At 51.1% G+C, this 281,435-nt stretch overlaps 3 protein-coding genes and 1 pseudogene across 7 annotated transcripts; 3 read left to right on the top strand and 1 right to left on the bottom strand.

The window, feature by feature from the left end:
* Positions 1 to 17,796: 17,796 nt before the first annotated feature.
* On the top strand, positions 17,797 to 55,342 carry SLC7A5 (solute carrier family 7 member 5; the record flags this gene model as incomplete). Its single annotated transcript, XM_081107857.1, has 10 exons — positions 17,797 to 18,340; positions 33,830 to 33,955; positions 44,471 to 44,576; positions 45,261 to 45,305; positions 45,752 to 45,875; positions 46,889 to 46,992; positions 47,625 to 47,721; positions 48,986 to 49,135; positions 51,029 to 51,206; positions 52,645 to 55,342. The coding sequence occupies 10 exons, from the start codon at positions 17,797 to 17,799 to the stop codon at positions 52,698 to 52,700; spliced, it is 1,530 nt and encodes a 509-aa protein (XP_080963983.1). The 3' UTR covers positions 52,701 to 55,342.
* Positions 55,343 to 109,316: 53,974 nt separating this feature from the next.
* Positions 109,317 to 110,159, top strand: LOC308531427 (large ribosomal subunit protein uL10-like; annotated as a pseudogene). The gene has a single exon. The product of its transcript is annotated as a large ribosomal subunit protein uL10-like (transcript).
* Positions 110,160 to 126,776: 16,617 nt separating this feature from the next.
* Positions 126,777 to 178,693, top strand: KLHDC4 (kelch domain containing 4). 4 transcript variants are annotated; one of them, XM_081107532.1, is made up of 12 exons: positions 126,777 to 126,934; positions 129,574 to 129,665; positions 133,201 to 133,279; positions 133,892 to 133,990; positions 145,256 to 145,392; positions 160,514 to 160,606; positions 164,883 to 165,042; positions 172,870 to 172,945; positions 174,742 to 174,950; positions 175,562 to 175,964; positions 176,683 to 176,793; positions 177,881 to 178,693. In XM_081107532.1, exons 1-12 carry the CDS (start codon positions 126,836 to 126,838, stop codon positions 178,051 to 178,053), a joined length of 1,731 nt encoding a protein of 576 aa, XP_080963658.1. In that variant the 5' UTR covers positions 126,777 to 126,835; the 3' UTR covers positions 178,054 to 178,693. The 4 variants fall into 4 exon arrangements, with proteins under 4 accessions (XP_080963658.1, XP_080963657.1, XP_080963659.1 ...); XM_081107531.1 differs by having other exon boundaries at positions 174,649 to 174,950; XM_081107533.1 differs by lacking the exon at positions 160,514 to 160,606.
* Positions 178,694 to 185,663: 6,970 nt separating this feature from the next.
* Positions 185,664 to 278,628, bottom strand: JPH3 (junctophilin 3). The gene is made up of 5 exons (XM_081107530.1): positions 277,878 to 278,628; positions 251,203 to 251,980; positions 192,803 to 192,927; positions 189,858 to 190,738; positions 185,664 to 187,501 (listed from the first exon to the last, which is right to left on the bottom strand). The coding sequence occupies exons 1-5, from the start codon at positions 278,257 to 278,259 to the stop codon at positions 187,421 to 187,423; spliced, it is 2,247 nt and encodes a 748-aa protein (XP_080963656.1). The 5' UTR covers positions 278,260 to 278,628; the 3' UTR covers positions 185,664 to 187,420.
* Between the last annotated feature and the right edge of the window lie 2,807 nt (positions 278,629 to 281,435).

Raw genomic sequence — 281,435 nt, 5'->3', positions numbered from 1 at the left:
TGTCCCGGCGGCCGCGCGGAAGTCAGGTCCGCGCTGGACAGGATGGCTCTCGCTGGGACACCATTGTGGTTTAGAACTGTGTTGTACAATTTCTGGCCCAGCTTTTAAAGTTCAAGGCTTCCTCCCTTTGCTTTTATGTTATTTTCTCATTTTGTGAAAATACAAATGTGTGAGAGTTTGCAGGTTCATGGCAAACTGCTGTCTCCTCCTCCCCGCCCCCCACACACACACTTGTTCTTGGGTGATTGAATGGGAGTGGGCTGCAGGCCTGACTAAATCCCCATTGCCCCCTTGGGACAAAACCCGCTCCCCACAGCTGGTCCTGGTCAGCCTGGACATCCCCTCTCCCACCTGCTCCACAGCTGCTCCTCCTTCTGCTCTCAGCTGAAACACCCACTCCTCACAGGCCTCCCTGGAGCCCACAGACTGCACCTGGTGCACAGCTGTACCCCAGCAATGAAGGGATATCTTGTTCCTCCTGCTGAAAGGCACCCACTGACCCCCATCTCAGTAAACGGCACCTCCATCCACCCAGCACTCAGGACAGCCTAGGGCAGTGGTTCTCAACCTTGGCTCTTGGCTGCACATTAGAATCACCTGGGAATCTTTTTAAAATCCTGATTTCTGGGCCTCATCCTCCAGAAATTCTGTTTCTTTGTTGGGGGGGGGGGGCACAACATTAGTAACAAAGAAACAGAATTTCTGGAGGATGAGGCTCAGAAATCAGGATTTTAAAAAGATTCCCAGGTGATTCTAATGTGCAGCCAAGGTTGAGAACCACTGGCTTAGGGGCACCCCTCATGGCTCCCTGCGCCCATTTGAGCAGTGGGTCCTGTGGGCGGATGCCCTGCCCTATGGCATGCTCCAGGTTTGCGCGCTGTTCTCCATTGTCTCTGCTACTGCCACGAGACAGCCCCACCTCTAGCTGGAATTATATCGCTAGCCTTCTGCTCTTGCCACTTCTTCCCAGCATCGCCCCACCCCCACCCAATCCATTCTTCTCTTAACAGTGCAGAGATTTTGGAGGGGGGGGTGTCAACTTGGCTATCTGCTTCCCTGTTAAAAACTGGGGCCTCCTGTTACACTTGGAATTGAGCACAAGCCCCTCCCTTCCATGTCGACCTCTGAGCACGGGGCTTGCCCTGCTGTCCCCACAGCTGTTGGCAGGAGTCACCGGCTCCCTCAATCTCCTCCTCAGCCTCTGTGCTGGCCGCAGGCCGCCCTGCCATTCTCTGCCCTCACTGCTTGGATCCGGACTCATCTCTGTCCACAGTTAGCTTGTTTTCATGCTTGTTCGCTGTTCACTGCTTGTTTCTCATGCTGGGAGGTAAGCCCTCTGAGGGTGGTGCCCTCACTTCTCACATGCTCACAGCACCAAGTAAACATTCATTGGACGAAAGTGAAGGGGGCACTCCAGCCTGGAGAGCTCGGTGCTCCTTGCTATGTATCACTGCCAACCGGCAGTGTGCACTCCGCCTCAGGACCCGAGGCATGCTGTTCTCTCTGCTGGGAATGCCCTTCCCCTTCAGGCTCTGCTTGTAAACTTTTTTCTATCATTCAGGCTCAACTCAAGTGCCTTCTCTTTTGTGATATTTTCTTTGGTGCCACCCTAGGAGAAGTCACCCTCTCCTCTGTGCTGCTGCCCATTCTACTGATGTGTGTGAAAGTGAGAGAGGGGGAGCAAGTATGGAGCAGTGTGGGTCAGCATGGAGCAGGCACGGAGCAGCATGGAGCAGGCATAAAGCAGCATGGAACAGGCATGGAGAAGCATGGAACAGGCACTGAGCAGGCATGGAGCAGCATGGAACAGGCATGGAGCAGGCATGGAGCAGGCACGGAGCAGCATGGAGCAGGCATAAAGCAGCATGGAACAGGCATGGAGAAGCATGGAACAGGCACTGAGCAGGCATGGAGCAGCATGGAACAGGCATGGAGCAGGCATGGAGCAGGCACGGAGCAGCATGGAGCAGGCATAAAGCAGCATGGAACAGGCATGGAGAAGCATGGAACAGGCACTGAGCAGGCATGGAGCAGCATGGAACAGGCATGGAGCAGGCATGGAGAAGGCATAGAGCAGCATGGAGCAGGTATGGAGCAGCGTGGAGTAGGCATGGAGCAGCATGGAGCAGGCATGGAGAAGCATGGAACAGGCATGAAGCAACATGGAACAGGCATGGAGCAGCATGGACCAGGCCTGGAGAAGCATGGAACAGGCATGGAGAAGCATGGAGCAGGCCGGGTTTACGGGCCTCAGTAGGGGGTATTGTGTAGGGCAGTGGTCGGCAAACTCATTAGTCAACAGAGCCAAATATCAACAGTACAACGATTGAAATTTCTTTTGAGAGCCAAATTTTTAAAACTTAAACTATATAGGTAGGTACATTGTTATTAACTTAATTAGGGTCCTCCTAAGGCTTAGGAAGAGCCACACTCAAGGGGCCAAAGAGCCGCATGTGGCTCGCGAGCCACAGTTTGCCGACCAAGGGTGTAGGGTGGTGAACATTACTGAAATACAGAATTGAACTCTTAGCTCCAAATCTCCCTTCGAAAACCTGACTTCCTGACCCTGACCTGGTGTGTGTAGCATGTGGCCTTGTGTCCAAACCTGAGAGGAAGGCCAAGTAGCCTGAGTGAGCGACTCTGAAAACCTTGTCTGCAGAGCGCAGGCCTCTCCGATCTCCACAGCGTGACAAGAGCGGCTTCCCAGTGCACACACATCATCCTCGCTCTGCTCGGTGCCGGGATGTGGCACGCAGTTCAGGGCACAGTGAGAGCAAGTTCAATGGGAAAGTCACCTTGTCCTCACATCTACTAATACACGGACGCAGTTGCCCTTGAGGCTGAGCAGTGGGCATGCCTGGCTCAGATGTCTATGGAAATCTTCAAATGCATGTCAACAGGAAAAAAAATTCTTCTGTTTCCGCCATACTTAAAATATATTCAGCAACTGTTGCATTGAAGATTAAGGCTGTGTATTTTTTCAATGTCAAGAGTATTCTCTGTATCAGAATTTCCTGTGTCAGTTTGGGATATTTTATTTTTTTTAGTAACAATGAAATGGAATTGTTTTTAAGCAAAGTGAAATCGTCTGATCCTTTTTATGAATTCTTGAAATTCAGAGGGGCCCACCCTATAGGGGCTCTAGGTCCCTGAACACATAAACATAAATCAAAGGTGGAGATGTCAAACAATAGGCTTTCCATATATATCCACCTTACATATTCCTTGATTTTTTTTTCAGTATTTCCTAATGAAGCACACAGCATCTCTCCAATTTAATGTCCCACCAGTGTGCACCCGTTAGTGTGCAAGACACGTGGGAAACGTCAGTGGACAAAACTACAAAGCACGCAGGCCCTGGTGAAGCTCGCACCCACAGGTGGACAGTACCGAGAAGATGGGTGGAATAACCAAGTGTGGAATATGCTAGAGGTGACCAGGGCTCCCAAAAAGGCAGATTGGAGGCAGGGAGCCAGGTACCAGGTCAGGGCGGCCTCCCCGAGAGGTTGAGCAAAGACTTACAGAAAGTGAGGGGGGAGCCGTGCAGAAACCAGGCATGGTTTCTGGAAAGTCCGGAGCAGCAGAGAGACCAGAGTAGCCGCGATGAAGTGAGGAAGGTGCAGTGTCAAGAGAGGAGGAATCTCAGGGGACAGGTCCAGAGGGGCTTTGGGGACCATTCAAAGGTGGGGCTCCACTCGAGGGCAGTGTGGACACTTCAGAGCAGGCGTGGCTCACTCGTGCTCTTACAGAAGGGAGACGGGAGACCCAGGTGAGCTGCCAACTGCCCAGCCACACCGTGCAGCAGTGGTGGGGAGAGGGTCGAACGCTGGAGACATCTGCACTGCGGTCCCTGCTGGCTGTAAGATACGTGAGAAAGTGAGGTGTTGAGGATAAAGCCACATGTCTAGTGGAAGGAGATCAGAGGGAAGAGTTGTCCTCAGGGGACCTGGAAGGCTGGGGGTAGGGTTTTGGGGGGAAAGGTGGGGAAATCCGATCAAGGCTAGAGACCGTCCATCCCTGTAACTCTGACTTCATCTTGTCATTTTAAGTTGTGAGAGCTACACTTTTGATTAAGCGTAGCTTGGTTTTCCATCTCCGTCCGTCTCACTTCCAGAACCTAAAAAGGGAAAAAGGCCGTTACATTTTTAAAAAAATATATTTTATTGATTTTTTTACAGAGAAGAAGGGAGAGGGATAGAGAGTTAGAAACATCGATGAGAGAGAAACATCGATCAGCTGCCTCCTGCATACTCCCTACTGGGATTGTGCCTGCAACCAAGGTACATGCCCTTGACCGGAATCAAACCCGGGACCCTTCAGTCTGCAGACTGACGCTCTATCCACTGAGCCAAACTGATTAGGGCTACATTTTTTTTAAAGGGCAAATGCATTGCTGAGTAAAGGAAGAAGGAAATGGTTGGGTCGGACCCTCGGCAGGTAGGCATAGCCCAGTGGGTCTCGGGGAGCCAGAGTGCCAGGGGGTGACCTGTGCAACACCCCCCAGAATGGGGTGCTCAGAGCTATCAGGCACAGTGAGCAGGAGCTCCTCTGGAGTCCCTCTGGTTTCTCCTACGGAAGTCTCCAGTCCCACAGGGTTGAGAACAGAGGCAGCCAAGAACTTTCCACCAATGGCATGTCCACGTGGGATGGAATTGTCAATGGGTACAAGACAGGTGATGCTGGGGGCCCTCACCAGCCCTTGCCACTTCCTTTCTTCTGGCCTGCGCTGGCCTCCTGGAGCTGACTGGCTGCTTGGAGCTCCCTCATCACCCTTGCCCTTCCCCCCCCCCCACCCCCCACCCCGCCTTCACTCCACGATTGAGGAAAAGAGAAGGTACCAAATGCCCTGGAGATGGCCAGTGTGAGGGGGGAGGAAACCCTGGGTCCTGACGATGTGCACACTTAGATCAGCGTCTGCAGGACCCCTTCTGGAGGCTCCCTGGTGGTGCCTTTGCAGGGCAACATCACATCTGTTCTGACCTTCCAGCCACAAGCTGACTGCACGGACTCGCTCTGCCCAGCCTCTGTCGGCTTTGCGTCCCACTCACTTCAGAGGCATCTGCACATTCACAATATCGTGCAACCATCACCACTATCTAGTTCATCACCTAAAATAAGTCATCACCCCAAAGAGAAACCCAGTCACTCCCCATCTTCCTCCCACAGTCCCTGCAACCACTAATGTACTTTCTGTCTCTCTAGACTTACCATTTCTGGACATTTAATATAAACAGAACCACCCAATGTCGTGTGTGTGGCTTCTTCCACTGAATGCAATGCTTTCATAGCCCATCCATGCTGTAGCACGTGTCGGTGCTTCCTTCCTTCTCATGGTTGAATGGCCCATTGTATGGTTAGAATGCATTTTATTTGTCCATGTATCTGCTGATGGGTAGGCCTGAATGCTTAATCCGTTTCCTACTATTGCTTCCCCGTGATCTTCAGGAAGCAGAACACCCTTTTGGAGCACATTGACGGGTCCAAGCCTGGGGACAGAGCTGAGAAGCAGGGCATAACCCTCACAGGGGCCAGTCATAAGCCCAGTGACAAACACAGGCAAACTCCCCTTACTTTTTTATAATGTAGCAGGACCCTAAGTGAAAAATCTAGCTCTATAACCTCCAACTTTGCTTCCCACTGTTACTCAGAAATGCCCAGGTCTCTGGGTTCCGCCTGGATTACAGACACTATGACTGCCCTCTGAGGTGCAGCGAGTTGGGAGACTTGGCTGAGCATCTGAATGCAGCTGAGAAGATTCTATGAAGGAAGGTCATGGAGTCCTTTTCTCACAAGATGGGGGCTTAGTCCAATGAAGGGTAGCCTGCAAGAAGCCACCAGGAGCAGCTGAAATAAAGCTCTCATTTAACCAAAAGAACCCAGGTACTCATAGGTCTGCTCCCGGAGGGCAGTGGCCTGGTTGCCTGTGTAAGAGGCATAGTCATGGGGCCATGAAACCGGACAACCACTGGGTCCAGGCTGCCTGTCACTACTTGAGCCAATTAAGCAGAGACGGGATTGACTCATATATGAGCATTTATTCCAATAATGCCAGCAGCCTGGGAGAGCAGCAGGTCATCCACTGCACTACCCCTCCCCATAAGCCAGCTGCTTATATGGGGCACAAAGACAAAGATCACATGAGGAAGTAGGCAAAAGGCATAAAAATAGGTATAATGGTTACAGATTACAGGCCATGTGGGCTGGGGGTTTGCAAAGGGCAGGGGACTCCATTGCTTCCTTTCCCCAATAAGGTTGCTAGTCTTTCTGTGACAATAGGCTAATCCTGGATGGGGAGGGTAGACAGCATGTCTAGATGAGCTCCCAGGTCCCACCGTGCAACTCCCAGCCAGGTTAGAATGTGCTTTCTTTAATCAGAACAAAACAACCTCGGTTGATAGCATGATTAATATTTCTTATAATTATTTATTACAACTAATAGCTTGTCCTCAATATTCTATTTCTGTCCCTAATAGCCACAGCATTGCAACTATGATTTCAGGCCCACCTTGGGTCTGAAGCTGGGCTAGGCCACTTACTAAACTTACTAACTGCCTTAGTTCTCCAGCACAAATAGGCACTATTAATAAGATCTAAATATGGTTGATGGGAGAATAAAGACATAAAATATATGTAAGTCCTTGCCCAGTTAAACACTCAGTATGTGGTTGCCTTGTTGGCGCTGGGGAGCCTTCCCTCCTGCCCCTTTAGTTCTTCTGACTGGTCAAATAATTCAAACAACATATAGCAGACTAACAGGTGAAAAACAAAAATGTTTAAAAATATATTTTTATTGATTTTAAAGAGGAAGGGGAGAGAGAGAGAGAGAGAGAGAGAGAGAGAGAGGGAAACATCAATGATTGGCTGCCTCCTACACACTCCCTACTGGTGATCAAGCCCACACCCGCACCTGGGCATGTGCCCGTGACTGGAATCGAACCTGGGACCCTTCAGTCCGCAGGCTGATGCTCTACCCACTGAGCAAAACCAGCCAGGGAAAGAAAAACAAAATTTTAATACCTGCACACAGGGAATTCACATAAGCATGAACATTCCAAAAACAGTGAGGTGGCATTGGGTATGCATGCCATTTTTTTTTTTTTTTGCATTTTTCCCAGTTTTCTTTCTTTCTTTTTTTAAAAATATTTTTTGTTGTTGTTGATTTCAGAGAGGAAAGGAGAGGGAGAGAGAGATAGAAGCATCAAGGATGGAGAGAATCATTGATCGGCTGCCTCCTGCATGCTCCACACGGGGGATGAAGCCCCCAACCCAGGCATGTACCCTGACCGGGAATCGAACAATGACCTCCTGGGTCACAGGTCAACACTCATTCAACCACTGACCGGGCCATGACATTTTGGACAACAAAGAAAAGGGCAACTGGGGTCTTAAATTTCAGAAGGAAGAATGGGCGACTTATGTCTATCTGAGGAAGAGCTGAGCACACCTGGCAGGTAAATTTTTGCTGGGCAAGTCAGGAACAATCGGACGGAGCGGGGGAGTAATCTAGTCAACATTCCTGGAGTCTTCCCCATGCTAAGGTGAAAATGTTAAAGGTGATGATGCCAAAGTTCCTATTCAAAGTTCTGAATCTCTTTAAGAAAAAGGGAAGTAGAGGGTTGAGGAGGCCTAATATATGGCCACGGAAGACGGTTTGACTATGGGTGGTGGGCACAGTACAATATTCAAATCTTGTATCATAGAAATGTACACTTGAAACCTCTATGATCCTATTAATCAATGTCACCCGAATACATTTGTTTTTAAAATAAATAAAAAAATAAAAATGAAAAAGAAAAAGTGGAAGTAAAGAACTCTTGCTGAGTTTGTTGGGCTTTAATTGATTTCAGTGAGAAATCATCTGCCGGCCAGGGTGGCACATTCTGGGGACACGCCCTCCGGACACCCACAGTTCCCTCCTCTGAAACTCCCTAGCAGTGTCGCATGTCCAAACCAGCTGGTGGCTGTGCAGACAAGTGAGCCAATAGTTGAGTGGTGAGGGAGCTGCAGAGGGAGAAAAGAACACAGGGGCACATGAGGAGAAACCAACAGAAAAGAAGCAATTGGAGCACGTTTTCCACACCCCATTAAACCAGCCCCCCATTCCTGGGGATGTCAGTCCAATGAAGTGTCTGTGGTTCATTTATCTGATGGGAAGTATCAATCCTTTCTTTTCACAGATTTCAGTTGCACACCACCAGTCTCATTTGGTTTACATGAAAGCAACAGTCTTCACGGATGGCTGGACAAGCTCCCCCTTGTTGGGCAGTCAGCATATCTAGGGCGTGACGATTTTGGAGAACCACAGAGGTTAAGCTGTTGACGTTGCAGAGTGGCACTGAACTCTTGTTTCATTACCATGCCGGGACTGAAGATTGCTTTTTCCAATCCGTAATCTCCAAAGCGTGGGAATAAGAACTGGATGCTGGAAAGAACTCGGAGCTGTGAGTGTGTCTCTGAAAGGCTTTTGCAAAATGTCCAACAGGTGCTTTTGGACGTTCTCCTGATCCAACTTGTACCAACTCACTTTAGGAGGAAAGCCCTCCGTCATCACTCCTAGTAACCCTTGGATGTCAGTTTCTCATGGAGCCGTTTCATGCTCATTTGCAGGAGGGCCTGGCAGAGGGTCTGGCCATCTGTTTCCCCTCTGAGGGGTGTTCTCCAGTGGTCCTCTGGCCTGTCTGATAATTGTTGTGTAATCATGGGCTGCAAGTACCCCCCTTAGCAGCCAATCGAGACCCCTGTCGTGGCCTTATGAGTAGCTATTAATCTTTCTAATTCCTCTCTGAATTTTGTCGGATCTTCTGAGAAAGAAGTTAAGAGGATTTAAAAGATGGGCTGCCATCGAGGGCACATGTCTTCTTGGTGGTGAGGGCAGGGGTGCAGGATACATCCTCAAGGGACATTGCATATGAATAGCTGAAGCTGGTAAAGCCTGTTTATGAAGTCCTGGGAAACAGGAGAAATCAGAGGGGACAGCAGAGTGAGCCCTCTGCCCTTCCTGACTTTCAGCAATTATACAAATTACCAGGCCACCCATCAGCCTGGAGGTCAGGCCCGAGTGCCCTCTGTAAGTCTTGTGAAGACAGGGAAGATAAAACAGGCACCTGGGCACTTAAGGGGCCTCCTGGGGAAGGTAGGGGCTATTTAGGATGGAAGGACTGGGGAACTGGAGTGAGGTGTGGAGGCGCGTTTAGGCCAGAAGACCTTCTGGACCGCCAGGGACAAGGAGTTGTGGATAAAGGGGAGTACAGGAGGGAGGAAGAGAATGCACACGAGATTTGGTTTTTAATTTTTGCGCTGAATCTAACTTCTGCTCTTTTATTTTATTAAGGGACCTTTTAAGCCAGGTGTCATGCTTCTGTGTGTTCTCCTGTCACTCTGACCTTCCCGGAAGTACCAGCAAGGCAGCTGCTGGTTATGAGAATTTTCTGAAATTTGTTTTAAATGTAGAAGTTTCTCCAATTCAAAATCTGCCCATTGATGAATAGGATCCTCATCAGTATATTTATTCCAATAGCGACTCATTTCAATAATCTTGTAATAGAAAGACCCAGGGTTAACTTCCCAGGCTTAGGGTAAGTTTTATCAGGGACACTAAAGGCGCCCCGGAGTGGCTCATAGTGTAGCCTCCATGATCCGAAAATTCACTCCCAAAGAAAGTCAGAGAGAGCACAGGCCTTCGTTACATAGGCAGCAAGGGTGTGTAGTGGATAAGGTATCTCGGGTCACCCACAAAATGTGAGAAGCCTCTGGCCACAAACTGCTAATTTGTGGCACTGGGCAGGCTCTACTAAAATGAGATTTTTCCAGCACTAACAATTAACAAAGGTTTAGACAACACAGGCCCCTATGGCCTGGGATCCCTTATGACAAACTCCCCTGAGAGCTGGCACAGCTGGACAAAGAGACCCTAGTCCACAGCTACCAGGTGCACCCTGTAAGTAGACCTTCTGGATGGTGAGACCAGAGAAAATATATTCACTAGTCACTAAGCCAAGGTCTTAGGACATAGAACAAAATGAAAGGAAAATCTCATTGGTTTTTATATCAGGACCCACAGCAAAGGTTGTCTGAAAGGCACCTGTCTGGAGAGAACTGCTTAACGCCCCGGCCTGCGAGGCCGGCTCGAACGACAGCTGACAGGGAGTCTCTGCCTGTGTTCTATTCCCATCGTATTTCCTTCTGATGCCAAACAACCCAGACCCAGGGGAGACCATCTCTCGGAGTAAAGAATCAATAAAGAAAACCTTCATAAATATTTCCTGCCAATCTAAGTTTAGAAGAGAGAAAAAGGACTCTCCCCACTTCTAACTTCTATGGAACCCTGCAGAAAAAGACCAGAGGGGATGACCAGGCAAACGAAAGCAACGCTCCCCTCAGCGGCAGACTTCCATGACCGCTCAGGATCAGCAGGCCCTGGAGCCAGCCAGGCTCGGCCAATTGCCGCGGCTGAGGAAACGTTCCCTTTAGTTCTGCTGGCTGGTTGAATGAGTCAAACAACATACAGCAGATTAACAGGAGAAAATCAAATTTTTAATACGTGCACACAGGGAATTCACATAAGCATGAAAATTCCAAAGACAGTGAGGCAACATTGGGCATATACGAAATTTTGGACAATGGAGAAAAGGGAGGAAAGTGGTCTTAGATTTCAAGAGTGAGAATGGGCAGTTGACAGCTACCTGAGGGAGAGCTGAACACACATGGCAGGTAAACTTTCGCTCGGCAACTTGGAAGCTTGGAGGTTTCCTGACTAACGCTGGGGCGAAAACGCTTAGAGCGACTGACTAGGTTCCCCTCCCGAAGCAGGTTTTCCTATCTGAGTGGCTTTAAGAAAAGGGGGCGGTAAAAAACATTCTGCTTCGGTGTGTTGGGCTTTAACTGATTGCAGTTTGAAATAATTCGCATGCCACGGTGGCACATTCTGGGAACACTTGCTCCCAACCCTCAACTATGCACCAACATCTGCTGGGAAACAGAACCTAATTTAGGATCTTGCTAAGGGCGGTCCCACCTTTTCAAGCATGCAGACAGGAAAAACGAACAGCTGAGCACAATACAAGCATGGCTTTTAAAAACAAATTTCCAGAAGAAAAAAAAGACACTTGCTACGTGAAAGGAACACAAACATTTCTCCCACATGGCTGAGAACAAACCTAGCAGGGCAGCCACACAATGGGGACACGGGGGACAGGCTTCCACTTCAGTGATTTATCAGGTACATACTTTCTGGGGAAAAGAATGAGTTCAAAGATCTAATAGGGCTATAAATACTCAGGCCATCACTCTTGAATTCTGCAGGGGGGTTAAAACCACAACCTTGAGCATCAAGAAAACTAATTCTGCAACAGCAAAGAATTGTCTACTCTCCTCCCTTTCCAACTCTCTACCACCTTGCTGCTCTATTGTGGGTGCTTACAAGGAGACAGAACAATGACACAGGTTAACCCAGTCGGAGAGGGCAAGCTGTGAACCTCTCTGTTCTGGTGCTCTGTGGGGTACTGCATCAGCCTTATCTCATTTAAACCTCAAGCAAGTACTATTACTTCCCATTGCACAGATGTGGAAGCTGAAGCACAGGTTGACACACCATCGACTGCTCAAGCTTCCTTCTAAAGCCAGGCCACTCGCCGTTCTGCATGCATTTAAGTAAGTGCAATTCTGAGTTAGCTGTGAAAGCAGGGTTACTGAGGAGTATGTGAAAGAAAATAAAGAAAAACCTCACTGCAAGTGGAGTCCCCTGAACGGGGAGCTCGTACACATGTACCACCCATCGCAACTAACTTTACAAACTGGGACAAGAAGCTTACTTCACATAAACAGGGTGGAGGAAGGAAGATTTTCTTCTTGCCCAGCAACAGCCCAGCCAATGAGAAACCACCATACTCAGCTAATGAGAAGCAACCACCACCACCCTGAACTCTTGGTTTTCTCCAATGGACTTTTGCTCATACTCACCCCATCCAACTTCCTCCTTTTCCTCTATTAAAAAATGTTCCCCTTCTTTGTTCGGTGGGCTTGCCTGTGTTTTGCCATAGTTTGCATGTCCTGAATTGCATTCGTTATTCCCGAGTAAACTTGTTTTTGCTGGTAAAATAACTAGCTATTTTATTTTCAAGGTTGACCAGTGTAACATGGGGTGAGAGGCAAGGCTTTTAGTCTGTGTGAGATAAAGTGATCACACTGTCTATCAGAGCAAAGGGTCTGGCTGCAAGGCATAAAATCACTCTAAATGTGTTCTGTAACTTTTATTTACCTACAGAAACAACGGGCTTGCTTTCCGTGAAACACACGTGGAGATGGCTTTTGTTTGGAATATTTGTGAAACTCAATCCACTTCTGCTGATTAAAGACTTCTAGGGCTATTCAGCATTCCTTGGGCAAGGGGGCCAAACTTTTTTCTTTCCCAAGGCCCAAAACATCAGAGTTTGCCCCCACCCCCGCCCCCCCACCCCCAAATAGCAGTCAGAGACGAAGCCAGATGACCAGGAGGGAGATTTTCCGTGGAGTCCTACTCTCCCTAAGGAAGAGTTGCAGACCAACGTGGAAATAATGTGCAGCTCGAATGGAAGGGGAGACAGACCATGAGGCTGCTCTTGTGTTCTGTGGGTAAATTTCCTTTCAGATTAACAATGTAAAGGGCGTATATACTCATAGAAATTTTATAAACAATAGGGAACTATAAAAAGAAAAACATCTTACAATTAAGTCCTCACTTATCATCATTGTCAAAAGGTTCTGTGACTTGAAGCAAACCCAGTTTTATCTGAGGCTAGTTGATATAAACAAGACTTAAGTCCCTTAACTCATCAGTGCTATAAGGAAACAAAGTTATTGGAGGACCAGCTGTATGTAACCTCCCCTCCACCTGAAGATGGCTGCTGTTACCATTTTGATACATATTTAATCAATTCTGTATCCATTTTATAGACACTACTAGAGGCCAGGTGCACAAATTCATGCTCTGGTGGGGTCCGGCCAGCCCACACTGATGGGGGCTGATGGGGGCCGATCCAGGCCAGGCCGGCCAGGGGGAGGGGCTGTGGGAGGTTGGCTGGCCGGCCACAGTGCGCGTCACTGTGACTGGTTGTTCCAGTTGCTTGGCTTTTATATATATAGATTACTACCACTAGTGGCTACTATTCATTGAGTTCTTTTGTGACACATGCTGTTCTAACTGCTTTCACATACTAGTTCATTTATAGTAGGTGCTACTATTCCCATTCAAAACAAGCAAACCAGGGCCCAAAGAGGGGTAGGATTTGCCCAAGTTCCTCCAGCTGGTGTGCAGTGGGACCCAGGTGAGAACTCAGAAAACCTCTCTCCAAGCCCATGGTTTATACTGCTGCCATAAAACCCCTCCCCATTTCCTCTCCTCCCAGTTTTATTGAGATATAATTGACATATAAAATTGTATTCGTTTAGCCCAGCCAGTGTGGCTCAGCAGTTGAGCTTTGACCCAGGAACCAAGAGGTCGAAGGTTTGATTCCTGGTCAGGGCACATGCCCAGTTTGTGGGCTTGATCCCCAGGAGGAATGCGTGCAGGAGGCAGCTGATTGATGATGTTCCTTTCTCATCAATGTTTCTATCTCTCTATCCCTTTCCTTTCCTCTCTCTCTCAAAATCAATAAAAACATTTTTAAAACATGGTATTAGTTTAAGGTGTACAACCTAATGATTTCATATTTGTTTATATTGCAAAATGATCATCACAATAAGTGTAGTTACCATCTATCACTTCACAGTTACCTTTTTTTTCTTGTAATGAGAACTTTTTAAAAAATATATATTTTATTGATTTTTTACAGAGAGTAAGGGAAAGGGATAGAGAGTTAGAACATCAATGAGAGAGAGAAACATCGATCAGCTGCCTCCTGCACACTCCCTCCTGGGGATGTGCCCGCAACCAAGGTACATGCCCTCGACCAGAATCAAACCCGGGACCCTTCAGTCTGCAGGCCGACTCTCTATCCACTGAGCCAAACCAGTCAGGGCTTGTAATGAGAAATTTTAAGATATGAGAATTTTTAAGATATACCCTCTTTGCCGAAACCGGTTTGACTCAGTGGATAGAGCGTCGGCCTGCGGACTGAAAGGTCCCAGGTTCGATTCCGGTCGAGGGCATGTACCTTGGTTGCAGGCACATCCCCAACAGGAGGTATGCAGGAGGCAGCTGATCGATGTTTCTCTCTCATCGATGTTTCTGGCTCTCTATCCCTCTTCCTTCCTCTCTGTAAAAAATCAATAAAATATATATTTAAAAAAAAAAGATATACCCTCTTAGCAACTTTCAACATACACTACAGTATTGCCAACAGTATAGTCACCATGCTGTACATTATATCCCAGGGCTTATTTATCTTGTAATTGGGAGTTTGTACCTTTTGACCACCTTCACCATTTTCCCCACTCCCCATTTTCTATAGCCCACGTTTTGCCATCAGGAAACTGAAGTTCCCTGAAGGTTTGGAGATAACCGTTGAGAGTTCAGCCCTAGCTGGTTTGGCTCAGTGGATAGAGCGTCGGCCTACCAACTGAAGGGTCATGGGTTCGATTCTGATTAAGGGCATGTACCTCGATTGCAGGCTCAATCTGATCCCCAGCCCTGGTCGGGGCTCATGTGCGAGGCAACCAATCCATCTGTCTCTCTCACATCACTGTTTCTCTTTCTCTGTCTCTCCCTCTCCCTTCCACTGTCTCTAAAAATCAATGGAAAAATATGCCGGGGTGGAAATTAACAAAACAAACAAACAAATATATCAAATGATTTATTTTTAATAAATTAAAAAAAAAAAAAGAGTTCAGAAAGTGGGCAGAAAAAGCTTGAAGGGCAGCTACTACATTGGCCTAACCTCCAACCTGTCTCCTGGCAAGTGGAGGGCCTGTGACAGGTTCTTTTCTCCTCAGGCGGCCCCAAAGCCTCTAAGACTCCAAAAGGGAGAGAGGCTTCCTCAGGGGGTTATAACCTACAGCAGATGCAGGTCTGCCTGACCGAGCGCCATGACGTTTTCCTCCAGGGCAGTTCAGCTTCTCCAAAACCAATCCTTCCTGTTCCAAGAGGAAACGTTCCTTCCCAGAAGGCCAAGTCACACCTGAGAAAGAGGAACGGCTTGCTCCTACAAAACGGCAGCTTCCCAGGTCTCAGAAATGCACTGGGGGCCCCAGCTCAGCCAGAGCACCAAGTGGGGCCTTGGAGAGTTACACCCCATTGTTTCATTCATGATCTATCATGAACATAGTTTTCCAGCAAAGATGATTTTTAATGATCATACTGTATCTCACCATGCGGATATAGCAACACTTACCAAACCAAATCCGTTTGGCTTATATCCATTATTGACTATTTTAAAGTTGTAATAAGCAACCATGTGCATAGCCAAAACACAGAACACCCTTTACTTCCTTAGAGAAATTCCTAAAAGTGAAATTACTGGCTAGACAGAACACACGATTTTAAGGCTTTTGATGGAAACTTTCAAACTTCCCCCTACAGAGATGTTCAAGATATTTTCCCCTTTAGCCTCGGTGAGAATGAATGACATGATTTTCAATAAATTACTGACTAGTATATGAACAAAAAGCTCCTCAATGATTCGTCCAGTAGATGGCACTCGTTGCTAAGATTTTAAGTCTTGGATTTCAGGCAAGGCTCTCAGTACTTGATTCAATTTGCATCAGTAAAATCAGATATATATCAAAGCAAATTTGCAGAAGGAAATCTAGGACGTTATATAAAAACCAATCAACAGTGGGATCTTGGGATCCTGTGAGACCTTAAAAACACTCTGGAATGTTGTCACCCTTCCAGCTATTAAAATCTCCTGCAACTTTCCAAGAACCCCGCAGGGACCAACATTTAAGGTGCACATGCATTCTCTCCACTTTCCCTGTTAATTTTTACTCCAGGAAAGCAGGATTGGGCCATCCTGGTTCCTTCTGACCGGCTTTCTGGGCCCTTAGCTTACCACTTCCATGTGTGATTACTGATTGCTTCTCTCTGTTGCTGGAGGTGGCATTCACTGGAGCCCAGTGCAGTGGCCCCTGCAGGTGTCAGCCGCATGAAGCCAGGCAGAGGTCTTGGGACCTGGCCTTAGAGCTTTGCCAAATGGTGCCCTTCCTTTTGAAACCAAAATCCATCCTGAGATTTTCAAATCTTAGCTGCTATAAATGACAAAAATTTAACAATAGTCTGGAGGTGAATAAGCCACAGGAAGAAGGGTGGCAGAATGACTAAAAGTACACATAGAAGGATGGAGTTCCAGCTCACGTACTGGTCAAAATTAAATCACTCCACTAAGTCTGTTTCCTCATCTACAAAATAGCTCTAATGATAGCACCTACTCTATTAAGCAAGAATTTGCATTCCAAGGGCTCAGCACAGTGCCTGGTACCCAATAAGGACTCTAAGTTTGCTTGGCCATTGCAACCTCGCCTCCTGCCAAGCAGCACCCTCTGAAGGAACAGTGGAAAGAACAAGAATGAAGAAATTGTTTTTTTTATTATCCCAAGCCACCCATTTAGACAACATCTTGCAAGTTAATATTTGTGTTGTGTGACCCCCCCGCTGTCAATAGTTCACTCGGCTCTAACACTGCAGATGAATAACTGGCATGCTGCGGGGGCGGGGGGGGGGGGGGGGGGGCTCTATCAGGGTGCGGAAGGTCCAGAATGACATGCCTTGGCTAAACTCCCCCCGAAGGGACTCAAGTTCTTTTCCAGTTCACAGTCAATTTAATCAGCAAGTACGTCGTTCTTGCTCCCAGGCCTGGAGTGACCGGTCATCCTGCACTCCCTTTGACTTCTGACCTCGCTCTGGCTATCTGGCAGCCCTTCTTACCTAAGATGCCTCTTGCGTTCTTCAAGAATAACAGGATAAAGCCCCTTCACCTGCAGTCCGCCTTTAACTTCGTTGAATTTCCAACCGAGATTTGGGGTACAGTTTTCAGGGTGCTTCTTCGGGAATCCCCCATTTTGTTCATTTAACTGAGCTTATGCAAATATCAGGTTTCCCAAAACTCGTGTCACTGCTTTTCAAAATTGTATGCCCTGAACACTGTTCTTTGGCACGGAGATTCCTGTTGGGACAAAATGGGAATTTCTTCTGCTCACTCGGCCCAGTGATTCAGTACCCCGAACCCCAGCTGGACCATGAGCTTCTCCCAGGAGGGGCCGTTTCGATCCTCTTCATACCTCCCGGGTCCCGGATGAGCAGACTGCGGGGACTCTATTACCGCAGCCCATCGGGGACAGAAACCCGCGCCCCACCGGGCCTGGACGCTCTGCGGGAGCAGGCAGGCCTCCTCTGAGCCCCAGTGTCCCCCTAAAGCCCACCCTTCCTAGCTTCGGCCTCAGGCCCGCCCGAAGACCGCCTGCTTCCAGCCCGGGGCAAAGGTGGGTCGCCCGACCACCGAGTCGCGTTTGGGCCACGTGGGCGGCGGGGTCCAGGCCCGGACAAAGCGGGAACTCCCCCGGAGGGCGAGGGGCGGGGCCGGGCGGGGCGGACGGGGCGGGAGTGGTCGGCCGATGGCACCTGGGCGGAGGGGAAGGCGGGGCCTGGTGTGCGGGCGGCGGTGCTAGCGGCGCGGGGCAGCGCCGGCTTAAGGCAGGTATTAGAGGCGGTGCGGCCGGGGACGGGGGCGGGAGGTGGGGCGGGGAGGGGGCGGGGTCGGGACGGGGCCAGGCGCAGACAGGGCGGGGCCTGGAGTAGAAAAGCGGCGGCGGCGGAGAGGGAGGGCGGCTCTTCTCCAGTCCGCAGCGCGCACCTCGTGTCTGCCCGACCCGCGGCGCGGCAGCAGCATGGCGGGCGCGGGCCCCAAGCGGCGCTCGTCGTCGGCCCGTGCGGCGGCCGCCGAGGAGGAGGAGCTGCAGGCCCGCGAGCGGATGCTGGCGGCGAAGCGCGCGGAGGGCGCGGGGGGCGCGGGGGGCGAGGGTGTGGCCCTGCAGCGCAACATCACGCTGCTCAACGGCGTGGCCATCATCGTGGGCACCATCATCGGCTCGGGCATCTTCGTGACACCCACTGGTGTGCTCAAGGAGGCGGGCTCGCCCGGGCTGGCGCTGGTGATCTGGGCCGTTTGCGGCGTCTTCTCTATCGTGGGCGCGCTCTGTTACGCCGAACTGGGCACCACCATCTCCAAGTCGGGCGGGGACTATGCCTATATGCTCGAGGTCTACGGCTCGCTGCCCGCCTTCCTCAAGCTCTGGATCGAGCTGCTCATCATCCGACCCTCCTCGCAGTACATCGTGGCGCTGGTCTTCGCCACCTACCTTCTCAAACCGCTCTTCCCTACCTGCCCGGTGCCCGATGAGGCCGCCAAGCTCGTGGCCTGCCTCTGCGTGCGTGAGTATCACCGCGGGACCCGCCTGGGTGGGGTGGGGGGGACCCCGGGCCATCCCTCATCCCCGAGCCCCCGGCCATATTCAAAACCCCGGGCCATTTGGAATCCCCAGGCCATCGCTGCGGTTCTAGGCTGAGGTCCGAAACCCACGTGCGTCTCATTCATTCGTTTACACATCACCTTGGGAATTCCGCAGTGACAGACAGCGTGGTTCTTGCACCCTGCCGCTTGTGGGCGGCCCGCTTCCCCACCTGGTCCATTCAGATCCGGTGGAGCTGAGCAATATCCCCTTTCTCTGGGGAGGCACCCACGTGGAGGGAAACGAGAATTTCCTGCTTGCTGTTTGAGCTTCCCAGTGCTGTTTATGGAGACAAATTGTGGTTTAAAGAAATTTCACTCATAGCTCCTTTCCAGACCAGCTTATTAGGAATCAGCAGAGGCTAACTCATACAAAAAACAGTGATAAAATTCTGTGTAGGCAGCAGTGTCTGAATCCCCTGAAGATTACCATAAGTAGTACAAGAAGGGCGCTTGGCCGAAAATTAAATTTGGGTGCGGGGACTCCAAGTTGTGCTGACAGTCAATGGCCACAGTCCTAAGTTGGTGGGCACTGTGCTAGTATATTGGTAGACCTGGTCCTAGTATGTTGGGGGACACACTGTTAGTATATTGGTGAGCATGGGCCAGGAGTGTCGGTTTTAAATTTGTTATACAAAATTTCCTGGGGGCCAGAGACCAAAGAAAGGCTGACAACATCATTACATTGAGAACTTACATAGGAGGCACATCTTGGGCGTTGGCAAGACAACATAGCTATCATCTCCGCCATGTGGCAGGTGCTAAAGAATTACATAGGACAGGGCAGGGTGGAAAGGGGTACTGGGGTATGACCTGCCCTGATAAGGGGAAAACACCTTATTACATACTTGCCCAGGGCAGAGCAAGGGAACCAGCACATTTGGAACATAGGGAAGGGATCCGAGGATCTATGAGGGGATTTATTGGGAAGTAATCTCTGTTCTCCCCAGATCTAGCTGGATCTAGCATGAAGGTCCGGCATCAGTCAGGCCACGGTCCCCTTCATGGAATAGTCTCTCTTCCACACTACAGTGTTAGTATGTTGATGGGCATGGTCCTGGTAGGTTGGGAGGCATGTTCCTGGTATGTTCTTCACCTAAGAGTAAACCAGGCTGGAGAAAATTACTGCTTTACAAAAAACAGTTTTCTTATGGGATTTCCAAAAAAATTAATTTATACCAAATGTAATGTGATTTTTCTAAAAGGCCATTGGCAGTTTTTCCGCCTACCTATTGGCCAACCTCTAGGGAGGCTTGCAAATGGAAGTGTCCTGCTTTCAGAGTTGCCACCTTGAGCATTTGCCCAAATCTCATTCGTGCATATAAGTACAGAGGTGGCAGGGTACATTCCTGGTTTCAGATCTGAGCCATGAAACTCAGGGACTGTGCCGTTACTGGAAGTGGCTTCTGCCTGGCCATGCCTGCTGGTCTTACTGGGCTTGTAGCGCCTGTGGACCGAGTTTCCTGCTGGTGTCACTGTGCCACGGGGACAGGTATTTTAGAACTCTGAGACATGCTCGGAACATGGCGAGTCCTGAAGGCAGAACTCAGTGCAGCTCTGTTTGGCTGCTGGGATCACCTGCTTTCCTGAGAACCTGAACAGGCAGGCAGTCACACGGGGGCGCAGGGATAGTATTTGCCTTGTTAATGTAAAAAACCATTGAAACCTGTAAAGAATTTTGTGAGTTTATTTGAGCCAAACTGTCAACATATGCCAGGAGCAGAACCTCAACGAATTGAGATAATGCTCTGGAGAATGGCGGGTTATGTCTGTATTTACACATTGCAATCAAAGGAAAGGGATGTAGGTGGGTTACATGAAATTCATTGGTGATAGATTAAGGAGGTGGGAAAAAGCAAAGCGGGGGAAACCTCTGGGGTAGGGTCAAAAGTGAAATGATGGACATGTGCTTCTTTTACACAGATGGATACAGGATAGTTTTACATAATTAACAGCTGACAATTAACTTGATAACAATAACATTGAGGGAATGTCCTGTGCCCTGAGGGGTCCGGAAAAAAGGGAAGTTACAAGTTACCCAGATATGTTATCTTAGAGGCAAAAAGACAAATGGGCTCAGTAAAGATCTAAGTTGATCTTTGTCAGGGAAAATACTGGCCTAGGACATGACTACCCACTACAACCTGTTTGTAGTTAAATATTTAATTTTCAGACCATCTTTTGTGGTTACTTTAGGTCTCTGAGTTTGCAACACTGCCATGCAGGCCTCCCCTGAGCTTGTGAGGTTACAGGGGTGGGCAAACTTTTTGACATGAGGGCCACAATGGGTTCTTAAACTGGACTGGAGGGCCGGAACAAAAGCATGGATGGAGTGTTTGTGTGAACTAATATAAATTCAAAGTAAACATCATTACATAAAAGGGTACGGTCTTTTTTTCCAATAGTTTTATTCATTTCAAACGGGCCGCATCCGGCCCGCGGGCTTGCCCATGGCTGGGTTAGCATGTGGCCCCTTTTGTTCACAGTCTTTTAGGGGCAGAGGGTCTCAGTGATATGAATCTCAGCTTTAAAAACTTTGGTCTAAATCTAGGAATAGTTATAGCAATAGTCTATGTGCCTGAGAACAGGAAAGCCTCTGGCTTCTGGTGGACTTTGAGATGAGGGTTTTATGGGGTGATGCATTGGACTGGCTAAGGAAAAGCCCCTCTAAAGCAGTGGTTCTCAACCTTCCTGATGCTGCAACCCTTTAATACAGTTCCTCATGTTGTGGTAACCCCCCAACCATAAAATTATTTTCGTTGCTACTTCATAACTGTAATTTTGCTACTGTTATGAATCGCAATGTAAATATCTGATATGCAGGATGTATTTTCATTGTTACAAATTGAACATAATTAAAGCATAGTGATTAATCACAAAAACAATATATAATTATATATGTGTTTTCCGATGGTCTTAGGCGACCCCTGTGAAAGGGTTGTTCGACCCCCAAAGGGATCACGACCCACAGGTTGAGAACCGCTGCTCTAAAGGCAAGATAAGCCCTAGCTGGTTTGGCTCAGTGGAGAGTGTCATGGCCTATGGACTGAAGGGCCGGGGTTTGATTCCCTTCAAGGGCTCGTGCCCGGATTGTGGGCTCGATCCCCAGTAGGGGGCGTGCAGGAGGCAGCCAATCAATGATTCTCTCTCATCGATGTTTCTATCTCTCTCTCCCTTCCTCTCAAATCAATAAAAATATATTGAAGGCAGGATGCCTTTGTTGGGTTGTTTGGTCATTAGGAGAAGTTTAATTGTCCAATTTTCATTGCTAGATACGATATGTTTGGGCCCAGTATGTCCATAATGAAATAGGTGGTATCGTTAAAGGGCCCCCTTTCTAGTCTTTAAAAATGGATCCCTTACTTTCTTAAACTTTTGGGTTTACGTAGGTAAATCCTCAGATTCTAGTGGGCTGCAGTGGATATGCTCTGGCCAGTGCTCCAGCTCACTTCTGTTCTGGCGTTGCAGGCCAGTGGAGTAGGTCGTGCCAGTAGCACCCCTTCCCCTAAGAGTGAGGGTGACCTTTCCATGTATTGATCAGCTTTCGTAGCCCTTTTTCTTGGAACCTCCTGTATGAATGTGATGTGTGTGTGTGTGTGTGTGTGTGTGTGTGTGTGTGTGTGTGGCTTTTTCTGATGCAAAGAGGAGTTTCAGTGTCACAGAGGGATGTACTGCCTGCAAGATCAAGGGCTAGTCTAGAGCCTTACTTGGCGGGGATAGGAACATGGCTTGTCCAAGGCTGACAGCCTACTGACGGGCCTGGCTGTTCTCACCTAGGACAGTTAAACCTCAGTTCCGGGACATCTCTGATTGGAACAATGCTGTCACAGAAAGAATGTCTCCATTTTAGAAGAAGACTTCAGTTCTCAACCCGATGACCCTTTCGTGCTGGTACATCAGCATAACAAAAAGTGTCTCTCAGGCCACAAATACAGGAGGGAGGGAGAGTCTGTGCTGTGAATATTTTCTCCTTTTTTTTTTTTTTTTTTGGTTTTGTTGCTGGTAAAATGGATGTTTAGCACAATTTTAAAACATACAGAGGCCATCAAGTGTGCTGATGTTGCTAAGGGTGTGAAAGTGCTCATAAAACACCGATCACAGGAATTGAAGAGGTAGAAGAACTGTTGTTGGTTTGGATAAAGGAAAAGCAGTCAGCCAGTGGTGACCGCATTTCCGAGGCAGTGATAAGGGAAAAAGCAAGGATGCTGCACCCCTGGAATGAATGCTGGAAGTGATTAGTTCAAGGCTAGAAGGGTGTGGTCGATAAATTTAAGAAGTGTTTGTTTACAGATTAAACAGCACATTAGACATGTACTGTATATAAGAAAGGTTAAAACAGGGAATCATGGGTCTGGAACGAATTAACTCAATTTACATTATTTCTAATGGAAAGAAATGGTTCGGTTTTCGAACAAATTGCTTCTCAAACAGCCTTCTGGAACGCATTAAGTTTGAGAACCGAGGTTCCACTATACAGTGAAAGGTCATGGTTGTTTAAGAAGGGGACTTCTGAGAAGGCAGTGAAAGTTCCCACAGGAAAGCCACAGAGTTCCTGAGTGCTCTTTAACTATTGCACAAAAACTGGGTTCTAACTCTTTCTTGGTGACCATGTGGAATTTGATATAAGACTGGGTTTACGTGGGTTATTTACTGCTTAATGAAAACTTGTTAGTGGCTGGCTGCTGAAATCAGATGAGTCTGGGTTCTGCGTGTGTGACGGAGTCACTCAGGTTGGAGTTGAGTTCTTGCCAGCTGGGTTTGCTTGGGCAGTTTATCCTCCCTTCCTGGGCCACTGTTTTGTAAAACGTCTGGAGCGGCCCGGCTGGGGGCTCAGGAGGGCCGGCCAAGGACAAGGACAGGGTCTTGTATGTCAGAGCAGCTGTGGTTCAGAGACACCGCGGTGGTCTCATTGGTCCTTTATCTCAGGGGAGGCGCTCTCAGAAGGGATCTGAACAGGTCCCCTTCTTCGTATGCTGAATTATGAAAGGGACTTGGAGCCTATCTGAGTCTGGTCACTCCTACCCAGGACGCGTAGCTGTCAGGGACGTGGCCGCAGCAGACCGCTGGTTGCCCACCCTCCTCTCTCCCTCTCCTAGTTGGGTGAGGGTAGGACCGTGCCCACTGGGACAGCCCCCACACTTGGACTTGCTGGTTACTTGTGGAACTTAGGTTGGTCTACTGGTGGCTGAGAATGGGACTCTGGGTCACTGGGTCCCCTTCCTGCATGGTGGCCCCTCTTGAGGTCTGAAGAGCACGTTCTGCCTTCTCATGGAGACAGACAATTGGCCAGGGCTCAGACAATTGGCCAGGGCTCCCCTAGACTGAGTTAGGCCCCCACCATGACCCTGACTTGGGCAGACACACATGTGGGGGTGGGGCATGCTCAGCTGTGGGTCCTCTGGGACCTCTGGCCTGCAATATTTTCCACCTGGTGTCAGGTAAAGAGCCTATGCTGTGCGTGTGGACAGACCTGGGTTCTGTTTTGAGGAATTCCCTGGGAATGCCAAGCCTCAATTTACACATATGTGAAGTAGGGATTTGTCACAGCTCTGCCTGGGTGTTTTTGAGGACTCTAGGCCATTGTGTATTTAACGATGGCACATAGGGACCCGGTTACACTGTGGCTGTGACTTACTCTCCACACTGCCCTCTGTCACCTATAGCATCTTGGACTGCCCTAGAACTTGCTCTTCTCTGGTTTAGGGAAAAGAAGGAAGAGAGAGGATGGCCCGGCTGGTGTGGCTCAGCGGTTGAGCGTCGACCTATGAACCAGGAGGTTACAGGTTCAATTCCTGTTCAGGTTACATGTCAGGATTTCAGGCTCAATTCCCAGTAGGGGGCATGCAAGAGGCAGCCAAGCAATGATTCTCTCTCATCATTGATGTTTTTACCTCTCCCTCTCCCTCTCCCTCTGCAATCAATAAAAATATATTTTAAAAAAAGAAGAAGAAGAGAAGGAGAGGGTGGAGAGAAGGAAAAAGCCCGGAGCTTGGCGGCAGCGGCGGCGGCGGTGGTGGTGTTGGTGGTAAATGCTAACCTGCTGTCAGCTCCTCCAGGTCGGGGTGAAGGGCAAAGATGAAGTGTAGGTTTGGTGTCTGTGGGGTGAGCCATGGCCAGCTGACTTGCAGGTAAGTTGGTCAGTTGGGGTGATGACCAGAGTGGGGAGGGCAGACCATAACAGCACCTTCCATCCCCCAGTCTTCTAGCTGCCTGGCTTGTTTCCATCAGTGCCTGCCGGACAGTGACCCTGCTTCTGGGGGTGTGGGAACCCCTACAATGTGTCTAATACTGTGTCCCTAGGACTCCAGCCAGGCCTGTCACAGTGAGGCCTGGTTCAGGGTGACTGGCCGCCTGCCAGTTGCCAGGGCTAAGCTCCTTGATGTGTGAAGCAAAGGCTTCTGGGTGTTTCAAAGGAGCTGGTGATCCTAGAATCGCAAGCTGTGAGCTCAGTGCAGACAACAGCCTAGTAATTAGCCCTGAAATCCGACCAGCCCGCCAGACATGAAAGTGGTCCGGCCACGGGAGCTAGTCTGGTCCAGTCAGGACTGGGGCCAAATTCTGTGCGGTCCTTCACAGAAGCATTGACCCCAGGGAGGTGGGAAATGCCGGCGAATATTTCTCACCCTTTTCCCTGGGTCACAGCCCCTTTGATAATCCCATGGAATGTGCAGGCTCTGCACAGAAATCGGTACCAGGCATGTTCACTGCAAACTGTGTGGCCCTAGGGCTATGGTCGGCAAACTGCGGCTCGCGAGCCACATGCGGCTCTTTGGCCTCTTGAGTGTGGCTCTTCCACAAAATACCGACTTCTGCACATGCGCCACAAAGTTTTAATCACACTGTACATGCGCTCCCGCACGTGGTATTTTGTGGAAGAGCCACACTCAAGGGGCCAAAGAGCCGCATGTGGCTCGCGAGCCGCAGTTTGCTGACCACGGCCCTAGGGTGTTCAGGTCCCCTAAGGCCCTGGCCCAGGTTGGAAGCCACCCCTACCCCCGAGAGGGGCCCTGATCAGGGCAGAACCAGATCCGACATTTTCTAGCTGGTGCCCTTGGATTCCCTCTTCCCATATGCTCTGCACCTCAGCCTATGTAATCAGTGTTGTCATTCCCATTTTTATGGCTGGGGAAACTGAGGCAGGAGTGGGCTGGGAATGCTGTGCACCCTTCTCCACACTGAACTGCCTTTTGTTCTCAGTGTGGGTGGTCACATGACTGAGTCTATGGCAGTGAGGGTGGCAGGCGCCAGGGATCAGGAATGCTGTAAGATCCCACATCCAGGTATCTGGTTGGCCGGGGCAAGGACATGTGGATCGGAGGTTCCTTATATCCTGGATTCCTGGGAAGTGCCTTCTCCCCTGTCTGTGGGGCACCACACATCTTATATACTTCTCATCTTTCTATCAAAATCACCTTGTAAATGAGCTTCTAGGGCAGGGTGGGCCAATAGCCACCCTGTGGGTTCCAGGTGCCCAGCGGCCATAAGTCCTGTCCTGTGGCCACAGATTGGCCTCCAGTTCCTGTCCCCTCCTTCCATGATTCACAGCAGATGCTGGGGACTGTTGGGGTGGGGCATGTGATTCTACACCCCTAGTCGGTGTCACCTTCCAGGCTCTTGTCTGGATTATGGTCAGGGGAGTTGCCCAGAATGCACCTGTTCCCAACCCCGGACTTTGCTTCATCCTGTCCCCACCAACAGGACTGCTGCCCAGTCCAGCAGCTTTTTGGCTCTGATGGTTGGGGTCCCATCTACCTCATGGCAGGAGGACCCCACCCAGCTCTGTCCTCGATCCAGGCAGGATGCTGGATTCTTGCTCTGGCTCTGGAGAGTGAGCTATGCCATGCAGGACATTTCTGGAGGTCGAGCCCGCCCCTCTCCCCAGTGGATTTTGCCCGCTATGTGAAGAATTAGCACTGACTTCCCATTTGGGCTCTGGGAGCATGATACACGCAACTTGATCTGTGCTCTGAGTCGCTCTGACCTTGGTTGCTGGCTGACATCTGTCGCTGCTGAGACCTGATCATCTGTAAGTCACTCAGAGTAGCCGATACTGAACTGAGGCCACTCCTCAGCAGACGTGAGCCCCGTGGCCCACTGTGACCCTGTGGCCAGCCCAGCCCTTTGTCCCCTCCATGTGAGTTGCCCAAGACCAGCACAGGATTCAGCCCTCAGCACTCACATGGGTGCGGGGCTGTCTTCATCTGCTTCCCTTCTGGGGCACCCTGTCAGCCTGATCAGCTGGAAGGCCAGGGCCTCTGCAGAAGGCCTAAATGGGGTCCTGGCTTTGTCCTCGAGGTAAATGGGAGCATTGTGAGTATCCTGCAGTGGTTGAGGGAGGGGCTTCTCTGCAGTGAGCCCGACCCAGAACACGAGGGAGGGGGCTCGCGGTCTTCACTGTTATCCAGGATGTCAGGGTTCAGGAAGTCCAATGCTGTCAGCTCCATATAAAGACCCTGCACTGGGTGTTGGGCCGAGGTCTATGGAGCAGAATAGGGACTGGGCCCTGTCCTGGAGTGGCCTAGCCCAGTAAGAGGAAGACACATGGAAGCACATGTTCTATAGCTCATTCAGGCCCTGTATCTAAAAGGGCGTGCAGAGGGTGGGGGCTGGCCTGCAGCCCAGGATGCTTGGGGCAGGCACTCATGGGCACTTCTCTCTGCAAGTCCCACATAAACCCTCGGCCCAGAGAGCAGCAGACAGCTGTCCAAGGCCCTGTTCCCTAACAATAGCCTGGTTCAGACCTGTGGGACAGAGTTCCCCATCCACCCATCCCTTCCCCTTTGAGGGTGCCCAGTAGATGTGCATCTCAGGCATGCTCACTTTGGTTGGGGCCTGATGGGGGTGGCCTGCACCTTAGAATCACCTGATCAGGACTGATGCCCAGTCCCTCTGAGACCTAGCAGTGAAGCACAGCACAGGTCAGGGAGCTGTGCTGGAGCCTGTCAGGGGCAGCCAGGGTTGAAGATCCTGGGGGAGTGGCATAGCACAGGAGTGGGACTTAGGAGACCTGGGCGTACTCACCCTGCTCTGTGTCTGCTGTGTGACTTTCAGCATGTTAAACAGCCTCTCTGAGCTCTCTACCCCAACTATCACATGGGGGTTGAATACTGCACATGTCGTCTCACCCCTCAAGTACAGTGCCTACAGAAGGTTTTCTCTCCTTTTTCTTTATTAGCACAACTGCTGGAGGAACCATTTGGGGAGGGTGGGGTTCCCATCCACAGATGTATGCATGTATCTCTGCATTTAGCCAGTGATGGAGATTTCTAACCACTGAGACCCCTGCACATACACGTTTGGCTATTCTCAGCAGATTTTTGCACTCAGCCATGACTAATCAAATTAACGCTAATTTTTGATGGGGTGCCAGACATCATGTTTGCATAGCTTACCCACAAAGCAGGCGGCAGGATGAGGATGAGGAACCAGGCTCAGACATGCTAAGTAACCTGCCCAGGGTCACACGGCATGGTCAGAACTCCCTCAGATTTTAGTTTCGGGGGCCCTTTGGGAACCTCCCTGTTCTCCAGGACTCTTGCTTCCAAAGAACCCAGTAAAGAGAGAAGTTGCTATTTGTGGGGTTTCCTGCTTAGCCCAGGACTCAGGGTGTCGGCAGATTCTAGAGGTGAGTAATCTGCCTTTTTGGTGTGTTTTGAGATGAATGTGTCAGCCTTTTCCAGATGCTCGCTGACACCTCCACCCTGGGCTGGGGTGAACTCTGTGGTTGGGCATAACCCAGCCCCAGTCAAAAATGGAAAAAATATGGAAACACGTGTTCTTGGGCTGGTCACAGGCAATTTGAAAATGTGATGCTGGCCTATTAGTAATATGTTTTTGCAGAAATTAGTGAGTGGAGCCGGGGAGGGGCTTGAGGACCAGTGTGCCCCCTGGGACTACAGATTTCATGTCCTGCCTCTCCCTCAGGTGGCAGCCTCTTGAATTGGAGCACTTCCCTTTGCTCCTAGAGAGACTGGGTGTCCCTGCTCCTGCGAATGGCTTCATTTCCCCTCAGTGGCCAGCAGTAGGGATGAGGTCTGGAGCCTGACAACCTGAGCTGCTCAGAATTGTAGTGCATCCTGGGAGTGAGGGCACATGGTTTGGGTTGTCAGGTCATGCACATTTCTTTTCTTGGGACCCAGTAAAGGTGATTTATGCATCGGGAAGTTACCCCCTGGTTCTCTAACTGGGGTCCCCAGACAAGAGCCTTAGCATCCTTGGGCCAGAAAGGCAGATTCTCAGGCCCCCGGGGGACTGACACACCCTGGAGGGGAGACCCCCGTCTGTCATTAGGAGGGATGAGAGCGTTAAGGCAAGAAGTGAAGGCTAGGAGGGGGGGGAGGGGCCACCTGTGGGCAGGGGCTTGCACGGAGCAGAGGACATCTGGACTTCAGGGGTCTGGAGAGGAGGACTGATGACAAGCTACACGTCCAGTGAGCATCTGCCAAACCCTGGGTCTCTGTGTGTGCCAGGTAGATTTGGATGAATAATGCCAAGGCAGGACAGGAACCCACAGAGGGACTGGACACCGCTTTAGTGGTCAGCCCTGTTGGTGGCAGCTCTCCCAATCACCTGGGTCACACTATCCCCTGTGCAGTCACTGTCATCCTAGGAGCCAGCCCAACTAGCCAGGGCTTAGGGTCCAGATGCCCAGTGAGTTCTGAGATGTCTGACAGGTGGGGGGGAGGTGGGGGCTGGCTCTAAGTCAGCAGGCTGGCTGTCTGCCTGAGCTCAGGTCTCAGACCAGCCTCAGCCACAGTGGTCAGCGGGCACTGCTCTCTGGCCTGGTGCCAGCTGCTGCCCTGGGTAAGCCCAGGAGACCAGGCTGGACCAGCTTCCTGGAACTGGCACAGCCTGCTGGCCACTTCCTTTTTATCTCAGGGCCCATGGAAGAGCTCTGGGTCAAATGATACTTGTTGGCCTGGCAACTCAGCCCCTCCCGGGCAGTTTCTGACAGCCGGACCCCACCTGTGTGAGGCAGCACTGCTCACAGGTCTCAGACTGCCTTTGCCCCAAGAATTGGCTCTTTTTATCAAGAACCCTAGAACCTGTGTAGAAAGCACCACCCAGATGGGGAAGCAGAGAGAGTGGAGTATCTCAAGTCAGACTGGTGGGTGGAGACCCCCCAGAATACATCCTGCTCAGGGTCAGGGAGAGTTCCAGAGGCGTTCCCCAACAGTGTCCTGAGAACTAACAGATCGAGGGGAGGAGCCACTGAGTCATTGAGCTTGTGCCCAGCCAGTGTCCTCGGCTCTTGTGGTCCTTGGGGGATGTGCTGCCCTGAGGTCTGCAGATGACTGATCAGAACCGAGCCACCCAAATAGGCCACCACTGGAGTTGGACCTCGCCACTGAGGCCAGGGGGTGAGAGCAGGAGGCCCAGCCGAGGGGTCTTCCTTCATTGGGCAGCACTTCCAGCCTTTGAGGCCTCCCCGACATGAGGATGGGGGTAGGAGCAGAGCCACCACAGGCAGAGGAGGGCAGGAGCCCCTCAGCAGAGGGATGGTGGCTACAGCACAGCCCTAGGATCCCGGCCCTTTGCTGAGCTGGAGCTGGGTGCCCCTGTGGCCCGCCAGGTGGGTTATGTTACAGCAGGACAGGAAGGGACAAACCGGAGGAGGATTGGAATGAGCCAGCGCATACAGCCCAGAGCTGTCTTCTCGCCAAGGGGCCTTGGGCTTTATCTCCTTTGCCCCAGCTGTCAGGAGCCAGCCATGCTTATCTGGGGGTGCTGGCTCAGAGAGCCCTGGAGAGGGCTGGCTTCTAGCCAGAGTGCCCTCCTGATAGCCACCCACCTTTACTAGAATCAGGGGTTGGTGGCCTGTGCCCTGGTGTGTCCCATTCTCTCCCTCACTGCAGCACAAGTACTTTCTCCTAATCCCCCTTCCTGGCGGGGCTGCGAGTTAGTATTCATGGTGACAACAGCAGCAAACCCTTCTTGCCGCTCCGCACACCCGGAACCTTCCAGGGTGCCCATGAGCCCCCATCCTGCAGGTGTGGATACTAAGGCTCCGAGGAGTCAGGCATCTTGTCCAGGTGGTGGAGTTTAAAGCAGGGAAGCTGGGCTGCAATCCAGCCATCAGCTCCTCCGGGGGCTACTTTTGTCAAAGACACTGCGTCCTGGTAGATTCGCCTATTTACCTAAGATTATATTTCATTTAGGAAACTTCACAAAGGAACACTATGAGAACAATAAAGTACTTGTTTACTCATCAGCCAAAGTCAATGAAAAGTAAAATTTCATCATGTGTTTTGGTTCTTTTTACAAAGAAACAAATATTATAAAGTTCCCTTTGTTCCGTGATCCGGTCCCTTCCCCTCCCAGACCGTGGTCGCCTGCTCACAATCTGGACATTTTTAATGTCCTGAGCTGGTGCTGCATTTGTGGGGAGAGCCTCAGGGCAGAGGGGCTCTGACACCTGCTGGGCGGGGCTCGGCACATTTTGGCCGGGAACAGCTGGGTTGGATCTGGAATGGACTGGTGTGTGCCCTTTGGTACCAATGGAGGGGCTTTGAGGTGTGAGAGGAGGGACCTCTGTCCCACCCTGGTGACAGCTAAGGCCCCCGCAGGGTCAGTGACCACCACAGAGAACAGCCCACGGGCTGGGGGCTCAGGGGTAGCTTCAGAGTCCTCATCTGTGAAATGCAGAGCTGCCCCTGCTCACCACCGATTGGAGAGACCCCAAATGGGGTGGGTCGAGCAGAGGTGACAGCCCAGCTGGCTGCACTTGGTGTGGCAGTGCTGCTCTGGTTTCTGGAACCAGGCCCAAGCGCCCGCTGGGAAGAGAGGAAGAGAGGACCAGCTTGTCTGGGGGCTGGCGGCAGCGGAAGAGCCACCTCAGGTTGCAGAGGGCTTGGCCACACCTTCCCGGTCAGCCCGGCTTCCCTCGGCGTCAGCCCCCGCTTCCCGCTTCCCTCAGCGTGAGTGGAGGAGTGATGCAATCTGCCAGCCTCTTGCTGCAGCCAGCCGGAAGGCTGTGTCCGCTTTGGGAGGAGGAGCCTGAGGCACTTAGCACTTGGTTCAGGATTGTCTCTCACAGAAGGAAATGGCAGGCTGTCTCAGGAAAGCCTTGGGGCTCCGGGGCAAGGAGGAACAGATTAGAACCTGGGCTTGCCCTCCAAGGCCCCTCCATCCTGGATCCCAGCCGCGGGGCAGGTTGGACCAGAGAGCACTAGACTGGAAGCCCAGAAAAAGGGGATTACCCTCCTCTCCCCACCCACACTGTCAGTTCTGTGGGCCCCAGAGACCCGGTCTCAGTCCTGGGTCTCCCCATACCACCTTGGACAGGGGGTTTCTATGAGCCTGTTTCCTCTTCTGTGCTTGGAATGGCAGTGCTGACATGCATGCTTAACACAGGACAGCTCTCTCCCCATTGGTCCTGAGGGCCAGGACTGAGCATGTGTCCACCCCAGAGCCACACAGTAAAGGCCACGGGTCCTGTTTGCCTCACGTACCCATCGGCCCTCTCCTCTGAGCCTTTCAGCTCCTGCTGCAAGAGGGGGCTTCGGCACTGTGTCGTAGACACTTTGTCACGAGCCCCACATTGTCATGGCCTTATTTAAACTCCCACCACCCCCAGGCAGCTGATCGTACTATGAGCCTGACAGTTGGGGAACCACAACCCAGGAGCCAGGGGGCCCCACCAGGGTCCCCACCAGTAACGCCACACCGGGTCCAGGTGTCGAAACTCTCGCTATCATACCCGATACAGGGGGACTTCTGAGTATTTCAGATTAGGAATAGCAGCCTAAAGCAAATACTTTTCAAAACATTTTTAGACTAAACATAACATACAGTCTCTGTCAGCCATTGCATCAGCCAGGGTTTAGAGCAGGGAAGGAAAAACAAGGGGGAGGGGTTGCTATTAAGCTCAGTTAATTTCCTAGAGAAAAGGCAGGCAGAGCAGTGAGGCCTTAATCCTATCCAGAGCACACTGGGAAGATGGCCTGTTTTCCTTCTACCTGAACTGGTGGGCCTCATCCAGTTAATTAGCGTGGATTTATCTCTTTGGGGCCTAATCCTCAAATATAAAGCGACCTGTAATTACTCTAGCTGGGGAAAGATGCCACCTGGGGTCCCCTGCCCCGGGTTAGTTCTGTCTGGAAAAGACAGGATGAGCAAAAGGCCTTTCAGCCTGTCCTACCTTACCGAAGCCTTCTGAGGAGGTGACGGCTATGCGGGGAATGGGGGAGAGAGGCTCTTCCCATAGGCCCTGGCCACGCTGGTTAATGTTTAATGACCAGCCCTCCAAGGAGAAAAGGCCCCCCCCACCCCCCGTCTGTGCCCCTGCCAGTGCCTAGTGTAGGTGCTCCCCAGGTGGCTGGTTTCTAGCACTTGTGTGCCGGGACCTGGGATGAGAGCGTGACCCGCTCACCTGAGAGTGTGGCACCTCAGCAGCATAGAGAGTGAAGAGCGTAGATGAGTTAGAAATGGGAAGGGATCTGTCTTGAGTGTTCATTTCCTTTGTTTTAAATTTGATAATTTTGATTCATTGTAAGTTTACGAAGTGGCTGTGCTAACAGCCAGCTCTCAAGATCCCTAAACACTTAGTGTCGGCTCCTGAGCTTGTGTATCATCTCAGCCTCCACCTCTCCCGCGGCGCAGGGCCGGGGTCTTACAGGTGCCCAGGCAGCCCCTGCTTCGGGCACAGTTCTTGAGCCTGGCTTAGCTGCTGCCCTGTCTCCGACTCTGCCCCCATCGAGGTCGGGGGAAGCCACCTGTGACTGGTGGCTTCCCCCCGACTTTCAGTTTCAAGGTACTCTGTTAAAACCACAGTAGAGCTGAAGCTCCTGTGTTGTTTCCTGTACCGGCTAGGCTGCTTGCTGACCCCAGGGCTGTGGCACCCCCATTTCAGGTGTCAGAATTGCCCTCATGGTCCTCCATTTGGCTTGTCACATGGGATTTGTGTAATAGGATACCTCACCTGTTACCTCTGTGGCATTCTAGAAGATTTTCTCTGAAAAAAAGGGTTTCCCACCTTCAAGAAGTTTAGTAGACTGTGAGTGAACCTGATGAATTATGCTAAATGTTGAGTGGGTGGAGAAAAGTGAATGCAGCCCCCTTCCAAATGGCAGGTTTGCTATTTACCTGCATTCAAGATAGTGCCCAACTCAAGGCTTGACTCAGGTGTATGGAGGGTGGGGGAGGGGAGGAAAGGTAGTTGCTTTGATTGTCAGTTCCTTAGGACATTGAAATTCATTCATTTTTAAAAATCCTTTGTGATAGCCCAGGAGCACCTGGGACCACAGCTCAAGAGCCTGTGGTTCTCAACCTTTGACCTTGACCCTGGAGAGCTGTCCATCCAAACAAGTCCCAGGGGGTGAGACCTCACCAAAGGGTCTGGGTTCCTGCTTGGCCTGCCCGTCTCGAGTGCTGACTGTCTGTCCATTAGGACTCACTCTGCCCTGTCTCCACAGTGCTGCTCACGGCCGTGAACTGTTACAGCGTGAAGGCTGCCACCCGGGTCCAGGACGCCTTCGCTGCCGCCAAACTCCTGGCACTGGCCTTGATCATCCTGCTGGGCTTCATCCAGATCGGAAAGGGTGAGTGTGGCCTCTGGGCCTCACAGCGGTCCTGTGAGGCTCTGCTGTGCCAGGGTGGAGGGGTCCCCCGCTCTGAGTGCCCCAGACCCACCAGGTTCTCCGACACGTCCCCTGCTCTGCACCCTCACCCTTAATGGCGGCGGCGGGGGGGGGGGGGGTGTCACTGCTCTGAATGCCCCCAACCCTCAGGTCTGGCACATGGCATGAAGGGTATCATTTGAATTGGGCACTGTGAGCTGAGTCACACCATCCCAGGAGGGGCACTGACATTGAGTTAGAGAGACTGAACATAACCCAACAAGTTAAATCTGTCCAGAGCGGCAGGGAGAAACCGATTCACCCTGTCCTCTGAACCCCACTCTCCTATCCACAGTCGGGGGCGGGGAGGGTAGGATAGTGTCATGGGTGCCTAGCACATTGTGAGTGTGGCAGAGGGGAGCTACTGCTAGTTTTGTCTCTTGCGGTAGATCTTGCACACAGGAAGCTACACAGACTGCAGGTGCCCGACAGGTAAGCTGTAGCTGCACCCCCGGGGAGGATGTAGAACTGCCCAGTTCCCAATAGGGATCTCGTGCCCATGGATGCCCCCCACCAGCATCCACCATGCTGACCTCTCCCCTGTGATCAGCGCTTGGTTCCATCGCGTGTGGGTCGCCCATGCCGTGGCGTTTGGTGGCAGTGCAGCTCTCACTGTTGGGCCTCATGCCTCAGAAACGTGCCAGGACTTGCTTATCACTCTATGGGCAGGGATGTTTCCGCTCAGGACTATGGAACGTACTCTCGGGAGCATTCCTGTAGGTGTCTTGGCGAACAGTTACTTACCAGTTTCTCTGGGGTGGGCAGTGGCTGTCGTCTTGTCATAGCCCGTCCTCTCTCACACTTTGGAGCTGGCTAGCTGTGAATTGTGTGACTGGAAAACCCTTAAAGGCCCCGTTATCTGTGTTCTCAGGGCTTCTGCCTGTGACACCCAGAAACCCATCCTTGTAGCTCTGGACTTTCCTCCCCCCTACTGGCCACATGGGGCACTGCACGGCACAGGCATCCGGGTCCAGAGACCATGGGCAAGTTGCATGCTCATGATTCAGGAGAACTGGGTGCACGTGGAGCTGCAGTGGCTGCCACATTGCCCGCCCTCACTCGTCCTCTCTCGGGGTAGAGAGAAGCTCACAGTTCTAGTATATGCTGACCTAGTAAAGTCGAAGCAAGAATCCAGATCATTCAGGTAGACCATCTTTATTAAATACGTTAATATATGCGAGGCCTTTAGCATGGCACCTGGTACCTAGTAAGAACCAGCTCCCATAGCTACAATCGTTATCATCCTTGAAGGGAAAATTCCACCTGGTTCGCAGTCACTCTATGGTTTGCAGGTCACTGCTTCAGAAGCCGGACCTCTAGGGAGCATGCGTCTGACCAGTAATGTCCAGCCTCCCAGGAAGTCCTTAGCACGACCTGTGGGTGAGCCCACCAGGCAGAGGTGGGATGAGCCAGAATCTGCTGCTGCTGCTCTGGGCGCTCCCCCTGTAAGAGCCCTCCTGGGGCTTCAGGTTCCGGCATCTTCCTAAAGACATTTCTTACCCTCTAATTTTTGGGGTCTCAAGGACCCTGGCCAGGGCTGAATAACTCCCCAGCGTCCTGGAGAGTGGTTAGGACTGATGGGTGGAAGAAAAATCCATCCTGCACCCACCACTTTGTCCAGCTAGGAGATGGGTCATTTGATAGAAGCCTTGCTTGTGAAGGCATTTACTTGGCTGGTATGATTAAATACAGACAGAGGAGGAATGTGGGGGGAACCTGACTTTTGTAAAAACAAATTTCAATAGAGAGAGCAAAGAGCTTTTGTTCAGCCTGAATACATAATGTGTTTATAATTCTGTTGCTGTTGCAAACATCCACCCCGCCACCACACGCCCGAAGCAGTTCCTTTCTGAACTCGGGATACAGTGCAAGGTCTGCAAAATTCCTGTGTCCTGTTTTCCTTGAAGAGATTTACTTTGTTCCCAGAGGAATGCCTTCCTTTCCAGAGGACACATCGTTGAAACTGTTGACCCCTTTCTCCCACAACATTTGTCTGACTCTGTTTCCCCCTCGGGCAGTGACCCGATCCCCGTGGAGCCCTGCGCTGATGGGAGGAGGGCTGAATCATTCTGGCAGGGAGGGACTCGGCTCCCTGGGCTCAGATTGGCTGCTGGCCATCCTGCACCTGAAGAGTGCGACCTGTTGTCTGGCCGACCTGGCCGACTGGCCTAGGCACTCTCTCCTTCACTCCCCTCAGCAATAAAGCAGTCTTCCTCCTTGGCCTGCCTGGCACCCAGATGGGCCCGGAGCTGCAGAAGGCTCTCATGCATGGGGCCCAGCCCACCCAGGTTCAAGTCCAGCTGACTGTTTGGTAGTCTCAGGCCTCTGTTGGCCTTGTTTCCTCATGGCCATAGGCCCGTGAGCCGTTCTGCCCCCCTTCTTCACCAGAACCTTCTGAGGTTCTGAGTGTGGCTCTGTGCAGAGACCCAATGAGGACACGGCCCTACCATTCAAAGCTCACTCTGCTCAGGGACATCAGACACACGAGAACAGGAAAGCGGCAGACGGGCTGATGGGGATGGAGAGGAGGCTCTCCGGAGAGTGTGGCAGATGAAGGCACAGAGTGTAACAAAGAGACTGCTCTTCGGCCCCGGGGCTGAGATCTTGGATGTGGGAGGCGCTCGGACTACCCCTGTGGCTAGAGTTGGGGCCCCACGGTGCTGGGTAAGTGGGCCTGGGCCTGCGTGCGCCATCTAAGGTGTCTGGATTCACTCCCAGCCTTTTCAGAAGGGGAAACAGCTCAGGTGGGCATTTCAGATCCACGGGGCTGGAGCAGCTGGAGCAGGAAGTGTGGGTGGGAGGGGCTTGGAATGGGGAGGCCACAGAGAGAAGCAGGTGGACAGGGTAGGCAGCGGGCACTTTTCAGCTCAGGACATACCTGCCAGCCACCTCCACCTGCTTTTGCCCTTTTTCTGTTGTCTGTCAGCCTCTCACCTATGACACCCTACCAGGTCCACAGCCCTGAGATCGGGCCATTCCCAAAGCGGAGCAGTTTTTCCAAGGCTGGAGGGTGAGAGTGGAGTGCGGAAGACTCATCCCTCATGCCCAGGTCCCTTCTGAGGACACACAATGGGGCCCTTGTGGGTTTGCTCGGACTGTGGCATCCGGTGGGAGAACAACTTGTGTCTCCTTGAGCAGTTACACAACAGATTGCATAATTGTGCAGATAAAAGGTTCCACAGAAACGCCGCCTTCCCCTCCCACGTTGTGTCTGAGCAGGATGCCCTCCCCTAGGAAGTGACGGGAGGAGACCTGTCCCCTTCACCAGGGCCTGGCCCTCCAGCCTCCCCGGCAGCTCACAGGAGCTCGCCCAGCCAGTAGGACATTGTCCCCAAGTGCCAGGAGACCTGGTGTGGTTAGCACCAGGAATGGAGGCACTTAGATCCTGAGTTGATTGTCTCCTGTGTCCAGTACTGCCCTAAAGCTAGGGCGTGGAGAAAGCACAGGAGATGCTGCTGGCTGGGAGCAGCCTTGCAGTAGGGAAGGCCCAGGCAGGCCTGTGAATGACAGCGTGCTCCCAGGGCTAGAGACTGGTCTTTGAGTCATTTTACAGTTTGCATTTGGATCTTAGGTTATTGGGTCGGGGCTCAGAGAAGCAGTGGCCTGTCCAGTCCCACAGCAGTGTCAGCAACCCCACATGGGAACCGTGTGCAGGGATATGAGCTCCCTCGGGAGAAGGCCCCCTCTGTCCCACCCAAGAGCGCAGTGTGGGGCTTCACTGGGGAGGTGGTGGGAAAGGCCCACGCAAAGAGGCCAGGCTGGGAGGGTCTGGGGACAGCCCCCCGTGGGCAGGTCCCTTTGTTTACTAGAGCCTCAGTTTCTTAATCTGAAATGGCAACACTAGCAACAGCAGCCCCCAGCACACCTGGCGCCATCTCTTGCGAAATGTTTCGAGGCACCTCAGTGGCCAGTGAAGGGCTGTCCTCCCTTGCAGGGAGGAGATCGCATAGCAAGTGCTCCCGGGTCCCACCAGTGACAGAATCCATCAGGGATCAAGGTCACTCTGAGACCGTGGACACTGTAACAGCGGTGGGGCGAAGGGCTGGAGTTCTGTTCCCTGTGCCCCAGGAGACAGGGATGGTGCCTCAAGGCCCCTCCCCACCATGGGCCAGGCTGCCCCTCTGAAATGCCCACAGTGGAGGTCAGATGGTAGATATGGGAGCCCCACCACCACCTCCTGCCGCCGTGAGAGCACTTGTGGCCGTGAAGCCACGATAGAGGGAGGGTTGGTTGCTTTTCCTGTGGGTGTCCTTTGATAATTTTTAACTGACTCCTTCCGTGGGGCCTGCACGGCCCGTGCTAATTTGGTATCCCGAATCATAACAGATTTGCAGTCACATGCTTTGTGTGCCGCCCTCTGGGATGAAATCGAAGGCCTGGAAGTTGGGCTCTTTCCCACTGCCGCCCTCAGCTCACTACGCCTTCGGCGGTCAGCTGCACGGACAGAGCAGTTCGGGCCAGAGCTGCGGCAAGAATGGGGGTGTAGCCACAAAGCGCTTTGCTAGCACGGTTCTCAGGGGTCTCCAGGACCCTCAGAAGAGGGTTCTTTCCCATTGGGATTTGAGGCTTGAAGATGATCCTGGGGCCAAGCAGCTGGCTCCACCAAGTGTTTAAAAGACTACACCACGGATGGGCGGTGGCCATGGCGAATGAGCTGTCCTCCCCTCGGCCGCCCCAAACCCGGACTCACTGCTCCCAGACGTCAGGCAGAGCCAAAGGAGAGCAGGCACTGGACCCAGTCACTCAGCCCAGGGTGGGGAGACGGATGGGAAAACGGGAGCCCCAGTGAGCCGGCCAGGGGGTGTGGCCCCCGAGGGTGCGGGTATCTGTGCTTTCTCCCTGAGCCTTCTGAGGGCACACAGCTGCCTAACCAGATGGGACTCGGGCGCCACAGCCCCCTGACCACACGGTCAGCCCACTTTACAGAGCGTGATCCTTAGGCCAAGCACCTGCTCGCTTGGCCTGTGATTGCGAAGCAGAATCCAAGGCCATGGCTGCTCCACCACATCCCGACGGTGACTGTGAGGCACAGCATAGAAACCAGGAGGTCTGACCCGAATGGAGCAAGGCCTGGTTGGTCTCTGCAGAGAGCTTGGCGTTGCTGTAGCAAATGACACAAACCAGGGGGCCCAGACACACGTTTCCCTCCCACAGCTCTGGAGGCCAGACGTCTCCGGCGAGGGCCGTGCTCCCTCTGAAACCTGTAGAGGAGGGTCCTTCTTGGTCTCTTCCAGCTTCTGGTGGTTCCTTGGCTTGTGGCATCATCCCTCACCTCTGCCTTCATCCTCACGTGGCCTCTTCCTGTGTCTCCTTTTTCCTGTCTTTTAATGACACTTTCATGGGATTTTGGGCCCACCCTGATCCATGATCTCATCTTGAAATTCTTACCTTAATTACATTTGCACAGAGCCTTTTCCCGATCAGTGACATTCTGGGGTTCTAGGGGCCATGAATTCTGCTCAGCACACTCCATGATGTGAATGCCCATCACATGGGGCCCAGAGGGTAAAAGTGGGACCGAAGGCCGAAGGTTCCAGTGGTGAGTGCTCCCCCAGTTAGGGGAATGACTTCTTCATAGTCGGGGTCCTGAGTCCGGTCCTGGGAGGGGTGCCCATTGGCTGGCTGAGCCCTCACCCTCCTCAGGCTGTCACAGGAGGGGAAGCACTGGGTGGGGGCCGGCCTGGTCGGCCCTGAGGCTCTGGACATGCATCCCCAGATCGGAGATGTGAGCGGCCGTGTGTGGGTTTCTCAGGCCTGGGGCCCAGGCAGAGCCCTGCCGATCATTTGACCAGGCCTTCCCCAGTGCACAGAGGCCAGGGGAGGCCTCAGGGATGCAGGGACTGTAGGCAACTGTTTGTCCTCTGCTTCGGGAACTGGGTAGTGGAGGAAGGACGGATCCTGGTTCTGTCCCTGCATGCGCATGACGATGGGCGCCCTCCCAGGCTTCTATTGAGGAAGCTTCTCTGAGCGTGGGAGACTTCCTCCCCATTCCTGGGTCAATGATGGTTCCCATGTCTGCGTGACAGAAAACCATGGCTGGTTTTCTCTAAAATCAGTTCCCCAGGGCCTTTTGGAAGCTCCCACCCCTATTACTCTGGTTCCCAGCACAGTCTGTGACATTGCAGCTTGCCAAAGGGCTCTGTATCTGGCTGTTAGTTTTCTCATTCCTGGTGCCCCCCCCCCCCCCCCCCCCGGAGATGCTGTTAATGGCTGCATTTTAGGATAAGGAAGGCAGACTGAGGTGCAAGGACCTCCAGGGTGGGGAATGCAAGTTAGAGGCGGCTTTGAGGTTGCAGAAGAGCCCCCAGAAAAGAGGTGGTGGCACAGGGCACTCTGTAGTGTGACAGGAGCCATCAGCATCATACTGTGGGGTCCTGGGGTTCCCATACCCCTGTGCCCCTGGTCCCTGCGGGAGGTCCTCAACTGCTCCTGTCCTGCCTTCCCAGTCAACGGCAGGAGGGGGGCCGTGAGGCTAGAGCTCAAATCGGGGGACTGTGAGTCATTCATCTGTGTCTGCCTGTGCCTGGAGCTCTGTGTTGAAACAAAGATTGCGCCCCAGTTTGGGGTTCATGAGAAAGAGGACTGGGAACAGTTAGTGGATCTGGCCTGGCTTGGGGAGTGGTGGCACATGGGCCGGGCATCTGCCCAGCATCATCTGGAGCAGGGTCTCAGCATGGCAGAGCCTAATGTCTCCACACGTCACAGCATGTGCCCTGGTTGCTGGGGTGGGTAGGCAGTTGAAAACCGCTGTATAGAGTCCAGAGTCTGCCCTCCCCCTGAGAAGGTGCCATCTCTGGTCTCTCCTGTGGGGGCCACTGGACATAGAGCAGCTGCTAATGCGCATCATTAAATGGAGGTTTGACTGCCTCACTAGCTTCTTGCTCCCCTAGAAACAGGCAGGCAGTCCTCAGGCCCGAAGGCGAGAGCAGGCAGAGCCGCTACTCCTGAGCCATCATCACCCCTGAGCTCCTGGCTGTGCCAGCCCCATGGGGGCTGGGCCCAGTGCCCAGTGGAGCCAGCAGACCTGGCGCCCTCTCTGTGGCGCCCAGTGAGAGGGGCAGCATGCTCAGCCAGCAATTGGTCAGGTGCCTGGTAGAGCTGTGGGTCTCTGGTTTGGGCCAGATCCAGCAGAGACAGGCTGAGCAAACCCGGAGCTCTGCCTCGGGCAGCAGCTCACTCTCAGACCATTCCCTCCGTCCCTGGTCCACTGTGCCCGTGTGAGGTGGGAAACAGCGAGGTGACAGGGCAGAGGGCAGCTCGGGAACTTGTAGCAGGTTGTTGGGGTCCCAACCAGCTGAGTCCTTGACTGAGCTTTGCCAGCCCTCCCCCACCCACCCCACCCCATGCCGGGAGAGAAGTAGGAGGTCTGCTGGCCAAGCTCAAGTTGTAGGGACTGGAGGTGCTGGATGTGTGCTTTCCTCCAAGGGCTTTGGGAGTGAGGCCATGGACAACGGAGGGAGGTCGTGGCAGGTTACCCCAGCCACACCTGTCCTCGGAATGGAAGCATCATGGGCTGGTTGGGAGAGGCCTGGCTCAGGCCCCAGGTACAGCCCAGTAAGCTGCTTCCATCTGCATTGGTCAGAGCAGCTAGGAGTAGTATTTATTTACCTGGGGTTTGGGGTTTCAGAGGCTGCAAAATCGCACTGTAAGTCCTGGGAAATACCATCGCACAGCAGGAAGTCTAGTCCCCAGCATGACTGGCGCAGGGAGATGTGCGCCTTTACCTGTCAGAACTGAGCTGATAATCTCTTGATGAAAACATTGAAGCCACCCAGGCCTCGGGGCTGAAAACATTCAGTCCATGCCTGAAAGCGCTAGGCTGTATTTCAAGCCTTGAATTTTATCCTTAGCAAGTGTGGCAGCCATGCCCGTGCAGCATTGCCTCCAGCACACGCATTCAGGATCATCTTTGAGGTGGGAGCTACCTTTCACAATTGCACCAAAATCTGTATCCCAGAATATGGGAAAAGAAATATCGAATCTGAATAATAAACAGGAGGTATAAAAGTATATCCTAATAGGAAAATGAGGCAGGTAACTGAGAAAATTTTAAACTCAAGGCAAGCTTGCATACTTGTAAGGAACCTTTATCATGAAAGACCTTTAATGGTACAGAAGCAGTTATAAGAGTCTGACACAGAAGCATCCTGTTGGGGAATTGGGGGTGGGATATATAATGCATTGGAGATCTAGGCCAACAGGAGCAGCCCTGGGCAGCTCCTCCAGACTCTAGGGGCACCTGTAGCATCCTGGGGACGTGAGGCCCGTCACCTGGCTGGGCATTCACAGGGACTGTCCTCATGATCCCAGACCAACTGCATGCCAGCAGGTTCCCACACCCCTGGGCAGGAGGCCCGACCCCCAGTTTCCCTGACTAGAGGACAGATGCTCACCCTCCCTCCCCACAGAAGTATGTGGGCAAAGCCCTGGGATAAGCAGGACTCTGCAGGTGCAAAGGAACGCACGTTCCAGAGAGAGCACCGGAGGGAGCACAGGGGAGCCCTCCTGAGGTGCTCTTGAAGGGTGCCCTGTCCTGAGCTGGCTCCAAGCACTGCACCACACACCTGGTCTGCTGATCACCTGGGGCCAGGCGGTGCTGGGCCAGGCCTGCTGACCACCCCAGGGCCAGGCCTTCCTGGGGCCAGGCCTGCTGACCACCCTGTGACCAAACAGTCCTGGGACCAGGCCTCCAAGACAGATCATGTGCAGGCAGTTCAAGGGATGAGGTGCCAGCTACCCTGGAGCCTGTTCTGGTCACAGGACCATGGCCTCGTGGGCAGGGTGAGAGGAGCTTGTGGATCCCAGGCTCATCCCCCACGTCAGCGGGAGATTCAAGTCCTGAGCATACCTGCAGAGCTGGGACAAATAAGCTCCGGGACAGAACTCAGTGTCCAGGGTAAGATGGACCCTAATTAGCTAAATGACAGGTGTTACGGAACCTCCCTTTCACAGGTCCCTTTGCAAAACTCACATGCTGTCACCCTGTCCTGTTTCAGGGTGGCTGAGGCTGTCACCCTTATGGAAGGCATAGGCTCTCTTGGAGGCCTGGGGCCCCCATGAGCTCCCCTCACCCCTTTGCCCCACCAGGAACCTGCTGACCACTGGGCAGTGGTGACATTGAGTCACGTTGCACCCCTGGGGCCTTGGCCCAGTGGGACCTGGGCAGCGAGTGCGCAGCAGGATGGGGACGCAGACACAGACCCTCACAGATAAAGCCACACGACTGGATCAGAAATGGTTCCCAAGCTAACATCTGCACCTGACCAAGAGTTCAACTTGCTCCCTCAGCGTCAGTGGGCAGGAGGCAACCTGGTGCCTCCAATCCCATTGGCGCCTTTGCTGTTGTCTGAAGCCCTCCTGGGAGGTGCATGCCTGTGCCGCACCCACCGCCAGAGCCAGGGGAGTCGGGCACTAAAAACCCATGGGCCAGGTGACCCTCATCAGTGGAGAGTGGAGAGCCAGCCACCTGACTCCTGGCATGTGTCTGTCGGCACCGGCTGGTGGGCGGCCCCTCCTCACAGAGTGAGTCTTTCCAGGCCTAAGTGTTCCTGGACCGTTTTACAGATGATATAACGGAGACTCAGAAAGGGCCAGAAACTTTCCTAGTAGCCTTTCCTAGGGACCTTTCTGAGGCACCCACATTTCACAGTGCCTACTGTCCTGGGCTGAATGGTGACCCCCCAAACACATGTCCACTGGAACCTGCGAATGTGCCTTTATTTGGAAAATACTCAGATGTAATCAAAGTAAAGGTTAAGATGAGACCATCCTAGATTAGGGCGGGCTCTAAACCCAACGAGTATCCGTATAGGAGATGGAAGCGGATGCACAAGGAGAAGGCCGTGAGGAAAAAGGCAGAGACTGCGTGACGTAGCCACAAGCCGAGGATGCCTGGAGCCCCCAGGAGCTGGCAGAGGCAGGGAGGGTCCACCCTGTCCCCTTGTTCAGCTCAGTCCCTGCCATGTTCCAGGGCCTAAGTCGTTTTCGGGTCTTTCTGTGCTCACAGCACCATGAGGAGGTGGCATTCAAGAGTTCCATCGCGCACACGAGAAGACTGGTTTGGGTCCAGCAGCTCTTGATTCTCTGGGCACTAAGGACTAGAGTGAACCCAAATCCCCCTGACCTGCAGGGACCACACTCTGAGGTGACCTGGGCTGCCGTCCCTTTCGGGTAGACTAGGGGCCCTTAAAGACGACATTCCTCCACGTCACAGCAAGGTCGTGCTCACCTGCTGGGGCTCCTGGCCCAGGGCGAGTCAGGAATGTGTGCGTCAGCGGCTCAGCAGGTGCATTTAATTTGTAACAGTGGAAAGCTTTCACCCCAGTATTGTTGTTTGTTACTGTAATTTGCTCCAGGAACGTTCTGGAACTTGCGGCATGACCCCTGTGCAGCCCTCTCTAACACAGCATACCTTTCTGTCTGTTTGGCCTTTGCCAGGTAATGTGTCCAATCTGGATCCCAAGTTCTCATTTGAAGGCACCAAACTGAACGTGGGGAACATCGTGTTGGCGTTGTACAGCGGCCTCTTTGCCTATGGGGGATGGTACGTTTCAGAATGTCTGGTTCATCTGAATCTCTCGGCCACCCCCCTGGGCAGTTTTTGAGAGCGGCAGGAGAGCCTCTCAGAGCTGCTCGAACCCGACGCATCCCGAGAAAGCACAGAGAGGACAGCGCAGCAGCCTGGCTTCTCTCCAGTGTCTGGACTCCTGGGAAGGCGGTCCTGTAGATAAGCCTTGCTGAGGAGAGTGAAGCATTGGAGCTTAAAAGGCTGGGCCTGGTGGTTTTCAGCCTCCCCCTCGCCAGGAGTGGAGTGCCTGCCTACAACTTGGCGCCTCCCCGCTCCCCTCCCCCGTCCCTGCCTCTCCCACCACCACCACCACACACACAGACACACACACACTTTCCTTCCTGCTGGGTCCCCGCTGGGCCCCACTCCAGCCAGATTATACTGGGCCACAAGAATGGCTGCCGTGTGGTGGGTGGGCAGGTGGTGAAGGTGCTGGCGGGCGGGTCAGAGAGAGGACAGGCCTGCAGGGGTTAGGATTTTCCCAGGGGAGCAGGATTGGGCTCTTGCCCCCAGCTGCTCACTAGCGGGGCCCCAGGTGGTGGGTGAGGGGCCTCCTCCACTGGCCCAGAACAGCCAGCAGGGCTCCCCCTGGAATCCGCTCTTTTCCCCCTAAGAACTGTGGGAGGGATGTATACTTAAACTCTGCTCTCTAACGTCTAGGAATTACTTGAATCTTGTCACAGAGGAGATGATCAACCCCTACAGGTGCGTGTGTGAACAGAGACGTTGTTTGTTGTTATTTTAATGTGAGAGAAGGAAGAAGTCGGTTCTGCCTAAGAATTCATCCATGGGGCCCAGCCCGATCTCAGATGAAAGCAGTGCAGGGCCTTTCGGGAGGGGCCCTGGGTTAGGATCAGGCTGGGGTGAGGGCACACTGTGTGACCTTGAACAAGACTTCCCCTTAGAATCAGCAGGAGTGCCCATCTGACAGATGGGGAGCTGAGACCAGGGCGAGTCACTAACCCAGGTTCACATAGCTGCCCAACCCCAGGCGCCAGCTTCCAGTGTCAGGGACCAGAGCTGGCAACAGCCTCTCCGTCACACCTCCCCCAAGCAGTGAGGCTCAGGACCAGACCTGTGTATTAGAGAGCCATCGGGGCTGGTTCCGCCTGGAGCTGCACTTTGATGATGTGCCCTTTCGTTCCTTCCAGAAACCTGCCCCTGGCCATCATCATCTCCCTCCCCATCGTCACCCTGGTGTACGTGCTGACGAACCTGGCCTACTTCACCACGCTGTCCACTGAGCAGATGCTGTCGTCAGAGGCTGTGGCCGTGGTAAGATGCCACCTGCCAGTGTTTGCGCAGGTTGCCGAGAGACCAAGGCCCAGCCCTGCCGCCCTGAGCCTGTGATGTGGAGCAGACCAGGCCCCTGGGCTGCAAACCACTCTCCTGTGTGGAGGGGTTGAGCTGTGCTGCCAAGCCAGAGAGTGCAGGGTGCTGACTCACAACCCTGGCTGCCCGTGAGGATCACAGGGGGCTTTCAAAGTATTGATGCCCAGGCCACATCCTGGGCCAGTTTTAAAAATCAGCCTGTGGTCGTCCAGGCCTCAGTCATTTTAAAAGTCAAGTACAGGGCGGGGAAGGGGTGGGGAAGGGGGCGGTATTATGGTGATTTGGAAGGTCCAGTCCTTGTAAGTGAGGCCTGAACCCCAGCACTGGGATGAAAAGCCGGGTGGCCTTCTCCTACCCGCTGCCCACATGCATCCTGAGCCACCTCTGCTGGGCATTCTGGACACGGGTTCAGAGCAGGGAGAGCAGCATCCCCAGGCCCCATGCCGGCAGCAGCAGAGCGCTCATCAGCCTCCAAACCACAGTGGGGCCCCAAGTAGTACGAGCGGGCTTTGGAATGTCCTGGGGGCCCCGTAGGCTCACTTCCCATGGTGTCCTCACAGCCACTTCAGCAGGTGAGTGTCCGCGCCCACCCATTCCACCTTCTGAACAAATCCTCACTGAGCCTTGCTCTGGGTCGGGCGATGGGGGCCCAGCCAGAGACAAAGCCGTGTTTCCTAGCAGAGCAGACACAGACGGGAAAGGCCGGGCACCTGGGCAACCTGGTATAATGCCAGGGTGAGAGGTGCCAGTGTGTGGGGATGAGGAACAGCCACCAGTGTTGTTCTAAAGAGGACTCTGTCCCTGGGACAGCCCTCACATCCAGACCCCGGGGGTCACGTGTGCAAAATCCTCATGAGTGTGCGGGACGCGTGCAGACAAGTGGCCTGGGGCTGGGCCAGACTGGGCCGCGTGCTGGGCATCAAGGGGCCCGGGCTCACTGTGCGACATCTGTCTAGGACTTTGGGAACTACCACCTGGGCGTCATGTCCTGGATCATCCCCGTCTTTGTGGGCCTGTCCTGCTTCGGCTCCGTCAACGGGTCTCTCTTCACGTCCTCCAGGTGAGCCCCCCAGGACCACGCTCCCCACTCAGCTCTGTGGGAGCCGGGGCAGGACCGGGAGGGAGGCTGAGCTGGGGGCCAGTGCTGCATGCTGCTTTTTAACATGAGCTTTAAAGGTTGTATCTGTTTGTTATATTGAGTAATATGTGGCTGTCAAAACATCCATGTAATACGGAAGTAAAGGAACCAGGGACTCTCCCCTGCCCAGAAGTGACGCAACTGCTGTGTCCTAGACCAGTGATGGCGAACCTTTTGAGCTCGGCGTGTCAGCATTTTGAAAAACCCTAACGTAACTCTGGTGCCGTGTCACATAGAGACATTTTTTGATATTTGCAACCATAGTAAAACAAAGACTTATATTTTTGATATTTATTTTATATGTTTAAATGCCATTTAACAAAGAAAAATCAACCAAAAAATGAGTTCGCGTGTCACCTCTGACACGCGTGTCATAGGGTCGCCGTCACTGCCCTAGACTGTCATGGGTTCATTGTGTGCCCTGCCCAGGGGGAGGGGGCTGCAGGTGAGCAAGCCTCTGAGCTCCGCATTGCCCGCTGAGTGGGTCAGGGAGACCGAGAGGCCCCGCCTGGGTGCCCGGGGATGAGGCCGACCGCCTGCTTTCCTGTCCGCAGGCTGTTCTTTGTGGGGTCCAGGGAGGGCCACCTGCCCTCCGTGCTCTCCATGATTCACCCGCAGCTCCTGACGCCCATGCCCTCCCTCCTGTTCACGGTAAGCCGGCCGCACCACCTGATGCCCTTCTTCCCCGCGAGGATCACAGGTGGATTAAAGTACAAGATTGGGGTGTTCCTGGGGGGAAGGGGAGGCTCCAGGGTCCGTCTGCATGACACCCCCCCACCTTTGCCTGGTGTCAACTGGACAGCAGACCAAGGCGGAGACCGAGATGCAGGTAAGTTAGCCGAGTGTTTCCTTGTATTGTGCCCTTGGCTGCCTGCTCCACTGAACAACAGAGGGCACTGGTTTAAGTTTTTAATTCCAAAAATAATACACGGTAGTTATTTAAAAAACTTCAAACAGTCCAGCATCTGTGGAGCAGAAGCTCTGCCCTGTTCTCCCAGGGAGCCACGGGTCACAGGCGGCTTTGCGTGCTCCGTGCCTCTGGACTTCTGTGGCCTGTTAACAGACGTGCGATTTCTAGTGCGGTCACATCGTGCACGCTTCTCTTCAGCTTGCCTAACGTCTTATTAGTTCTCTATTGCTCTGTAACAATCACCCAGGAAACGGAAGGCATTCACTGTCTCTTTGTTTCCGTGAGTCAGGAACTCCGGGCAGCTTAGCTGGGTGGCCCTGGTCCAGGGTCCTTCGTGAGGTGGTAACAGGATGGTGGTCGGGGCTGCGTCCCATCTGAAGGCTCGGCCGGGGATGGAGGAGCCGCTTCCAGGATGGCCCCTCACATGGCTGTGAGCATGAGGCCTCGGTTCCTCAGGACGGGGGCTTGTCCACAGGGCTGCAAGCCAGGGCGAGGGAGCCAAGAGGAAGAGCCAGGAACCCTGTTTCTATGACCTAGCCTCCGTGGTCACACTTGTCATTTCTGTCTTGTTCCGTTTGTTAGGAGTGAGTCAGTATGTATAGCCCAACTCAAGGAGAGAGGGCAAAGCTCCACCTTGCGAAGGGAGACGTACTAGATGGTTCCGGGACACGTTAGAAACCATGCAGAGCCCGGCTCAGTTTTGGAACTCCTGTGGGTGCCCAGTGGCTGGGGTCTGGGAGAGCTCCGTAATGGGTGCTTAGTTGGTTCCCAGTCATTGCTTCCACAGGTAACACTGCAGTGAGTACAGGGTTTAGGCCTTCGTTCCCTTCCCGCTCTCAGTGGGGCCTTTGCTTTCTGAGGACACGTGTGTTGCTCAAACTAGGTCTTCCTTTAAAGCACGAGTGCGCAAGTGCTGTCAGCCCTTGCAGACGTGTCCCGCCGGTGGCCTCCATCCTCCAGGCCGTCCTGTTCCTGGCTCACGCTGCCCCCTCTCTCTGCTTGCAGTGCCTCATGACCCTGCTATACGCCTTCTCCAACGACATCTTCTCCGTCATCAACTTCTTCAGCTTCTTCAACTGGCTGTGTGTGGCCCTGGCCATCATCGGGATGCTGTGGCTCCGATACAAGAAGCCTGAGCTAGAGCGGCCCATCAAGGTGAGGGCCCAGCCGCGTGGGCGGCCCAGGCCTGGCGCACCCCCAGCAGCTGGGGGCTCGGTGGGTCATGCGCTGGAGAAACGGGGCCCAGGTGTCCCTGACAGCCTTGGTGAGGAGCCAGCTCTGCACAGCCTCTTGGTTCTGCCCTCCCGGCCTGTGCCTGGGCAAGCCACCACCCCTCTTGGAGTTGCCATTTCCGCTCTGAACCAGGGGTCAGGATGCCTCCTGTAGAGGGTCCTGGTGCGCGAGGCAATAAATAAGAAACCTCCGTGCCCAGTGGGCCGGTGATGAGCACTGTGGGGTGGACAGGTGGGCAGGGTGGGGGCCTAACTGGCCAGGGGGCAGCTGACCAGGATGGTGGGTGGTCCTGAGAAGGTGGCATGTGGGCAGAGATGTAGGGGCCATGTGTGTTCAGGGGGTGCTGCCAAGGCTGTGAGGGGGAGGTCATTTGTGGTGGGTGGGAGGTGACGTCTGAGCCCGTAGGGTGTAGACCTGGCCAAGACCAGCTCTGCCGCATTGAATGGAGGAGTTTTAGCATTAGACTGCTGAGGTGCCAGCTGGGCCTGGCCTAAGGTGAATGCCCCTCTCCTCGGGGGACAGCCGCCCAAGGGTGACCTTGTTTCTCAAAAAACGGGCCAATGAAGCCACACTTCTGCTGGAGAAGCCCAGTGAGCAAGTCGCTATGAGCATGTCAGGGAGAGAGAAGGAGGAACTCCTGGTGGCCACTGGCTGTTGTCCTTTGTCCAGTCCCTAGTGGCATTTGGCCTAGAGACACCTATCCATGGGCCACATCCTTGTCTGCCCCACCCAGCAGGCCCACAGAGGCAGCAGGGCCCGCTTCCCTGCCTTGAAGAGGTTCTTGGGCACCAGAGCAACCTTAGTGCCCTGGAGCACCTTGCTCCCTACTGTGGTGGCTCCGTCCCCATGCTATCCTGGGCTCATGGCGGTTCTAACCATGTCACCTGTGCCTGTGGTGGGCTCCGTCCCCGCATTATCCTGGGCACATGGTTGGTTATATCTCCATGTCACCTGTGCCTGTGGTGGGCTCTGTCCTGTGTTATCCTGGGCACATTGTGGGGCTTTGTTTCACTGTTAACCTGGACTGGGGAGGGGCATGCAGTGTGGGCTGACCAGGTGGGACCCCGGCTTGCCCTTCATCTGCAGTGTGTGGGCAGATGGCCAAGTCTGTGTGTAGACAAGCCCACCCAGGTGCAGAAGCAGGACATGGTCCTTGGAGCCGGGCTGGGCCGGGCCAGGGGCGCCTCTGTGGCTGGTCTGCCCGTGCTGTGCAGACTGCAGTCAGCCTCCTCACAAAGGCTCTCTGAGAAGGCAGATGCCCCTCACTTATTAGTGGGTGCCAGGGTCTTCCCAGAAACGCCCCCACCTTGGGTGACATTGGTGAATGGGTGCTGGGCCAGGGTTTCTGCCCTGTGATGTGGGAGCCAGCAAGGTCCACATCCCCTGACCTTGGGAAGCCTCGAGGGTTGTTTGCGTTTTCTGTCGGCACCGTCTGTGCTTTGGGTAATTACTGCCTGGCGCCTTGTGCTGAGGAAACGGAGAACAGGGGAAGGTTTCAGGTCTCCAGAGTCCGCAGCCGGCAGGTCAGACTGGTAAATGCTGAAGAGGGAGACAGGCCCGAGTGACGGCTCCGGGAGGTCGGAGCTGTTCTTGGACCAGGTGGGAGGGATGGGCTTGCAGCAGGAGGCACAGGGTGTGCTCTGGGGGGTCCCATGGGAGCGCCTAAGTGGGCCTGATGCGGAGATGACTCCATCGAGGTCAGGAGGGCGGTGGGGACGCAGCACTTTCCGCGGAGTGGACAGGACTGTGATGACAGGACGTGGGAGGTGTGGGAAGGGAGCAACAGATGCCCATCGCTCCGCCCTCTGTCCCCAGGTGAACCTGGCACTCCCCGTGTTCTTCATCCTGGCCTGCCTGTTCCTGATCGCCGTCTCCTTCTGGAAGACCCCCATTGAGTGTGGCATCGGCTTTGCCATAATCCTCAGCGGCCTCCCGGTCTATTTCCTCGGGGTCCGGTGGCAAAACAAGCCCAAGTGGCTCCTCCAGGGCATTTGTGAGTATCTCCTCAGTGCAGCCTGACAGCTGGGGCCGCTCTCCTCCCTGCCGGCCCACCAGCGCCCCGCCCCAGCACGCTGTCTGCTGTCTCATCTAATCCCTTAGCTAGGCGTTCAGGCACTTGGCGTGTCTAGCGGTGACGTCTGGCCCATGTATTTCAGGGATAAGACGCTCAGCTTGGCACCAGCTAATCTCAGAACAAGGGATTCCAGAAAACCAGGCTGCTTTTGCCAAGTAACAAAATCCCAGTGCTGTCACCAGCCTAAGCACAAGGCTGACCCAGAAAGGCAGAGGCGGAGAAAGCAGGATCTCTGCACTGTGGTCACAGGGCCCACTAACCGGCACGTTTAGGAGCCCGTACTGAGGCCGCTCTTAATATGGCCGGCTCCTGGCACACTCGCTGGTGTTTGCAAGCCTGCACCCCAATCACCATGTCCTGGTGGCTCTCCAAATTCTGATTGCTACCTGCCCTGTGACTTTATGTGAAACCTCCTGATCTGAACATGGGAAACACCGTCAGTCATTTTCAGCAGGCCTTAGCCTCCAGGCCAGGCTAGACTCCCTACTAATCATCTTGCAGACCACACCAGACCTTAATGCAAGCCCTGTGTCCTGAAATCACACCCCACAGAGTGTTCATCTGGGCCCCTGGCACACACCCGCCTGCTCCACTCCCTCTGTGGACTGCAGGCACGTGGCTGTCATCTGGCAGTGGGGGCAGCCTTGATTCTGGCCCTGGGTGTCTGCCAGGCGGTGGCCCGGGTGTGGACACACAGGAAGAGCCCTCAGCATCGGGACTTATTATCCCACTAGTAGCCCTGCACACTCCTGTAGCTCCTCCCGGCCCCACCCCCCCCCCCCCCCCACCACCACCACCACCACCACACACACACCCCTTCATAGCTTGCTGCCCTGCCCGCTCCTGTAGCTCTCCACAGCTGACTTGTACCTCACTGGCCTACCCTCCTGCTGATCCGTGATCTGGTCCTGACTGGTCCTGATGCACTTGGTCGTTACACCTCAGGACATAACAGCTATTTAACATTCCTCTTTTATTATATAGGATTATTGCTGCCATAACCCCAGGGTTCTGAAACAGGGTGATGGGCAGGGCCAGTGCTCAACCTATTGCCAAGTTCCTTGGCCACACCCCCCGGGTGACTTACAGAGTCACTGGAAGAAGCAGGCGTTCCTCTGCGGCCAACCTGGAGTGAAGTCTGGTGCCCACCAGGAGGGAGCCCCTTGAGCCCGGTGTACACATTTTCAGATCAGGAGGTTTTACATTAAGTTCTGGGTCCCTGGCGTCTCTTGCAACCTTGGGGGTCTGGTGCCCTGAGGCCGGGTGACCTGCAGCTCTCAGCACTTCCTGGTGCCCCTGGCCCCCAGGCACATGATAGCACGACCCCGGAGTAACTCTGCTCTCCCCTCCCCTGCAGTCTCCACGACAGTTCTTTGCCAGAAGCTGATGCAAGTGGTCCCCCAGGAGACATAAGAGAGAGGAGCCGGGAAGCTGGCGGATGGAAAATACACAAAGATCATTTTAAAACAACTCACCCACCTAAAAGGCGGCCCGTTCCATCATCCAGGCAGCTCAGCTGAGCGCCCCGCACTGTCCCTCCACCAGGTCAGGTGCCAGGGCCACTGTGAAAACTGGTACGAATTTAGTCCCGGAAGACGGACTTCTATCGATACCTCCTCCAGAGTGCGAGGCACGCATGTTGAACTGAGAAGAGGCTGCGCCTTCTGACAGACCGCGGGCTTTTTCCATGTTGGGCCCTTGTCCTTTCCCACCTTTGTTTATTTGTGGTTTTTTTCCTCCCTTTTTTTTGTATTATTTTTTAACTTAAATTTTGGGGTCAACTTGACACCACCAAGATGATTATTTTTTAAAGAAACAGGGGGAGGGCAGGTAGGGAGACTCTTGTCCCTTAACACTGCCAGCAGCGTGATGTGCCTCAGGGACCAGGTCCTGTCGTTGGGTGTGACCCCCAGCACCAGCTTCAGGCGGAGGAGGGATTCTGAGAGCCGAACACTCCAGCTGCCAATAAGCTACCGAGACTCTGCCTCAGATTTGCACTGACAGATGTGTGCTTGGCTTCCTTAGGTGTTTTTTGTTTTTTGGGTTTTTTTTGGTTAGTAGATGTAGTGACATTGGGAAAACTAACCTTGGGCTTATGTCTCTGCCTTAAAGACCTGAGGTCGATCCCTCCCTCCCTGACCCCCTAAAAAGAAGAGAAAGTCTTGCTGAAACGGCCGTCTTTGGAGAGGTTTGTTGGAGAGCAAAGGGCTTGAGAGGAGTCTGATACCAGCCTCAGCTCCACAGAAAGAGCCAGTTCCTGTGCCTGGTGTTTGGGTGGAGCTCCTGGTAGAGGTCATGGGCATCTGGACGATCCTAGAGGTCCTGCCAGGACGAGCAGAGCAGGGCCGGTTTCTTGGCCAGGCCCTTGTCACTCAGGCTGCCATGGGCTCCTGACTGCTTCCTGTCCTGCATGGCAGCCTGAGCAAAGGCACAAAGGCAGGAGGACTGGGCATCTCCGGTGGAGAGGGCCTCCCGCGGATGCTGCCCCCCGCCCTGTGCTGCATCGTTTGGGAGCCAGCTCTAGTTCTCTCAGACAAAGCCCCAGGCGTGAGGCCTGGAAAGAGATGTGACAGGAAGGCAGATGCCAAGACCCCTGATGGGCTTCTCATTCAGGTCCCCAAGGCAGCCCCTCCTGGGGTCTGCAGAATTGGCCTCCGTGGCTGGATGGCAACCCCCTGGGGGTGTCTGGGGCTGGCTTTCAGCTCCTGGCCAGGGCGCCCTCCTCCCCTCCTGCCACCAACATGGCCTGCTCCAGACTGGATCCCAGTCAGCAGAGGACAGCCGCGCCTTCCTCAGTGCCCCAACTCCACCTGCTCCTGAGGCCGCCCAACTCTAGGGGTCTGGCTCGCAGCACAGCACGCCTGCCCTCCGCTCCAGAGAGGCTACTATCAGGCCTGTCTTTGTGGCTCCTGTGGTGGCTCCCCGCCCCCCAGGAGGCAGCTGAGGCTGGCTTACCTGAGCTGTCACTCTGTCCAGGAAGCCATCCTGGGAAGCACCATCAGCTAGGATCAGGTCCTCTAGGCCCCGTCATAGGTGCTGGGGCTCTGCCTTGGCCTCTGACCCCTCACCTCCCAGGGGGAGGTTGAACTGAGCCCTCAGGCATCAGGCCTCATTGCTCAGCTTCGAATGGCCCATCCAGCCTGCTGCCACCCACCTGGGCTCCAGGGGGCCCTTGGGATGCTGTGAGGGTAGATATGGCCTTGCAGGTTATGGGAAACCAGACGGTCCTTGGGTGGCCTCCCTACCGTGATCTGCTTCAGCAGCCTGCAAACGGGTGGGAACCCCCAGTGTGTCATGGGCAACTGAGGCAAGTCACCCCTGCAGGGGTAGACTGGGGCCCCAGGGTTCCCTTCCCACGTGGAGGTGAGGGCTAGAGGAGCCACTGAGAAGTCAAAGGCAGTTCTAGAGTGTGGCTCTCCCCAGCATCTGGGCTGGGACCTCTGCTGAGGGTGGCTTGGGGGCCCCTTCTGTGATTCCTGGGCCTGTGTCGCCCAGGGACCCACCTGGGGAGGCAGGGAGGTCAGGGCTGCATCCTGAGGTGCTTGCCTGCAGATACCCCGGGCCCTGCCGCGTTGGCCTCTGGGAAGGCAGTCTCTCCGCTCTTTCTGACCACTCTACTGACAAGTGTCCCGAGCATTCACATGTGGGAGGGTTAATTTTTTTATCCAAACCCCGGCGTAACCAGCTAGCGTTTGTTCAGGTGTCCTGCTGTTCGAGTTTGTCCTAAGGCCTCAGTAACGTAAGGATGCTGTCGGCTCCGTGTTTATTTATTTGCAGGTCCGGTTCAGCCTGGCTTCTCCGGCATGTTGTTGCTGTCTTTGTGTCCCTGTCGGTGTCCCCGCCTCGGCAGTGCTGTCACTGTGACATTGTCATTGGCCCGGTGACAAACCTCCACCTTGTAATGACGTGCTCGGCTTCAATATCTTTCTCTTCTCGTGTTAATGGCTAACCTGTAACATTTGCTGGTGAGGGGTAGGGAGTTCTGTTTTTCTTGTGGGGTGGGGCTTTTGTTTGTTTTTAAAGAAAAATGATCAGAATTATAATTACTGCTGGTGGCCTTCCTGTTCTTTCCTTCAGCACCGAATATTGGGAGTAGGAATGTGCCTGGGTGTGACTCCCCTGGAGAGGGTTGGTCCATCTCACTCACTCACTGACACAGCCTCCTGGAGGCCAAACAAGGTGGCCAGAGCCCCTGATAACATGCTTACTGGTGACAGCTGGGAGGGAGGCAAGGAGCAGAGGGAGAATCCAGTCTGCCTCTTAGAAGGGACATTGAAGTCAAGGCCAAGTTCCAAGGTGGGAAGAGCTTGGCCACTGGCCCACAGGTGACTGGTTGCTGCCAGGACCAGTCCCGGGAAGTCAGGGAAGAGACATGCCAGCTGGGCTGGGAGGAAGGGGCAAGCACATTTCCTCATTTCCAGGACTTTCTTGAGTATCTGGTCTCAAGCTGGACTCGGCTGAGTGCCACACCAGCTCTTCCACAGACAGCTCTCACTTCATGCAAGCAAACTCCATTCCAAATGTTGGTGTTTGACCAGGGCCTGAGGACAGGTGGGACCTGGATATGGAAGCGTGTCTTGGGGTGGCACAGCAAGGGTGAGTGGTCCGACCATAATAACTGTCACGTGAGCCCAGGCCAGGGGCTCCAGCACACGAAGGCTGGACCTGGAGGCCTTGGGTACCCACAAAGGGGCCTTCTACTCCCAGGCATTGAGGCCACCAGATGGGCTTGGGGCAAAAGGTACCGTCTAGAGCAGGGGTGGGAAACGTCTGGCCCACGGGCCATTGCAGCCTGTGAAGTCATTTGGTCTGACTCTGCTAAGGCATTAGGGGTGAGTTACTTAAATGTTTGACCAAAGATAGCAGGCTAACTTTTAAGTTGGTAATTTTGTAAGGCACAAAAATGATATAAATAGCCAAATGGGCCCTGGCTGGGTTGGTCAGTGGTTAGTGTCAACCCACAAACTGAGGGTCTCGGGTTCCATTCTGGTCAAGGACACATGCCTCTCAGTTGCAGGCTCAATCACCGTCCCTGGTCAGGGGGCGTGTGGGAGGCAACCAATCGATGTTTCTCTACCCCTCCCACTCTAAAAATCAATAGGAAAATGTCCTCAGGTGAGGACTGACCATATATGTATGTCCAAATGGCCCTTGGCAGAAAAAAAGGTTCCCCACCTCTGACCTAGAGCCACCCAGGAGGTGCAGAGAGGCCTTGAGGGCCAAGTACCAGTGCTGCCACCACTTGTGAGAACGCCATGGTACACAGCTCCCAATCACCAGGTACACCCTGCATACTGAACCCCAAAGCCAGCAGGCCCCCAAATGAGCTCACGGGGGTTCTCCCCCTCCCTGCAGGCTGGGTGGGGAGTGGAGCTAACAGGTGGGAGATGGGATTGCATAGCCCTAGTGGGCAGGCAGCTGCCTGTGCAGGCCTGATCAAAGCTTGCCTGTGTTGGCTGCACTCACAACCCCAGTGGGTCATGTGCCCATGATGGTTCTCACTCCTGCCCAGGCTGCCTAAGCATCCATTTTCTGCCTGAACTCCAGGAAGCCTGGCTGCACAAAACTTCCAGGGGCAGCTCTGTATGACTCTCAGGTCACAATGCACTGAGAAGTGTGTTAAAGTTTTACTTCTGTTGGCATGGAAGTATTTGGAAAACATAATGAAAGAGGTGTGAAAGATTGGAAACCTCATCGGGACTGTTCGGCAGACCTGGCTGGACCCAGCAGCCGGCCCTTCCCCCAACTCAGGGCCAAGCTCTCCCTCCACTGCTGCTGCTGAAAAGGGTCTGGACACTTGAAAGGACAGTTCTCGGACCAACCCAAACAAACGACCCCACACGTGTGGTCAGAGCAGAGCTGTCCACCAGCTCTTTGAGGGGGGTAGAAAGAGAAGATGGGGGTCAGAGAGAGCTTGAGACAGTGGAGAGGAAGGGATTGGGGGGGGGGGGGCAAAAATGTCCACGGTGGGGATCCAGGGCACATTCAAGCAACAGCCTGCAATTACTCAACCACTGTGAGTGGAGAGGAATATGTGTTCGGAGGAGAAGGGAAAGGAGAGCAAGACTGGAATGCTGGCTGCAACAGGACAAGACTTCTCCTTGTGATCCCCAAATTCTTAGAAAGCTCTGCCAGGCTCACCAAGTTTGCCATGTACGCGTGTGGAACTGGTGAAGGGGGGTTGGTGGGGTCAATCCATCAACAGTGAGGCAGGGACATCTGACATTGCTAAACCACCTTGCCCACGGCAATAGCCAGAACCACCATGAGAGTGGGATTGGGCAGGCTGTGGGGGTGGGAGTGGCATCTCAACCAAGAGGGAGAGCTCGGCAACCTGGGAAGTCCCGGGCCTCAGGGAGGAATCGATGCTTCCACCTGGAGAGCTCCTCTGGTCATGCCCCTCCTCTGCATGGGCCCTTCCGTGCATCCTAAACATATGACACTTCTCCAGTCTCTAGAGTTCACAAGTCCTTGTCGATCTCTGCACAACCTCCAGAGAGGGACAGTGGGAGTCCAGGTCATCATCAGTCCATCCCCAGTGGAAGCCGCAGATCCTCACCCCAAGAGCTGCTGTTCGCACGCATGGTGGGGGGTTGTCCGAGGCTAGTGGCATCTCGGGCTACCTAACCATCCACTTTCTGCTGGAACTCCAGGAAGCCTGGCTGAAACTTTCAGCCTCCTGCCAGAAACTTTAAATCCCCCTGAGCACGCCCACACCAAATAGGCTGTGTGTTGCCCGTTCCCTTGGGTCCAGTTTCAGCAAGACTCAGTTGCTTCTCTCACAGCCAAGGGCTGACATAATCCTTCCTGCAAGTAGGAACGCAACTGTGTGATTAAAGTTAAATGCTTAAATCACATAAACCCCCCTGGGTGAACAGTTTCATTGGAGAACAAGTCCTCTGGGTCAAAGAGGGGGCACAGAAGGTTCCAGAGGTTTTCTCTCACTCGCTGACCTCTATGCAGGCTGCTGTGGAATGACACGTGACCCCCCACGCGGGCTCTTACCCCTCCAAGTGGGGCTCCAGGACCCAAAGTCAGAGCATGGGTCCTATCTGCTCATCTCATGGTCCCAACCCCTCCAAGCTCTGTCAGGCGGTGGTGGCGCCATGCTGGAGGGAGCCCTGAACCTCTCAGAGGTCTCCATCCCTTTGGCAGCTCCCGCCCAACTAGAGGTTGATAAGGGCACGTGGGAGACTTGGGTTGGACTTGGTCTCCCTGCCGAGGTTGCGGGGGGCAGCTCTTCGCCTTGAGGGTGTTTGCACAACCCACAAAGCTGATTCCCCTAGAGCAGTGATGGCGAACCTTTTGAGCTCGGCGTGTCAGCATTTTGAAAAACCCTCACTTAACTCTGGTGCCGTGTCACATAGAGAAATTTTTTGATATTTGCAACTATAGTAAAACAAAGATTTACATTTTTGATATTTATTTTATATATTTAAATGCCATTTAACAAAGAAAAATCAACCAAAAAAATGAGTTCGCGTGTCACCTCTGACACGTGTGTCATAGGTTCGCCATCACTGGACTAGTGAGTGAGTGTTTTCCTAATGTGTCCAAAGGGCCCCACTCTGTCCTTCTGGGTGTCCCTGAACATGACAGCTGTCCCCACCCCACTCCTCTAGTTGCAGTAACATTTCTCCTGGGACAGCCCTGCCTCCCTCTCACAGAGCCACGGAGCCGAGGCCTGGAGTTCCCACTTGCTCCATGGAAGCTGCTCCTGTTTTACTGGCATTTCTGGGCTCAGCTTGGTCCCTGAGTTAGGCTGCGAATTCCACAGGGAGGGAATGGTCAAATGTAAGCCAAATCTGGACGGAGTAAGGAGAGACTTATTGGGAGGGATTATTGCAGAGGGGATGGGCCATCAACATTGGGAGAACAATGCTCTGACGTGAGATATGCAAGATGTGCAGCATCTCAGGGGCTGGCGAAGGTCTCTCTTCTACGGGCAATGAACAGGATTGGGGGGTGGGTAGAGGTTTTCTCCCAGGCCAGCCTGCTCCAGGAGGGGCTATCTGCTGGCTCAGGCTGAGGGGACCAAGTTCACGGGTATGGGAAGGAGAGAAGCCAAACCAGAGTTTGTTTTGATAGATCGGTGGGGACAGGTGGTTGAGCTCATCACTGCTGAGGCGCAGGGGAAAGGTGAGTGTCCTGCAGTGGTAGAGGGAGGGCCTTCTCTGCGGTGGGCTCGACCTAGAACATGAGGGAGGGGCTCTCAGCCTTCACTCTTGTCCAGGATGGCAGAGTGCGGTGAAGTCCTGCACCATCTAATGAATGTGGGTTGTTTGTTCTGCTGTCCCTGGGCACGCTGCCCCCACTCCAGCCACTTGCAACCCCTCCACTGGCGAACAGCCTTCATCGGGGCCGTGGATGTGGAGAGCCCGGCCTTGCTTTCCTCTGTCCCCAGGACCTCCTGCTGACCGCAGACCCGGCAGTTAGGTGAGCTGAGCAGGGATCTGAGTACCTGGGGCAGGGAAAGTGTGTTCACCTTGTAACCTTTTGTTCCCTTTGAATTTAAATCAGGTGGGTGATTCACGCATTCAGAAAAAAAACATACTTTTAAAATTGGCTCTTAGATATCAGCAGGCTCTCTGGGATGCTGGCGCTGTCCTGAAATGTGATCTAGGCGGGTGGGAATTCATTGCGCTGTGCACATAAGACTTACGCATTCTTCCACGTGGGTGTCCGAAAGTATGCGCTAGCTGTTTGGCTGCCTGGCCTTTGTCCTGATCTCACTGTGTTTTTCCCAGGTGCCCTGCAGGCACGCCCACCTGAAGATGGGTGTCGCCGTCCCTTCCTCTCCAGCCTTGGGTGTTGGTCTGACTTTGGCCTGGGACCCCTGGCTCATCAGGAGCCATACTGAGAACCGGAGTCCCAGGTGTGGGGAAGGTGGGAGAGGGGCCAGGAACTCTCTGGTGTGGTCAGACTCCCAGGCTGGTGGGGAACTTGGGCCAGCATGGGGGCATTCACAGGCCCTGGGAGTTACCTGCCTCTCTGGCAGTTGGAGCCTCAGGTCCAAGCTGCAAGAGGTTTTGGGGCCCGGATGCCTCTGAGAAACCAGGAAACCCAAATGTGTGAATTCACCAAAGTCCAGATTCATTGATTCTGTGCCTCTGCTCCCATTTTGATGAGGCCTCCCTGGGAGGGAGTGCCAGAGGTCACCCCAGAGGAGAGAGCTCTGGAGCCCCCTCTGGAATGGCCTTCGGGGCTCCACACCCAGGGCCCCACCTCGCTGCCCTGGGCTCCCGCTGAGTGACTGGCCAGCCCTGACTGCACTGCTCCTGGAGGCTCACTCACAGATTCCACGTGACTGCCAGAGGGCAAGGTGTGTCTCCAGGCAACCATGAGTTAGAATCTCAAACTGGGATCACATGGCTGCACCAGGATCATCAGGGCCAGACCTTTGTTGTATAGATGGAGAAAATGAGGCCCAGAGAGAGGGACAGAAAGGTTCTCAGTCCCAGGCAAGACTGTGAGCAGCGGATGAGATAAAAAGAGTGCAAAGCCTGAACTCCTGTTCAAATTTTGCCTTCTTTATCAAAGAGAATGACCTCATTGTTTTCATTAAGTACATATTTTAGAATAGATCATGATACGCCCCCTGCCCCTTGCCCCGGTTCCCAGCTCTCTTCACAGAGTCCCTGGTCCTGGGCCTGTTCAGAAGGGTGCAGAGCACTGGGGGACAATAATGAAGTGCCTGTATGAGCTTAAGCACTGGGCTTGGACAAGTTACATTCTAGGGGACAGAAAAAACCAGAAATGCCACTCCCTATGGAAGGCAGGAGGCCCCGGACAGGACCCTCTGTAGCTGCTCTTTGCGAAGGGAAGGACGAGACCATATGCCGCACCACCTGGGGTGTTTCCGGCCAGGGAAGCAACCAGAATGGATTCATGGAAGGACCATGTGTGAGTTTACAAAAGGAGACAATGATCCCCTGGGCCAGTGGCCCTCTAGAAATACCTGTCAGGCTGGCCTGGATTTTCTTTAGGGAGTGGGGGTTGTGGGATTTGTTCCATGGGCAGATCCAGAAAATTGCAGCCCACATGTGGGTTGTATGTAGAAAGGTAAGGTTTCACAACTCCTTGTTCCCAAAAGACAGAAAGGCTGGCGGCGATGGGAAGGCACATTCAGGCTGGTAGGTGAGCCACGGGGTCACTGGAAGGTCACCCACAGAGGCCAATGAATGAATTGCTGTTTGTCTGTCCTCAGCCCTGTTTGTCCACCGTTTCTAGGCTGGACTTGAAAAAACACGAACAAGGTGCCAGGAGCAAACGTTTGAAGGACATAACGCAATGGCTGTTGCTTTTGAGGCAAAGATCCACCTCCTTAAATGTTCCCAGGACTTTGCATGTTTGCTTCCAGCTGCTGTACCAGCCCTCACTCAGCCACCCTCTTCCTTCTGCCTTCTTTTAGATGTTAGAACATTCCATGCCTGGGACACACCCGCAGGCCCTTTGCACATGCTGTTTCTTCATTTTCCACTCTGTCCCTGTTCCCCCTGCAGTAGGCACTGTGCCTGCTCTGGGCTGCAGAGCCCCCCTCTCTCTGGGCATGGGGAGCACGGGACTCCTCCGCCCCCTCGAGGTTTATAGAATGCTGTGAGTCACCTATTGGCTTTTCTGTGTGAAATCTCAGCCCACCACCCTCCAGCCATGAGAATGTGAGCAAGTTGCTCCCTGTCTAAGCCTCAGTTCTCCCACCCGTGAAGTGAGTATGGCAGGAGGACCCATCCATCTTCCAGGTGGGTAAGGGTGCAGGGAAGTCACTCCACACCAAGCACACCCATCTTCACTCCAGAATCCGTCTTTCTCTCGAAACCCTGGGCCCATTGCCTGCTGCGAGGGTGGAGATTGGCTCACGGGCAAATGCACGCCTCTTTGCAGCTCTGCTTTATCAGCTGCAGGTACAAGGCTCAGTGAGCCCTGAGGAACATTTGCTGAGCCCTGGGGGAGGCTCCTGGAAGAGATGTGTTCTTTCAGTGTGAGGCCTGAAACCACTATACTGCCCTGGCTGCAGCTGACAAAAAGTCTGACACACAAGGCTCAGAGCCCAGGGCAGCCCGGGGAGAGGTCACCGGAAGTACTCTGACCTTCTGGATCTTCAGCTGCAGAGATTACTCGAGCTCCTTCAGCCCACCTGCCCTGCTGGAGGCCAGGGCGTGAAAGAAAGAGTTGTCATGCACCAAGATTCCCAGCGTGGCTTTGAGTATGACATCTGTGCCTAGGACACTGAGATAAGTGTCATCATCATGGCTGAGAAAGCTCATGTCCCCTCCAGGAGCTGCTCAGGATGACAGGTGGAGCCCCTGGCTCTGTCCAGGCCACTGGAATGAGCCCTGTTAGGTACAGCCCAGCTGCCCCATCAGGACTGGGTCTGGCCAGCCCGGTGGCCCTCCCGGACTTCCCCTTGCCCATAGCTAACCCCCTTTCTGTGGGGTGCCAGCATCTAATGATGACTGGTGTGTGGAGGCCTCTTCACCCCAGTTTAGGACAATTCTTGGAGCCCTCTTGCCCCAGAGCTCCTGGGGGTGGGGTTGCCTGAAGCCTCAGTTGTGACCACATGCAGCCGAAGGTCTCCTCTGCCCAGTGCCACCTCCCTCACGGCTGTGGTCCCTCAGGGCCACTCCAGGAAGCCCCCCATCACATCTCTGCCTCAGAATCTGCTTCCTGACAGCCCTCCCCACCCAAGAGAGGCCATGCAGGCACCTCTCCAGGCCTCCGGAGAAAGGGGGTGGGTCTCTCTCCTCTCTGTCCTCACTGGAACCCCTGTACAGAGGTCACATCAGAAGTTGGAGGAAACCTGGGAACATGGGGCTGGTAAAACAGGGTGTCCAATCCGGCCCCCATGGGCCGCAGTTCCCGATGCTGGGCTGCCAGTGGTCCACTCCTGCTTTCTCTGTGTGTTTCCTCAAGGAACACATATCTCTCCTCACAATGAGGTGCTCAAGGCCACCACAAAGAACCTCACAGATAACAGAGCTTGTTTCTGCCAAAGCCCCGAAGCCTGCAAGTCAGGGTGTGGTGGGCAATCATTTATTCTTCTAAGAGAAATGAAATAAGCTCTTTCATCTCAACAACCTGGACCAGTTTAATCCAGCTCCGTGCATATTTTTCAGAACCTTGCAGGTGGCAAAACTCCATTCGGATAAATCTGCCCTGGGTCACTCAGTTTCTCAATCCCCTGCCCTCTCTCATCCCAGTCTCTCTAATTGTGCTCGGTTTATGGCCAAGAGAACATGAGGTGTCCAATAGTAAGAGTTCTGAGTTTTCAGAGTTCAACCATTAGCTTAGGTACCTAGTTAGTATTAATAAAGGAAGGGAGCAAATGTAATTAGACATTAAGCCTAACCTACGAGGGAGCTGAATCGAACATTCAGACAGATTCACTAGGAAGTTGCAGCATCACGGGCTCCCTGAGAACTGCTGCATCCTCTGCTGAGGGACGCTATCCCCGAGCAGAGCAGGCAGGGAGAATCGTTTCCTATCTTCCCATCTCCCGGGGACACCTGCCTGGTAGTAGGGATAACATAGGGAGGGATAAAACAGTGGGGGAAATTCCTTTGTAAGCACATGCACAATAGAAACCAAGATGGCATAGAGGGAGGTAACTGCATGCCCAATAGAAACCACCTGATGAGGCAAAGCTTTGAGGCATTGCACGCAGTAGGAGCCAAGATGGTGACCTTAAAGGTGCCTAGCCTGTGAAAAGGATCGGAATGGATAAGGGACCCCAAAAGCCAAAAGATACAGAAAAGGGATTGGTTAGGGGGAGGGCCCAGCACAAGCCCTCCAAGAGCCAGGAAAGAGATTGGTGAGTTTGAAAGAAAGCTTGTCCCTTCCCAAGCCCAAAGCTAAACAGAAAGGTTCCTTTGCCCGCCCGTCCCTCTGTTGTTCGTTCACACGCTCAGTAGCTGCGTCTGGGCCCAAGCGCAGACCTTGGCGATGGATGTGCAGGTGGGGAAATGAGACACAGAGAAGTTGTGCATCTCTGGGTCCTGGCCCTCCTGGGCCTGATGAGCACGTGTGTGGGCTTGTGGCCCCAGAGGCTGGACTTCTACAGCAGGTCAGAGCTGAGCCACCTGGCCTGGATGTGGCACTGGGCACCTGGGGGCAGTCCTCTGTCTTTGCTCCGTAGATCCTGACCACAATTGCTCATGTCCTCCTATGCGTGGGTCCCTGAAAGCTTTTCTCAAAACGTCACAGGAAACTACGACTCCATGGAAGAATCCTATTTCCACGGCTACATAACCCCTTTGGAAACGGTCAGGCAGCATTTATTAGATCCGGTGAGTGGACTCAGCAATTCCACTTTGGGGTTGGAGCCAACTGAAATATATGTGCGCCCACATCCCAGAACACTGAGAATATGCACAGTCATGCTGTTCACAACAGCCCAAGTCAGGAGCTACCCAGACGTTCATAAGTTGTAGAAAGGAGAAACTGCGCCGTGGTCACATGCCGGGACAGTGATCAGTGATGAGAATGACCAGGCTACGCGCGCACGGCCATGTGGAGGAGTGCCACAGACCTCGTGTTGGCTGAGAGAAGCCTGTACAAGGGCTGCCTGCTGTATGACCTTCCCAGAAAGCAGACACACTGGGGACACCTGTGGAGTGACACAGCAGGTGGTCGTGGGGCTGCTGTAACAATTTAGCACAAATTGGGTCTTTTTTTTTTTTCTAAATCTCACCTGAGGATATTTTTCCATTGATTTTTAGAGAGAGTGGAAGAGAGAGGGAAAGTCAGAGAGAAACATCAATGAGAGAGAAACACATCAACTGGTTGCCTCTTGCACCCACCCTGACCAGGGCCCAGGCTGGGGAGGAGCCTGTAACCTAAGTATGTGACCTTGACTGAAACTGAACCCGGGACCCTTTGGTCCGCAGGCCAACACTCTATCCACTGAGCCAACCCGGCTAGGACCAAATTGAGTCTTGAACAACAGACATTTATCCCCTCACAGTTCAGAGACCAGAAGTTTGAGATCAAGGCTTGGGCAGGCCTAGATGCCTCTTGAGGCTCTCGGGGAGGAGCCTTCCTGCCTCTACCAGCTTCTGCGGCTCTATGCAAGCCTTGGCTTGTGGCTGCATCGCTCCGGTCTCGGCCTCTGTCCTCACATGGCCTTTCCTCTGTGTGTCTGTGTCCAAGTCTCCCTGCCCTTAGGAGGACATAGTCATTGGATTTAGGGCCCACCCTACTCCATCACAACCTCATCTCTTCTTGGTTACATCTGCAAAGACCCCATTACCAAATAAGGTGACATTCTGAGGTTCCAGGGCATGTGAATTTTGGGGGTGTGCCCTTCAATCCAATATACGCTTGAAGAGGAGTTCTGACTGAGGTGAGTTCCCAAGGGGCCTTCTGCGTCATGCTGATTGTGTTCTGGTTCCCTGGCAGTGGCCACTATGACATTCCATCAAGCTGTGGACACTCAAGATATGTCCCCGACCGCTGGGGGGTCTTGGGGTGGGGATATGTGGTGCTAGCTTGGATTGAAATAGTGGTGACACAGTGGGTTTTAAGAACTGGGATGCAGCATGGAGTTTGGTTGGATGATTGTAGACCAGATTCAAGCGTTCCCTTCAGCCACAACTGTTGGTTAGATGACTATACGGTTCTGCAGCCTGGAGTCTAGGATTGGTGCAAAAGAGAAGAGGGTTGGGCCCTAACTGGTTTAGCTCAGTGGATAGAGCATCGACCTGCGGACTGAAAGGTCCCAGGTTCGATTCTGGTCAAGGGCATGTACCTTGGTTGCGGGCACATCCCCAGTAGGAGGTGTGCAGGAGGCAGCTGATTGATGTTTCTCTCTCATCGATGTTTCTAACTCTCTGTCCCTCTCCCTTCCTCTCTGTAAAAAAATCAATAAATATATTTAATAAAAAAAAAAAGAGAGAGAGAGAGAAGAGGGTTGGGTGCTATTCAAGGACTCAACTTATAGAAAACTCTCTAGCCCCATAACTTTCACACCAAGATGGCTCAAGTCTGAGGTTTCATCATGGAGTCAATGTTTGTGCCCTGACAGGCCTGGCAGCCACCCCCAGGGCCAGACAGAGATACGCAAGAGAAGGATCCCTGGCAAAGGGACACTCCCAGCACCAGAGGCACGAAACGTGATTTTCTCCTGAATTCATTGTCCTTTTCCCTGTGTTTCCTCAACTCATTCGTCACCTGGTTCTGCTGCCTCTTGCTCCTGTGAAATGTCTGTCAGCGGCTAATCCACCACTTCTCATCCCTGGAGGCCTCCTCACGGGCGAATTAGTCAGCACTCGGCCTTGCTGTCCAACGGGCCTGTGTGTGGGGAGAAGGGGGAGCTGGGGGAGGGCGGAGAGGAGGACAGAGAGCTGCCTTCCCATGGGAACTCACTGGACATTTGCTTGATCCTCGGTGTGGGGGATACTCAGGGGATGATGTCAATGCATGGACATTGGGGCTGATGAAAACTATAAGTTTGGATTCAAGCTATTGCAAAATGTTTAAGTTTCCTAAGAGAAGATGCGAAAACATTGCCATATTTTATGTACAGCAAGAACATTCAGGACTATGTTGCTTATAAACACCTTCTTTATTGCAATGGGGCCTTGGCTACATCTTGAACCAGGATGTCCGGGGCCGCCCCCTCACGTGGCTGTGGGTGGAGTTGGCCTAATGGAAATGCTGCTGAATGAATTCATTATAGGCGGACCCTTTGCTTGAGGGGAGTCTGAGGGGGTGGCATTTTCCCTCGTGTGTGGTGGGCCCTCCAGGAGGAAGCTCTGGAGGCAAACCCTTGCCCAGAAGATTCTGCTCCCCTTGGGGCCACACTCAGGGTTTTCTTAAGCGATGAGGCCACATCACTGTGACCATCTTAAGATTTTTTTTTTTTACTCTCAGTGAAAACAGCATATACGTTCTAAAGGTTTCTGTGTCAGTGTCCTGTGCTGCTGTAACAAAGGACCACAGACAGTGGGGCTTAAACAGCAGATGTCTATCCATCCTCTCACAGTTCTGGAGGCAGAAGTCTGGGATCAAGGTGTGGACAGGGCTGCGCTGGCTCTGGAGGCTCCAGGGGAGGCTCTTTCAGCTCCTGGGGGCTCCAGGGCCCCTTGGCTCGAGGCCACATCACTCCAGTTTCTGTCTGTGTCTTCACAAAGCCTCTCCCCTTGTCTGTGCGTGTTTCCCTTCTCTTCTCTTAAAGGACACTCGCTGGATTTAGGGCCCACCCTCATCCAGGATGCCCTCCTCTTGATCCTTACCTTAATTACATCTGCAAGGTCCCTACTTCTGAATAAGGTCACGTTCTGAGGTTCAGGGGGGATATGAGTTATTTTTTGCTGGGGAGGACACCATTAGACCCACTAGAGACTCCATGGCACTCCTTGCTGGCATCGACCTCTCCTCTCTCCCCGTGTGAACATTTCCAAGGCAGAAATCCTGGCATTTTGTAAAATACCCACCAGCGAGAGGGTCCCACCCAGAAACTCGAACCAAACCATGTGCTTGTGCGTTGGGGGGGGTGAAGCTGGGACCTCAGGAACCTACAAGGGCCTCCATCTAAACCAGAGTCTTTAAACTTTGGAGCCAAATGACCCCCCCTGCAAACAGCAGCTCATGTGAAGCGGTGAGTAAAGCAGACAGGTCCAGTGGGGCCCTGGGGATCCTGATGTGGGGGGCCTCCCTTCTCGGCTCCCCACCCCCACCTCCAGAGAAACATCCCAAGGGGAGAGGGAGGAGGCTGAGGAGGGGCACTGAGCCGGGCTAATCATGGGCTCTCAGCCCCGACACTGAGCCTCTGAGCCCCTGTGTCCTCCCAGCATGAGGGTGACCTCATGGGGCCACCACATGGATGAAGAGTAACAGAAACTTTGAGGCACCCGGCTTACCTTTGCATCCAAATAATATTCCAGCAGCTTCCATTTCTGGATTAGTACCAATTAGGTCACTTAATTACAGAACCACACACCCAGACAGAACCCGTGGTCTAGGTCACCCTGAGGTGGGCCTGGGCCGTCCTGGACCATCTCCCATGGTCAGAGGGTGTCGGGGCCCACAGCTGGGGGCATGGCTCCACACTCCGCTCTAGGACCGGGTGCAGCCACTCACACTGTGCTGCTTTCTGTCGTACTAGAGCCACTCCCTCAGGCTCCAGGTCCTGCTTCCCATCCTGCGAGCTCCCAGTGGTGTGGGCAGAGCAGGCTCAGGTGGGAATTTTGCTTTGCCCCAGGTCTCCCTTCACCTGCCACCTCTCAGCCACTTGAGGTTGGCCACAGATCAGGTGTGCAGTTAGGCCACTCCAGACCTTTCTCTGATCCCCCTGAAGCATCCTCACATCTTTCATCACAGACAAACGTATCTAGTCCAGGTCTTCCCTGTTTCATCTCCAGAATAAATACAAGGATGGGCCGGGTGTTAGAGGAGAGAGCTGGTTCATGGTTGCTCCAGAGGGGGTTGGTGTGAGGGGGTTGCCCCTTCCCTTCATTGCCCTCTCAAAAGCTGTCCTACAGTTCCCGGGGGGGGAGGGGGGGGGGAGGCTGGGGTGGAAGGCTCCAAAGGAGGAAGAGAAAGGGAGTCCATACTCCACTGCTCTGCCCCCAGCTTTCGGGTGGCCATGCTCCTCACTGCTGTCATGAGCTGAACTGTGTCCTCCAAAAATACAGCCTCGTCCCACCTGGCTGCTGTGGCTCAGTTGGTTGAGCATTGTCCTATGCACCAAGAGGTTGCTGGTTTGATTCCTCAGTCCAGACACATGCCTGGATTATGGGGCTTGATCCCCAGTGAGGGGTGTGCAGGAGGCAGCTGATTGCTGTTTCTCTCACTCATCCTCTCCCTTCCTCTGTCTAAAATAAAACACACACACACACACACACATATTAAAGAAAAAAACCCCAACATTTAAGTTAATTAATTAAAAATATGGCCTCGTCCTAATCCCTAGCACCTATAGATGTGACCTTATCTAATGTCATCAAGTTAAGATGAGGTCATACGTAGGTGGGCTCTAAATCCAATGTCAAATGTCCTTATAAAATGAGGGGGACTCACCCGCTGGTGTGGCTCAGTGGTTGAGTGTTGACCCATGAACCAAGAGGTCACTGGTTCAATTCCCTGGCAGGGTACATGCCCAGGTTTTGGGCTCCATCCCCAGTAGGTAGGGGTGTGCAGGAAGCAGCCGATGGATGTGTCTATCTATCTTTCTCCCTTCCTCACTCTCTAATATCAATAAACCATATTTTTTTAAAAAAGAAAAGGGGGATTTGAGACATAGACACATGGATGCTATGTGATGACAGAGGCAGAGATTGGAGTGATGTGGCCACGATCCCAGGAATGCCTGAGGCTCTGGGAGCTGGAGGAGGGAGGGAGGATCCTCCCCTGGAGCCTTGGAAAGTAGCACAGCCCTGCTGACACCTTGACCTTGGACTTCTGGCCTCCAGAACTGGGACGGTGGTAATGTCTGTTATTTAAAGCCACCCCATCTGTGGCACGTTGTTATGGCAGCCCCAGGACACTCCTATAGCAGTCCTCCTCACTAGGTTCTGGAAAACTCACTCCCCCTTGCCCTGGCGACCCTTCGTGTTGGAGGGTGCCTTCCCGCACCTTCCTGGTCCTCTGAATCCTGTCCATGCTCTCACTGCTCAGTGTGGACATGGGCAGTTAGGCCACTTCGGACCTTTCTCTGATCCCCCTGAAGCAGGTGGGCCTGGGCCATCCTGCATTTTCTGTGAGGGGCTGTGCTCAGACGGGCCTGCCCTCAGCCTTTCCCCAGTACTGAGAGTCCCCGTCACAGCTGTGTGGCCTTGGGCAAGCTTAAGTGCCAGGCTGTGGCCACTATGGGGGAGGGGGGGTGGAAACACCTGGTGTTCCCATGGGGATGTGAGAGATGGGCTGGAGGAAGCTGTGGTGAACCTGGAGCAGTTCTCAGCATCAGCCAAAAGGCCTAAGAAAGATGCCACAGCCTGAGGACGCCGTGTATCCACAGACAGGTCTGGGGGCAGGAGTGCATTCGTGTCCACGCCCCGGGGCTTACAGCAACAGAAATGTTCAGGAGTCTGAAGTCAAGGTGTCACCGGGCCATGTTCCTCCCGAAGGTTCTAGGGGAGGGTCCTTTGCCTCTTGCGGCTCCTGCGTGCTTCTGGCGTTCCTCAGCTTGTGGCCACCTTACTCCAACCCCTGCTTCAGTCCTCACACAGCCGTCTCTCTCAAATATGAGGACACCAGTCTCTGAATTTAGGGACTCCCTAATCCAGAAAGACCTCATCTAAACCTAACTAATTACATCTGCAAACACTCCATGTCCACATAAGGTCTGAGTTTCTGGGTGGAAGTAAGTTTGTCAGGGACACTGGTCTTCCCACAGCAGAGGACTATCACTCCTATTTGTCACCAGCTCCCTGCATGTCTGTTCTCCTGTCCACTCGCTGGGGAGCCCTAGGTCAGTCTTGAGCCCTGAAAAGCCCTGCTGAATCCAACCTTGGCCAGGGCAGCCGCAGGCCCTGTGGGGCCTGGGCCTCCTCCTTGTTTCATCTGTTCCATGTGGGTGACTATTTCCAATTGGGTAATATCCGGACCGGCAAGAGGATTAAGTGAGCTCTGATATTCAGATGATGCAGCAGATGGCTGTCACTTCACTGATAGCAGGCGGGTTTTGCAGGCGTCTGTGAGTCTTCTAGACGATGATTTCAGACACATCATTGTGGTTGGAGACTCGCTGGCCTCTGCCCACTGTTTCTTCACTACGTGGGCCACAGAGCTGGAGTGACGCTGCTGGTCAGACAAGGAAAGGGTGGGAAGGGGCAAAAAGTCCTGGTCCCCGGGCTCTCATCCACATCCTCCGGGCTGGGGGCCGGGGTCAGGGCAAGAGGGGACACAGGAGGGGTTTTCTCCACCAAGTGCAGTGCCCTGCACCTCAGGGCCCCTCTGTTCCTGACTGTGTCCACATCCCATGTCCCCGGACTAGTGCACTTTGTCAAGCACAGGCGGTTTTCATCTGAAAAAGGGATTTCAGTACCTGTTGCTCAGAGTTCCACCTTCTCATCGCTCAGTTTTCTGAGCTCAGCTTCAGGCATTACACCATCTTGGTCCCTTCTCTTCAAGAGTTCCTTTTAAAAAGCATTTTTATTTTTAAAAATATTTTAAATTGAGACGTAATTCATGTAACACATCATAAACCATTTTAAAGTGTGCAAGTCAGTGGCACCTAGAGCATTCACGATGTTGTGCAACCACCACTTCTATTTAACCAGGACATTTCATCACCCAGAAAGGAAACCTCGTAGCCATTAGCAGTCCAGCCCCTTCCAGCCCCTTGCAAATACTCATCTCATTTCTGTCTCTATGGATCTGCCTATTCTGGGCATTTTATAGACATGGAATCAACGCGATGTGGTCCTTTGTGTCTGGCTTCTTTCACTCAGCATAATGTTTTCAAGTTCATCCATGTGTGTGTCAGAGCTCCATTCCTTTCGTGGCTGAGTCATATGCCATTGTATGCATACGCCGAGCTTTGCTCATCCATCATCAGTAGATGGACATTTGAGTTGTCGACACTTTGGCCATTACAAAGAGTGTTGATTTGAACAGCCATTTATATTTCTTTGGGGCAGGTACCTGGGAGTGGAATCTCTGAGTCGCCTGACTTTCCTTTGGTCTGACCACACTTTCATTGCTACCGGCCCCATCTGCCTCCCCGAGACTCCTCGCCGCCTCTCTTGGAGAGAAAGCGAGCCTCGTCCACCCTCCAGCCGGGTGAGCCATGTGGTGGGTGCAGGCATCCTCCCCAAAGCATGGGCAGAGGGGATCCCCAGAGGTGAGTTGGATCTGAGGACCCTGCGTGTAAAAACGCTGAATCATGTAGTGAGAACCCTCCGTCCTCATCAACCCCTTCTCAGCCCTTCGGTGGTCTCTAGAAAGTCCCAGTTAGCGACCGATGGGCCAGGATGCCTCTCTCATGCGATTTTCCCTGTCAGCTGACCTGGAGTCCCTATCCGTTCACAGATCGCCAAAGCCTGCTGGAATGTAATATGTGTTTATGTTGTACTTGTTTTTACACTTACTTTCTAATAATGGCTGGTTTTCCCTTTAAGTAAGTAAACTGAGTCAATTTGAAGAAAAACAAAGTAAGAGTACAATAGTGAGAAGAGGTAAATGGCTGATTGAGTCATGGATTGCCCTGGGTTTGAGAAATCCCTAGGAAATCAGTCATAATGGACCGGAAGCAGGAGTCTCAGGCCCCTGCTTTACGGTTTTCTCTTCTCTGTTTTACGGTTTTCTCTTCTCTCCCTCCCTCCCTCCCTTCCTTCCTTCTTTCCTTTCCTTTCCTTTCCTTTCCTTTCCTTTCCTTTCCTTTCCTTTCCTTTTTCTTTCTTTTTGTAAAATTGCACACGACAAAGTTCATCGTCTGTAGTGCATCACTCAATGAGTTTGGACAAACACATATACTTAGTAACCCAAACCCCATCAAGATATAGAACATTACTAAAAAACTGCTAAAAACAAACAAACAAACAAACAAAAAACCAGGGTCCTGGTCAAACCTGCACAATTCTGGTCTGGCAGATCTCGGGCGGAGCCTGGGGGTCCATAGTTGAAGGCAGGGGTTCTCAAACTACGGCCCGCGGGCCACATGCAAATACAAATATTGTATTTGTTCCCGTTTTGTTGTTTTACTCCAAAATAAGATACGTGCAGTGTGCGTAGGAATTTGTTCATAGTTTTTTTTTAAACTATAGTCCGGCCCTTCAACGGTCTGAGGGACAGTGAACTGGCCCCCTGTTTAAAAAGTTTGAGGACCCCTGGTTTAAGGGATTCCTGGAAGGGTGCCTTAGGGAAGCCAGTTGGGAGGTGCCTGTTTGGGTCATGGTCCAAAAGCCCAGCATGGACTCCTTCCAGGGTCTCGCCCCTCCCTCCCTGCACGCCACGCTCTCTCCTGCCCCAGCCCCTCACGTGTCCTCTGGCAGATGCTGGTATAACCCACCACAGTCTAGGGACCGGAGCACCTGAGGGTTGCTATCATTCAAGCAGGACACAGTCACAGTCACTTATGGAGCCAGGAACTTCTAGCAAGATGCAGAGGCTGCACAAGGGACAGCTGGGAGCCAGTGTGGCCCCACAGACTCCTCCCCCCACCCCTCCCCTGCCCACACACAGGATTTTCAAATAATTCGCATTAACATTTAGAAAGTGGAAAATTTCACATTTAAAAGTAAACAACTGCCGAAACCGGTTTGGCTCAGTGGATGGAGCGTCGGCTTGCGGACTGAGGGGTCCCGGGTTCGATTCCGGTCAAGGGCATGTACCTGGGTTGCGGGCACATCCCCAGTAGGAAGTGTGCAGGAGGCAGCTGATCGATGTTTCTCTCTCATCGATGTTTCTAACTCTCTGTCTCTCTCCTTTCCTCTCTGTAAAAAATCAATAAAATATATTTAAAAAAAATAAATAAATAAAAGTAAACAACTTTCTGACTTTTTCTTTCTGGCAATGTAAGGCTCTCAGTCTGCAGAGACTGGAGGTGCCTCCACCATCGCCTCCACCTGCCCACTCAACTCGTTCCTCTTCTGGGCTGGCCAGTGGAGGCATGTGAGATTTCAACTCCTGGCCATATAAACACCATTCCCAGGAAAATAAATCAATCCAAATAAGACCGCCATCTTGCAGGAACCCCGCGGTTGCACGACGTGTGGCCCAAGTGCAAACATCGTCTCCTTAACCTGGGGCCCTCCCGGAGCTAGCCGGGCGGAGACTACAGAGTCAGTGAGGGAGGTGAAGGGACTAATTGTTTTCATTTGCGGGGGGCAGGGGGGCAAGGGGGGCCTGGCATCAAGACCATGGAATCGCCACTTCCCACCTCCGTGCCAGTGGCAGACGAGCAATGGATGATAGCACTCTCTCTAAACCAGGGTTCTCAGTCTTGGCTTTGGACATTTGGGGCTGGAAAATTCTTCGTGTGGGGTGGGGTGGGGTGGGGTGGGGTGGGGTGGGGCTGGGAGGGCTGTCCTGTGTATGGTAGAATGGTGAGCGGCCTCCCTGACCTGGAACTACTCGCTGTCAGTAGCAGCCCGTTCCCAAGCTGTGACAACCAGAAGTGTCTTCACACACTGCCAAGCACCCGCTGCTAGAAAACAAGCCCAGAGTTGATTAGAGCTGGCCCGGTGCAGCCTCTTTGTCATTCCTGGCGGCACAGAGTGTCCTGGTTTGTATATCCTTATTTTAGCACTGTGACCCCTTCCAGAACCTCTGTTGCATCATAGCAACAGGCAGAGAGCCACACTCGGCTCCCAGTGCCCCTGCTCACGGCTCTTTCTTCAGGAGCAGTAACTCACAGTCCTAGGTGAGGGTGAGTACCTGTCAGAGCAGCTCCAAGGTGCCTCTGGCCCCACCATCATCTCCACCTGCACAAGGGACAGCCTTGCACGAAGGTGAGGCATGTTCTCTTGAGAAAGAGGCCCCGGGGCACATGTTCATTTCTGTGCTCAGTGAACCCAGAGCCAGGTGGTGGCTCCAATGGCCTCCCTGTCTCCACCCCCCACCATCAGGCTGGTGGCTGATGCAGGCTCCGGGAGTGCTTCCTTCCCTGGAACCCAATTCGAGAGGGAAGTGCGAGCAAAACCCCTGCCACCGCACGCCACCTGCCCTGCCCTCCGGTGGAGGAAGGCATGCATCTGCACCTCAGCGGCCAGCATGGCTCAGCAGTTAGGCGAGGGGGGTGTGGGGGGTGGGCGGTGCTGGAGCTCTGCAGAAGGGGGACGGAAAGTGACCCACAAGCACCGGAACCTCCCATCCTGGAGTCCTTACAATTGCCTTGGACACGGAAGGGAGAAAGGGAAATAGAGTGACCGTGCAGGCTTCTGCCCACAGTGACCTAGTTGGGGGAGGGCAAGAGGGACAGTCTCCGCTCCTCAGCAGGGCTGAGCAGTAGGGATTTGACCTGGGACTCTGGGCCAGGCTCTGAGGCCTGGAGTGCAGTGGGGACTTTCTAGAGGAGAGAGATGGGTAGTAACCTGGCTGCAGACAGGGGGCCTGGGTGGCTGGGAAGTTGGCCTTGCAGCTGTGTTCACCTGCACTCCTGTGACTTTCTTACCTGTATGTTCAAGGGGGGCTTTAGGGGCCTGGTGCTTGTTAGCGATCCTTAGTGTCACCACTGCTTGAATGAAAAGAAAGTGATGGGCAGGAGTCATGAAGCTGCGCCCTTTGTCCCAGGGTTTCACATCCACCACACAAATGACATTTAGGGCCAGGTGGTGGGGGCGGTCTTCTGTGTTGTAGGAAGTTGAGCAGCATCCCTGGTCTCTACCCACTAGATGCCATGGTACACCCCCCACCCCCACCTCCCGTATTGACAACCAAAAATGTCACCAAACATTTCCAAGTGTCCCCCGGGGGAGGCACAATCTGCCCAATTGAGAGCTGAGCACTGGGCCCAGGGTCCTGAGCTGAGCAAATCCCCTGAGCTGTCCTTCCTCCCCGCCCAGGTGACTGTCCTGCTCCTCCATCCCCGGCTCTGACATCCGGCCTGACATATCCACCGTGCCTGCCAGGCCAACCCCTCCTTGTCCCTGGAGCCTTCTCAGCCTCCTTGGAAGCTGGCTGCCCCCCACTGCTGCCCTCCTTTGTCCTGGGCTCCTGCCAAAGTGTCCCCAGGAGCTGGGAAGCCCCTCCGCACCTGTCCTGCGAAGACAGACTCTGGACTCGGGAAGCCAGGGAGTTCGCCTTGTTCTCCTCCGGTGAGAGCCAGACCGAGAGGCCAGGACCAGGCGAGCAGCATCTTCTTGCGTCCAGACCGTGGAGGTCTCTCCCTCAAAAGTCAGGACGTTCACCCACCCGAGAAGGGAGGGGAGGACGCCCTGCTTCCCCTGTTCTTGTCGGGCACTGTGCTGGGGCCGCCACTCTCCCACTTCATTCCCACCCGAGTGAAGGATGGCTGTTAGAGAACAAATTATTCCTCACACTTGTTACAGATGGCGAGGCCGACGTCATTCAGGGCTGTCACATGGGCGCAGGGACACAGCAGTCGGATTTTGCAAGAGGGGAGAGAGATGGGGCTCAACTCCGAAAACAGCCTGGGCCCGTGGACATTGACAGTCAAGGAGCAGGTGGGGGTCGGTGGTGGGAAATGACTAAGAGGAAACCTCACCGGGGAGGGGGACTCTGGCTAAACTGACGTGACAGGGTTCCTGCTGAGGGCAGGCCGGGTGATTGGGCTCACCTGGGGGAGGGGGTGGGATGAGGGACCCAAATCCATATGGAGGGTGACCAGGGAGTGAATGCAGAGGGTCCTGCTAGACTGATTGGTCAGGGTTCTTGCTGAAATTGGGTTCTTTAGGACAAGGCCCAAGGGGAGGCCTCTCGAAACAGTGCCCAGAGGAACCTGGCTGGAGTTTAGTCAAGGAGAGACTCGATGTCATGGTGCTGTGGCATTGTGTTAGTACTTTATTGTTATTATTACTAGTGGCCCAGTGCACGAATTCATGCACATTGAAAGGGAATTAGTTAGAAGAAATATTTTAATATCACTATTTGCCAAGTCCTGGGTTCGGGTATCTGGCTCCCTCCTCCCTCCTATCAGAGTCTGTGATGGCGCCCATGGGAACGCAGCATCAAATCAGGCGCCCCGTGGGGCTGTGGGACTCCCCCGATGCACCTCCTGGTCAACTTCCTTCCAGCACCCTCGTGCATACAGCATCAAGCTCAGCCCTGCCCACCTGCGCGCACCCACTGTGTGCACAGCCGTCTTGTGATGGCATAAGGGCATCACAGCATGACGGTGTGAGGACCACCTAGACCAGTGATGGCGAACCTTTTGAGCTCTGCGTGTCAGCATTTTGAAAAACCCTAACTTAACTCTGGTGCCGTATCACATATAGAAACTTTTGATATTTGCAACCATAGTAAAACAAAGACTTATATTTTTAGTATTTATTTTATATATTTAAATGCCATTTAACAAAGAAAAATCAACCAAAAAAATGAGTTCGCATGTCACCTCTGACATGCGTGTCATAGGTTCGCCATCACTGACCTAGGCTTTTATTAGTAATATTATTATTATTATTATTATTATTATTATTATTATTGCACAGGAGGAAGTGGGGATTTGAAGAGGTGTGGTCATCTTCCCAAGGCCCCTCAATACTGCGGCCAGGCAGGAATTTGTGGCCAGCATGCTGGGCCCAAATGTGTCATCACAAATCATTGGCGTCTGGTGAGGGAGGCAGAGGGGCCAGGTCTCTCCTCTCTGATGCACATGCTGCCTCTCCCCGCATCAGACCCCAAGATATGGAATACAATGGATGACCCTCTTTTGGGAGCGCCCTCCCGAGACCCCTTACTCAACATCTTTCAGGGTTTTTTTTAGAGGCAGAGGGAGAACCAAGGCCTTTCTCCCCAGGTGTTTTCCCTTTAATGCCTCACCAGCAAGGTCCTGGCAGAGCAGGTGGCCCCAGGGAGGTAACGGGGGAACAAGTTACCAAGATGAGGCCCTAGGTGCTGGGGCCCAGGGGTACGGGGAGCGTGTGTGTGTGTGTGTGTGTGTGTGTGTGTGTGTGTGTGTGTGAAGGACACAGCAATTCCTGCAGCTGTGGGAGGGGCCCCCTGAGAGGCCTCCCAGTGGAAGGAAGGAACTGGGAGCAGGGTCTTTCCCAGGCCTCACTCTCCTTCCACCGAAGCTCTCCAGGCTCCTGCCATGGTGTCCCCATTGGCCAACCCAACTGGAAGCTGTGAGTGAGGAGCCGGGGAGGCATGCCATGGAGGGCAGCTCCCAGGGCCCAGGGCAGGGAGGGTCCCACAGAGGGCGGGTCCACAGGCAGCACCCTGATCCTTTCAGGTCTGGGCAGAGCAGGCAGGACCGCAATGCCAGGTGGCTCCAGGTAGGCTGGAGTCAGCGGGAGGAGGGCGGGGAGGCACATCTGCTTCCAGCAGAGGCAGCCAAGGATCAGAGGGATGGGGCGAGTGGCTGGTTCTGGATCGGTGCTCCTATTAATCATCCCAGAAATTAACTTCAAAAAAGCTCACATTAGGCTGAACGAGGCTGGACAAGCGTGACTACAGAGCTGTGCCTAGAAGGTAGGGTCAAGTCCAGATCCGTGGGCCGAAGAGCCTTGTTGGCACCCTCTCTGGCTCCCTCCTCCACACTCTCCTGGCACCCAGACCTGCCTCCAGGTGCCTTCCTCCAGGTCCCTGCTTGGCTAAACTCCCCAGAAGCTAGTAAAGGCTGGCAGAGGACAGACGGGGGGGGGGGGGGGGGGGGGAGGGAGGCAGGGAGGGAGGGAGGGAGAGAGTGGAGATCTGGTGATCCTACTTCCTGCCAGTGGAGGCCTCGCCTCAGGGCTGCCACGGACAGTTGCGGTTTGTGTGCTGCGCACAGGCACTGGCCCCAGCCCGTGCTCCACATGCCCCTGGGAACCCTGGCTGGGGCCTCCTCCAGCTCGAGGATGGGGCATCTGCTGCCTGGCACAGAGGTGCCACATGGGCACCAGCCAGCCTCCTGTGAAACTGCCCACCAAGAGGGAGTGCTTTTTGACAATGCGTCCCCCCAGAGGGAAAGGCTTTTTCAGTTCTCTCCCAACCACCTGCTCCAGCGAGCTCGGTGTAACAGATCAGCCCAGACGTTAATGGCTTAAGGCCATGGGTTTTGAAGGCTCATGGCTCTGGGCAGCTGGGCTCAGCGGGTGGTTCTTGCTCAGGGTCCCACACATACAGCTGCACTCATGGGGGCTGGGCTAGCGTCTCTCACAGACTCTTCTTCTCCATGCCTGACCCCTGGGCTGGCCTAGTTTGAACTGCAGGGCGAGCGTCTCTCCCTCTCCATGCGGCCTCTCCACTGGGCTGGTGTGGGGCTCCCCACAGCGTGGCAGCCTCACAGTGGTCAGACTTCTTGCATGGAAATTCCGGGCTCCAAGGGACTCTTCCAAGAGACAGGAATAGAGGAGACCCGCCTCCTGGGGCTGGAGCAGAGCTTGCACAGCGTTACTCCTGCTGATCCTATTGGTCCAACAGCTACGGAGCCCACCCAAATCCCAGGAGGGGAGCTGTAGGCCCCACTCCTGGATGCCAGGAGGGCCATGCATTTGGATGGCTACCTTTCCTCCACTCTGTGCCATGTGGACCAGGTGGCGGCCTGTGCAGGACCAGCAGTAGGAACTAAAGGGATCCACGATGAATAGAATCCCACCCTGCTTCCCAAGAGCCTCCAGCCTCGTCGGGCAGATGAAGGTTCGGAGAGCAGCAACATGAGCCACACGGGATGTTTAGCTGTGGCAGGACACGATGTCCCCACGGGTCCCCGCAGTGCAGGGTGGGGAGGGGGTGTAAGGAGAGTACTGCCCTGTCTTTAGGCCTCCAGCACCTGTGAGCTCAGCAGAGATGGACTGAACCTCACACCTGCCCAGGTGTTAAGGGCGTGGCCAAGGAGCTGCCTCCTGTGTAAATGGTGGAAAGGAGGCTGCGTGGCCAGCAGGGGTGGGAGCCGCAGGGAACTAGTGGGACTCATCGTGCAATGGTGGGGGACGCAATGGAGAATGAGGGATGGAAAGAAGGATCATGTAATCCTGTTTTGATTATTTCTCATGTGAAAGACAAGGAGATAGAGGTGTGAGAATAAACAAGTCATCTTTCCTGTCAAAGGGCAGTTTAGACAGCCGCCACGTTGGCCGCATGACTTGCAGCTCCCCTTGGGGGCTGCCATCTTGAAATGGCAAAGTCCAACCCCTCCCTTTGAATTATCCAATCGCAAAAGACTGTGCACCTGAGCTCCAATCAAGAGTGAGGGGCAGGTCACGTGCGTGAGGATTAAAAGGCCGAGCAGACTGCCTGCCCCGTGTGCACCTGCTCCCAGACCTTGCGTGTGCCCGTCTATGTAGGAGTGAAGATGTTTGCCTTGCTGCCTGGCTCCCCAGTATGTTTTGTGTTCTACCAGGACCCCACAATTTGGGGGGCTCGCCTTATTTCTTACAGAGGCCAGAGTGGGGAACTGCACTTTCCCAGATCCCTATCCTGTTAGTCTGGAAGCTGCAGTTAGAACTCTTGACATATTAACTTTAGGCTGATCATAAACACAAACAATACAAAACCTAAAGTCAACAGGGACAGTCATCTCTCCTCCACTTCCTCCTGTTACAGTAGGTAACTAGATGTTAATAAAGAAAGGCAATCAGACACTGAGCTTAATAAACTGGAGAACTGAATCAAACATTAAGCTTAGTAAACTGGGAAGCATTCCATTATGCTTGCTAAGAAGCGATAGCACTTACAGGCTCATTCACGCACTCCAGGGGACTGCTGCCCAGGAGACTTAACCTCCAAGCAGCAGGAAAGCCTTCCAGGGGTGCCGGTGACCCAGCACAGGATTATCAGAGGGAGGAGGAGGGGAAACTCCTCTCCTGGTCACACATGCAGTAGAAACCCGATGAAGGTACAGGGCTTTAGGACATGCACAATAGGAGCCAAGATGGTAACCGTAGGGGCCTGTCAATCTAGCCTGGGAAAGAATGGATTGGTTAGAGGCAGACCCAGCGCTAGCCAGGGAAAGCTTGGGAAGTTGATTAGTTATTTTGAAAAAGTGCCTGATCCTTCCCAAGCTGGAGATAATATAATCCCAGGGAACAAAGAGCAACCCCATCTCCAGTAATACGTGCTCATCCCATTTGTTCATGTGTCTTCCCCATAGCAACAATGCAGGTCTAGCAGCTGTCTGGGGTTCAGGGCAGACCATGCAAGCTCCAAAGGATTAAGCTTTTTTTATTTTTTAAATTTATTTTAATATATTTTTATTGATTTCAGAGAGGAAAGGAGAAGGAGAGATGGAAACATCAATGATGACAGAGAAGCATTGATTGGTTGCCTCCTGTACACCCCACACTGGGGATCCAGCCCACAACCCAGGCATATGTCCTGACAGAGATCGAACCGTGACCTCCTGGTTCATAGTGAAGTATGGCAGCAATCATCTCAGGTAGAAACTGTAGTTTAACTCTAACCCTGCTAGTTGGCTTAACAATAGAAAAGTTATTTTGATTTTCTGAATTATACAAATTATCCCATTCGATTGAATGCCTTATTGATTGTAATGTGAATATCCCATTGATTGTGATCTTACTGGTTTTAGAAAGCACATTCCTCTGTACCTGGGAACTAGGACAGCACAATTATCCCAAGACCCGAGGGCTCTAGATAATGTGTTTCTGTCAACTCAGTGGTCCGAAGACCCAAAACTATAATTAATCTTTGTAGATAACTAATCGGCTCAATCTCGCTTCTGTAACTGCTTTGTGCAAACCAGGATCCTCATTCCAAACCCTGGGATGTAATCAATACCTTTGTGATCTTGTTGTGCCCAGATTTCAAGGTTCCCAAGACCCCCAGGGAGCCCATCAGTCCGATGCAAAAGCAAAGAGTCCTTCATTTCGAACTAGTTCGGCTCCCCGACCACACTCACCGATGCAACGGTAGCCCAGTGGCCGAGAGAGAGCGAGGCCTGATGGGATTGTGGGTTTTATAGTAAGGGCAGGGGGGGAACTGTGGGCCCCGCCAATTGGCCAGGCGCGAGTCGGGTAATTCTGGGCATGGCCAGCAGGGGCCTGGGCTTCCGGGAAGAAGGCACTCTCCTGAGCACATGGCGGCCACCCCAAAACTGGAGGACCCAGGGCAAGATGGAGGGCGCAGACCTAGCCCGCCCCCAAGGCGAGCTGAGCCCGGGCTCCAGGGGCCAGTCCGATTGCCGGAGGTCCAGCAGATCGACCAGTTCCAGCCCAGACAGGAAGTCTACGTCCTCCATCTCGTTCCCGGGGGCGCCGGCGATCGCCTCCTCCTCCATCTCCTCGGGCGAGGGCACACGCCCCGCCCTGCCGCCGCTGCTGCCGCGTGGGTCCGGTCCGGGGGCGGCGGCGGGCAGGTGGCAGCCTGCGCCAGGCTCCCGCCGTGGGCTGGGGAGTCGGTGCCCGAGGCCGCCAGCAGCGTGGTCAGGCCCCGCGACGACTCGCCCTTTCAATCTTTGCCTATATAAGTCTGGTGTTGGGGCTGGGGAGGGCACTGCGAGATTTGGGAGAGCAAAATGCCCCCTCGTAGTCCTGGATTTGCAATAAATGTGACTCCTTAATTCGACTTCATGAGGCGTCCTTGTGTGATTCGCGGGGTACATTGCAACAATAGGTCAATGCTCAACCACTGGGCTATGCTTGCTGGGCTAAGCTTTTTTTTAAAAAAATCATTTTCTAAAAAAAAAAATTATTTTCTTTTAATCCTCAACCGAGAATATGTTTATTGATTTTAGAGAGACAGGAAGGGGGGGGGGGAGAAGAAACATCGATGTGAGAAACATCAATCTATTAAGGTAAGAAACATTCAAACCTGTGAAGACTTTTTGTGAGTTTATTTGAGCCAAACTGTCAACAAATGCCAGAAAGTAGAATCTCAACGGATTGAGATAATGCTCTGGAGAATGGCGGTTTTTCACCTATTTTTATAAATGACCATCACAGGAGGAGATGTAAGTGGGCTACATGAAATCCATTGGCGATAGATTAGGGAGGCGGGAGAAAGCGAAGTGGGGACACCTCTGGGGTTGGGTAAAGAGTAAAATGATAGACACATTCTTTTACTGAGGTGGGTGCGGGATAGTTAACAGGCAACAATTAACATGGTAACAATAACAATGAGAGAATCTGTGGTCTGCACCCGGAGGGGTCTGGAAAAAGGGAGGTTACAAGTTACCCTGACATTCCAAAGGTATGTTATAGATTCCAAACGACAATAGGCTCAGCTAAGGCCGAAGTTGATCTTTGTCAGGGAAGATACTGGACGTGACTACCCACCATAGACTGCTTTTTAATTGAAAAAGTTTTCATGTCAGACCATCTTTTGTGGTTACTTTAGGTCCTGAGTTTGCAAGGCCGCCACACAGGCCTTCCCTAGGTTCGTCAGGTTAGCATGTGGCCTCTTTTTGTCCACAAATCGGTTGCCTCCTATAGGTGCCCCAACTGGGGATCAAACCCACTACTTAGGCAGGTGCCCTGACCAGAGTCAAACCCACACCTCTCTTGGTGTACAGGACGATGCTTCAAAGAACTGAGCCAGCCAGCCAGGGCTCCAAAGGACTAAGCTTTATTTTTTTTTTATTTTTTTTAAAATATTTTTATTGATTTTTTTACAGAGAAGAAGGGAGAGGGACAGAGAGTTAGAAACATCGATGAGAGAGATCGATCAGCTGCCTCCTGCACGCCCCCCACTGGGGATGTGCCCGCAACCAGGGCACATGCCCTTGACCGGAATCGAACCCGGGACCCCTGAGTCCGCAGGCCGACGCTCCATCCACTGAGCCAAACCGGTTTGGCAGGACTAAGCTTTAATATGACACAGAAACTTTGGACACTGGCCTTGATGAAGACAAGATCGGGCTTTTTGGATGACGGGAGACGGGACGCTGAAAACCCAGGGGCAGCCTTCTGTTTCCACCCGAACAAATCTTACCTCGCCACAGTCGCCTGTGCTTGGGCCTGTAGAATGCTTTCGTCATAGTGGCATGAAAGAACACGATTTCCACCCGCAGCTCTCCCAGCCAGCCTCCTCAGATACTTCTTCTCTTAACAATTCCTCTGGAGATCAGGGGAGAGATAAGCAGTCCGGTTCTTCTGCTAGGGCAGGTTGTAAGGACTCCTCCACTCTCAGAATTAGGAATGCTTATGGATAAATTTGCATTTCAAGAGAAGAGTTAGGTTTGGAGAAAGGAGTTCATTCAACAACTGTGTCTTGCCTCTAACTTTGGTTTAGTTTGGTTTGGTAGTTTGAGAGTGTCTGAGTTTCCTGGGGCTGCTGTAACGAATTACCATAAATGGTGCAGCTTAAAAACAGGAATGTTCTTTCTTACAGTTCTGGAGGCCAGAGGTCTGAATTCCATGCTCCCTCCAAATGCTCTACTGTAGAATCTTTCTGTATTTGACAGGGTTCTCCAGAAAACAGAACCAATAGGACGTACATATACAGAAAAAGATTTATTATAAGGAATTGGCTCACACTAGCCGGTTTGGCTCAGTGGATAGAGCACTGGCCTGTGGAGTGAAGGGTCTCAGGTTCGACTCAGGTCAAGGGCACATGCCTGGGGTTATAGCTCAATCCCCAGGGGGCATGCAGGAGGCAGCCAATCAACGATTCTCTCTCATCATTGATGTTTCTCCCTCTCCCTCTCCCTTCCTCCCTGAAATAAAAAAAAAATGTATTTAAAAAAAGAATTGGCTCACGTGATTGCGGATACTGACAAGTCCCAAATTTGTAAGGTGAATTGGCAGTTTAAAGGCCAACAGTCACCAGACCCAGGAAGAGCCGATGTTTCAGTTTTTGTCTGAAAGCAGGAAAAAACTGTTGTCTTGATCCAAAGGCCATCAAGCAGGAAGTATTCTTACTCAGAGGAGGGTCAGCCTTTCTGTTCTATTCAGGCCTTCAACTGATTGGATGAGGCTCACCCGCATTGTAGAAAGCAATATGTTTCACTCTGTCTACCGATTTAAATGTTAATCTCATTCAAAAAACACCCTCACAGAAACACCCAGAATAATGTTTGCAAAATATCAGGGCACCCTATGGTTGACACATAAAATGAATCCTCACACCTTCCTGCCTCTTCCAGTTTATTGTAGTTCTTTTGCTTGTGGCCACATCATTCCAATCTCTGCCTCCATCCTCCGATGGCCTTATTCCTCTGTTTCCCTGGGTCTCAAATCTTCCTCTCCCATCTCTGATAAGGACACCAGTCATTGGGTTTTGTAATTTAATTATATCTACAGAGATTCTATTTTCAACTAAGGACACATACACAAGTTCCAGGGGTTAAAACATACCTTGTGAGAAGACACTATTCAATCTACTACATCACACTGGATGAGGGTGGGCCCTAATCCAAGGAAAATGTCCTTAGAAGAAGACATGTGATGACACAGGTATAAGGCTATGTAAAGACAGACTAGAGTGCCCTAACCGGTTTGGCTCAGTGGATAGAGCATCAGCCTGCGGACTCAAGGGTCCCAGGTTTGATTCCGGTCAAGGGCATGTACCTTGGTTGCGGGCACATCCCCAGTAGGGAGTGTGCAGGAGGCAGCTGATTGATGTTTCTAACTCCCTCTCTGTAAAAAATATTAAAAATGAAAGACAGACTAGAGTGATGCAGCCACAAGCCAACGACTCCAAAGATTGCCACTGCCACCGACGCTGGAATAGGCAGGACGGATCCTCCCAGAGCCCTTAGAGGGAGGTGGTTGCCAACATGGGCCTCCAGAACTGGAGAAAATCAACATCTGTTGTTTCTGTGGACGAAAAGGGGCCACATGCTGACCTGACAAGCTCAGGAGAGGCCTGCATGGCAGTTTTGCAGACTCGGAGACCTAAAGTAACCACAAAGGATGGTCTGAAATTAAACCTTAACTAAAAGCAGTTATGGTGGGCAGTTACGTCCTAAGCCGATATCTTCACTGACAAGGTCAACCTTTACCGTCACTGAGCCTATCTGTCTTTTTGCATCTAAGATAACATGTCCTTGGGATGTCTGGGTAACTTGTGACTTCCCTTTTTATGGAGCCCCTGGGGCACAGCCAGGTGTGCTGGGCCCAGGATAGATACCACAGATTCCTTCATCATCATGTTAATTGTTCCTGCACCCACCTAAGTATGTGTCCATCATTTTACTTTTTATCCTATCACAGAGGTTCCCCCCCCACCCCCGCTTCGCTTAACCCCACCTCCTTAAATCTGTCACCAATGAATTTCATGTATAAATACGGATGTAACCCCGCCATTCTCCGGAGCACTATCTCAATTTGTTGAGGTTCTGCTTCCCGGCATATGTCGACAGTTTGGCTCAAATAAACTCACAAAAATTCTTTACAGGTTTCAATGGTTTTTTCATGTTAACATTTCCAACCCTTCAGTTTGTGGTAATTTGTTATGGTCACCCCAGGACTCTCAGACACCCTGTTGGTTCCTATTTATAATATCTTTCCAACCTTGTTGGTCTGTATTTTCCTTGACATTTGTTTCTGTCTTGGATTTATCATGAAAGCAGGGTACTAGGAAAGTGTCTGATCTTAAGACAAAACCAACCAACCAACCAACAAACAAACTAGAAACATCTGTCCTGGCCAGTTAGCTCGGTTGGTTGGATCGCTGTTCCTTTACACCAAAGTTGTGGGTTCAATCCCTGGTTGGAGCACACACAAGAGTCAACCAATGAATGCATAAAGATGTGGAATGACAAACTGATGTTTCTCTCTGTCTCTCTCTCCCTCCTTCTCTTTCTAAAAAAGCAATAAAAAAAACCTGCTGATTTTTTATGTACAGAGGTGCCTTGAGATACCTGGAGAGCAGAGTGGTGAAGGCACAGGGAAAGTAAAGAGAAAAAAACATACAGGAGAACCCGTGCTGCAGGGCCTCCTGGGCCTTTGCCGTCAGCCCTGTCCACCCTCCGTGCGGCCCCACTCTGCCACTGACTCCAGCTCAGGACTTCCACCCAGTGCCGGGACCAAGGGCCACTAATAAGCTGAGATCCCATCCTCTCCTGTCCCTGGGCTGCTGCCACTTAGATCAACTCTATCACCACACCACCCTCCTGTGCGACCCTCAGCTGTTCCCTTTCTCTCTGTGTCCTGAGCTCTCTCACCCCACGCTCACCTGGGCACTCTCACCTTTCTCACTTGGATCACACCAAAGGCCTCTCTCTTGCAATCTGCATTAGTTTTCTTTTGTTGTAATTACCACAACTACAGTGTTTTATGGTTCTGGAGGTCAGATATCCATTTGGGCCTCATGGGGCTAAAATCAAGGTGTGGCAGGGCTGGGTCTTTGGGCAGGGCAGGGGGAGGGGCTCCATGGGAGAATCTGTTCCTTTGTCTTTTTCACCTGCTTTCCTTGGCTCTCGGCCCCTTCCTCCATCTTCAAAGCCAGGAGAGTAGCATCTTCCAATTTCTCTCTGAGTCTTGCCCCTCTTTCTGTTGTTACATCTTCACTGACTCTGGTCCTCCTGTCTCCCCTTATAAAGACCCAGCGATACCAGGCCCGTGTGGTTCAATGGGTAACCATCAACCCATGCACCAAGAGGTCACTGGTTCAATTCCAGTTCATGGCACATGCCGGGGTTTCAGGCTTGATCCCCAGTAAGGGGCATGGGAAGCAGCCGATGGATGATCTTTCTCTGTCATAGATACTTCCTTTTTTTCTAATATATTTTTTTTTAATATTTTTTATTGATTAAGATATTACATATGTGTACCCTCTACCCCCCCTCTCCCCGCTCACCCCCTCACCCCCCCCCCCCCCGTTGTCCGTGTCCATTGGTTAGGCCTATATGCTTGCATATAAGTCCTTCGGTTGATCTTTCCCCCTTGCCCCCACCCTCCCCTACCTTCCCTCCAAGGCCCGACAGTCCAATCAATGCCTCTCCGTCTCTGGATCAGTCCTTGTTCATCAGTTTATGTTGTTCATTATATTCCACAAATAAGTGAGATCTTGTGGTATTTATACGCTCTCCAGTTCCATCCATGCTGTGGCAAATGGTAAGAGTTCCTTTTTCTTCTTCCTCTTCTTAAAGAATACCTTTCAGCTTTTCATATAATGCTGGTTTGGTGGTGATGAACTCCTTTAGCTTTTTCTTATCCGTGAAGCTCTTTATCTGACCTTCCATTCTGAATGATAGCTTTGCTGGATAAAGTAATCTTGGTTGCAGGTTCTTGCTATTCATCTCTTTGAATATTTCTTGCCACTCTCTTCTGGCCTGCATGGTTTCTGTTGAGAAATCAGCTGACAGTCGGATGGGTACTCCCTTGTAGGTAACTGACTGTCTTTCTCTTGCTGCTTTTAAGATTCTCTCTTTATCTTTTGCTCTTGGCATTTTAATTATGATGTGACTTGGTGTGGTCCTCTTTGGATTCCTTTTGTTTGGGGTTCTCTGTGCTTCCTGGACTTGTAAGTCCATTTCTTTCACCAGGTGGGGGAAGTTTTCTGTCATTATTTCTTCAAAAAGGTTTTCAATATCTTGCCCTCTCTCTCCTTCTGGTACCCCTATAATTCTGATGTTGGTACGCTTGAAGTTGTCCCAGAGGTTCCTTACACTATCTTCATATTTTTGGAATCTCTTTTCTTTTTTCTTTTTCGGTTGGGTATATTTTGTTTCTTTGCATTTCAAATCTTTGACTTGATTCTTGGGATCCTCTTGTCTGCTGTTGGAGCTCTGTAAAGTATTCTTTATTTCAGTCAGTGTATGCATAATTTCTAATTGGTCCTTTTTCATGACCTCCATGGTCTCACCATACTCCTTGAGGGATTCATTAAATTTATCGGCGGTTTCCATAAAATTCTTGACAAACCTTATAAACGTGGCCTTGAACTCTATATCCAGTCGTCTGGCCTCCTCCGTTTCTGACAATTGTGACCTGTTTCTCTGTCTCCGCATTTTGGCTGCTTCCCTGTGTTGATAGAGTGGCCCTGCGCGCCAGGTGTCCTGTAGGGCCCAGTGGCTCAGCCTCCCCAGTTACCTGGGGTGGACACTCTTGGTGCACTCTTGGTGCCTTCGTTGTTGTAGGATCACTGGGAGGAATTGACCTCCAGGCCAATTGGCTGTGGGAAGCAGCTGTGTCTGAAGTGGGAGAATGGACCCCCTCTGACCACTGGGTACAGTGGCTCCTGGATCTAAGGAGGTGCTAATTCAGCCCCTGCCTGAGGCCACACAGCCGGAGCCACGGAGAGGCTCAGCTGTGAAGCAATGCAAGCCGCTGCGGGGCCTTGGGCCTTCTCTTGGAAGTTCCGGGTCTGGCTGCCCCGGCTGCAGTTAGGTAATTATCAGGTTGCAAAGTTCTGGGGCATTCACATGCAAAAGCCTCTGCCGCAGCCCGGGTGGGGCGTGGTCTCAGGGAGTCAAAGGGCGTAGAAAGAAGCAATGGCTGATTCTCCACGCCCGGAGTCGCGCGTCTCAGTGTCCCGGTAACGGCTGCAAGCACCTCTGAGGGAAAGCGGCCCTCAAGTTCGCCCGCTGCCGCCTGAGAGAGCCGCCTCTCCCCGTATGAGTCCTAAGTCCCCAGAGACTTCCCAGAACCGGAGATCAGAGCAGTCGGGAGCTTGTGATTCAAAAAGACAGCCGCGTCCTCAGGTGCCACCCCCTTTCCGCGCGCGCGCGCGCGCGCGAGCCGCCGCCGTACCTCTGCACTCAGCCTCTGCAGCTCCTCTGGCTCTCAGCGTGCTTTTCTTGTCTTCTAGTTGTAGAAATTACACTCAGCCAGCCTTCCTGTTGTTCTGGACGATGTTTGCTCCGTCCTTTGGGCTAATTTTCAATTGTTGTGGGAGGCGACTATTTCCCGGTGTTTATCTATGCCGCCATCTTAGTTTCTCCTTCTAATATATTTTTTACAGAGAGGAAAGGAGAGGTATAATATAGTTAAAAACATGGATGAGAGAGAAACACCGATCAGCTACCTCCTGGAAGCCCCCTACTGAGGATCTTGCCTGCAACCAAGGTACATGGAATTGAACCCAGGACCCTTCAGTCTCCAGGCCAACACTCTATCCACTGAGCCAAACCAGTTAGGGCTCTCTCATAGATAGTTCTATCTCTCTACCCCTCTCCCTTTCTATCTCTCTAAAAATCATAATCACATAAAAAAAACAATAGTGGTTACATCAGGATCATTTGGGTAAGCCAAAATAATCTCTCACCTCAAGATCCTTCCCACCTGCAAAGGCCCTTTTGCCACCATGTACAGTCACACATGCACAGGTTCCCTATGAGGAACAGGATGTGGTTACCCTGCCTACCTTCATCCTTCCATCATCCCACAGTGACCTCCACAGTGACTGGAGTGCTCTTTTTTAAAAGATAGATCCCTTCATGTCACTGCCCAGCTCCCCACCCTTCCCAGCTCCCCTTGGTGCTTAGCACGAAACCCAAATCTCTCCCTGCCCACAGTCCCATGGGAATGGCCCTGCCTCTGCACCCACCTCCTCACTCTCGCACAGCAGCCCCTACACCAGGTTATTACCACCTCAGTGCCCTCAAGAGCCCTTCCTTGCCCCTAAGCTGAAGGAGCTCCCATGCTCCCCACCAGGCTGCCCTGCTCATTATCCGAAGCTGCCTGTGTTTGCTCGGTCGTTTCTGTCTGTCTCCCCTCTGTACACTGTGCGTTCCGGGAGAGCAGAGGCCGCTGTGTGCCTACAGCGGCCTAGCACACGGTGGGCACACAGCAGATATTTATAAACTGAACGAAGAATTCCAGCAGGGACTAGTGAGTTAAAGCCAGCCCAGTCGCCTGCTTCTTGGCACAGGTTTGTTGTCCAGTTCCCAGCCAGTTTTCCAGACACACAAAGAGCCCTTGGCTTGGGCTGGGGGGAAGAGAGGGCGCAGTGTGCTTTGTGGACACTCAAGCCTCTGGCCACTGGCCACTCATTGTGCCACTTCAGCTGATGAAGTTCCCTCCAACTGTGTGGAAAAGTGCGCAGTTGTGCTCCTCTGCTGGGTCTTCTCCACCGTGACCTGGCGATGCTGCTTATTCGACCTGTCACTTCTAAGTCTGCGTTTGGCCGTGGCCACCGACAGCAGAGAGCGCTATTCATTGGCTGGGTGCCACAGCTTGGCTGAGCTTTGTAACCACACGGGATAGACGATACCCCGTGTCTTGGCAGCAGGACATGGCTTGCTCCATTCTGGGTGGGAGAATCTTGGGGAGCCAGGAAGACGGTGATGCTCAGAGGCAAATGGCAGCCAAGCCTGGGAAGCAAGGAGAACAGCGAGTCCCGAAGCTGACCCCACACCGCAGGGGCCTCCTTCAGAGGGCCCTGGTGTGCTTGTTAATTACAGCGAGATTATACAATTATCTCTGAAGAATGAGAGCATTGCATGCTTTTGCCCAGGGCTGAAAAGGTATGTCCATTAGCCAAGTAGACCAAAGGCCAGTGAAGGAAGTCTTCCGGGTTAATAAATGGAAAACCTAATATGAGTTTACTCACATTTGTTACCGCAAGGAGGAGTTGTGCAGAGATCCTGAAGAGCAAAAGCCACGGCCCAGTGGTTTGGCTTGCTTTCTACAGGTGAGGTCCAGGGGGCCCAAGGAGTCCACGGAGCCTCCAGAAACCCACAGGGTAAGGCTGCTGCGGGGATGCACCAGCACTCACAGCGCTGTGTTGAGCCACATTTTGCACAATGAATTTCCTTGGTAAGCCCGTGCTTGTATTATGCAACGTACAGTCTAACTGACTCCTGATCCTCTCGGGGACAGAGGAGCTCCCCATGCCAACGCCTGCCTCCTGCACCCTGAGCGGCACTCCCTTTGCCACCCCAGGGACCGGGCCGCTGATGCTCCTGGCAAGCCCCACCCCGTTGGCCTTATTTGTTAAAACCTGCAGGATCCTATGTGTTAATTCCCAAGAAATGAAATAGCTGGAGGGACCCAGAAATCGCAGTGCTCTCACCCCAACAGATTAATGGCTTCCCCAACCCGATCAAACAAGCCCAAGAAGCCGCTTCCTTCCAACTTGACTTCCCTCCTAGTCTTTTGTTTTTCAGGTCAGTTTTCAACAGTTCACCAAAGATTTCAGCAGCGCGTGAGCCTTGGGCCGTAAATACGGGAAATAGCCAAGTGCAGACTTGTGGGCCATTTCAATAGCCTCTCCCCTAAGCAGCGCCTGACACTGCAATTTGGTCCAAAGATGAACCAGTCATTTTCATTACAAAATAACAAAACAAGTTTGGCTTTGCCTTTTGAAATTGAGGCCTCCCGGCTACCGGACAAAACCCTGCCAAAGAACTGAGATAACTCCAGGAGAAGCCAGGGACTCGGGGAAAGTCGAGGCATGTTAGGAATCAGAGTGCTTGGCTTCTGGGAGAGGTTAGTAGGGGGTCTCAGGAAGGCCCAAACCGAATTCTCACTGACCCCGCGCTACCATGAAACTGCCAGGGAAAAAGCGGGGGCCTCGTCCTGGTTTCCTCCTGACTTGAAATTCCTTTGGTGCAAAATGTGGGAATGTGCGATGAAATCATTCCACTTGGGAGTAAAGGAACATGTTGGTTTTCTGCGGAAAACCTCTTCTGTGTGTCCAGCCTCTTGCCTGTACATTTTACTGTGCATGTGGGTTCTCTCCTTCAGTAACAGCTGGAAAGCTAAGCTCTCTACATATTCCTTTTTCCCAGATTGTCTTTGTCACTCTCAGTCCTTTGCTTCCCATTTAAATTTTAGAGTTAGCTTGTCAGTTTGTACACACACACACACACACACAGCCCTCCGGAATTTAGTTTGGGGAAATTTGACACCTTTCTGCCCTGGCCCGGTAGCACCAGGGTTATGGGTTCAATCCCCAGTTAGGGCACATACAGTAGTCAACCAACGAATGCATAAATAAGTGAAACAACAAACTAATGTTTCTCTCTCTCTCTCTCTCTCTCTCTCTCTCTCTCTCTCTCTCTCTCTCCCCCTTAAAAATCTATTTTAAAAATTTAAACAAAAATGGATACCTTTCTAATTTTGAGTCTTTTCCCAATTATTCAGATCTACCCATCCATTTATTGAGGTCTCCTTAAATTTCTCTTCAACAATAGCTTGTAGTCTTCAGTGTTGAGAGTCTTGCACATCTTTTGTTCAATTTATTCATAGGCATTTGATAGTTTTTGATGCTCTTAGAAATGATAACTTTTAAAGATTTTTACTTTCTATTTTGTTTCTTGCTGGAATATAGAAAAACAACCAATTTGTGTATGTTGATCTTATGTCCAGCAACTTAGCTAAATTTACTTGTTAATTCTAATAGATTATCAGTAAATTCTTTGGCTTTCTTACATTATATTGTTTCTGAATAATTACAGTGTAGTTACTCCTTCCCCAAATCTTATCCCTTTTATTTCTTTTCCCGCCTTTTTGCACTGGCTAAGTAGAAGTGAGAGAGGACATTACAGTTTCTTACCCCATCTCCCATCAAAAAGCTGATGAAGAATTCTGGGAAGATGGCACTAGCAGCGCAGATCTTAGATATTCTAAAATTCCCCACTTAAAAACAGATAGTACAAGTAGATAGAAAAATAAAAATTTCAGGGACTCTCATGAATGTACAGTGGAGTTTTCCAAAGGTCAAATGACATGTTATAGCCCAACAGATTAAATGCAAAGCAAATACACAAATTCGCCTGCTGTCTATTAAAGCAGACATTAAGGCATTTGCAGAAATATGTCAGTCATCTCACTAAATGTGGTGCTTTCAGAAATATAGTTACTTTTCATTTTTAAAAATGGGTTGCTTATGTTGACATGTAATAGGATTATTATTGCTATTTTAAATGAATTAAGAAATAAACATTTAAAAGAAAAATATTCATAGATAGCATCTATAACAAAACTAGGAGCTACAGCCTGAAGTACCGGGGGGGGGGTATGGCTGAACCCCTGCCGGGCACAGACCTTGGGGTGTTGGGTCTGTGTGGACAGGGCGGGGGGGAAGTAATATACCTGCCTGAGTGTAGGGGGCCCAGAGCACCCATAGGTGTGCCCAGGACAGCATGGTGGCAGGACAGTTTCACACCAGCATGTGAAGCGGACAGAGGGGTTGCTGCTATGAGAGCAACTGAGTGCGGGGTGACCTGGTCATGTGGGAAGGGGTTGGAAAGGTAGCCCCTGTGAGCTCTTGAAAATGACCAGCCAGGGCCTCCTTCCAGGACAGAGCCCCACAGGAAGGGAAAACTGCTGGGAGTGAGATCAGAGTTGAGCAGGACAGAGACCATAGAGAAAGAGGGAGAGGGTATGGGAAAAAGTGGGGGAGGGCATAGGCAGGCACCTCCGAAGGCCAGTCACCACGTGTGTTAAAATCAAGTGAGCACGACAGAAGAGGGGTGTCTATGAAACGAGAAAAACCGTCTGTACCAGGCCTCCTGCTAAAAGTTCCTGAACGTGAGATTCACATAAAAGTAACTGGAAAGTATCAACATCAAATCCCATACAAATTTACTACAAGAAAAATGAGAATAAGCAGAATAACATCCGTACAGAGAATAAAAGCACTTGAGAAGGATGTACTAAGGGAAAAAAAAAGAAGAAAGGAAAAAATGTAACATGCTCTTTCAAAATAAGCTAAACATGCTTAAGAATGTGATAGAAAACATGGAAACAAGACCACCATAAGTCAATTTTTTAACTCAAAAATGAGGTGACAAACCCAAGACTTAAAATTAAAAGAAAAAGTGACTTCATAAATGAGACTAAAGGAGAAGGAAGACAAGAGGACACAAACCATGGATAATGCTTTGAGAGAAGTACAAGATGAAAAGGAGAAAATTTAAAATTCAAACAGAAACAAAACACATGATTAAAGGATTTGAGAGGAAATATCAAAGGTAGTTTCAGACCATCCTTTGTGGATACTTTAGGTCTCTGAGTTTGCAAGGCAGCCACGCAGGCCTCCCCTGAGCTAGTCGGGTTAATATGTGGCCTCTTTTGTCGACACCACATAGTGCTTCTAAGAACAAGTGTGTTCTTTCTTCGGGTTGGTCTCATTGCCCAGAGGAGAAGGAGGTGGGAATGAAGGTGGGGGTGGCCACGGGGAACCAGGAAGACAGTCACTGAGCCATTGTGGCACCTGAGCAGGAGAGCCAGAGGGGCTGGAGGGGCTCAGGGTCCGTGGGAGTCGCCAAACTTCCAGGGCTGATGGCACCTGGCAGCCTAAGCAACTCTGGCTCAGGGGCCCAGGCGGTTGCAGCTCCTGGTTCTGGCTGCTCTGCTGCCTCCACAAACAGAGGCTTAGTTTCTTTGTGCTCGGCTCTCTGATTTGCAAAATAAAGCAGGGGTATTCTGCAAGCCCGGCAGCGTGTCCGGGGAAAGAATGAAGATCGGTCTGAATTAATGTATCTCCAGAGCAGGGAGAGGGCTTGGCAAGGGACGAGACAAGCGGCTCCCGTCGTCCTGAACTCCCAGCACCAGCAGAGCCATTGCCCTGTGCCAGGCACTGCTTTAAGCACTTTCCCCTCATCAACCTCCCAAGCTCTGCCCTCACACCTGCAGGCACAGCAGCCAGGCTGGTGTGCAGGAATCGTGGGTTTTCCCACCCAGATAGTGTCCCGCACTCACTCAGGGCGGGAGGGTGTCCTGTTGCTCAGATTCTGGCCTGAAGTGCTGAGCGACTCAGAACTCTGATTAGAGTTAGGCCCGTCTCCTCCATGCTCCCGCAAGGTCACTATGAAGCTGGGCAACCAATGGGTCGACCTGCCTGTCGCTACTTGAGCCAATTCAGCAGAGACAGGGTTGAATCATATATGAGCATTTATTCCAATAATGCCGGCAGCCTGGGAGAGCAGCAGATCGTCCACAAAAATCTGCTTTACCCCTCCCCATAAGCCAGCTGCTTATATGGGGTACAAGGACAAAGATTACATGGGAGAAAGGCAAAAGGAATAAGAATGGGTATTATGGTTACAGATTACAGGCCATGGGGGCAATGTGGGCTGGGGGTTTGCCAAGGGCAGGGGGCATCTGGGACTCCATTGTTTCCTTTCTATCATTTTACTTTTTATCCAATTCCAGGGGTTTCCCTGCTTGGCTTCTCCCGCCTCTCTAGTCTATCACCAATGGATTTCATGTAACCCACCTATGTCCGGGCAGTGCTCTGATGTCAGTAAGTAGTTTAGTATTATGCTGTTATTTAACATTATTTTGGCTAGTGAGTCTAAAGATTTTGAAAATAGTTGGAAACTTTTTCTGTTTCATGTGTGATAACAGTTATGAATGTAGTTATATTGTTTGTAGTTATGGTATTATAAGTTATCCCACCTGCAAGTCCTATGGCTGCCGATTAAGGCTATAATATTGGCAATTATACTAGTAAGTCCAATTGTATGTTTTTTTGTTTGTGTATAAGGTTAAAAAACTTGATTTTTTTTTTTTGTTTTGTTGAGGGGGTAATACATTTTATTGTTTAGAATTCTGAACTTTTAGGGTTGAGGCTTTGTAAAGCAATGCCCCCTTGTGGAGTTTTGTCTAGGAATATGGTTAAGTATAAATATTTAGTTTTGCTTTGAGTTAATGTGGAATTAAGATTAGAGTGATTTAGTGATTTTAAGATAGTTATGGCGCATAAGGCATGGTGGTTCTAGTTAGAATAGTTATTTGTTATTTTTTAAAATATATTTTATTGGTTTTTTTACAGAGAGGAAGGGAGAGGGACAGACAGTTAGAAACATCGATGAGAGAGAAACATCGATCAGCTGCCTCCTGCACACCCCCAACTGGGGATGTGCCTGCAACCAAGGTACATGCCCTTGACCGGAATCGAACCTGGGACCTTTCAGTCCGCAGGCCGACGCTCTATCCACTGAACCAAACCGGTTAGGGCAGAATAGTTATTTTTTAGAATGATGTTTTTAAACAGTGGACTATCTGGTAATATTTATTTATCGTTAGATTTTGTGTGGTGTCATTGTATATTGATGTCATTGATAACATTAAGTAGTTTTACAGTGTAATTGTTGGCATTTGGTCTGGCATTAATTTTTTTTATTATAGGTTTTTTGAAATGATGTTTTATTTTTGAAGTAGGAGGTAGCATTTTGTTGTGGGCCATATCTATATAGATAGATGGATAGATAAATAGATAGATAGGTAGATTGATAGATACTGGTAGATAGATAGATAGATAGATAGATAGATCTATAAGACTTTGCTCTGAAGCCAACTATAATGAGTTTTTGTATATAATTAAAAATTCCATTGGAGGAAAATTTAGTGCAGAGATTAGTATAGAGGATAGTGGTTGTGGGTGTAAAGTGTTAATGTGGAGTGGAGTTACCTGGGATTGCAGAAACTTGAATAGCTGTATTACGGGTGGATAAAGGAGCCTGATAAGGCAGCTTAGAAGGATATTAGTAGGATCGGCAGGTTGCCCTAATATAGTAGCCTGTGTGTCTGAAATGGGTTGTTGGTGACATATTTAATAATTGGATTTAGATATTTGTGATAATATTTTGGGGGTTGTTAGGTAGAGAGAGCTATTTTGTCACATTATAGTTAGAGATGGATAGCAGTAATAATTACTAAAAGTATGTACATGTTCATTTGTCTTATTTTTGAATGATGTAGTATTCAGCTGGCAACTTCGGGTATTTTGGTTGTTGTATGAGTGGAGAGCAAGACAGGGTACAGTCCCTTCCATAAGAGTGGGAGTTGCGAATCAGGAGATCCATCTCTCCAGGTTTTAATGAGGATCTGGGAGCCAGGCTCATATACAAAAAGGGAATTAGTAGTTGTGGGGCCTATCGGTGACCATATTCTTGTAAGGCTTGTTGAAATTTGGTTAGTGATCTGAAATAATGGGTGGCTGTAGCTATTTTTCCATGAAATAGAAGGTCAGAATAAAGGAAGGGTCGCCCATATTGGGTCTCAAAGGGGCTTCATTGGCGCTGAGTAGTTGGGCTCTCTGGAGTCCTTAAAAGAGCGATAGGAAGGATTTGCAGTCAATTTTGTCTGTTTGTTGTTATTGTTGTTTTGCAGAGTGTGCTAATGTTTTTCTTAATAGCCTGATTTAACTTTTCTATTTCTTCTGAGGATCGACGTCTCCAGGCCGAATGTAAGTGCCAGTGGACCCCAAGAGCCTTGCAGACTCCCTGTGTAATATGGACAGTAAAGGAAGGCCTTTGTAATGACCTGGGTACTCCAAATTGAGGAATAATCTCTTATAAGAAATTTTTGACTACCTACTGGGTTCTTTTAGTCCTGGTGGGAAAAGTTTCTCTCCAACTGGTAGAGGTGTCAATAAAGATGAGTAGCCCCCAGGGGTGGGCAAACTTTTTGACTCGAGGGCCACAATGGGTTCTTAAACTGGACCGGAGGGCCGGAACAAAAGCATGGATGCGCCAAAACCGGTTTGGCTCAGTGGATAGAGCGTCGGCCTGCAGACTGAAAGGTCCCAGGTTCGATTCCGGTCAAGGGCATGTACCTGGGTTGCGGGCACATCCCCAGTCGGAGATGTGCTGGAGGCAGCTGATCGATGTTTCTCTCTCATCGATGTTTCTAACTCTCTATCTCTCTCCCTTCCTCTCTGTAAAAAATCAATAAAATATATATATATATATAAAAAAAGCATGGATGAAGTGTTTGTGTGAACTAATATAAATTCAAAGTAAACATCATTTCATAAAAGGGTACGGTCTTTTTTTTTTTAGTTTTATTCATTTCAAACGGGCCTGATCCGGCCCCCGGGCCGTAGTTTGCCCACGGCTGCAGCCGGTTTGGCTCAGTGGACAGAGCGTCAGCCTGTGGACTGGAGGGTCCCGGGTTTGACTCAGGTCAAGGGCATATGCCTGGGTTGTGGGCTCAGTCCCCAGTAGGGGGCCTACAGGAGGCAGCCGATCAATGATTCTCTCTCATCATTGATGTTTCTAGCTCTCTCCCCTCTCCCTTCCTCTCTGAACTATATATATATGTTTATATATGAGGGCGTTTGATTGAAGTCAATTTGCCAGTCTTCTCCTGGGTAGGGTCCTCTTTGAGCCGGTTTTCCTAAAGGAGGAGGCTTGGGACCCTCCTCCTTTATTTATGGCACACAGGGCACACTTCTGACAAACCTGTCGGATGGTTTTCCTTAGGCCCTTTTTAGTAAAAAGACATAGACAGACTTTTTAAAACATACTCCGTGTAAAATGGCAAGAGTCATGTAACTTTTTAATAACTTTCCATTGTAGGGTTTGGAAGGTGAGTGAGGTTTCCCTGCTGGCGTCATTTTCAGTGGTTTGGATATATGTTGTTTGACCCAATTAATTTTCTCCTGGTTTATACCGAGGGGGTGGGGCCTTCTCTCGTCCCGTTGGAATTAAAGGCCCTAACAAGCATGTCAAACTCGCAGCCGGCGGGCCGCATGCCTCCTTTAAAAGAGTGAGGCACGCGGCCGAGTTTGACATGCTTGCCCTAGAAGGGAACCTTGAGTAGAAACCGCTCTTTTAGTAGCGATTTTGGCAAACGTATCTTTGTGTTATTTTTTTTATGTCCCTTGTAGTGTATAATTGTTTTTTTGGGGGGGGGGGGCAGATAAGTTTATAGTTTAAAGTAATTTAAGAATTGGAGGCCCATGTTTGATAGGGGTATTCCTTGTCATGAGGTATTTTCTTTCTTTCTTTTTATGTATTTATTTATTTATTTTTCTTTTTTTTTGTTTTGTTGTTGTTTTTTTCTTTTTACTAACCCTGAGGATATTTTTTCATTGATTTTTTGAGAGCGTGGATGAGAGAGGGAAAGAGAGAGAAACATCGATGTGAGAGAAACACATCGATTGGTTGCCTGTGCCCCCACCAGGCCCCACTAGGGCCTGGTCCAGGGAGGAGCCTTCAACCAAGGTACATGTCCTTGGCTGGAATCGAACCTGGAACCCATTGGTCCGCAGGCCGATGCTCTATCCACTGAGCAAACCGGGTAGGCCTTTTTCTTTCTTTTTACGTAGTGGGCCTGAGTATGAAGTATTAGAAATGCATATTCAGAGTCAATGTGAATATTGATTCTTTTTCCTTTTCCTAATTTAAGGGCTTTTGTTAGGGGTATTAGTTTAGTTGGCTGGGCAGAAGTCCCAGGAAGGAAGGCTCGGGCCTCAGTGACCTGTGGAGATGTGCCCATTGCGTAGCCAGCAGAGGACATCCCATTCCTGACGAAACTGTTTTTATTAGAGAACCGGACCTCGTCCACACTGTCTAGTGGTTGGTCCTTCCAGTCTCTCCTGCGGCATAGGTTTGATGGATAATTTTGTTGTAGGAATGGAGGGGCTCGTTGTCGCCTGCTGGGCGGGTGTTCGGGTGGTTGGAATTAGAGTGGAGTAGTGCTTTATCCTGACTCGGGGTTTTTTAGATATTAAAATTTAGTATGTTAGTATTTTGTTGTAAGTCAGTAGGGTCCCTTATGTTTTGGAAAGGAGTTTATCTGGTGGGAGGAATAAAGGGTGATTTTTGTTTAAGAGTAATTTTGGAGGCCTCCTCCCCTACAGAGCTAGCTGTTGCTGTAATTATTTTAAGGCAGTGAGGCCATCCCCGGGGCATGGAGTCTGAGTTTTTGGAGAGGTTCCTAATAGGTTGTTTTATGGGCCCTAGATTTTGGGTTAGAATCCCTACCGCTACCTCCTGTTTTTGAGTTGGAAAGGGTTTTGGGGTTTGGTTGCCCAAGAGCAGGCGCCTTTATTAGAGCTGTCTTTAATTGGGCAAACGTCTGTTTTTGTTTCTCGTTTTAGGGCAGAGGAATTTGCTCAGGCTCTGATCTGAGCGCCTGATAGAGAGGCTTTGCTATTTTCCCATGCCCTGCGATCCCTAGTCTACAGTATCCCATCGGTCCGGGAAAGCTCAGAGTTGTTTTCGGGTATTGGGATCTGGGATGTGTTATATGGCCTGTATTCTCTTTGGAGATAATTTTTGTTCTCCTGGGGTGAGAGTGAGTTCTAAGTAATTTATTCATTGTAGTGTTTGTGTCTTTTCTCTGGTTAGCTTGTATCCTCTTTCGGCAAGAAAATTTAGAGTCTTAGTTATATGTTGAAGGTCTGGTTTTTTGGTGGGGGAGTAGATGAGTAAATTATTGACATTGAATGACCTGGCCACCTGCCAGCCCCCTTCAAGAGAGAAGTTCTTTAAATCTCTTGTGAAGACCTGCCCAATAGGTGGGGACCGTCCTAGAAGCCTAGGGGCAGTACTGTCCAGGTGAGCTTGTTTAGCTGTTCATTCAAAGGCAAATACAGGTTGACAAGGTAAGTCTAATGAAATGCAAAGGAAAGCATTCTTAAGATCTAAGGCCAAAAATCATTTGGTCTTTGGGGAAATTTTTTTGAGGATTGTCTATGGACTGGGGATGAGAGCATGAATGGAGATTATGGCCTCTTCTATGACTCATAGATCTTGAATTAATTTATGTTCCCCATGTTTCTTTTTGACTGGCAAAATTGGTGTGTTACAGGGTGAGGTGCAGGGGGTTAATAATGCATGTTGAAGGCATTTCATAATTAAGGGGCATAGTCCCTCTCTCGCTTCCGTAGGCAGACACATGGAACAGGGAGACTGAGACGCAGCTGAACAAACTGGGAGAGCCACTTACTGCAGGTGCAGAAGGTCGCCTTCCTAGAGATGACATGGAGGCCTCGGTTGTATTTCAGCTCCAGACCCAGAAAAGCAACAGACAGAACCGGGGGGTTGGCAACACCAGGACCGGCTTCACTGACTGACAACCCCCTAACCTGACACTGACCAATCAGTGGAGACCAGGACCCTGGAGGAGCACACCTAGACAACCGAGTAATATTCTGCTGGAAGCCTCCTTTAATAAATGGTCCCTCATAACCACCTGGGCTCATGCTGAGAAATTTTTCCTGCATGAAGTCAAGAGCCCACACACTACCGGCTGGCCCTAGGCAGACCTGCCAAAGGCCAGGTCCCCTTTCCGGTAACAGGCTGATGGGCTACTGTTTGTGCTTGGGGAAGCTGGTGGGGTTTTAACTTTAATAATTATAGGATGTGTTGTTTGGGCTTGCCCAGGTATCTCAGAGGCCCTAACCTGGGGGTTTATTCTAAGGTCTAGATCATTTTTGAAGGTTCTGGGATTTTCTTCAGGGCATAATGCTAACAGAGCCGACCGAGGTAAGGTTATTTGGGTGCCTAATTTGTTTAAAATATCAAGGAGGGGAGTGGGGCATTTTCACCATTATTAGGAATTGACGTGAGAATGTAATTTAGCTCCAGAGACAATATAAAGGCAGAGTAAAATTTTTCTGGGTATTCCATTTATTCCCATTACTTGGCTAGTCCTGGAAGAGAGCTGTCCGAATAGGAGGTGAGCTCACAGTAAGAGGCGCCTGTATTTAAAAGAAAATGTGTGGTCCTATCTGCCACATCCAGGGTTATCCTTGGCTCTGTTCCTTTGATGATGATAGTTGATTCAGAAACCTGCTGAACCCCCTCAATTCAAGGCCAACGTGAGCTGGGATTCCGACCTGGAACCCCCCGGCCCTTGGGGCACTCCCACCTCCAATGGCCAGATTTTCAGCAGCAGCATAAAGCAGAGGGGAGGAGCTCCCTGGTCAGGCATCCTCTGGCCTACTGGATGTCCATGAAGGGGGTGCCCGGTCCCATTCCTAGCTTTTGGAGCTTTATTCAAATATCAGGAGTGGCTTGGGCTAAAAACGGATCCTTCACGATTAAATCTTTTTCTGGTGAATTCAGATTAAGGTTTGCATATTTTAGAAGAGCCTCCCATAGTCTTTCTACAAAGGCATTGGGGTTTTCTGTTTGCTCTTGGTCAATGGTGGCTAGTTTATTGAAATTGACTGGCCTACTCTTGCTAGCCTTTATTCCATATATTAGACATCCTAACAGATGATCCCTAGCCCAGATTCCATTTGGGTTACTGTAGTTCCATCCTGGCTCATTTGGGGGAACTGAACCTAGGGGATATGGCTGATTGATCATGTGTATGTCATTAGCATGCTGTATAACTGCTTCGCTGATGGTCTAACGTTCCCCAAGAGTAAGTGTTACATGTAAAAGAAACAAGATGATGACCGGAATGGCGAGCCAAGGTGTTTTCCCGGGGTCATGTCTTGCGACACCAAAGAATGAGTTACGCAGACCAGAAAATTTAAGCAAAAGTGTGGAAAATTTATTAGAAGAAGATTCAGACTCCCCGCAAAGGGAGGTTGTTTAGCTATTTCTATTGCTTATCTTTGGCCCTTATTAAACCAGTAATGGGCTGCCTGTTAAGGCCTTGTAGTACAGAGGTATATATTTGCCACAAGCCTGCTTCCATGTCTACTTGTGTCATCACCTGATTGACTTGTTTTTACCCAGCAATGGACCTGAACTTTCCCTGTTCCTATGTGTTCATACACCTTGTTGCTGCAGGCCCTCCCTTGGCTTCCCATGCCTCCCGCTTTGAATCCAGAAACATTTTATGATTTCTGCTTGTGTGGTCCCTGTGGTTAGGCTGCTCAAACTGCCGTGTCTGCCCCTGCGTATGTTCCACCTGCCTTTGTTTTCCCCTGGGCCCCTGCCTATGTTCAAGTTAACCCTCTTAGTGCCCCCTCCGATTAGGAGACCCCAACTGCTGTTGGGAGCAGGGATGACGACTGCTCTGGCTACTTCCTGCTGACAGTGGGCGTTGTGGGGAGCAGTTGTCAGGTCCCATTGGAGGAAGCCGGTCTAGGGGTCCATAGTAAAAGGCAGTTGAATCCATCTGGGGTTACATTTGGAGTTTTATAGCCTCTATGCGAGAAAAAACAAAATGTATTAGGAGGTTTAATGAGGGCCAAAGACAAACAATAGAAATAGCTAAACAAAGGGCTGAGAAAAGGGACTAGCCAGCTTCTTAGGGATGGGATTATTTCTTTAATTTGCTGTAAGTCCTGTATGGAAAACAATACCTGGACCAGGCTGGGTCAAAACTATTCCCCTGCCATTGCCTGGAGAGGGCAGATGGTACTCAGGGGGCCTGGGTGTCTGAGTCCCCTTTGGTCCTGGTGGGACTAGTCCTTCCAGGGGTCTTGTATTTTAAGGAGGACAAGATGGCTTAGGTGTATTCTGTGGGCCACCAGGCCCTGTCATCTTCTTAGGGGTTTTTGATTCTCTGGTATTGTTTTTGGGGCAAGGCTGTCAAGAACTAGGGTTCAATATTGCATTGCTGACATAATTTTTATTGTTTCTCAAAGTAAAGAAAGCCTAGATATACGAGACCTTAAACTACTTCCCTTCTCCCATATGGAAAAGATTTAATTGCGAAAAGGTATTGTAGTTAATACTTCCCTCTGGGGCCATATCTCTCTATTTTCCAGTTGATACTGAGGCCATGTTTGGGTACAAAAAAAAAAAATCCAGTGTTTCTTCATAAGGGTCTGAGGGTCGAATGCATCCCACTGTTTAAGAATACAGCCCAAAGGGCTGTCTGCACGGGTGTGGACAAAGTGCTTCCCATCTGTAAGAAAACACACAAAAGGATGTCCACCATCCTCTGTGATCCTCCCTTCTCTGTTTGGGGCATCCCCCTCCTAGATGAGGGATGTGAGAGAGTGCCTCTTTGTGTGCAACCACAAAAGAGGCTCTGCCGGACTAGTTGCACTTATTGGCATGATGAGGTCTAGGGTGAGAAAACCTGTTAGTGTGCACCCACAAACAGAACTGACCCACTGGACTGTGCGCTCTTACCGGCGTGGTCCTACCAGGCACCCATCCTGCCCCATATGTGGGGAAGCATGTACTAACGCATGATTGAAAGTGTCTGAAATGGTTTCAATGTTTTTGAAGTACCCACTGAGTTTCCCAAAGGAGTTGAAAAAGAAGGGCCTCTAGGCTGAGGGCTGGGAGAGTTCAGCCAGTACCCATAGCTCTGGACTGGCCAGTACCCAGAGCCCGGGAAAAGTACAAACAACTTCGGTCTTATTCCTATGTGTGCCCTCACTATCAAAAGACCTATCTTTTCATTCTGGTCTCCCCAGTGTGTCAGCAATGAGGTTCATATGTGGAAAGTAAGGACTAGGACTTTACATCCACTGTTGAAGTAACTCCTTACTGGAAAAGGACTAAGCAAATCTCACGTTAAAGGGGGTGACATTTTTCTTCAGAGCCAAGAAATCCTTGTTCTCTGTCAGAAGGACGATGAGGCCTGAGCACGGAAGGAGGTGGCGATGGTATTTAGAGGTGGTATTCCCTGTGTGCGAGTAGGGCTTGTAACCTGGTGGAGCCAAACTTAACAACAATTATAACAAACTAGGGGCCCAGTGCACAAATTTGTGCACCCTGAAAGGAACTGTGGGCCGTGACGCTGCAGTGGGCACAGTGGTGGGTCCAGCCCATCCTCTAGCCCCTGCCTGACCCCTCCCGTTATGGCCCCTGTTCCCCTGTCTACCAGCAGCCCTGCTCCCGCCATCGCCGCTCCCACACGCTGATGGTGCCTGCCCCACTCACACCCGCTGACGGCGCAGAGCGATTGGGTCCGGCACCAGCAGTGGGTACGAGTGGGGCGGCACCATCACCTCTGCTGCCCCAATCGCCTCTCAGGAGCAGGGGGAGGTGGAGAAGCCCTCAGGGGCAATTGGGACCAGTGCCTGGCACAGGCAGCGGTGCAAGCAGCGGCTCTGATGCCAACAGCAAGTGTGAGCGGGGCTGTCGCCAGCAGCAGGTGTGAGAGGCAGCTGCCTGCCCCGATCGCCCCTCAGGAGCAGGCGGAGGTGGAGAAGCCCTCAGCGGTGATTGGGACCAGCAGCCGCCACTCACACCCACTGATGGCACTGAGCATTTGGGGCCGGCACTGGGCACTGACAGTGGGTGCAAGCGGCAGCTCTGGCACCAGCAGCAGGTGCGAACGGGGCTGGCACCACCAGCAGGTGTGAGCACCAGGGTGGGACTGCGGTGCACAGGAGCAAAGAATTTTCAGTAACCACCAGAGATTCACCCTGATGACAGCGACCAGCACCCCGCCTTGGTCTGGCGCCCCTGCTCACCTACTCCACCATCCCGCTATGGCAAAAACCCGCCATGTTCCATGCTCTGCCACCTGCTGCCGATGCCCACCATGTTCCACGTGCACCCCTTGGTGGTCAGCACATATTATAGTGACCAGTGGTTCGATTGTTCCGCCATTTGGTCTATTTGCATATTAGGGTTTTATATAGAGAGATGGTACAAGCATTTTAGTGTTCAATGATTCCAAGGCAAAAAATGGGAGAAAAGCAAGTATTAGTCTGGAGTGTTATAGCTAGCATTCAAGAAAACTAGACAAACTTAGGCTTCAGTTTAATTCATAGGTGAAAGATGAAACGTTGAAATAATTAATTGGAATCAACTGACAATTGTGTATTATAAAGTCTGTTGAAATATAATTTCTCTCCCCAAAGCCACCTCCATTCTTATTAAAGACCAATTCACTTATTGCACTAAGTCTAGTTTTAACTTGGCCTGAGTGTTTGCATGAACACAAGAGCAGTAACTGACTGTCCAGGCCCTTTTAAAATCTGTTTTGCTGGAATCTCATGATCAAGCTTTAATGAGCCCCTCTGGGCAAAGAAGCTGAGCCACCTAGCTGCGATCAGGCTTTGCCTGCAATCCCTGCAGATTTGGGGTACAGTCCTCAAGTTTTTGAGGTTCCCATGGGTGTCTTGAGGTCCTTCTCAGGCCATCTCTCTGGAAAGTAACCTTCGTTCCTTACCTGGAAAGACTGCCATAAACCACATGACCAAGTGAGGCACCAGGCTATTCTCCAAGGGGCCTACACTGGCTTCAAGTCCTCCGGTGACATCCAGAGTCCAGGCATGACTCTCTCAGACATGGCACCCCAGCAAAATCTTCGTTAATAAAACTATTATTGGAAACTGGTCTTATGGAACCCATGTGAAGAAACGCATTGCCATGACTCATTTATTCTTGAGGGATTAGGTAGGGAGAAAAATATACAATTTACCAAATTGTTTTGTTTCCTTGTATCTGAAAAACAAAGTTCAAAAATTAGGAATACCTTTAACAAAAGTCACAAAATCTGCATTTTGCCTTCTCACACAAATGAATTTATATGAGAGACCTTGACGGCTCTGTGAAAAGCCAATCAATCAAAGCAATCAAGGTATGTATCTTCATTGAAAAAGCAAAGCAAGTAAACCTATACCTCTGGCTCATGAAGCATAAACAGGCCCCCAACCAATCAGAAGAGTAGGCCGGGTGGGGGTCCAATACACCATACACCCTCCTGTCTGCAGGTCTCTGCTGAGTATGTTGGTGTAGATTAAATCTCAAGACTCCCCATTATTTTGTTGTAGTCTTTTCAGAAATCCTGAGAAGTAGCTGGCAAACTTTCCCTTGCCAAGCCTTGACACTGCCGGCCTCTCTGCCTGGGGAGTAAAACGGCCTTTTTTTCTTTCCTCTTCACCCCTCCCTTTCGGCAGGGAGGTTTTTATTTATTTATTTGTTTGTTTATTTATTTATTTTTAACCATGTGCTTTGTGCCCTTGGCTGGGGAAGGTAATGGTTGTTAGTTACAAGCTGGTTGCAAGTTGCCCAACAGTGTTTGGCTTTGTTTCCTTGTAACATTTTCCCTTGTAAACATAATTTTCACAAACCTTTTTATAACTTTTAGGAATAACTAGTTTTCAAACTGCATCTCTATGCATCATGCCTTTTATTACCAAAGTCACATAATTTCCAATTAATAATTCTTAGAAGCTTCAATCCTCAATAACCAAGACAAGCAAACAACCAGCATTTCTTAGATTGACACCCATGAACATATTTTAAACAGACTTAGTTTCAAAGCACACTTTCCATAAAGCAAAAGACATTATAACCACTCCAAATCCACCTTGCAGACTTTTTGCAGTATAGATAAAAGCAAGCGATCCAGCAATCAAAGCTGTAATGCGTGAACTTGATCTGCACACATGGCTAAGTATTCCCCAGAAACCTGTATTTTATTTTTTTATTTTTTTAATATATTTTATTGATTTTTTACAGAGAGGAAGGGAGAGAGATAGAGAGTCAGAAACATCGATGAGAGAGAAACATCGATCAGCTGCCTCCTGCACACCTCCCACTGGGGATGTGCCCACAACCCAGGTACATGCCCTTGACCGGAATCGAACCTGGGACCCCTCAGTCCACAGGCCGACGCTCTATCCACAGAGCCAAACCGGTTTCGGCTAGAAACCTGTATTTTAAAGGTGGCCAGACTTGAGTTTTTGACCAGGTACTTGCATTTCAAAGGTCATAGGGACCACAGGAGAGCACTGTTGTAAATCCAAACCCTGCAGTCCTCCTCCATCCTGCCTGGTGATCTACCACCCTACTGTGTGGAAAATGCCCTGATCTACCTCCCCATCCTACTCCAAATCCTTGCCAGCGTATGGCCTGACTCCCCTAGCATCCTACTGAAGACCCGAATCCCCTCTGATCCCCGCAAGGTCACTGCAAGGAGCTGGAAGAAATCAGGCCTGTGGGGGTCAGGTGCAAGGAGGCACTGAGGAGATGAGGGAATCCTCCGCTCACGCATGGCTGGGTCCATCTGTGGTAGGGGACACCCAGATGGCAGATCAACCAGCCCAGGCCAGGATCTGAAGAATTTAGCGCCCCTCTACCCTCAACTCGGGCAGGAGGAGGAAAAAGCAGGAAAGTTTGAGCAGATCTTTGGCAATAGAAATCCAACATTTTGATTTCTGCATCCCTTGCCCAAGGGTTGGTTTTGGTGAAACCCAATGACCTTTGGGCAGTTGGACAAAGGCACCAGAGTGCTGGGAGAGGGGCATTGAAGGAAGGCCTAGCCTCAGTAAGATTTTCTCACAGAGAGCTTCTCTCTAGTTTTCTACAGTAAAGAATGCATCGTGCCAGCCTCTCGATGCTGCACAGATGTGTTTCTCAAATGATGTCCTGTGTCAGCACCTCAGCTGTGGGGTTAGGGGAAGAATGTGGAGGGTGGGCATCATGATACACAGCTAATGGGAAGATTCTGGAGTAGACACTTCAAAATGCTATTGCAGGTATCCTGGGGGTACAAAGGGCCAGTCACAGGAGTGGGGGATGAATAACATAAACTGATGAACAAAAATAGAGCCAGAGTCATAGCAGCATTGAATAGACCATCCAACCTAAGAGAGAAAGCGGGTGGGGGGGTAAGAGATCAAACAAAGGACTTGTATGCATGCATATGAGCATAATCAATGGACACAGACAGCAGGGGGTGAGGGCATGTGCTGGGGGTTGGGAGTGGCTGGGGAGAGGTCAATGGGGGAAAAGGGAAACTTACGTAATATTTTAAACAATAAAGAATTTAAATTAAAAAAAAAAAAAAAAAAGGAGTGCCCTAGCTGGTTTGGCTCAGTGGATAGAGCGTGGGCCTGCAGACTGAAGGGTCCCAGGTTTGATTCCAGTCAAGGGCACATGCCTGACTTGTGGGCTCAATCCCCAGTAGGGGGCGTGCAGGAGGCAGCCAATCAATGATTCTGTTATCAGTGATGTTTCTCTCTCTCCCTCTCCCTTCCTCTCTGAAATCAATAAAAACATATTCAGCTTCCTCTCGCCAGGCGTCCTCGTGGGAGTGACATCATCTTTAAACCCTGCGTGGCAATCCCTGACGCACCGCTGTGATGCCCAGGGAAGACAGGGCGACCTGGAAGTCCAACTACTTCCTTGAGATCATCCAACTCCTGGATGATTATCCAAAATGCTTCATTGTGGAGCAGCCAATGTGGGCTCCAAGCAGAGGCAGCAGATCCGCAGGTCCCTCCGCAGAAGGCTGGGGTGCTGATGGGCAAGAACACCATGATGCGCAAGGCCATCCGAGGACACCTGGAGAACAACCCGGCTCTGGAGAAACTGCTGCCTCAGATCGGGGGAATGTGGCTTTGTGCTCACCAAGGAGGACCTCACTGAGATCCGGGACATGCTGCTGGCCGATAAGGTGCCAGCTGCTGCCCGTGCTGGTGCCATGGCCCCATGTGAAGTCACTGTGCCAGCCCAGAGCACTGTTCTGGGGCCAGAGAAGACCTCCTTCTTCCAGGCTCTAGGCATCACCGCTGAAATCCTGAGTGATGCACAGCTGATTAAGACTGGAGACAAAGTGGGAGCCAGCGCAGCCACACTGCTGCACATGCTGAACATCTCCCCCTTCTCCTGTGGGCTGACCATCCAGCAGGTGTTTGACAACGGCAGCATCTACAGCCCGGAAGTGCTTGACATCACAGAGGAAACTGCATTCCCGCTGCCTGGAGGGTGTCTGCAATGTTGCCGGCGTATGCCTTCAGATTGGTTACCCAACTGTTGCGTCAGTACCCCATTCTATCATCAATGGGTACAAGTGAGTTCTGGCTTTGTCTGTGGAGACTGATTACACCTTCCCACTTGCTGAAAAGGTCAAGGCCTTCTTGGCTGATGCATCTGCTTTTGTGCCTGCTGCCCCTGTGGCTATGGGATTTGGTCTCTTTGATTAATTACCAAAAAGCAACCAGCTCAGCCAACTCTATTTGAGAAACAAGGAAATAAAGCTTACTTCTCTTAAAAAAAATATATATATATACATATATATTTTTTTTTTAAAGGAGGGGACTTTCTCTAATTAATGGGATTTTCAAAGAGGCTTTAATTCCTACTATTACTCGAGATTCTAGATGATTCCTGTCCCAGAGAACTCCCCATCTTCACATCTCAGTAATGTGCAGCACGGCAGCAAAGCCTGCAGCTTATACTAAATAATGAATGACTAATACTTAGGATCTTGATAGTGAGGCAACTGTAGAGATAAGGAGGCCAGTGGGTACCTCTAAAGCCGCGGTTCTCTGTGGGTCGAGACCCCTTTGGGGGCCGAACGACCCTTTCACAGGGGTCACCTAAGACCATCAGAAAACACATAATTACATGTTGTTTTTGTGATTAATCACTGTGCTTTAATTATGTTCAATTTGTAACAATGAAATTGGGGGTCACCATAACATGAGGAACTGTATTAGAGGGTCGCGGCATTAGGAAGGTTGAGAACCACTGCTCTAAAGGATGGGGAAAGGCCAGTGTCTCAGGTGGTTGGGTAGAATGTCAAATAGATGCTCTTTGGCCATTTTCATCATTTCATCCAAAGGCATTTAAGATAATGGAGAACTACTATCAAGGGTGTCTTTTCTCCCTAGGGCCTGGGGTGGAGAGTACAGGCTGGCAGGATGATCCAGGGCCTGCATGAGAAATGAGCTACATCTACATGCAGCCTCATACCCCACATGAGCTCCTGAGTGGGACCAGACAAGGACATTATTGGGAAAACCAGCAAACTCCAAATTAAGCTTGAAATTTAGCTAACTGTCAAGTCCCAGTGCTGGCTTCTGAGTTTTGACCGATGTGCCATGGCCATGGGAGAGGAACACACAAGAACTACTGGGCCCAGCAGTATGGCTCAATGGTTAAGCGCTGACCTATGAACCAGGAGGTTTCGGTTCAAATCCAGGTCAGGGCACAGGTCCCGGTTGCTGGCTCAATCCCCAATGGGGGGCATGCAGGAGGCAGCCGATGATGATTCTCTCTCATCCTTGATGTTTCTATTTCTCTCTCCCTCTCCCTTCCACTTTCTGAAATCAATAAAAACATATTTTAAAAAGAACCATTGGAACTATCTTTGCAACTTTTCTGCAAATCCACAATTATTCCAAAATTTAAAAAATTTATTTAATTTCATAATAATTTTAAAAAGCCACAGGTGAAAGCTAAGAGGCTGGAGAAAGTGGAGAGAGGGGCAGGTCCGGTGGGTGGAGGGCTGGAGACAAGAAATGCTGAGAGCAGATTATAAATGCTGCTGGGGAAGGAGGTGGGGGAAGGGCTTGGCTCTGACTGCAGGAAGCTAGAGGCCAAGCTCTGGCACTTCAAGCACTTGGATGACGGAGATAAGGATGTTGATGGACCCTGAGCCCTGGGCAATCACTTTATCACCTGGCCGGCAGAAAGGGGACTTCTGAGTCCATGTGTTTCAGAACAGTGGAGCACATCAGTATTCAGGGGTTTCCATAGATACCTGAAGACACTGGATGATGGTGACGCCAGGGGTTGCAGACATCCGGTATTCGGTTGGCCTCCTTTCTCCAGCTCCTCTGTCCTCTGTCCCGATTATGAAAGCCTGACAGACTCTACCGGGGCCCCAGGGTGCCAGCCACACTCACTCCCAGGTACTGCGTGTGAGTAAATGTGAAAACGGGGGGGGGGGGGCTTCATTCCATCCTGTAAAACCATTACTAAGTCAGTACTGACGCCTCTTTTAAAAAATAACGAAGACAAAAAAGCAGCTTCTAACACAGTACCTATCTGGGAGCGACCAGTGAATTCCCAGCGTCTGCCTTTCTGAGCCATCACAGCCAGCCTGTAGGTAAGACCAAGTAAGTGTACAGCTGCAGGTCTGCGGGGGACCCACGAACTCTGTCTGTGACGCCAGCAGCAGGTCAGGCTCCGCGGCACAAAAAGCTTGGGGCGCTGCTCCCTCCGACGCCCAGATGCATTCCTGCGGGCTCAGCCCCGGCGGTGGCTAGTCCGAGAGCCTTGCTCTTGCGCCCCTGGACGCTGGGAGGGATGATGCAAAGCTGGTGTCACGTGGCCTCCAGGGGGTGCCGCCGTGGGTGTGCAAAGGCTGCCCTCTGCTGGCGGCTCCAGCATTGAGAGAAGCTCCGTGCTTCTACTCAACTTCAGGCCATGTTGCATCAGCCAGGCCAGGGGGAGCCCCCGGAGAGTGACTCAGGCTCACGGCTAAACCGAAGCTCTGTTGGGAGGCATAGGTGCTGGGGTGAAGCTTTCCTCCCAGGCCCCTTTCGCCTTGCTGTGGGAACTGTGCCCACAGCCCATACATATCCCTGGGCCTCACCCCGGCCAGGGCAACTAGTAACCCATTAGATACAGCCGTGGGCAAACTACGGCCCGAGGGCCGGATCTGGCCCGTTTGAAATGAATAAAACTATTGAAAAAAGAAGACCGTACCCTTTTATGTAATGATGTTTACTTTGAATTTATATTAGTTCACACAAACACTCCATCCATGCTTTTGTTCCGGCCCTCCGGTCCAGTTTAAGAACCCATTGTGGCCCTCGAGTCAAAAAGTTTGCCCACCCCTGGTTCTAATGATTAGAACCATGGCGCTGCTCAGCACCTCAAAAGAAACTCCGGCTGCTGTTGCTGAGCCCAGGCCCTGGGGTCTGCCCCTCTTTGCCCACATCCTTGGCCCAAGAAAGGATCCAGTCTACTCCACCCTGGCCACCTGGACCGGGACCAAAGCGGTTTCATGTTAAGAGAAAATAAGACATCATCTTCTGCGTAAGTATATTCTCACAAAGAAATGCAAACCTCTTCCCAGATACTGGGCAGGCCTGGGTTAAGGGACAGAAATGGGAGGGTGGGGATGTTCACTTCACAAAGTACCTGGTAATTTTTTTTAGAACAATTCAGCAAAATTAAATTCCGGTTTATTGTTGGACAACATCGCTTCACACATACATCAAACAGGTCAAAATAAATATACAAACAAACAAACAGCAGCTTCATGGACAGAAAAACAAAGATACTTTTTATCTTTGGCCTTTTCAACCATCTCATACAGGCCAACTACTAATAGTGCAGCTAAGCACGTACACAAAAAGTTACTGGAATGCTCGGAATAAGATAGTTTTGTTGTTGTTTTTGCTTTCCTTACAAGGTGTTTTATTTTTTTTTTCCTTTGAAATTATAATGGTCACATCACAAGTAAAGTCAGAAGTAGGACAAAGGCTGGTTTGGTCATCCCGAGATCATTAAAAATGGCTGACCCCTAATAATATAAACAAAAGTGTAAAGTATAAACATAAAATACAAACAAATTTTCCTTTTAAAGCACTTAAAAAAAAAAGCAGGGCCTTGGAAGATTGGGTCTTTTTTTCATCCCCTGTTGCAAATTCACGTGGTTTTGATTGGGTGGCGGAGAAGCGGACTCTGTACGCCAAGGTGACCAGGTATAGATTATGAGATGGAAGGTGGAGGGTGAATAGGTCACGGAGGCCTTTAACTTTTCATTTTTGCTGTTTAGTCACACTCATCGGTCTTCTGGTTCTTGGCGTTAACGTCGTCATCCTCATCATCTTCAGCTGCGTGTTTGCTAGAAGCTGAATCAGCCTCCTCATCTTCATCTCCACCCTCTTCCTCACCGTCACCTTCCCCCTCTTCCTCCTCCTCCCTTCTTTTCTTTCTCCTCCTCTCCTCCCCCTCTCCTCCTCCCTCTTCTTCATCTGCCTCCTGTCGGCCTCCTGCTCCCCATTCTCCTCATTAGCGTTCCCTTTGGCAGGTGTGTCACTTCCATCCTGTGCCTTCTCCTTTAAGTGGTGATCTCGGAGCTGGTGTCCATGGCCTCATCTGAGATGGTGGGGCAGCAGATTTTTTAAAAAGAATGAGAATTGGCCGAAACCGGTTTGGCTCAGTGGATAGAGCGTCGGCCTGCGGACTGAAAGGTCCCAGGTTCGATTCCGGCCAAGGGCATGTACCTGGGTTGCGGGCACATCCCCAGTAGGGAGTGTGCAGGAGGCAGCTGATCGATGTTTCTCTCTCATCGATGTTTCTAACTCTCTATCTCTCTCCCTTCCTCTCTGTAAAAAATCAATAAAATGTATTAAAAAAAAAATGAGAATTGGAGAGCTTTGTTGAGGAAGCTGCTGGAGTCCGTAGCGTGGCGGCAGCGGAGGCGCGTGACTGTAGTGGCTGCAGCGCAGGAACAACGCAAAGATCGCTTTTCAGAGCAGCCAGGGGGAGGGGAGAGGGGGGGCGTACCTGGTAATCTTTAAATGTGGTAAAGCTTTTCTCTGTTTTCGCTTGTTCTTTTATTATCCTACTAGAGGCCCGGTGCACAGAATTCGTGCATGGGGGTTGGGGGTGGGAGGGGTGTCCCTCAACCCAGCCTGCACCCTCTTCAATAGGGGACCCCTTGGGGGCTGTCCGACTCCCGGTTTAGGCCCAATCCCTGTGGAGTCGGACATCCCTCTCACAATCCGGGACTGCTGGTTCCTAACCACTCGCCTGCCTGCCAGCCTGATCGCCCCCCAACCACTTCCCTGCCGGCCTGATTGACGCCTAACTGCTCCCCTGCCAGCCTGATTGCCCCCAACTGCCCTCCCCTGCCGCAACCCGCCTCCTCTACCAGGACTTGCCTCCTCCACATGAGGCTGCAGAGACACCGAGACCGGCCTCCTCTGCACCACGCAGCGCTGCGGGACCCCCAGGCCTCACCACGCGGAGCTGACACCAGGCCCCGCCTCCGCTGTGCGTGTGGTCATCTTGTGGCGGCCATCTTGTGACAACGCCACGTGACGCCACCTCGGCTTTTGTTATATAGGATTTAATAAAAGGGTAATATGCAAATAGACCGAATGGCAGAACAACCAAACAACCAATCAAAGTGTAATATGCTAATGATATGCTAAGACTTCTCAACTGCTCTCTATGACATGCACTGACCACCAGGGGGCAGACAGTCGACCAGTCACTATGATGTGCACTGACCACCAGGGGGCAGGTGCTCCGACCGGTAGGTTAGCTTGTTGCTGGGGTCTGGCTGATCAGGACTGAGCAAGATGGACTGGACATGCCCTGAAGCCGTCCCACAGTCCCTTCCTGGCCTGATCGTGCACCAGTGGGGTCCCTCAGCCTGGCCTGTGCCCTCTCGCAATCCAGGACGCCTCAGGGGATGTCGGAGAGCTGGTTTCAGCCCGATCCCGCAGGCCACTCCCCGTGGGAGGGCGCCAGACGTAGGGCTCATGGTTGGTGAGTGCTGCTGCGGCAGTGCGAGCCTCTCCTGATCAGGACTGGTTGGGCACAAGTCCGCAGCAGGCACAGTGGGGCTGGGATGAGCGGGAGAAACAGGTAGGAGCTGCAGGCGGTGTTGAACTGTGGGTTTTGGCCTGATCCCTGCAGGCCACCCAGAGAGACCCCAAATGTGCATGAATTTGTGCACCGGTCTTCTAGTCTGCCAGCAACCATAACGTTGGAATGACCGGCACGACTGGTCGCTATGACGCCCACTATGGCAGGCAAACTGGCCAGATTGGGGGGTGGGGCTGGTCGGCCAACCTCCCACAGCCCTTCCCCCTGGCCGGCCCCACCCCTGATTGCACCCCCAACCCCAATAGGAGGTAGGGCCGGCTGGCCAACCTCCTGCAGCCCCTCCCTCTGCCCAGCCCCACCCCAGATCAGCCCCCCAGCACAATCAGGGACAGGGCCAGCCCACCACCCACAGCCTCTCCCCACAGCTGGCCCGGCCCTCATCGGGCCCCAATCAGGGTGTGCCAGCTGGCCAACCTTCTGACAGGCCCAGCCCCAATCTGCCCTGAATGGGGCCGGGCCGGCTGGACCCCACCCATGCACAAATTTGTGCACTGGGCCTCTAGTTATTAAATATACACTGAGTGGCCAGATTATTATGACTGGCCAGATTATTATGATCACCCCATCAGTACTTCATTGACACTTCCAAAAATACTGAATATTGAAAATTTCCTAAGCAAACACTCTCAATGTTTTATTATTATTATTATTATTATTATTATTATTATTATTTGCATAACTAATTCACTTCATTGTACTGATGGGGTGGTCATAGTAATCTGGCCACTCAGTGTATACTAATGTGAACATTTCACGTTTTCCTGTGAGTGAAGCTGATTTTCCCTGTGTTTCTTGACTGTTGCCCCCTGCTGGCCAGCGGCAGCATTGCAGCATGGGAGTAGTCCCTTATGTTTCATCAGGGACTCCCAGCAGCATGCATTCGGGGAAGATGGGGACCGTTCGTCAGCCAGGAAGCAGCCTTTCCTGGCATGTGCACCACCGTGAGTCAGTGAGTGGGTTGTTATGAAGCCACAGCCATGTGAGTCTTCAGGTTCAGTGTGTCCCCTACCCTACCTTCTGTGGGGTGGGCATTGGCTTCCCAGAGGCCACCCACTGTATCCTGACTTCCTCACAGCACTGGTCTTACAGGCTTGCTGCTTTCGGGGGTGAATTGAGGGTAATAGTAAATACGTTACTTATATGAAAAGATGTTCCACATCCTTGACAGCATTTGGTGCTGTCAGTGCTCTGGGTTTGGGCTGTTCTCCTAAGTGTGTGGTGGTGCCTCCTTGTTTTACTTTGCATTTCTATGGTGACCCATGTGGCGGAGCAATCGACATCACTTACAACATCATTAGTTATCGGTCTCTTTGTAGGGAGAGGGTCTTTGAGGGACTGAGACATCGGAGACATGCTGCGGGGACATTAGGACTGAAGTGGGGGCTCACATGGGAGGGTCCGGCAGCAGAGAGGGGGCAAAGGGGCCTCACGCAACTTGACAGCAGTTTTACAGGCGTCACGATTTGGCCGTGCATCAGCTTCCACCCGCTCCCCAGAGTAACCTGCTTTGTGTGTTTGCTCTCAGCGCTGGCAGTGTTTACAGGGCTCACTGCTGCAAATTTCCTTCTCAGATTAGGGCGAAAAATAAAAAGGGGGGGGGGGGGCGGAGAAAGGAAAGTAGGGAGGAGGGAGGGGAAAGGGAGGGAGGAAGGCAGGAAGGCCAATTTAGGAAATAAATCAGTGAGAGCCAACACCAAATTTGTTAATGGGGACGTTAAGGATCAGAATTAAGGGTTTGCAATGAGACTATCTAACCTGCAAAATCCATTAGTGGAGCTGAAACCGGTTTGGCTCAGTGGATAGAGCGTCGGCCTGTGGATTGAAGGGTCCCAGGTTCGATTCCGGTCAAGGGCATGTACCTGGGTTGGGGGCACAACCCCAGTAGGAGGTGTGCAGGAGGCAGCTGATCGATGTTTCTCTCTCATCGATATTTCTAACTCTCTATCTCTCTCCCTTCCTCTCTGTAAAGAATCAATAAGATATATTAAAAAAAAAATTACATTAGTGGAGAAGTCAGGACTTGCCCCTTATCTAAATTGCATCGGAACTGGCTTAGCTCTCATTCTATCAACTAAATTTATTCATCAGTCCTATGTTCCTCTGCCAGATCTTTCTAAATACTCATTTTTGTCTCACCTGTGTGAGAGTCTCAGACATTTGGAATGAATTATCCGTGCATAAAATATTTGACCAACTGCCCTAGCCAGTTTGGCTCAGTGGCTAGAGCATCGGCCTGCAGACTGAAGGGTCGCCAGTTTGATTCTGGTCAAGGTAACATGCCTGGGTTGTGGGCTCCCCACCATTGGGGGGCATGCAGGAGGCAGCCAGTCAATGATTCTCTCTCATCATTGATGTTTCTATCTTTCTCTCCCTCTCCCTTCCTCTCTAAAATCAATAAAAATATATTCTAAAAAATAAATAAAATAAAATATTTGACCAACTAAAGTATTCCTCTGATCATGCTAGACAAACGTTCTCTGCATTGCTTTGTGAGTCATTTGAGGACCTAAAAAGTCACTATTTACTTACAATTTATTAACATTTAACAAACAGTGCAACATTATATCCTAGTGATACAAAATTGAATAAGATGAGATCTGAGGCCTGTTGCTCTGGTCAGGTGGCTCAGTTGGTTGAAGTGTCATCCCGCATACCAAGGGGTTGTGGGTTCGATTCCCGGTCAGCGCACATACCTAGGTTGCAGGTTTGATGCCTGGTCCATCCCCTGGAGTACAGGAGACAGCCAATTGCTGTTTCTCCCTCACGTCAATGTTTCTCCCTCTCTCTCTCTCTCCCTTCATCTCTAAAAATCAATTAAAAAACCACACACGTATCCTTGGGTGATTTAGAAGAAAAAAAAAATCAGTCCTGAGAGATTAGAATCTAGTGGAAGAGAGATATAGCACATAGGTAATTAAAATGCAGTAAGTTTGTAGAGTATTCTCATGACCACTGGAGGAAATGCTGTTAATGGGAAAATATTGACTTACTTAGAAATCATATAACATGAATATATTGTTCCTGGCATGTCTTTGAAAGACTGGGCAAACCAATACTCCCTATGTTTCTTTCTCTTTTTAAAAAAATATATTTTTATTGCTTTCAGAAAGGAAGGGAGAGGGAGAGAGAGATCAAAACATCAATGATGAGAGAGAATCACTGATTGGCTGCTTCCTGCACACCCCCTACTGGGGATCGAGCCTGCAACCTGGGCATGTGCCCTTAACCGAAATCGAACCCGGGACCCTCAGTCCATAGGCCGACACTCTATCCACTGAGCCCAACGGGCTAGGGCCCAATTCAGTTTCTGAGTGCCTCTTACAACAGTCCAGGCTGCAGATTCTGATGTAGAAGTCTTTGTTGATTTCTCATGTTTTATATGAATTGGGTCATTCTCTAATATGGCTGAGAATAGGAGAATGTGGTTAGCTCTGTACCAATAATGTAGGTTTCAGAACTATACTAGTAATTCTGTGAAATGTTAACACCTGGCCTCCTCCAGGTGGCCTGAGATCAGAACCTCATGAATGAACAGTGAGAGAAACGCCCTTCTGGAGAATTCGGTTTTAGTGGGTGCAATCTATTTCCACAGCGAGGCCGCGAGAGTTTATGGGCCTACTTAGTGCAAGAACACAAGCTCACTAGTGAGTTGCTGCCTATGAGATGATTGGGCGGGTCCCTGGGTCAGGCAGCATTAAAGAGCCAGATGTTCAAATAGATATTATAAGGATTTGAAAAATTGACTTAACTTTAGAATAATCATCTTCAACCATTTGGTCAAGGAGTTTTTTTTAAAAAGAACAAGCTTCAGATTAGGGACAGATTTGCATTGTTTTGCATACTGTGTGCTCTCTAGTTTGGTGTCTCTGATCGTTGTAGGAAGGAGCCCTGGTTTTGGACTGTGTTCGGGTAGGCTTGGGGGACACACGAACCAGGACAGATGTGAGCCTGCAGGCTCACATGGTTGACCTAAGGTCTGTGGCTTCATTTCAACCTGCTCACTGACTCACGGTGGGCCCATGATGTTAAAGGTGGTTCCAAGTGTGCAGTGAGCATATCCAGCATCGTTTCTGTCTTCTGTTCCATTTTCTGTGCTATTGTCTAGGTTTTGGTGTTTCCTTCTCCCCAGTTTTTGCATCTGATGGTTTACAAAATGTCTTTGATCTTCCCGTGATGCCTCTGAGATCTGGATCTAAAGAAGAGAAGGAAAGATCAAGAATAAATGAGGCCCACCTTGGCCAGGCAGGTGAGTTGGTTAGAGCGTCATTCTGATAGGCCAGAGTTTTGGGCTTGATCCCTGGACAGGACACATACAGAGTCAGCCAATGAATGTATGAATGGGTGGAGCAGCAAGTCTCTCTCTCTCTCTCTCTCTCTCTCTCTCTCTCTCTCTCTCTCTCTCTCTCGTTAAAATTTTTTAAAAAAGGAATGAAAGAGGCCCTGCACATGTGAGCTAAGCAGATGAGTGAGGCTTTCACACAGATCTTTGCTTAATATCAGTCAGCGGAAATTCCCCCAGATGCTGAGTTGTGCGTGTGACAGGAGACTATGGGTGACTTTGAGGTTTCCTTCATTATACTTGTCTGTATTTTCCAAATTTTAAAAATCAGTCTATATTAATTACACACTGAAAGACAGCATTGTAAAAATGAAGCAAGGCTACATTTCAAGTGACATGTTAGGTTATTTGGACCACTCCTCCCATTCAAAATAACTGAAAGAATGTTGAACAGATGTTGAAAGAAGTCTTCTTAAAGGCATCAGAGAGCTAACAAGGGCTAAAGAATAACCAAATCAGAACCTAAAGACAGTAGAAACAAAAATTGGGTAGAAACTGGGCTCTGAGATGGCCTTTGCTTCCGGGCATGAGCACATGTTGCCACATTCAGTTCTGACAGTTTTAAAGGTGCACACAGGAGGCAAACAATCAATGTGTTTCTCTCACATCAATATTTCTGTCTCTCCCTCTCTCTTCCACTCTCCCTAAAAATCAATGGAAAAATATCCTCGGGTGAGGATTAACAACAACTAACTAACTAACTAACTAAATATATCTTAGTGAAAATATAGGATAATAAAGATGAAGATAAGGTCATAAAAACAGAAAAAATTACCTTTTAGAAAGATCTTTAGAAAATCTTCAACTATCTGGAAACTAAATAACACACTTCTAAGTAACCCAGGGGTCTAAGGAGAAATCAAAAGAGGAAGTGCCCTGAACCGAATGAAAATAAAAATGTGACATACTAAAAATTGGGGGTGGGGGGGTGCAGCTGAAGCAGTATTTAAAGGGAAATTGAGAGCACTAAACTCTTATCTGTCTTAAATTAATGAATTAAATTAGAAATAAATAACAAATGCATCTCAAAATAGTTGGACATTAGGCAGCATTCTTTAATCCCAAAGAGGAGAGAATTTTGCTTTTAGCCACACTGGAGCAATGAGACTGAACTTATCATTTCTTTCAGGCAACTAGAAAACTGGACAAAATGTGTCCAGTTTCATTCTCTTCCTTAGACTTCACTGTCTCCCTCCTTTTTCCTTTCCTTTTCACCCTTTCCCACCTCCCTCCTTCTATTCTTCCTTCCTTGTTCCTTGCTTCATTTCACAAAGCTTTTGAGGAACATCATGTTTTTCTCATTAGAACAAAACCTTGAAGCTGGGTCTGGTCTTCTGTTTTGTATCCCGGGTGACCTGGTACAATGTCCACACGTTGTAGTATCCAGTTAATGAAATGATGGTCAGCCAGTTCAAACCATGACCTCATTTTGCAGCACATAAAATCTCTTAAATTTGCATTTTGCTTATTATTTTTCTAAGCTTTCTTATATTTTCACCTGAGTCTCCCAAGGTGTCTGTGTAGTAGGCAGGCAGATTCACTATTCTTACTCTCTGTGTGGGAAATGTGCAAAGAACCACCTCATCAATACCACATGTGAGAGAACTTTCCAATTACTCTGAATACTGGTGGTGATGGTAATTTAGAAGTTGGGTCTATTATTATTTTTTCTCTCTTCCGGATTTCAACTTGAAGACAGCAGAGGGCGTCTGACTACACAAAAGTACACTTGAAAGTTGATATATTACTAGATTTAAGATAATCCATTAAAGTTTCAAAAATATGAACTTCACTAAAATAGGTCCCTGTATTTAATCTTTTTACTGTTCTAGGATTCTGATCTCATTTCATATGTTCTATTCTCTTTCTTTCTCAGTAATGAGAATTTCAACCTTATCCGTAAATCACTGTGACACATAATCCAAGAGCCTTCCAATTCAGCTTCAAGATTTTTTTTGATAATAAAAGTATTAAGCACTGCATCTACCAGATCCTTCTAAATCTTTAATAGGGAATGTGGCCCCCTTTTGCAGCCCTTAAGAGGGGACTGCTGTAACATACTGCAGACAGGTGTGCTGTGACTGAAGGGCCACTTTGCTTCAAGGTTACCTTGTATTCTTAGAAAAGCATAAAAGGATTAGGCATGTTCTTAAAGTCACACAGCACTAGAGGGAAAGTAATGATTCCCACACGGCAATAGTGAGGACATGGCCTTTTGTAGCTCATTGTCAAAAATGATTATGTCTGAGACTCAGGAGCCAGGTTTCTGCGAAATTCTGCAGCAGCATCTTGATCAGCTTCCAACTGTTTTGTTTTTTTTTCTTCTTTTATCATCACAGGGGTTCTTTTATTCTTTAACAGGCAGTGCTGGAGACAGTGACAGCCAGAATCCCATTCTACCTTTTCTTCTCATAATTTCCCCAAATTTCATTTTCTTATTAAATAGCTAGGTTTCTGGACAAGGCTTGCAGTTGTTTGGAAAAGCATTCCTCCTTGGTTGATCAGAGATTAGCAAATTGATAGGATCTACGGTGCTTTTATTTTTTTTTTTTTTAAGAAAAGTAGATCACTTCCTGGTTTATGCTTTCCCTTTGCTAAATGTTTGCCTGTGATTTTCCTTAATTTGTCAAATTTCTTTGATTAGAAGCTGTCTTTGAAGTGATGATAAGCATGATCATGCTGCTCTGTGCAAACCATAGCATTCCATGTCCTACAAGTGGTTTTCCCATTTATTGCATTACTAGAGGCCTGGTGCACAAATTTGTGCACCAGTGGGGTCCCTCAGCCTGGCCTGTGGGATTGGGTCGAAACCAGCTCTCTGATATCTCCTGAGGGGTCCCGGATTATGAGAGGGTGCAGGCCAGGCCGAGGGACCCCACCGGTGCACCATCAGGGCCAGGGAGAGACGTGGGAGGTTGGCCAGCTGGGGAGGGGCAGCTGGAGGGCTCCAGGGTGTGTCCGGCCCATCTTGCTCAGGTCCAATCGGCTGGACCTCAACAGCAAGCTACCCTACCGGTCAGAGCGTCTGCCCCCTGGTGGTCAGTGCATGTCACAGCGACCAATCAACTGTCTACCCTCTGGTGGTTAGTGCATGTCATAGCGAGCAGTTGAGTGGCCTTAGCATATCATTAGCATATTACACATTGATTGGTTGAATGGCCAACTGGACAACCGGACACTTAACATATTAGGCTTTTATTATATACTAGAGGCCCAGTGCACAAAAATTTGTGCACTCGGTGGGGAGGGGGGTGTCCCTCAGCCCGGCCTGTGCCCTCTCGCAGTCTGGGATCCCTCAGGGGATGACCACCTCCTGGCTTAGGCCCGCTCCCCGGGGGATTGGGCCTAAGCTGGCAGTCAGACATCCCTCTGGCAGCCCGGCAGCCCTCAGGGGATGTCCACTTGCCAGCGGGGAGCAGGCCTAAACTGCAGTTGGACATCCTTAGTGCTGCTGAGGAGGCAGGAGAGGCTCCCACTACCACCGCTGTACTGGCAGCTGTCAGCCTGGCTTGTGGCTGAGCAGAGCTCCTCCCATGTGAGAGTGACCTGACCACCAGAGGGCAGCTCCTGCATTGAGTGTCTGCCCCCTGGTGGTCAGTGTGTGTCATAGTGACCAGTCATTCCTAGTCATTCTGCTTTTAGGGTCAGTTTGCATATTACCCTGTTACTATATAGGATAGAGGCTGGTGCACGGGTGGGGACTGGTTGGTTTGCCCCGAAGGGTGTCCCGGATCAGGGTGGGGGTCCCGCTTGGGTACCTGGCCAGCCTGGATGAGGGGATGATGGCTGTTTGCAGCTGGTCACACCTCCTTCAGGGTGGGGGTCCCCACTGGGGTGCCTGGCCAGTCTGGGTGAGGGGCTGAGGGCCGTTTTCAGGCTGGTGGGTGACTGAAGCTCCCAGCCTCTCCTTTTCTGTTTTGTTTTTTTTTTAATTCTGGGATTTATTTACCTTCTATGGCTGTCACTGGAGCTGAGAGCTGGCTCCAGCTCTGAGGCCCGGCTCCAGCTCTGAGGCTGCGGCTGGCTGAAAGCAGGTATCTGGGCTTTTTTTAGCTTCTATAATTGAAACATTGTTGCCATCACTGCGCTCTAAGCTCTGAGGCTGAAGCTGGCTGAAAGCAGGTTTCTGGGGATTGTTTAGCTTCTATAATTGCAACATAGTTGCTTAGAGTGCAGCTCAGAGCTGGGCAGTGTCAGGCGGGGAACCTTGGCTTCCTCCATCACTGGAGCAAGCAAGTCTCCTGTTCGCTTCAGCTGCCTGGCTGCCGGCCGCCATCTTGGTTGGCAGTTAATTTGCATATCACCCTGATTAGCCAATGGGAAGGGTAGTGAAGTTACGGTTAATTACCGTGTTTGTCTATTATTAGATAGGACTAGAGGCCCAGTGCACGATCCCACTGGGATCGGGCCTAAACGGGCAGTCGGACATCCCTCTCACAATTCAGGACTGCTGGCTCCCAACCGCTTGCCTTCCCGATTGCCCCTAACTGCCCTCCCCTGCCGACTTGGTGATCCCTAACTGTCCTCCCCTGCAGGCCTGGTTGCCCCCAACTGCCCTCCCTTGCTGGACCAGTCACCCCTAACTGCTCTCCCTTGCCAGCCTGGTCACCCCCAACTGCTCTCTCCTGCAGGCCTGGTCACCTCAAACTGCCCTCCCCTGCAGGCCTGGTCACCCCCAACTGCCCTCCTCTGCCAGCCTGGTCACCCCTAACTGCCCTCTCCTGCTGGCCTGATCACCCACAACTGTCCTCCCCTGCTGGCCATCTTTTGTCCACATGGGGGCGGCCATCTTGTGTGTTGGAGTGATGGTCAATTTGCATATTACCGCTTTATTAGATAGGACTAGTGGCCTGGTGCACAAAATTTGTGCATGGTGTGGGGGGGGGGTGGTGTCCCTCTGCCCGGCCTGCATCCTCTCTAATCTGGGACCCCTCGGGGGATGTCCGACTGCCGATTTAGGCCCGATCCCAGGGATCAGGCCTAAACCGGCAGTTGGACATCACTCTCGCAATCTGGGATCGCTGGCTCCTAACCACTCACCTGCCTGCCTGATCGCTCCTAACCACTCTGCCTGCCAACCTGATCACCTCCAACTGCCCCCCTTCCGTTCTGATCACCCCCAACTTCCCCCCCACCAGCCTGCTCACCCCCAACTGCCCTCCCTGCTGGCCTGATTGCCCCCTCCGCCAGCCTGCTTGCCCCTAACCACCTCTGCCTTGGCCCTACCACCATGGCTTTGTCCAGAAGGACATCTGGTCTCCTAGAAGATCTCCTGGTCTAATTAGCATATTACCCTTTTATTAGTATAGACTAGTGGCCCAGTGCGTGAAATTGTGCACAGTAGTCCGCCCACTGTGGGATCCAGCGGGAGCCGTGCTGCTTCTGTGGGAGGGAGGCAGGAGCCATAGTGTGCCCGCAGGAGGGAGGCGGGAGGTCCTGCTACACCGTGGGACCCAGAGTCAAGTCCTGCTGAGCCACAGGACCCAGAGTCAAGTCCCTGCCCACCCATGTGCTCCATGCACCTCCTGGTGACCATAACAGAGTCACGACCACAGGCCTTTTATGATATATTATATATACTAGAGGCCTGGTGCATGAATTCGTGCACCAGTGGCATCCCTCATCATGACCTGCGGGGATCGGGCTGAAACCGGCAGTCCAACACCACCTGCCGCTCCTGCATGCCACTCCTGCTCATCCTAGCCCCACTCTGCCTGCTGCTGACCCCGCTCAGTAGGCTTGCTGCTGCTACACTGTGGTCTCTGGGCTGCAGTGGCCAGCCATGAGCCCTGTGTCTGGCACCCGTCTGTCAGCTGAGCAATGCTCCTGCTTTGGGAGTGCACTGACCACCATGGGTAAGCTCCTGTGCTGAAAGTCTGCACCCTGGTGGTCAGTGCGTGTCATAATGACCGGTTGCTTAGGCTTTTATATAAATAGAGGATTTGAATAAAATACTGAAGTGTCCTAGGGGGTAGTTCTAATTCCTCAGGCTTGATAAACTAACTATCCTTGGAGGTGAGGTGTGATTAGTCCTACTCTACCAATGAAGAAACAAGTCCTCTCACACAGGACATTTGAGGAAAGTCATGTGGAAAGCAGAATGGCAGGGTTGTATTTTTCTTTTTAAATATATTTTTATTGATTTCAAGAGAAAGAGAGAGAGAGAGAGAAAGAGAGAGAGAGAGAGAGAGAGAGAGAGAGAAACATCAATGATGAGAGAGAATCATTGATTGGCTGCCTCCTGCAAGCCCCCGACTGGGGATGGCAACCCTGGCCTGTGCCCTGACCTGACCAGGAATCGAACCTGGGACCCTTCAGTCTGCAGACCAATGCTGTATCCACTAAGTCAAAACGGCTAGGGCAGGGTTGTGTTTTTATTGATGAGCAAAATATCCTCAGGTCCTAACAGTACTGGGGCATTTTTTTTGGGAAAAAGGATTGTCTTCAGTTAGGGTCTGTAAATCCCTGTAAGTGCACGCACCGCTTTCTGGGGTTGAAGCCACAACCATCATTTCATTTCCAAAAGGGTCCCAGGTAGAAGAAATGTCGCTTCCTTACAAGTCACCAATTGGGTCACTCTACGCAGGGCTAAGCAATGTGCCAGATGCAGTAAACCTGAAAGCCAGCCTTCAAGGCAAGGACGCGGGGGGGGGGGGGGGGGGGGGGGGGGGGGGGGGGGGGCAGCTGGCGCAGCCCGGTACTTCGGGGCGGAGCCAGCCCTTGCAGGAGGCCCTCCTGCTCATTTCCATAGACTGTGAAATAAAGCTGCGGAGCCCCAGCTCGCATCCCCGGAAGTGACGCACTTCTGTGCGCCGGCCCATGAACACGTACTTCCGGCGCGCCGCGCGGCGCGCGGCGCTTGACACCAGCCTCGGTGTCCCGGGGCCGCCTTGGACCGGCACGATGGGCAAGAAGGGCAAGAAGGAGAAGAAGGGTCGCGGGGCGGAAAAAACGGCCGCCAAAATGGAGAAGAAGGTGTCCAAGCGCTCACGGAAGGAGGAGGTGAGCGGGCCGGCGGGACGGGCCCGGCCCTCGTGCGCTCTGCTCCTGCGCCCGCGCCGGCTGCCTCCGTCCTGCGTGGCTGGCGTCGCGGGTTTCCCTCCGCTGGGAGCTGGAGGGGCCGGTTGTTAGTGTGGGAGGACCCGGCGGCGCGCCTCTGACAGGGGCGTGATCGGCGGGGGGGTGGTGGTGGGGGGGGCAAGGGCTGAACTCCTGAGCCTCGCGCCTCGTCTTTAAAAGAGTAATTCTCACAGCAGCCCATCCCTGCGCCCCGAGCGTCCGCGGGGCGAGTGAGACGGGCATCCCAGAGCGGTTGCCGGTAACCTGTTCCCTCTCAGTCCCTGGTCCCCTCTCACGTTCTCTGCTTTCCCTGCTCTCACTCTCACTCCTCCCAGCAGGGGTTGCAAATGGAACGGGGCTGCACTCAGAGCTGAGCGTTCGGCTTTCTGTTGGCTGTGGTCCTCCGGCTCCTTAACCTGGGTCAGTTTGTAACGGTTCATGAGTGTGTGCTGTGTGCCAGGCACTGTGCTCTCGGGCTTTTAATCCTCACAACCCAGGGAAGTAGGTAGCGTTGGCACCCCCAGCTGGCAGGAAATCGGAGTACACCGCTGTGAGGTGGCAAGAGGGTGTCTGAAATGGGTCCCCGGGAGGCAGAGCCTGTGCTCAACGAGTAGAGTAACCAAACCTGGGCGCTCAACCGGACACTCCGGCGGGAACGCCTGTCCTCCTTGCGTGATGGCGGGCGTTAGTGCCAGTTTGCACCTCCACACCTGCTGCTCCGCATTCCAGCCGCTCCTTCCTCCCGCCTTACCCGCTTTAAGGAAGATCATTTCCGAGGTGGATGACACTAGATCAGGAGCTCTGAACTAATTGTGACTCCAGTGATCCCTTCTGCTTTCAGGTCTTCCTGTAAAATTCCAGTCGTTCGGTAATTTGTCTTGAGTACCTAATGCAGCATGCTTGGCGTTAGGGACATGTTGGTCAGCGGGACAGCGGTTAGGTGAACGAACTACCCACATAGAAGCAGCAGGGTGGTGGATGCCTCCATAGACTGCCCCCAACTACACAAGCACAGGAATGGCGATAATAGTATTGTTTATATAAGCCAAAAAATGGGATTGGCCCAGGTGTTCATTCAGCAGGCTGGATAGAGAAGATGTGATGGTGTGCTGTCTGCCACAATGAAAGTGAGTGGATTCAGTGTAGCAAGCTATTTAGTAAAAGAGCAAGTTGCATGAGAATTATACAGTATAACACTTAGGTGGGGCTGAAAAATGAAAACAACAGCAAGTCCTCACTTAAACATTGTCCGTAGGTTCTGTGAATAAGCAAAAGACATACAGGCATACCCTGTTTTATCGTGTTATTGCGCTTCACAGATGTTGCGTTTTTACAAATTAAAGGTAAGACCTCCACCTGCAAAAAGATTACGACTTTCTTTGTTGCGATACTTGCTTTACAGTGTGGCCTGAAACGGAACCGCAATATCTCTAAAGTCTGGCTGTGTACAGAAACCAGCTTTACTCTGTGCTAATTGGTATAAACAAGAATTAAATGCCTATGGCATCTCATCAACGTTATCATGAAATGATGTTATTTGAGGACCTGCTGTATATATATCTTAGGGATACATAACGTGTAATAAAAGTGTGAAGAAATGCTGGAGAGTAATGAGTACCCAGTTCCAGATAGTGGCTATTTTGGGGAGGTGAAGGTGGTACACTGGGGGGAAGGTGGGGGTAGTGCTGGTGGCTGTTTAGGCCACGGGAATGATTAAAGGGACTGAGAGGAAGCCAGTGAAGCTTGGAGGGAGGAGGTGGTGTGGGAAATGAGGCTGGAGAAGAAGGAAGAATGGTCTGCAAGTGTCTGTAGATGCAGGAAGGACATCTAACCTGCCTTCAGTGTGAAATGTGGAACCATGGAAAGAGGGCTGTGAGTGCATGTATTTGGGGGGTGGGTAGAAAGGAAGGCAGGGACATATCCCAGGTCTCAACATGAGCAAAGTGGGGGAGTGAGCTTCCAGGAAGAGAATAAGGATAGAAGGGCACTTTCCTCATGACACAAAGCATGCATCGCCTTTCAGGGTCTGGGGGGAGGTTTATACAGGGAACTAGGCACTGCACTGGGGGTAGGAAGATCAGGTTCCAGTGCCACCCAGCTGGACAGGTAAATCTTAAATCCTGTCTGCAGGTGTAAAATAGAGGTCCTCTTACACAGAGTGGCTGCAGCCCATAGTTGCCGAGCCCACAGATGTAGGCTCTGGTTTAAGCAGACTGACAAGTCTTGCTTGCTTGGAGCTCTTATTGTTTTGGTGGGAGGGAGATGAAAACAGAAAATTAAAAATAAATGAGCAAGAATTCTTATATCAGACATTGCTGTGCAAACAGCAAAGCAGTGGGGTGCTCAGGGTTGGGTTTCTGAGAGGTGGTTGAAGATGCTGGTGTGAACTCTGGGTGGGCTTGTCTAAGGGGCAGGCCCTTCATGAGGAGTGTGAAGGTTTGGAATTAGATGATATGTGCAAGCATCCACATTTCCAAGAAAACTACCTGTAAGTCTGTGGACAGTGGGTAGCTGACCCAGGCCTCTGACCCCATAGTAGGGTTTAAGAAACATCTCACATGTGACTGCTTGTCTGCCTTTAGGAAGACCTTGAAGCTCTCATAGCCCATTTCCAGACACTAGATGCCAAAAAGACTCAGATCGTGGAGACGCCCTGCTCTCCCCCTTCACCAAGGTAAGTGAGCAGGACTCTCATTATAGTTTTCTTATGTACATTGGAAACCGCTTTATACAGGCAGCATGTCATCATAAACAGCCAGGCACTTGGGACATTTTCCTCATTAAAACCTGTTCTGATTAGCTCCCACAAAACATTTTTTCACTTCTTCTGAAGAATGGCATGAGGCTGTTCAGCTCTCGTCATGCAGAAACATGGGACAGTTGAGGTCTCAGCCTGCTTACCTGGGAAATTGTGCCAGGTTTGAAAGCTCCCAACTGGTAACAATTTGTGGACTGAAGTGTTGTCCTAATGAGCTTTTCTTTGGCTCTTAAGCTATTCTAAAATTTCCTATCATGGGTGGAAAACTTAAAATCACAAAAGCTTTTAGCTGTGTTCATTTGTATTGCTTTTAAATTATAGTGAAAAATGTGATCATTAAATATAAATTGTGTATAAGCCATTTTAAATGAATTTGTAAATTTTGTGAAAATTTCAAAGTTTTTTGTAGGGTTTCAAACACGTGTGGGAGGAGCGGAAATGAGCAGGCTTTGGTTTTCATCTGACTTCATACTCCTCTGCGTCAGTTCTTGTCCTCTGAATTCCAGTTGTTTTAGAATTTGGTTTTGGGCTCTGTGATTTTTCTGTGCCAGCAGTGCAGAGGCATGACACAGAATGCACTGAGTGAGAGAAGGCCAAGTGACCCTGATAATGAGATAGATACCGTGTCCTTCGGAGAAGGGGAAGCATGTTAACTTCACAAGCACCTGGGACTGTTTGAGAAATGATTTGCTTCATTGCCCTCAGATTAGTCTCCCTAGAGCTGTTGTCAGCCTGAATGGAGGCCTGGGGTCCAGCACTTCAGGAAGGGAGGTGGTTATAGTGCTGCCGTCACTTCAGTGAGGTGCAGGTGATGGCTCTGCCACCGAATTCCGATGACCTGGGACCCAGATTTAATTATCACCTGTTAGAGGGCTGGGGTTGGCGACTTGATTAGCCCCTGAGCCAAACTACCTAACACAGCAGCTCCCAGAGTTGGAAGTCCTTCCTGTTCTTCATTTAATAAGTTTCATTAGGAATCTTGTTTTATTTTCCCCTTTGTTCAGCATGTTATCGTTGGGGCCAAACAAGTTCCACTTGTGGTAGATGTACTTTTCATTTGACTTGCTGAAGTAAACAAATCCTTGAGATCTTTAAGGCTTCATATGTACAACACCCCTGAGGGAAGCCACTTGTGTACTGATTATTTTTGGGTGACATTTTATTTTTTAAAATATATTTTATTGATTTTTTACAGAGAGGAAGGGAGAGGGATAGAGAGTTAGAAACATCGATGAGAGAGAAACATCGATCAGCCGCCTCCTGCACACTCCCTACTGGGGATGTGCCCGCAACCAAGGTACATGCCCTTGACCAGAATCGAACCTGGGACCCTTTAGTCCGCAGGCCGATCGATGCTCTATCCACTGAGCTAAACCAGTCAGGGCTTGGGTGACGTTTTAGAACTTTTCTAAAGTAATGTTGCCCCAAAAGCCAGGTTTAATGTCAGGATATAATTTGAAAGGTTGGTGATTCCCTGGGTCAGCTGGGAATGCTCCCTTACAGTTGATGGAGCTGAGGTATGAGATTAAGACCTTTTGGTTGGTAATCTTAGTCACTTCTCACCTCCTATCTCTCCATCATATTATGGTAACAACCATGAAAATGACCATGTTTTGTAAGTGTGTACTAGTATATCTCACAAGTATTGGCTGAGGTGTAATTTAACGGGGAAATAAGGATGTGGTGCACAGCTGCCTCAGTGCTCTAGCGCAGTGGTCCTCAGACCACTGCTGGTCCCTGAGGTCTGAAAGGTTGGCGACCGCTGCTCTAGTGTGTCTGTGACTTGGAGAAAGTGGGTGTCGACAGGCATGGACAGCAGTGACACTTAGGTATTCTGTGCCTAAGTTGAATTGTCTCCCAAGTGTGTTTGTTACTTTTCCACAGAAAATTAATGTGGTAAGTGAAAAAAAAGATATATGGTCAAAGAACTTTGGGAAACTGGTTTCCTTTTCTTGAAAATATTTTTTATTGTGATAAAATATATATAATATAGAATTTGCCATTTTAGCCATTTTTAACTGAACAATTCTGTGGAATTACTTACATTCACAATGCTATGCAACCATCACCACCATATATTTCTAAAAATATTCATCGTCCCAATAGCTCTATACCAGGGGTCCTCAAACTTTTTAAACAGGGGGCCAGTTCACTGTCCCTCAGACCGTTGGAGGGCCGGACTATAGTTTTTAAAAAAACTATGAACAAATTCCTATGCATACTGCACATATCTTATTTTGAAGTAAAAAAACAAAACGGGAACAAATACAATATTTGTATTTGCATGTGGCCCGCGGGCCGTAGTTTGAGGACCCCTGCTCTATACCCTTTAAAGCAGTCGCTCTCCTAGTCCCTGGTGACCTCTACCCTACTTTCTGTCCCTCCAATTTGCCTGTTCTAAATATTTCATCTAAGTGGAGTGATACAATATCTGTCCTTTTGTGACTGGCTTTTTTCACTTAGCATAAAGTCCTCAAGGTTTGTCCATGTTGTATCATGAATCTGAACATTATTTCTTTTAAGATTGAACAATATCCATGTGTGGATGGGCGGCATTTTATCCATTCATCCATTGATGGACGCTTGGGCCGTTTCCACTTTGAGGCTATTGTGACTAATGCTCTAATGAACGTTACTGTTTTCAGTTTTCATGACTACATACCTGGGAGTGGAAAAGTCTGTTTAACTTTTGAGAGACTGTTTGCCACAGCAGCTGCACTATTTTAACACTGGCTTCTTCACTGCAGAATTTCTCAGCCTATAAGGTGTTTCTGTATACAATAAATCCCCAAGAGAAAAATAGAGTTTTCAGATTTCCCAACTTAATTGACCTTGAAACTCTTTTGTTTTTTACTGAGAAGTGTCTTTTGGCGTTAGTGTGATAGCATTTGTCTGGGGCGTACCACTCAAGGGGACTTTGAAGGAAAGGCATTTTCCAGTCACTTACCTTCTCATTCACCACAACTTCAATTACTTTTCACTGAAATGGTCAGAATGTATGTATGATTTCCTTATAGCTATTCCTTTGTCCTCATGTGTAAAATAAGTAGAAAATTATTTGCCATTTTTTTCTAGATGGAATATGTCTGGAATATATATTGAAATGCTTAAATACTGGACTTTTAAGAGCAGTTTTTATTGTGAATTAAGAGGATAGACCCTTAAAATAAGATAGCTGTGGGAAATTTGGGACATAAGTAGGAGTACCTGGACTTGTCACTACCTGATGATGATAGCCAGATGCTGTGGGAGTAGTGCAGGTCCAGCTATCATGGATGAGACTGCTTTTAAGGGTGGTACCTTGGCTCTGTTCTCAACTGCAGGCTCCTCTTTCACAAAAGTTAAAAAAGACTTATCCCTGATGAAGCACTCTGCTGGAAAAGAGAACGGTCTCAGATTGGGCGTCAAATGGTTTGGCTTTGTGTTGATCTGCTGGTTTTGTCTCTTGCAGGTTAAATGCCTCTCTCTCTGCTCATCCTGAGAAAGATGAATTAATCCTTTTCGGAGGTGAATATTTCAATGGCCAAAAAGTAAAGTATATATTTTTTTCTTTCCTTTGCAAATTTCCATGGGTCTCATTTGGAGTAAAATTTATTTAAAACAGTGATATCAAATTCTCATTGGTCCTTTAACTCCCTCCCACGTGTCCTGCCTCCTGAGCTGTCAGGACTGGCATGTGATGTCCTTGACAAGCTATCAGCATCCTTTTGTGACCTTTAGGGTCACTCTTTTTACTGCCTTGAGGTTGACCAGCATTCTACTCATTCAGGTTGATTGTCCATGTTGTTCTTCCTCATGATGGGTTTCCAAAGTTGTTTTGAATTGGAAAAGTACTGATCACTTTTAGATCTAATTTTTATTTTTAAACAGGCCAGAAAGACTGGTGTTTCAGAGTTGTATGTGAAATAGTTACAAAGCATGAAGTTTACCTTCCCTGCATGGTAGACAGATGGTGTTTTACTTTGTGTCATCATCCCAAAGGATGCAGGGGACCAGCTGCACCAGCCCTGTATTGATAAGATTTACATTGCTTTAGGAAATACATTTTCCAGGGCAGGCTAGCGATAGGTCCTTCTTTCCACTTACTGTCACTTGCATGGAAGCATCATTCATGTCAGTAAAGTTCCTCTTCCTTCCTGCAGACGTTTTTATATAATGAACTCTATATCTACAACATCAGGAAGGACACCTGGACCAAGGTCGAAATCCCCAGTCCACCTCCGAGGCGCTGTGCTCACCAGGTATGTGTCAGTACTAACCCTTAGCCTTCCCTCTGTTCCCGTTGGGGCTTTACTCTGAGGATTCTGTTAGGGACTTTTAGAATTGGTAAATGACAGGCAGCCTTGTATAGAGACTGGGTCTTGTACATGGTCCTCACTTTGCTGTTTTCTAACTTGGGCTTGTTTTTGAACTTCTTCACATGTCAGTGTCTTCATCTGTAAGACAGGGAGATGAATGCTCCTCCAGGTGGTGCAAAGATCATATGAAATAATCTAGGTAAAAATACCGAGTGCGGTGCCGGGCATATGGTCGGCAAATTGCTCCTTTTCCGTTTGAGTGAAAGAGGCTCCTATAGGCCCAAGATCGGATGACTAGAGATGAAAACAAGAAAACTGACCAAAGAGTGGTGTAAATGCTGCGTGGAAAATAATTATTGTAGAATGAATGAGTCATAAACAGGGTAATGAAGGAGAAGCGCTAAACCAGATGTTGTTGGCTGGCTTCTGCTTACCCCAGGAGAGCTCTGTCAGAGCTGGTTACCTATCAGGGAAGGGTCCTGGTTTCAGTGTCTACAAAGTTACATGAGGACAGACACTTGGTCTTGTTCGTTATTATAACCCAGTACTCGGAACAGTGTCGGGGCACAAAAAAACCCCAAAACCAAACAAACACCAACAATTTAAATGACTGACACCGCTCCAGGGTGGAGAAAGGTGGTCATAGGAGCCCGCCATGTGTACGTGGTTCTCCTTTTTCCGATTTGTGCTCAGAAATAGCCTACTGCTCTGAAATTGGGTGGGAGGAGGACCTGTCTGCCTGAATTGCATGAGCATCTTGTGCACATGAAGGCTTGCAAGCATTTAGACTGGTTTATCTTCTGGAAAAGAGGAAGGCACTTGCTTTCAGGTTTAAATATTAGATTTAGTAAGCTTGGATTTTAATAAATAAATGGATTTTGATAAATTCCAAGTTTGTTTACCAGAGCCCTCTCCAGTTCTGAAGAGTGAATGATCTGCCCCAGAAAAGCTAAGGACTAAGTCCTGTCCTGTCCCAGTGGTGAGCACTCTTGAGTCCCCAGTCCTCCCAGATGCCTCATCAGATTCCTGGGCCCTAAGAAAGCTGATATCTCAATGGAGCAGTCAAGCTTCATGCCTATGTCACATAATGCAGGCTAGGGGTTTCTTTTTTGTTTATTTTCTTTTCTATTTTAATCAATAGTTACTGTGTCCTTGAAGAATTAGAGTCATGAAATTCAATTCTTTGAGATTTTTAAATTCAGGTATTTTGGCAGGGTGCTCAGCAGGCTCTGATCCATATGCATGCTTGATAAAGACTTTATTAGTCTAGGGCAGTGATGGCGAACCTATGACATGCGTGTCAGATGTGACACGCGAACTCATTTTTTTGGTTGATTTTTCTTTGTTAAATGGCATTTAAATATATAAAATAAATATCAAAAATATAAGTCTTTGTTTTACTATAGTTGCAAATATCAAAAAATTTCTATATGTGACATGGCACCAGAGTTAAGTTAGGGTTTTTCAAAATGCTGACACGCTGAGCTCAAAAAGTTCGCCATCACTGGTCTAGGGCTTAATAATATCCTTGGAATTAAGATTGGCTTGCTGTTTATGCTGTGAATATCACAATGAATTGTAGTGATGGGAAACAGAAAATTGGTTACAAATTTTTTTTGCGTAAAGGTCATTACAGTTCAAATTCTACATTAAATTTGAGACATAAAAGTTTCCTCATTATAGACTAGAGTAATGAATATGATGTTAGAATCTGTGGCCTTTATCTTTTCTTAAATCAATTAGAGCAAAAAGAGTAGAAAGAGAAAGCTTATACATATACCCTTTATTCTTTTCTCCTAGGTCCTGTATTTTGGGATGGGGTGAAGTTTTTTTTAGTGTGTAATTTGAGAGTTTAGATGGCCTTTTGTAAAATGAATACAGCCCAGTGAGAAAAAATAAAGGGTCATAACATCTGCCGAATGTGTGATTAAGTGACGTGAGAGAAGAAGGGAGTATTCAAACTCTTGTGCCTGGCCTGTTGAGGATACGAGGAATGAAACTGTTGAGAATCGAGGGCTGTGTGAGAAAGAGGTGGCAAACATCGTGAGTTCCCAAAAGTAATGACTAAAACTCACTCAAAACAAAATGCATTATCTCATAAAATAGAAAAAAAAAGTTTTATATGTATATAATAAAGAGCCAGGGTTGTAACGATTGATTATGATCAAAGGCTCGACCAGACCGGATGTCAGTGCTGGGTTGTGGCGACCCAGCACTGACTGGGGCTGCTGCGGGCTCCCCGGCTCAGCACTGACTGCCTAGGGCAGTGATGGCGAACCTATGACACGCGTGTCAGAGGTGACACGCGAACTCATATTTTTGGTTGATTTTTCTTTGTTAAATGGCATTTAAATATATAAAATAAATATCAAAAATATAAATCTTTGTTTTACTATGGTTACAAATATCAAAAAATTTCTATATGTGACACCGCACCAGAGTTAAGTTAGGGTTTTTCAAAATGTTGACACACCGAGCTCAAAAGGTTCGCCATCACTGGCCTAGGGGACTGCAGATCAGGTCCGGAGAGAGGCTGCAGAGAAAGAGGCAGGGTCTGATCCATAGCCTCTGTGGCAGCTGTTGATTAGAACTTGCCTCTCTTTCTCTCCTGGCCTGGCCAATAGCTGCACCTTCATTTCTCTCCAGGCCTCCAAGCCTCCACTGGGGCTGCTGATCAGCCCCACCTTTCTAATCAGGCCCCATTGATAGGTCTAGAGACATTGACTGGTATAGAAACTGACCAATCAGAACCAAATCTGGGTAAGTGTGAGGAGCCAATGGCTGCCTAGGAGGCGGAGCTTTTGACACTGACTGGCATAGAAACTGACCAATCAGAACCAAATTGCCTGACAGAGGAGGGCAGTTGGGGGCGAGATCAGGCTGGCAGGGGAGGGCATTTGGGGGCGATCAGGCAGGCAGAGGCAGTTAGGGGTGATCAGGCAGGCAGGCAGAGGGGTTAGGGCAGGGGTGGGCAAACTTTTTGACTCGAGGGCCACAATGGGTTCTTAAACTGGACTGGAGGGCCGGAACAAAAGCATGGATGGAGTGTTTGTGTGAACTAACATAAATTCAAAGTAAACATCATTACATAAAAGGGTACGGTCTTTTTTTTTTAGTTTTATTCATTTCAAACGGGCCGGATCCGGCCCGCGGGCCGTAGTTTGCCCACGGCTGGGTTAGGGGCACTCAGACAGGCAGGCAGGTGAGTGGTTAGGAGCCAGTGGTGCCTGATTGTGAGAGGGGTCGCTGATTGGAGTGGGTGCAGGCTGGGCTGAGGGAACCCACTCCCCCTGTCCCCTGCCCCCCCCCCCCCCATCTCCGCAGGAATTTCACGTACCGGGCCTCTAGTCCTATTAATAAAAGCCTAATATGCTAAGTGTCAGGTCGGCCAGTTGGCCGTTCAATCAAAAGCATAATATGCTAATGATATGCTAAGGCCGCTCAACCGCTCACTATGTCATGCACTGATGACCACCAGGGGGCAGATAGTTGACCTGTCGACCAGTCACTATGATGTGCACTGACCACCAGGGGAAGATGCTCTGACTGGTGGGTTAGCTTACTGCTGGGGTCCGGCTGATCAGGACTGAATGAGATGGGCCAGACACACTCTGGAGCCTTCCCACAGTCCCTCCCCAGCTGGCCAACCTCCCATGTCCTTCCCCGGCCCTGATCGTGCACTGGTGGGGTCCCTTGGCCTGGCCTGTGCCCTCTCGCAATCCGGGACCCCTCGGGGATGTCAGAGAGCTGGTTTCGGCCTGATCCCGCAGGCCAGGCCGAGGGACCCCACCAGTGCACAAATTTGTGCACTGGGCCTCTAGTGGGTTAATAAAAAATGTCACCTGTGTTCTTATTGGCCTTTGTGCATTAATAAGCAGTAAGTAGTTTATGGAGAAAAGTTATTATATACAAAATGTTTATTTGTGAAATAAGTGGAATTCCACTAACAGTAGTCAGTTGAACTGCTGCAAGTGTTAACTTCCAACTTAATAATCGCTTCATTACGTTCCATCCGAGCAGGCATTGCAAGACTCCTAGATTTTTTCACTCAGGAAATACTGAGTATCTTTTACATGTAAGGCACCATTCTAGGGCTGGGACATAGGTACAAAAAAAAGACAAATTTGCGATTTCCTATGATGTCCCATATTATGTGTTTTCTTTGGTCCTGATGGTGTTGCATGTTTTTAGAACTTGGCTTTCACAAAGCTGAACCGTGTGGCTGATATTAGAATCCATTCAAGTCTCTGTTATTTTGGACTCCATTGGGCTTTTTTTTTTTTTTTTTTTTTTTTTTGTGCCTTTGGAGGGAGAGTGTTAGGTTATCTTAAAGCTTTTCAGACATGATTTTATTCCAATTGAGACAACAAGCCCAAATGCTTGGGAAGCAAATAGCCTCATAGGACAAATAGGACAGAAGATGCTAGAGAGGATGGCTTTGCCTTGTCCTGGAGCAGTGCTGTCCTATGTTGTTCACTTGGTCACTGGGTGGTGCTTTGCCTGTGTTAGATCCAGAGAGAGAATGTTGGTTGTGTCAGTTTAAACAGTTATCTCAAAACCACTATGTGTATTTGTGCATGAATATGTATATTTAAAGGTGTTTTATTTTTATAGCTTTGTTTCCAAAATACATAAATTAATTTCCCGTAAGAGAGCCTGGGGCTAGAAATTCTTTCTGTAAGTTTGACAGTGCAAAGGGGAGTGAGCAGTGAGTAGAGGAAAGGTCTGCTTCTATCTCAGTCCAGCCAGTGACTTCGTTTCTTTCTAGAGTCCAGCCAGCTTCCTTTTGGAGAGCTGATGTAGGCCAGCTCACACCTCAGTTATCACTTCTATATGCAGAAGAATTCTTATCTTACAAGGACATTATAAGAAGTAATTTTGTTGAAATGCTTTGACTTTTTTCAAGGTAAACACTTTAAGACATTCCTTATGCTGTTGTTCTCATGTATTTTATTTCCATATATATTAGAAGCCTCACAGTGATGCACTGTTATTATTTTTGCTTTAGACAGTTATTATTTAAAGAAATTTTAAAGAAAGAAAACTATCTTATATTGATTTACAAATTTACCATTTTCAGCACACTTCATTCCTTGTTTAGATCTATGTTTTTGTGTAGGAATGTTTTTTGTTCAGCCTAAAACTTCATTTATCATATCTTTTTTTTTTTTAATATATTTTATTGATTTTTTACAGAGAAGAAGGGAGAGGGATAGAGAGTTAGAAACATCTATGAGAGAGATCGATCAGCTGTCTCCTGCACGCCCCCCACTGGGGATGTGCCCGCAACCAAGGTACATGCCCTTGACCGGAATCGAACCTGGGACCCTTGAGTCCGCAGGCTGATGCTCTATCCACTGAGCCAAACCGGTTTGGCCATTTATCATATCTTGAAGTGCAGATCTACTGGCAACAAATTTTTTTTCAGCTTTTTTCTTAAGATAAAATGTCTTCAGTTTATATTTCATATATTTTTGCTAGATGCAGCATCCTAGGTTGACAACTGTTTTCTTTTAGCACTTGAAAGATGTTCTGTTTTCTGGCTTATAGTGTTCTAAGGAGACGCCAGTCATCATTCTTATCTTAATTTTTCTGTATTCAGTCTGTCATTTTTCCCTTCTATGGCAGCTTAAAAGATTTTATCTTTGGTTTTACAGCAATTTTTATTTTTTTAAAATATATTTATTGATTTCAGAGAGAGAGAGAGAGAGAGAGAGAGAGATAGAGAGAGAAAGAAACATCAGCGATGAGAGAGAGGCATTGATCTACTACCTCCTGCACACCCCCTATTGGGGATCGAGCCTGCAACCAAGGGCATGTGCCCTGACTGGGAATCAAACCATGACCTCCTGGTTCATAGGTTGACGCTCAACCACTGGGCCACACTGGTTGGGCAACAGCAATTTGATTTTGATGTATCTTTGTGATTTTCTTGAAGTCCAAATTATATGTGTGTTAGACTATTTAATATTATCCAACAGGGCAATGAGTCTGTCTTGTCTTCCCCCCCACCCCCGCCAACCCCCACCCTCAGTCTTTTTTCTCATTTCATTTTGGTAGTTTTAATTGTCCTTCAAGGTAAGTGGATATGCTGAGAACTTGTGAGTTATTTACTTTATGGTGTTTCAGCTCTAGAAGTTATTTGGTTCTTAATTATTGTTTCCATGTCTGTTTATTATGCTCTTGTTTTCCTTTAAATCTTTAGACATGTTTATAACTCTTTTCAAGTCCTTGTCTGCTGATTTTCTCAGCTGTGTTATTTCTGGATCTCTTTCTATGGACTGACCTTTTTCCTTATTATCAGTCACATTTCCCTGCTAGAATTGTGTAGTTAGATACAGGACTTAGTGAATGCTGCCTGTTGACTGTCTGGATTTTGTTTTCATCTATTAGCATGAGTTTTGTTTTGGCAGGTGGTTAAGTCACTTGCAGATCATTGTGATCCTTTTGAAACCTTATTTAGAGATGGCTTAGTCCTAGGGTATATCTTTTCTGGGATCGCTACTGAGTGCCCTGGGAGTTCAGTGACATCTTTAACTATGTCTGGTTGGAAATTGCCTGTCTCCAAGTCCCGAGTAAGTGCAGATCATTTTCAAGCTTTCAGGCTCACAGTGGCGATTCTTTTCCCAGTCTCTCCTGCAGATGTTCCGCTTAGTGCTCAAAGGCTGCAGGGCACCCACATGGATTTTTAGGGTGCTCTCTCTCCAATACTCTGCTTGCAAATTCCAGCTACCTCGTTGTCTCCTCAGCTCAACAAGATCACCTGTCCTGTTGACTCCTTTCCCTACACCAGGTGCAGAGACTTCCTTCAGAGTCACAGGGCTCACCTTTCTTATTTACTGTCCTTAGGATCACAGTCGTACACTTCCTGTTGTCTGATTCTAGTTCCGTTATAGATTTTGTCCAATTTTCTCCTTGTTTATAGTGGGAGGGCTAGTATGGTACAGGTTGCTCTATCCCGATCAGAAGTGGAAGTCTTTTATGCCTGTCTCTTTATAGTTTTAATTTTCTCTTGAATAATATGTTAACTTTTTTCTTTGAGGACTAAGTTAATACACATCCCTCAAATCACTGACTATTGATCCACGTTCCTGTAGTCCCTATACTTTTGACTGTGACAGGCCTGATATTGTGATTAAGATGGGGGATGGGATGTAGGAGATGAACTGTGGCATACAGTCTTTTTTCTTGCCTGGAGTTGGACTTCATTTATTAAAAATGGTTTTAACACTGATTATGTAAGATTCATTGTAAAAAATAGAAAGAATAAAGAAAATCTAAGTCCATTGTCTGTTATCTTAGAACTGCTGATTTATGTTTCTTCGTCTTTTCTCTGCATATTCATATTTCTACACATCTATATTTCATATTAGTTGGCATATACATGCAAATACACACATACATGTATATATCTTTACTATACTGGTTTATAGTATTATGCCATTAAATAGCCTTCTATAATATGATGTTTCAAAACTCCATTGTATTGCATAGTGTGAATGTATTGCCTAACTCAGTGGTCGGCAAACTCATTAGTCAGCAGAGCCAAATATCAACAGTACAACAATTGAAATTTCTTTTGAGAGCCAAATTTTTTAAACTTAAACTATATAGGTAGGTACATTGTTATTAACCTTAATTAGGGTACTCCTAAGGCCTAGGAAGAGCCACACTCAAGGGGCCAAAGAGCCGCAGTTTGCCAACCACAGGCCTAGCTTCATTAAATTAAAAAAATGTTAGGTTTGGGCCTGAGCTAATAATCATGTCTGCTTTAAAGATTTGAAATGCTCAGTTTCTTTCCTATAGAACTACTGAGGTTTTAGAATGATAGGAAACTGGCTTGGCCCTTTAAAGGTCAGTCATCTGTGCTGAGATGATGCACACAAAACTGCAGTGGGGCTCTGGGTGCCTGGGGATGGAGCCTCCTGAGAACCACGGCCGACCCTCCCGGTGAGAACTTCTCTGTGGAGGTGTGAGAGGGCAAGTAGGTGTTAACACGGGATGCTCAGGAGCGTTATGGTGCCCAGTAGCACCTGACCCAGGTCCCCTTGCTCGGCCGCACAGTGCTTGGTGCCGTGGCCACTATTTCCAAGCTCCTTGGCAAGAAGGTTCCTTGGCTGTTTCCTGTCCACATGCCTTATATGAGAAGGATGTGATCGCATTTTCTTCTTCATTGCCTGGACCCTGTGGCTGGTGTCTCCCAGGGTAGGCTGGCCCAGCGCCTGCTCTCTGAGTGTCACACCCCACATGTGTCACATCCCACGCTTGCAGAAGAAGTCATTTCTGTGAAGTTTGTCTCCTCAGATATATGGTTTACAAGTCATCTGACCATAAACCCAGCCACAGCATTACTGTCTGCTGTCATCAGATGGCATGTCACTGAACTTTCTCAGAGATTCCCTTGGTCACTGGCCAGTGGGTTGTGTGGCTCTGGATGGTTCAGGCGGTTGTGGGTGGTTCCAGCGTGGCCTCTGAGTCCTGGGTCTTCAGTAAAACCACAGAAAGAGCAGCCCTGAGGAGAGTGGTGCAGGGCAGGCATTCTAAGATGAGGGTCGGAGCTTGGAATCTAAGTGTCCTTGGGAAAGAAGCCTGACCTGATTTCTGGGGGAGGGGTTCCAGTTTCATGTGTGTTACTTTTTAGTTTTTACTAAAATCATATTCAACAAGAAATCCAATCTAAAAGCTTAACCCTAGACTAGATAGTGTATGAATTGCCTTTAAAATTCTCCAAATCAGTGTCTCTTGTATTTTCACGTGAAATAGGATCCACTCTTATCTGAAATTCATTCCCTTACCCAGTGATTTTCAATTTTTTTCATCTCATGGCGCACATAAATTAATTACTAAAATTCTGCAGCACAACAAAAAATAATTTTTTGCCGATATGACCAAAAAAATAGGTATAATTTTGATTCATTCACACTTGAAGGCTATTGTTGTGTTGGTTGTTGTCATTTTTTAAAATTAGTGAGTAACCTTGGGAATGTGAGGTGTCATTCTGCTCATGGGATGTGAGTTCCTGGAGTCCCTGTTCTCCAGTTTTTCCCCTCAGATCGGCACATTAGTTTATAGAATGTTTGGCTTGTAGACCATTTTTGTTCTATGAAAACTTCGATATTCTCTAAGCCAAATAATACTTCGAAATATACATCTGTAAGTCTTGAAAGTTCTACATGGTGTGGTGCAGGGTCCGCTTGGCTGTGTGCCGCTCTGTCCTCTCCTGTGTGAGAGCTGCCTGCACCCGTGGCCCAAAGGCTATTGTGCTCACTGCTTCTGTGTGCCTTCCTGTTATGCTTAAATCTTTAAGAGTGAATGTTAATAATGTTACATAAACATTACATATTAAACATGTTTTATTCATGAGTGTGGTTTTAGGTATACACTGCTTAATTGCTAGGAAAGGGATTAATGAGGGCAGGTAAATAGCTTTATTAAAGGTACTTAGTTATAACTGACTGGAGGCCCGGTGCACAAAATTCGTGCATGGGTGGGGCCCCTAGGCCTGGCCAGCGATCAGGGCCTTCTGGCTGCCAGCCGGGGCCTCCCTTTGTTCTGTGCCACGTCATAGCAAGAGATCAAACTCCCGGTCTCCCAATCAAACTCCCGAGGGGACACTTTGCATATTAGCCTGTTATATATACACTAGAGGCCCGGTGCACAAAAATTTGTGCACTCGGGGGGGAGGGGGGATTCCTCAGCCTGGCCTGTGCCCTCTCACAGTCTGGGACCCCTCGGGAGATAACGACCTGCTGGCTTAGGCCTGCTCCCGGGTGGCAGAGGGCAGGCCCAATCCCTAGGTGCAGCCCCTGGTCGGGCTCAGAGCAGGGCCGATTGGGGAGTTGGGGCGCCGCCCCACCATGCACAGAGCAGGGCAGATTGGGAGGTTGTGATGCCACCCTCAGTCACGCTCAGGGTAGGGCCAATTGGGGGGTTGGGGCACCGTCCCCTGTCACACTCAAGGCAGGGTCGATGGGGAGGTTGCGGCGCCACCCCCTGTCACGCACAGAGCAGGGCCAATCGGGGTTGGGGCGCTGCCCCCGTCACACACAGAGCAGGGCCCATCAGGGGGTTGGGGCACCACCCTCTATCACCCAAAGAGCAGGGCCGATCAGGGGGTTGGGGCGCCGCCACTCTCACACTCAGGGCAGGGCTGATGGGGATGTTATGGCTCTACCCCATCACACACAGAGCAGGGCCCGTGGGGGGCGGGGGGGGGGGGGTTGGGGAGCTCCTCCCTATCAGGCACAGAGCAGGGCTGCTCAGGGGATTGTGGCCCCGCCCCCTGTCACACACAGAGCCGCAGGGCGATCAGGGGGTTTGGGCGCTGCCCCCTGTCACGCTGATCCCGGTGCCGGGAGGCATATTACCCTTTTACTATATAGGGTAGAGGCCTGGTGCATGGGTGGGGCCGGTGGTTTGCCCTGAAGGGTGTCCTGGATCAGGGTGGGGGTCCCCACTGGGGTGCCTGGCCAGTCTGGGTGAGGGGCTGAGGGCTGTTTTCAGGCTGGGAGTGACTGAAGTTCCCAACCGCTCCTTTTTTTCTTTTTTTTCTTTTTTATTCTGGGCCAGCTTTACCTTGAGGCTTGGCTCCAGCTCCTAGGCCTCCTAGCAGCTGAAAGTAGGTTTCTGGCCTTTGCTTACAATGTTGCGAATCTGCTGGCTGAAGTCCGGCGGTATTTGTTACAATGTTTCTTAAACTGCCCGCTCAGAGGCCTGCAGCTGCAGGCGGGGAACGTTGGTTTCCTCCAACGATCCTCCGTCACTGAGGCAAGCAAGCCTCATGTTAGTTTCAAGCTGCCTGGCTGCCGGCCGCCATCTTGGCTGACAGTTAATTTGCATATCTCGCTGATTAGCCAATGAAAAGGGTAGCGGTTGTATGCCAATTACCATGTTTCTCTTTTATTAGTGTAGATATAGATGTTAACTTTTGACATAATTGTGTCCATTCTAATGGGATGTGGGTTGTCTAAACATAAGTGGATGTTAGTTTTGCAACCTCGGAGTGCCTGAAAGTTTATTGGATTTTGACTTTGGAGGATTTGTTGATGAGGGATTTTTCAGGAATTTCCCTCAAAGGCAGAAGTGCGGGTGCTGGCCAGGACTATCATGTGCTGTATTCTGGCGGATGGTGCAAAACCTGGGCTGCACCCGTGGAGCCAGCCAAGAGCTGTGCTGCTTTGCTCTGACCTGCCACCTTTCTTTTCACAGGCTGTGGTGGTGCCCCAAGGTGGTGGGCAGCTGTGGATCTTTGGAGGGGAGTTTGCTTCTCCTGACGGAGAGCAGTTTTACCACTACAAGGATCTCTGGGTTCTGCATTTAGCCACCAGGACCTGGGAGCAAGTCAGGTAAGGCTCTGGGTCATGAGTCGACATCTGGGCCTGCCTCCTGTCCATGCCAGCATGCTTGGTTCACAGTGATGGAATCAGATATTGTAGAATTCCAGGGCTTTGAGGAGCACCTTTGCAGAGCCTGAGGGACCAGCTTCGCGGGTAACTGCAGAAAGTAAAGAGCTTGAGTTTTCTCCACCCTTCGCTGAGAAGCCCTGCTTGGCCACTGCTGCCTGACACCGGGCTTTGTTGAAGGTGTTGCCAGGGTCGCTAGGAGCAGCGCTGCATTCAGGCTTATTTTCTTGTTCCTCCCTTGTCTGTGTTACATTGATCATATTTTATGCAGTTCTTCTCCTGGGCCATCTGTTTATCTCCTTAAAGGCACTTTGGGTTTCAGTTTGCTGGATGGAGCTGTGGTATACGTAAGGGAGTGCTCTTAATAGGTCTAGTTGACATAGAAACAGTGGGGCCAGTAAGATGATGGATGGGAAAGCCTTTATATTGCTCTTCAATAAACTAGGCTCAGCCACCACTGGAGCCTGATTTCCGCATCTTTTGGTAAATGTGTTGTCACATTTACCACTGCACTTCACCACTAGTGTTAGTGGTCAGTGCTGCACACCTGACTCTGAAGAGACAGACTTTGTCTGTATACATTATTTGTATACATATACATTATTTACAGGAAAAAACCTAGGGGAGTGACAGATTAAAAGAGTTGGCTTCATTCTCCTGGGGTGCGCATGCCTGCTTGCTGGGCTGTGTGCACCTGGTGCAGGGTGCCTTCTCTTCACTGCTAACTCAGCAACCAGGTTTCTTCCCTTCAGTGGAGAAAGCAGCCGCACTGCGGAATGCAGTAGTGGTCAAAGTGTCTTCAGGTCCTGGGACTTTCATAAGAGGGAAGCCTGCCTCCCTGGGGGGATGTGCTTGCTTGTTTGATGATGAGCCTCTTAGGAGACCACAATGCCAGCCTGTGGAGAGCTCATCTGTTGGCTTCAGGCCTGGAGTGGAACCGACTGTGTAGACTGTCCCTTGTGCAAGTGGAAAGTGTAAGTAGTCCCCACGCCTGGCTAGCTTGCTGGAGAAGGGCCCAGTGGCAATCCTGAATCAAATCAGAACCAGAAAGAGCCTTGGTGTGTATTACCAGTTACTGACTTCATTTCCCTTTCTCTTACTTGTTTAGGGAAAGCTTCATTATCTTAGTAGGCACAGCAGTCAAGAAATTATTTTCATATTAAAATTGGTTTCGTTATGTATATATTGAAAGTTAGTCATTTTCCCCATAATTTAAAAAGTATTTAGGCCCAGAGCTTGCAATCTGTGTTGTCTTGTTTTGCTCCAATTATTATTTTGAAACCCAATTTTATGTGCTTGTTTATTCATTGTCGTTGAATTGATTGTTGATAATTTCATAGCATTTATGCCAGCCACATGGTTGCTATTTGTCCAAATTTATGGTTGAAGGATAATAAACCTCTCCATGAAAGAATACATACAAGTCCTATAGCTACTCAGCAGGGGCTAGTGTTGATGATGGCACATCTGTGGGGTGTTCCTGCAGGGACATTCTAAGCTATTTTGTGCACACTTTCTCGTGTCCTTCAGCCTTTCCTGGTTCTATAACATATATTATGTGTGCTTGTTCCAAAGAAGCAGGGAGGCACTATTGACATGTGGTCACTTGGGGAGTGCCCTTTGAACAGCTTGCTGTGGCCGCTGTCTCCCAGCCAGCCAGAGATAGCCACCCTCGGCTCAGCGCAGGATTCCAGCTACCTCCTGGTGCTGTTGGCTCAATTATGCTTATGCAACCTTTGCGGCATCTGTCTTAAATCTGAAATTGTCTCTGATAAACACGTCTCTCATTACTTGAATACTTGTTCATTGTAATTAAAATGTGAGAATTTTTTTTTTAATCCTCTCCCGAGGATATTTTTCCATTGATTTTTCAGAGAGAGTGGAAGAGAGAGGGAAAGACAGAGAGAAACATTGATGTGAGAGAAACCACATCAGCTGTCTTCTTACTGTGTCCTCACATGGTTGCTTTTTGCTCGTGAAAAGAGTTCTTTCTTCCTCTTGTTGTAAAGGCCCAGATCCCATCATGGTGGCTCCACCCTCATGATTTTTTAATCCTCACCAGAGGATAGTTTTCCCATTGCTCTTTAGAGAGAGTGGAAGAGAGGGAGTGATGTGGCTCAGGGGGGAGAGAGAGAGAGAGAGAGAGAGAGAGAGAGAGAGAGAGAAACATCGATGTGAGAGAGACACATTGATTGGCTGCCTGCCACACAGCCCAACCAGGACAGGGATCGAACCTGTAACCCAGATACATGCGCTTGACTGGGAATCGAACCCTCTATCTTTGGGTGTGCCGGCCAGGCCAACTCTCTAACCACTGAGCCCCACCAGCCCGGGCCCCACCCACATGATTTAATTTAAACCAAACTACTCCCAAAGGCCCCACCTCCAAATACCATCACACTGCGGGTTAGGGCTTCAACATATGAATTTTGATAGGGGTTGTGGGGGAGGGGATAGGACACAAGCATTCAGCCCGTAGCAGCTAGTGTCTGGTGTTTGCAAACATCTTTCCTTTGACAACCATTGATGTATCAGTGAGGGTCTAATAAGGAAGACATGAAAGGGATTGGTCACACCTATGGTGGAGAAAACCAAGCTAGTGGGTCAGCTAGAAGCCCACTTCCCACTGCTAGGCTTTGGGGGTGGGGTGGGGTCTGGAGCTGGAGATGATGGGGCCAAAGCCGGGGAAAGGGGCCGTGCCTTGGTTCCTTCCCTCTTCTCCATGTACCTCCAATCTCCTGCTGGTGCTTCTTGCTTTGGTGGGACTTCTCTGATAGTGAGCAAAGCTGGGAGCCATGGAGAGGAACTGCCTGTGTAACCACAGATGCTCACGCACTTTTAACCCCTTCCTCAGTCAGCGGGCCTGCCCTATCAGCTTAGGTTTCCTATTTGTTAAAGTTTAGTTAGTCAGCCTGCCACACTGAAAAACCAGCACTTCTAAAGGTGAACCCCACTTTTCTTCCTTACTCCCTGGAGGAGATGCAGTTGGGCAAGGGGAGAAAGATTTTGACACCCTTTCTCCATTTATTTCTAAAGCTGGTGCCATCCTAGCTAGTCATCTATAACTCCATAAACCACAAACAAGGAGGTCAGGCTACTTATAGAACTCGGCTGTTTTTGGATGTTTTTCATATACCTAAAATAATCACCCTTTCAACGTTGATAATATGATGGTTTTTAGCATATTCAGAGTTGTACAACTACCACTGGTAGTTCAATAGAGAATGTTTCCATCACCCCAAAAAGACTCCATTCCCACTATTCACTCACCTTTAATCTGCTTGCTATCTCTGGATTTGCCTATTCTAGATATTTCATGTAATTAGAATCCTACATTATTTGTTCTTTTGTGACTGGCTTACACTTTGCATAATGTTTTTAAGGTTCATCCATTCTGTAGTATGTGTCAGAATTTCTTTTTTATGACTGAATATATTCTGTTGTTTTGAGATACCACATTTTGTTTATCCATTCATTTATTGATGAATGTTTAGTTGTCTCCACTTTCCACTCTTGAGATAATGCTGCTATGAACATTTGTTTACAACTAATACATTTTTATATGCATTGAAGTACTTAGTACATGATCAACAAAAATCAGTTGAATAAAAAATAATATACTGTATAGGTGTGTGTGTGTTCATGCATGCACACTGTTTCTCTTGATTTGGAAAAGGAGCCAACATTTGTGGCATCTTCAGCTAAACCCGCTTAGTGTATGTATCTTCAAGCTGTGTCTGAGAAAAGTTGATACCCTAGAAAAGAAGAATTATTCTCAGAATAATTCAGAGTTCTTTGTATGATCCTGTTGCAAAAGGCAGCAATGAGCGGAAATCAGACCATACCCCATATTTATCATGTGGAAACAGAAACACACATATGTTCCGTTCTCTGGCTTCTCCCATGAACTGGTTGGGCTCATGGTCTGAGGCTTTGTGGACTTCATAATCAGGCAGGTTTTATTAACAGCTGTGCATCAACTGCGAGTGAAGCCAGGAAACCCTGGGAGTGGGAGTGGGAGCTTGTGTGGATCCCCTGCTCCTTCACTGCTGACTGATTATCGTCTTGAAGTGCTTGTGCGTATGGAGGAAGGGAAGACCAACTGGTGGAGTGTGACTGATTTGTAGGAAAATCAAGGGGAAGGAAAGGATGCATGAATTTGAAGACTGTCAGGGTAAGGGGTCATTTTTTGGCACATAGATTTCTTTAGTCTGAGACCTTTGATTTTTAGTATAGGTTAGTGCAAGCATGTCACACTCACGGCCCACAACGAATATTTTTGTGGCTCAGCCAACATAACGGTATGTAAGAAACGTTTTAATAAAAATTTTGTAAATTTTTATAATACCCTGTTATACATAATTATTAATAATGAACTACAACATTCGCTAATGACTAATCACTATAATCATGTTGCATTCATTTCCCTTACGTGCCGGTGCACCATTTCTCTCCACTAATACTAGCAGGGAATATTTTAGCAGCTGGATTGCCACATCATTAGTCTTGTACTGACTTGTTTGGTGTGCGCAACAGGAAATATTTTGCTTTCAGAGAACAAGAAAAATAGGTTTACTTGCGTTCTGCTTATTAATTCGTAGTTATTCAGTGTCTGGTAAGTTAATGTTCAAGAAAAAATATTTTTATTAAAATTTTCTATTATTTTATGTTAACGACTACTCATTTATTTCAGCCCTTTGTATTCAGCATGTCCCTATCGAAATAAACCTGTTTCTATGAAAATTGAAGCTTTTTTTTTTTCAGCCCGCATAAACTTAAACCTTGTTTATTTGGCCCTTGTTAGCCTTTGAGTTTGACATGCTTGGTTTAGTGTCTTAGTTGGCTGTTGAGCATGTGCGTTATGGGACCAGGTTGCCTCAATTTAAATTCTGGCTCTCCTGTTGACTAGCTTAATGTGTTTCTACGACTTCTTGTCTTGATTTTCTCATTTGTAAAATGGGATTAAATATAATGTCTTAGCCATGCAGTTATTGTGAGGAATAAATGCACATAGCATAGAGTAAACATTCCACAAATAGTAGTTTTCTTATCCTATGTAATAAAAGCCTAATATGCTAAGTGTCCAGTCATCTGATTGGCCATTCAACCAATCAAAGCGTAATATGCTACTGATATGCTAAGGCCACTCAGCCGCTTGCTATGACATGCACTGACCACCAGGTGACCAGGGGACAGATGTTCCAACCAGTAGGTTAACTTGCTGCTGGGGTCCAGCCAATCGGGACTGAGCAAGACAGGCTGGATGTGCCCTGGAGCCCTCCCGCGGCCCCTCCCCAGCTGGCCAACCTCCTGCGTCCCTCCCTGGCCCTGATCGTGCACTGGTGTGGTCCCTCGGCCTGGCCTGTGCCCTCATAATATGGGCTGAGCCCCCCCCCACCCCCCAGCCCGCCCAGTGCACAAATTTTGTGCACCAGGCCTCTAGTTAAAAATAACAGTTGAAATAAAACTAAAACAAGAACACAGTTTGATAGGCTACCTAGATTCTAGAAACCACTATTATTTTGTACAAGGAGATAAAATTCCCTATACTAAGCCTCATATTCATTGTTTGATGGAATATTCATATTCCATTTTTGACACTTGGAAAAGTGGAGCCAAATGCCGAAGGGACACTGTTTAAAATGAAAAGGGCAGTGCTTTTGCACATGGTTCCTGCTTGGGCCATGTTGTAACAATTCTTGGAGGAGGAGCCTTTTCTGGTTGGAGAATGAGCTGTTAGATTCAGTTTCCTGTCCAGTGGGCCGGTGTAATGTTGACTTTCAGGTTTTATGAGAAAAAATTTTCTTTTGCTCAGTAAATGTCTCAGTGCTGCCTGGTATGGTACTATAGCATGTAATTTTGTAAGGTGTAAACTTTGAATTACTTCGGGGAACCATTTACTTGCCAAGTGTTTAACACTCTGTACTCTAAGCTCATGGAGTTATTTGATTCTAGAGTATTTTCTGTAAATGTCACCATTCGAAGGGGCCTGGGTGATGCTGAGTGGCAGCTTGCACTGTTGGAATGCCATTTTGCACATAACTCGGCTGCACTGAAAGCACCCCCTCCCACAATATAGCACATGTATTTTTGTGCTGCATATAGATCTGGCTGAGTACAACATGGAATTTTTTAAGACTCCATATTTAGGAGTGATGGCAGTTGAAAAGGCCTGTTGGAGATTCAAATATAAATAGGCTTTTTTGAGTGGCTTTATTTTTCTAAAGGGGTATGTGAAGTGTTTTTATAGAAAGATTTTCCCATTTTGGTTACTAAGCACAGTGGTACATGGCTGCTGCTACAAAGAGTAACTTACATCCTTAGTGCCTGGATCACTGGAGGACAAAACACCCATCAGATTTGGGGGCAGGAAGCTGACAGGAGACCCTTACCTGGTGTGTCTCAGATGCCGGGAGTCATTTAAGGAAGACGGCTTGCTGACACTGTTTCCATAGGTCTCTGGTCCTTTAGGTTCACCATTACTGGGCTAACATTGGTAACATTCTGGCTCTCCTGCATAAATATTTTGAAATAGAATTGGACCATGCTAGTTGCTGAATGAAAATCTGTTCCCCAGGTTATACTTCTAAAGTATCACATCAGAGAATTTATCAAAAGGGAAGGTTACATTTTGCCCAGCACATGTGATGATTTTCTTATTAGCTTCTCTATTGTAGAGTTGTACTTGTGGCCTGTTTTCTTAGTACCCAGCACAGAGGGTATGGAGAAGTCGTGCCATCTGCTTCAGCCTGTGGAGTGGGAGCAGCTCCAAGGAGAGCCCTTTTTCCACTGTGCAGAGTACCAGTCTAGGCCAGTGCTGATTTTGTATGAACCTGCACGTTGTGTCATGCATATCCAGACTCTCCTTTTGAGCCTTCTTCATTTGGTATTTTTTTTATCATGATTTTGGATAAGAAAATACGCTTATTAATTTTGTGGGAGAGCAAATAAGTTGTTGACATATTCAACATCCAAAAGTATACTTGTGGGCCAAATCTAGCAAGAAGTATTGAAGTGGATTTGGTAAAATCCATCCATTTATGATAACTCTCAGCAAAGTGGTAATAGAAGGAACATACCTCTACATAATAAAGGCCATATATGACAAACCTACAGCTACCATCTTAATGGTGGAAAGCTGAACTTTTTTCCTTTAAGATTAGGAACAGGATAAGCATGTACTTATACCACTTCTATTCAACACTAGAGGCCCAGTGCACGAAATTTCATGCACGGGGGAGGGTGGGGGAGGGTGTCCCTCAGCCGAGCCTGCGCCCTCTCGCAGTCTGGGATCCCTTGCTCCTTAATGCCCACCCGGCTTCTGGCTGAGCGGCACTCCCCTGTGGTAGCACACTGACCACCAAGGGGCAGCTCCTGCATTGAGCGTCTGCCCCCTGGTGGCCTGTGCATGTCATAGCAACCAGTTGTTCCGCTGTTAGGTTGATTTGCATATCAGGGTTTTATTATATTCAACATAGTATTGGAAGTCTTAGCCACAGTGTCAGTCAAGAAAAAGAAATAAAAGGTATCCAAATTGAAAAGGAAGACGTAAAACTGTCATTATTTGCAGATGACATTATACTATATATAGAGAATCCCAGAGATTCCACCAAAAACTATTCGAACTGATAAATGAATTCAGTAAAGTAACAGAATACAAAATTAATACTCAGAAATTGGTTGCATTTTTATACACCAATAATGAGTTGTCAGAAAGAGAAATTAAGAAAATCCCATTTATAATTGCATAAAAAATACCTAGCAATAAATTTAACCAAGAAGGTAAAAGACCCTATACTCAGAAAACTATAAGACATTGAAGAAAGAAATTGAAGAAGATACAAATGGAAGCATATACTGTGGTCATGGATAGGACGAATTATCATTAAAATGTCCATACTAAACAAAAAACAAAAAGTCTATACTGCCCTAGCCAGGTAGCTAGTCGGTTAGAGCTTCGCCAGAAATGCCAAGGTTGCTGATTTGAGCCCTGGTCAGGGCACATATAAGAATCAACCAATGAATGTATACATAATTAGAACAACAAATAGATCTCTCTCTCTCTCTCTCTCTCTCTCTCTCTCTCTCTCTCTCTCTCCAGTAAATTTTTTAAGGCATGTCTATACTATCCAAAACAATCTATAATTCAATGTAATCCCTATAAAAATACTACTAACATTTTTCATATAACTACAACAATCCTAAAATTTATATGGAACCACAAAAGGCCCTGAATAGCCAAAGCACGCTTTAGAAAGAATAAGTAGGAGATATCGATATCAAACTATACTGCAGGGCTATAGTAATCAAAGCAGCATGGTACTGGAATATATGGAACAGAAGAGAGAGCCCAGAAATAAACCCACGTCTCTATGGTCAATTGGTATATGACAAAGGAGGCAAGAATATACAATGGGGAAAAGACAGTCTCTTCAATAAATGATGTTGGGAAGAATAAATGGTGTTGGGAAGGCTGGACAGATACATGCAAAAAAAAAAAAAAAGCGAAAAAAACTAGACCACTTTCTTACCCTATATAAAGAATAAACTCAAAATGGATTAAGGACTTAAATGAAGACCTGAAATCATAAAACTCCTAGAAGAAAACAGTCAGTGAACTCTCTGACATTGCTCTTAGTAATATTTTTTTGGATATGTCTCCTCAGGCAAGAAAAACAAAAGAAAATATATATAATAGAACTATATCAAACTAAAAAATTTTGCAAAGCAAAAAAACCTGACTGGGAGAAGATATATGCTAATGATACATCTGGTAAGGGTTAATATCCAAAATATATAAGAAACTCATATAAGTTAACACCAAAAAGACAATCCAATTAAAAAATGGGCAGAGGACCTGAATAGACATTTTTCCAAAGTGGGCATACTGATGGCCAATAGATGTGTGAAAAGATGCTCAACATCACTAATCATCAGAGAAATGCAAATTAAAACCACAATGAAAATCATCTCATATCTGTCAGAATAGCTTTTGTCAAAACAACAAAATGTTTGCGAGGCTGTGGAGAAAGGGGAATCCTCATGCACTGTTGGGATTGCAAATTGGGTAACAGTATAGAAGTTGCTCAAAAAATTAAAAATAGAACTATCATGTGACCCAGCATTCCCTCTTCTGGATATTTATCTGAAGAAATCCAAAACAAATTTGAAAAGATATAGGCATCACTATGTTTATTGCAGTGTTATTTATAATAGCCAAGATATGGGAGCAGTCTGTTCATTGATCAACACTTGGATAAAGAAGAAGTGGTACGGCCGAAACCGGTTTGGCTCAGTGGATAGAGCGTCGGCCTGCGGACTGCAAGGTCCCAGGTTCGATTCCGGTCAAGGGCATGTACCTGGGTTGCGGGCATATCCCCAGTGGGAGATGTGCAGGAGGCAGCTGATCGATGTTTCTCTCTCATCGATGTTTCTAACTATCTCTCTCCCTTCCTCTCTGTAAAAAATCAATAAAATATATTTAAAAAAAAAAGAAGAAGAAGAAGTGGTACCTATATACAATGCAACATTACTCGGCCAAAAAGAATGAAATCTTACCATTTGGTACAACATGGATGGAGCTAGAAGGCATTATGCTAAGTGGAATAAGTCAGGCAAAGACAAATATCACAATTTCACTTATATGTGGAATCTTAAGAGGCAAAATAAAACAGAAATGGACTCAGAGATACAGAGAACAAATAGGTGGGAGGGAGGTTGGGAAGCTGGTTGAAAAAGGTGAAAGATTAGGTACAAATGGGCAGTTATGAAACAGTCATGGGGAAGTACAATACAGCATGGGGAATATAGCCAGTATTGTGATAATTATATGGTGTCAGTAGGGTACTAGACTTATTGGGGGATCGCTTCCTAAGTTACATAATGTCTGACCACTATGCTATATACCAGAAACTAATATAATACTGAATATCAACTATAACTGAAAAATTAAAAAATACTTTTAGATATGGTTAAAAATCTAAATGCAAATATTCTATCAAAACAGGCTAAAATTTTAAAAATAGTATTGAAGTGGGATAAATTTTCCTTTAAAATTCTACAAGGAATTTTTACGAGATAAGACTTTATGAAAAAGTGGCCCTTGCTCATAGATGAGAGGGATTTAGGAACTTTAGTCCTAGTAAGAGGTCACTGCTTAAAGGCCGATTCACAGGCTCTGGCATCTAGGAATAGGTATTGGTGATTTTTGGCCGACTTCACATGGATGAGCACAAGCCTCATTTTGAGCGACACATTAATAGGGATGTTAATAAACTGAGGGTATTGAGGGGAGAGAGATGAATATGATCAAGCATTTGAAGAAAGGTGAGAACTTTCTGCAATTCACCTGAAATTTACTGAATGGGAGACGTTTAGATTGGGCAGCTCAGGCTTCCTTTTTTAAAAATCCTCACCTGAGAATATGTGTATTGATTTCTGCCTGCTGGATTGGTCCCTTTTTGAGAGGAGGGCATTAATTTGTCCAACTATGATAGTGAATTTATCTCTTCTTGCTGTGCTATTAGCTTTTGCCTCACATAGTTGGGACGTTTTGTTTTTAGATGCATACATGTTAAGAATTGTTGTGTCTTATATAATGCCTTTTTAAAAATCCCTGATAACTTTTCTTTGCTTCAAAGTCTGCTTTGTCTGAAGTTAATTTAATTACGCTTTCCTTTAATTAGTGTTAGCATGGCATATTTCCTCCAGCCATTTACTTTTCATCTATATATGTCTTTAAAGTGGGTTTCTTGTAGACAACATATAACTGGCTCTTGTGCTTTGATCCACTTTGACAGTCTGTGACTTTTAATTGGTGCATTTAGACCATTGATAGTCGAAGTGATTATTGATATAGTTGGATTAATTTCTCTTGCATTCATTACTGTTTTATATTTGTTGCGTTTGATCTTTATTCCTATGTTTGTCTTTCACTCTTTTTGCCTTTTGTGGTTTTAATTGATCATTTTATATGGTTACATTTTCTCTCCTTTCTTAGTATACTAGTCATAGTTCTTTTTTAGTGGTTGCCCTAGATTTTGCAATATACATTTACAACTAATCCAAGTACACTTTAAAATAACAATATATTACTTCACGAGTAAGTGAATACTCTATAATAACAAAATAATTCTAATTCCTACCTCCATCCCTTGTATTATTTCTGTCATTCATTTTACTTTATATATACATATCTGTATGTGTATATAAAAGCTTACATAATCAGATACATTGTTTCTATTATTTAACCAAATTGTTATCTGGTAGATCAATTAAGTAAAAAATTTTACTTTTACCTTTTTCTTTTCACCTTATTTAGTGCTCTTTCTTTTTTTATGTAGATCCAAGTTTCTGACCTATATTCTTTTTCTTTTCTCTGAAGAACTTTTTAAGACATTTCTTACAAGGAAAATCTGCAGACAAGCATTGCATAATGATGGGGATGTGTTCTGAGAAATGTTTTAGATGATTTTTGTCATTGTGCAAACATCATAGAGTGCGCTTACATAAACCTAGATGGTATAGCCTACTGCACATCCAGGCCATATGATACAGCCTTTTGCTCTTAGGCTGCACACCTGTACATCATGTTACTGCACTGAATACTGTAGGCAGTTGTAATACAGTATTCAGTGTTTGTGCATCTAAACATTGAAAAGATGCAATAAAAATACTATATAAAATACAAAAAGTGATACACCTACATAGGGCACTTACCATGAATGGAGCTTGAGGACTAGAAGTTGCACTGGGTGAGTGAGTGAGTGGTGAGTGAATGTGAAGGCCTAGGCCAGGGGTCTTCAAACTTTTTAAACAGGGGGCCAGTTCACTGTCCCTCAGACATTCCACACATGTGCACTGCGGGCCCGGAACGAGTCGGCTACTAAGCAGGACAGGCAGTGGTGGCAAAAACACCTGGCGGGCCGGATAAATGTTTTCGGCGGGCCACATGTGGCCCGCGGGCCGTAGTTTGAGGGCCTCTGGCCTAGGCCATTACTGTCCACTGCTGTAGACTTTATAAACACTGCACACTTAGGCTACAGTAAATATATAAAATAACTTTTTTCAACCCTTTTGTAATAACACTTGGCTTAAAACACAAACATATTGTAAAGCTGTACAAATATATTTTCTTTATATCATTCTGTAAGCTTTTATTTTATTTTTTTTAATCTTTATTGTTCAGATTATTACAGATGTTCCTCCTTTTTCCCCCCATAGCTCCCCTCCACCAGGTTCCCACCCCACTCCAGGCCTTCTCCCCCTCCCCACTGACCTCGTCCATAGGTGTAAGCTCTTTGTTCAATCTCTTCTTGCACCCCCCGCAACCCCTTCCCCCTGAGAATTGTCAGTCTGCTCCCTTTCCATGCCCTGATTCTATTACATTCACCAGTCTGTTCTGTTCATCAGGTTTTTTATTCATTTGATTTTTAGGTTCACTTGTTGATAGATATGTATTTGTTGTCACTTTGTTCATAATTTTTTCTCTTTACCTTTTTCTTCTTCTTCCTCTTCTTAGAGAATAGCCTTCAGCATTTCATATAATACTGGTTTGGTGGTGATGAACTCCTTTAGCCTTTTCTTGTCTGTGAAGCTCTTTGACCTTCAATTCTAAATGATAACCTTTCTGGGTAGAGTAATCTTGGTTGTAGGTTCTTGCTCTTCATCACTTTATATATTTCTTGCCACTCCCTTCTGGCCTGCATAGTTTCTGTTGAGAAATCAGCTGACAGTTGTATGGTCACTTCCTTATAGGTAACTAACTGTTTTTCTCTTGCTGCTTTTAAGATTCTCTCTGTCTTTAGCCCTTGGCATTTTAATTATGATGTGTCTTGGTGTGGTCCTCTTTGGATTCCTTTTGTTTGGGGTTCTCTGCGCTTCCTGGACTTGTAAGTCAATTTCTTTCACCAGGTAGAGGAATTTTTCTGTCATTATTTCTTCAAATAGGTTTTTAATATCTTGCTCTCTCTCTTCTTCTGGCACCCCCATAATTCGGATGTTGGTACACTTGAAGTTGTCCCAGAGGCTCCTTACACTATCTTCATATCTTTGGATTCTTTTTTCTTTTTGCTTTTCCGGTTGGGTGTTTTTTGCTTCTTCATATTTCAAATCTTTGACTTGATTCTTGCGTTCCTCTTGTCTGCTGTTAAATCTCTGCGTATTATTCTTTATTTCAGTCAGTGTATGCTTCATTTCTGATTGGTCCTTTTTCATATCCTTGAGGGTCTCACTACATTTCTCGGAGGTTTCCAGAAGATTCTTGAGTAGCCTTATAACCGTGGTTTTGAACTCTGTAATCCAGTATTTTGCTTTCACCCATTTCTTTCATTTGTGACTGGTTTCTTTGTCTCTGCATTTTGGCTGCTTCCCTGTGTTTGTTTCTATGTACTGGGTAGCTGCTAAGTCTCCTTGAGTTGATAGAGTGGCCTTGTGTGGTAGGGGGCCTGTAGGGCCAAGTGGCTCAGCCGCCCCAGTCACCTGAGGTGGACGCTCTTGGTGCACCCCTTTGTGGGCTGTTTGCACAGTCCTATTGTAGTTAACCCTTGATGGCTGTTGGTATCACTGGGAGGAATTGACCTGCAGGTCAATTGGCTGTGGTGACCAGCTGTGTCTACACTGGAAGATCTGTTGTGCAGGGGACACCCTTATGGGCAGGACTTGCTTCAGTGGGGCTTTGGTGCTCTCTGAGTCTGCCCCCTGAGTGTGTCTCTTATGGATGTGAAGAGTTATAATCCGGTATGGTCTCACTCTGACCACTGGGTACACTGGCTCTTGGATCTCCAAGGAGGTGCAAAGTCAGCCACTGTCTGGGGCCACCCAGCAGGAGCTACAGAGACATCTGCAGATTCCTCCCCTTTGTATGGGGTTTGTAAGTGCCCAGACAAGGCCCAGCTGTGAAGCAAGGCAGGTTGCTGTTGCCAGGCCTTGGGCCTTCTTTTGGAAGCTCTGGGGCTCTCTGACTCAGCTGCATTTTGACAGGTTTTAGGCAGAGAAAGGACAGGCCATTCTTAGCAAAAGCCTCTGCATGCAGCTTGGGTGGGGTTGTAATTGGGTGGGGCGGGGTCTCTGGGAATCACCAGGACGGAGCAAACAGCAATGGCTGCCAGTCAGCCCTGCACCAGAGAGGTCCCTGGGTCTCCATGTCCCACGTCCCTGTGCAGGAACAGTGATCACTGTGAGCACCTCTGAGAGAAGGCTGCCCTCGCGTTCCTGTCCTGATGCCAGGCAGTCCAGTTTCTCCCTGTATGTGTCTGGGTCCCCCAGAGTCTCACCCGGAACTGGAGTTCAGAGCAAGCGGGAGCTTGTATCTCCCTCCCGATTAAAAGAGCAGCACATCCAGGTGCCAGCACTTTCTGGGCCTCCACACCTCTTACCAGTCTCAATGCGCTTTCTTCACCTCTCTAATTGTGGAACTTCCATTCCATTCAGCCAGCTTTCCCGCGGTTCTGGGTGGTAGTTGTTCTGCCTTTTAGTTGTAACTTTGATGTGGTTGTGAGAGGCAGCAAGTATAGGTGTTTACCTCTGCCGCCATCTTGGTTCTCTCTCCTATTCTGTAAGCTTTTATCCATTTAAATATTTTTAATCTTTATTTTACTTTTTAAACTTCTTTGTTAAAAAAAACCCTAAGATACAAATACATTAGCTTAAGCCTACACAGAGTCAGGATCATCAACATCATGGCCTCCCACCTTACTTCTTGTCCCACTGGTGGGTCCTCAGAGGCAGTAACACGTGTGGGTAACAATGCTGTCTGTCTTCTGGATGCCTCCTGAGGACCTGCCTGAGGTTCTTGAGTTGTCACTCTTTTCTAAATATGTCCATGGTGGTTGGCTAAGTTTGTTTCTTATTTTCGTTATAGATTTACTTGTAAGCAGATAATGTACCATGAACATTCCTCTCTATTAAAGGAAACCTTTCAGTGTTGGGGTCCATGTTTTCAACATACTTAAGGAGCTGTTGAGGTCTGCAAAGGTTTCTTGTCAAATTAAATGGTACTCAGTAAGTGCTTGCCAAACAGAAATTGGTCTAAAAAGTGGTCTTTTTTTTTTTTTTTAAATTTTAGATCACCAGGGGGTCCTTCAGGCCGGAGTGGACATCGTATGGTAGCCTGGAAGAGACAGTTAATACTTTTTGGTGGTTTCCATGAGAGTACAAGGTTAGTGCCAATAGCAGGAAGATCTTTCTTTCCTGCAGTAGTAAGGAGGGAACTTTTTATGGGAAAGACTATTCTGAATACACATGGAATATGCTGCCCCATCTCCTAACACCAGGGCATGCAGTTCAAGTAGCCAACCAGGGCTCCACACTCAGGAGGGCCTGAGCTTAGTTTAATGCTCTGCTGTCACTGTCTTGAAATGATTAATTATTGAACAGGCCCCACATTTTATTTTGTACTGAGCCCTATAGATGATGTGGTCATCTTATCTAACACAAGCTTCTCAAACTTGAGCCTGGTATAGAATCCCCTGATGGGCTTGTTAAAACTCTGGTTGCTGAGCCCCACCTCAGATTCCTGACTCAGTGGGCCTGGGGCCTGGTGCTGCTGGCCAGGGGACCCTGCTGGGGAATGTAGCGCTAGCTGGTGTTCTGCAGTGCTGTCTGCAGAGAGGCCTGCACTTCTCCTTCGGTGTCATGGTTACCTTAGTACAAGCCACAGTGGGTTCCCAGGCCAACCTAGCAGGGTCCCTGATTGATTGTTTTGTTTTTTTTTTAAATACATTTTATTGCTTTTTTACAGACAGGAAGGGAGAGGGATAGAGAGTTAGAAACATTGATGAGAGAGAAACATCGATCAGCTGCCTCCTCCACACCTCCCACTGGGGATGTGCCCACAACCAAGGTATATGCCCTTGACGGGAATCGAACGTGGGACCTTTCAGTCCGCAGGCCGACGCTCTATCCACTGAGCCAAACAGGTTAGGGCAGGGGTGGGCAAACTTTTTGACTCGAGGGCCACAATGAGTTCTTAAACTGGACTCAGAAGAAGGAGCTGCGGCCGGGTTTCCCGACGTTGCCATGTTAACACTGCTGCTGGCAAGAGAACCCTCTGCTCTTTTGGCTCCGCGGGCCGGATAGAACAGCCGAATGGGCCGGATCCGGCCTGCAGGCCGTAGTTTGCCCACGGCTGGGTTAGGGCATCCCTGATTGTTTTAAACCTGTCATCTGTACAGCTATCCTCTTGAATATCCCTAGTTTAGACAAAAAACAAGATATATAGTGAATAGGCTAGCAGTATTCCTTTTGCCACTATAATACAATAACATTTTGGGTAAAATGTCTGCACTGTTGTAACGCCTGGTGAAGGCCATGTTTGCAATGATTTTTCTTCGACCATGACCATGTCAAAGAAGGTGGATGGATGCCTTTTTCTGAGTGCCTCATTTTCCGCTCTGCTCTCTTTTCTTTTAAAAAATAGCATAGTTTGCCTGCCGGGCATGTTTCAGTGGTTGAGTGCTGACCTATGAACTAGGAGGTCACAATTTCTGATCAGAGCACATGCCCAGGTTGCGGGCTCAATCCCACAAAATAAGAAAATAGCATAGTTATCAATTTGTTAATTGTGGTGGCCCCACTCACATTTTTATCAAATTAAGGTGCATTTGCACAAATATTTTTTTAAGAATTACTGGCTTATAAAAATAAATCCTCGCACATATATGTGAAGAAGGAGGCATTTGGTGAATGAAGAATGAGTGTTGTCATTTTTCCCCATCCCCCCATTTTAGGCTGAGGATTGTACTGTAGATTTGGCTCCATTAAAGTTTCCATTTTCTTCATGAATAAAGAATATTTTTATTACTTGAGAAACGGATATAAATTCTTAAATTCTTTGGAGGGGATTTTAAAAGTATAACTCAGATTAAGCAAGGAGTCAGTTTGTATCTTGGAAGGTGTAACTTGGTTGTAATAAAGCTTTAGTTTTATGTCTTGTCATACAGTTTACCACGTTTTTTATAGATTCTCTTAAATTATCATCTTAAATTAAAGTTGAGGAAATCAAGATAATAAGTAGTAGAACTTGTCCTCAACCAAAGATTGTTGATTTTCAGTTGGTCCCATATTCTGTCCTCTTGCCCTCACCCTGGCTCACTGCCCCAGGTCTGCCCTCCTGCCAAGTAGGTGTTTGCCATTTTGGACAAGAGAACCTGAGCTATTTTTAAAAATATTTTTAAATTGATTTTAGAGAGGGGGGCGGGAGGGGGGGCGGGGAGAGACATCAATGTGAGAGAGAAACATCAATTGGTTTCCTCTCATACACACCCTGACCGAGATGAACCCATAAACCTGGGCATGTGCCCTGAACTGGCAACCTTTCAGTGCATAGTACGATGCTCAACCAACTAAGCCACGTCGGCCAAGGCATGAGCTATTTTTAAAAATTGATACCCAAGCAATTGTTGTTTATATTTATTCTTGGAACTTTAAAAAAACACACAAATAATTGTCAAACGTAGACATGGGGATTCATGATTTTGTCAGTGCATTAATTCAGCACCCCCTGTGAGTGGGACAGGGAGTAGATCCATACAGCCTCTCCTCGCCCTGGCCGGTGTGGCTTGGTGCTTAGAGCCTCGGCCTGCCCACTGAAGGGTCACAGGGTCCATTTCCAGTTCAGGGCACATACTGGGGTTGCAGCTTTAACCCCCGCCTCAGTCAGGGCACCTGTGGGAAGCACCCTGTCGATGTTTCTCTCTCTTCCTCTTTCTCTCTCTCTCTCTCTTCCCACCCCTACTCCCCTGCTTCCCTTCCACTCTCTGTAAAAAAAAAAAGAAAAAATCAGTGGAAAATATCCTTGGGTGAGGATTAATAACAACAACACAAATATAGCCCCTTCTGGCACTAAAGGTTATAAAGTGAATCAAATTTTATAGTGGTTGTAACTTGCAACCATTTCAGAATTAGAAAAATTTTCAAAGCTATTATCAACTGTTACCTTGTTTAAAATTATTGTTTATGAAGTATTTCAAATACAGAAACAAATGAAGAAACTAGAACAGATACCTGTGAAATCACCATCCATATTAAACAAATGAGTTTGACTTTTAAAATCCAAATGACAGTTTATAGTTATCGTATGTGCAGAACAGGATTTTTTTTTGCTGAGAATCTGCAGTGTGAAATCTGAGGAAATAGTGGAATGTGGTGAAGTCTTTTACAAACTGTAAGCCGCCCCATTCCTCAGTTTATATGTGCCCCTGCGGAAGGAGCGTTTGGTCGTGGTGCCAGTCAGAAGGGCCACCAGACGACTTGTTCTGTTTCACACGCCATGCTGTGCACAGTGTTGGAGGGTAGGTGTAGGTGAGCAGACAGGCCTTGCACCGTGGTCATTCTGCTCTGGAGTCCCGTCTCGGATTATTAGAATGCATGGAAAAGACAGAAATCCCTTCAGATTGGGGTGGCTGATCACTTCCTCTGTGTTTTCTTTTAAAAATCAGTTCTAGGCTCTCCATTTTGAATTGCTGGAGAGTGTCTGTTACTCTTTTGGTGTGATTTTGACCAGAGGCCTGTGGCCATCTGTAAAATTCTCATGTCAGGACACAGCATTCTCTCTGTGACTCGGACAGAGCTGCCGCTTTGCCCGCACTGGGGCTCCCCTCACAAGGCCTCTTCTGCGTTTTGAGTTCTTTGTCACTTAAGTCCCAGGAGCATTAGGCAGGGCAGGGCCGCAGGGCCTCCTGGAACACCTCAACCATGTCCTCGTTGCCTGTGCTTACAGAGTCAAAGGATTTGCCTCCAGCATCTTTCTGTTTCAGGCCTTTGTGGTCCCTTCTTCCACCCAGTTCAGGGTCTCTTCACAGCCCTTACCAAGCTGTAAATGCCTCTGTCCTGAGTATTCATTTAGGTTGGTATTTGATTGTTGAGCTTAAAATTACATTCAGAGCAATCTAATGTAATTATTTTGTAAGATGATAATTTATTTTTAAATCCTCACTCAAGAAAATGTGGTTTTTATTTTTTATTGAGAGAGAGAGAGAGAGAGAGAGAGAGAGAGAGAGAAACATCGATGTGAGAAAAAAACACACAAAAACATTGCCTCCTGTCTTTGCCCTGACCGGGAATCAAACCCACAAGCTAGGTATGTGCCCTCATTGGGAATCAAACCCTCAACCTTTTAGTATATGGGACAACCCTCCAACCAACTGAGCCACCCGACCAGGGCTGTAAGATTGTGATTTTATAAACTATGTGAGGAAATATGGTATAACTTTCAGGTTATAAAGGCTTTCAGATTCAGGGAAATCGCTGCTTCTATGGGCTAGCATTATTTTTATTTTCAAATGCAAACTCGCATATGCTTCTAGTTCTATCATGAACTTAAATTTTAATTAAACTGGTTACAGTACAAATGCTGGAAAACTTATCTTTAATTTAAATTAGGTTTGCTTTTTAATGTCCCTGCCTTTTTGTTTGTGTGATTCTATTATAACCAGAGATTACATCTATTACAATGACGTGTATGCCTTTGACCTGGACACATTCACGTGGAGCAAGCTGTCCCCATCGGGGACTGGGCCCACACCCAGATCTGGCTGCCAAATGTCTGTCACTCCCCAGGGCAGCATTGTCATCTATGGGGGCTACTCAAAGCAGGTAAGGTGTGGCATGTAGGAAAATGCAGTAACTTCTGTATTTTCATCAACAATGAGAACTTATTGCATATTAGTTTCATGTAAACGATTCCTTTATTGAATTAGAAATGGACAGAGATGGTGTTCATCTGCTCCAGTCATATTACGCTCTAATCTGTACGCCCCAAACACTGCAGGATGAATAATTGTGTGTGTAGGGATCTGATGCTACAGCGTGTTCCACTGTAGAATGTGCCACGACTTGTTTCTTCTTCCCGTTGCTAGTGGGCCTTTTCTTTTCTCGTCTGCAAGCAGTGCTGACATGCTCCTGAACCTTCTCCTGCACGTCTCTTGGTTCAGGTGCACTAGAGGGCCTCCTGCTGGCTCCTGGCATGTGTCCTTCACACGGGGTGCCCTCACACCGTCAAACCCACCGGCATTGCTCTCCCTCCGTTGTTATCAGCACTTCACCAACATGTGAGTGGGTGTGAGTCAGAGAGATGAATTGGTATCTCATTGTAGGCTTTTTCTTATTTTTATTTTGAAAACTTTTCGACATTCAGTGACCAGAAAGAATTAGTGAATACTTATATATCTCCCCACCTAGGTTCTGCCATTGATATTTCACTGTACTTGTTTTATCACATATTTGATCATAACTATACTGCTACCGATCCATTTTTTAATGTATTGCAAAGAAAAGCATAGATATCTGTATACTTCCCCTAAATACCAGAACATGTATCACCGAGTAGAATTCCATGTTTAATTTTTAATGTGAAAATATCTATAAAAGTGCACACAGTTTGAGTGTGTACTTGCTTGTTATGACGGATGGATGCCCCTTGTGAGTTACAGTTCTGCTGAGCCCTTCCTAGCCTCCCTTGCCCTTACCACCCCCAGAGGCAAGGGCTGTGCTGGGATTTCCCACCATGTATTCCGTTTGCCTGTTCTGGAACTTCAGATAGTCATGCAGCACGTGTTCTTTAGAAGCGAAGCCTCCTCTCACCCAGCATGTTTGGAGGTTTGGCCACATGGCACGTTTCAGTTAACTGCTTCTTCACACTGAGTATTCCTTCTGTAACACACCATCGTTGTCCACTTTTTATTGGTGGGCACCTGGTTTATTTCCACTTTCTGACTATTATGAATAAAGCGCTGTGAGCATTCTTGTGCAAGTCATTCTGTGGCTGCACGTTTGATATCTCTCGGGTAGATCTCTAGGGGTGAGCCTGATGGGTTACAGGGGAGTCTAACTTAATTTAATAAGAAACTGTTGTGCTTCATCCCAAAAGAGTTGCACCTAAATTTCCTGAGAGTGTGGCTGTTCCACATACTTGCCAGCACCTAATGGTGTCACACTTTTTACTAGTACATTCAGCCTTTCTGATGGATGTGTGCCATCTCATGTGGTTTTCATTCTCATTTACCCCACTTGAATGGGCCCTGTGACTCGGTACCTGAGTAGGCTGCCTGTGGGGTGGTTGGGACAACGGAGGCAGAGAGATGCCCTGTGTCCACTGTCTTTCATACCCCCACCCACCCCAGTGAGTAGTCAGCTTTTGTTCTGGAAAGAGGAAATGTTTGATAGTCAGGAGGGTCCTGAGACACAGGCTGGTGTGGCCAAAAGCTGTGCAAAGTGCCCAAGTCCAGTACTCAATCACAGCAAATGCTTCATAGAGTAAACCAGGACGATAAACAGTGGAATCTTGTGAAGCTGTTGTTGCTGTTAATCAAAATGGCGCCTAATTCTCGGTGCCTAATCCTCTCCAGCTCGCCACATGAACTAGCCGGGTGGGTACTCCAAGTCCACTTAATCCAGACCTGTCGCATTTGAATTGCAGTGAAAAGCTTATCTGGTGGGATTTATCTGAATTAGGAAAGATTTGAGTTGTGAACGCTGTGGAATATTAAAAGTGGTTAGTCTAAGTAGGCGGTGGGCTGCTCAAGTCCCGATTTGAACACCCTTCGGAGATGACTCCTTCCTGGCGTCACTCCCTGGCAAAGGGGATGGGTTGCTGGACAACCTGCACGGTGAGCTGATGACGTGCCTGGTGTGTAGTCCCGTGAAGATGCCTTGGAAGTGTCTTGGAGCAGCCTGCACACGTAGGGTTTTAAATCAGGAGGTGTCAAAAGGAACAGCACATTAGGGTTTCTGTGTTTCACAAATGGTTTAGTTGGGGACCTCAGCCATCACTGTGCCTGGTTTTGAAAAATTACTGCCATTGTAAATCCAGGGGAATCAGGACAAAATTCTGATAACTTTATAAATCCAACCTCCCACTGGCCAAGATGCTGAAGGTGGCAGGTTAGAGAATGGAAGGCAGCTTTGCCTTCTCCCCTGTTCCAGACACGCGGGCCAAGAGGAATCCACAGCATTTTAAAGTACAGTAGTACCCCTTATGTGTGAGGGATACGTTTTAAGACTCCTAGTGGATGCTTGAAACCATGGAGAATACCAAACCCTATATATCCTATATTTTTTCCTATACACACATACCTGTGATCGTTTAATTTCTAAATTAGACTAAGTAAGGGATTAACAACACTAATAAAGTAGAACATATAATCCTATATAATAAAAGCCTAATATGCAAATCGATCTAACGGCAGAATGACCAGTTGCTATGACGTGCACTGACCACCAGAGGGCAAATGCTTAACGCAGGAGCTGCCCCCAGCCCACAGGCCCCAGGCCAGCAAGGCAGGTGCCAGTAGGCGCCCCTCCCCTGCCCCCCCATAGAGAGAGGCAACCGGTGGCAGGGGGTGGGGCCGGCAAGCTGGCAACGCCAGGCTGGCCAAGGCAGGTGCCAGCGGGGGCCCCCTAATTGCCCCGCCGGTCATTACTAATCACCGGCCAGGCATAGGGACCCTACCTGTGTATGAATTTTGTGCACCAGGCCTCTAATAATATAATAAAAGCCTAATATGCTAAGTGTCCAACCGTTCATTCGACCATTGATGACATGCACTGCCCACCAGGGGGCAGATGCTCCGACCGGTAGGTTAGCTTGCTGCTGGGGTCCGGCTGATCAGGACTGGGCGAGACGGGCTGGACATGCCCTGCAGCCCTCCCACAATCCCTCCCCGGCCCCAGTCGTGCACCGGTGGGGTCTCTTGGCCTGGCCTGTGCCCTCTTTCAATCCGGGACCCCTCAGGGAATGTCGGAGTGCCAGTTTCGGCCGATCCCCGCAGGCCAGGCTGAGGGACCCCACTGGTGCACGAATCTGTGCACTGGGCCTCTAGTACTGTAATAAAAGTTATGTGTATGTTCCCTCCCTCTCACTCCAGCAATTTTTATATTTCTTAGTCCAAACGTATCCCTGAGTGTGTAAAAACCATTCAGTAACCTTGCAATAAATGGCTTAATGCAGTGGTTGGCAAACTGCGGCTCGGCAAACCGCGGCTCGCAAGCTACACGTGGCTCTTTGGCCCCTTGAATGTGGCTCTTCCACAAAATACTGGCTCTTTGGCTCTTCCACAAAATACCAACTTCTGCGCATGGGCCACGAAGTTTCAATCGCACTGTACATGCGCACCTGCAAATGGTATTTTGTGGAAGAGCCACACTGAAGGGGCCAAAGAGCCGCATGTGGCTCACGAGCCGCAGTTTGCCGACCATGGGCTTAATGTCACCAATTTTAGTGGATTTCTTGCTAAAGTCTTTTTAGAGGCTCAATGCTTTCTGGCACAACATGGCAACATATTTTCTGTTTATGTCTTCCACCCACAGATTTAGTGCCTTCCATCTTAACTAACTTACATGCTATTGTGGCCTTAACTTTTGCAATTTGAGGTACAACAGCAAAAGTAGCATGACTTTCTTTTTCCTTCTTCACTATTTCATGGTTAGAAGACTTCTTAATGTAGATCTTGAACCTCAGCATACAGGGTTTTTTAAATTAAATTGGGAACTTTCACCTTTTCACTTCATGGAAACACAGCTTCTCAATGCATATCTGAATCGCCAGCATCAATACTCTTGTGCTTTGGGACATTATTAAGTAAAGTAAGGGTTACTTGAGCACAAGCACTGTGATACCATGACAGTCTATTTGATAACTGATTTGATTAGTGACTAAGGAATGGGCAGGGAGTATATACTGAGGACAGGAGTGAGGACAGTGGGGAGATGGCGGACAAAGGAACAATTCACGTCCCGGGTGAGACAGTGTGGGGTTTAATCACGCTATTTCATAATGACTTGAATTTAAAACTTATGAATTGTTTATTTGGGGAGTTTTCCATTTAATATTTTGGGACTGTGGTTGACCATGGCAACTGGGACTGGGGAAAGTGAAACTGTGGGTCGAGGGGCTGCAGCTCATCCCCCGTGTCTGGGAGGGCGCCTTACACACATGCGGGTGGGGGCGGGCCTCTTGCTGTCAGCTGTGTTGCTGTTTCTCAGTTCTCAGGACAAGAGGTTTCTGTTCGCACAGCCCCTGGTTTGGGTGTGCTGTGCGGCTGTTTTATTCGACCCTGGAAAAGCAGGTAACTTGAAGCTCACTTTTCATTTTGTTTGAATCTTGACCAGGTTGCAGCTACTTTTGTGGAAGCTCCCCTGCCCTTCGGGGATAAAGGTGGGAATGCCCCAGGGAGTGGATAGGAGAAGTAAGGGCTCTTCAGAGTGGAGTTGCTGGGTTCCGACTTCAGGTCTCAGGAGTGCAAGGCCTTTGCTTACCTCAGAGCTGTCGCTACCTTTTCCAGGGACCAGACTGCACTGAACGCGGGAGTCTGGGTGGCCTGGGGGTCTGCTCTCATGACAATCAAAATGAGTCCATCTCTGAGTTTTGGACTGTTTGAGGACAGGAGTGTAGAGCTTGTGTGCAGGCTGCAAGGACAGGGCCTGGGGCTGGGGTTGGGGAGGATGGTAGGGTGCCCAGTGCTGGCGTCCAGGTCTCAGACAGACTGAATAATTTCAGAAACAGTGGAGGTTTTTTTCAACTTAATGTTGTAACACTGATACACATTCTCAGATGTCTTTAGGTCCCATTAATACTGTATTAGACAGAAATTTGTGGGTAGAGGAGTAAGTGCTGCTCTGTAGAGTGAACACCTGGGTTACTCCTTGTGTGGCATTAACATCAAGTTTCCTGAGCTGCTTCAAGGAGGAAGCGATCCTCCTTCTGAAGAGGCTGGGCCCTCAGAGTTCTGACTCCCTGGATGGGAGTGTGCCATCTCCAAAAATCCCTGCAGACTCTGTTTCCTCTCCTAGTAGAGTTTAATCCAGTGAAGAGTCTAACTGGGCAGATTAAAAACCAGTGCGGTTTGCATTGATAGAAAGAAGCTGTGGCACAGGTGAGCCATAATAAGAGAGTTACACAAGGCAGCTTTTTGTTTCCTTTGAGGACAAGGAGGTTGGGTTTTGGAGGAAGTCACAACACTTCAGGAAAAGAAACTGCTATAAAGGAGGAGTTAGAAACCTGCTGGGCTGTGCAGACCCCTTAACTAGTGAGTTCCAGTCGGAAGGGTGTGGCATCCTCGTCCTCCGGCCACACCCTGGCTTGTCACTGTGGAAGCTGTGGACTTGGTGAGCTAGTAGCCCTTCTTAGGAAGGGTTCTGGCTATTAAGCTTTGAGGAGATGGATTTAAATGTCATAGCATAAAAGGTGTCCCCCACCTCCTTAGACTGTTAATTCTGAGAAGAAATCATCGCTGTCAGCACAACAGTACATTTAGCGTCGGCAGGTGCAGTGACAACAAGGAGGCCGAGAGAGAATCGGCTGAAGCACAGCTGCTTTCTGAGTTTCTAGACAAATACAGATGTCACTGAATTCCCTCACTGTCCCCCCAGCGGGAGAGGCTGCTGGGTGTGGATTTAGTTCCTAAAAATGCTGGGTCTTTTGGTCTGAAAGGGCAAGCATGGAAGTGGTGGTAGTCATTTCCTCTGTGTGAATCTGCTAGAAAAAGAGGAGAATATCTAGTCTCAACAACTGTGTAACATGCAGAAATGGCACCACTTGAACGTGCAGATATTTCCAGAAGGAAAGCAAGAGGCTTGCACCAGTTCTGCTTTCCTGAGATTCCAGCTGTTCCCTGTGCGTGACCCATGTTGAACCTCCTTGGTTTGAGGATGTTCAGGCCACCTGTTCTATCCATGGACATTGGATTATTTGTTTTGTTTTCCAAAAGGAGAATAGCTCTCCCCTTCCCCCCTATAGTAAATATATACTCATTAGTTAAAAGGAAAATAGTTATGCATTCCTTTTCTTTTAACATTTCCTGGCCCTGGCAGCTGAGTGGCTGATAAGCGGCAGCACCCAGCAGCAGTGAGCGCCATTGCTCAGGTCTTGGTTTCTAACACCACCTCCATGAACAAGAGCCAGTGCGCCTTGGAGAAATGGCCCGCTCTAGAACTGGGGCACGAAATACTCAAGATGAGTCTGGAGCATCTTGTAGTACCAAGGGACTATTTGTAAGAAACCACATTGATGGAGTGTGTCAGAGGGACACAGGAGCCAACTGAAAGAGCTCCCAGTGGCCAGAGCTGGAACCATTTGAGCAGCAAAATGAAATGGTATTGGATTATGGCCCACAGTGTAATAGAGAGAACCATGAGTCCACACGATTATAAACAAGTGACTGAATAGATAAATTGGGGAAGAGACAAAACTCCTATGCAGAGTTCCATAGAGACTGGGAAACAGAAGGCGGAGCATGACTTCCCTCTCGGTTAGTGGGGGCTTCAGAGGGCATCCTTCTGAAGAAGACAGTGTGGAACGCTGGTGTGGGGTGGGGTGGGGTGGGTCTCTCGACAGTGGAGAAACCTGACAAATACACCTCAGCCAGGTGGTCAGGGTCCATGCCGGCAGTGATAAGTCATGGTGACAGCATGCATCTGTGAGATGATGTGATGAGAAGGGTGCTGTATTGGGATCCACCACCTAATACCCCACACCCCTGTCTGATTGTGAGAAAAACGCCAGATAAAGCCTAACAGAGGGACATTTTGTAAAACTGCCAAGGTCATCACAAACAAGGCAAGTCTAAAAAACCGTCATGTCCCAGAGGAGCCTACGGATTCATGACACTAAAACAAGTGTCCTAGAACAGAAAAGCACGTTAGGGAGACACTGAGGGAATCTGAACAAAAAATTACTTCAGTTAATAGTAGTTTGTCAATATTGGGTCATTAATTGTGAGAAATGTGCCACACTAATGTAAAATGTTAACTGTAAGGGAAATTGGGTGTGGAGTATGTGGGAATCCTCAATAATATCTCCTGATTTTTTCTGCAAATATAAAGGTATTCTGAAATTAAAATTTTATTAAAAATAGGGAATTTAAAGTACAAATAAAAATAAGTTAATTTACTGAAACCCTTCCACCCAGGATAATATTTGCCAAGTAGCTTTTGAGACACCTTTAGTGTTTAGATAACAGCTGCGGCACGAGGCCTGGCGGACGTTGCTATGTAGAATGAGGTGTCTGGTCTGGCTGGGTAATGGTAGCGATTTGAAGCTAGACTCCGGGTTCAGACAGCTGTTTTAGAAGCTCAGGAAAGTCTTACCTGGGTGGTGGCTGGCTTCTGCTGGAGCATCAATTTGATCCTCGCAGTGCAGCCTGACTCAGGTGGTTTGAAGGATGATGGGAACTGAAGATACGCAGGGACTGAAAATGGAAGGATAGCTGTATTGTGATAGCATTACAGTCCCACGGTGGTCTCCTTAGAGCTCCGTCCACTTAAGCAGGATTGCTGCAGAAGCCACAGGAAGCTCCAGTAAGGAAGCGTAGAGTGCTTCTAGCATGATTGTGATCATTAGAAGGCAGGGTTTTAAAATTTGAAATCTATTCTTAGATGTAGGTGGTGCCCTGTTAGTTCTCACATGACTCCCTTTTTCCTTTTCAGAGAGTCAAGAAAGATGTGGACAAAGGCACCCAGCATTCAGATATGTTCCTGCTGAAGTCGGAGGAAGGACGAGAAGGTTCGGGTGCTGTGAGAGGACGGGCCCGTGGGTGGTCTGCATGTCACTGCGAAAGGCAGGGCAGAGAAACGGAAGCCCAGCTGCCTTTCTGGTTGTAGGGTTGATGGTCAGTGGACAGGCCATCCTCATCCCTGAGCAGGCCAGGCCGGACCCTCCATAAATAACCTAAGTGTCCTCCTGCCTGCACAGCAGAGGCGGCTGAGGAGTGTTCACCCTCTGGGGAGTTCAGGATGGACTGGCTTGAATACACTATCAAACCATGAACTCCCCTTTGCAGAGAGCAGGAACCACAGCTTTCTAGTCATTTCTCTTGTCCTTGCTCAAGAGCAAGGGGCTGATGTTAGAATATAGACTTCTGGACCGCTTAAGGTGGGGTTGACATCTCCAACATTCACTTTTTAAAGTTCCTTTACAAAAAGCAAGGTTGTGGTTCATTTGTGTGATGCAGGTCTTGTGATGAGAGGACTGGACTAGACCAAAGGGATCCAGCGTGATCAGGGTCTGCTTTATGACCTCTAGTGAGTTACTTCGTCTCCCGGGAGCTCTGTTCTGTAAAATGAGGGGTTGCTGTGCAGAGTACCTGCATCTCTTTCCTGTGCTAAAATTCTTTAGCCAAGACTTCAGAAATGTTCCTACCCAGGCGCTTCAGGTGCCAGCCACACGCAGTGCACGACTGGCGAGGACGTCTGCGTTTCCCAGTGGGAGCTAGGGTTAGAGTCATGAAGTAATTTACCCAGTTTACACATCAGTGGACTTGAACTTGAAAGCTGAACTTTGTTCTAGGCTGTGAGACCCCAAGCCTGTGTTTCCCCTGCATCCTGGCCATCAGGCCCTTACTCCACAGTGAGAAGGACACGGTGTGTTACGAGCTGGCGCACACTGTGTGCATGCGTCATACTATGTGCTAAGTGCAGGGGCCCCTGACATGTATCCTTTTCTCTTTCCTCAAAGCGTTAATATGCTGGTGGTGATGAATCCATCTCATGGCCCCTAGTGGGTGCAGCCTGGAGGCACCCCTGGGCTGTGTGCTGATGGAGGACATGTAGGCAGGACACAGTGTTTCCCACTTGCTGCTGCTGTGAAGTTTCTTTTTAAAATATATATTTGTTTATTGATTTCAGAGAGGGAGATAGAAAAATCAATTATGTGAATCACGCCCCCTACTGGGGTTCAAGCCTGCAACCTGGGCATGTTCATAGGTCGATGCTCAACCATTGAGCAACACCGCTGGGCTGTTAAGCTTCTTTTTAATGTTTGTTGGAGTGAAAATCTTGGTTCTTCTTTCTAGACGTGATGGAAAACTTTCCCCCGCGTTTCACGCTACGTTACATTTTGATGCTGATCATAGAAATTAAACACAAGCCAGAGGGAAGAACGTAAAGTGGTGTGGCCCGTGGGCATGCAGCCCACAGAGGAGAAAGGGAGGGTGGAGTGAGGGTCCTCCCGGAGGCCTGGGTGCACTGGGTGTGCCAGCCTCCATGCCTGTCTCATCCCTGCCTCTGTCCACATCTGGAAAGAGCTTCTAGGGCGCAGTGTTTGGAGGGTTTGTGAAAAAGACACCCCAGTGCCAACTGAACCTTAAGGAAAAGAATTAAAACTTAGAGTGAGATGTTGAAAATTGTGTTTTGTTTTTCAGCAGAGGGAGGAAATGAGTGACTTGATGGACTTTTACCCACAGTTCTGCATTTTTTCATCTATCCTAGTCACTGGGGGAGCAGGGACACTTGTGCCATTGGCTGGTTCTTGCTACCCCTCCATCCCTACACCCTCCATCAGCTCCTGCTCTCCTGTGACAGGCAGATGGGTGTGGACTCGGATCAACCCTTCAGGCACCAAACCCACTCCCAGGTCTGGCTTTTCTGTGGCCATGGCCCCAAACAGTCAAACGCTGCTCTTCGGGGGTGTCTGTGATGAGGAAGAGGAGGAGAGCCTGGAGGGCGACTTCCTCAATGACCTGTACTTCTACGATGCCACCAAGAACCGCTGGTTTGCGGGACAGATGAAGGTAGAGTCGGGCTCCAAAGTGGTTCCATGGTGCATCGTGCACCAGACAGGCAGCTTAACGCGGCACCTGGCTCTTGCCTCCACAGGTGATACTGGGTAGAGGCTGTGTGGTCTTGTTAGCCAGTTCTGCCTTCCAGGCCAGGTGTTGAGACACCCAGGCCTCTAGGTCCCTCTGCCGCTCTGTGAGCTGTCACTGTAAGCAGGGAGCCCATCACCTCTGTCCCTGCTGTGGCACCAGTCCCAGTGGTGGGCTCCGTCCCAGTAGTGGGATCCCCAGCGGCTTTGGGCCTCGAGCTGACAGGCAGGTCAGCGGCCTCAGGAATAGGGCTCGAGGGAGGGAGGCAGCACTTTGTGGAGAGACTCGGCCCAGGTAAGTGGCCTCAGTGCCCCTGCTGAGAGGGGTGAGCGTGAGGGCCTGTTCTGGACTTGCCATCTTCCACGTTCTCTGAGGAGTGACACTGGGTGTGGGCTTCAAGGGGCAACCCCAGCAGGTGGATTAGGGTACAGCCCAGTGCCGTCTGCCCAGCACCCGGGTGGGCGGTGCTCCCCATGCCTCTGGAGCTCACAGCCCTGTCTGCCGCTGAAGTGGGCTGCTCTCCTTTTTGTCAACAGGGGCCCAAGGCAGAGAAGAGGAAGCGAAGGCGGGGCACAAAAGCAGAGCCTGAGGGAGCCAACGAGCAGGAGTGCGGGGAGGCCAGTGCCCAGGCGCCCCGAGAGGTGGTCAGAGAGGTGGTCACAGAGGACGGAACAGTGGTCACCATTAAGCAGATGCTCACGGCCCCAGGCCCATCAAAACAGCCACAGCTGGATGAGGACGATAGCCCAGAGGAAGCAGGCGGCCCCTTGGTGGAGCCCCGCCCCCGCTCCAATGCCATGCTGGCCGTGAAGCATGGCCGACTCTACCTCTTTGGGGGCATGTTTGAGGCCGGTGACCGCCAGGTCACCCTCAGCGACTTCTACTGCCTTGACCTGCATAAAATGGACCAGTGGACGGTCTTGGTGGAGGCGGATCCAGGTGAGCTGTGGTGGGGGAAGCACCTCCTTTGGTTGGGTGAGGGCACTTGGAAAGCATCTTGTCGAGTCTGCCCCCAAGTGCCGCCCAGACCTACCCTGTGCCGATGAGCCGGGTGCTCTCTGGCTGTTCATGTGAGAGCAGACCCTGGTCACAGGGAGCGAGGCTGGTTACATTACAGGGACCCCGGCTCCCCCTTGACACCATTCACGTGGGCCTCAGAACTGTCCAGGCTTCCCATAGATGCAAAGCAGATTTTGCTTGTGGCGGCTTCCCATCGTGGGCAGCCTGCTGTGTGCACATGAGCCTCCAGGCAGCCCCTTTCCAGTCTGTGACCTGAACCTTGGGGCCTCACTTACTCTCTGATCCTTCATTCCTCACTTTCACATCGTACCACAGGCTCTCGCTAGTGGCACATGCTCATTTCTTAAGTCACTAGTTTCTTTAAGGTCTGAGACTAAAAGTTAAAATCCACACATTTAGGGGAAGGTATAAGACAGCTGGTGTAAGATTTTTTTCTGTCTTCTGGTTTGCCAATCTTATTCTCACCATCTCTGCTAAGATCCAGGGAAAACAGCGCATTTTGATATGTTGGGGTGAGGGGCCTTGCATTCAGGTCGAGTTTCCTTAGTGAGAAGATGGGGTCCTCAGCAGCTCCCAGTCTCGGTTCCCCTCGTTCTGGTTGCACTGACCCTCTGTGGATGTTCATTTTCCTCTAAAGAAACACAGGAGTGGCTGGAGGAGACTGACTCGGAGGACAGCGATGCTGCTGAGGGCGCTGAGGGCGGAGAGGAGGACGAGGAGGATGAGGACAGCAGTGAGGAGGACCAGGGTGAGTATTAACATTTGACTGCTTTGTAGATATGCTTCAGAGGTGAGCCTAATGTTAGCATAAGAAACATTCAAACCTGTATAGAATTTTTGTGAGTTTATTTGAGCCAAACTGTTAACAATTTCCGGGAAGCAAAATCTCAACCTGTTGAGATAATGCTCCAGAGAATGGCAGTTTTGCACCTTATTTCTTACATTACAATAAAAAAAGAAGGTATAAGTGGTTACATGAAATTCATTGGTGATAGATTAGGGAGGGTGGGAGAAAGCAAAGTAGGGAAACCTCTGGGATTGAATAAAAAGTAAAATGGTACATCTTTTAGTTAAAGTGGGTACAGGATATTTAATAGTCAATAATTAACACAATAAAAATAACAAGAGGATTTGTAGTCTCTGCTTTGGTGCATTGGTTGTGCCCTGAGGGGTTTGGAAAAGGGGAAGTTACCCTGACATTCCAAAGGTACGTTATCTTAGATGCAGAGCCCATACCAGGGGTCCTCAAACTTTTTAAACGGGGCCAGTTCACTGTCCCTCAGACCGTTGGAGGGCTGGACTCTAGTTTAAAAAAAAACTATGAACAAATTCCTATGCACGCAGCGGCGGCAAAAACACCCGGCGGGCCGGATAAATGTTTTCGGCGGGCCGCAGTTTGAGGATCCTTGCCATAGACAGACTCAGTTATGATAAAGATTAACTTTTGTCAAGGGTGATTCTAGCCTAGGACCTGACTACCTGCCATAAATGGCTTTTAGTTAAAAAGTTTTAATTCCAGACCATCCTTTGTGGTTACTTTAGGTCTCTAAGTTTGCAGGGCTGCCATGCAGGCCTTCCCTGAGCTTGTCAGGTTAACATGTGGCCCCTTTTTATCCACACTAAGTTTTTTAGAAAATATTTGTATCTGGAGTATGTTTGAGCAGCTTGCTATTTGAGCAGTGTCGTCGTGCAGAATGGCTCCACGGCATCATTTCTGTAAATCCGGGTGCTCCCACAGTCACTCCTCAGGCTGCGAAAAGGTGGCCTACACTGCCTGACCCAGGCCTTCTTCCTCTGCTGAACGTGTTTCTTTATTTTCCTCCTTCCCATGAAAGAGCCACAGCACCCCTTGGTGACGCCTGGTGAGCAGTTTGCAGACTACCTGCCTAGGACTGAGCAGTATTGGGTGAGGCTTGCCCGAGACGATGCTGGGTCAGAAGCAAAGGAGAAGAGAGTGCTGAAGGTAGCCCATGCCATGGCAAAAGCTTTCTTTGATGACTCAGCATGAGCCGCCAGCCTGGACCAAAAGTTAAACTGAGTGAGGTTGTCTTCCCTCCCCGTCACTGGTGTGATTTAAAATAAACTGGACTTGGAACAAGGCTGCTGCAAAGGTTGTCTTCTGTGCGGCCCTGCATGCACCAAGGTCCTGGTGGGGCCTGCCAGGGCAGGGCCAGGCTGAGGGTGGGCCACCCACACCGCAGGCGGCACTTGAATATGGAGTGACCCCAGGAAGCATGCTCTGATACAGACTGGAACATTTGTGCTCTGTGGGCGGGTTTCTCTTCTGCAGAGCTAGGGGATGAACGTTCTGATTGACTGCATATTATCAACCTGGAGATGTGCTTTTTAACTTAATTGTCAGAAGTAGCCCTCAGACTGCCTGTATGAGTTTTCTTGTTATTTATAAAATAAAATAGCTGTTGGCTGGGCAGTTCTGCTCCTTCTCTGCCACTGGCTTTTCTTGGGGCTCTCTTAGTGATCAAGTGCACCTGAAGCCTCAGGGACCGATCCCTTAGCCTTGCTGGGGCGGAGGTGGTGGAGCCACCCTCTATCCTTCACCCCTGGGGCTCAAGGTTGTCATTTGCAAAGTGACAGAGAGGAAGGAAAGCTGAGGGCAGTACTGGAAGGCAGCTGCCCCACTGTCCATCCCCATGCAGTTGCTGTGTAGTGCCTGGCCTGGGGGCAGAGGTTCCTCACAGCAGAAGTCCTGGTGTGTTAACATGCTGGCTGGTGCCTGCTCCAGGGTGAGTGGCAGGAGACTGCTTTTCATTTTTAAATTTGGGGTCAAAAGTTGGGCTTTGAATGACTACCTGGTGCATTTTTTCATCTTAAATATCTGCAACAATGAGAATGTAGGATCTTAGTTTTTAGTTAAGGGCCAACATCCCATTCATCCCATACTTTACCTGGTTTTTTGTTTGTTTGTTTGTTTGTTTTTCAAAAGGGAATACCTCCCTCCAGCAGAGCAGGGCGTGGGCCAGGGCTTCAGTGGAAGAACAGGGGCCAGCGTAATCCAGCAGCAGCCCCTCCTTCCACCTTGCCTTTACCTTCTCATGACGCTTGGCTCCAACCAGCTCCCACTGGTGTGAGCTTGTGCTCTAACAGGACCCAGAGGGGAAATGGGCTTTTGCAGGCTGATCAGAAGTGAGATGCTCTCTTCTTGCAATAGCCTGCCCGCCACATCTGCCCACCAGAGCCTCCCTCTGGGTGTGTGCCTTGCATTGCCCAAAGGAACCCTGGTCATAGGGGAGAGGCCAGGTGGGTGTTAGCCAGCATGGCGCCTGGTTGGTTGGCATGGGAGGAAGGGTCAGGGATTCTGCATTTCGCTTTTATTTGTGGCACTTCCCTTGGGTCCTGGGGCAGTTTGAGTCCTTTATTGACATTCTATGTAGAGTCCAGATGGAAGCTCCCAGGACGGCTGAAAAGCCAGGTGAGCGCCGCAGCTGGCCCCCAGGAACTGCACGCAGGTCCCTCGGCCTTGCTGTCCGACCGTGTGACAGGAGCACACCAGGCTGGATCGTGCCGCTGCTAAGGCAGGAAATAATTGGGAGATCTTATCGGCTTCAACACAGTTGTCTATTATCAGAGGCCACTTTTCTTAGAGGAGCCTATAGCTAAAAGACTGGAAAGAAGGTAATTTTTAACCAACCAAGTTGAAAGAAAAGCACCCTCCAGAGAAGCCTCTGTACAAACAAGTACGTGTTTTGCTGTCATGTCCATGGGGCTGCTGCTAAAGATGCAGTTTGAGTAAAGAGGTTGATCAGAACCCAGGAGGATTAAAGAAACGCTTCCAGGAGAGTTGCTGTCTCTGCTGTTTAATTGCTGTGATTAAAACACCAGGAACGGTGCCTTCGGTCTGCAGCAGCGGGGAGTTGGGAATCGACACAGGACCTCGGTGCCCCAGGCGCAGCCGCCACGCCTGCTGTCCTGTTTGTCAGTGACTGGGTTGCCTAACTGAATGCTCTTGACACCCCGACAGCCACGTTGGCCACGAGTGGCCAGCATGCAGCCCCTGCCTTGCTGGAGCCGGAACCACAGGAGGCGGCCATGTCCAGGTGGGCAAGGCCCTCGGTTGGCTGATTGTTGTTGGGAAGCCCCCCTTATACCCACCTCCTGGTGGTTTCCCACCCTTTTTCTTACTGGTGCCCATCGCCCTGCCACGTCAGCCCTGTGGACACCGTGCTGGGGCTTCTGGAAGAGCCCTGTGGGGTTTCGAATGTGACGAGTTCTCCGCTCTCCCCACTTCCCAGGAGCACCTGAGCCCTGTCTGGGTCGGGCTGAAGTAAGAGGAATTCGCAGGGGTTGAAGTGTTGGTTTTTAAAAGCTGTTGACAGTGATGTTTATTGCAATTGGACATGTGATTTTTTTTTTTAATACCGAGTTGGTACAAGCAGAAAACCAGTGGCTAGGTGACAATACAAGTACATTGAGGGACCAGATATTGGGTGGGTCTGCTGGTGAAAGTTAACCTCTTCAAGAGGCTGCCCATGTGAGATGTGTTGCAATGAGAAGGTGACACAAGTGTTGATTATATCAGAGGATGGCAGGGAGGGGACACTTGCTCACTGGCATAAAGGAAAAGGGATCAGCTCTAGCTCCAGTGAGTCTGAAATCCAGCTGCTGTCCACTGCTGAGTTCCATGTATGGAAGAGGCTCTCTAATAACTTCCGCTTTCCCAGGTGTTAAATCGGGAAGCAAGCTGTGCGTAGGTGGTTGATCACCAGAGATCAGTCTCATCTTATCTCGAGTACAGACCACAGTCATCCTTTTTTCTGTTTTGCATGAGAGCTTCGGCAGTGCCTTTCGAGTCCAGGCTGTCCAGGGTCTGACCTTGGGGTGTGACCATGGTGTCCAGCCAGAAGCCAAGGCACTGCCCAAAACAGTTGGTGGCCACAGGTGCTGGGACCAGGTGAGAAGCCACCTTGGAAGCTGTCGTGTCAGGCTGAGGACGGGCGTGTTGAGCTGTGTGTGGCGTGGGACTCCGTGTGGGGAAGGGATCTCACCCGGGAGCAGGGCTGGAGACCCCGCAGTGTGTCAGCAGGATTCCGAGGCAGAGAAACTCATGGGGAAGAAAGACACTCAGTACAGCCGCCCCATGAGAAGCACAGATGTTGAAGTTTAAGAAAATTAAAACAGGTTTGGAAAAAATATACTGTGAGATCCTTGGGCCGTTAGCTGGCAGAGCGGGGGTGAGGCCTGAATGGGGTAGGAGGCCTCAGGCACTCAGTTTATGGTGAGGAACCTGAGATGGTGAACAGGGTTATTAGTCTAAACACATAGGAAAAGCTGGTGAGAGAAGGTGGGGGGCACATTTCAGATTCATATTCACAGAGCTTTCCTACTCAAATAAGATCCTCCAAATGTGACAGAGGGACGCTGTTGGTTAACGGAGGCTCAGTTCTGTAAGTTGCAATTATCCAGCTCATAATTTTGTCACTAGAAGGAACTTGCATTAAAGACACTACTTATACAAGGATGCAAGTTTTCCAAATTTCAAATGACAATATTTATTACTAAAAGGAGCAAAATTTTTCCTTAATCTCAACACTGTCCCTTGCTTTCAGTTAGTGAAATATATAGTAATGGTCTGATTTAAACATTCATTAAAGAAAATTATTTTATTTTCATTTTGTAAATAACCAAGCTATTTTCCCAACTAAAAGAAGAAGGCTGAGGTAATGTTTTTAGCTGCTTCATTAATAGGAAAAATCAGAACATAGTCAACATTCCCTTTTGTCAATGCACAAAATGATTGCACAGTATTAGCAAACGGTTCACATGCACCATGGGAAAAGGGTGGAAAAAAGAAAACGCAGATTGAGACGGATTTATGTTAGAGTTCATTCACAAAAAGGCAACCGCGTCAGGGTTAGTGGTTTCATGTCTAGCGTGAGGATGAGCTTCACGCACTGCTCACGTGAACGGTGCGGGTGTGTGGGTTTTAGGCTAGAAATGGTGATGGTGCAGATAAGCAGGGTCCAGCTGGAAGTGTCAGGGTTAGCCCAGTGTTTGGAGGCATTGGCAGATCAGTGGTCAGGGGCACGCTCACTCCTGTGTAAGCCACTGAGTGTGCGTGAGGGCCACTCAGACAGTGAGAGTGCAGGCCCTGCTGCTCTGATGGTGTCAGTGACCACGCTAAAGGACAGGCTCACTCAGTGGCCCAGTGGGAGAGCCCGGTCCCAGGGCCATGGGTGCCAGAGTAGCCTGGAGGGCGCATGCGCAATGCTGGCCCTCAGCGCGGATTCCTTCCTCCTGAGCGTCCCACTGTCTACCTGGCCTGTGCCCATGTGGGAACCCCACGCGGGGCAGTATTCCTCTCGACCGGCCTTTCCAGGCTCACACAGTGTGGTGCAGGCGTCATTCATGGAAGGTCGGTGGGTGCACAGTATGTCTGCCCTTTTGGAACTGATCACATTGAGAGAGAAAGAGAAATTGGTGGGCTGTGTAAGTGCTCTTGCAATACGAGTGCTGTAATGGTAAGGGACTAGAACTCATCATGCCTGCATTGGGTGTGTCAAGTGTTGACCTCTAAGGAAGCAGCCCTGGCTCCTGCCTGACCTAGCAGGTGTGGATGACTTACTGAGGGCCCAGGGGTCCAGCCAAGACCCGTCTCCACCTTTCCTTGGGGCCTTCTGCCTTCATGGGTTTGGGTTGCCGCTGTCACCACATCACCAAGCAGTGGCAGCACAGCTGGCGCCCTGCATCCTGTGGCACAGACATGATGGGAAGGGCAGCAGGAGAGGGTGTGGCGACAGGCCTGGGCAGCCTGGGGCCTGACCCCTGGCGCCGGCGCACAGTGAGCTGTGTGTATCTCGGGCAGCAGGTGTGGGGGGGCAGCCCAGTGAGGTAGGTGTGTGAGGCCTGCCGTGCTCCCCCGGCCCTGCTCGGCTCACATCCACCCTTGCTCTGCCCCGGTGGCTGCCTGCTTCTCTGAGGTTTAGGAGCACGTTTGCACATTTGTCTCAGGCACTTCCATGGTGGGATTTCATGTGGAAGCAAACTCCAAAAACATTGAGCCATCTTCCAAAGCATTGCTTCCATCCCCCTCAGGGGTGTCCCATTCTGGCACCGCCCCCGCCATGTTTCCCTCTGCCCTTCTCACTCCGTGCCAGCACCTCCTGCGTGCCTTCCTGAGCCGCGCCCCTACGTGTTTCAGAGTCTGCAACCCTTGTGCTGCCATAGTTTTCAGACATTCCATACAGTCTGTAGTTCACATTGTCCAGGCACATGGAGACACTGTAAAAATACAGCTTTGTTTTTTATTTTTAAACAAAGGCAACTGCACTTTTTCTTCTTTTAAGGCTGAGTTAGGGACACTTCTGGACACTTGGGGCAGGTTGTTTTTCTAGCGTTGCTTACTGATGGTCTTGCCTGACGTGGCCAGCCCTGGCCAGAGAACAAAACTGGCCAGACACCTTACGTTCACAGACAGCTTCCCCTCATTCCTTCTTCCTCTTGATCCTGTGACTTCGCTTTTATGCTGAACTGACCAGGAGCCAATGCTTGTCCAGGAAAGGTTTCCTTGGTACCATGACCCTGAGGTGTTTGTCAGCGATACTCAGTACTGTCAGTTGGTTGTGAGGGTCAGGCAGTACATTCAGCTGTGGAAGTCGATGTCTTAAAACCTAGTAGGCACCTTTATGGCAACTTTCTGAGACCAAAGGCAAGAAAAAACATGGAAGACAAGACCTATAAAAGGTAAAGAAACTGGGCTTCCTGTAGAAAAGGGTTGCATCTTCCACCCTTCGTGTTGAAAAGTGTCTTATTGTGCACGTGAAATTGAAATAAGCAAGTGCCCCTGGAGGAGGCCACTGGGGGCGTCTCTGGGAGCACCCCTTGGGCCTCTTCGGCCCCCCGTCTTGGGTACAGGTGAGAACTGCCTGACAGGAAAACCCTGCCCAGAGAGAATACTGGTGGTGATTGGGTGTCTTTAAAGAATAATCAGAAACCCAAACCAACAAAAATCGCAAAAAATGGGACCATTTGATTCACGCCCCCAAATATTCATCTTTAACAAGTCCTCAGTGTCTTGTGGGATCTGAACACCTCCCCAGTTCTCAGTAATGCCCTTTGGTTTGTCGGGGGTGGCCGCATGACTTACTGAAAGGGAACGGGAGCACCTCGATGACCAGGCTGGGACGTCAGGTGTTAGCCGGGACACGGGGCTGCTCCGTCTGTGTGCCCCGGGTGCCAGACAGGCCCCGAGGGGAGTCCGTGCACTGGTGAGACTCACTCTTATCTTGGGTTTAGTGCATGTCGGAAAGAGCCTGTCATCTTACTGCGAGTGTTTATTCACACCACACACCATGGCGTCTCAACAAGACCGGAGTGTAGTGGTCGTTAGATGTCATGGACTTCCTAGGAAAGTGAGTCAGAGAGTCCTTGCATTTTCATGACTCTCCTCCCTCGAATGATTTAGGCAACGGGCTTTGCATTTTTGTGGATGCACTGATTTTTTTCTATATTAGCACTGTCTTCCTTGTCAGTTATTTTGGCTTACGTACTGCATACCTCATCTCTGTCTCTGGGAATCTGTGTGCTAATGATTACAAACCTAAGAATTCAAAAGGATAGACGAATAGGACTTTTCAGGGGCCTGAAATCACCCAGGCATTGTACAGACACGAAGCAGACTTCAAAGGACAAGTGAATCCGGTACACGGGGCTCCTTCCTTTGTGGTAAGTGGAACCAGTGAACCATCAGCACAGACCTGTTACCTGGTGACTTTACAGGGTAACGTCCATTCCAGCTCTCCTAGGGTAAGGTGCGAGTGCAGGCTCCAGCCTTGGGCGGGTGAGGAGAGGTGGGCACGGGGTGGCGACCCCTTCTCCCGTGGCCCAGCCTAGTATCTCAGGTATCTCAATGTCTCTGCCCCAGGTTTTCACACCCAGAGCACGTCGGGAGAACTGACTCTCACAAGGTTGCTCTGGAATTAATTAAAACTTGTCAGTGCTCTGTACCAGTGGGGGCAGCCATGACACGTCTGTTTTCCCCAGTCCCACGTGTCCTTGAATTCAGCACACACACATCCACGAGGAGCGTGCATGAGAAGCAGGTCAGCGGACTCGGCCTGGAGTTAGGTGACTGGCGCACCCCTCGGACAAACCTGAGGCTCTGGGCAGGTAGGAAACGCAAGCTGGGCTGAGCGAAAGCATTCGGCCTATCTGCAGGGATCTGCGAGGCAGCCTGGTCCTCAGTCCCACTGCAACAATTAAGGAGCTTTCTGGTCTCTCCGACCGTGTTTTGGTCTTGGTGGAATCTACTTGGAATTCACCAGGAGTGCAGGGAAATGGCTCTGCCCTCTGTAGGTATGGAGTGCAGGGATGGGGCGGGGGGGGGGGGGGGGGGAAGGTGTTGATTTGTTTTTCACAAGTGTGTGATTGGCAGCTGGACTAGTGATGGAGACATCTAGTCATGAAACCACTACTGCTTCTATTGAATGAGGTGCGCTTCTGTGCTGCTGCTTTTATGCATCTAACAACCTCATGGTGTTTGCATGTAAATATATAAACCTGCATTTGTAGGTACCATTTTTGTCATGCAGTTACTGGAATGTACAAAAAAAGGTCTGTAATCTTGACAGAGTTGCAAAGAATTATAAACCACATATCCCAGCATGATGATTCTTAGGGCTGCAAGGAGCAGGCATCTTTATTTGGTTCACTTCAGGTCTGCAGCAACCACTTGATATTAAAAAAGAGGAACGGAAAAAAGATGTACAAAAAGATGTGATATCCCTTTAGAAAGCAACATTATCAGAAATGTATTTCCTACGGATCCTCCCTCCCTTTCCCATGTCTCCACTCCCCAAAAAAGACCCCAACCTAAACCAAAATGTGAGAAGGAACGGGGAATTGAATGTATAACAGAAAAAAAATAAAACTGAATTTAACTGGAACATGCTCTAATCTTTAGTTTATTTCTGGTTAAAAATATAGCAATCCAGTGCAGTGTAGTAAAGAAATCTGCTTGAAAGGTAGCAGAGAAACAGCTAAACATAAGCAAAGCAAGGCAGAGTCATAGGCGGGCTGTACCCAGGACGACTGTGGGGCTCACCTTAAGGACCTTCCCAGGTGTGAGCACAGGGGACCTGGGTATGGACGTGCCCGTGGCCCCACAGACACGTCCATACCCGCTGGCCGGGCTGGCTCGAGCTAGGACCATAGAGCACTCAAACATTCTGGAGCCTTGTTCTTTTGTTTGGATGACAGAGCAACACTGGTGGAGAAAGCAGAAACTCCAGGAATCTGTTTGTGCGTGACTGAAAGTTGTGTTACATATTTGGGGGGGAGATGGATATGCAACGATTTCTCAGGAATTTTTAAGCCACTTGATTTCAACCACATTCTGTCCTGGGACTAGACCAGCTCCGGAGAATTAATGAGGCATCTGGGAAGAAGAGGCATGTCTGTGGGGGAAGTTGCAGGCACAGGACAAAATGAAACTCGTGGGCTCAGTGACGTGGGAGAAGATGGTGTCATGAAAGGGCTGTGGACGTCTGACGGACGTGGGAGCCTGGATACCTGTCCTGCACAGTAAGTACTGGAAGGCCGTGCTGCAGCCCAGGCGCGATGGCCCAGGGGCCGCACTGCTCCCTGCCCTCTGGCACCAGCCCCGCGCCTCTGCAGGCTCTGGCCATCTGCAGCCTGGCTGCCCGGGGTCTGGTGGGAGGATGGGGAAGAGAGAGGGACAGCAGGGAAATGAGGACGTCGCGGGGTGGGACCTGGCCTTGCAAGGAAAGCCGTGGGGCAGCGCCGAGGCCAGGGGTCTGTTTTTGGGGGAAGAGAAGACAGACCTCTGCTTCCTGAACTCTGCAGCACAGATTTAAAACAGATAAAGCCCAGGCTGCGGCCAGCCAGGATGGGACACCCTCTTCCCCGCACCTCGCCCACACTGACCCCCCGATTCCAGGACAGAAAGGAGAAGCAGAGTGAGCTGACTCCCCGCGTCACACCTCCCGGCCGCTGCTCCCCCCGCGGCCACAGCTGGACACTCAGAGGGGTCGTCCTCGATGCCTCCTTTCCCATGTCCCTGGAGGGAGTGTGATGACGATGGTGACGATTTTATTGTTTTTGCCGCTGATTTGCTGGGATCCCTTTTCTTTCCACTTCAAGCTGGAGGATCGGCGTGCTGGCCTCCTTCTGCCATGCCACACAGCATAGTGTTATACAAGCAAAGAATTTTGGCTAAAATCCAAAAAACATTACCCAGAAAAAAAGGCAAACTGTGAGTAATACCCAATCGTGTGGTTCTGTGAAGAAACTCGGAAGTAGCTGTGGGCTGTCCGAGTTATGATCCTTTCCTTTTTGTTGTTTTGCTTTTAACGTCCCCCCTTTGTACACCAACTGGTATTTTTGCTAATGTGACAATTTCATCAGATGAAAAAGTTAATAAACAAAATGGCGACTCCGATGTTTAGCAAGATCACCATGGCTACCAGGATGGGAGCTGAGCCCTGGAACAGAAGGAGAGAAAGGGTTGAGCCTGGTCTGGATTGTTCTCTCTGGCCATATCCACCCCCCAGCCCCAGACCAAAACAGGAGGTTGGAACCAAACGTCCAGCTTCAGAGCATGAAGCCCTGCAGAAGTCAGACCTGAGGAAGAGGCCGCCACTGGACTCGGGGTCTGCAGTCACTGCCCCGAGCACTCTGGCGGCTGCCCGCCCTCCTGGTGCCCCAGGTCTCTCCTCACGTAAGCACCTCACACCCAGCTCTGTACAGCCGGGACTACAGACACTGCCACTGGATTTCAGATGCAGCCCACCCAGAGTGGCCCCGAAATTCAGCCTGGGACCCCCAAACCGTCAATGGGAGAACCTCTAATAGGCCTCTGAACACATCTTCCTCCATGGAAACCACCTTCCCGGAAGTGGCTCCAGCTCTGTGCTAACCGCCGTCCCTGGGCCGCCCGCCTCCCTCGCCAGCGGGAAGGAGCACTTGTCTTCTGCAGCCTTTCCTGGGTGCCCAGCGCCCAGTGCCTCAGGGCGGAGCCCACAGTCGCTTGGGCTTGTCATCTTGAAGCCTTTGTGATGGGCGCAGGGCCTGCCCCCTGGAGAGGCCTCTGCTGGAACGCCCCTCCACTCCCCTGTCCTGGGGTCCCCAGCTGCCCCTCAGGACCAGACATTGGTCTGACAGAGTAAGTACCAGAGCCCAGCTGGAAGCCTGCATCTCTTCCCAAGGGAGCTCCATTTTAAAGCTCCCAGACTCGCCAGCAGAGTTAAGTGGGAAACTACGGAACCCTTCCTGCGTCTCCACCCTGCCCATCATCCGGCTGCCCTAAAACAACCACATCCGCACACAGGTGCACATGGGCGCACACATTAGGCGCGCACACACCACGTACATGCGGCTGCACATGCACACACATTCCCAGCTGCCAGAATGAGGGAAGCGGAGTTGTGGCAGCTGGCACTTAGGTCCCGGGGGCTGCTCTCCACGGGGGTCAAGAGGGGTTTGGGCGGGGAAGGCAGAATAGGAACCAGTCCACCAGCAAGAAGACATGCTCACAGGTTTCAAGGGGAAGCAGAAATGGCCTCGAGGGCCAGCAGGCTGTCTTCTGATAGGCAGCTTCTCTCCCAAGGGAACAACATCAGATGAGGAACGGGACTCCTTGGGGACGGGCAGACACCAACCCTGCCCTGCAGTGGCACCAAGTCCCAGGGGCCAGTCTGGATGGCGGGCAGTACACAGAGGCTGGTTACTCAGTCGGGCTCTGCATGCCCGTGAGGCGGCCACCAGAGTTCCTCTGCGACAAGTGGGACTGTGGCACGCGGCGCCCATCAGCATGTGCGGGAGGCCCTGTAGGCTGACACTGGTCCAGGGGGATCGTGTGGGACCACACAGGCATCACCCTGGGGTGTAGGTCTGAAGTGTGTTCCAGTGGCCCTTTCTGCTGCCACTGGGCCAAGGGGCCAAGGCATGTTGCTTCTAGGCAGAAGCCACCTGACAAAGGGTCCCAGGAGGTACCTCAGGGTGCAAGAGCTCTCCCCAGCCCCTGACAGGTCCTGCCCAGGGGTGTCTGTCCTTCCCTCCAATCCACCCGCCTTGGGAGTGGTGCTTCTAGGTGAGTTTCACACCCGAGACACGGTCCTCACTCCTGAGCAGCCCCGGTGGCCCTCCGGGGCCTGGTCAACCTGGATGACAGCCCCACCCGGAGCCACTGATCCCACAGGCCTGGGTGGGTCAGAGCCTCATTCTAACGAACTCCCGGAGTGCCCTGCAGTGCCATACTCGGAGAACCGGGGCTTCACAGGAAGGGCCGAGGGGTGGACAGCCTCACAGAACTGTCCGTCTCACCTATTAGAAAGTAGACCTCGGAGCAGGACACGTGTGTCCCGGCAGATGGGACCACCGTGCCTGGCCCGCAGGTAAGCGGTATGGCCTGGAAAAGGACCCGACCCAGCCTGACGCCCCTGCTCTGCGCCTGGCCCTCTGTCTCTCCTGGGCGGGGACTCGTGGGCAGTGGTGGGGCTCACAGGAGACTCCAGCACAGGGAGTTGGAGGAACTTGGGGCAGGTCTGGGCGAGGCTGGGTCCCATGTGCCACCTTCCTTTTGGGAGCTTCCAAACCTGCCCAAGTGTTTCACTGAAAGGATCAAGCCTGTGACTAACCTCCTGAGTCTCCGTCTGACGGAAATGGCCCCAGCCCCGCACTGGCTTCCCGGGAGGGAGGTCCCAGTCCTTGGAAGCCAAGGCATCAGCCTGGGCCGCTCCTGACCCCCACCCCACCCCACCCACTCGGCTAGAGCCGACTCCATGGAAGGCTCCGGATGGGGGCCGAACCGGGGCTCACTCCCCACGGGCAGCCACTCACCGCGCTGGACTTGAGCTCGTCCCCGGTCTCCTCGTCGGACTCCCGGGCCACGGGCGCGGACTTCTGGGGCGGGGAGAAGGTCAGGTCCCAGCGCAGCAGCCGCGGCTCGGCCCTGTCGCCCAGCCGCAGGCTCTCCAGTCTCTGCACCGCGGGCTCCGCGCCGGCCGCCGGCCGGACGTTCTCCTTGTTCTGGGACTTGGATCTCAGTCTCTGCGCCCCAAAGCCCCGGTCCTCGCCCAGGCCGCGGCAGGCGGCCCCCCTACTGTAGCGTCTCTTCTGGGGGTAGGCCTCCTGCCCGTGGGAGTCCACCCTCAGCAGGGGCTTCATCTCCATCTCATAGTTGCTCAGCTTTTCCTCGTCCAGCTCCAGCAGCTTGGCGCCCCCTGAGCTGGGGTTGCTGGCCCGAGGGTGGGAAGTCCAGAAGGCCGGGGGCGACTCCGTCCGCCGCTCCCGGGGCTTGGGGTTCCCGGGCTGCTTGTGGCCCGAGCCCCGGGAGCGGAAGTCCTCCGCGGGCTGGCCACTGCGGAGGGTTCCGCTGCGGACGCCCCTGGAGGCCCCGGCCTTCTCCTCGCCCCAGCCGTGGCGGCCGTAGTCCCCTCCTCTGCCCTCCAGGAGCATCTGGATGTCCCCGCCCCGCTCCTCGTCCACCGACACCTGTCGCGCAAAGTGGGCGACCTTGTTCCTGGAGGCAGGGGCGGGCGGGGGCGTGGCCGAGGGGCTGGCGGGGAAGCTCTGCAGGGGGCTGTCATCGGGGGTCAGGTCCGAGGGGGTGGTGCCCTTGCGGTACAGCTCCGGGCTCTCCTGCTGCAGGGGCGTCCCCATGGAGATCACCTCGATGTCGTCGCTGGAAGCCTGCCGCTTCGGCCGCTGGTACTCGAGCCCTGTACGGGGAGGAGCGGGCAGCACACAGGCTGGTTACCCAGCCCGAGGACGGCAGCACAGGCTGGGGCAGTGGTTCCCAAAGCCCCTCCATGGACCCCAAGCCGCCGCCCACCGCTGCTTTGAGGATGACCAGGTCCCGACAGGCGGTGGTGGGCAGCAGCTCTGGCCCAGCCCGGGCTGCAGGCAGACCAAGGCTCAGGGTCCGAGGACTGGGGCCCCGCCTACTCGGGGGTCTCGGTCCCGCCCCCCATGGGGCCCACCTGAGGATGAAAGGAAGCATCTGCTAGGTGACCTTCCAGGTCTTGTGGCCTGGGGAGGGGGCCTGTCCGCCCAGGACACGGACCTCTCGGGTGGCCTAGGCCTCTGGTGGCCTGTTCTTCCTGCCCCACCCCGGCTTGGGCTCCCCTCCCTGCTTCCATACTGGAGCCTCTGAGCCAGGGCAGAGAGGGCCTTAGGGGACGGCACCCTCGGTGTGGCCAGGATTCTCAGCAGGGGCCGGGCGCCCCGTCTATGCATCCACCATGCTGTTGGCATGCATGGGGGCCCGAGGCGGTGACCAGAACAAGGCAGAGCTGTAGACGCCCATGAACAGTCCCTGGGGTGTTTCAAAGGGCGAAGGCCGCCAAGGGGTGTCCCATGTGGTCCTGGATGTGCTGGGGAGACAGGTGCTGGGACTTGGGGCAAGCAATCAGCCCCCTGCATCTGCACCCATTTGTCACATGGGGTGTAGTCTCCCACCCCTCTGCAGCCATGGGACGGGGGCACGGGTGGTCTCCCTCTTCCCCAGTCCCCAGCACAGAGAGGGAAACAGGCCAGGGGGTGTCTGAGGGACCACATGGAGAACTGCCCCCCTTGGGGTGGGGGGCTATGGCCCCATCACAGGACTCCCATGACCCTCCCCTGACCTGCCTGCCTGTGATCTGGACTTTCTGGGGCCCAGGCCCCTGCGCCTTACACCCTAGGGTCCCAGACAAGCCTGGACACCAACCCTCCAGGGTACCCTGAACCCCACGCCCCAGAGCGGTGCCCTCATGCTCAGCTCCAGCGCCCTGTCAGCGTCACCAGCCTGGAGACTGTGCTCCGCTAAAATTAGTTGCAGAGCGCGTGACATTCCTGGAAGCATCCTTGTGAAAATGCAGAGCAGAACATGTGTGGCTGGGTTCCAACACCTTTGTCGCTTATCTTGGGTCCTCCTGCCTCCCAGAAGCGGGCGGCCTCCCTCCCTGCCCCAAAGGCCGGGGCCCTCCCGGTGAGGCCAGGAGCTCCGGCTCCAGGAGAGCTCGGGTGAGCGCTCAGGATAGACTGCGCATGGCAGATGTCACCCTAAAACCTCCAGCGGCTTCTATCCCCGCAAACCTGTCCCCCAGGGCTTCCTGCTGCAGGGGAAGCGCCAGGGTGAGGCCAGAGGGAAGTGAGCGGAGACGGGGCTGTCTGCCCTCTCTCAGCAATGCCCGCCTTCTCCAGTCCTCTCCGCCTCCCGCAGGCCTGGTCCCGACAGGACGAGGGTCACAGATCTGCTACCTGCAGTGGCCTCTAGCTCCTCCAGCTTCCACCAAAGGACATGGCGGGAGCTCCCCTCAGTTAATGAGCCACTCTGCCCAGGGTGGCCGCCAGCAGGCACGCGTGGCTCTCTACCGTTAAATGCAGATCAGTTCTGATCAAACGCAACTAATGACCAGGGCCTCAGCCAACTAGCCGCAGTCCCCAATGGCCACTAGCTACCTTTCTGAACAGAGCAGTTATAGAACAGTTGGTTTGTCACAGGAAGTTCTAGCATAACATTGGGGAAGGGCAGGGAGAGACCACATGCACACGCAGAGCACACAGACATTCACCATCATGGAAAGCAGAGGGTGATGCATGGAAACGCGTGCACACAGGGGCACAGCCCCGGAGGCAGGGAGAGGTGCTGACACGTGTGAGGGAGGAGTGTGCCAAGGCCCTTGCAGGGACACACATCATCGTGAAGGGGCGTGAACACGAGGGGAGACGGCAGCGGGCAGCACCTGCTGGAACGTGGCCTTGGAGGACACCCAGCCCCGCCCGCCTGGCGCCCGACTCACCGTTTTCCCTGTGCTGGAAGGAAGGTGAGAACTCTTTGGCAGTGATCCTGGCGATCCGTGCTTCCTCCTGGGCCTTCTGAGCCGCAGTGAGGGCTGCCTCGGCCTTGGCCCGGGAGTGGGAGGTCCTGGGGGAGAGGCAGGAAGGGCAGTGAGCGCACAGGAGGCAGAGGGGCTGGGCAGCCCATCCCACAGTGGGCTGGGCCAGGACAGGATGCTGGGCGCCCTGGGGTATGTGCCCTTAGACTTGCGGGTCTCTCGTTCCTTCATTCATTCAGCGAACATCCCTGGGCACCAACCAGACCAGCTCATTTGGGCACAGGGCACACCACCCCTGTGCGGGGCCTGGGTCCCAGATGAGCTCAGGTCCTGCAGCAGGAGTGTCCCTCCTCCCTGGGTCGTCCCACAGCCTGAAGCCGAGACCGGCTGACTTGTCTCTGAGTCTCCAGGAGCGAGCAGGTGCTTAACCAATGTTGACCTGACAAATGAACAGTTTGGGGGGCAGGTGCACCCCGCCACACCCAAGGGGTGAGTGGGCAGCCAGGCTTTTGAGCAGGAACAGGCAGGCTTGATGGTGGACCCGCCAGCACTCAGAAGGTCAAGGGCATAAGGAACAAAAACGCTCCTCCAGCCCCAGGTTTGGCTCCAGGCCCAGGGAGGAGCCGAATCGCTAGGAAGGATTCTCCAGACACGTCCAGACACCCACTATCCTGTGCCCAGGCTGCCCATTGCTCATCCCAGCAGGTGGCACTGCCACCCCCGGCTCCCCGAGAAGGAGGCCCAGGTGAGCCGAGAGCCGAGGCGTTCCGGAGAGGTCGCGCTGGGACTGCAGCTGGTCCCCGGCACACTCACCCGGCGCTCCTTCCACTCCGACCCCTGCCCCACCCCACCCGCATGGGGCCAGGGGGCGTCCGCTCAGCCATCACCTGGCACCTTCTAGCAGCTGCTATCACTAACCCCGGTATGTGGAAGAGCCAGGCTTAGAGAGTGGGCATGAAGTGCGGTCTCCAGATGCTGGGAGAAAGCAAGTCTGTCTCCCACGGGCTCTGCCCAGAGGCCAGGCCTAGCTCCTCCAGCACCTCGCTGTGGGTGATGGCGCCACTCGGAGCCCAGGCGTGGCACCTCCAGGGAGGAGCAGAGAGGCTCAGTGGAAGTCACGTCTGTGCCTCAGTTTCTCCCTTGGTCACACGGAGTCAGTGACACCACTGACCTCGTGAATGTATGGGAGTCGGGGGGCACATGAAGTCCCCAAGCACAGGCTGGGTGTGGGGGACGTGATCAGAATGGGTTTGCTCTCACGTCAATAAACATTCTGCACACGTTGCACCAAGTGGCAGACCCGGTGATGCCCACGCCAGGTGGATGCGTGACGGACTTTCCGGGGAAGGACCAGGAGGCCAGCCGGTCAGCTGGAGGTTGCTGCCCCGAAATGTCTAGCCCAGGGGTCCCAGGACTCTGCTCCCCAGCTGAGGCCCACATGAGGCCCTCCTCCCTCCATAAAACGAGGCTGGACTGGGTGACCAAGGCAGGACGATGCCACGCGTCCCTACTTGTTTGGTGTCCTGGCTCCAGGGGGCACTGCTTCCCGACACCAGGGAAACCGAGGCACAACGACCAGTCCAAGACACGAGGTAGCCTGCCCCTCAGCGGTCGCCTCTCAAGGCTCCTCTGAGCAGCCTGACCCTCCAACACCCAAGTTCCTCAGTCCACAGGCTTACCCCGGAGACCCCTCGCTCCTCATGAGCGACGAGGCTTTCTCGTTTCAAAATTCCACCAATAACTAGGAACAACTTTGCTATAAGAAACAAACGTATGACATACGGACGCACAGTAAATCACAGCACGAACATGTGCAGGAAATGCGGTGAGCTGCCGAGGCTGCCGGCGTGGCCGTCTCCAGGCTCCAGGGTCCCCGTTAAAACTCCTCTCCACGGCTCCCGCCGCCCGCCGCACCGCCGCACCGCCTGGCCGCGGGCCCCTAACTTAAGAGACACCCCTGCAAAATGTAGCATGGAGGAGAGTCTGCCCAGAGTTCTCCCTCCTAGAAGTTGGGAAAAGATGACAGTCACTCAAGACAGCTGCAACCCCATGTCCCTTGGGAGCACAAGCTGAGATGCACCACCTTCTAGAGCAGCGGTTCTCAACCTGTGGGTTGCGACCCCTTTGGGGGTCGAATGACCCTTTCACAGGGGTCGCCTAAGACCATCGAAAAACACATATATAATTACATATGGTTTTTGTGATTAATCACTATGCTTTAGTTCAATTTGTAACAATGAAAATACATCCTGCATATCAGATATTTACATGACAATTCATAACAGTAGCAAAATTACAGTTATGAAGTAGCAACGAAAATAATTTTTCTATGGTTGGGGGTCACCACAACATGAGGAACTGTATTAAAGGGTCGCGGCATTAGGAAGGTTGAGAACCACTGCTCTAGAAGATTCCTGGGGAACCCTGTGGTTGTAATTACAACAGGAGAGGGGCAGGAGCCTCATGGAGACAAAGCTGTTAATAAAGCACCAGTTATTAACACTGAATCTGCATCAATAACAAACCAACTGGATAAATCATTCCCGCAGCCTTTGGCCCCTCCCCACCCACCGCCTCTGAGGACCACGCCCACCTGAAGCCTCGAGCTCCAGCCCCGGCTCCCGAAGGCCACAGCCCCGGCTCCCAGCCCCGGCTCCCGAAGGCCACAGCCCCGGCTCCCGAAGGCCACAGCCACGAGTTTATGGAAAACGTGGGCTGGGACAGGTGCGTCGGTATCTCAGAGCTGTCAGCGTCGCCACGTGAGAAACAGGTGGAAGTCAGACCCGGTGAGGCCGGCGTGAGCCTCCACGGCCACACGCAGGTGGGAGAGTCGGTGACGAGGGGAAGGACCAGGTGGCAGGGTGAGTGGAGCAGAGGCCTGCGGAGCCAGCTCCCGCCACTTGTCCCGCATCCGTCCTGGGCTGAGACCCAGCGAGCCGACAGCTACAGCAGCACGACAGCCCAGCCCGGAGACCTGGAGGCTGACCGAGGCTCGAGTGACCCCTGGAGGGGCTCTGAACTGGGGGCCTTTGGGAGGGCCCATGTGTCCCCTGAAATTATACTCAAAATGCTCTACTCGCACCCCCCAAACTCCCAAAGAGGAGGGAGGGTGCACGCCTTTCATCAGATTCCGTGAGGCTCTGTGACGCCCCCTAAGCTAAGACACTGGCCGTCTGAACGCGGCTGGTCCCGATGGGGAACAGCAGCGCAGCCTGTGGCTCGATCCACCAGGGCGCCCGGAGCCGGCGCACCCCGACTCGCCCCGAACCAGCCGCGGGCTCCGCGCTCACGGCTGCTGGAGTGTGTGCTGTGGCTCCTCTCCAGGACGTACACAGGCAGGGCTTTCTTTGTTTTTAGAATAACTTTTATCGAGATATAACTCACATACTTTACATCTTCCATTTAAAACGCAGCGGTTTTTAGTGTATTCACAGAGCCCTGCAACCATCACCACAATCAATTTTAGAACATCTTTGCCCCAAAAAAACCCTGTTCCCTTTGCAGGAGTAACAGCCTTCCCATTTCCCCCAGCACTTCCCACCAGCCGAGGCAGCTCCAGCTACTTCCTGTCTCAGTCAACTGGCCTATTCTGGACATGCCACACCCAACTAGTTGGGTTTTTTTTTAAGGTTTTTGTTTTTTTAATCCTTTTCTTAAAAAAAAACGGAGGTATAACCCACATGACATAAAATAAACCATTTAGAAGTGTTCGGTCATGGCAGCGAGCACACCCCCAGTGCTGTGCAGCCACCACCTCTCCCTGTGGAACATTCCTTTCACCCCAAAAGGAGACCCGAACCCATGAGCAGTCACCGCCCACTCCGACTACGCCCCAGCCCTGGGGGTTCTGAGCGACAGCTCACTGTTCACTAAGCACCTCCCATCCTCACAGGCTTCAACTGCAATGGCGCTGTGTCGGACACCGGGCCCCTCCCCAGCTGGCCGAGGGCCCCTAACCCCAGGGACGGGGGAAATCAGCTGGCAAAGGAGCGTCACAGCTGACCAGAGGAGTGTCCCCAAAGCCCTGTGTCTGGCTGGGACCCGAGCAGGTGACGTCCACCCTGAACCACCCGCGCACCTTTGTACACCAAGGGGCACACAATGCGCTCGTGCCCAGGGGATGGAATCCTGAAAAATAAGCATGTTTTAGGGGCTGTGGCTCGAGCAATGGAGAGAGTGAGTGGCCGGGCAGACAGGGGAGAGGGCGTGGGGCCTCCCAAAACTGGTGGCTTCAAGGATGGGGGATTAAAAGGCCAAGGACAGTGGACAAGGCTGGGGACCCGTCACACTGGTCAGTACAGCATTTATTTATCTTGTACTCCGTCGTCTTCTAACAAGGGTAGGCAGACAAACGAACCACTAACAGAGTAACTTAAGGTCACGAGGAAATGAGGGGAATGGACAGAGGCAGGAAGCCAGGGGTGCATGCCTGGGCCCGGCCACCTAGAGGGCTGGAGCTCCCTGGAGGCCAAGGCGAGCAGGACCAGCATGGATGAGGGTCAGGGTGCACATCAGCCACAATCAAAGCTGTGCCCAGGAGAGGGACAGGCAGGCCAGATTCTGCACCTGCGGGAAGTCTCTCAGCCTCACAGCTTTCCCTGGGGGCGTCTTGCAAAGACCCTCACTGCCGGCTGCCAGGGCTGCGCAAGGCGAGTTCCCTGAAAACAAATGGAGGAGCCCGGAGGCCCCTGCAGACGGGCATCGCAGGTCTGGAACAGGGCCCAGCGCAGTCCCGTGGAGATTCTTCCCTAAGCGGAGCCTGGAGTGCTTGGGGCCGGCTTCGCCCTGACAAGATGTGAGGCCGACATTGTCTGCTGCCTGCTAACGGCAGACCTGCATGTCCCTAGCAGTCACTGCTGCTGGCCATGACAGATGCTGATGAATACGGAGCCCCAAAGGGCTCTGAACCAAGAACGGGCCTGACCACCCAAGAGAGGGGATAGCAGGAAGATGGCCCGATTGCGGAGGGAAAGGCAGGAGGGCCAGCTCAGGGTAGAATGAGCGGCTGCAGGCTGCAGGGGGAATGGGGAGCTATGGATGATTGTTGAGGAGCAGCAGTGTGTGCCCAAGTCCACAGCCAAGTGCAGCAGGCTGGATCAGACAAGGCTGCTCACAGGATGAAGTTACAGGGAAACACGAATGTGAGATTTTGTGTTTTTAAGGGAGCACGTTTGATGTTCCTCACTTAGAAAGGAATAACGTGAATTTGTTTATTATACAAGCGCCCACCTCACAGAACTCAGCTGAAATCCCCCGAAAGTCAGGCTAACGGGGCATCGTTCCAAAGCATTTCTGCACACACGCGTCCCAGCAGCATGTGTGCAAACGCACATGTGCTGTCCTCCGGTCCTGCCTGCATGGGCATGCGGCTCAGTGACGGCAGCCTTTCCTGGGAGGGGGCGTGTCCAGAGGTCGAGCGAAGGTCATGCTTTCACCAGACATGCTTCTGTTTTGTCCTGAACCCCTGCCTGGAAATAAAACCACCCCTTCCCGCCTGGCTGACTCTCAGAGGCAGGTCTGCTCCTGGGAGGGCCCCTTGCACATGACATCTTCGGGGCACCCCCACTCCATTGCATGGCCTGACCTTGAGCCTGAGACTCTGCTGCCAGCCTCAAAGCGAGCATGGGGAGTGTGTAAGTCGTTCCACCCCTCAGGTACCGTGGACCTGTCGTCACAGCGCCCATCGACCCACCCGTGATGGGTGCCTGTCATGAATGCCCCGCCGTGCGCTCCTGGGCAGGAGGGCATGCTGCTTCCCCGCTGCTCGGAGCCCCCAGCACGCACAGCACAAGCGAGCCAGTGGGAAACTCCACTGAAGGGGCCACTATTGGTTCCCACAGCTTCACTCAGTAAATATACCACAAACGTTAATTCACCAACATTATACGTGTATTTACATATATACGTTCACACATGCATAAAAAGAAAACGCTGTGCCAACCTTAAAATAAAATTCCATCAAGACGAGTGCTTTTAATAGAGAAAACCTCCCAGTGCATGGCGAAGGTGAACTTTAAATGAGACTTTCAGGATCCCTCCAGCAGCCAAGCTCCTGATGGGTAAGGGCTCAGGGGGCAAGTCCCCACTGGCTGACACCTTCGGGAGTGGGGGCGGGGGGGTAGAGGAGGGGTTGGAAGGCCAGTGAGCTCGGGGGCCTCCTCACTTGCTGGCCACTCCACAGGCTGCATCTCAATCATGTTCTTCCTCCGACCCCCAATGTTAATCAGGCCTGCACCCCTTTCCCGCTCCCCCAACCAGCTGGGAGCCCAGACCATGAAACCTAGCCGGGGTCCCTGTGCTGCTGACCAGTGGGCGGGCGGGGTCGGCTCCTCCCGTGTGGGAGCCAGCCCCCACGGGATGGATATGCAGCTTCAGGGGCGACATATAAGTCGAAGTCACAGATGCATAAGACAGAAATAGGCAGGGCATTGGGTGACTTTCCCATGTCCCCCCAGGTCCACCCTTAGCACCTATACCGAACTGAATGGTGTCCCCCAAACTTTGTCCTCTGGAAGCTGGGAATGTGACTTTAATTTGGAAATTGGGTCTCATGAGGTGTGACAAAACCCTGCTGGCCTGGCTACCCCCCAGTGTCTGACCGGCAAGTCAGGGGTGAACCCGGGAATTGGCATCTCTCAAACTCCCAAGGGACGCTGCTGGCAGTGCAGGGATGTGAGTCTGAGAACTGCTGCACAGATGTGGGAGGCTCTAAATTCTGTGCCCGCTCACTGCCTGCTGTCCTGGACAGCCTGCCCTCCAGCCCTGAGGGGGCCAGACACCACACCCGCCCCACACCGGGTTGAGGGCACGCCTGCCCCCACACCGGCCCCCTCCGTCTGCTGGAGTGGGGATGTGATCTGCTGGTGGGTTTCCAGCCCCTCCACCCCTCCCCGAGCTCAGAACTGGGTTTTCTTCACGTGCGCTGCCCAACGAGAGCCAACTGCTCAAGGGCAGGTCTGCCTGACATGCAGGCCCGCAAAGCTCTACGGTGGGTCCCACAGGGCGAAGCCCCTGGGCACCCGGCTGTCGGCAGTGCTGGTGACCAAGGGACTAAACTGGGCCTGGGGTTTTTCCAGGAGACCCCCCTTCCACGCATGCCTGTATTCAGCACTTGCTGAGCACCTGCTGTGTGCCTGCTGTTGCCTCGGCCCTGGAAAGAGGCATAGCAGAAAAGGAAGCAGAGCAGGAAAGGTGGGGTGCCGCACAGGGGCCGTGGGATGCTGGGAGGCTTGTGCTGGGCCCCATCACCTTCACTGGCCCTCAACCCCATCGTATCCAGCAGATGCCCTGTCCTGGGTCAGAGGTCTCCCACACATTGCAAAGGACACCTGGCACTGTCTTCCAAAGCACTCATGTTCCCATCCACGACCACGTAACACAGGCACAGTATCACTCCTCTCTGACCAATGAGGAACAGGCACGGAGCTCTGGGCTCCTCTCTGACCAATGAGGAAACAGGCACGGAGCTCCTCTCTGACCAATGAGGAACAGGCACGGAGCTCTGGGCTCCTCGCTGACCAATGAGGAACAGGCACGGAGCTCTGGGCTCCTCTCTGGCCAATGAGGAACAGGCACGGAGCTCTGGGCTCCTCTCTGACCGATGAGGAACAGGCACGGAGCTCTGGGCTCCTCTCTGGCCAATGAGGAACAGGCACGGAGCTCTGGACTCCTCTCTGACCAATGAGGAACAGGCACGGAGCTCTGGGCTCCTCTCTGACCAATGAGGAAACAGGCACGGAGCTCCTCTCTGACCAATGAGGAACAGGCACGGAGCTCTGGGCTCCTCGCTGACCAATGAGGAACAGGCACGGAGCTCTGGGCTCCTCTCTGACCAATGAGGAACAGGCACGGAGCTCTGGGCTCCTCTCTGGCCGATGAGGAACAGGCACGGAGCTCTGGACTCCTCTCTGACCAATGAGGAACAGGCACGGAGCTCTGGGCTCCTCTCTGACCAATGAGGAACAGGCACGGAGCTCTGGGCTCCTCTCTGGCCAATGAGGAAACAGGCACGGAGCTCTGGGCTCCTCTCTGACCAATGAGGAACAGGCACGGAGCTCTGGGCTCCTCTCTGACCAATGAGGAACAGGCACGGAGCTCTGGGCTCCTCTCTGGCCAATGAGGAACAGGCACGGAGCTCTGGGCTTCCATAGTCCATTCGTGGTCTGGCCTAGTTGATCTAAATTCTCTTCCAGCTCAGAATCGTGCCCAGAGTCTAGGATAAAGGGCCGGATCCTGAGGTTGTGTTGTCCTCCCAGCCACCTGCTTTGGGGAAGGACCGTGTACTGGGGTAAATAGTGTCTCCCCCCAAGTTCACCAGAGCCCGTGAACACGGCCTCAGCTGGAAATAGCACATATGCAGTTAGTTCAGATAAGGTCATGCTTGTTGGATGAGGCTGGGCCCTAAGTCCAATGACAGGGGGAAGGCCACGCGAGGACGGAGACGAGGCCTGGAGGCCCCAGGGGCTGGAAGAGGTAGGAAGGCCTCCTCCCGCTCCCCCCAAGGATCCTCCAAGGAGCTACAGGCAGAAACCCACCTGGGCCCACCAGGGACGCTCCCTGTGCAGGGAGCAGCGCGGCTGTGCACACCTCCCGAGTGCCAGGTAGGCTGTGGCTGGCAGCGGGCGGAGACAGACACGTTTCTCGGGCCACCCGAGTGGTCATCTTTCAGAAGTGGAGATGTGCTTTGGGTACATTGAGAGGAAAAGGCACCCACAGGAGACAAACATATGCATCCAGATAAGGCCCTTTCAGATTCAGACAAGACTGGGTGTGGGGCAGGGCGGGCGGGACCACCCTCCTGTGGGATCCAGGACTGAGCCCCATCCTCTGCCAAGTCCAAATTCCAGGAGTGTGTAGGGCCATGCGCCCTCCGGAGGCTCTGTCGGAGGGTCCTTCCTGCCTCTGCCAGCGCCTGGAGCTCCGGGTGTCCCTGGGCTGTGGCCACATCACTCCAAGACTGTCTTCCCACGGACTCCCCTCTGTGTCTGGCTGCTCTTCTGTCTCTGACAAGGATACCAGTCATCGGATTTAGGGCCTCCCTCACCCAGGGTGGCTGCATTTCCAGGCCCTTCACTCAACTCCATCTGCACAGACCCTTTTTCCAAGGAAGGGTCCTGGTGGACGAGTGTGTTGGGGGCCACGGTTCAGCTCGGGGATGCCGGGCTCGCTGCTGCCTGGCTGCGGTCGCTGGACAAGGAGGCAGGGCCGGTGCCTGCCCCACACAGAATACCTTTCCCTCTGTCGGTGTGCAAAGTCGTCTCCCGCCTCCGGCAGGAGGGCCGTGTCAGACCCGTGTGTCCTGCCCCGCCTCCCCCACCCCTACCCCACGGGCCAGCGAAGGACAGGTGTTTTTTAGGGGAGAACAGACAACTGTGGTTTCCCTGAACAAAAGCTGATATCTCAGAGCCAGAAGTTAGGGAAACACGAGTGCGGGAATTATAATTTCACATCAGCGCAACATCCTTCCTCTGGCGGCCGCGTGCCGGGCCATTCACCCTTTGTCTCTGCATCACTAAAAACGCGCTAAGGAGCTGCCTCCAGCCAAGGAATAACGTGTCTCAGTAAAGGATCGTGGAGCTGCGATAAGGCCTGTTATGCCAGTAAATGAGCACAGTGCTGGCTCACAGAAAGGCCCACCCACTCGGCCTCCCATTGACGGGCTAAGAACCAGGGGGTTCCGTCAGCTGCAGCCTGGGCAGGAGCAGCAGAGCCAATACTGCTGGTGCCGCGGCCGCACACCCGGCTCCCGCACCGTCTTGTCTGACCTCTTGCCCATAGACAGCCATCCAGGTCCAGTCACCCTCCATGTGCTCAGCCCCTTGCACTCGCTCCACTCATCCCGACGCCATGAGGTCGGCAAGGCCCTCTCTTGCAGGTGAGAAAACTTGGGGCCTGGGAGGTTGAGGGACCTGTCTGGGGTCCCAGGAAGTGGTGGCAGAGTCCGGGACGCATTGAGCAGGTCGGGGACAGCACCGATGCCAGCATTTTAAGGAAGGAAGTGCCATTGTTCAATAGGAACAGCAGTCCTGGTGCCTCCCTGTGGCTCCTGCCAGGTTCCCTGGTTCAGGATCCCGCCCCATCCCACCCCTACCGTGTCTCTCCCGCCCACACCTTCTCAGCCATGGAGGAGAAATGGGCAGGAAATGGGCGGGCTGTGCAATCGAGGCTTTGCCCTAGGAGAGGTGCTGACAGCCGGGGTGACCCAGCCGAGGGGCGAGGCTGATGACACAGGACAGGAGCACTGATGAGGATCAAATCTCCACACAACATTTCACAGATGAGAAAACCAAAGCCCAGGGAGGTGAGGGGGCCCTCCAGCATCGCACCAGGGGAAGCGGGGTCGGGTCTCAGACCAGGGGCTCTGGGCCCGCACGGGGCAGGGGGTTCTGGCAGTCAGCAGGAGGCAGGGGTACTTTTCTTCCTGTTTTCAAAATGTGTTGTTTCCCGCCCCCCTCACTCCTGGAAGATCTTCACGCATTACAGAGGGTATATGCACACGTGATGGGTGAAGCTGTGTCCGAACACAGGAAGTTCTAACCCCTGGGACCCGTGAATGTGACCTTGTTTGGAAGTAGGGTCTTTGCAGATGTAATAAAGCTAAAATGTGATCTTTAGGGTGGGTCCCTAATCCACGTATGAAAAGAGGGACTGGGACACGGACACACAGAGAGGGAGGGACAGGGGAGAAGCCACCATCCACCAGTCAAGACGGGAGGCCTCAGACAGAGCCAGGCAGGCGGCCTGCAGCGTCCAGCCCGGGAGAGAGAAATCTGCTGCTTCAGCCGTCGGAGCAGACTAAGGCAGAGTCTGTTCTATTTCCGCAGCCTCCTCTCACTTGTGGCCTCTCTTCTCACTGGCCATTGCTCATCCTGAAGTCCCACTCTGGCCTTCAGTTTGACCCAATCCCACTAGCCTGGTGGCTCAGGGGGGCTCCCATACACCAAATCCCAAGGCAAAGAAAGCAAACCTCTGGCCCTGCCTTCAAAGCAAGCCCAGCTTCCGGACCACTATGTCGAGGACAGAGACAGCCCAGCAGAGAGCAAGTTGTTCCTCCTTGGCTGCAGTTGCCAAGGCAACCCTGCCTCCCAGAGGGAGGGACCCACAACCAGGGCTGGGTGTGCAGCAGGCCTCCCACCCTTCTGAGCCAGTGCCCAGAACATGACCCAGCCCTGGAGGCCAGGCCCACTGGTCATTCCCCGAGGACTGGAGCCCATCTCTTCTGGATTTGGGATCCCCAGGCCCTGCAGCCCAGTATCAGCCAACAGAAGGCTCAGCCCATACACAGAATTAGTGTTATTGCTATTTTACAGGTGAGGAAACTGAGGCCAGAGAAGCTGGAAGCCGGGTTCCGAACCCGATATCCCTGCCCTAAATGTCTGCCTGTGAAGTGCTGTGAGGTGTCCTGGAGGCCCCACCTCCTCAGGGGTCTAAAACCTCACTGCCTTGGGCCCCTAAGCGAGGAAGCCTGTGCTTCGTCCTCCTCCCTCGGCCTCCCTCCCCACCCCCCAGCCAGCCCTGTCCCCTTGCTGCATGGTGAAATGTATTTTGGTAAACAGGCTGCCAGTCCCACTCAGCATGGACCCAATGCTTCTTCTGGATGAGGGGCTGCACCTTTCGCCAGCACTGTGACTTCCTCCCCAGGAGTCCATGCTCTAGCGATCTGTCTATAAGCAGGTGGACCCTTTCCAGGCTCGGCTGAGAGAGGAAGGGGTCAGGCTGGTGCAGGGGAGGGGGAGATGCCAGCAGGGACCAGTGGCCTCAACGATGATGGTACACACTTGAGTATGTTCAGCTGAGAGCAGCCACAGCCTTGCTCCTCATGGGGAGCCAGCGCCTGAAGGATCAGCTGGGAGATGGTCAGAAATGCAGGTTCTCAGACCTTTGCTTGGCAAGGTCTCAGAAGCACCAGCTGATGGCACAGGAGAGGGTGAACTCCCACTCCCTCCATCTCATATTCTGCCTGGAGTGCTCCCCCCACCACTCAGTGGGTTCCAGAACCACACACTAGAGCAGTGGTTCTCAACCTTCCTAATGCCGCGACCCTTTAATACAGTTCCTCATGTTGTGGTGACCACCAACTATAAAATTATTTTCATTGCTACTTCATAACTGTAATTTTGCTACTGTTATGAATCGTAATGTAAATATCTGATATGCAGGATGTATTTTCATTGTTTGCGACCCACAGGTTGAGAACCGCTGCACTAGAGGGAGGATACCCTGAGAGTCCCTGGGAACCTGCTGGGGCACAAACAGGTTAAGAAACTTGCCCCGGAGAAACCCAGCCCAGGAAACGCTAGGCTGAGACAGGACACTGCCTCCAAGTCCACAGTTTTGCCCGTCGTGATTTGGGGGGTGCCGAGAAGGTGGGAATCCTCATGGGAAGCTCAGCCCTTTACCTGTGGAGACACCTGGGCTGGTCACCAGTCCCCACAGGCCTTAATTTTTCCATCTGCAAAATGGAGCCATCTCAAGGATTAACTGAAATAGCATAGGCCACACCCCTACCACACGCCCAGGACATAGTAAATGCTGGAAGATTTGGTAGCTGTGTTCTTTCAACCCTCGGTGGCAGGTCTTGCCCATCAGTGGGGAAGGGGGCTGTAGGTGTCTGAGCCAGCCCTGCTCCCTCCCTAGGATGGGGGTGCTACCCCCCTCCAGGGCCCTTCCCAGCTGCCCCCATGTGACTTAGACAGGATTTCCCCCAGCCATCCTCCAGTGCTCCCGCCCTGCCATAAGCTGAGATGGAGTAGACCCCTGGCAAGACCAATGGAGCTCTGAGCACAGGCTTGCAACCACAGCCCCAGTGTAGACTGTCCCCCAACCTCCATGGGTCTGCTGCCCCAAGGTTGGCCTGCCCAAGGCTCCAGAGTACTGGCAGGGAGGGAGTGTTAGAAGGAGCTGCTGTGTTCAGAGCAGGCAGAGGGGCCCTGGAGTCCAGACTTTGGCCATCCTGGGGTAGAGTCCTAGGGCCCTTTCCCCCAATTGGCAAATGGAACATCCCTTCTTGGCACAGCCCTGAACCCAATGGACCAGAATGCCTTGGGGGATTAAAAATGGCAGCAGAGTAAGTGGATGCTGCATGGACATGCTCCCAAGACCAAACTGGAATTACAACTAAAATACAGAAAATCTTCCTGAATAATCAACAGAAGACTCACTGGAGAGAACCCTGATAATTGAGGACAGAAAGTGGAGACCACATAGAGACTGGTAGGAGGGGCGGAGGAGCAAAAGGGCTGGCCAGGCTCCTACAGACAGCAACTGAAGTTCTGGAGAAGTATCTCAGCTGTGGGGGGTTGCCATTGAGAACTCTGGGGTCTAATCCCCAAGCTGGGCCCCTCAGCAGAGAGCACCAGAACTGAGAAGGATACCCACATAACACCTGGCTGTGAGAAGTAGCAGGGTTGTTGCTCACCAGGGAGAGATGGCTGGAAATGCAGGCACTCTCATAAAGGGCCACTGCACAAAATTTCCTGTGCAGCCACTCACCTTGTGCTCCGGCAGAGGGAGGGCAGAGTGGACTGGAGCTGTGTGAGCAGAAGCCAGGGTTAGGGCTCTGGGGTTAGAGCTTAGAAGGCAGACACCCCAGTTTCCTGTGCTGAGTCATTTCCTCATGCTGCAGAGGTCATCTTTCTTAGGCAGACAATTGCTATCTATGTGGTTTTACCTGGGGAGAAGACAGTTGGTCCACCCTATTGGAAAACACCTTGCCCCACGGTGTGGAGTTTCTGAGGCCCATTAAGAAACTGATAATAACAATTAGCCTCCAGGCAGAAGAAACTGCCCCACCCAGTTGGGGGAAAACTCTCACCACACCTATGGATGATTAACTGAGGGTTTTTCAAGACTAAATCCAATCAGCCTACAAGCAGAGATGATCTCTGTAGGCTTTGAGTCTTTGCCTAATCTAATTAGTCATAAACAGCATTTGACACTGTCCTGCACTAGAGACTGAGAGGCTTAGAGAACTGCCTAATACATAGTCACAAACCCAAACAGGCACCCAAAATGAGGAGACAAAGAAACAACCCCCAAATGAAAGAACAAGATAATTATCCAGAAGAAGAAATAAATAAAGCAGAGATAAGAAATTTATCTGAAACAGTTCAGAGTAATGATGGAAAAGATGCTCAACAGCATGAGAAAAGATATAGCAACTATGAAAACAAATAAAGAATAACATAGCACAAATAAAGAACACATCAGAAGGAATATACAGCAGATTAGGAAAAACTGAGGATCAAATCAGTGAATTAGAAGACGGTAGAAAAAGTCACTCAATCAGAGAACCAAAAAGAAAAAAAATTAAGCTAAAAAACAGAAGGACAGCTTAAGAGAGCTGTGGGACAACATGAAACATAACAATATTCACATAGTAGGTGTGCCAGAAGAGGCAGAAAGGGAGGAAGGGATAGAGAACGTGTTTGAAGAAATAATGGCAGAAAATTTCCCTAACCTGGTAGAGAAAAAAGTCACACAAATTCAGAAGGCACAGAGAACCCCAACAAAAAGAATCCAAACAGGCCCATGCTCAGACACATCATAATTAAAATTAAAGACAAAGAGAGAATCTTAAAGGCAGCAAGAGAAAAGCAAATTGTTATCTACAAAGGAGCTCCCATAAGGCTGTCATCTGATTTGTCAGCAGAAACTCTATAGGCCAGAAGGGAATGACATGAAGTACTCAAGCTAATAATGGAAAGCAAGGATCTGAAACCAAGATTACTATATCCAGCAAGGCTATCATTCAAAATAGATGGTGAAATAAAGAACTTCCCAGACAAAAAAAAAAGGCTAAAGGAGTTCATCACCACCAAGCCAGCATTTCAAGAAATGCTAAAGGGACTGCTGTAATGAGAAGAAAAAAGAGAGAGAGAAACCTAGGAATACAGAATTAAAATTTCAAGATAAGTACCTATCAATAATAACATGAAATGTAAATGGATTAAATCTCCAATCAAAAGGCATACGAAAACATGACCAAGCTATATGCTTTCTACAGGAGACCCACGTGAAAACAAGACTCACACAGGATGAGAGTGAGGGATAGAAAAAAAATTTTCCTTGCAAATGCAAAAGGGAAAAAAGCTGGGGTAGCAATACTCATATCTGACAAAATAGACTTCAAAATGAAGGCCATCACAAGGGACAACAAAGGTCACTACATAATACTAAAGGAATTGATACAACAAGAGGATATAACCCTGGCAAACATATATGCACCAAATATAGAAGCACCTAAATATATAAAAAGACAAACTTCTAGAGGACTTTAAGGAAGAGACTGACAATAATTAAGTCATAGTAGGGGACTTTAACACTCCACTAACTTCACTGGATAGATCTCCCAAACAAAAAATTAACAAGGAAACAGTGACTCTAAAGCACATGGATTGGATCAGATGGATTTAATTGATATTTATAGAGCATTTTACCCCAAAGATGAATAATATACACTCTTCTCAAGTGCACATGGGTCATGCACAAAGATAGACCACATATCAGGACACAAAACAAGTCTCTACAAGTTCAAGAAGATTGAAATCATATCACGCATCTTCTCAGATCACAGTGGAATGAAATTAGAAATCAACTATAGTAAAAACTCCCCAAAACATTCAAACACATGGAGGCTAAATAGCTTGTTATTAAACAATGAATGGGTTACCAATGAGATCAAGAAAGAAATAAAAAACTTCCTGTAAACAAATGAAAATGAACACACAACAACTACCCCAAATCTCTGGGACACAGCAAAAGCAGTCCTGAGAGGGAACTTCATAGCACTACAGGCCTACCTCAAAAAACAAGAAAAATCAGCAATAAACTATTTAACCTTGCAACTTAAAAAACTAGAAAGAGAACAACAAGAAAAGCCTCAAGGAAGTAGAAGGAAGGAAATAACAAAGTTTAGAACAGAAATAAATGACACAGAGACTAAAAAAAAATTTACCAAAAATATCAATGAAACCAAGAACTGTTTTTTTGAAAGGATAAACAAGATTGATAACCGTTAGCCAGGCTCATCAAGAAACAAAGAGAGCCTTAGCCAGTTTGGCTCAATGGATAGAACGTCAGCCTATGTACTAAAGGGTCCCAAGTTAGATTCCGGTCAAAGGCATGTACCTTGGTTGTAGGCTCCTCCCAACCTGGGCCCTAGTTAGAGCGCATGCAGGAGGCAACCAAGTGATGTGTTTCTCTCACATCAATGTTCTCTCTACAAATCAATGGAAAAATATCCTCAGGTGAGGATTAATTAAAAAAGAAGAAGAAGAAGAAGAAGAAGAAGAAGAAGAAGAAGAAGAAGAAGAAAGAAACAAAGAGAGGACTCAAATAAATAAAATTAGAAATGAAAGCAGAGCAGTAACTACCGACACCACAGAAATACAAAGGATTATAAGAAAATACTATGAACAACTATATGCCAACGAGCTGGACAATGTGGATGAAATGGACAAATTCCTACAATGTACAGTCTCCCAAAACGGAATCAGGAAGAATCAGAAAGCCTGAATAGGCCAATAACAAGTGTGGAAACAGAAGCAATAATAAAAAAAACTCCCAGCAAACAAAAGCCTAGATCCGGACAGCTTCATAGGGGAGTTTTACCAAACACTCAAAGAAGAACTAACACCTATACTCCTCAAACTATTCCAAAAAATCCAAGAGGAAGGAACACTTCCAAGCTCTTTTTATGAGGCCAGCATTATCCTAATTCGTGAGAATGTCCAGCTAAAGACACTACAAAAAAAGAGAATTATAGGCCAATATCCCTGATGAACATAGATGCTAAAATCCTCAACAAAATATTAGCAAATAGGATTCAGCAATATATTAAAAATATCATACCTCATGACCAAGTGGGACTTATTCCAGAGATGCAAGGCTGGTGCAATATTCACAAATTAATAAACAGATACATTACTAAACAAATTGAAAGACAAAAATCACATGATCATATCAATAGACGCAGAAAAAGCATTCAACAAAATCCAACACCCATTTTTTATAAAAATTCTCAGCAAATTGGTGGGAATTGAGGGAGCATATCTCAACATGATAAAGGCCATATATGATAACCAACAGTGAACACAATATTCAATGAGAAAAAACTAAAACCATTTCCCCTAAGAACAGGAACAAGATCTGGATATCTGCTTTCACCACTCTTATTCAACATAGTACTGGAAGTCCTAGCCACAGTGATCAGACAAGAAGGAGAAACAAAAGGCATCCAAACTGGGAAGGAGGAAGTAAAACTCTCATTATTTGCAGATGACATGATACTGTACATAGAAAACCCTAAAGACGCCACCAAAAAACTACTAGATTTAATAAATGAATTTGGCAATGTAGCAGAATACAAAATCAACACCCAAAAATCGATGGCTTTTTTATACATCAATAATGAATTCTCAGAAAGAGAAACTAAATAAACAATCCCATTTACCATTGCAACAAAAAAATTAAGATACTTAGGAATAAACTTGTACTCAGAAAACTACAGGATGCTGAAAAAAGAGAGATAGAAGGAGATATAAACAAGTGAAAGAATATACCATTTCCTGGATTGGTAGAATTAACATCATTAAAATGTCCATACTACCCTAGGGCAATCTACAGATTCAATGCAATCCCTGTTAAAATACCTACAGCATATTTCACAGAAATAGAACAAATACTCCAAAAATTTATATGGAACCAAAAAGACCCCAAATAACTACAGCAATCTTGAGCAAGAAGAACCAAAGTTGGAGGAATCACAATACCAGATTTCATGTTATACTACAAAGCCACCATAATCAAAACAGCCTGGTACTGGCACAAGAACAGGCATATAGATCAATGGAACTGAACAGAGAACCCAGAAATCAACCCAAGTCATTATGCTCAATGAATATTTGACAAAGGAGGCAAGAGCATATAAAGGAGACAAGACAGTCTCTTCAATAAGTGGTGCTGGGAAAATTGAAATAGACCACCAACTTACACCATACACAAGAATAAACTCAAAATGGATAAAATAAAAGTCGGGAAACCATAAAAATCCCAGGAGAAACCACAGGCAGCAAAATCTCAGACATCTCTCCTAGCAATATGTTTATGGACACATCTCCTAGGGCAAAAGACACTAAGGAGAAAATAAACCAATGGGACTAAATCAAAGTAAAAAGCTTCTGTACAGCAAAAGAAACCATCAACAAAATGAAAAGTGAGCCCACTGCATGGGAGCACATACTTGGCAATGATACATCTGATAAAGGGTTAATATCCAAAATATATAAGGAACTCATATAACTGAACAAAAGGAAGACAAACAACCCAATTAAAAAATGGGCGCCGAAACCGGTTTGGCTCAGTGGATAGAGCGTCGGCCTGCGGACTGAAGGGTCCCAGGTTCGATTCCGGTCAGGGGCATGTACCTGGGTTGCGGGCATATCCCCAGTAGATGTGCAGGAGGCAGCTGATCGATGTTTCTCTCTCATCGATGTTTCTAACTCTCTATCTCTCTCCCTTCCTCTCTGTAAAAAATCAATAAAATATATTAAAAAAAAAAAAAAAATGGGCAAAGGACCTAAATAGACACTTCTCCAAAGTGGACATTGAGAGATACAAATTAAATCGACAATGAGGTATCAGCTCACACCTGTCAGAATGGCTACCATCAACAAATCAATAAACTTGACAAGTGCTGGCAAGGATTGGAGAAAAGGGAACCCTAGTGCACTGCTGGTGGGAATGCAGACTGGTGCATCCATTATGTAAAACCGTACGGAGTTTCCTCAAAAAATTAAATATGGAACCGCCATTTGACCCAGTGAGCCCACTTCTAGGAAAATATCCTTAAAAACCCAAAACATTAATCAGGAAGAATATATGCACCCCTGTGTTCACAGCAGTATAATTTACAATAGCTAAGATCTGGAAACAGCCCAAGCGCCCATCAGCAGATGAGTGGATAAAAAAGCTGTGGTACATTTACACTATGGAATACTATGCAGCATTAAAAAATAAGGATCTCCTACCCTTTGAGACAGCATGGAGGGCCCTGGAGAGTATCATGCTAAGTGAAATAAGTCAGTCAGAGAAAGACAAGTATCACATGATCTCACTCATATGATACTTTAATTAACAAAATAAACTGATGAACCGAGTGGATCCAGATTCATGGAAGCCTGGAACAAAGTGTGGAATCTCAGGGGTGGCCTGGTGGAAGGTAATCAACCAAAGACCTTGTATGCATATAACCCATGGACACAGACCATAGGGTAGTGAAAGCCTGGGGTGAGGGGTGGGCCGGAGGGGGTCAATGGGGGAAGAAGGGGGACATATGTAATACTTTCAACAATAAAGATTTATTTATTTTTAAAAAAAGAATGCCTTAGAAATGAGATTAACATTTAAAAAAAGAATGCCTTGGAAATGAGATTAACATTCAGGCCAGGGGCAGCTCTCATGGCCCCTCCCGAACAGACATCACTAATCAATCACTGCCTTCTTTCCCAGGCTCTGGCCACAGCCTGGGAACCTTCTGTTTCAGCCGCCCTGACCAGCCAATCAGAATCAGCTGACAAGCTGTGAGCTAGACCTCCCTAGGCAGACTGCTACTTATTCCTGTATCAGCATAAGCTTGGGCCGGTCTGATGATCATAAAAACACTGTGAACAGTGCAGACACCATCCAAAGGGACCGCTCCCTCTACCTGTGCCTGAGCCCAACCAGACTGTGATGCACCTGCCAGAGGTGGTCAAGGGCTCGACTGTGCTGCCCAAACCGGCAGCACCTGCATCACTGGGGTGTCCAGAATGCAGATTCCCAGGCCCCCCCCCCAGCCCTGCTGAATCCGGAAGGCCAAGCGTCTGCCTCAACTAGCCCTGAGGACTCTCACACAGACGCGTGCCCCAGGAAGGCCTGTGGTCCTGCACCACAGCCCTGTTCAGGCTAAAGCTGGGGCCTGGCGGAGCCGGGCTGTGGGCCCTGAAGTTTGTGAGGCTGGGGCCTTCTTTGTGAGGAAGAACACAAAACGCCTACATGGGCGTGTTGTTAACGCCCAGGCGCTTGTGCTTCATTGGTGCCTGGGGTCTGGGGGCGGGGGGGGGGGCGGCCGAGCAGGGAGGGGTGTGTGAAGGAGGGAGGCCCAGCTCAGGCACGTGGGGGTCGGCGACGCCGGAAAACCCCTGGGGGTGATGACGAGCCATCGGGTTAGTTCCGTCTTGTAGCTGCCTGAGTCACATCATCCAAAATGAAATCCTCCTCAGAGGGCCCTCCTCCCCAGGGACAGGAGAGATGGCGGCACACGCACAGGTAAGAGCAGCCTTCCCAGGGCCCACCTGGTCCCATTGTCCCGCCCCGGTAGGCCCGGGCGCCCGACCAGGCCGAGGCTGACAAACACATCAGATGGCTGGTGGGACGTTTCCGAGCACCTTGGGGCTCCTGTCGCAGGGCCCGGCTGTGCACCCACAAGGAGCGTGCTTCCTCCGGGCGTCCTGCCCCTTGTACACTCGCCACCGGCACGTGGGAATCAATGAGGAACACCTCCCACCGTGGGTCATTCGCACTGTGTTGCTACGTTGTTATGGGCAGCAGGCGAGCTGGAAGGGAAGCCCATCAGACAGAGAGGCAGAGGTTCTCAGGTGTCCTCAGTTCACCGCAGCCTTTCCCACCTGCCATTATCCGAGCGCGGTGGCCAGGGATCTCACACGCTCCGGCGCCAGCGCTGCAAGCCTCCCATCTCCCCCCTCTGCCAACAGCCGGTCGTCATGGGAGGTCAAGTGTGCACCCTCAAGCTACACTGGTGGCACAAGAAGGCCGACCCCCCAATGTCTGTGCAGGGTCAATCCTCTGCGCTCCAGCTCCAGGCAGCAGGAGGGGACGCCGAGACCAGAGATGGGAAAGGCCTTGGCTCTACCTCACTCACAGCAACCTTCTGTGGGCTCCCCCGCTGTGTCAGGCCCCGTGCAGTGCCAGGGACACAGGAAGAAAGGCTCACATTCTGCCCAGGAGGCTTAGAGGGCAAAACAGGCATTAACTAACCACAGTGCCACTGGTTGTAACTGTAACCAGTTATAACGAATGCTGCAGAGAGCATGCGAGCACTGAGAACGCATTCCCAGAGGCTCACACCTGGTCAGGGAGGGCTTCCTGGAGGAGGTGATGGTGAAGGACTAGCAAGAGAGTGGTAAAGGTGGGTGTGAGGGGCTGGATGGGGCTTGTGGAGGTCCTAGATGGGAAGAGGGGGCAGGATGCTCCCAGGGCCCACGTAGAGAAAGGAGCTGGGGCAGGAGCTGGAACAGAGGCCGCGTTCACCCCACGGCCAGAGAAAGCTCTCCGAAGGGCCGGGGGCAGAACAGGACCAGCTCTGAGGGGCACACTGAGAGGGACCCTCTCGGGAAAACATTCGGACGCTGCAGCAGTCACAAGACCGACTGACCATTACTGCCCTCCACGGTGTCTGTGACTTCTTCCCATCCACGCCTGGGCTGATCACGTGAGTAAGATGGGGGATTGGCAGGGTTAAAAAATTATTAAAAAAGAATCCAAACAGAGCCAAACAGTATAAAATGAGAGTCAAGTCTCCTGTTGCAATTGCTCTAATGGACTTTCTACCAGAGCCAGGACGTGGGGGAAGGAGCCTGAACCCCACCCGGGTCCCTGGAAAGCGTAGCTCATCTGTTCAGACCCGGTTTCAACGTCAAAGGCAAGCAGGTCACACAGTGGAGCTGCCTGAAACGCTGGAGAGCATCCTGGACCAAATCGCGACAGCTGGCACCTCTCCTGCCACATCATCCCTTACGCCCACTTTTTCTCCAATGAAGAAAGTCTTCAAAGAAAGAAAAAAAAGGCCAAAATAATTAAAGAAATGGTGTCTGGTCCACCAGCAGGCTCCAGCCAGGCTGACTCACAAAGGCAGCCAGAGACAGAGGGGGGTCAGGGAAATGCCACCCCAGAGGGGCACTCCGCACCTGAGCCTGGGATGCGCAAGGGCCCCAGATGTCTGAGATTTGGGCCTGGGGGCGGGGTGTGGGGTGAGGGTGGGGTGATCTGAGGTCAGGAGTCTTCTCTGCCTGAAAAGACCATTGTCCTGGGGCTGCAATAATAGCAACCATAGAACAGGGGCTTAAAACAACATAAATCTATTCTCCCAGGTCTGGAGGCCAGAAGGCCCCAGGGAAGACCTGCCCCAGGCCCCTCTTCCAACTCCGCTGTTGCTGGCGATCTCTGCCTTGGCTCATGGCCAATCACCCCAATCCCTGTCTCGTCTTCACAAGGCCTCTCGCCTTGTTTGTGTGTCATTGTGTGTTTCCGCTTCTCTTCTCTTAAAAGACACTCTCACTGGATTTAGGGCCCACCCTAACCCAGGATGACCCTCTCTTGACCCTTACCTTAATTACATCTGCAAGGTCCCTATTTCCAAAAAAAGGCCACAGTCTGAGGTTCTGCTGGAATATCTTTATTGGGGTCCACCATTAACCTACTATGTGGTGTTAATGCTCCATTTCTGTGACCTTCGATCCCGGGCCAGACGTCACTCCCAGGGGGCAGTCCTGACCTCACCCTCCACCCTCACAAGCAGTCTGGGCCTCCTAGACTAGTATCACGACCCGGACGGTGTGATGGGGCTGAGTGTGTTGGCATCCAGACCCCCCATTCACCAGCTACTTTATCGGGGGCTGGGAAGCCTCTGAGCCTGTTTCCTCAGCTGTAGAATGGGTACAGCAGTACGGCTCCGTGCGGGGCCTCTGGAAAGACTAATGCGACAGCACACAGCCCTGTGGCTCTCAGCGGACAGATATTTTGTGAGTTTTTGTTGTTGTTGTTTTTAGCAGCTTTCCTGAGGTATAATTTACATACCATAACATTCTCCCGTTTAAAGGGAGAATGGGTTTTAGTATTTTTAGAGTTGTGCAGCCATCATCTAATTTTGTAACATTTTCATCACCCTTAAAAGAAAGCTCATACCCATTGGCAGTCGCTCTCCATTCCTCCCAGCTCCTGTCAACTGCCAGTCTGTGGTGTGTTGTTGTTTTGTGGAGTATTTCTCTCAGGCAGGAATTAAGAAGCCAAGGGCTGGCAGTGTCTGAATCTGTGTCAGCTGGGGGGTGGGGTGGGGAGGGTGGGAGATGGGTGTGCAGGGAAAGGCGGGGCCAGGGGACACCATGGGGCAGGGCCAGCGCTGCAGCCCTCCCCGCTCTCCCGCCGAGCCTGGGTCGCCTTTGAACTCCTTTGATTACGGAATTCTTTTTTGAGTTAAAAGACACTCTTTGCTGTAAAATCTGACAAAACTCTAGAAATCATGCTCTTGGAATAAAACAGGAGACAGAAGGGAAGTGTGGAAAATTCGCCCCCAGACACACACACCACAGCACTGCCCAGACGCTGCAGGCCAACAGCCACGACCTGGGAGAGCAGGTCTGCTGGGCTCACCGACAGGGGACAGGCGCCAGGAACTCAAAGCACAGGGGCAGGTCCTGCCCAGAGGGAGTGGAAGGTCTGATGGGAACGCTGGTCCGGACATAACCATGGAACAGTGAGCACCAGCCACGCTTTGGGGTGGACACAGGCCCGAGGCCTGAGAGGCAGGGAAGGACTGGCTAGGAGAAGAGGATGAGGGACAGCAGGTGCAGAGGCCCAGGGGAGGGGCGGGAACACCATGTCAGGGAACTGAGGGAGGTGAGGGTGCACAGGGAGGTGGGGTGGGCAGAGGCATCTGCCTCGTGGGGAGGAATGGGGGTGGTAGGAAAGATACTGGGTTTAAAACCTGCCACTGCTGCCCTGACAGGTGGTTTGAGTGTCATCGCATGCACCCAAAGGTCCCGGGCTTGATCCCCGGTCAGGGCTCGCTCATAGAGGAGGCCACAGATAGGATTCTTTCACATCAGTCTCTCTCTTCTCTTTCTTTCTCTCCTTTCCTCTCTCCCTAAAAATCAATTTTTAAAAAGCCTTCCACTGTCTGCCTATGGTGGCTGGATATTTTCTTTTAAAAAACATGCAAAAGCAATATGGGTTCTTTAAAAAAATTTTTAAATAAAAAGTGTGGAGAATGAATGCAAATTTCCCCTTTCAACCCTTTCCTCATCTATCCAAGACCCCACAGGTAACAATCATTAATTCTAGTGGATTCTCTTTCAGCTATTTTTCTATGTATTATAGGCATATACATCTTTTTTTTTTTTTTATTGATTTTAGAGAGGGAGTAGGGGGAAGAGAGAGAAACATTGGTTGGTTGTCTCCCGTACATGCCCTGACTAGGAATCGAACCCACAACCTAGGTATGTGCCCTGACCAGGAATCAAACCTTAGACTTTCTGATGCACAGGAAGACGCTCCAACCAACTGAGCCACTCTGTCCAGGGCTTACACATCTTATTTTTTAAAAATAAATGGTCATACTCTATATATTTTTTCCAATGACTTGTTTTTGCCATTAATATGTCATGGACATCTCTTGCTTATGAGTTCGCCAAGGTATTTCTTATTGTTCTTAATGCCTATATAATATCGCATTAAAATCTCAACAGAGGTGTTAGCACACCACACTCTTCTGTGTCCTGCCTTTTCTGTGTGTGTTTTTTTTCCACCCTAACACTGTATCTTGGAGGGTGTTCCACATCAGCAAACACAGAGCTTTCTTGTTCTTGTCAATGGGTTTTGTGCTGAAATACGTTGGATCTGCCCCTACGGAGGGACCTGTAGGCTGTTTTACATTTTCTGCTTTTACAAATCATGGCCCATTGATACCCTTGGTGCATTCGATATTTCACATACAAATCTACCTTCAGGGTATTTCAGGGTATCAACAATGCAGTTCAAATGTTCCTATAGTCTAAACTTTACTGATAGAGATGAACAATTTGCTATCCAGAGAGGTTACATCAATTCACAGGAGCAGCACAGAGAGCCATTTCCCCACATCCTCTCCAATTCAGTGGGTCATCACGGTTTATCTTTCCCGAGCTTACAGGCGAAACATCGCATTATCTCTTTGTGGTTTTCATTTGCACTTTGGTCATGAGGAGTGGGGGTGGCTTTGTTTCCTTGATGAGTTGTAAGGATATTCATTGAAAAGCTCTATGAGGCTGCCACTGCCACACCCCCACCTCACAGGTGAGAAACTGAGGCCTCAGGAGACCAAGCCCTGCGGCTGGTGTGCTCACCACCTCCAGCCGGAAGCCCACTGCGATCTGAGCCAGGCCAGCCCGAAGAGATCACCCAGGTAGGCCCTGGGCCAGCTTGTTTTGGGGGTCGGGGTGGCAGTGGGGTGGAGAGGGGCTCATCCTGGTTGCCATGGCAACCCAGAAGCTCCTGCTCATTAGAAACGGGAGTCTCCTAAAGAGTTGACTTCCCAACACCCTTTCTCCCTCCGCCTGCCTCCTCTCCCCTCCGGGATGCCGTCTATGTTTAGACCAAGCACCCCCTCTTCTCCTCCCTCACCCCACACCCCCGCACACCAGGAATAGCAGGCAAGCAGCCCCCCACAATTAGCCTACATACCCACTGAACAAGCGGAAAGACAACTCATTAGGTGCTGCGTGTCCACCCAGCTCAGGCTGGTGCACTGGGCACGTCGGCCTGTGACTGTCCCTGGGCCTGGCCTGGACAGGGTCGGGGGGTGGGGGAGGGCCCAGAACAGACAGGATGGGTCATGGCGCCAGGGCAGGGGCAGATCCTGAACGCAGGACGAGCCAAATCAAATCTGGGTACTGTCCTTCTCGGGTGCAAAAAGGCTGGGCTGGGGACATACTTACAACCAGTCAGGGACGCTCACGTCCAGTTCTCTTTAGTTTGCCTACTCAATGCTCTTCCTGAAACATGATCTTGGAAGTAACTTAGTCACAATCAGTTTGAAAAGGAACCAGTCTGTCCATGATGTCTGGACTGGGCCAGGGCCGCTGGATTCCCCTTCAGGGACCTGCCACCCCATGCCCAGCAGACAGGCCACCAGAGCATGCTGGTGTCTGGAGGGGGTGAAACGAGGGGCCCACCAGATGTGCTGTGTCCCCGTCAGCTCGGGGTGGGCCGTGCTCTGGGCCCCGACTCTCCAGGCCCCCACGTCCCCACCAGGGCAGAGGGCCATGGTGGAACGTGGATCGGCCAGCATCTCGGGATGATGCAGGGGAGGCCTGCCCCAGCGGGAGCGCGGACGAACTGTCTGTGGGATCAGAGGCTCCAGGCTCCAGCTCCTGTCCCAGGGGACATCACGTACACAGCAGTTTCATAGCTGCAGTGATCTGGAATGCCAAGATGCCAGCACCAGGCATTAAACCCCAAGTGCAGGCCCTTCTGGGGGTAAAACCTGAGGGACAGCACTGCCCACACAACTTGCTCGCCCACCGCTGCCACGCTCTGCCTCCTGACTCAGGGAGAGCCCCTCCATCCCCGACCTAATTCCACTTCCTCTGGGGAGTCCTGTCTCCACCTCTCCCCACCCTCCTGAGAGCCTGGGGACTGAGACCCAGTGTGTGCTCCTGCGTTAGCATGGCAGCCCCATGCACCAAGACCAGTGGCAGCTGCAGGGTGGGCCCCCTAAGGCCTTTGCTGAGCTGAGGAACCCATATATTAGTGTGATTCTCCAGAATCATCTGTCTCCTTCCCACCAGCTCCCTCAACAGGGCTGACGGTCCCACTGGCGAGTCTGGTGCAAGTGGGTGCTCAGGAGGTGTCTGAGGAGTGACTGGATGGAAAGGAGGCCAGAGCAGCATGAGCAGAGGCACAGAAGGAGGACGACAGGAGGCTGACAGAGGCCGGGGCCGCGGGGTGGGCAGACCCTCACCTGTGGCCCAGCCACATGCCTCCGGAAACGGGCACAATGCTGTTCACACGGCAAAATCAACAAGCCTTTGTGGACAGGACAATGAAATAAGGCCAGGCCGGCGGGGGCCGTGAGAGCTAGCAGGCGGGTTGGTCAGGGGCACGGAGCTCCCAGCCTGGCGAGCCGCCCCTGACTCAGCCGCCCCTGACTCAGCGAAGATTAAGGCTGGCTTCTCCCAGGATGTCAGTTACAGGATAAATGGAGGAAAGGCCATTAACAAGAGGAGCAATCTTTGCAGCAGATCCCCCCAAGCCTCCATCCCTGCTGCTGGGTACCCATGGGGGGCGCAGTCACCCCCACCCCAGGTCACTTCAGTCCCTTCCTTACACTGTCATCCTCGGTGCTCCTGTGGAGTGTGCAAGCCTGGCTTGATGCTGACCCACTGCTGAGAGTGCCAACCTCTGTCCGTGGGAGGGGCTGAGAGGCTCTGGGGCAGTGAAAGGAGCAACTCCTATAGCCTCCTGGACACAGCCTCATGCAGGCTGGCCAGAGCAGCCCCTCCCCGCCCCCCGCCTTGCCGGGGGCAACCAGGTGCAGTCCTAGGGCAGGCGGAGGTGTGGCACACCTGCGGACAACCAGCCTGGGCTTGGTTGCAGCTGGACACCTACTGTGTGACACAGGCACCTTCCTCAAGCCTCTCTCAGCCCTTTAATGTAAAATGGGGATGGGGCCCAGAGAGTCAGCACATGCAGGCCTCCCACAGGGCCAGGCACCAGGGATGCCCCCCGTGAGTGTGCCAGGCACCAGGGATGCGCCCTGTGAGTGTGCCAGGCACCAGGGATGCGCCCCGTGATGTGCCAGGCACCAGGGATGCGCCCCGTGAGTGTGCCAGGCACCAGGGATGCGCCCCGTGAGTGTGCCAGGCACCAGGGATGCGCCTGTGAGTGTTCCAGGCACCAGGGATGCGCCCTGTGAATGTGCCAGGCACAAGGGATGTGCCCTGTGAGTGTGCCAGGCACCAGGGATGTGCCCTGTGAATGTTAGCTGCTGCTGCTGCTACTATTCTTGCTGCAACCAATGTTCTTCCTTCCTCTGCCCAGACCGGCTTGGCTTCCCCCTCCCCTCGGGGCCGGCAGCTCACACATATCATGCCACTCATTCCACTTGGACGGGCAATCACCGGGAGCCAGACCTGGAGCGGGACCAGGGAGAAAGGACGGAGCTTTTCCTGCAGGATGAGGACCCCCAATGCCCTTCCCTTGCCACGCAGCATCCACTGGCGCACCTGGCGCTAGGATCACCCCGCTTCACAGAAGACGACACTGAGGCACTGCAATCTGCCCCAGGTGATAGGCAAGGGGCCACGGGTGACGGGATCTATAGCACCGTTCTGGGCGCACGCTTTCACCTACAGGCAACCAAGTCTCTCCTTCATTCAGCCCCAAGCCAGGATGGAGGAGATGACACCGGGGCTGGGCTTTCACCTGATCCCAAATCCCTCGCCCACTGACGGGCATGACCAGGTTTCCTGCAGGCGGGGAGGGGGACCAGGGGCTGTCAGCCCACCCCCGCGCCTCAGCTAGCCGCTTCCTGCACGCACTGCTGTGGACACCACCACCCCTGTGAGGGCCCAGGGCAGACGCTGAAGACGACAGACGTCCCTGGTCCCACTTGGCATGAAAGGGGACGTCAGCAGCACCTCAAGCCTCCCGTGCCCATCGGAGAAGCTGGGAGAGACTGCCTCCCTAATTTTCAGTTCTCCGAGGGCGGAGCTGCCTGAGCTTAGCCTCACGGGACCTCGAGAGGCTTAATGAGATGTTTGCAGAGTGTCTGGCGCTCCCTGGGGAGCAGAGTCGGGCCTGTGCAAGGTGCCAGCTGGAGGAACCCTGCCGGGCGTGTCAGCGAGGAGGGGAGTGGCCCGTTCCCAGTGGAAGGGGGGTGGTGGCCCTTGAGTCCAGCTCTTCGGTCTGTAATGTCAAGAGCACCAGGGGCTCAGCAGCCGCCATGAAAGGACCCATTTAGAGACTGACCATCCGTTCAACCAGCCAACATGCGGGCCCTACTCCATCAGGGAGGGAGGGGACAGGAGCATTGCCAGGCCTACGCCAGCTCCTCTGACTGCCCCCGGCACACAGCAGGGATAGGTGATCCCCCATCTACAGGAGAGGAAACAGCGGTTTGCTGTGATGGACAGTTGGTGGGACTGGGTGCTCTGTGCTGGGTGCGCTCTCCCCCCGACCAGGCATGACAGACCTCGAGCTGTTATCGTCTCTGACAGGGAGGAGCTAAGGCTCAGCTGTGCTCACCAACTCACCCACCACGCCCCGCCAGCAGGTGGGATCTGAAAAGGCCCAGAAAGATTGTGTCTGGAGAGGTTAAGTCTGCAACCAGGCCAGGCCTATGTGGAGCCCCAATCCAGGACAGCTACACACGAGAGATGGCAACCGACCGCCCATCCAGGGACCGCACTGAGTGCCAGAGGGTGGCCTTACGGATACTGGACCATCCTGGACTAGCCTCATGGGCCTTACTGCCATCACGTGCCCTTCCATGAAGCGGGCAGAGAGATTTCAGACAGAGGAGGAGCGGCCGTGTGACCACAGAGGCAGAGTGGGAGTGATGCGGCCACAAGCCAGGGGACACCTGGAGCCCCAGGAACTAGAAGAGGCAGGAGGGATCCCCCTAGAGCAGCGGTTCTCAACCTGTGGGTCGCGACCCCTTTGGGGGTCGAACGACCCTTTCACAGGGGTCGCCTAAGACCATCAGAAAACACATATATAATTACATATTGTTTTTGTGATTAATCACTATGCTTTAATTATGTTCAATTTGTAACAATGAAATTGGGGGTCACCATTGTATTAAAGGGTCGCGGCATTAGGAAGGTTGAGAACCACTGCCCTAGAGCCTCCGGAGGGAGCACGGCCCTGTCCACACCTGCGTCTCGGACTCCTGGCCTCCAGAGCCGCGCGGATGAGTGCCTGTTGCTAAGCCCAGCCTGTGTGTTTTGCTGTAGTGGCCTGAGCGGACCAGCACACTCACACAGCTGTCCGGGGAGCACACAGCGCCTGGGTTCAATCCCGGTTCACCTCAGTTTCCCCACCTACAGAATGGGAATAACAATACTGCCCACCTCAAGGGGTGACCGTGACAGGTAAATGCGGGTTACCATGGGGCACACTTATATTAAAAAGCATTCCTTGTTTACCTGAAATTCAAATATCACTAAGCATCCTGGTCTGCAGGTGCTAACTCTGTGGACTAACGCGCAGCACCAGGAAGCACATAGTCAGGCCGCAGGACAGCGGGCTGCCTGCATCAGGGCTCAGTGATGAGATCCGATATCAAAACTGAGAACAGAGTCATGATGATCAAAGTTCCAACAGGGGACAGAACATTCTGGAGAGCAGACAAGGTGCTTTGTCAAATGGCCTCATCAAAGGTGGGAGACGGGGATCTGGTCTGCCAGGTGCAAGCTGGGCTCGGCGGGGATGTGAGGCAGGCAGGGAGGAAGGCGGCAGTTTTAGAGGTCAGCCAAGATGAAGTAAAACAGCAGGTGCGGGCAGCCACCAGCTCAGGTGTCCGGGCTTGGGAAGAAGGTCCCGCCACCATGCAGTGAGCTCACTGCAGAGCCACCGGAAGAGGATGCCACCAGCACGTCCTTCTCCACGTCAGTGGGAAGAGCTTGGGGCTGGGAGCAAGGGGGCTGACTAGCCCTCTGGTCTATCCATGGACAGCTCCCCCACGCAAGATGCTAAGAGTTTTGTGCACTGGAGGTTTGGGGGGACAGATGTGCCAGCTGGGCAGGGGCAAGGCTGCCCCTGGAGTTGCAGCAGTGACCTGAGAGCTGGGTGTGACTCCAGCTCTGCCACCTACTAGCTGGGACCCAGGACAAGTCACATGGCCCCTGGGGCCTCAGTTTCCCCATCTCTCCCAGGCCTTGTAAGGGCATGTGGCTGGCACTTAAGGGCTACTGACGCTGGTGTTCCCTCCCGCCCCGCCACTAGCCTCCACTGAGGTCATTCTCAGTCATGGTAGTCGGCCCACTAGGCGGTCCTACAGGGCACAGTCCTGCCCAGCTGCTGAGGCCAGGGTGCTGCACTGGCATCTCTGAGCCACTGGCTCTGGGTGAGCAGTTTCCGCCCCCATCCAGGCCTCCAGGAAGGATCCCTTGGTTCAATCTTTACTGTTCCTTCCGGTGGCAACACCAAGCCAGACAGACACCTGGGGACAGAGGTGAAGGAGACAGCCCCTCCACACACCAGCTCATGGCCTTCGCCTCCACTCTCTCATCTGACGACAACTGGATGGCAGGTCAAGCACAACTGAGATGATTATAAACAGGCACTGGGGCCAAAGAGCCAGGATGGGGTGGGGGTGCGGGGTGCCGCTGAGCAGAGCCCTGGGTGGGAGAGGCTGGCGAGCAGGCGTGTGGACGGGCCACAGTCTGCGTGGAGCTGTGTGGCACCTGGTGGGCAAGGGCCACTGCACTGCTGTTCCTACTGCCGTCACTAAGCAGGGCCTTGACCCTGAGAGCGGCCGAGGGGTGGGGGAGGAATGTATAAGCAACAGAAACTGCCCGGGTAAAAGCCAGGGGTCTGCTTATCTTCGGGAAGTTTAAATTCGTATAAAAATGTTTAATTGTGTTGGGAAATATACGACTTGAGTGAAAGAGCAGAGCTGGAGGAAAGAAGCAATACTGTCGGCCAAGATTTGCTCTGAGTGAGCTCCTAGGGCAGGGGTGGGCAAACTTTTTGACTCGAGGGCCACAATGGGTTCTTAAACTGGACCGGAGGGCCGGAACAAAAGCATGGATGGAGTGTTTGTGTGAACTAATATAAATTCAAAGTAAACATCATTACATAAAAGGGTATGGTCTTTTTTTTTTTTTTTAGTTTTATTCATTTCAAACGGGCCAGCCCACGGGCTGTAGTTTGCCCACGGCTGGGCGAGGGGATGCTGGCAGGTGGGGGCGGCTCCAGACTGCTCAGCCGGAGGCAGCAGAGTAGGGCCCGACCCCTCTCTCGTCTCGGATGAAGGGCACTGATCTTGGGGGTCCCCTCACCAGCCTCCCAGGATGCCCGCGATGCTGCCGCCAGCTTCCCTGGCATGAGGGACCTGGTGGCAGGGCCTCACCTCCTGGCTTTACCGGAACCTCTCCCCTCGCCCTCAACTCCCTGCTGCTGTTGTCCGCGTTCACCCGTGTTTCTGGCGATGAAATCATGCAAACTGTGTGATGTTCGCATTGTTCCCTCGCGTATCAATCGTGTTGGAGCCAACTTGCGTTTTCAAAACAAACACTGCAGCCTGACTGTACATCTACCGCCTCCAGGAAGCTAACCTCGAAGCGGCCCTACCACCAAATACAGGCGGAGGGCAAACCGCCCGCCTGCCAGCTCAGGCCAGCACTGCATGGCCTGGGAGGGATCGAACAGCCGGGGCCTGGCGGGTGCTGGTGAGTATGGGCTGTGAGGTTGGTGGTGCCAGACCCCGGGACCCTGAAAGTTGCTGGGAAAGGCCTGTGCTCTTTCCTGCAGGCAACAGGGGCGGGGTGGGGGTTGGAGGGGGCTGAAGGGTTTTAAGCAGAGAAGGGCCTTCTCAGGTCATGGGGCTGCTCCGTGGAGGGAGGGAGACAAAAAGGAGGCCGTGGGGCCCTCGGGTGGAGGTGGTGAGGGAATGACCAACAGCTGTACTTAAAGGGTCAATGGAAAAGCCAACACCAGAGACGGGCCTTCATCCCAAATTGCCGGTAGGGCCTGGCCCACATGAGGCTCTGACCCAGACTGACGGAGGAGGGGCCAGGCTCACTCACCGCCCCCCCCTCCCCGTCCCCTCTCCTGACCCCACAGGACCTCGCTCCCAAAGCAAGCGCCCCAGAAGGGGAGCCAGGACAGCGGGAACAGCACGGAAGTAACCTGGCCATCGGCAGAGCAGGCGCACCAGTGCTGCCAGGGTGGTTTTCAATAAACAAAACGCGTGGGACTACGGGAAACCGGGAAACTGTCGATTTTGAAATGTTATCTACAAATCGCATTTGTGAGTCACATTCCGCTCTGCCGCTGGAGAACACAGGAAACAAGCGCGCTGTCCGCCTGGGGACGCCGAGGGGCGGTGCTGGGCGACCCGCCTCCCGAGGACAATGCCAGAGGCCAGCACTGGCGGCAGGCTCAGCCCTGTTACTGCCACGGGGCGGGCGGCACCGTGACCTTTCCCCACCTGAGCCTGTGGGGCCCTGGGCACTGCCCAGGTTCCCAGGGTTTCTGAGCAACGCGAGGAGGATGGGACTTGGCGCCCTCCCCACCTCCGGGGCCATGGGAAGGCCTCTCCTCCAAGCAGAGGGGGGTGGCCCCGAGGGGAGAGGCGGGCCCAGTGGCGCCTCCCCAGAATGGCTCCCCACCCTTAAGGCTCTCATAGAAGGAGGGGCAACTCCTGGTACCCAGGCAGTGGCAACCACGTGAGGGGGACAGCACCTGCCTGGGGAGGGTCCAGAGGTCCCCAAAGAAGTGGTGCCTGGGCCACAGGTAAATGACGGCAGGGGGGCCATGCGGGGGGGGGGGGGGGGTGTCACAGAGCCCGAGAGCAAGCTGCGGGGGAGGGGGGGGGTGCCGGGGGAAGGAGGGCCAGGGTGAGGCTGGGCGGTCCGAAGAAACGCTCCCACACCACAGTCACCACCAGGGCCCTGGGACCCTCCTCCTGGCGTGGGGAGCCCTAGAGGCTCTAAGCTGGGAGCCGGTGAGAGCTGCCCTTTGGGAGCCGGATTCTGGCTGCAGGAGGAGAGTGGGTGGGGACAGAGGGAAGAGAAGCAGGAGGGCTGCTGCCTGCTGCAGGCAGGACGAGGATGGGACCCAGGGGAGGGAGGAAGGACCTGGGGGCCGCGCTGGAGGCGGAGACCCAGGGACCCAACAGGGCTTGGTCAGGGATTAGCAGGGGCTGCAGGAGGCAGGGGTCCAGGAGATGTCCGGCTCTCTGCTGCCCCCGTTGGGTGGGTGGTGGTGCCTTCTCCTCAGATGGGAAACCTAGATTTAATAGAAGCCAGTACAAAATGCCATCCCCACGAGGATGGCCACTATTAAAAAAACACCAAAAACCCAAAAACTGGGAATAACAAATGTTGGCAAAAAGGTGGAGAAATAGAACCCTGGTGCACCGTCGGGGGGGATGTAAAGTGATGCAGTTGCTGTGGAACACAGGCTAGCAAGTCTTCAAGAAACTGAACCTGGAACCATAGGACCCAGCCACCCCGCCGCTGGGCGCCCGGCACAAGAACTGAGCCCCCAGGAGAGAGGTGTCCGACCACGTGTGGAGCAGCGTTATGCACAGTAACGGAACCTGGGCGCCACCCGGCCTCCATCACCAGGTGAACAGGTAGAAAGACAAGCTGTGTTCACACTCACCACGGAGTCATACTCAGCCTTAAGAAGGGAGGGGTTCTGGCACAGGCTACGCCTGGCGGGGCCTGAGGACATCGTGCTGAGTGAGATGAGCCAGTCACAAAAGACAAACACTGTATGACTGACTCACTGAGGCCCGAGAGGAGCCACATGCACAGACAGAACGGACAGAACGCGAACAGCAGTTGCTAGGGGTGGCAGAGGAGGGAATGGGGAATTTGTTCAATGGGGACAGTTTCTGTTGGGGAAGATGAGCGTTTTGAAGGCGGATGGTGGTGATGGTTGTACATTATGAATGCATTTAATACCACTGAACCATACACTTAGAAATTGCTAAATGATACAATCCTATCTAATAAAAGAGAAACATGGTAATTGGAGTATGACCACTACCCTTCCCATTGGCTAATCAGGGCAATATGCAAATTAACTGCCAGCCAAGATGGCGGCCGGCAGCCAGGCAGCTTGAAACTAACATGAGGCTTGCTTGCTTCAGTGACGGAGGACTCCAACGTTCCTCGCCTGCCGCTGCAGGCCTCTGAGCTGCAACTCTAAGCAACTATGTAACAAATATAGAAGCTAAACAAAACCCCAGAAACCTACTTTAGTCCGCCGGGCTTCAGCCAGCAGGATCGCAACACTGTAAGCAAAGGCCAGAAACCTACTTTCAGCAGCGGAGGCCTAAGAGCTGGAGCCAAGCCTCAAAGCTAAAGCTGGCCCAGAATAAAAAAAAAGGAGCGGTTGGGAGCTTCAGTCACCCGCCAGCCTGAAAACAGCCCTCAGCCCCTCACCCAGACTGGCCAGGCACCCCAGTGGGGACCCCCACCCTGAAGGGTGTGTGACCAGCTGCAAACAGCCCTCATCCCCTCACCCAGGCTGGCCAGGCACCCCAGTGGGGACCCCCACCCTGATCCAGGACACCCTTCAGGGCAAACCAGCCGGCACCCACCTGTGCACCAGGCCTCTACCCTATATAGTAAAAGGGTAATGTGCCTCCCAGCATTGGGATCAGAGGAGCCGTGAGGCCTCCCGGCACCGGGATCAGCATGACAAGGGGCAGCGCCCAAACCCCCTGATTGCCCTGCGGCTCTGTGTGTGACAGGGGGCGGGGCCACAACCTCCCTATCCACCCTGCTCTGTTTGTGACAGGGGAAGGCGCCCCAACCCCCTGATCAGCCCTTCTCTGTGCCTGATAGGGGGGAGCTCCCCAACGCCGTGATCGCCCTGCAGCTCTGTGTGTGAGAGTGGCGGCGCCCCAACCCCCTGATCGGCCCTGCTCTGTGTGTGACAGGGTGCGGCGCCCCAACACCGCCCCCCCCCTCCACGGGCAGTGCTCTGTGTGTGACAGGGTAGAGCCATAACCTCCCCATTGGCCCTGCCCTGAGTGTGAGAGTGGCGGCGCCCCAACCCCCTGATCGGCCCTGCTCTGTGGGTGATAGAGGGTGGCGCCCCAACCCCATGATCAGCCCTGCTCTGTGCGTGGCAGGGTACAGAGCCCCAACCCCCCTGATGGGCCCTGCTCTGTGAGTGACAGGGGGAAGTGCCCCAACCCCCTGATTGGCCCTGCTCTGTGCGTGACAGGGGGTGGCACCGCAACCTCTCCATCGACCCTGCCTTGAGTGTGACAGGGGACGGTGCCCCAACCCCCCAATCAGCCCTACCCTTAGTGTGACTGAGGGTGGCATCACAACCTCCTGATCGCCCTGCTCTGTGCATGACAGGGGGCGGCGCCCCAACTCCCCAATCGGCCCTGCTCTGAGCCCAACCAGGGGCTGCACCTAGGGATTGGGCCTGCCCTCTGCCACCAGGGAGCAGGCCTAAGCCAGCAGGTCGTTATCTCCCGAGTGGTCCCAGACTGTGAGAGGGCACAGGCCAGGCTGAGGGATCCCCCTCCCCCCTGAGTGCACAAATTTTTGTGTACCGGGCCTCTAGTTTATATTATATGCCTTTTATCCTAACTTTAAAAACTGTAACCAAAAATGCCATGGCCACCCAGGGCCAAGGAGGGTGAGCAGCGTGCTCTAGAGAAATTCAGCTCAGGCCCCTCTGCAGGGACAGCGAGACACTAAACCCTATGCGGCTCTCGGTGACCCCCTTCTGTTTGCCCACAACAGGCACTGACCCAGACCTGGCCTCAGAATCCTTCTCAACCCAGAGCCCGAGGCAGACGACCCATCAGAGACGGCGGCAGCCATTCCCCTCAAACTGCTCCACATCCAGACTAAACCAGAACCAGGCCTTGGCTGTGGTGTCCCCGCCCAGCACCTTGGCCAGCACCAGTGATAACCAATAACCAATAACCGAGGTCCCAGCGACTGTGGAGCCCTGGGTCATCACCCCCAGTTCAGACACTTCTGCTGGGTGAATAACTAAGAGGGAGCCTCAGTCAGAAAGGCGGGGGGGGGGGGGCGCCTGCGGGGGTGGGGGTGGGGGCAGACCGCAGTGCTCCCGCAGGAAGCCCAGACTGCACGCCACCACCCGTGACCGTGGTGAGGCTCAGACCCTCATATAACCCCGCACCAGGCCCCACGCAGGCAGCCTGGAGAAGGGAGATGGTCAGGAAGTGAAGCTGGCTTGTCCGGCTGCTCCGCGGTGAGAGCATGGCCCTGCACCCCACCTCCCGGCCTGCCCATGCGCACACATGGGGCATCTGGAAGCCCCCCTTTTCCTTCTCTGTCCTCCCTTGCCAGTTGTCCCCTAGGTCTGTGTCAGATGCACAGGAAGAGAGAGGGGGATGGGAAGAGGTGGGGACAGAGAGACCAAGACAGAGATATAAACAGAGGCAGAGACAGACACAGAGAGGGCATCTGGTCCCAAAGCTCCCGAGTGTCCCCGGAAGACGGAGCACCGAGTTCTCCACCCGGATGCGCTGCGTCTGGGCTTCAAACCCCGCCTGGCTGCGGCGTGGCTGTGGCCTCAGATTTAACTTTCACTCCTGGCTCTCGTTTCCTCTTCTTACAGGGGCACCAGCTGCACAGTCAGGGCCCACCTCACGAGACCTCACTCAATTCCCTCCCAAATGCCCCATCTCCGAAGAGTGGCTCTGAGGATCAGGGCTTCACCTTTGAACTGGGGGTCACCACTCAGCTCATAGCAAGTGGTGCACTAGGAAGGAGGTCAGACTGACAAGACCCCAATCACAGTGGCTGAAGGCCTAATACCTGCGGCCACACGGATGAACCGAGGACGCGATGCTGGGGAAAGCCGCAGACGCCGAAGGTCAGACACGGGGTGACTGCACTCCTGGGAAAGGTCCAGCCGAAAAGCAGAGGCTCCCAGGGCTGGGTGGGACTCACGCTCAGTGAGTACAGGTCTCTGTTGGGGGTGGGCTCTCGAGCAGTGACCCCACCCTCGGCAGCCCCACTCGGGACAACTCTGCAGAGGCTGGACGGGAGGTGGTCAGGGGACCTGTCGTGGGGCGGAGGTGGAGGGGCAGGCGGCATTCCTGGGTGTGCACTTGGTGGCAGGTGTGTGTGCCCGTCCCGCACCTCCCTTCACCCAGGTCCTCCTTTGAGGCTGGAAGTGCGGGCCTGGGACAGCACACTGTCCTCTGTGCGGGGCTGGGACACTGGCTGGTGCTGTGCGAATCGGCCGTTAAATATTTTGAATGTCACCCCTGGGGACAGTGTGATTCTTAGGGAAAACAGGACATGGAAGTTAAAACTGAGAAAGGATTCCTGTTCTGTGGACAGGGAAACTGAGGCTCGAGGAGAAACAGTTCCGCCAGATGGCTGAGCTGGGTGGGGTCAGGGGGGGCCCGTGTGACTGTCTCCTCATGACCAGCATGTGGCCATTCTCCTAGGAGCCTCACTGCTCTGGCGGGAGGTGGGGGGTGGGAGGGGCTGAGAAAGCCCTCAGGGATTGTAACAATCAGCATTGGTATTTTCACCTTGAGATTCTGGGAACCAGCAACAAACTCACTAACCAATAATTTAACCTAACCGCCAGGAGGGGGCTCTGAGTCCTGTCCCACACATAGATCCTGTTCCCAGAGTTCACCGAGCTGTGACTCCACCCCCTCAGTGTATGAATCAAAGGAGCTCCAAGGAGAAAGCAGAGCAGAGAGAGGTGAGGCTGCGACAGTCCCCAGCCCTTTCCAGCCCCACAGAGCCACACAGCCCTGGGCTAAGATACGCTGGGTCACACCGGTTGGGTATTTGGCAACAAAGGGAGGCTCAACTGTGGGACAGTATTTTCCCAGAACCAAATGGGGGTCGGGGTGGGGTTGGGGAAGGAGGGGCTTTATCAGGAGTCCTGGTCGGCAGGTGACCCGCCAGGTGACCGGTGCACGTGTGTGTGGTCACCCTAGGCCTGGGTGCTCACAGCTCCGTGAACTCTCGGAACTGGATCTACGTGTGCGGGACGGGACTCAGAGCCCAGCTGGAGCGCCCCCTCCTGGCGGTTAAATTATTGGTTAGTGAGTTTGTTGCTGGTTCCCAGAATCTCAAGGTGAAAATGCCAATGCTGATTGTTACAATCCCTGAGGGCTTCCCGGTGGCAGGGGCATGCTGAGCATTCCACACGCAACCTCCCCTTCCATTCCCAGCTGCCCCAGGAGTGAGGTCTGTCATCATGCCTAATGTACAGATGGGGAAACCGAGGCTCAGAGCAGTGAAGGCTGGTCTGACCCTACAGCCCACACCGCTTACTGCTCAGACGTGATCATCTGTATCAGAAAGATGCCCTCTGCTCCTCCTCGCTCCTATACCTGCAGGACACTGAGAAGGAAACTGTCCTGACTTCGGGGAGCTCACAGAAATAAATAAAAACTCCTGCACCACAAATAGATGCCAACACAGAGGGGAAAGAAAGTGCTTTGAGATCACAAAAAGGGACCAACTGACTCCCTCTTGGGTTGGGGGTGAGCTCAGAGAGGTGGGTTTAAATTGGGTCTTGAAGGATGCATAGGAGCTCATTGACTAAGCTGAGGGAAGCCATTGCAAGCAGGGGGAACAGCATGTGCAAAGAGGAAGGCTGCCCAGAGTGGGGTGGCAGTGCCGGACTGTGGCCAGGGGTGGTGGGATACAAGGGCAGAAAACAAGGAAGCTGGTCATCTGGCTGGGAATCTGGCCTTTATCTCAGAGGATCTGAAGCACTGGGACAGAGAGATCAGGTTCCTGCTCTTACAGCTGCTGATCGGCGCGGCCCGTCTGTCCACTGCAGAGATGACTGGACATACGCACTGAAGACGGGAAGCTGTGAGCTCTCCCAGAGGAGGGCGCTGTGGAGCACAGGTCCCAGGCCCTATTTCTGCTCTCCCTTCTCTGCACCAGTGGAGAGCTCCAGGGAGCTGGATCCCAGGCCCCTGAGATTGGCCACCTCAGTTGGTTCCACCCTTACTAGCATCCTGGCCAGTCCTCCGGGACCTCCAGGAGGCCAGTCTGACAACCAAGCCTGGGAGTACAGTAAGTGCCTCCCTGGGGTTGGACCCAGACAGCCAGATCTCCTCTTTGCTCCCACAATTCCCTTCTTCCCAAAGTGCCACCAGCCAGCTCCTCCCCTTTGAGAAGAGCAGGCCTGCAGATCTCACCTCAAAGCTTCATCAGGGGGTGGCACCAGCAGTCACGGCCTCAAGGTCCAGGAAAAGGATGGGGTGCCAGCTCAAGGGGGCTTGTGGCTGAAGCTCTGAGCCCTCCCTGGGGACCTCCAGGGCCCCTACCTGTGCTATGAGGATAGGGGAGGAGGCCAGGACACATGGCCCTGCTGCAGGGCCCCCACCCTGCAACACCACTAAGCTCTAAGCCAGGGGTCCTCAAACTACGGCCCGCGGGCCACATGCAAATACAAATATTGTATTTGTTCCTGTTTTGTTTTTTTACTTCAAAATAAGATATGTGCAGCGTGCATAGGAATTTGTTCATAGTTGTTGTTTTTTTAAACTATAGTCCAGCTCTCCAACGGTCTGAGGGACAGTGAACTGGCCCCCTGTTTAAAAAGTTTGAGACCCCTGCTCTAAGCTGTCAGCCCAGCACGTCTTGGCACCTACCCGGGGCCCAGTGTTGTCCCAGGCACAGGGAAAGCAAAAGGGCTTGGGAAAATGACAGGTATTAAGCCACAGGGCCAAAATTCATACATCTAAATATTCATCAATATATACTTTTAGTCTTTTCTCTTTTTTGCAAAGAGAGCCTCACCTCACACATGCACTTTCACATGTGAGGGGAAACACAACAGTGGCTCTGGGTGGTCGGATCTGGAGGATGCATTTTTACCAGACTCTTTACTAAAAAGAGGAAGAAAATAGCAACATTAAAAACAGGCTGAGGCAGAGACAAATGGGGCCCAAAGGCCATCCTGAAAGAATAGTGAGCAAAGGCCCCTCCCCTGGCTGGGGGCTGGGAGGGAAGGGGAGCCTTATTTCAGAGTCTCAGAGTACAGGGGTCCCGCTCACCAGCATGCCACATGTCTCTTACCCCAGCTGCCTCTCTGGGTTACTGCACGGCACTCTTGCCAGGGCAACCTTGCTTTGCTGACCTGCAGGGTTGGGTGGGCCTAGCTCCCATACAAACAGCACAGAGGGACCAGGAGCCACACCTGCCTGGAGGCGAGCCAGCACAGGGAGGGGCCTTCACTCTCTGGTCTCTGGGGGACCAGCCAGCAGCCTGGAGAGAGCCCATCAGCCTCCCCAAGGGCTGGGAGCAGGAAGCCCCCACACCTGCTGCCGCAGGACAGACTTTAGCCTAAGCCAGCGATTCTCAATCTGTGGGTCGTGACCCCTTTGGCGGTCGGACGACCCTTTCACAGGGGTCGCCTAAGACCATCCTGCATATCAGATATTTACATTACGATTCATAACAGTAGCAACATTACAGTTATGAAGTAGCAACGAAAATAATTTTATAGTTGGGGGTCACCACAACATGAGGAACTATATTTAAAGGGCCAGAAGGTTGAGAACCACTGGTCTAAGCAGTCAGTGTATTAGTCAGGGTGGGCTAACAGCTGTAACAAATAGGCCCAATAATGGACAATGGCTCCGATGAAACAGACATTTATTTCTTGTTCATGTAAAGTCAAATCCAGGTTTTCCTGAAACAAGAACCACACACTGACCACAACTGACTGCTGGCCTCACAGAGAGGCCTCTTGGGCCCAATGTCTTCAGAGTTACTCAGCACATCTAGGAAATGTTCTTGCAGAAACAAGCAAACACCAAATCTTGTCAAGCCTCTTGGTCTAACTACCACCTTCAGGAAATCCACGGAGGAACATATCACACACCCCAAAGCACTCAGCAAAACCCAGACTGGACAATTCTGTAAGACAAACAAACTGGTTGTCTCAACGAAAAATTGCCAGGAAAAAAGGCAGGGAGGGAACCTCGAGCTTAAAAGAGATCTAAGAGACCCATCAACCAATGACAACACATGGATCTTAAGTTAACCCTGATTTAAACAAATAATTAAACATGAGGCAGCCAGCAGAATGAGAAGCCTGGCAGGATTTTTAATATTAGGTATTGTGTTACTTTTTAGGTGAGATGATATTGAAGTCATGGTTTTATTTCTAAATTATTTTTTCAAAATACATTTTTATTGCTTTCAGATGGGAAGGGAGAGGGGGAGAGAGAGATAGAAACATCAATGATGAGAATCATTGATTGGCTGCCTCCTGCACGCCCCCTACTGGGGATTGAGCCTGGTTCATAGGTCGGTTCTCAGCCACTGAGCCACGCCGACTGGGCTATTTCTAAATTATTTTTTCCCTGTATCACTGGAATGGTATGATGCCTGAAATGTGCTTCAAAGGTAACCGTCGGGGAGGGTGAAAAAAAAAAAAGATGAGTCATGATCTCCTAATGGTTCAAGCCGGGTGAGTGGCCCATGGCATTCATTATTAGACTGCTCTTTCCACTTTTGCATATGTTTGAAAATTTCCATAATACAGACTAAAAATAAAGTTAAATAAAAGTAAATGGCACGCCATGTTCACAGCAGCATTATTCACAATAGCCAAAAGGTGTAAGTAAACCGAGTGTCTGTCGATGGATGAATAGATAAACAAACTGCTGTATCTCCAGACAATGATTTCCTAATGTTACAAAGGAATGAAGCAGCCCTGGCCGGTGTGGCTCAGTTGGTTGGGCATCACCCCGTGCACCAAAAGGTTGCAGGTTCAATTCCCTGTCAGGGCACATGTCTGGGTTTCAGGCTCAATCCCCCGTAGGGGGCATGCCAGAGGCAGCTGATCGATGTCTCACCCTCACATAGATGTTTCTATCGCTCTCTCCCCCTCTGCCTTCCATTCTCTCTAAAAATCAATTAAAAAAAAACTTTATAAAACAAGGAATAAAGCACTGACACTTGCCATACCACAGACGAACCTTGAGGACAATATGCTAAGTGAGATAAGTCAGTCACCAAAGTTAAATACTGTGTGATTCCGCTCATCGGCGTTTCCTAGCGCAGTCAAGTTCACAGAGATGGCTGCCAGGGGCTGGTGAGGGAAGGCAGCGTTAGTGTTCAGTGGGAACAGTTTCAGTTTGGGAAACAGAAGTTCTGTGGACGGATGGCGGTGATGGGTGCACAACGTTGTGAATGTGTTTAATACCACTGAACTGTACACTTAAAAATAGTTAAGATGGTGAAGTTTATGTTATGTGTATTTTACCACAATTAAAAAAAAACTGAATGTTCCTCATTGGCTGTGGCTCTCCTCCAGGTGGCGACTCAGGACCCAGGTGTCGTTGATACACTGTTTGGTGAAGCCGAGAACCCAGAGGGGAAGGTGGTTTCACTCTCATGGAGCACAGGGCCACCTCAACCACGGGGAGGCCAGAGACGCCATCCAGCTGTGCGCCGGCGGGAGCGGGGGTGGGGACTGGACTCGGCTGGTGGGCCGAGAGCCAGCCCTGCACAGTCATGCTGGGCCCAGCAACCAGGGGCTGCGGAGGAAACAGAGCCTTGTTTTGCTTGTTTCCTTGTTGCCCCGAATACATTCCTACTCAAGGCCATTTTCGAAACAGAAAGTGATGCCTCTGCCGGAGGCAGCAGGGAGCGGAGGGTGTGGGCCTGGTCCCTGTGAAGGTGTGATACTCCCCGTGCAGCTCCAGAGACGCGGTTAAGAGCACAGAGCAACAACAATGAAGGGCATGACAGGAACAGGCCCCGTGTCTGGGCACTGCGTCGTTTCCCGGGGCCACTGATACAAACTGGCATTCAATGGGTGGGTCAGAACAAGAGAACTTCAGCCCGCACAGACTGGAGGCCAGGAGTCTGGAACCCAGGTGTGGGCAGGGCCACACTCCCTCCTGAGGCTCTAGAGGAGGGTCCTTCCTGCCTCCTCCAGTGCCTGGGGGTTCCAGGTGCCCCTTGGTTTGTGGCCACATCCCTCCCATCTGCCTCTCCACGTGTCTCTGAGCCCCCACGTGGCCTTCTTATGAGGACACCTGTCGCTGGGTTAGGGTCTGCCCTACTCCAGTCTGACCTCATCTTAACAAACTAAATCTGCAAAGACCCTACTTCCAGACAGGCCACACCTGAGGTTCTGGGTGGATATGAATTGGGGGGCACTGTTCAGCCCCCGCCAGGCCCATGGTAAGTCCTGTGCTCTCAGCAGCCCCACGAGGGGGTGTTCTTATCCACTTACCATGGGGGAGCGGGGAGGGAAGGAGGCCGGAATAGCAGAGCTGGGACTCTAACACCTACAGTCCTGTTCCCCCCATCCAAGGGGCCCAGGGCTGGGGGAGGGGGCTCAACGGAAGAGGGGGTGGGGCCCAGAGAGGCCGAGGTGAGATGGGAGAGAGACAGACATCCTCTTGCCTCCCTGACACTCTTGACCTCCCAGGTGCCTCGGTGGTCAGGGTCCAAGCAGCTTCAGTCTCTCTTGCTCGAGGCACTCACATCAGGGAGGCTCTTTTAACTCCTCCAACGAGAGCTCACCAGGACCTTCGGGCAGGAGGGATGTCTGGTCATCAGTGTAGAGCAAATGCAGGTGACAGGGAAGAAGACACAAATATTTATTAAAAACCCAAGTTGTGGCCCTAGCTGGTTTGGCTCAGTGGATAGAATGTCGGCCTGCGGACTGAAAGGTCCCGGGTTCGATTCCGGGCAAAGGCATGTACGTCAGTTGCAGGCTCCTCCTCGGCCTGGGCCCTGGTCAGGGCGAATGCAGGAGGCAACCAATCAATGTGTTTCTCTCACATCAATATTTCTCTCTGTCTTTCCCTCTTCCACTCTCTAAAAATCAATGGGAAAATATCCTCGGGTGAGGATGAAGAAAAAAAAAAAGCCCTAGCTGGTTTGGCTCAGTGGATAGAGTGACAGCCTGCAGACTGAAGGGTCCTTGGTTTGATTCCAGTTGGGCACATGCCCGGGTTGTGGACTCAATCCCCAGTAGGGGGTGTGCAGGAGGCAGCCGATCAATGAGTCTCTCTCATCATTGATGTTTCTATCTCTGTCCCTCTCCCTTCCTCTCTGAAATAAAATAAATAAATATATTAAAACACACACACACAAAACCCCAAGTTGTGAACAGTTCTCCAAAGAAGTTGCATGTGGCCAATAAGCACATGTGCGCGCACACACACACACACGCACACACACGCACAGACACACACACTCACACATGCACACACACATGCACACACACATGCACACACGCACACACGATGCTCAACATCACTTGCTATTGGGGAAATGAAAATCCACAAGGAGATGCCACTGCACACCCACTAGTATGGCTAGATTCAAAAGTCAGACGACTGGCTGGCTGGCTCAGTTGGTTGGAGTGTTGTCTGGTACTCCATAAAGGTTGTGGGTTCAATTCCCAGTCAGGGCACATACCCAGGTTGCGAGTTCAATCCCCGGTCTGGGTATGTAGGGGAGGCAACTGATTGATGCTTCTCTCTCACATCAATATTTCTTTCTCTCTCTCCTTTCCGCTGTCTCTAAAATCAATTTTTAAAAAAACCTTTATTGATTTCAGAGAGGAAGGGAGAAGGAGAGAGATAGAAACAAATGATGAGAGAGAATCATTGATCAGCTGCCTCCTGCACGCCCACTACTGGAGATGGAACCCAGGCATGGTTCCTGACTGGGAATTGAGCATCAACCTCCTGGTTCATAAGTCAAAGCTCAACCACTGAGCCACACCAATTGGGCTCTAAAATCAATTAATAAAACATATCCTCAGGGAAGGATTAAAAAAAAATGTCAGACAACAACAAGTGTTGGTGAGAATGTGAAGAGACTGGAACCCACCCTCACTGTTGATAGGAACACAAAACAGGGTGGCCGATGTGGAAAACAGTGTGGCAGTACCTCAAAAAGTAGCAACTCCACTCCTAGGTTTATAGCCAAGAGAACGGAAAAGATATATCCACACAAAAATGTGTACACAAATGTTCATAGAAGGATTATTCATAATAGACAAAAGTGGAAACAACTCGAACGTCCATCAGTGGGTGACTGGATAAAGAAAAGGTGCTCTATCCATTCCATGGAACATGACTCAGCCGTAAAAAGAGCTGAAGCTCCGACACAGGCCACAACACGGGTAAACCTTGAAAACGCAACACAGCCAGCCACAAACGAGCACATATTGTGTGATCCCACTTATAGGAAATGTCGAGCATAGGCAATTCACAGAGGATGTAGGTTTGGGGTTGCAGGGGCCTGGCGGGAGGGTGCTGAGGAGTGACTGCTAATGGGTAACAGGTTTCTTTAGGAGATAAAATGTTCTGAAAGTAGATAGTGGTGATGGTTGCACAACTCTGTGAATATACTAAAAACCACTGAATTGAACTACCAAGCAAAATAGAGACAGACTCATAGATTGAGAGCAGGCAGACAGCTCTGGTGGATTGCGGGGGGGGGGGGGGGGGGGAAGGGGGGGTATTAGGAGAGAGTGGGGAGAATTGACCAAAAAGGAAAAAATAGAGAGAGAACGCATGGACATGAACAGCAATGTAGAGACTGGGAAGGGGGGGGAGGTGGAAGAGGGCATAGAGGAGATGGGTGGTGATGGAAAAAATAAAATAAGTTAGAAAAAACCAAAATAATAAATTGCACACTTAAAAAGGGTGATTTTTATGGTATGTGAATTCGTCTCAGTAAAAACAAAGCAACAGAGGCACTTCTATTGTTTCCCATAGACGTGCGTCAATGACTCCCCACACGGCTCCCTTCTGAGTTTGTTCGCCCAGCACCCCCATTAGGGACTGACCCTCCCCGACTCTGTGTCCTAATTGGGTGTCGGTCAGGGTGTCTGCCTCTGATCACCCCTCACATTTGTGGTGGGTACATGACCCAGCTGGCCAATCAGAAAACCCCATCCCTCGTGGGCAGTGAGTGGGCAGGTGACTCCAGCGGAGCCCACACAGTGCTATCCAGGTGCTGGGAGGAATCGGACTTCCCTCGCCTCCAGGATCGAGAGCTGTAAGTGTTCTGTGAGAACAAACCTGCTGGTCTTTCCTACCACATACGCAGACAACCTGCCGGAGAATGAAATTAACACAGGGAGGAAAGCAGAACCGAGAGAGGAGGAGGAAGACAGAGCCCTGACATGATCTGAACCCTGACCCAGCGGGAATGAAAGCCAATACGATGCCTTTCCGTTTGACCTCATTTGAGCTGTGATTCTGTTGCTTGCAACTGAGTCCTGATTAATAGAGATTTTACACAGACACAGGTTTGGAGAAAACCTCAAGTGGTCAAAATGACCTCTGGTTATACATCTAGGGGTTTATCTTTCAAACAATGGAAACCAAGCTCAGCAAGGGGCTTACGCAGTGAGAAGTTCCCATTTCCCATCTTGTTCCTTTCAGACCTGCCTCTGTTTCTCCCTCCTGCCTCCAAGCTGGTAGGGCTGAACCATAGCCCTAATGCTACAATGGTGTGACTTCCCTGGGCACGAGGCAGCTGGCAGAGGGTGAGCTGGGATGAATGACCCGCTGCCTGGCAGAGCCCATTAATGGGTCTTGGAGGCAAAGGGCCATCGAGGGCAAAGTCTGGGGTGGTGGTGGAGGGGACCTGATGACAGACAAAGCCTGGACCTCACCTTGGAGGAGTGCCTGGGGCATTTTGAGAACAGTGACATCTGTAAGCAGTGGTGGTTGTTTCAGTAACTGAGATAAGGCCCCTTCCATCTGGCCAAACCACCTGTAAAGTCCATCACATACATCCCTGCCAGTGTAGGTCCTTTTTCATGGGAAATTCATGCTCAGCAAAAAGCCAGGAAACGCTGGAGCAATGCCCACAGGTTGGAGGCCCCGTGCATGAGCACTCGAGAACCTGAGAACCAAATTAATTTGGGGGTAAGGGTGTGGGGCTTGAGCTAAATCTGGGCTGTCCAGGTGAGTAGGGAGTTCTGATCCAAGCTCTCTGGAGGGCAGGCTTGATTCCAGAGGCAGGAGCTGTGCTTTACAGAGTTGAGATGAAGAAACAGGAAGAAAGGCATTTGCAACCACCAGAACAGCCTGGCTGTGGGGCAGTGTGCCCCACAGTGGGCTTGAATGGACCCCCAAATTTACATCCACCAGGAACCTCAGAGTGTGACCTCATTAGGAATAAAATCTTTGCAGAGACAATTAAGATAAGGTCATACTAGATTAGGGTGGGCCTTAAATCCAATGATGCGTTCTTATAAGAGGAGACACGGAGACACAGAGAGGAGGAGGCCACATGAAAATACAGGTAGAGAGGGAAGTGATGTGGCCACCAGCCAAGGAATGCCTGCAGCCACCAAGAGATTGAAGAGGCAGGAAGGATCCCTTCCTAGAGCTTCGAGAGGGAGCAGCTCTGCCAACACCTTGATTGTGGACCTCTGGCCTCCAGGACTGCGAGAGAATAAATTTCTGTTGCTTTAGGCCCCCCAGTTTATGGCACTTTGCTATGGCAGCCCCAGGACACTCACACAGAGATGATCAGCATTGTCTCAAAAAGGAACAATGGTCCAGTGTAGCTGGAGCTCATGGCGTGTGGGGACGAGCACAGTGAAGACACTCCTTTCTTCCTTCAAGAACTACCCACTGAACCAGTACGCTGTATCAGTAAGCTATTCCCACAACAGCGCTGTGCAACAATCCCCCCAACAAAAGTAAGTGGCTTAAAATAATCATTTATTTTTTGCTCATGCATCTGAGTCATCCCAAGGGCCCTGAGGAGGGACGGCAGGGGTGGGGGTGGGGTTTGGGGTGGGGGGGTAATGGGTGCTCCCAAAGCATGTTGTCCTGACATTGGCAGAAGCACAAGAGGGGCCAGCATACAAGAATGCAAAGCCTCACAGGGCCTCAGCGTGGGAGTGGCACATCATCACTGACATCCCATCCCACTGACCAAACCAAGGTTCGAGTCGGGGGCTGAAAAGTCACAGGGCAAAGGGCGTGGGCCCAGCATGGGGAAGAGGAATCAGGAGCAACGGTGAAATCTACCTCAGCACCTTCAGGCTCCCAGCTGGACTGAAATGAACTTAAATGGAATTAAGCAAACTTCTCAGATCTGACCAGTGTGGACATGGCTGTCCCAGGCACTGAGGGCGCCGTTTCACTCAGGTGGGGAAACTGAGGCCTGGTGACTGCCAAGGAGTCGAAGGCAGGGAGGTCCTTTCCACACCTGTCTCCCCGCCTGCCTAACATGTCACGGGAAAGTCAACCAGGTGTCCTAGCTTTCCTAGAGATATCGTTACTCTTCACAACAACCCCGCTGGACACACACTATCTTCAACCCATTTTACAGAGTTGTAAACGAAGGCCCAGGGAGTTTATGCACCTGGCCTGAGGCCAGAGAGGCAAGAACAGCAGAACCACTTACCATTTCTCTCAAGGATGGAGAAGAAATGGGCTCCGGCTGCAACAGGATGGTTTGGGGTTAGACTTACAGGAAAAATTCCCACAGTCACCACGTCTGGGGACATATCCAGGGCCTTCTAAACGGCAACAGCTTCTCTTGGGAAGAAGGGAGCTCAGGGAAGGACAGATTAAAGGCTCCACAGCACCTGGGCCTACTCTGGGCCCAGGACCCCTGGCCCGGGATTGTCCTGGACGCAGCCAGCACAGGCCTGGCTCCCTGTTGCCTCACGTCACCCAAGGTGCTTCCAAGTGCCAAGTGGGAAAGCTGCCTGTGGGTGAGTCAGAGGCTCTGTGCATTCTGTCTAACAAGTGGCAGAGTGAAGTGCCAGATCCTCATTGCATCTGACAGCCCGCATCCCCGACCCCGTGCTCAAGGCTGAGACACAGTGGGGCGAGGACCAGAGATGGTGGAGGTGGAGGCAGGAGCCGGCTCCTCAAGTCCCAAGCCCCCGACACCTGCCAGCCCCGGAGAAGCACCATAGAGATGCTAGACACAGGCCCAAGGTCAAGAGTTCCTGGATCTCCGGGAAGGAACCCAAGGTTTGTGGGCACGCCCAGCCCTGGGGCAGCAGCTTCTCACCCCCAGCCGAGCCCTCGGCTGGCCCTGCATCTGGTCATTTCCCAGGATCTTGCACCCACCTAGTCTCTCCTGCTCCGTTTTTTGCCTGTTTGTTTTTTATGTCCAGAGGGCAGAGTTGGAACAGATGGCTGTCACCCGTGTGACATGTGGCTGGCCCTCCCCCTGAGGCAGGAAGCTGCATGTACCCTGCACAGAGGGCCCAATTCCACAGGATCTGGAGGCATGGCTGCAAAGCAGGCTACCGGGTGGGGCAGGAAAGGGGTGGGCATGCCCATTCTAGGCGGGACGGCTGGGGAACATGGCGGTGGCATGCCCTGTCTTCAGCCAGAACGGGAGTGCATGGATTTCCTATGGAGCTGTTGCAAGTCTCCACACGCTCAGCGGCTTCCGATAATACACACTGCTCATCGTACAGTGCAGGAGGTCAGAGGGCCCACTGAGTCTACTGGGGCTGAGATCAAGATGTTGGCAGGGTTGTTTCTTTCTGGAAGCTCCAGGGGGGAATCTGTTTCTTCACGTTTCTCAGCTGCTAGAGGCCGCCTGCATTCTTAGCTTGTGGCCACATCACTCCAACCTCTACTTCCGTCATTCCAGCTCCTTCCTCCTCTGGCCCTTCTGTCTTCCTCTAATAAGAACCCTGTGATTACACTGACCCGCCCCTCCTCAGATAATCTTGCGTAATCCCCTCATCTCAAAACCTTAATTTAGCCCTAACTGGTTTGGCTCAGTGGATAGAGCATCAGCCTGCGGACTCAAGGGTCCCAGGTTGATTCTGGTCAAGGGTGTGTACCTTGGTTTCGGGCACCTCCCCAGTAGGGAGTGTGCAGGAGGCAGCTGATCGATGTTTCACTCTCATTGATGTTTCTAAATCTCTATCTCCCTCTCCCTTCCTCTCTGTAAAAAATTGATAAAATATATTTTTAAAAAATCTTAATCACTCTGCAAAGTCCCTTTTGCCATGGACGGGGACAGCCACAGATTCCAGGACATAGGACATGGACCTCTTTGGGGGCTATCATCAGCCCACCTCAGGGAGAAACCCCTCGGGGGCACAGCCATTGTCAAGGCCACCCACCCACCTCCTCCTCCTGCAGGCCTCCATCCCAGCCAAGGTAAACTGGTGCAGCCTTTTCCCCAAGCAACGTGGCAGCATCTCCCACAGACTTTAAACACACCCACCTCTCAGCCAGCAGTGCCTGCTCTGGGAGATCATGGTGCAAACATACCCACGCCAGCAGCAAGGTGGGTGGACGAGGAGAGTCTCTGCTGCCGTATTTGAAAGACTGGAAGATCAGACGCATCCAAAGCATTGATAAATAGAGTAAGGGTTGGACCAACAGGGGGCATTCCGTAGCCATTAGAGAAACATACCAGTCTAGATATGCTGATATGGAAAGATGTCCTTGATGTGAGTGAGGAGAAAAGCAAAACAAATTATAAAGCAACACGGACAGTGCAATTCCATTACATACAAGAAATCATGTAGGTATGACATACCTATCTGCATATATGTTGAAAAGACTGTAATTTCCTGTGTCAACATAAGAAACATTCAAACCTGTAGAGAAATTTTGTGAGTTTATTTGAGCCAAACTGCCGACAATTGCCGGGAAGCAAAATATCAATGGACTGAGATAATGCTCCGGAAAATGACAGTTTTGCATCTTATTTTATACATTACAATCAAAGGAGAAGGTGTAAGTTGGTTACATGAAATCCACTGGTGATAGATTGGGGAGGCAGGAGAAAGCAAAGTGGGGAAACTTTTGGGATTGGATAATAAGTAAAATGATAGACACATTTCTTTTATATAGGTGGTGCGGGTTAGTAAACCGGCAACAATTAACTCAGTAACAATGGGGGGATTTGTGGTCTCCACAGAGCAGTGCTTGTTCTTTGAGGGGTCTGGAAAAAGGAAGATTACTTTGACATTTCAATGATATATTATCTAGACACAAAAAGGCAATAGATAGGCTCAGTTAAGGCAAAAGTTGACCTTTGTCAGGGAAGATACCAGCCTGGGACATGACTATCTGCCATGACCTGCTTTTAGTTAAAAAGTTTTCATGTCAGACCATCCTTTGTGGTTACTTTAGGTCTCTGAGTTTGCAAGGCTGCCACGCAGGCCTCCCCTGAGTTTGTCAGGTTAGCATGTGGCCCCTTTTCATCCACACCTGTAAGGAGATGAGCAGGTCCTAGTGGGACACAGTTACTTCATCCCAATCTGTTTGGTTGTTTTAAGATTTTACAAGAAGACCCTCCCTGAGCAGGGCACACCTGAGGCATCTACACCAAATCTTCCCCATTCCAGCAGCAACGCTGTATTCGGAGAACATTCCAAAGGAGTCAGCCAACACCCCCATATTTACGACTGGGGGTGTGTGTGTCCCTGAATTTAGCCTAGGTCTGAAGGGGCTGAGAAATGGAGCAGGGCAGAAGGCAGTCCCCAGGTCTAGTCTTGGCTCTGAAGCCTGGCACTGCCCTCTAATACAGGGGCATAGCTCTAGGTCGTAACATCCACTGAGCCCATTTTCCTGGTCAGAGGTGGTCCCTATCCTTCAGAGGGCCTGCCTGCCTAGCGTGAGGGTTCTGAGTGCAACGATCAATTAGCCATGTCTGCCATGATTGCAGGAGGGAGAAATGGCTGCCAATATGCCAAGAATTTGTCATTTCCCATCTAAATGCCTATCAAGGTCCCTCCCGCTCCACCTGCCTGCAATTATGCTCACTCAGCAAAGCATCACAAGACAAGGCATCAGCTGACAGCCGGCACGCGGGCCTGTTGCTACAGCCCTGTCAACTGCCATGGCGACCTCAATGCACAGGAGCAGGTGTTCTCATCCGGCCAACCAGCTCCGGGAAGGCTCCCGCCTCCACCAGGACAGACAGATGCCCTCTGCGCCCCGGGCCTCTCAGCCCAGCCCTTCCTCCTGCCCACACACCCATGTTCATCCGCGCTGCTCCCAGGGGAACAAGAGCTCCTCGAAAAGCACAGCCGTCCCTGTCCGCCTCCTCCTCACCCCCAAGCACAGCGAACGGTCACTCCCAGGAAGCAGAGCTGGCTCCAAGCTCTAGGCTGCGGGTTGAGCGCCAGAGGGAAGCCAGGCCAAGAAGTGGGGGGCAGAGATGCAGAGGGTTTGGAGCATCATCCTGCCCAGTGTGTTCTGGAGATCTGTGCCCCACCACTCCAGCCACACAACCCAAAGAGCAAGTTCAGGAGCCAACCTGGTCCCCTGCAGGGATCTCTCGGGGGGAAGGAGGAGTGTTGCACACAGTGAGTTCTCATCCTCACCTTCCTAGACACCCCCATGCCTGGGTGCTGTGACACACACACACACACACACACACACACACCATCTGGTGTGATCCCCACCACACGGGACCCCTCTGCGGAGTCGGTGACCCGCCACGGCCACAGAGCAAGCCGATGCATCAGGACTTGGACCACCTCTGTGGGATGTCAGGGCCCAGGCACCGCGACACTCAGCTAAACCTCAGGAGCACACAGTTCTCCCTCCCATGAACTTTGCCAGAAGATGCTGCCTTGCTAGACCCAGGAGGGTCCACCTCGCACCCTGGAGAATCTGTGGGCACTAAAGGGCAAGCGGGATCCCAGGGTCCCCTTGGCAATGAGTGATGACTCAGCAGTGGCAACCCCTGCTCCCTATGAGCTTGACCCAGTCATCCCGTGCCCTAAGGTGGCCACGGCCACGGCCACTGCCATACCTCCGGGTCCCCAGAACCAAAGGAAGTAGCCTTTGTCCTTGACAATGAAAGTGGGGCCGAAACAGTTATACATTCATTCATTCCAAACTATTACACAGACGCTTTGCTGTTAAGCCACACACGGCCCCAGGCTCCAGTGACTCAACGGTGAATCTCTGGCCTGGGGAGTTCATGTTCTAATAGAATAGAGTCAGTACGTGATAAGAAACACCTCCTCCTCTCAGCTCTTTACCACTTTGTAAAACCCTCCGACATCTCTTCATAGTAACGTGTGAGATAAATGACAGAGGAGGCAGAGAGAGGGGTCCCAGCAGAAGGAACACCACCAGGTTCCCATGTAACTCTTCCGGGGTCTGTAGGGTCCAGGAGGTCATGGGTTTCACGGCAGCCAGACCCCTCCCTGCCCGGCTGGGGGCAGATATAGCTAGCCGATCCCAGCATCTCCCCCTCGGCGCTGGGTGCAGTGTCAGACACCTGCTCAAGCAAGAACCAAAAACCCAGGACACTGCTGAATGTCCTGGGGCCACCACACAGAGGTAGGAAGGAGAGAGGCAAACAGGCCACAGTCTGCCCCGACTGGCCCCCAGCTTGACTCTGAACAGCACCTTCATCTACTTTATACCTTGGGGAGCTGTAAGGATTTGCATGACAAAGGGCTCTGTGACTAACAGGTCAAGTGTGACAACCTCTGCACTAGGGGTTCTCTATGCCTCTTTCATCTCTAGTTTAGATTTTGATTCCCAAACAGACCACAGGCTGGACCAGGACCTCTGCTGAGCAACAGGTGATGGCCATTAGGTTTCATCTTCCAGGCCAGCAGCTAGGAGCACTGTGATTGACTAGTTATGTCTGCCATGGGCGAGGCAAAGGATGACAAGCAGCGAGTGCAAAGGTGACGCAAAGGTGACATATTTGCTATTTAGGTAGAAGATACTTCATAAAAGTGTCCTGAGTGTATGAAGGCAAGAGAGGTCCTTATCTGTGGTCCATCCGAATACAGGCGCTTACAGCAGTTAGTTGAGAGTGCCCCTGCGTTTCCCACTTGGCTGGGTGGCAGGGCAGAATGCAGTACAACACAGCCCGCCTCTGATGGCGGTTCACAATTTGGGGAAGAGGACCCTACAGGAGGAAGTCACAGGTGAAGGACGGCGGCGCCTTCTGCTCTGATCTCAACTCATCCGATCAACCCACCTGGCTCTCCTGCCCCTCACCCTCGCCTCACACTGAAGACCCTGTCAGGACACCCTCCACCTTCTGCCTCGTCGCAGGCACATCTGTGGGCGTCTCCTCTCCGCTGTGGCCTCCTGGGAGAGAGGAGAGCCACGGTTCTCAGGGCAGCAGCCTGGGGGCTCCTCAGGAATGCAGGTTCTTAGGTACCCACCTGCCACATCAGAAGCTCTGGAGGTAGGGCCCAGCCATTTGCATCTTACACACCTTCCGAGGGTGCTGAGCTCACCTGAGAATCACCTAGAGTCGTGAAGGGCTCTGCAGCCCGGGAGCTCAGCATCTCGGGGCGGCCAGCATGTGTCTGAGCACCGCAGGCAGTTCCAGCACACAAGGGGCAGGGGCGGCGAGGGCCTGGGAACCTGCTGCAGACCCTGTCCCGGGAGGAAGCCCAGCTCCCCCTTAGCTGTGCGGCCAGTCCCCGGCCCTTAGCCACTGTGGGCCTCTCTGAAATGCAGAGAATGGGACCACCTCTCAGAACTCAAACTCGGTGATACCCCCATCTAACAAGGAAGCCTGTGTCCCCCTCCTAGCAGCGGCTGCCCCTGGCGCTCTGAGGACGACACACCAACCCGTGTCTGTGATTCAGCTCAGTAACCCACGCCCAGCGGCCATAGCTCCCTTGTTGCCTGGCGGTCTCTTTCTTTGGCTGTGACAGTGACCGGAGTCCACCCGGGGCCAGGCACTCCGCAGCCCCCTGGGGCCCCCGTGCCACTTTCACCCTCCACTGGAGGGTGGGCCTTGGGGCCTTGGGGCCCAGCCGTCCACCTGCTGCTTTGTTCTCAAGGACGCAGCCTCTGTTCCCTCCTTTTTTCCAAATCTAAGCCCATTGAGAAAATGCAGGACAAGAAGCTCCACCCCCAGCCTGGAACGAGGCTCAGTCTGATGCCCATCATGGTAACCATGGACCCTGCCACTTCCGGCCTCCAAGGAGCAACCCTGGGCACCAGGAGCCAGCATGACAAGGTCACACGCGTGGATGTGCAGACATGCCCACTTCCCTGCAGGGCTGGGAGCTGGAGGGGGGAGGGCCTGGCATGGCTCAGGAGAGGGTCAGGGGGTCAGAGGAGCACACCGGGCCCCACACAAGCTGCGGGCTGTGTGCGCTGCTCCTCCCGTCCTTCGATGGGAAATCGTGCAGAAAGGGCAAGCCTCTTCCCCAGGTAACTCGGCAGCGATGGCCCAGGCTGGACACTGCTTTGATGGCTCCACACACCACCCGAGGTTTGCCCCCCTCTCAGACAGGTTTTAAATGCCAGACTCTGTGACCTTGTTCCCATGATCTGGGAGACCCACTTAGGAGGAGATGGAGGGGGCCAGGGGGCTGCGTGTCCCCCCCCCCCTCCCCAGCACTGCACAGGTCCCGGCTCTGCATCAGCCCGCCCTCAGTGCCCACGCCTGTGTGTCTGAATGTGCATGTGCGTGTCTGAATTGTGTGGACTGAATGGATGTGAGTGGTGTGAGTGTGTTATGAGTGTGTGTGTGTGCGCATTTGTGTGGGGTGTGTAAATCTGTGTGTACAGAGTGGGACACTTCAGTCAGCCAGGCTGGTTCTCAGAACGGGGTAGGGCTCCAGAGCCCCAAATGTAGCAGGTACATGCAACCAGGAACCCACTTTACTCTTCCCCGACCACCTGCCCAGGCACCGGTCACACCCTGACCAGACTTAATCCTCTCCCCTCCCTCGCTCAGTCCTCCCCACACCAAGTAACACACCGCAGAGGCCTCCCCAGGCAGCGTGGGAGCACCAAGGCTGGCGGCCAATGCCCCACGGTCCTGAGCTGCCCCAACTTCTTTGTACCCGCCCTGCCCTCCTGGCCCCGCGCCCTGGCCCTCTCCTGGACCCTGCTGCTCATCGATCAGCCCTCATGAAACCCACACTCGTCCCTCCCTGGGGGAGCGGGCGGCCCCAGCCCAGGACGAAGCTGTCCTCACTTCAGTTGCCAGGGCTTCACGGCAGGCAGGCAGCATTGCTCCTATTTCACAGGCGAGGAGACTAAGGCTCAGAAACACTGAGACCTGCCGGGTGGAGTTCCCTGCATGTGCTGGCTCTGAGCTCTGCCCACACCGCCACCTCGTTTCCTTCATGGAACCAGCACCCCCCATTTCTGGGGGATTTGTCAGAGAACTCCTCAGTCCTAAGAAGTCTGCCTGGTCATCAGACACTAAAATTAAACCAGTTCCGTGTCCACTGAATGCTACACTCCTGCCTCCCAGGCCCTTGGCCGCGAACTAACCTGCAGCCAGACAGGAGCGGTCACCAGCACCCCAAATCTTTGACGATGCTGGGGCCTGCCCTGTAACTGCTTCTTGTCCACTGAGGTCAACAAAACACAATACAAAAGATAAACACTGAAAGGAAAGAAATAGGGCAAAATGCCAACAAGAGTCTCTAGTGACATAGCAGACCAGACCTGATGTCTTTTTTCTCCTTTTCCATTCTATTTTCCAATTTTCCTATATATGGGGCAAGTATTACCCTTATAATGGAAAAAATAACGACGGAACCTAATCTGATCCTAAAATACCAGGTGAGTCGTCATAAATGCGGCTCCTATTTATTTCTGCTGCCTGACCATGTCTGGGGGAGTAGAGGGGTGCGCGGAGCAATTCTGGCCTCGGTATCAGGGAGTAATGCCATTTCCCTTTCGGCCTCTTGGAATGGATTTCATTTCCCTCTGCAGCCTCAGATGCTGTGAGTGGCAGATATTCTGCCAACCACATTTTTGTTCTTCCACTGTGGATCAAAGGTCACTGAAAACCACAACCAAATGAGCTAAAATTTTAATTAAGTGATGAGGTTGGGAAGGTCTGAGCATCCTGAGCCAGGAACTTTCCTGGAGTAACTCTAGGCTGCCCCTGGCTGGGAATACAGAATCATCCAGAAAGACGCCGCTCCGAGAAGCCTCCTGTCTGGGCACCCTGAGGGACCGAAAGCAGTCCCCAGACCCTTGTCCCAACACCCAGGACTCTCAGGGCACCAGAGGGCCCTGCCCTGACCCAGGAAAACAAACAGACGGTGAAAGCTCCTGGCTAACTCCGTCAGGGATTGTTTCTTTAGAAGCCAGGAGTGTGGCAACCTGGGGCCTTGGGTTTCAACAGGGCAGCTTCCTTCAACCTGTGGCAGGCACCTGCCATGTTCCTGCTGCCCACAGCCTCCCACAGCCTCACCGGGACCGCACCTGGGCTTACACGCTTACCTCTGCAGCCCCCAAGGAGACCCTCCCTGGGCACCCACTCTTCCAGCACTGAAGCCACCCCTGCACCAAAGACACCTCAAAATCCAACATGGTGCCCAGCCACATGAACTCCAGACCTGCTGCTTAGGGGCCGGCAGCCCTGCCGACCCCAAACTCAAAGTCCTGAACCCCACTCAGAACAGCTGCTGGCCCGCAGCACCAAGTCTCGCCTGGCGCCTACAGCCGACCTGTCCAGTTGGTGCTGTCTCCCAGGGCCCAGGGATAATCTGGGCTGGAGGCCAGATGGCCAGGGCAGCTTTCACCCTCCTCCCACGTCCCAGCCATGCCGGGCACTCCAAACCCAGCTGGGAACGCGGCCACGGTGGCATTGCACCTTTCTCTTAGCCGGCACCATCCTATGCATCTTACCGGCAGAATGGCCCACCTTCTTTATCCATCAACATTGTACATTAAACACCAGCACATAAAATAGACAAAAGAGATACTGCTCTACTTAAGGAGGGGCAATATGACCGAGAATCGCTCAGATCAACCATTTCCTTGCCTCACCTCTGAGAACCCCTGAGGAACCCCAGGGTTCCCAGGGGCATAGTTTGAGAAACGCCAGTGTAGGCTTCTAACCGGGCAGCACGATTGGTCAGACCAGGCCCAGCTGGCAACTCAGAACCACCCTGCTGCCCGTGCCACCCCCTCCCCCGCCTACCTGGAGGCTGCAATCTCCGCCTTCTGCTTGGCAATGGTGGCAGCCCGCTCAGCCGCTTCCACAGCCCGGTCCACCTTCTCCCGGATCTTGCTGGCACGCAGCGGGATGAGGTTCTTGCGCTTGCCGCTCACGAGGATGTTCTGCTTGTACTTGCCCTCCTCTTTGGTGCCGTCGGGGAAGGTCATGCAGCCGTAGCCGTGCCGCCGGTTGCTGGCCCACTCGCCCTCGTACTTGAGCCCGTCAGAGCGCTGGCTCACGCCGAAGCCTGCCCGCTTGTCATTCTTCCATTCGCCCACGTAGGTCTCGGTGGTGGTGGCGTCGATGTCGTCCTCGATGACCGACAGCTCGGCCTCGCCCTCGCCCAGGCTGATGGTGGAGTGGATGTCGCTGGCCGTGGAGCTGACGGTGCTCATGCCGGCCTCGCTGCGGAAGGAACTCTGCTTGCTGCGCTGGCTGGCCAGGCTGCTCTTGGACTCGGACTTGCGCAGCTTCAGCCCGCTCAGCAGCGAGCGCCGGAACAGCCCCTTCTTCTTGCTCTTGAGGATCTCAGAGTCGCTGTGGGCCACGAGCACGAAGCCGCCTCGGGACACGGCCGGGGAGCCGGCCACCGCCGGGGAGGCGTCCGGGTGCAGCGCGGCGCCGTTGGTGTGCTCGCTGCGCAGAGAGTTGATGGACGTCCTCAGGGGCGAGCGGATGACCGCCGCCATGCCGTAGGGGACACTCTGCCGCACACCATAGCCTTGGCGCATGCCGCCGACCCACTGGCCCTGGTAGGTCCCTGTGGAGACAAGGGAAAAAGGGTGAGCTCCCCAGACAGTGATGGAGGACGGGCACCTTACATGGTGGACAGAGACCCGATGGTCCTCCTATCTTGGGACCACTCAGTGAGGTTTACAGACTGTGGTGCATTTTTACAACTATATCACTTGCGGTTAAAGACCCTTCTATCCTGCTTCCCACAGCTGCATTTTGTTCTCTCCCTTAGAAGTTGGGGAGGGAGGAGGGAGGCCAGGAGTCTGTGCTACACAGTCAGGAGCACAGAGTCCAGAGTAAACGGGAGCGCTCCACCTAGACCTGGGCCGAAGGCCCCCCGAGAAAAGACCGCAGGGACACAGTGAAGAAGAAAGCAGAGGCACATCCCGGTGACGGCAGCTTCAGGGACACAGACCTGGCCTGCAAACAGCGCTGACAAGGCTAAATTCCCCGCGGCCAGAGGTTTCCAAGAGGAGTTCGGAAGAGCACTCGGTGGGGACACCTTTAACTGCACGGGGACTTTAGTGCTTCAAGACCTTACGGCTTGAAATGGGCAGGCCTGATATCCCCAAAAGAATCAAAAGGAGGGACTTGAAGAGATCTCTGTCACATTCACAGCAGCACTATTCACACCAGCCAACAGGTGGAAACAACCCAAGTGTCCATTGAAGCATGAGTGAATTAACAAAGTGCCATCTAGCCATACGTGGGATATTATTCAGCTCTAAGAAGGGAAAATTCTGGCCCATGCTATCACATGGATGAACCTTGAAGACATCATGCTGAGTGAAATAAGCCAGTTACAAAAGGCCAAAAACTGTACTATTATATTTACATGAAGCATTTAGAATAGATTCATAAAAACAAAAAACAGAATGGAAATTGCCAGGGGCTGGTGGGAGAGAAATGGGGAGTTGTTTAATGGAAACAGAGTTTCTGTTTGAGGTGATGTAAAAGTTTTGAAACTAGAAGTGATGGTTGCATAACACTATGAATGTAATTAATGCCACTGAACTGTGATTAAAATGGCATGTTTTTTGTTATCTGTATCTTACCATAATAAAAGAAAAAGAAAAAATTCAGGAAAACTGAGCTCATATTCTTGCTCTACATACGGCTGTGTGACTTTAGGCGAGTTTCTGGACCTCTCTGACCCCCCGTTTCCTTATCTATAACAGGAGTCTAAAATTCCTCATATTATGGGTCGTTGTGGGAATTAAATGACTCAGCATGGTGCCATATAAAAGTCAGCCTCACTCTGCATCTGTCCTATGCGTTGTTAGAATTATCACCAGGCCGTAGCAAAGCACCAATGAGGAGACATTCTACTTACCTGGTAAGGGCTTTGGGTGAGAATGCGGGGGGGGGGGGGGGGGGGGGAGGGTTCTTGTCCCATTACTCTTCTAACTTACTATAGCAGAGGCTTAGAGACTACAAATCAGAGGCTCAGAGGCTAAAACTTGCCAATATACAGGTTTTATTTGTCCCATACAGCATTTTTATAAAAAACTGGAATTGACTGCCAACATTTCAAATTCAAGAGATTTCACATGAAAGTTCAGATCTCTTGTTTCTCCTAAAAAGTACAAGATCTAGCCACCCTGGGTCTCCACTTTCAGACAGTAAAATGGGCTTGAGAGCAGCAGCAGCTGCCCCATCTAGATAGGCACACCCCATCCAGTTTGCCCCACTCCCCTCTACTCCCTGCTATCTCCCACCTAGGCCACCTCCTTCATGTACCTGTCCTGCATTGGAGGTAAAATCCAAACCAAGTGTGGGATCCGAACACGTGGTCCCAAATGATCCGTCACTGATTTGTCACCACTCCACACGGCCATCACCCCCAAGTCAGAACTGGTCCTGACCACCCATGGGCTTCTCTGTCTCTGAGACCTCGTCCACAGAGCCTGTCCTTACTCAAAATCCCCACCCCGACCATTCAAATCACACCCAACCCAGCCCAGCGTGCACCCCTTCTCAACAACAGCTGGGTGGACACTCCAGCCCACGGTGCCCCCCACCGAGCAGCCGCAGCATCGGGCCTGCATCCAGCACTCCATGGGGCACTCAGGAGAGGGCCTGGGTTCTTCCGCGTTTGCTGACTGCATCTTCCCTGCTCAACCGGATTACAAGCTCCCCAGGGGGAATGGGCCTTGCGTTCTAGACACCTCATTCTTCGCACGACACAAACCCAGCCCCCGGAGGAGGATGCGCAAACAGCCCAGAATGGGCCAGGGCCCCAGGAGCCCGAGAGCCCTCTGCTCCAGCAGGAGCAGCCTGTCCATTTCAAGTGACCCCGCCCCAGGTGTTTTCTAGGAGCAGAGCCTGAGACCACATCCTTGTGCACGCGATTCGTAGGCGGAGGGGGCACAGGAGGGAGGGAGGGCAGGGGAGAGCCAGCCTGATGGTGTGGGGGGCTAAACGGAATTCATCCCGCCCTGAGGTGAGGGGGTTGGACTTCTGGATCCCCAAAGGTGGGGCTGGGGCACAGGGTGAGGCAGCTAAGGTAGGGAGTAGGCCCACTGCATCAACACTGGAAGCTGCCCTGACTCGGGACACCCTCTGCCCTCCTCCCCCTCAGGTGGCATGGCCTGTGCTGGGCAGGGTGTACCTTCTCCCCAAGGAGGCAGTGTGCCTCCATGCCCACAGCATCCACTGCACCACCACCCCAGGATCAGCCTACTGGCTGCCAGCAGAGGACAGCCGTGGAGGGCCAGGCAAAGGCAGCGGCTGACTGTGTTACTCAGCAACCCAGCATGGCCCGTGCTGGGCGGAGACGCCAAGGCTTGCCTCGGTCAGGGTTACAAGGAAGGCTCTGCGACCCGGTGACTTCTCCCCTGCCTGGGCATGAGATGGCCGGTGGGGAGTGGCCCTTAACAAGGCCAGTCTGCTGCCTGGACAGTGGCCTTTCTGCAGCCCCTCAAGCTGGCAACGGGCTGCCATTGCAAGGACTCTCACCTGCAAAGCTCATTCCTGCCTTACTGCCCCTTCTACTTGTGAGCTGGGGATGGGGCTGCCAGATAAAACACAGGACGCCCAGTTAAATCTGCATTTCACAAGAACAACACACAGTTTTCTAGGGGACACTGCATGGGGCATGTCTATACTAGGGGAGGTCAGGCCGATGATCTGAAATTCACATTTAACTAGCAGCCCATAGGTTATTTTGCTGAATATGGCCACCCCACTGGAACCTCCCAAGACGACTCCTGGGTTTTGCCGAGGCTGGGGTGCTAAGGATGGCAGCCCCTCACAAACCGAGGACCCCTGCAAAGGAAGGAGACCAACCACCCTGCCCCCACACCACTGCTTCCCCTCAAAGGAGGCTGGACTTGGAGATAAGGATGGAGTGAAAGTTAGACAGCAAAGGCATGATGGACAAATAAAGGTGGGTCCATACAGTGGAGGATGACTCAGCCTTAGAAAGAAGGAAACTGACACAGGCTACAGCAGGGATGGACCTGAGGACATTATGCTGGGAGATAAGCCAGTCACAAAACGACAAATACCCCATGAACCCATTTACATGAGGCCCCAGGGGAGTCAGATTCATAGACGGAAGTAGAAGGGTTGTGCCAGGAACTTGGGGTGTGTGTCGGGGGGTGGTGTTTAGTGGGGACAGAATTTCAGTTTGGGAAGATGGGAAAGTTCTGGAGATGGTGGTGGTGACGGTTGCACAACACTGTACACGTGAAAATGGTAGACTTCATGTTGTGTATATTTTGCCACAATTAAAAAAAAGAAGTGCTGTCCTAACCAGTTTTGCTCAGTGAATAGAGCGTCGGCCTGCGGACTGAAAGGTCCCAGGTTCGATTCCGGTCAAGGGCATGTACCTTGGTTGCGGGCACATCCCCAGTAGGGGGTGTGCAGGAGGCAGCTGATCGATGTTTCTCTCTCATCGATGTTTCTAACTCTCTATCCCTCTCCTTCCTTCCTCTCTGTAAAAAATCAATAAAATATATTTAAAAATAAATAAATAAAAAAGAAGTGCAGGCGCTCACAGGAGCCTCATGGATGGCCTGCTGGAGGCCGTGAGGCACAGGGGCTCATGGGGGAGTCAGGAGCAGGGTGTGAACCCCGAATCCACTTTTTGGATCTGTGGCCTTGGAAAGTGCTTTAACTTCTCTGTGCCTCAGCTTCCTCATCTGTACAATGGGGAAGGCGGTTGTGCAGACCACATGAGGTAATCGACATAAAGTGCTGGCTGGTCATTAACAGTTAACAATCACTAATCATCGTCATCAAAACTATAAGGGGCAAACAGCACTTCTCTGTCAACCCTGTGAGCTGGATGCCTGTGTTACTGTTCCCGCAGACACAAACACACAGGGGTATCTAACAAAAGACCAAGACAAACACTGAGCGACAGAGCAGGCGGAGCAGGGTCCCCGATCCGGGGTGCGGGCGGTCCCTCCCACTCTCCCTGAGCTCCCATGCCATGTCACCCGGGCCCTGCACAAGTGGCCCAACTATGTCCTTGAGGAGCTGGGTGACCAGGACAAACCAAAGGTCCCATGTCAGTGAAAGGAGGGCAACCACTCAGCGACTTATTCCTCTGGAGACCCCTGGGTGGATTAGCTAACACTAGGGAGGGTCAAAATGTGCACACAGGGCATGCGCTGGGCCCAGAGAAGGGTGACCAGCAAGGAGAAAGGACCTGGACATAGCTTCATGTCCTGAACAGGCAAATCCAGAGGCAGGAAGCAGACTGGCGGGGGCTGGGGCTGGGGGAATGGGAGTGACTGCTAGTGAGCACGGGGTTTCCTTTCGGGGAGATAAAAATGGTTTGGCGCTAGATAGAGGTAGAATTTGTACAGCATTGTGAATGTGTTAGATGCCACTGAACTGCCCACTTTGAAATGGTTAGTTTTACATGATGTAGATTTCATATCAATTTTTCAAAAAAGATATGATGATTAGTAACAGAGAAATGAAACATGGTAAAAAAATTATCTATAATAATAATAAAAGCGTAATATGCTAGTTAGACCAGACATCCTTCCAGATGTCCTTCCAGACGACCTTCTGGACAAAGCCGGGGCTGCGAGGGAAGCCCGGGTCCTGGGTGCCAGAGGAAAGCCGGTGCTGCTGGGCGGTCCACCCAGAGGTGCTGGAGCTCTGGGAGAGCGGAGCCCGCAGCCTGGGGACTTGGGCTTATCCTCCTGCGTGATGGAGCTGACACCTGTGCCACATGTAGGTCCAATCCTGCAGCACACACATAAGGCGCTGGGCGTGAGGGGCGGCCGGGCCTGCCTGCCCAGAGTCTGTAGCCTTGTTGTATTTCCATTTTCGCCCCCCGTGGGAACATATCTCTGATTTCATAACTGACGTCAATAAGAAAATGGATTTAGTTATACAAAACACTCTCCAGATGAGCTCTGCTGGGACTGCCCTGGGCAGCCATCCTCATGGCTCCACAGAAAGGGAGGCAAAGAGCAAGAGAGAGAACACAGGCCAGTTCAGCCAGGAGACGGCTGCAGGAGCCGATCCCGCCCAAGGAAGGCTCCTGGGGCATCTGGGCCGGCCCTCGTGGGGCCTCCTCTCATGTTATCTTTCTCTCTTTCATTAAGGAGGGTGGGGAGGGAGCCCCCTATCGCCCAGAACACCAGCAAGACCTGGACAGAAGATCTGAGTGGACTCGAATGAGGAAACAAACCTCCCTAAACCTCGCCTGTCAAATGCCAACTGGAATGATCCAGACCGCAGGGAAGAGCAGAGGAGGCAAGACCACACCAGTGGATCTCACACTAGAAAAGCACCAGCATCTCCCACCCCCACCAGGCATGTTAAACCCAAGTTTCCGACCCCACGGGGTGATGCATGCGAGCATCTGCATTCCTATTGCGCTCCCAGGCAAGGTGACCCTGTGCTCCGGGGACCCCACTCTGAGTTCCACTCCAGCACCTGGCACAGCAGCACCTGGCTTGTGTGGGCACTGGTGTTGTTTGGTTCAGGAAACACCTGGGTCCGAATCTGAAAACCAGAGCCCTGGGCTAGAGCACAGCCTGGCCAGCTGAGATCCGGCCTCAACCCCAGCCCCGGCATATTGGGTAGTGTGGACGGTCAGCTGTAGCTAAGGTACCTGCATCTGCCTCGGGCCTGCGCCATGTCACACACACTCTTATTTTCCTCCTCTGCAGTCCCTACCCATCAGCTGAAGTTCTGGAGCCTTCACCACAGGCCCAGAGAACCAGCCTCATGGAAAATGCAGCCCCACTATGTGCTGTCCTCCGGAGCGGCCTGGAGATGCCCGGCCAGATGAAATGGGCTCTGGCCCTTGCAGCACCAGGCCCTTGGCACATGTGAGACTTGGCCATGAGAACCCCATGTTGAAGGGCATCCCCCTGAGGGTAACAGACGGCATTTACAAAGCTCCAGGCCCCCTTTTCAGAGCTGGACCAACGCCCTTTGCCCCACCTTCCTGTCTCATCTGTCCCAATGGTGGGCAGAGGGGCTGTTTGACCAGGATGAGGATGTACCAAGCAGTACTTCATTCCTTCTTTTGCTTCACAGTTCAACTGGGAAGTGGTTTGGGGACACTGTGAGCACAAGTGTCAGAGTAAACTTTGTCCAGTTGGAAAGACCACCACAGCAACTTCCCCGCACCAGGGCCACCCCCAAATCGCCAGGCCAGCAGGACTCTGAAATGACCGGTGAGGAAGCTACTGCTTCCCAAATGTCCCTGACGATAAGATGAAAGTCACCTGTTTATATGTTTTTAAGAAGAGAGAGGGAGAGAAATACATATTCCCAGGCCCCAACTCTGACCTAATGAACCAGGATGGCCAGGGATGACCAGGGGACCTTTGACTGTCACAGCCCCCGTAACTCTTCTCATCAGGGCATCCTGGGTGTTAGGAATGTGGAAAAGGAAGAGCAGGAGGTGAAGCGACTAGTTCAAGGTCACCCCGCTCAGGGGCAGCAGAGCCAGGGGAGCAGCATCATGGCACAGGTGGTGTCCAATGTTCTGGAACCTTCCTTAGTTTACACTGTATCCTGGACCTATCTCCACCTTTACTACGTCATTAATAATGGTTGCAACTAGTACAACATGTGAACGTGCCACAGTCCTACAATTTACAAGCCAACCCTGTCCTGTGAATACTTAGGTAGTTCTCATTTTTGATAGCTAGTCTTTGTACATAATGTTAAGTTATATCCTTGGATAAATTCCTAGAATGAAACTGCTTGGTCAAAAGGAAGATTTTTAAAAAGATTTTTGATACATTGCCCTCGGAAAAGACCACGTAAGAGTGATTATTTTCCCCACATCATCATCAACACCAGAAAGTGTCACTTTAAAAATCTGTTTTAGCTGGCTCTGAAGAGTTATAGCTAGTGGAATGTGTCATGGGATGAACTATGTTCCCCCAAATCCATATGTTGGAATCCTAACCCCTGGTACCATAGGATGCACCCCCATTTGGAGATATGGTCTTTAAAGAGATGATCAAGATAAAATGAGGCTGTTAGGCAATGAGCACATGAAAAGATGCTCAACATCACTGATCACGAGGGAAATGCAAACCAAAACCACACCGAGTACCACCTCACACCCACCATAATGGCTGCCATCACAAGCAAAAGCCAGAAACAGGTGCTGGAGAGGATGTGGAGAAGCAGACACCCATGTATACCGCTGGTGGGAACATAAAATAGTTCACCCACTGTGGAAAAGCTGGCAGTTCCTCAAGAAATTAAACATAGAATTACCATATGATCCAGCAATTCCACTCTGGGCATATATCCCCCCAAAATGAAAGCAGGATCTCAAGGAGATATTTGCACACTCATTACTCACAACAGCCAAGAACTGCAAGCAATCCATGTGTCCATGGAAGGATAAATGGATAAAACAAATGTGTCCATCCATATAATGGACTATTTCTCAGCCTTAAAAAGAAAGAAATTCTGTCACACACTACAACACAAATGAATCAATCTTGAGAACATTATACTAGGAAAATAAGCCAGATACAAAGAGACAATTACTGTATGATGCCACTTATATGAGGTACTTAGAGTAGTACAGAGAGGAGGAAGATGGTGCCAGGGGTTGGGGGAAGGGAGATGGGGAATTATTAGTTAATGGGTACAGAGTTTCAGTTTTACAAGATGAAAAGCTTTCTGGAGATGGGTGGGTGATGGCTGCACAACATTCTGAATGTATTTAAAAACAGTTAAGCCCTGGCTGCTGTGGCTGCAGAACTCAAGTGGGGCTTGTGTGGGAGACAACCAATCAATGTGTCTCTTTCACATGGATGTTTCTCTCTCTTTCCCCCTCTCTTCCCCTGCCTTACCCCTTTCCACTCGCTTTAAAAAAGCGAAAAAATATCCTCGGGTGAGGATTTACATAAATAAATAAACAGATAATAAATACTAAATAAATAAATAAATCAGTTAAGATAATAAATTTTATGTTATGTGTATTGACCACAATTTTAAAAAGAGACCATCAGGGCTCTGGCCAGTGTTGCCAACTGGTTAGATCACCGGCCCATGCACGGAGGGGTTGCAGGTTGGATTCCTTGTCAAGGGCACGTACCTGGGTTGCAGGTTCAATCCCTGGCTCTGGTGGGGGCACATGCGAGAGGCAACCAATCAATGTGTCTCTCTCACATCGATCTTTCTCTTTATCTCTCTCTCCCCCTCCTTCCCTTCCACTCTCTCTGAAAACCAATAGAAAAAATATCCTTGGAACAGGATTTTTTTAAAAAAGGAAAAGAGAGAGAGAGAGAGACACCGAGACCATTAGGGTGGGCCATACCTCAATAGGACTGATGTCCCTATAAGAAGAGGAAGTGACACAGGGGCACGTGCACAGAGGACAACCACGTGAAGAGGCAGTGAGAGGGCGGCCATCTGCGAGCCAAGGAGAGAGGCCTCGGCAGAACCCAGCTCTGCCGGCACCTTGGGTTGGCCTTCCCACCTCCTGAACTGTGAGACAGGAAATGTCAGTTAAGACCCCAGAGTGATTTTCTGCGATGACAACCCTGGAAAACTATTACAGAACTCTCAGCCTCTAGTCAGGCGATGTACCTATATAAGCACAAAGTAAAAGTTAGGAGGACAAACCAAAAGAATGAAAAGTCATGTTTCCAAGAACATATAAGCAATACATTTTAAAAGAGAGCCTTCTCCCCACCTCTAGGACACAGGAGAAACGTTTCTGGAGAAATAGAACCAGAAGAGCATGCCCCGGGGGACACCAGGCAGAGAGGAGGGTGGGGTGAGGCATGGGCCAGACACAGGACGATTAGAGGGAAGTCATTCTGCACTGAGACCCTGCCTGCTTCCCCGGCCAATTCGGCTGGAATTAACACCCGGCATGAGAGGAGAGATGCTCTGAAGACTGAACCAGGCCAGCAGTGAAGGCTTCCACACCCAGAACTTCCAATCAGCTTTTTGGCACCTTACATAAGTAAATGAACAGCCAAGGGTCATCAGACATTTGGAAAAAGCCTCCGACAGAGAAGACAGACACCAAAACATACAAATAAATGGGAAAAGAATTTGTAGGAATCATGGAAAATGCAAAGTGTGGAAGAAGACATCAGAGAAGCCGGAAATTGTATTTTCAAATCAAACACTGCGTCCATAAAATGAGAATCAAACGCAATAAAAAAGGAAAGACGGGAGAAGAAGCGCCCCTGGAAACCGAAAGCATGATGGCTAAACAATTTCGGTCAATGAGCTGGAAGCTAAGTTCAACAAAATCTTTCAATAAACTGGAACGAAGAAGTGAGCAAAGTAGGAAGAAATCGTGAGATCAGAGTCACCCAGAAGGCCCCAAGTCTAGTGGAACCTCGGTTCTTGAACTTAATTTGTTCCGGAAGGCTGTTTGAAAACCCAGTCATTTTTTTCCCATTAGAAACAATGTAAATTGAATTCATCTGTTCCAGACCCACAAATGGTTCCCTGTGTTAGCCTTGCTTGTATACAGTACATGTCTAATGTACTATTAAATCTATAAACACTTTAAAACAAAAAGGACATGAAATGTATAGTAAAAATGAAAATTCAATAATAATAAGCAGCAATAAAAGTAAAAAAAAAACCATGACACTATTCACAGCACAATTTCCTAAGATGTTAACAACATGAGGTTTAGTGGTAAGCTGACTCATACTTGCGCATTCTCCCCTTTGTTGCCTGAGAGACACGTGACTGATCACACAGGTATCAGCACGAAAGGGTTGAAAACCAAACTGTTCAAGGTGGGAGATGTTCGAAACCGAGGTTTGACTGTATTGGGAGTTCCAGAGACCAATGAAGGAAAATCACCAAAGGAATAACACAGGGAAGTGCTCCAGAATGGCAGGATGTGAGTGTCCAGGCTGAAGGGGCTCCCAGACACCTTGTGTGAGAACGGAAAATGACTCATACTGAGACATGGCATTATGACATTTCAGAACTCCAGTGAGCAAAGATCCCAAATGCTTCCGGAGAAAAAAACAGACTGCATGCGAAGGACCGAGAATCAGAATGGCATGAGGCTTCTCAACAGCAACACCCAAACCTAGAAGTCAGTGGGGAACTGCCCCATCCCCACCACCGAATTCTGAACAAAAGTAATGATTAATCTAGAATTCTATACACAATCCATTTATCTATCAAGTTATCACGCCACCAAAACTGTATCTTCCATGCATCCTTTCTCAGAAAGCTACGATAGGATGCACTCCACCGAAAATGAGGGAGTAAACCAAGGAGGAGGAAGACACAGGGAAGGTCCAACACAGGAGAGGTGAAGGACATTTCCAGGAAGAAGAGCGATCAGTGCAAACAGATCTACAGAGCTACATATATGTACATATCCATATCCATATATATATATATATATATATATATATATATATATATATATATATATACTAGAGGCTTGGTGCACAAATTCATGCCCAGGTGGGGTCCAGCTGGCCTGCCTGATCAGAGTGATTGGGGGGTAAGGGGGTAGAGGTGGGGGGAAAGCCGGGGGGAGGGGTCATGGGAGGTTGGCTGGCCAGCCCCACCCCCATCAGGCCGGTTGGCCAGCTGCAGTGTGCATCATAGTGACCGGTCATTCCGGTGCTTGGCTTTTATATAGAGAGATATGACTTCCAGAAAGCAATAAATGAAAATATACAAATATATAAAAAGTAGGTATACATGCATGTATATATTATTTGTAGAGAATCTGGTGGGTTTGTTCATGTGACAAGCTGCATTGTATTTTCCTGAGCATTTGGAAAGAAATAACCAGTAATTTAAAGAAAACTCTGCAACTGCAAAAATGAGGCAATTACTAATTAAAGTTGTGCATGAAACGTGTATAGAATCAGAGTGCATTCCTTGGCTCAATATTAAGAAATACTTATATTAGTCTTTTCATAATGAAAAAAAATTGACTATGGTTAACCAAAAATTGTGACAAAGTACTGGAATGGTTAGGGAAGGTAAAAAGAAGAGTATTCTAAAAGACTAAAAATCTTCATCTACCATAGTAGGAAGTCAATAGATGATGGCTAAAAGTGAGAATGAACCAAGAAAGCAGTAAGAGCACATATGTAGCAACTTGGAGGTAAGTCTCTGAAGATGCAGCTGAAAGAGTTAGAAGCCGTAAGTTCAGGGCCGCAGCAGATGGAGGGGCCAGGGTCCTGCTGATTTTTGTTCTAAGCCAGCGGTTCTCAACCTGTGGGTCGCAACCCCTTTGGGGGTCGAATGACCCTTTCCCAGGGGTCGCCTAAGACCATCGGAAAACACATATATAATTACATATTGTTTTTGTGATTAATCACTATGCTTTAATTATGTTCCATTTGTAACAATGAAATTGGGGGTCACCACAACATGAGGAACTGTATTAAAGGATCGCGGCATTAGGAAGGTTGAGAACCACTGTTCTAAGCACTATTTTGGTTTCAGCACTAACTGACATCTTAAACTATGGGCACACCATATCTTTTAAAGATTAAACATTGTCAAGGAGGCTGGGAGGAAAGATACCTTTATGAGGAAGTTCTCACAATGGTGATACTACCCTCATTTTTCCAGCTTCAGACACCAAGGCTCAGAGAGGATTTGTGCCTCCTGGGGGTGGGGATCTGACTCCCGCACAAAGCCCTGGAGGAAATGGCCTGGTGGACACCCAGCTCATATATTGAAATGGCTGGTGGGGGAAACAGAAAGAGGGGGAGAGGTGGCAGGGCAGTGGGCTCCTGGGAGAAGGCTCTCTGAGAAGGCCTCAGACTCATGCAGACCAGAGGCAGGAAAGTGCCGGAGAGGCCACTCGAGGCCACATGCATCTAAAGCAGACTAGCCGGGAAGCAACCCCGGAGTCAGCAGCCCCAGCCTTCCTTGGCCTCGGAGAGGGGTACAGAGGTCTCTGCCCCTCCTAACAGACATCACAGCTGCCCTGTCCACCCTCTACTTTCTGTAAATGCCAAAAGCCTCTGTTTAATAACAACCCTCCTCCTTGCCCAGGTCCCTTGGGGGGCCCTCACAGGGTATTTCTCAGAAAGCTGGCTCAGTAGACTCTGGGCCCCATAGCTGGGGTGTATTTCCAAGCTGTTCCCCAAACCTCTACAGAGAACCCCTGAAATCTTCCCAGTGGACCCCAGTGGCCGGTGCAGAGGAGAAGGATGGGCTCAGGGCTCCTCACGGGACACAGGGGCGAAGCATCGATGTCACACACGGCATTTGCTCCCAAGGGTAGGGGTGGTACAAGGGCCCCCAGCCTGGGGCGGTTACAACTGGGGGGCCATCTGGAGAGAAATTAAGCTTTATTTTTTTCACTAGCCTCTACCTGCGATGTAGCTAGGCAGCAAACCACTGTGGTGTCACCAATAGAAATGGCACGTCCTGTGAGAGTGACTGCAAACAGCCCAAGATAACGTTACGTCCAGGCCTGTCGAGGCCAGAGCAGGGCCGGAGAGCTCAGATGAAGCTCACACCCACCCTTCCGGACACCAGGGCGGCCAGCCAGGGGTGGGGAGGGCCAAGGACACACAGGGCCCACAGTCCACGCCCGCCTCCGTGGCCCCGCGAATGCCACTCCAAGCTGGCGCTGGCCTGGGGAAGGGACAGCCAGTCCTGTGCCTTCATGCCCCAGGATGCTGCTGCCAGAGCAGAGGGAACTCTGAGGGCTCTACAGGTGGGTTCTGGTAAACAGACTGGAGACCCTGACCCTCTCGGGGGTCCCCCTATCCCTGACCCCACCTAGTTCCTCTGTCAGGTCCCAGCCCCCAGTCCCTCAGGGAACCTGGCCAGACCCCATCCCAGTCACACTGGCTGGCACAGAGCACTCCTCCAGGCACCTGTCAGTGCTGGTTGCACAGGCAGCAGGCTGGGTCTCCCAGGCTGACAGCCCTTGAGGGAGGGCCTCTGTCTGTGCTCTGCTGCCCTCCAAAGGCCCCAGCCCCTGGGTGGTCGTGGCGCCCAGGGTCAGCCAGAGACCACTAAGGGTCTGACCCACCAGTGCTCAGCTCACCGCCTCTGATTCCCACAAGCTCAGAGTCACCCAATCCCCTGCCCAGCTTGCCCAGAAGGCAATACTGATGAGCTTTACCCCGAACCCCCCCACACTCCAGGGACCCAGTTTCTAGTTAATGCTCTTCACTGTCCTGAGGGGCAGGCACAGGACTGGAAACCGAGGCAGGGCAGGGCACTGCAAGGGCCTGGGCGCTCTGCCCCCACTGGCCCCTGCTCTGTACTGGGGACTATGTGGCCTCGAGGGTGATGCCTCCTCCTGTGCAACAGGGCGCCCTGCTGCAGCGGGATAATCACTGGTGCCCTGTCCCTGCAGCAGGAGCTATTCATCCTCCCTCTCCCCTCCCGGCCTCCCCCTCTTCACCACCCTCCCATCTTCCTGTCTCTGCATCCTCTTCTTCCCTCTCCTTCCCTTCCTCTCTTTTCTCCTCCCTCTCTCCTGTCTGTCCCTTCCTCCCTCCCTCCCATCTGTCTCTCTCTCATCTGTCTCTCTCCCTCTGTCTCTGTCTCTGTGTCTCTCCCCTCCCAGCTCCCACTGTCTCTCTACTAACGTCCTTCCGGGCTTGCACATTGCTGCGTTTCCTCCTCTGGCTCAGGTCTCCAGCTAATAGGACACTGTGCCTGTGCGCACCTCATGGTCACTGTCACCACAGCCGCCTCCGCCTGAGAAAACCCTGACCTCTGCTATGGTTCCACCACACTCTCTTGAGGACACACACACACACACACACACACTTCCTCCAAATTGGGCCCAGCACCGTGAATGCTGCCACTCAGCCTCCACGCAGGGAGCTCGAGTCCCCACTCTGTCTGTGGGATGCTGGACTGAGGGAGACACCCAGCTGGGCTGTGGGCTGGGGCCTTCATCCCCAGTGTTTATCTTCTAGTCTTGTTTCTCCCAACAGTCGAGTTGGTTCTGTGCAGATCCAAAGGGTCAGGCCACGGCCTCCACTGCCCAGGAGGGTGTGGCCCCTTCTGCTCTGGCACAGCCCAAATCACGCTGGTTCCCAGGTGGCCTGCTCCCTCTGCCCCCGGGCACTTTCTCATGCTTCTCCTGGAGCATCTGTGGTGCCCCAAACTCAGGTCCCCGTGGGAAAGTCACCTCCAGAGGCTTCTCTCAGACACCCCAGATGCCAGCCGGTCTCTGTTAGCCTGGCCCAGCCCTCCTTCCCATCAGCATCAAAAGTCAGGAGCTGTGTCCCCCACAGAGCCCTGGGGCTATGTATTCACTGCTTTTCCTGGAGCCAGGTCATTGCCTGGCACACAGTTGATGCTCAATAAATACCCCTGTGGGTCCCAACCTCCCTGAAGACATCACAGCTATTCTCTCCCAGCTGGTAAAGGAGACCATAAATGCCCCCACCAAAGCCCCTGCAGTGAGGACAGAGTCACCTGACCTCCCGGCCAGTGGGCAGTGGTCCAGATTCTATTACGTTGACACTTCCTGAGCACCTACTGTGTGCCTGGCATCGTGCCAGGAACTCTATGGGCAAGAGAAAGGCATCCACACAGTTTACTTCAGGGAATCCAGCATCCGTTAGGGGAGACCACATGCAAACAGGCACTGTGTGTGGGGGGAAGGGAGGTCAGGAGTAGGGGCTGGAGTCTAAGTCACTGTGGGATCTGCAAATAAATAAATAAATATATATATATATATATATATATATATATATACACACACACACACACACACACACACACACACACATATATACATCCTTACAACTCAAAAATAAAAAGACAAATAACCCAATTTTAAAGTGGGCATGGATCTGAACAAACATTTCTCCAAAGACATACAAATGGCCAATAAGCAGATGAAAAGATGCTTAACATCATTAGCTATTAGGGAAATGCAAATGGAAACCACGGTGAGATAACACTTCACACCCACCAGGACGGCCATAATCAAAAAGACATGATAATAGGTGTTGGGAAGGATGTGGAGTATATGGAATCCTCGAACACGCCATTGATGGGAATGTAAAATGGTGCTGCCGCCCTGGAAAACAGCTCCTCAAAAAGGTGAAACATATGACCCCGCACTTCCATTTGTAGGTCTCTATCTACCCAAGAGAATGGAAAGCATATATCCACACAAAAACTTGCACAAGAATATTCATGACAGCACTATTCACAATAGCCCAAAGGTGGAACCAACCCGAATGTCCATCAACTGATGAATAGGTAAATAAAATGTGGTCCATCCACACAATGGAACATTATTCAGTCTTAAAAAGGAATGGCTGCCGAAACCGGTTTGGCTCAGTGGATAGAGCGTCGGCCTGTGGACTGAAGGGTCCCAGGTTCGATTCCGGTCAAGGGCATGTACCTGGGTTGCGGGCACATCCCCAGTGGGAGGTGTGCAGGAGGAAGCTGATCGATGTTTCTCTCTCATCGATGTTTCTAACTCTCTATCTCTCTCCCTTCTTCTCTGTAAAAAATCAATAAAATATATTTAAAAAGAAAAAAAAAAGGAATGGCGTTCTGCTACATGTGACGTGGATAAACCTTGAAAATATTATGTTAAATGAAAAAAATCACATGTAATGTGATTCCATTTGTACAAAATACCCAGAATAGGAAAACCCATAGAGACAGTAAATTAGTGGTTGTCAAGGAGGTGACTACAATAGGGGAAGCTTGGTGGAAGATACAGGGGGTCTCTCTGTATTATTTCTCACAATGCATGCAAATCTACAATCATCTCAGAACAAAAAGGGTTAATTACAAAACCACAAACACCAGACAGTGTTGCTGCCCTTCTCTGACATCCGAACAAAATCCAAAGTCCCTCCCGAGGCCGGGAAGATCTCTGAGCTCAGAGCCCCCAATCTTCCCCTCAGTCTGCTGCAGCCGCATGCCTCTTCCTTTGGTTCTTGGAACAACCCAAGCTTGTTCGGCCTCTGAGCCTTTGCACATGCTGTTCTCCCTCCCTCACGCTCTTTCTCCCACGCCCCACACATCCTCCAGCTTTCCACTGATATGTCATGCATCATTCATTGTCCAACTGTGACTTCCAGAGCTCCCCTCCTCCCCCGCTGTAGGTCCTGTGGCCACACCAGGGCCCCAGTGAGCAGCCCTGCAGACCGGGTCCCTGCCCTCTAGGAGCTTCTAGTCACAGAAGCCACTAGTTACAGTACACAGGAGCATGTGCAATAATGGAGGGCCCTGAGGCACTGCAGAGGCCAGAGGAGGGGTGCCCTACACCTGGCAAACCCACCCATTAGCCCACACCATCCTCACCGAAGTGCATTTCCACTATTGCTCCCCCACCCCAAACTACCCACAAGCAGCTAGGCCCTAGCTGCTAGGGCCTAGGCCTCTGAACTGAACAGTGAACAACCAAATGGCCGGGGGCGGGGCCACAGAAAGGTTATGCACAAAAGTTAGCTGGACAGTCCCTAAGCTGACAGTGGGGAACCAGCTCCTGGCCCCTTGGTTTTGCTTTTACAACTAGCCTCCAAGTAAGATGAGGGTGTGATGCCTGCCTACCAGGTAGGCCCCTCCTGGTATTCCTGAGCGGGGCCTCCTGCCTCCCTTAGTTCCTGAAACCCGCCCCATTGAAAAGCCCTCCTGGGCCTCCCTACAGTCAAAGTGCCACCCACTATACCTAGAAATGCCTCCCATCCTTTCTAGGGGTCCTCACCCTGAGGCACAGGCTGACTGGGAGGGGCACAGGTGCTTCTCAAGGCCTGTACTTGGGACCCCCTGCATCAGATGGCCCAGGCGTGTGACCCTGCTATAGACTCCCGAGCTCTCTTCTGGGAGCCTGTCCTGGGGCCCGGGGCAGGTGATTCAAACTGGCGACCGCATATGGCTGAGTTCCAGCATCTCCCGCTGCCCCTTCCTGGCCTTTGCGTTGATTCCACAGGCCTGCAGGGTTCTGCTGGCTCCGCCCTCCTCCCATCTCCCACTCCCTATGCTCAATGAGACCCATCTCTGCACATTTAGGCATCTGTGGAGACTGGAAGGGTTCTTATCCTGGGGTCCATGGATAAGTCCCAGGGAGTCTGTAAACCCCATAAGTGTCCACAAACATTGCATGTGTGCAAGGACATGCGTGTGTCCTGGGAAGGGACCCACAGCTTCGTCACACTCTCAGAAGGGCCTGGAAGAACACACACGTTTATGAACTGCTGGGTAGAGGCCCACTGAAGGCCAGGTTTAAGAAGACCGTGGTGTTGCCGAGGCCGGTTTGGCTCAGTGGATAGAGCGTCGGCCTGCAGACTGAAGGGTCCCAGGTTCGATTCCGGTCAAGGGCATGTGCCTGGGTTGCGGGCACGTCCCCGGTGGGAGATGTGCGGGAGGCGGCTGATCGATGTTTCTCTCTCATCGATGTTTCTAGCTCTCTATCTCTCTCCTTTCCTCTCTGTAAAAAATCAATAAAATATATTTAAAAAAAAAAAAAAAAAGAAGACCGTGGTGTCATCTTTCCCAGCCTCTCCTCTACTTTAGACCCTGGGCTCCTCTCTGGGCCTCTCAGGTTCCCCATCTGTAAAGCAAGGAAGTGGCTGAAATAATTGCTCCATCACTGGGTGCTAGAGACAGTTCTGGAGCCAGTAGAGCCCCAACGTCCACAAATGACCTCATCAAGCCACATAACGCTGTGAGCCTCTACTCGTCTCTTAATGGGAGCACATGGCTTATCTCAAAGCACTGCTTTAAGGAATAAAAGAGATAACATTTATGGTAAAGTGCACAGCCCAGCACTCAGAACAAAGTGGACATTTAAAAACTGCATCCTTCTTTCATAGGACTCTCCCGGCTTCCTGGTGACTCTGGGTTTCACTCATGTGCTTTGGAGCACGGTCAAAGCGAAGTCTGCCAGCCACTGCAGTGAGCTGAATAGTGGCCTGCCCCCCTCCCAAGCAACATTTACATCTGGGTGGGTACCTGGATGGGCCCTTATTTGTGAAAAGGTCTTTGCAGATGCAGGAAAATTTAAAGAACTTGAGGTGAGATCATCTAGGGTTTGGCTGGGCCCTAAATCCAATGGCAGGTGTCCTGGTAAGAAAGGAAGACGAGAAGGCACAGACACAGAGGAGAAGACCACGTGCTCACAGAGGCAGACATAGGAGGGCTCTTCCTGACTGTACTCTAGGTGTTGTGCTTAGAAGCTTCCCAGTCTCTTTTGGGGTTTTTTTTAATGAACCACATTAATTTCATGAGCCACGTGACCCAGAGTTTGAAAACCTCTGTCTAGAGCAGCGACTCTTGGCCCTGCCTGTCCTTATCACATACGAAGGTTGGGTGCCACCCTACAAGATCCTGGCTGAGTGGGGTTGGAGGGAACCCCAGATGCATCCCAGGGATTCCCATATGCAGCTGAAGATGCTTTGGAAGAGAAGCCCTTCACCTGAGCTGCACACTAGAGCCGCCTGAACAATTTACAAAAGAACCCCAATGCCAGGCTGCATGCAGGCCACCTCAGTCAGCCCAGGCTTCAGCATCTTCCGGAGCACCCAGATGGCTTCATGCACAGCCACGGTTGGCGCTCGTGTGCTAGAGCAGTGCTTCCCACACTTGAACCTCCCGGACATCTCCCAAACACTCAGATTCTAACCCTGGAGATCTGCCTTAGGGCCTGAGATTCTGCATTTGTAACTGTCTCTCAGGGGACCATCTTGGTGGGGCCCCGGACCAGCACCTTCAGCATCAATTGAAACTTGTAAGAAATGTAAATTCCTGGGCAAGAGACCTCAGGCCCCAAAATTCAGGGTGGGGTCAGCCATCTGTTGAACCTGCCCTCCAGGCGATCCTGATAGACACACAAGTTTGGAGAGTGCTGGCCTGGTGACAGACAGTGGCAAGCCAACACCCTGCCCAACTCCTGTGTTCCTACAGCAGCACGAACAGACCCTTGATTTTTGGGCACCTCCAAAAGCACCAGGGGGCCCTCCCTGGGCCCCAGTGAAAACCTGTGACATTCCTGGGAAGGTGGGAGAGAGCAGATGTTGAGAGGGGAAAAGTGTTATGATTCCACCACAGAGATGAGAACACTCATCTGAGAGAGGACAAGCCTTCTTCACAGTCAGCAACTTCAGTATAGGAGCAACAGCTGCCCTGCCCACCCTTCCCGTCTCAACTCAAGGGTCCCCTCCCCTGCTCATCTTTGCTAGCACTTTGCGATGAACGCTTCTCGTTAAATAGTGCTCCAAAATGACTTCTGGTCGTGACTGGTTTGCAGCATTAGAACATTATCACTCTATCGTTCACTGTACTCAACACCATCCATCGTATTCAGGTGAAACACTAGCAAAGACTTACGAGCAATGGCAGAGCCAATAACAAACAAAGTTGATCAAGGGCTTATAGTAGTGATACTTTAAGGAGAGTTTTAAATTTTCCCTTTAATGGTCGATGCCCAGTTCTAAGTTCTTGCAATGAGATGGACATACGAAACGATGACGGTGAATGAAATTATCAAATACGACTGCATTTCCCAGTTCATTCATTCCACAAACATTTACTGAGTGGCCACTGTATGCTGGCACTGTTTTCATCCCTGGAAGCTTACTTGCGCTCCACCAGCACTGTCCACGAGGACTTCCCATGATGACGGGAATGCTCTACCTCAGCACTGTCCAGTATGTACCATCACTAGTCACATGTGGCTAGTGAGCACTTGAAATGTGACCAGTGTGGCTGAGGCACTGAAATGTATACATTTTATTTCATTTTAACGCATTTAAATTTAAATTCAAATAGCCACACGTGGCCAGTGGCCACTGGATTGGGCAGGGATGGTCTACATGCCTACTCCAGTAATACCGATTTAATGAGAACAGTGGTAAAAGAGCTTTCACTGGCTGCTACAGACAAGATCACTCCTTTGCCTGCTTTTGGTTGTACACTTATAAGCCCTGCACGCTCTATGGAAACTGAGCACATACAACCTGAAGCAGAAGTCAACCTCAGACTTTAGAGTGACTTCTACAAGTCTCACTCAAGAACCCACCCCAAACCTGCCTACACCAGCTGGGAGAGGCTCTCCCAGTGCAGCAGGGAACACCAGGAAGGCACTCAACTTTTTTAGAAAAGACTGACAGGATTGGGGTGAAAAATAGGCAAACACCCCCAGGGGTGGTGTTTCTTGGAGTAAGGAACCCACCCCATGACAGAACACGAGCAGGCAGACTTCTGATAGCCAAGTGTGCGGGCGGGGTCGGAGCCAGGCGGTCCCTGGCCAGGAGAGGAGGTTTGGCTGGGCGAGGAGCCTGGAGAGAATTAGAGCAAAGCCAGCCGCCCAGGCAGTGTGTGGGGAGCTCTCCACGGTGCTGAAGAGCCTCCTCGCTCCTAAATGGAGACAAGAGAGCCAGCCCCTTGGTCTAAACCACGGAGCCAGCTTGTGGCAACGCCAGATCCCCACAGCGTTCACCTTCATCTACCATGTGGCTTCTCTTCTCACAAACCAGAAACTACAAACTGAGGGAGTGGCTGATCCAAGAGGGGGTGGACCACTGTCGAACATGAAAACAAACATTACTCTTTTTCGAGTGCTCACAACTCTAAACATCTTGTCATTTAAGGACATAATGAGTTTTATATACAAAATGACCAGCTCAGAGTTGGTAGCTAGTTATCTTTAGAGTAGTGGAGGCCCGAGGGAAACTGAGGTAGCAAAGGAGTCTTGTAGAAAAACAGCAGAGGTTCTTGGCCCTCCCTCTACAGCCAATATCACCCTTTGTTTTTCTGGGGTCTCCCTCTCTCTAGCCAGATGGGCCCACAGCCCCCTTTCGTCAGGTTAGCTGCGTTAACTGTTAACACCAGCCGGAGGCTACTCGCTGACTTTGGTGGAGTGGCTATTTTCGGAGGGTGCTGATCCTCACTTCCTCACCAGCCCATTCGGCTTCCTAATATAAAGCCCGTCAAATCGCTCCAGGGCTGTGCTGGGTGAGGGAGTCTTCAGTAACACTTCTTTCTCAGCTATTATTGGCAACAAAGAACTAGTTATTTGCTTTTCCCTTCTCATTTCACCTTCTCCCTCTCCAAAGTGGCTGAAAGAGAATTTCTGAGGAGATGCTTTTATCTCCCATAGCTGAGTGCTGGATTCTTTTTCTTTCTGAAAGGAGTTCTGGTGGCCCACTTCCACCTAACCTGGGCATTTGGGTTTTTTAAAAAAATTACTTTTGCCCTGGCCGGTTTGGCTCAGTGGATAGAGCATCAGTCCCAGGTTGGATTCCGGTCTGGGGCATGTACCTTGGTTGCAGGTTTTCTGGCCCTGTTCTGGGTGCATGCAGGAGGCAACCAATCAATGTGTTTCTCTCACATCGATGTTTCTCTCTGTCTCTCCCTCTCCTTTCCACTTTCTCTAAAAATCAATGGAAAAATATCCTCGGGTGAGGATTAACAACAACAAAAAAATTACTTTCACATATTCATGGCTAAGTACCAAAAACATGCCCAAAGGTTGTTTAGTTTGTTTGGATGAGGGGTTTTCCCCTTCCTATGGGCATTAACTGCATAAACGTATGTTTAAAGTGGAAAGGACACATTCTGCTCCATCTGTAGTCTGAGCCCTCCTCTAGGCCAGCGCTCTCCCTCTGGGATGGCTGCTTCTCAGGAGCAGGAATCGTAGGGGGTGGAGTACTTGGCCAGAGAACAAAGCTGGGCGGGTGCACGTGGCCGTGTTTTGGGGGACAGGATGGAAAACGTCTCTGGGTGACAGGTGTGCTGTGCGCCTGCGCGCGCAGGCGCCGGGAGATCTGAATTTTGACTGTGGGCGTGTGTGATTTGTGTGGGTGGAGGGATCTGGGCCGGTGAACGGAATCTGTGTATGAGGGGGAGAGGCCGGGTGTGTGAGATGACTCATATCTTTCAGGCTGTGGGAGGGTTTATTTGCAGGGGGTAACTTTTGGTCCCAGGGACCCCTATGTACACGGCACCCAGGAGGAAATATTTACCTGTGCAGCTTTGTAGGGGTCCAGCGAGTGGAGAAGAGGCAATGGGCCTGGTGGGACTGGAGGTGGGGGTCCAGGTGGGCGTGTCTGCGAAAGCGCACTTGCCTTACAACTCTGGGCTGCTGCACCCAGAAGAGAAGAATGGATGTGGAGGAAGAGGGAAGAACAAGGAGGTAGTTTGAACCTGGCAGTTTAGAGAGAGGTGTTCCACACAAAAGCCAGGCTGTGGTATTGCCATCCTGAGCATGAATCTGGGTGTGGCCCAATGCTCATCTGCCTTCCCTGAGCCTCCACTTCCCAATGCGGGAAATGGGAGGAACAGTCCTGGAGAGGTACAGAAATTAAGTGCTATAATTCACCCAAACACTCGCCTCATTCCCTGCACACAGTGAGTGTGAACTATTGCTATGTATTGTCCTTTTCAATATCATCATTGTCATGTCTGCCTATTTGTTCTGAAAAATAATCATTACACGTGGCACTCATTGCATGTGAACTGTAATAATAAAACGGTGATAAATAATAATGAATGCTTACTAGTATACCTGTGAACAGCACCTAAATGAACCCCCACCTAATTTACAGGTGTTATTATCAGTCCTTTGAACATGTGAAGAAACAGACGCTCAGGGAAGTCAAATAACTTGCCCAAGGTCACAGAGCAAAGGCACAGCTGGGATTCAAGCACAACAGCTGTAAACTCCACAGCATGTGCTCCTGCCACCCCACAGCCCCAGCCTCACAGTCTATGTGGAGTCACCCAACACACTGTGGAAGCCGTTCAGCTCACTTCAATGAGCAACACCTGCCTTGCGCTCAGGGGAGGATGAACCTGAAGGAGGAGGCGTTGGCAGAAGTGTCTCCAGCTGAAATGGATTCCATACCAATTCCAGCTAAATGTAGAATACATTTGCTGTTTGTGCATTATTCATGAACATCACTGTTTTCCCAAGTCAGCACTGGGAGCTGGGCTGAAGTTTGGGAGCTTGCTGATGCCTGCCCAATATTCCCATCCTCTGTGCACAGGAAAAGTTGGACTGAGCCATTAATTTATTAAAGGCTCTGCCCTCTCGGAAGGGAGACCCATCACAGCCCACCAGCTGACCCTCGGGGGAAGGCACAGAAATCCACTGTTTTGTTCTGGCAGATTAAGATGCCCCACTTGGCTCTGCTTGCTTGATGGATTGCTCAAAGGTACACATTCTCCACAGTCACCTCCTTCCTAATGAGAAGTGGGGCCATGTTCCAGCAAAATGGCCCCAGATTCTGGGCTTGATTATCCCAGACCAGAAGAGTCAATTCCATTTTCTGCCATGCCACATCACAAACCACAAGGGAGCAGCTGGCCCTGGCGCCCTGCATCGGTATGCTGCCTCTGTTGGCATACAGGTGGTATGAGGAGGACAGATCAGAGTTCAGACCCTCAACTCTGCCACCATCTACCCTCATCTGTAAAATGGTCATGACCCCCTTCATCATGTGACACTCAAGCAAGAAGATGCAGCGGGGAAGGGCTTCAAGGAGCTGAACGCTGCTTAGCTGGTTGGATGGGGGATAGAGACCAAGGACATAAATCCAATAAAAGAAGCGTTTCTCACATCAACATGTCAGACCCTAAACTCATGGCCAGCCACGGAATCAGATCCTCTCTTCCCCCATCAATCACAACTTAATTACCACCCTTCCTTCTAAAGTGGAAGCTCTATGAGGGCAACTTTTCTGTCTGCTTTGTTCACTGCTGTTTTCCCAGAGTCCAGAGCACCTGCTCAATGTAGGCACTCAGTAGATATGTGTTGAATGAAGGACAGAATTCCACAGGCCACTAAAGATGTCCAGGGAAGGTAGGCACACTGGGGTGCTAGACCTCCCCCCCCAGATATTCTGGGGAGTTCCTAATTCCTCTCCTCCACATGCCTCCACCTGAGGCCCCCTGCCTAGGACCGTGAAGCCACTCTCCTGGCTCAGGCACATCTGGGAGCACCTCTGGAGGGACAGATCTGCAGAGCAGAGCAGCCTGGTAGCCCATGGGTGACAACTGCCCCTGGGCTCCCAAAGTGCCCAGCTGGGTGTGCTAGGCTGCTGGACCACCCGCATCTGCTACAGGGCCTCGCTGTGTGTGTACACACACACACACACACACACACACACACACACACGACCTGGAACCCAGCAGGTCCGTCTGCTGGCCGGGCCCCCACACCCCAGGGTCAGAGAACTCTCCAACGTGATCAATGAAAACAACAACAGCACGGAAGAGGCCGCCTGGGACCAGGGCTGGGCACGGCTGTGACAGGCAGGAGCATTATATAATTAACTGCCCCCCACGCCTCCTCCCCTTTGAGGAATAATGAACCCTGCCTCTCAGTTGCATAAGCCAAAATAATAATTACTCTCCAGCCCTCTGTCACCCCTGGATGTGGCCGGGGAGCAGGTGTTGAACACTTGCTTCATGAGACTTGGAGGCAGCGAGAGGCAGGGAGAAGACCACACATACACTCATGATTTCCATGCCCACCAGAAGCACAGTCACTGCTGTGCCCCACTCTTGCCTGAGCCTGAAAAATTACCTCGCCACTTCTGAAGATGAGCTCCCAGATTGGGGAGGAGGTGGGGTGGGGGGCGGGGGCTGCATCTGGAGAGCAGGCTGGTTTGGGGTCTGGCTTCCAGGAACAGTAAATGCTCCACGCTTTTCAGATGCACCAAGGAGTGGATACTGGGGTGTCTGGGGCAGGGTGTAGCCGCAAGGCCCCCGGCACAGAAATCATCTTACAGCAGTGGTGGGCAGCTCCCTGGCTTCCTGCACCAGCTCAGCCCTGAATGTGGTGGCATCTTAGAATGAAGGCACAGAGCATTCCCTGAACTAATGGGGAAAATGATTCAGCCCCTGAACGGTGCGATTCCTGGGCTCTCACTAAACAGATGGGCCTCCCTCCCTCCCTCCTTTCAGCAGCCTGCTCCGACAGTGCTAGCCCATGTCCAACCACCTAGAAGTTTATTGCCTTGTTGTGTTGGTTGGGGTTCCTGTCCCCCGCCTATAGCTCTCCCAATCGCTCTGTTTCCATTGGCTTGAGTTGATCAGGTCTGAGGAAGGCCCTCTGGCACCGCAGGAAAACAAGAAGCAAAGCCGGGGCCTAACTCCAGGAGGCCCACACCAAGGGAGCTCTGTCAGCAAGGGGAGGGGGCCCTCTCCCAGCCCCTCTCCGCCCTCAGTGGGTCCCAGAGGAGGCCGTAGGCCCAAGCTGGCCTTTCCGCTTGTTTCTGGCCTGCTCTTGGATGATGCACAGACACTCTGCTCAACTCCGCAACTCCAGGGCCTGGCTCTGCTCCTGGAAAGCCCCCAACATCTTCAGCTGGCACAGGCGTGCTGTCCCCCACCAAGCAGTGGGGCAACCTGTAGCCAGGGCAGCTGGGCCTCCAGAGAACCCCAGGAAATGCCCAGGTGCCCATGGCCCCACTGGAGGGAGAAGCTCAACTTCCCCAGAGATAAACAGAAGAGGCAAGAGAAGGTCCCTCCTCCGCCCAACCCCGGCCCGCCCGCACCGGCGCACCTACCTCCATCTGAGTAGGTCTCGGTGCCGTAGCCGTCCTGCAGCCCGTTGCTCCAGGTCCCTTCGTACTTGGCCCCGTTGCCCGTGCACTCCCGCACCCCGTAGCGCCCCTTAAATCCGTGCGTCCACTCGCCCTTGTACACCCACTTCCCCTTGCTCTCCAGGCCGATGCCGTGGCGCTTGCCCTGCGCCCAAGTGCCCTGGTACGTGTTGCCGCTGGGCCAGGTGTAGACGCCCAGCACCTCGAAGCCGTGGCTCCACGAGCCGGTGTATTCGCCCTGGCCCTTGGGGCCGGTGCAGACGCCATGGCCGTGCGCCTTGCCGTCCTCCCAGCCTCCACAGTAGGACCCTCCATCGTCAAAATTAAACCTACCCCCACTGGACATGCATGTAATTCGGTTTGCAAATCCCGCAAACGGTGGGGGGAAAAATATAGGCGATCAACAAACCGGATTCTTGGTTGGCTGGCTGGTTTTGTTTTGCTATTTTTTTTTTTTCAAGGAAGAATGGAGAAAGCAAAAACACAGCAGGCAGATCCCGAGCGGCGGGCGGCCGCGGCGCCGGCTTCGGTGGAATTTAAGTCAATCGGGGGCGATTATTCATTTTTGAGCTGCGCCGCGGAGCCTGACCAGCGTCTCGCGCTCCCGCTGGAGACAGGACCGGAGGGGAGGAGGGAGGGGGAGGGGAGGGGAGGGGAGGGGAAGGAGGGGGCAGGAGCAGCAGCGCTGGTGCAAACGGCTCCACCTCAGCGCCTAGTGCCCCTCTGAGGCGAGCCCGCGGGGCTGGCCGCGCAGGCCGGCGCGGGGACAGAGGCTCAGGCTCGGGGCGCAGCCTTCCACCTGCGGCTGCCGCTCTGCGGGCGCCCGAGGGCGGCGGCGGGGCCCGCGGGCGGCGGCACGGGCGGCGGCGCGGGCGGCTGCACCATATTGGGGGCCGCGGGCCGGGCCGGGGCGGCGGCGGCGGCAGCAGCAATGCGGCGGGTCGGGCAGTGGCGGCGGCGTGCGCTGGGAGCCCGGCCTGCGCGCTCTGGCCGGCGCGGCGCGCGCCCGCACCCCGCCCGCGCGCCCCCGCCCCGCACCCCGCCCGCCCGCGCGCCCCCGCCCCGGCCCCCAGTCCCTGGTGCGCCCGCGGCCTGAGAGGGGCGCTGCCGGGCGTGGCAGAGGGCGAGGGGCGCCGGCGGGGACCTCGGGCGTCCCGCCCTCACCCCCACCCGGCGCTCCCGCCCGCTAGGCTTCCCCCCTTGCCTGGGTCCGCCTGGAAAGAGGGGTCCAGCCAGGGCACCCCAGCCCCCACCTTTCCCGGCACTTGGATTTAAAGGGACAGGAACTGCGTAATGGGAAGGCGCCCAGCACCCAGAGCGCTTTCTACCCCTCCCGGGAGCCGCGGGTAAAGCCCGGCCGAGCAGGCCCGGGGCGGTCTGGAGACGCCCCGAATCTTTCCGCTCCCCAACCCCGCTCTTCGCCTATCCCTCCTGGCTCCTATCTGCGACGCCTGCCCCTGGCTTGACTAGAGAGGCTCTTGGCAAACCACAGGTGGTTTTCCCCATGATAAATAATCAGTCCTTTTCCTTACAAGCAGTTTAGTTCCAAATGTGGGAGGCAGCGGGGGCGATCGCCTCGGAAAACATGTCCCCTCCCCATAAATGAAAGGAAAGTCCTGCCACACGCACACACTTGGAGTAAGGTACCCCAACCCCCTACGCCCTAGACAACAGGTAGCCCCCAACTCCGGGAGTGGTCGGGCTTTGGGAGTAAAGTGGAGTCTCCGCGTTACTAGGTCTCTCTCCACACATACTCCCACCCCCACCGTCACCCCCAAGAGATGGTAGCTGATTCCTGGATCTGAGTATCCTGGGACCAATTTAAAATGCATTTCCTGGACCATAAATCCACAGGCAGAGCCCGCGTTCCCAGCTCTCAGGGAGCGCGTGTGGCAAATGCAGCAGCCAGTGCTAGAAGGGGGGCGGGGGGACTGCGCGGGGGTCTAGGCTAATGGGAGTGCGGGCAGGTGTCTCCGATTGCGTTGAGCCAGGGATTGCAAACAAGGCAGTGGAGGCTGAGATTTAGAAGGGGCGCAAATTGAAGCCTCCAATTAGCCAGGGGCTCTGCTCAACCTTCTCCACATTTGGGTAAACAGGCCCTCAGTGGAAAACTAGCCCCTTCTCCGACCCTCAAAGTTCAAGCTCTGACTTCTTGTCTTGCCCTGGGCACCCAAACCCCCTCCCTAAAGTACCACCAGCCTGGAGGGCAGTCACCTCCTCAGCCACGCCCCTGGGGAGATCATTTAGGGAGTTTTCAGTTTAGCTCTGTGATTTGCAGTTGCAAAGATTCAAAGCACCTTCTAGCCCTGTCCCCAGTGCTTCTCTGAATGCCTGGGGGTGGAATTGTTGGGTGGGGCACATCTTGGACACAGTAGAAGTTGCTCTCCAGAACACCTGGCAATTTTCCTTCTAACCCTGCAGTGCACCTGCGCTTCTGGTTCGCTGCCTCCTGGCCAGCACTTGGTCTTATCAGACTTCCTATTAGGTTTCCATTTATTTTATTTTGTCAATCTAAATGGGTATGAACTAACATCTCGGGGCTGTTTGGTGAAAATGAAAAACTACATATAGTAAATATGGAGGCAAAAGGGCTGCTGATTTTCCTCCGAAGATTCAGGTTCAAATCCTGTTTCCAGGGCTGGCCAGTTGTGTGGCTTTGGGCAGTGATTTAGTATCTCTGAGCTCAGTGCTCTCATCCATAAGTTGGGCATAATGGTAGTTACCATAAGGTCGCTGTGAGAATTCAAGTAGCTGGGTGCCCAGTGCATGGTAAGCACTGCAGAAATAAGAAGTCGTGTTATTTCGAGACCAGCCCCCACCCCCACCCCAGCAAAGGTCATGGGTTCCAACATGCCCCCCCGCCCCCACTTTCAGCCTGCTCCATCTCAAACACTGTTGACATAAAATTGCTGTTTCTCTTGTACACTCAACACTTTCTTCCTCTTCATTTCCAACCTGATTTTTGCTGATTCAGCAGCCCTTACTCACAGGAGCAGTAGATTGCAGCTGAGATCTTATTGGCTCCAAGCAATTGCTGGTCCGCACCCTCTACCTCTGGGTAATGCATACCCTTCCCTTGGCAATTCCAATACACCCCTCTCCCCCATCACTGACCCTCCCTCCTCTCCCAGGCTGGTCAGATTCGCTCGAGCAGTGACAGACTCTACTGTCTAGAATGCAGATATTAGAGGCATTCCTTTTGTGCAATTTGGAAATCGTTCTCCCATAAACTGGGGCCGGAGGCATTGATTTCATTTTGGAGGAAAATCTCCAAGACTACAAACATAGTACCGCCCAGCAATTTCAAAACAAAAAACTAGGGAGAAAAACAAGAAACTCTACCACCATGCAGTATAGTTCATGGCTGTGTGCATCGGGCTCTGGGATGAGTACCTCACATTAGTGATCCCACGGGCACTCCTTGGGTGACCTGGGCTTATACACCCGCCTTTTGTAAAGACCAGCGTGGCGCCTACCTGAGTGAAGTGTCTGGCCAAAGGAAAACAATGACCAAGCAGGAAG

Source organism: Myotis nattereri, assembly GCF_964212035.1.
Source record: "Myotis nattereri genome assembly, chromosome: 15".
NCBI classification, from domain to species: Eukaryota; Metazoa; Chordata; class Mammalia; order Chiroptera; family Vespertilionidae; genus Myotis; species Myotis nattereri.
This window is presented reverse-complemented; position numbering and strand designations above follow the sequence as displayed.

Excerpts from the sequence above, each read along its gene's own strand:
- KLHDC4 (XM_081107531.1), top strand. The coding sequence starts at position 126,836 with ATGGGCAAGAAGGGCAAGAAGGAGAAGAAGGGTCGCGGGGCGGAAAAA. Across the intron at positions 133,280-133,891 it reads AATATTTCAATGGCCAAAAA|ACGTTTTTATATAATGAACT; the intron begins GTAAAGTATATA and ends TCCTTCCTGCAG. Across the intron at positions 176,794-177,880 it reads CAGCAGTGAGGAGGACCAGG|AGCCACAGCACCCCTTGGTG; the intron begins GTGAGTATTAAC and ends TTCCCATGAAAG.
- JPH3 (XM_081107530.1), bottom strand. The coding sequence starts at position 278,259 with ATGTCCAGTGGGGGTAGGTTTAATTTTGACGATGGAGGGTCCTACTGT. Across the intron at positions 251,981-277,877 it reads CGAGACCTACTCAGATGGAG|GGACCTACCAGGGCCAGTGG; the intron begins GTAGGTGCGCCG and ends TTGTCTCCACAG. Across the intron at positions 192,928-251,202 it reads GCGGAGATTGCAGCCTCCAG|GACCTCCCACTCCCGGGCCA; the intron begins GTAGGCGGGGGA and ends CCTCTCCCCCAG.